This window comes from Heptranchias perlo, chromosome 4 (genome assembly GCF_035084215.1).
Source record: "Heptranchias perlo isolate sHepPer1 chromosome 4, sHepPer1.hap1, whole genome shotgun sequence".
NCBI lineage: Eukaryota > Metazoa > Chordata > Chondrichthyes > Hexanchiformes > Hexanchidae > Heptranchias > Heptranchias perlo.
The window spans coordinates 59676506-59964863 of record NC_090328.1 but is presented as its reverse complement, the minus strand read 5'-3'; positions in this window follow the sequence as shown (position 1 = coordinate 59964863).

The window sequence follows — 288358 nt, the reverse complement described above, 5'->3', positions numbered from 1 at the left end:
GCCTGGCATTTATCAAAGCCTTGTGCCCAGTGAACTTTCAACTCTGTTGATGAGGCTGTGGTATGTGTGTAATATCAATAATAGGAAGAAATGATCCAGTGCCAACTAAATAAATTACTCTATTTTTCCCATGTAATAAAACACATGGAATATGAGTCCTTCCTTTCTGGGGCATCCAACTACTTGTGCCATTTTTTAACAGATTTCAGCTTTTTCCTTTTTTTGTATTTCTCCCCAATTAAATTAAATTCCAGTGATCTTGGGTTAGCTTGAATCTAGAAATGGGCTTGCCTCAAAATGTAAATGAAATTCTAAGCCAAATAAATAGTTTTCCATATAAATGGGGTATAATTAATGGCTTTCTTAACGTGAAGAGCTATTCAGTCCATGATTAGTGACATATCAAGTCCCAGTTAACAATTGAGATGTCCAAATTGTAAACGTGAAAAATAAAGCATTGTTCCAGCATGTCAATATTATGTGAAAGGTGTGCTTGCATTTAAAAGAAGTTAAATATTGCTGTAAAACTAGTGTTGAATGTGCCTTTCTGGTTAAACCTCATGAATGGTGGAGCACATCATATGTCTGATGACTTGCAGTGTTTTTTCAAAGGAGGCAAGTTTTGTTACATCATACACAAACACAATGGCACGTACGTATGTATGTAGGTATGTAGTAGTGTTATATCTCTGAATCGTTCTTGTCCTGCCTGAGATGCTCTTGGCCAGCGACCTCTGGGTTTTGGAGCCCGTGAGGGCCCCACCAGAAACTGCTCTATCTGTACCTGTGCAGGGGCAGACTCGGCCATCGGGAGAGGAGGCAACATTGTGGGTGCTGGTTGAGGGGGGGCAACGGGTGAGATGTGGGAGCACATTGAGTGGAGTCACCACTTCCATGTCTCCTTTTGCCATCATCCCTTTCCGGGGCCGGGGCCACATCACTCCTACCACTCTGCTAGACAACAGTTTGGAACAGATCTGTGACGAGTTCTAAGGTCACTGCTAAAGTATCTGTCTGCCTGTTTAAGGCGGCAGACATGTTGGCATCCAAAGTTCGCACAGCCGTTGTCAGGGCCTGAATGGACTTATTTGTGAGCTGTGCTTTAAGCTCAATGAAGGCTGCCATTCTTTCCATTGCAGACATTCCGGAACTTAGCTGTACTACCATTTCTGGAGGTGGAGGTGCTGGAGGTGGACTCCTCCATCCTCTCCACTATTGCAGAGAGTGTGTATGGCACGTTTTCCAGCATCTCGTAAAGGTGCAGCTGTACCTCAATCATTCTCCTCAACAATGGCCCCCAGGGTTCAGCATCTGTGTCCAGCTGAGCAAAGCTTGGAGAGGAGTCTGCCCCCTGACGCGGACTCTCCACAGCTGTCCCTGCCACCAGTGTCAGCTCATACTCACTTGTGAGTGGTGAATCAACAGATGACAACCCAACTATCTGCCTAACAGGACCCACTGAAGTGTGAGTATCTGCGCTGGTGCATGGTTGGATATGATGTGACGGTGCTCCCTCAGAGGAATGGAGCTCCTCTGAGGAATCGCCTTCTTACATGGCGCATACCTCCTCATCAATCCTTGACTGCCCTGGAAAAGAACATAAAGCAATATTAAGAGTCATTGCAGAAGTTATTTTGCGATCAGCTTAGTGAGGTGTGCAACAGGTCACTCATTGATAACATCAATTCACGATGCACGTGAAGGATGTAAAAGTTCTGTCACCAGCCGTTGCACGGAGCCAGTCTCACCATGTCCGACGGCCAGGCATTCCACCGTACGGCTGAACTCCAAGGCCTCCTCCTACACCTCTGTCAGGGGCACTATTTGTGGTGGCCCCCCTTAAGTGCATTTTGCACTCTCTTCTTCTACAAGGGGAGAAAGTACAGGCGTGTGAGTGAGTGAAGGTGACGTGGTCACCCGATGGATGTATTGCTTTGCATGAGGCTGACAATGGAAAGAGATGCATCAGAGGATGAGTATAAGACAGCGACGTCACATTGCATCAGGATTGGGGTGAGTGGGAGTGGTGGGTTCACAAATGGGGAGGTGAGGAAGTGCACAGAAAGTGATGGTAAGTTGATACTGAGTCTTAAATAGGTGTGAGGAGTGATGTGATGGAGTAGACTTCGCAGGGCAGAGTGTTAGTGGGGGTAATGTGCACCAGAGAATGCAGGTGAATCAATAACTGTGCTCACTTTTCCTCACCTGTTAGGTCATTAAAGTGCTTCCAGCGCAGCAGCCAAGTCCTTGCCTCAGTGCTCCAGCTGCTCAGCTCCTCTACCAGGCCTTCTTGGTGGCAGAAGTGGGGCGGTTCCTCCTATCAACCAGGTACAATGTTTCCCTCCTGCTCTTCACACCGGCTAGTAGCAACTCCAGCGTGGAATCACTGAACTGGGGTGCTGGCCTCATTCTCTGCTGCTCCATATCTTCAGATTTCTTCTTTCTCCCTCAAAATCCATGGTTGCAATGGCTCTCTAAATCCCCGTTTAGGGTACATTTGATTTGAATGTGACCATTGAGCATATATATCACCCAGAGCAGACATGTGTCTGCTTTTGATAGTCAATGATCACTTTGAAGCTGAGTTGAAACATAATCAATGCATGAAAGAGCAAGGGGACAATTTGAAAGAAGATGAGGTGATCGGATTTTTCTTTATTAAAGCTTTAAGAACCCGACTTTAGCAGGATTCCTAGAAAACTGTAGTCACTGCACATCAGTAAGCTGGGCTGCAACAAATCTACCCCAATGCCTTTTGGTTGCTCTGGATGTGCTTCCCGTAGAGCTTCTCAACTTTCGTTCATGTTAAAATGGTCACACGGGCACAGTTCTGTTTGGACACAGCACGGAGGTCGCTCGATGACCCTCCCATTGTGGATTTAAATCTCGATGGGGATGATCTCGGTGGGTTCCGAACGTCATTTGAGAATTGCTGGTCTGAAAAGAGTGACTGTCAAACCAACAAAATGGTTTGTATTTTTTTGTGTAGGGTGCTCATTTAGAATATCACCGGTAAACTGAATTTATAGAGAAAGTAGAATTGTTTTTAAATCATCATTTGCACCAAAGACTTTTTAATCTAATTTGACAAATCCAATCCGGCCAATTACCGCCCCATCAGTCTACTCTCAATCATCAGCAAAGTGATGGAAGGTGCCATTGACAGTGCTATCAAGCGGCACTTACTCACCAATAACCTGCTCACCGATGCTCAGTTTGGGTTCCGCCAGGACCACTCAGCTCCAGACCTCATTACAGCCTTGGTCCAATCATGGACAAAAGAGCTGAATTCCAGAGGTGAGGTGAGAGTGACTGCCCTTGACATCAAGGCAGCATTTGACTGAATGTGGCATCAAGGAGGCCTAGTAAAATTGAAGTCAATGGGAATCAGGGGGAAGATGGTAGTGCCAATCATCTCAGCCCTCAGACATCACTGCAGGAGTTTCTTAGCGCAGTGTCTTAGGCCCAACCATCTTCAGCTGCTTCATCAATGACCTTCCCTACATCATAAGGTCAGAAGTGGGGATGTTTGCTGATGATTTTTCCATTCGCAACCCTTCAGATAATGAAGCTGTCCCTGACCCCATGCGGCGAGACCTGGACAACATCCAGGCTTGGGCTGATAAGTGGCAAGTAACATTCGCACCAGACAAGAGCAAGGCAATGACCATCTCCAACAAAGAGATAGTCTAACCACCTCCCCTTGACATTCAACGGCATTGCCATTGCCGAATCCCCCATCATCAACATCCTGGGGGTCACCATTGACCAGGAACTTAACTGGACCAGCCACATAAATACTGTGGCTACAAGATCAGATCAGAGGCTGGGTATTCTGCGGCGAGTGACACACCTCCTGACTCCTCAAAACCTTTCCGCTATCTACAAGGCACAGGTCAGGAGTGTGATGGAATACTCTCCACTTGCCAGGTTGAGTGCAGCTCCAACAACACTAAAGAAGCTCGACACCATCCAGGACAAAGCAGCCCACTTGATTGGTACATCTCCACCACCTTAAATATTCACTTCCTCCACCACCGGTGAACTGTGGCTGCAGTGTGTACCATCTACAGGATGCACTGCAGCAACTCGCCAAGGCTTCTTCGTCAGCACCTCCCAAACCCGCGACCTCTACCACCTAGAAGGACAAGGGCAGCAGGCACATGGGAACACCACCACCTGCACATTCCCCTCCAAGTCACACACCATCCTGACTTGGAAATATATCGCCGTTCCTTCATTCCTCCAAAATTCCCTAGATTCTAGAATGGCCCCAACAGATTGGAAGGTAGCAAATATAACCCCGCTCTTCAAAAAAGGAGGGAGAATGAAAACAGGGAACTACAGGCCAGTCAGCCTGACATCAGTCGTCGGGAAAATGCTGTAATCCATTATGAAAGAAGTGGTTACAGGGCACTTAGAAAATCATAATATGATCAACATTGTTTTGTGAAAGGGAAATCGTGTTTGACAAACCTATTAGAGTTTTATGAGGATGTAACTAGCAGGGTAGATAAAGGGGAACCAATGGCTGTTGTATATTTGGATTTTCAAAAGGCCTTCAATAAGGTGCCGCATAAAAGGTTATTACACAAGATAAGGGCTCATGAGATTGGGGGTAATATATTAGCATGGATACAGGATGGTTAACGGACAGAAAACAGAGAGTAGGAATAAACAGGTCATTTTCAGGCTGGCAGGCTGTAACTAGTGGGATGCCGCAAGGAGCGGTGCTTGGGCCTCAGCTATTTACAATCTACATTAATGACTTAGATGAAGGGACCGATTGTAATGTATCCAAGTTTGGTGATGATACAAAGCTAGGTGGGAGAGTAAGAGTCTGCAAAGGGATAGAGACAGGTTAAGTGAGTAGGCAAGAAGGTGGCAAATGGAGTATAATGTGGGGAAGTGAGATTATTCACTTTGGTAGGATGAATAGGAAAACAGAATATTTTTTAAATGGTGGGAAACTATTAAATGATGGTGTTCAGAGAGACTTGGGTGTCCTCGTACAAGAAACACAAAAAGTTGGCATGCAGGCAATTAGGAAAGCAAATGGAATGTTGGCCTTTATTGCAAAGGGGTTGGAGAACAAAAGTAAGGAAGTCTTACTACAGTTGTACAGGGCTTTGGTGAGACCTCACCTAGAGTACTGTGTACAGTTTTGGTCTCCTTATCTAAGGAAGGATATACTTGCTTTAGAGGCGGTGCAGCAAAGGTTTCTGGGATGAGAGGGTCGTCCTATGAAGCGAGGTTGAGTAGAATAGGCCTATGGAGTTAGAAGAATAAGAGGTGATCTAATTGAGACATATAAGTTTATGAGGGGGCTTGACAGGGTAGATGCTGTGAGGTTGTTTCTCATGGCTGGAGAGTCTTGAACTAGGGGGCATATTTGCAGGATAAGGGATCGTCCATTTAAGACTGAGATGAGGATGAATTTCTTCACTCAGAGGGTTGTGAATCTTTGGAATTCTCTACCCCAGAGGGCTGTGGATGCTGAATCATTGACTATATTCAAGGCTGAGATAGACAGATTTCTAGACTCTAGGGGAATCAAGGGATATGGGGATCGGGCAAGAAAGTGCAGTTGAAGTCAAAGATCAGCCATGATCTGATTGAATGGCGGAGCAGGCTCAAGGGGCCACGTGGCCTACTTCTGCTCCTATTTCTTATGGTTCTTGTTGCTGGGTCAAACTCCTGGAACTCCCTACCTAACAGCACTGTGGGAGAACCTTCAACATACGGACTGCAGCGGATCAAGAAGGCGGCTCACCACCACCTTCTCAAGGGCAACTAGAGATGGGCAATAAATGCTGGCTTTGCCAGCGACCCCCACATCCCATGAATGAATAAAAAAAATTATTTGCTGTAAACCACTGAGCTGTATCACCCGTAGCAATGATCAAGAAATTTAACAGGTTGGGACAATGCAAGTGGGCATTTCTTCGTTGCGCTTAAATCACGCTGGTTTTTTACGTTCTGGCGTAGTCTAATAAGATGCACAGGAAATTCCGACGTAAACTGACATTGCCAAAATTGGCATAGAATTGGGGGTAAAATTGGGCTGCAGGAAATAAAAGGCATTAGTGTTTTTTTTAATTAAACTTTTTTAGAGTTCCTTCTGTTCAGTGTAATACAGTAATATTGTTAACTTTATACTGACCTTTGTGGAGCTTTTATATTATAATATTAGTGTTTGTATCTGTGTTAACTGAAAAATCTAAACCAGATGGATCCAGAGACATAAGCCCCAATTTTAACTCGGGATGAGAGTCATGGGGCAGGGACCGAGGTGAATGCAATCCGTCCGGACTTCAGCAGCCATGGCCCAGGAGATTTTAACTCCCAAACCTCAACTGCATTGACCCCGTCAATCTCCCACCTGAACGTTGCGGGAAACAGCATCTGGCCGGCGAGCAGGACCGGGATGTCATGCAGCAGGAGGCCATCACCGTGGACTCGAAGGAACAGTTCCCAGCGTTCAGTTAAATGCTTGGGAGGGGGTTCAGTAGGGCCTCATGGTCATGGGAGGGAGAAATCCCGGGACAGGGAAGGTCTAAACTTTCCTTGTGGGGCCCTGCTCCTCCTGGTTCCACAAAGAAAAGGCACTTACCATTTTGGGCCTCTTCTAACCTGGCTCTTCTTCCCATAAGGTTGGCCTGGTGGGAAAGCCACAATGGTTTCCTCACACAGGCCTCCGGTTAAAAATGCAGTCAGGTCCTAATGATGACATTGGACCCCAATAAACAGGTTAAGATCGGATCCCATGGAAAGACAGCTGGAGTGGTGTGAGTAAGTCCCACGGGCCAAATTAACTGCCTGCCCGTTTGTTTTCCATCGGATGGGCAGGGTTAATATTGGCCCTATAGTAATTCCCCTGGACCAGCTGGAAGTATAACGGGGAATAAACATCTTATACCGTTTATATTTTTAATCTATAGAACAATAGTAATAACAGCAACAGCTTGTATTTATATAGCACCTTTAATGTAGAAAGCTTCTCAGAGTGCTTCACAGTGGAAACAAATACATTACATTGAACTGAGCCATGGTAGAAGAATTACATTGGAGCAGGAGTTGGCCATTCAGACCTTCGAGTCTGTTCTACCATTCTATTAGATCATGTCTGATCTGTGCCTCAACTCCATTTACCCGCCTTTGCTCCATATCCATTGATACCCTTACCCAACAATAATCTATCGATCTCAGTCTTGAAAATTTCAATTGACCCAACATCCACAGCCTTCTGGAGGAAAGAGTTCCAGATTTCCACTACCCTTTGTGTGAAAAAGTGCCTCCTGATTTCACTCCTAAATGGCCTAATTCTAATTTTAAGCTTGTGTCCCCTTGCTCTGGATTCCCCCATCAGAGGAAATATTTTCTCTATATCTACCATCATATTGTTTTATAATTTTAAAGGCCTCAATTAGATTCCCCCCTCAACCTTGTAAACTCAAGGGAATACAAACCAAGTTTATGCAACCTGTCCTCATTATTTAATCTTTTAAGCCTTACTATCATTCTGATGAATCTAAATTGTAACCCCCTCAAAGCCAATATACCCTTCCTGAGATGTCGTGCCCAGAACAGAACATAGTGCTCCAGATGGGGACTGACCAAGGCTCTATACAACTGTAGCATAACTTCCTCACTTTTGAATCCCAACTGCCACGAGGTAAAAGTCAACCTTCCATTAGCCTTTTTGATTACTTTTTGTACCTGTGCATTAGCTTTTAGTGATTTGTGCATGAACACCTAAATCCCTCCTCCATAGCTCCTAGTCTCTCAATATGAAAAAAATATTCCAATTTGTCTTTCTCGGATCCAAAATGGTGACCTCACATTTCCCCACATTGAACTCCATCTGCCATAGTTTTGCCCACTCACTTAGTCTGCCTCAGTCCCTTTGTAATTTCCCTAGGAGACGTAATCGAATACTTGGCCAAAAATATGGCTCTTGAGAAGGCTTTTACAGGCAGGGATAGATATAAAGAGGTTTAGTGAGGGAGTTCTAAAAACTGGGTCAAGGCTGCTAAAGGCTCTAGCACCAATCGTGGGGTGATTAGATTGGGGAGGCATAGAAAGCTAGAGGATCAAAATATGTGGCAGGGGGTGTAAGGCTGGAGGAGGTTGTAAGGGTAGGGGGGAGAGATTCAAAGATGAGGACGAGTATTTTAAAGTCAATGGCTGATAAATTTGACTTCTGCCCACAACGGGTTGGGAAGTCAGTGCAGCGGTCGCTCCGCCTGCCAGATTTTGCTGACGAGCTGAGCATGCCACATGGCCTCCCTGCTGCAGCTCACTGGTTGTGGGAGGGCAGGAAATCGGCAATAGGTCGAGTCCAGGGTGGGAGGGGGGGAGGCGATCACGGGGGCGTTCCATAAACAGGTCGGCTGCAGGCTGGAGATTTTTTGTGGACCCCGGAGGAGCACTCCTGCTTCTCCCAGGCCCACAAAAATAAAAACTCAACATTTCCTGGGCCGTTTTTTGGGTGGGCTCCAGGGGTCCCTTTAACACAATTTCTGGTACAATTAGGTGCAGAATGCGCCTGTTTCAGGCGGGCATGCTATTCATGCATTTATAAGCCTGCCTGAATCTTGCATCGACGAGCCTCAGATGTCAAAGGAACGGCTGAGGTGGCACCCCCCAATTTTCAACTGCTGGTTGCCCATTTTTCAGGCACAAAACGGGCAGATGTGAACTGAATTTCTACCCCAGTGGATTGGAGGACAGGGAGCCAGTATAGCCCAGTGAGGTTCGAGGTGATTAGAGAGTGGGTTTTATTGCAGGGCAGATGAATTTGGGATTAAGTTTGAGTTCATGGAGTAACACAGCCATGTGATTAAAATGAAAGCATGGGAGGGTAGTATCAGTCACTTATAAATACTGGTCTGCTTGAGTTGGAATCGAGTTAGATATCAGTGGTCCCAAAGATAAGAAGGCTTGATCTATCTTCTAGGATACTAAGACATTTATATCTTTAAAAGGGCAACAAACAATCTAATAAAATGTGGTCAAACAGAAACATTAGGGCACGGTCAAAAGTTACTATGACACATTGTAAAGGCTTTCCTCTTTGTCTTCAGAAATATCCAGAAGCTTTGACCTGGATGGCATGGAGCTGAGAAGAGAGCATGGGGGATGTTTCTCGGACGCTAAACAACTGCATCCCTTCAATGTGTCATAGTAACTTTTGACCGTGCCCTAATGTTTCTGTTTGACCACATTTTATTAGATTGTTTGTTGACCTTTTAAAGATATTAATGTCTTTGTATCCTAGAAGATAGGTCAAGCCTTCTTATCTTTGGGACCACTGATATCTAACTCAATTCCAACTCAAGCAGACCAGTATTTATAAGTGACTGATACTACCCTCCCATCCTTTCATTTTAATCACATGGCTGTGTTACTCCATGAACTCAAACTTAATCCCAAATTCATCCGCCCTGCAATAAAACCCACTCTCTAATCGGAGATGGTGATACTGGGAACTCACAGATGCCTGGTGACAGAATTTAAACATCTTTCACACACATGATGATTTTATTTCATCAATGATTGACTGAACTATGAGATGATTGAGTATGTTGATTGACAAAATTTTTACTTTGCTAGGACTAAATCATATCGTTTCCTTTGGTCTTCCTAGGCCTTCACACGTACAAGAAGAGTCTGCGGGGATGCATAGCATTGATTCCTCAGAGGACCTCATTCCTTCTGAGGGTGCACCGTCACAGGACATACATCCATGCACTAGCGCAGATACTGGCACTTCGGTGGGTGCCGTTAACCAGTTAGTTGGGTTTTCACCTGGTGATTCACAACTCACAAGTGAGCATGAGCAGACACTGGTGGCAGGGGCAGCTGTGGAGAGTCCGTGTCGGGAGGCGCACTCCTCTCCAAGCTCTGCTCAGCTGGACACAGATGTTGAACTCCAGGGGCCACCGTTGAGAAGGAGAATGATTGAGGTACAGTTGCACCTTTTGCGAGGTACTGGAAAATGTGCCACACAAACTCTCCACAACAACAGAGAGGATGGAGCAGTCCAACTCCAACATGAGTGGATTGATTTCGCAGGGAATAGTGAGAATGTCTGCCATGGAGAGAGTGGCTGCCTCCATGGAGCTTCGAGCACAGCTCTCAAATGAGTCTACGCAGGCCATGACCAAGGCCATGCAGACTTTGGAAGCCAGCATGTCTGCCGTCTTAAACAGGATGACAGGTATCTTATCCATGGCCTTACAATGCGTCACCAACCTGCACCAAGCTGCTCCCCAGCATAGTGGTAGGAGTGATATGGCACTGGCACGGGAGAGTGATGATGACGAAAGGGGACATGGAAGTGGGAACTCCATTCAAAGTGCTCCCACTTCTCACCCATTGCTCCTCCCTCAGCCAGTACCCAACATGCTTCCTCCTCTCCCGATGGCCAAGTCTGCCCCATTACAGGTGCAGATGGAGCAGTCTTTGGCGTGGCCCTCATGGGCTCCAAAGCCCAGCGGTCATAGGCCAAGAGCATCGCAGCAGTTAGGGCAGGGATCTGAGCAGGCTGCCTCTACCTCCATTGGGAGATTGCAATGGGTGTATGCTTGGTTGAAGGGACTGTTTTGTGCAAAGAGGGGAGGCGGTTAGTGGGGGGGGAGGGGTGCGGGATGGTGCTGTTGGTGGAAGTGGACCGAAGTATTTCATTAAAAAAAATTTCCAGTGTTTGTCTCTAGCTGAACCTTCGAGCTATTAGGGCATCTCTGGCATCCCGGGCAACAATGTACATGGCTGGTCTGGCGATGGATGCACCATCGTCATATTGCTCTTCGTCCGTCTCCTCCTCTTCTCCATTGTTCTCGTCATCAGAAGATGATTGATGAGCGCCTTGGTCATCCTCACCTCTAATTCTCCCTGCTGCGCAATGTTGTGCAGGTCGCATCAAACCACTATGATTCTGGACACCCTCGCTGGTGAGTACTGAAGGGCACCTCCAGACCTATCTAGGCACCTGAAGTGCATCTTCAACATGCCGATGGGTTGCTAGATGACACAACTGGTGGTCACATGGCTCTTGTTGTAGCACTCTTGTGCCTCATTGGTGGGGTTCCTCACAGGTGTCATGAGCCAAGTTTGAAGATATCCCTTGTCTCCTACGAGCCAGCCCTTAAGTTTGTTGCTTGGTAGGAAGAGGTTTGGAATGTTGGACTGCCGCAGTATAAAAGCTTCATGACAGCTCCCAGGGAATCTGGCGCACACCTGCATGAACCTCTTGTGGTTGCACACCAGCTGTACATTAATGGAGTGAAATCCCTTGCGGTTGATAAAAACTCCAGGTTCATGTGGTGGTCCTTGGATTGCCACGTGTGTGCAATCATGGCACCCTGTACCTGTGGGAAGCCAGCCAGAGATGTGAATCCAACTGCTTGCTCATTCTGGCTACTGTCGTCGCAGAGGACACACCTGGTGGTCACTGGCCTTTATATCTAGAGGACTAGAATACAAGGGGGCAGAAGTTATGCTGCAGCTATACAAAACCCTGGTTAGACCGCACCTGGAGTACTGTGAGCAGTTCTGGGCACCGCACCTTCGGAAGGACATATTGGCCTTGGACGGAGTGCAGTGTAGGTTTACTAGAATGATACCCGGACTTCAAGGGTTAAGTTATGAGGAGAGATTACACAAATTGGGGTTGTATTCTCTAGAGTTTAGAAGGTTAAGGGGTGATCTGATCGAAGTTTATAAGATATTAAGGGGAACAGATAGGGTGGATAGAGAGAAACTATTTCTGCTGGTTGGGGATTCTAGGAGTAGGGGGCACCGTCTAAAAATTAGAGCCAGACCTTTCAGGAGTGAGATTAGAAAACATTTCTACACACAAAGGGTGGTAGAGGTTTGGAACTCTCTTCCGCAAATGGCAATTAATACTAACTCAATTGCTAAATTTAAATTTGAGATAGATAGCTTTTTGGCAACCAAAAGTATTAAGGGATATGGGCCAAAGGCAGGTATATGGAGTTAGATCACAGATCAGCCATGATCGTATCAAATGGCGGAGCAGGCACGAGGGGCTGAATGGCCTACTCCTGTTCCTATGTTCCTATGTAAGTGGACACCCTGGCAAACAACCTATCAGTTACCTGCCTTATACATTTCTGTGCAGTCGACTGACACACCCTGGAGATGTCTCCAATGGCGACTGGAAGGAGCCAGAGGCAAAGAAATTGAGGGCAGTGGTGACTTTGACAGTGACTGGCAATGCGTGGCCCCCAGGTCCAGCAGGGAGCAGCTCTACTTGAAGGAGGCTGCAGATGTCTGCGACCACCTGCCATGTCAACCTGAGCCTGCGGAAGCGTTGCTCTTCAGAGAGGTCCAGGAAGCTGAGCCTCTGTCTGTAGACCCTCTCACGTGGGTAGTGCCTCCTGCGACCTCAACCCCTCTGTTGCTCTCCTCTCTGCTGTTCTCCACTCTGTCCTCTCTGCTGTTCTCCACTCTGTCCTCTCTGCTGTTCTCCACTCTGTTCTCTCTGCTGTTCTCCACTCTGTTCTCTCTGCTGTTCTCCACTCTGTTCTCTCTGCTGTTCTCCACTCTGTCCTCTCTGATGTTCTCCACTCTGTCCTCTCTGCTGTTCTCCACTCTGTCCTCTCTGCTGTTCTCCACTCTGTTCTCTCTGCTGTTCTCCACTCTGTTCTCTCTGCTGTTCTCCACTCTGTTCTCTCTGCTGTTCTCCACTCTGTCCTCTCTGCTGTTCTCCACTCTGTTCTCTCTGCTGTTCTCCACTCTGTCCTCTCTGCTGTTCTCCACTCTGTTCTCTCTGTTGTTCTCTACTCTGTTCTCCAGATCTGTGTTGTCCAGATCTGTGTTGTGCACCTCTCTCTTGTGCACCTGTAGATCCCACCACGACATTGTTGCCATGGAAACTGATTGGCTTCCTCATCTGATATCCTATCGAAAACATCTACGGTGCCCCCGATCCTGATGTTGTCCATTTGAAAGCCTCCAAACTTCTGAAACACGTCCATGATCACAAGAACTCGCTGCAAAACCTTTGCCAGAGGGAACTGAGAAAGCAGCTGGAATTTCCTCCCTAAACCTCTCCACCTCTCTACTTCTCTCTCTTCCTTTAAGATGCTCCTTAAAACCTACACCTTTGACCAAGCTTTTGGTCACCTGTGCTAATAGCTCCTTATGTGACTCGGTATCAGATTTTGCTTAATAATCGCTCCTGTGAGGCACGTTGGGACATTTTACTACATTAAAGGTGCTATATAAATGCAAGTTGTTGTTGTAAAGGGGAAGGGGATTAAGAAGTGACAACCAAGTTGAAGGGAAAGGGAATCCTATGTACAGGCATGAATATGCAGACAAGTGATGGCACAGCCCAACACACAGCCCAACACACTTGAAGATGAAGTGCTGATGCATGAGCTGCTTGTGAGGAGGGTTGCCCCCTGGCCAAGTCTACAGTACCATTCCATTGGTCAGCATTGCAGTATGCCTGCAAAAAGGTGCAGCCAAGTTTAAGGCCAGAGCTGACTGTTACTGTCCCTGTGCATGTGCAAGCCCTTTGCTGCATGGTAGCCACAGGTGTCCTGATAGCAGATGGCACAGCTTGGCATCTGCCCCTCTGCCGATACAGTCCCTGAGAAGGCAGGTTCCAAAGGTCATTCCCAGGTAGGTTTACCAGGAACTGCAGATATGGCTGGTTGGTGGCATCTTGACAGATGTAACCAAAGAGATAATGCTGGTTCCTGATCATCATGACATGCCTTCTTTCCAACAGTACCATGTAAAGCACAGCATGTTGTGATTGAGATGCTTTTGAAGAACCTTAGAGCGGAATAGTGATGCCACTGTGGGGAGAGGGTCTGTTGACGCAGTTTCCTTTAGGAAGGAGAGCTCACACTAGCACAAAGTCTGCTGAAGTGAGGTATATTACCTCTTCCTACATATGTGTGAGTGCAGGTGCCGGCATGAGAGTATGGAGCACCTATTGGGCATCTCTCCGCAGCTCCTCCGCTTCCTTCAAGCACTTCAGTTCAGAACATCCCGATTTATTGGCATCAACCTTCAGAAGGACCTTTAATAAGCCTAAACCATTTACCTTTAAAATTTTTGGACCTTTTAAAAACCCTGCAAGCCTGCAAGTCTGCCCCAGGCCACACCAAGTTTCCATGGGTGTACAGGGGATTTGGAATCCAGCATGCCTGTGGGCCACTTGTTGCCTTCAGTTAAATAATCAAATTAAACTCCTGCCTGCTTTAGACAGGAGCTTCGTGTGCCCGCCCCCCAGGCCCGACCAAAAGATATAATGAAACCCAAAACTAACGAGAATCTGACAGAATTGGTTTTTGCCAGATTTCCCAATTTATGCTGCCCTGTTTGCACTCCAAATCAGGTCGTAAAGAAGACAAAATAGCCCCTTAACCTCAGACTACCCAAGAACAACATCACAGGAGATAAGCTAGTTAAATTACATTTTTGTGAACTTTGCTTATAACATTGCACGTAGCCTTGAAGACCGTTTGAAATTTCAGCTTTTGCGAGAGAATCCTGTGATCTGGCTCTACTGAAAATCCCCACCCAGACCTGCAAATGCATGGTGCTGGTGTACATGGTTCTTTGTGCTCAAAAGGATATTCATGCCACCCTTATATTTCAAATCTGCTTTTACTCAAAGCAGCTCTGTAATGCCCATTTATATTCTCAGGTGATTCCTCAGCAATGGGCAGCAATAAACAAAACAAATGCACTTTATGGACCCAACCTTCCCAGAGCCTGGAAGGTGTGTACAGAACAATAAAAAAAGACTTGCATTAATGTAGAACCTTTCACATCCTCAGCACATCCCAAAGGATTTCATAACCAATGAATTATTTTTGCAGTGTGGTCACTGCATATATCGAAACACAGCAGACAATTTGTGCCCAGCAAGTTCCCACATACAGCAATGAGATAAATTAACATTCTGTTTTTAGTGGTATTGGTTGAGGGATAAATTTTGGAACTCCCTATTCTTCTTCAAAAAATTGCTGTGGGATCTTGTGCATCCACCTGAACAGACAGTCTAGGCCGCGGTTTAACATCTCATTCAAAAATGAGCACCTGCGACAATGCAGCACTCACTCAGTTTAGACTATGTGTTCAAGTCCTAGGCTTGAACCCATAACTGTCGAACTCCAAGGTAGGAGTGGTACAACTGAGCCAAGCTAGCTTAAAATATCACAGCTAGACAAATGGCGCTGCTGCTTCTGGAGGATTTTTGGAAAACTAATTCCTGAGATGGTTCTTTGGTTTCTCCTGTGATAACTGTGCTGCCTTATTTATTTATACCGATACTGCCAAAGTCAGGGCTGCCACCAGCAGCAGAGCTGTTAATACAATGGGGACATCAGAATCTAACAGGAGGATCAGTGAGTACCAGCCTCCCTTAGGCTGCAGCCGTTACATTCTGATATTTTTGGGTAACAGGAAATATTGAAAATTCAAATCATCACAGTGTGAATTAGAATGAGTGAGAAAGAATGGCTGTAGTATTTGTAATTCTTTTCAGAAAAGCCAATTCAGCATAATGTTTATGTTGGGTGTAAATGGAGACTTTAATTAGCTTTGACCTTCCAACAAGATACTGAATATGAGTTTTTTGTTAATACCTTTTAACATTCCAGGAGTTGTGAATAATAGGCTTTGTGAGCCTTGCTTTGTCAGTGTGGTGCAGAACCAGTTATCCAGGAGTATTTTGCTTTCGTGAATCCAATTAAGTGTTTGAACTCCAGTATCGCAGCTCAAACTCAGTGTTGCACTGAACCTTGACTACCCTTTTGAGCATGTGCAGTGAACTTGTGTGCTGTCCCTGTTAATCAATCAAACCAATTCATTGTGGGATTAGTCCTTTGAGAACTGAACTCAGCTCTACACCATACAGAATAAAAAGACATGGCCTGGGTCACATATACATGAAAAATATCAGTTATAAAATTGTAATTGTTGGATATAACATAAAGAGCGACGGTGAAATATTCAACACTCAAAATGTTTTTGTAATTGTGGTATTGGGGGTGGGGGGGCGTTGGAGCTGAATGTGAATTATATATTCAAACAGCTTAGCAGTTAACACTTCGGCTCTGCAGGTTTGTTTCCTTCTGTTGATCTCAGTTACTGTGCTAGTAACAGAGTAACTAACACAAGCCCACCAGTTTTTACACACAAGACTGAAGCAAAATCATTAGATTTGGTCTCAAAGTAGGGGCATAAAAGGAAAATTGTTACAGAAATGTCTACGTCTTCATTTTACACTTGCAGATAAATACGTCTGTGATTTCTTTGGTGGCTGGTTGATATTATACAAATTTGATTTGAGGGTGGATTTGTGCTGGTTAGTAGGCAACCTCCTAATTCTTTGAACAAAGGAGTGACATTGGCTTTGGAATCTGTGGAGGAATCTGTGACTTGTTTGCTTGCCCTCTGGCAGTTGGAGGAATAATGCATGGCACCAAGGCTGTAAAAACAGACAGAAAACAAAGAGAATTTCAATTTAAATAAATATTTCCGCCTTAACGTTAAATAACTGTGAACATAAATATTCTGCTTTTAACATTTATTTTAATGCCTTCTACATATACATTTTCCTGTTATTCATAAGAGCTTTGATTGTGTCCCCACAACAAATCATATTTTCATGCACCCATCATTCATATGTATTACTCAAATATTTTGTGGCGAAGTAGGTTAAATATGGCCTGATATCTGTTAAAAACAATTCATATTATTTACACTTTTTGTTCGGGAACTATGATAAAAATTTCCAAATGCATAAATAATTACCCTATTACATATCTGTATAATAAGTGGTAGGTGAAGATAAAGAAGCATTTGATTATAAGATTAAAAGAAGCCTTTGGTGAAACAGGATTTGTATTGTGTGCTCTCAAAAATGCTTCACAGCTTTATTTTTTGTCTTTATTTTGCAATATAACCCTAGCAACAGGAGATATTGCTGTGTTACTCTACAAGGTGTCAGACTATAATTTGTTTATTATTTACTGTAGTACGTAGTCCTTGGTTTAAAGAGTATTGCATAAAAATGCACTTCAAGCAGAAAATGGGCCGGATTTTAAATGGTTTTCAAAGATTCAGCCTCAGTGTAAAGAGCTTTCTCGGTGCCTTTCTGATGCAGATTAAGAATGCCTCCTCTCAGCATTTTGTCCCTGTTGATTGTTGATTGATCAGTGCTAGCATAGTCTAAAAGGCCTTTAATGTTTGAGTTAAAAGTCCTGGGAGAGAAGCACTCAAATAGAAACCCCTGTTGTCTGTTTGCTGCTCTCCCCTGTATACCTGCCTTTTTAACTGCTCCAAACCAAGGCCTGTTGAGGGTCAGAAATCTGTAATTTATGGGTAGAAGGCAATAAAAAACAGTTATACACATTTAGATTTGAGTGGAGATCTGATTGTAAATTGTGACTCCCACAAAAATACAGGTCCCTGATGTTGTCGGGTCCTAATCAGGCCTCATGATATCTCGTCTGTTCCTTCATTTGCAGTGTGCTATTTATCCAACAACAACAGCAACCATTTAGACTTGGGAATCAGAAGTACAATATCAAAATTTGTGAACAACATCGAATTGTGGGGTATAGTTAATACTGAGGAAGAATGCGACAAAATACAAGAAGACGTAAACAATCTTGCGGAACGGGCGTATAAATGTCAAATTATTTTCAATACTGATAAGAGCGAGGAGATGCATTTTGGTAGGAGGAATAAGAAGGGCACCTAATCCTTGGAAAATAAGAGTCTAAATGGGGTGGAGGAGCAAAGGGATTTTGGGGTACAGATTCACAAATCATTAAAAGTAGCAACACAGGTTAAGAAAGCTACAAAAATGCAAGCAAAGCACTGGGGTTCATTTCTAGAATTCAAAAGCAGAGAAGTTATTTTAAACTTATATAGAAACTTGGTTAGACCACACTTGGAGTACAGTGCTCAGTTCTGATCACCATATTACAAAAAGGATATAGAGGCACTGGAGAAGGTACAAAAAAGATTTACAAGTATGAAACCAGAACTGAGAGGTTATAACTATCAGGAAAGACGGAACAGGCTAAGGCTTTTTTCTCTAGAAAAGAGAAGGCTAAAAGGTGACCTGAAAGAGGTCTTTAAAATTATGAAGGGTTTTGATAGGGTAAATGTAGAGAAGATGTTTTCACTTGTGCCACTGCCAAAACTAAGGGCTATAAATATAAGATAGTCACCAATAAATCTAATAATGAATTCTGCAGAAACTTCTTTACTCAGAGAGTTGTTAGAATGTGGAACTTGCTATTACATGGAGTAGATGAGGTGAATAGCGTAGATACATTTAAGGCAAAGCTAAATAAGTACATGAGGGAGAAAGGAATAGAAGGATAAGTTGCTAGGGTGAGATGAAGTAAGGGGCAGGAGGCTCATGTGCAGCATAGACCTGTTGGGCCGAATGGCCTGTTTCTGTGATATAAATGCTATGTAATACTATGTAATATAATTTGATTTTATAGAGCACTTATAATGTAGAATAGCATCCCAAGGCACTTCACAGAGGCATAAGAAAAAACAGACACTGAGCCAAAGAAAGAGAGATTAGGAGGGTTACCAGCAGCTTGGTCAAAGCGGTGCGTTTTAAAGAGGATTTAAGAAGAGGGGAGAGAGAGGTGTCGAGGCAGATGGGGAGGGAATTCCAGACCGTGGGACTTAGGCGGTTGAGAGCATGGCCACCAATAATAAGACGAAGGGAGGGGGAATACACAAGAGTCTGGAGTCTGACGATTGAAGAGTTCTGGGGGGTGGGTGGGATTGTGGAGATGGAGGAGGCGACAGAAATGGGGAGTGACAAGGCCATGAAATAATTTAAACACAATGATGAGAATTTTAAAATTGATGTGTTGGAGAACTGGAGCCAATGTACATCAATGAGGACAGGGGTGATGAGTGAGCAGGACTTGATAAGGCATGGGATAAGGGCAGCAGAGTGTTTGATAAACTATAATTTATAGAGGGTGCAGAAAGTGAGGAAGTGAGGCCAGCCAGGAAGGTTTGGAGTAATTAAGACTGGAGGTGACAAAGGCACGAATGAAGTTTTCAGCAGCAGAGGCAGACAGAACCTTGGTTTAACGTCTCATCCAAAAGACGGCACCTCTGACAGTGCAGCACTCCCTCACTCAAATGTCAGCCTAGACTCTAGAGTAATACTTGAATCCATGACCTTCTGACTCAGAGGTGAGTGTGTTAGCACTGAGTAAAGGCTGACACCCCAAGTAGGTGTTTTTGTGATGAAGAGGATATAGAATCATAGAATGGTTACAGCACAGAAGGAGGCCATTCAGCCCGTCGAGTCCCTGCCGGCTCTCTGCAAGAGCAATCCAGCTCGTCCTACTCCCCCGCCCTTTCCCCGTAGCTCTGCAATTTTTTTCCCTTCAAGTACTTATCCAATTCCCTTTGAAAGCCATGATTGAATCTACCTCCACCACCCCCTCAGGCAGTGCATTCCAGATCTTAACCACTCGCTGTGTAAAAAAGTTTTTTCTCATGTCACCTTTGGTTCTTTTGCCAATCACCTTAAATCTGTGTCCTCTGGTTCTTGACCTTTCCACCAATGGGAACAATTTCTCTCCATCTACTCTATTAGGGAGAGGTTGGATAGACTGACACTTTTTTCCCTGGAGAGTAGGAGGTTTAGGGGTGATCTTATAGAAGTCTATAAAATAATGAGGGGCATAGATAAGGTAGATAGTCAAAATCTTTTCCCAAAAGTAGGGGAGTCTATAACGAGGGGGCATAGATTTAAGGTGAGAGAGGAGAGATACAAAAGGGTCCAGAGGGGCAATTTTTTCACTCAAAGGGTGGTGAGTGTCTGGAACGAGCTGCCAGAGGCAGTAGTAGAGGCGGGTACAATTTTGTCTTTTAAAAAGCATTTGGACAGTTACATGGGTAAGATGGGTATAGAGGGATATGGGCCAAGTGCAGGCAATTGGGACTAGCTTAATGGTATAAACTGGGCGACATGGACATGTTGGGCCGGAGGGTCTGTTTCCATGTTGTAAACTTCTATGATTCTATGATTCTACTCTGTCCAGACCCTTCATGATTTTGAACATCTCCATCAAATATCCTCTCAATCTCCTCTGTTCCAAGGAGAACAACCCCAGCTTCTCCAGTCTATCCATGTAACTGAAGTCCTTCATCCCTGGAACCATTCTAGTAAATCTCTCCTGCACCCTCCCAAAGACCTTCACATCCTTCGGATAGTGCGGTGCCCAGAACTGGACACAATAGACCAGTTGTGGCCGAACCAGTGTTTTATAAAGGTTTATCATAACTTCCTTGCTTTTGTACTCTATGCCTCTATTTATAAAGCTTTTTTAACTACTTTCACAACCTGCCCAGCCACCTTCAAAGATTTGTGCACATATACTCCTGGATCTCTCTGTTACTGCAGAACTTTTAGAATTGTACCCTTTAGTTTATATTGCCTCTCCTCGCTCTTCCTACCAAAATGTATCACTTCACACTTTTCTGCATTAAATTTCATCTGCCACCTGTCCGCCCATTCCACCAGCCTATCTAAGCCCTCTTGAAGTCTATCACTGTCCTCCTCACTGTTCACTACACTTCCAAGTTTTATATCATCTGCAAATTTGGAAATTGTGCCCTGTACACCCAAGTCCAAATCATTAATATATATCAGGAAAAGCAGTGGGCCTAGTACTGACCCCTGGGGAACACCCTTCAGTCCGAAAAACAACCGTTCACTGCTACTCTATGTTTCCTGTCACTTAGCTAACTTTATACCATGCTGCCACTGCCCCTTTTGTTCCATGGGCTTCAACTTTGATGACAAGCTAATTATGCGGCATTTTATCAAACGCCTTTTGGACGTCCACGTACACAACATCAAACCTATTGCCTGCATTAGCCCTCTCTTTTACCTCATCAAAAAGCTCAATCCAGTTAGTTAAACACAATTTGCTTTTAACAAATCCATGCTGGCTTTCCTTAATTAATCCACACATGTCCAAGTGACTATTAACTTTGACCCGAATTATCATTTCTAAAAGTTTCCCCACCACTGAGGTTACTCTGACTGGCTTGTAGTTGCTAGGTTTATCCTTTCATCCTTTCTTGAACAAGGGTGTGTAACATTTGCAATTCTCCAGTCCTCTGGCACCATCCCTGTATCTAAGGATGATTGGAAGATTATGGCCAGTACCTCCGCAATTTCCACCCTTCCTTCAGCAACCTCGGATGCATCCCATCCGGACCAGGTGATTATCTACTTTAAGTAATATCTCCTCATCAATTTTTAGCCCATCCAGCATCTCAACTACCTCTTCTTTTACTGTGACTTTGGCAACATCTTCTTCCTTGGTAAAGACACATGCAAAGTATTCATTATGTATCTCAGCCATGCCCTCTGCCTCCATGCGTAGGTCTCCTTTTTTGTCCCTAATTGGTCCCACCCCTCCTCTTACTACCCGTTTACTGTTTATCTGCCTACAGAATACTTTTGGATTCCCTTTTATGTTAGCCACCAGTCTATTCTCATATTCTCTCTTTGCCCCTCTTATTTCCTTTTTCACTTGCACTCTGAATTTTCTATATTCTCACTTGTATTATCTGTCACATACCCTTTTTTTCTGCTTCATCTTACTCTCTATCTCTTTCATCATCTAGGGAGCTTTGGCTTCAGTTGCCCTACCTTTCCCCCTCTTGGGAATGTACCTAGACTGTACCTGAACCATCACTTCTTTAAAGACTGCCCATTGTTCAATTACAGTTTTGCCTGCCAATTTTTGATTCCTATTTACCCGGACCAGATCCATTCTCATCCCACTGAAATTGGCCCTCCTCCAATTGTGTATTTTTACTCTAGATTGCTCCTTGTCCTTTTCCATATCTAATCTAAACCTTATGATACTATGATCACTGTTCCCTAATGTTCCCCCACTGACACATATTCCACTTGACCCACCTCATTCCCCAGAACCAGATCCAGCAATGCCTCCTTCCTCATTGGGCTGGGAACATACTGGTCAAGAAAGTTCTCCTGAACACACTTCAAAAATTCCTCCCCCTCTTTGCCCTTTGCACTATTACTATCCTCATCTATATTAGGATAGTTGAAGTCCCCCATTACCACTACTCTATGGCTCTTGCACCTCTCTGTAATTTTTCTGCAAATTTGCTCCTCTATATCCTTCCCACTATTTGATGGCCTATAGAATACACCCAGTAGTGTAATGGCACCTCTATTGTTTCTTAACGCTAACCAAATAGATTCTGTCCTTGACCCCTCAAGGACATCCTTTCTCTCCAAAACTGCAATATTCTTCTTAATCAATACTGCCGCCCACCCCCACCCCCGCCACAACTTTCCTTTCTTCCCTATGTTACCTGAACACCTTGTATCCAGGAATATTTAGTACCCAATCCTGGCCTTTTTTGAGCCAGGCTTCCGTTATCGCCACAACATCACATTCCCATGTGGCTATTTGCATCTGCAGCTCACCAACCTTGTTTACCACCCTTCGTGCTTTTACACACATGCACTGTAAACCTATCTTAGACCCTCTTGTATTCTCTCTTAGTCTGATCCCACCTAATACCTTACTATTTCTTACTCTAGTGCAATCTTTCTCTCCCAATCCTTTGTGCCCCTTGTTTCTCCTTTCCAATGCTACATCCTGGTGCCCATCCCCCTGCCAAATTAGTTTAAACCCTCCCCCACAGCAATAGTGAACCTCCCCAGGAGGACATTGGTCCCAGCTCTGTTGAGGTACAACCCGTCTGGCCTGTACAGGTCCCACCTCCCCCAGAACTGGTCCCAATGCCCCAGGAATCTAAAGCCCGCCCTCCTGCAATATCTCTCCAACCACGCATTCACCTGCTCTATCCTCCTATTTCTATACTCACTAGCGCATGGCACCGGGAGTAATCCGGAGATTACTACCTTTGAGGCCCTGCTTATTAATCTTTTTCCTAGCTCCCTAAAATCTGCCTGTAAGACCTCATCCCTCTTTCCACCTATGTCATTGGTACTGACATGGACCACGACCTCTGGCTGTTCACCCTCCCCCCTCAGAATGTTCTGCAGCCGTTCACTGACATCCTTGACCCTGGCACCAGGGAGGCAACATACCATCCTGGAATCATGTCTGTGGCCGCAGAAACGCCTGTCTGTTCCCCTAACTATTGAATCCCCTATCACTATTGCTCTCCTGACCTTTCTTTCCCCCCCACCCCCCGGACAGCTGAGCCACCCATGATGCTGTGGACTTCGCTCTGGCTGCACTCTCCAGAGGAACCCTCTCCCTCACCAATATTCAGAACAGAGCCCAGTTAGAGAGTGAGATGCACTCAGGGGACTCCTGCAGTACCTGCCTGGTCCTTCTTGTCTGTCTGGCGGTCACTCAGTCCCGCTCTGCCTGCACTCTCTTAAACTGCGGGGTGACCACCTCTTGAAACGTGCTATCCCCGTGGCTCTCAGCCTCGCGGATACACTGCAGTGATGACAGCTGATGACACTTCCTGCACATGTGGTTGTCCAGGATACGAGAAGTGTCCTGGAGTTCCCACATAGCACAGGATGTGCACTCGACGGGCCTGAGGTGCCCTGCCATGCCTCGATTTATTATATTATTAACGAAACTTAACAGAAATAAACTAAAGATTAAAAAAAAACACTCACCAGCGACTCACCAATCAGCTCCTTCCCTTGTGCTGCCGTCAACCTGGTTTTATTTAATTAGTTTTTAAAAGTTTTTATTCAATCGGCTATTTATAGTTTTATTAATCTAGTTAATAAACAAGTTTAAGTTATTAAATGTAATAAACTAACAGCAGGTTAATGCTTCCAGCTTGTAACATAATTTAATCCAATTCCCAAACACAGAGGAGAAAAAGCTGGAATAATTACCAACCAATCAACTACCTGCTGTCATGTGACATCACTCCTTGATTGGTTTTACTCTTTTCCTCGTGTCACCACCACCGCTCCCCACGTGTCACCGCCGCTCCCCTCGTGTCACCGCCGCTCCCCACGTGTCACCGCCGCTCCCCACGTGTCATCGCCGCCGCTCCCCTCGTGTCACCGCCGCTCCCCTCGTGTCATCGCCGCCGCTCCCCTCGTGTCACCACCGCTCCCCACGTGTCACCGCCGCTCCCCTCGTGTCACCGCCGCTCCCCACGTGTCACCGCCGCTCCCCACGTGTCATCGCCGCCGCTCCCCTCGTGTCACCGCCGCTCCCCTCGTGTCATCGCCGCCGCTCCCCTCGTGTCACCACCGCTCCCCACGTGTCACCGCCGCTCCCCTCGTGTCATCGCCGCCGCTCCCCTCGTGTCACCGCCGCTCCCCACGTGTCACCACCACCGCTCCCCACGTGTCACCGCCGCTCCCCACGTGTCACCGCCGCTCCCCACGTGTCACCGCCGCCGCTCCCCTCGTGTCACCGCCGCTCCCCTCGCGTTACCGCCGCCGCTCCCCTCGTGTCACCGCCGCTCCCCACGTGTCACCGCCGCTCCCCTCGTGTCACCGCCGCCGCTCCCCTCGTGTCACCGCCACCGCTCCCCTCGTGTCACCGCCGCCGCTCCCCTCGTGTCACTGCCGCCGCTCCCCTCGTGCAACCGCCGCTCCCCTCGTGTCACTGCCATCGCTCCCCTCGTGTCACCGCCGCTCCCCTCGTGTCACCGCCGCCGCTCCCCTCGTGTCACCGCCGCTCCCCTCGTGTCATCGCCGCCGCTCCCCTCGTGTCACCGCCGCTCCCCTCGTGCAACCGCCGCTCCCCTCGTGTCACTGCCATCGCTCCCCTCGTGTCACCGCCGCTCCCCTCGTGTCACCGCCGCCGTTCCCCTCGTGTCACCGCCGCTCCCCTCGTGACACCGCCGCCGCTCCCCTCGTGACACCGCCGCCGCTCCCCTCGTGTCACCACCGCCGCTCCCCTCGTGTCACCGCCGCCGCTCCCCTCGTGTCGCCGCCGCCGCTCCCCTCGTGTCGCCGCCGCTCCCCTCGTGTCACCGCCGCCGCTCCCCTCGTGTCATCGCCGCCGCTCCCCTCGTGTCACCGCCGCTCCCCTCGTGTCACCGCCGCCGCTCCCCTCGTGTCACCGCCGCTCCCCTCGTGTCACCGCCGCCGCTCCCCTCGTGTCACCGCCGCTCCCCTCGTGTCACCGCCGCCGCTCCCCTCGTGTCACCGCCGCTCCCCTCGTGTCACCGCCGCCGCTCCCCTCGTGTCACCGCCGCTCCCCTCGTGTCACCGCCGCCGCTCCCCTCGTGTCACCGCCGCCGCTCCACTCGTGTTACCGCCGCCGCTCCCCTCGTGTTACCGCCGCCGCTCCCCTCGTGTCACCGCCGCTCCCCTCGTGTCACCACCGCCGCTCCCCTCGTGCCGCCGCCGCTCCCCTCGTGTCACCACCGCCGCTTCCCTCATGTCACCGCCGCCGCTCCCCTCGTGTTACCGCCGCTCCCCTCGTGTCACCGCCGCCGCTCCCCTCGTGTCACCGCCGCTCCCCACGTGTCACCGCCGCTCCCCTCGTGTCACCGCTGCCGCTCCCCTCGTGTCACCGCCGCTCCCCTCGTGTCACCGCCGCCGCTCCCCTCGTGCCACCGCCGCTCCCCTCGTGTCACCGCCGCCGCTCCCCTCGTGTCACCGCCGCCGCTCCCCTCGTGTCACCGCCGCTCCCCTCGTGTCACCGCCGCCGCTCCCCTCGTGTCACCACCGCCGCTCCCCTCGTGTTACCGCCGCCGCTCCCCTCGTGTCACCGCCGCTCCCCTTGTGTCACCGCCGCCGCTCCCCTCGTGTCGCCGCCGCTCCCCTCGTGTCACCGACGCCGCTCCCCTCGTGTCACCGCCACTCCCCTCGTGTCACCGCCGCTCCCCTCGTGTCACCGCCGCCGCTCCCCTCGTGTCACCGCCGCTCCCCTCGTATCACCGCCGCCGCTCCTCTCGTGTTACCGCCGCTCCCCTCGTGTCACCGCCGCCACTCCCCTCGTGTCACCGCCGCTCCCCTCGTGTCACCGCCGCTCCCCTCGTGTCACCGCCGCCGCTCCCCTCGGATCACCGCCACCGCTCCCCTCGTGTCAACGCCGCTGCTCCCTTCGTGTCACCGCCTCTCCCCTCTTGTCACCGCCGCCGCTCCCCTCGTGTCACCGCCGCCGCTCCCCTCGTGTCACCGCCGCTCCCCTCGTGTCACCGCCGCCGCTCCCCTCGTGTCACCGCCGCTCCCCTCGTGTCACAGCCGCCGCTCCCCTCGTGTCACCGCCGCTCCCCTCGTGTTACCGCCGCCGCTCCCCTCGTGTTACCGCCGCTCCCCTCGTGTCACCGCCGCCGCTCCCCTCGTGTCACCGCCGCTCCCCTCGTGTCACCGCCGCCGCTCCCCTCGTGTCACCGCCGCTCCCCTCGTGTCACCGCCGCCGCTCCCCTCGTGTCACCGCAGCTCCCCTCGTGTCACTGCCGCCGCTCCCCTCGTGTCACCGCCGCCGCTCCCCTCGTGTTACCGCCGCTCCCCTCGTGTCACCGCCGCCGCTCCCCTCGTGTCACCGCCACTCCACACGTGTCACCGCCGCTCCCCTCGTGTCACCGCCGCCGCTCCCCTCGTGTCACCGCCGCCGCTCCCCTCGTGTCACCGCCGCTCCCCTCGTGTCACCGCCGCTCCCCACGTGTCACCGCCGCCGCTCCCCTCGTGTCACCGCCGCCGCTCCCCTCGTGTCACCGCCGCTCCCCTCGTGTCACCGCCGCTCCCCTCGTGTCACTGCCGCCGCTCCCCTCGTGTCACCGCCGCTCCCCTCGTATCACCGCCGCCGTTCCCCTCGTGTCACCGCCGCTCCCCTCGTGTCACCGCCGCCGCTCCCCTCGTGTCACCGCCGCTCCCCTCGTGTCACCGCCGCCGCTCCCCTCGTGTCAAGGCCGCCGCTCCCCTCGTGTCACCGCCGCCGCTCCCCTCGTGTCACCGCCGCTCCCCTCGTGTCACTGCCGCCGCTCCCCTCGTGCCACCGCCGCTCCCCTCGTGTCAACGCCGCCGCTCCCCTCGTGTCACCGCCGCTCCCCTCGTGTCACTGCCGCCGCTCCCCTCGTGTCACCGCCGCTCCCCTCGTGTCACCGCCGCCGCTCCCCTCGTGTTACCGCCGCTCCCCTCGTGTCACCGCCGCCGCTACCCTCGTGTCACCGCCACTCCCCACGTGTCACCGCCGCCGCTCCCCTCGTGTCACCGCCGCTCCCCTCGTGTCACTGCCGCCGCTCCCCTCGTGTCACCGCCGCTCCCCTCGTGTCACCGCCGCCGCTCCCCTCGTGTTACCGCCGCTCCCCTCGTGTCACCGCCGCCGCTCCCCTCGTGTCACCGCCGCTCCCCACGTGTCACCGCCGCCGCTCCCCTCGTGTCACCGCCGCTCCCCTGGTGTCACCGCCGCCGCTCCCCTCGTGTCACCGCCGCTCCCCTCGTGTCACCGCCGCCGCTCCCCTCGTGTCACCGCCGCTCCCCTCGTATCACCGCCGCCGTTCCCCTCGTGTCACCGCCGCCGCTCCCCTCGTGTCACCGCCGCTCCCCTCGTGTCACCGCCGCTCCCCTCGTGTCACCGCCGCCGCTCCCCTCGTGTTACCGCCGCTCCCTCGCGTTACCGATGCCGCTCCCCTCGTGTTACCGCCGCCGCTCCCTTCGTGTCACCGCCGCCGCTCCCCTCGTGTCACCGCCGCTCCCCTCGTGTCACCGCCGCCGCTCCCCTCGTGTTACCGCCGCTCCCCACGTGTCACCGTCGCTCCCCTCGTGTCACCGCCGCTCCCCTCGTGTCACTGCCGCCGCTCCCCTCGTGTCACCGCCGCTCCCCTCGTGTCACCGCCGCCGCTCCCCTAGTGTCACCGCCGCCGCTCCCCTCGTGTCACCGCCGCCGCTCCCCTCGTGTCACCGCCGCTCCCCTCGTATCACCGCCGCTCCCCACGTGTCACCGCCGCCGCTCCCCTCGTGTCACCGCCGCCGCTCCCCTCGTGTCACCGCCGCTCCCCTCGTGTCACCGCCGCCGCTCCCCTCATGTCACCGCCGCTCCCCTCGTGTCACCGCCGCCGCTCCCCTCGTGTCACCGCCGCTCCCCTCGTATCACCGCCGCCGTTCCCCTCGTGTCACCGCCGCCGCCCCTCTCGTGTCACCGCCGCTCCCCTCGTGTCACCACCGCCGCTCCCCTCGTGTCACCGCCGCTCCCCTCGTATCACCGCCGCCGTTCCCCTCGTGTCACCGCCGCCGCCCCTCTCGTGTCACCGCCGCTCCCCTCGTGTCACCGCCGCCGTTCCCCTCGTGTCACCGCCGCCGCCCCTCTCGTGTCACCGCCGCTCCCCTCGTGTCACCGCCGCCGTTCCCCTCGTGTCTCCGCCGCCGCTCCCCTCGTGTTACCGCCGCTCCCTCGCGTTACCGATGCCGCTCCCCTCGTGTTACCGCCGCCGCTCCCTTCGTGTCACCGCCACCGCTCCCCTCATGTCACCGCCGCTCCCTCGCGTTACCGATGCCGCTCCCCTCGTGTTACCGCCGCCGCTCCCTCGTGTTACCGCCGCCGCTCCCCTCGTGTCACCGCCGCCGCTCCCCTCGTGTTACCGCCGCTCCCCTCGTGTCACCGCCGCCGCTCCCCTCGTGTCACCGCCGCTCCCCACGTGTCACCGCCGCTCCCCTCGTGTCACCGCCGCCGCTCCCCTCGTGTCACCGCCGCTCCCCTCGTGTCACCGCCGCCGCTCCCCTCGTGTCACCGCCGCTCCCCTCGTGTCACCGCCGCTCCCCTCGTGTCACCGCCGCCGCTCCCCTCGTGTCACCGCCGCTCCCCTCGTGTCACCGCCGCCGCTCCCCTCGTGTCACCGCCGCTCCCCTCGTGTCACCGTCGGCGCTCCCCTCCTGTCACCGCCGCTCCCCTCGTGTCACCGCCGCCGCTCCCCTCGTGTTACCGCCGCCGCTCCCCTCGTGTTACCGCCGCCGCTCCCCTCGTGTCACCGCCGCCGCTCCCCTCGTGTTACTGCCGCTCCCTCACGTTACCGATGCCGCTCCCCTCGTGTTACCGCCGCCGCTCCCTTCGTGTTACCGCCGCCGCTCCCCTCGTGTTACCGCCGCCGCTCCCCTCGTGTCACCGCCGCCGCTCCCCTCATGTCACCGCCGCTCCCCTCGTGTCACCGCCGCCGCTCCCCTCGTGTTACCGCCGCCGCTCCCCTCATGTCACCGCCGCTCCCCTCATGTCACCGCCGCTCCCCTCGTGTTACCGCCGCTCCCTCGCGTTACCGCCGCCGCTCCCCTCGTGTTACCGCCGCCGCTCCCCTCATGTCACCGCCGCTCCCTTCGTGTTACCGCCGCTCCCTCGCGTTACCGATGCCGCTCCCCTCGTGTTACCGCCGCCGCTCCCTCGTGCTACCGCCACCGCTCCCCTCGTGTCACCGCCGCTCCCTCGCGTTACCGCCGCCGCTCCCCTCGTGTTACCGCCACCGCTCCCCTCATGTTACCGCCACCGCTCCCCTCGTGTCACCGCCGCTCCCCTCGTGTTACCGCCACCGCTCCCCTCGTGTTACCGCCACCGCTCCCCTCGTGTCACCGCCGCTCCCCTCGTGTTACCGCCACCGCTCCCCTCGTGTCACCGCCGCCGCTCCCCTCGTGTTACCGCCGCTCCCCTCGTGTTACCGCCGCTCCCTCGTGTTACTGCCGCTCCCTCGCATTACCACTGCCGCTCCCCTCGCGTTACCACTGCCGCTCCCCTCGTGTTACCGCCGCTTCCTCATGTTACCGCCGCTACCCTCGTGTTACTGCCGCCGCTCCCCTCGTGTTACCGCCGCCACCCTCGTGCTACCGCTGTTCTCTCGTGTTACCGCCGCCACTCACTCGTGTTACCACTGCTCCCTCATTTTACCGCCGCTCCCTTGTCTTATCGCCGCTCCCACGTGTTACTGCCGCTCCCTCGTGCTACCGCCGCCTCTCCCTCATGTTACCGCCATTCCCTCGTGTTACCACCGCTCCCTCGTGTTACAATTGCCACCCTCGCGTTACCGCTGCTCCCTCGTGTTACCGCCGCTTCCTTGTGTTACAATTGCCACCCTCGCGTTACCGCTGCTCCCTCGTGTTACCGCCGCTTCCTTGTGTTACTGCCACCACTCGCTCGTGTTACCGTCGCGCTCCCTTGTGTTACCGCCGCTCCCCTCGTGTTACCGCCGCTTCCTTGTGTTACTGCCACCACTCGCTCGTGTTACCGCCGCTCCCCTCATCTTACCGCCGCCACCCTCATGCTACCGCCGTTCTCTCGTGTTACCGCCGCCGCTCACTCGTGTTACCACTACTCCCTCGTTTTACTGCCGCTCCCTTGTGTTATCGCCGCTCCCACGTGTTACTGCCGCTCCCACGTGTTACTGCCGCCTCTCCCTTGTGTTACCATCGCTCGCTCGTATTACCGTCGCGCTCCCTCGTGTTACCGCCGCTCCCCTCGTGTTACCGCCGCTCACTCGTGTTACCACTACTCCCTCGTATTATCGCCGCTCCCTCGTGTTACCGCCGCTCCCTCATGTTACTGCCGCTCCCTTGTGTTACCCCCACCGCTCCCTCGTGTTACAACAGCCACCCTCGCGTTACCACTGCCACTCCCTCGTGTTACCGCTGCTCCCTCATGTTACTGCCACCGCTCCCTCGTGTTACCGCTGCTCCCTCGTGTTACCGTCACCACTCCCTCGTGTTACCGCTGCTCCCTCGTGTTACTGCCACCGCTCCCTCGTGTTACCGCTGCTCCCGCGTGTTACTGCCACCGCTCCCTCGTGTTACCGCCGCTCCCTCGTGTTACCGCCACCACTCCCTCGTGTTACCGCTGCTCCCTCGTGTTACTGCCACCGCTCCCTCGTGTTACCGCCGCTCCCTCGTGTTACCGCCACCACTCCCTCGTGTTACCACCACTCCCTTGTGTTACCGCCCTCTCTCTCGTGTTACTGCCGCTGCCTCATGTTACCACCACTGCTCCCTCGTGTTACCACCGCTCCCCTCGTGTTAACGTCGCCGTCCTCGTGTTACCGCCGCTGCTCCCTTGTGTTACCGCCACCACTCCCTCGTGTTACCATCGCTCCCTCGTGTTACCACCACTCCCTTGTGTTACCGCCGCCTCTCTCTCGTGTTACTGCCGCTCCCTCTTGTTACCACCACTGCTCCCTCGTGTTACCGCCGCTCCCCTCGTGTTAACGTCGCCGTCCTCGTGTTACCGCCACCACTCCCTCGTGTTACCTCCGCCGCCCTTATGTTACCGTCGCCGCCCTCGTGTTACTGCCGCTGCCGCCCTTGCCACCATTTCTATAGGGAATGGTTCCTGGGCTTCCCGCTCAGGTCCGCACTCTCGTGTTGGTTGAAAACTAGGCTTACAGTTGAGCAGGATGTTGAGATTGTAAACGGTCTTATTTCGCCTGAGTCAGTGACAAAGGAAGGGAGATAAAGTCAGTGATGAGGGCACAGAGTTTGTGGCAGGGAATGAAGATGACAGCTTCACTTTCCCAGTGTTTAGCTGGAGGAAATTGCAACTGAGACCCTCTGTGGTCGCAGAAACCCAAGAAATTTTAAATTAAATTAAAGCATGCTAAGAATTTTTAAATTAAACTACATTCAAATATTAAAATGTAAAAGAAAAAGCTTCAAGAAAGACTGTCAGCTTACCATTAAGGGAACAGAAATGGGAGATGCAATTTGTTAGAGTAACAATGCCACCTGAGTAGGGATGAGTGAAAGGTGTTACCCGAAACATTACACAGTGCATGACAAGACCTGGAGAAGTGCAGATTAAGTGCAAACAAAAAAATAGCTACATTCCTTTTCTGATGTTTTTTTTTAATGCCTGGGTGTGACTAATAGCTATGTTTTCCTCGTTTTAATAATTTTATTGAAAAAATGGAGGAGAGTATTAATGGACTATTAGCACATGTTTAGTACAGCACTGTACCCTGAATATTTGTGTTATTGCCGATTCAAATAGTGCGCTGGTGTATGATTCTTTTTAGGTTTGGCGAGGGGGTGGGTGGTTCTCTCTGATCTGATAAACAAGTTGATGGTACATCACATAGAATTACATAGAATGTACAGCACAGAAACAGGCCATTTGGCCCAACAGGTTCATGCCAGTATTTATGCTCCACACGAGCTTCCTCCCACCCTACTTCACCTGACTCTTCCAGCGTATCTTTCCATTCCTTTCACCCTCGTGTGTTTATCGAGCTTCCCCTTTAATGCATCTATGCTAGTCGCCTCAACTACTCCTTGTGGTAGCGAGTTCCACATTCTTTACACTCTGGCTAAAGAAGTTTCTCCTGAATTCCCTATTGGATTTATTCGTGACTCTTATATTCATGGCCCTTAATTCTGGTCTCCTCCGCAAGTGGAAACAGCTTTTCTACGTCTACGCTATCAAATCCTTTCATAATCTTAAAGACCTCCAGCAGGTCTCCCCTCAGTCTTCTCTTTTCTAGAAAAAAGAGCCCCTGCCTGCACAATCTTTCCTGATCGGTATAACCTCTCAGTTCTGGAACAATTCTAGTAAATCTTTTTTGCACCTTCTCCAGTGCCTCTATATCCATTTTATAATATGGAGACCAGAACTGTTCACAATACTCCAAGTGTGGTCTAACCAAGGTTCTGTATAAGTTTAACATAACTTCTCTGCTTTTCAGTTCTATCCCTCTAGAAATGAACCCCAGTTTGTGGTTTGCTTTTTTTATGGCCCTATTAATCTGCATTACTACTTTTAGTGATTTGTGTATCTGTACCCTTAAATCCCTCTGCTCCTCTACCCCGTTTAGACTCTTGTTATTCAAGCAGTATGTGGTTCCCTTATTCTTTCTACCAAAATGTACCTCCTCACACTTGTCTATATTGAAATTCATTTGCCAGTTACACAGCCATTCTACAAGTTTATTCATATCTTCCTGTATTTTGTTGTAGTCCTCCAATTTGTGCAATTTGGTGTCATCCACAAATTTTGAATTGTACTTCTGATTCCTGAGTCCAAATCGTTAATGTAAATGGTGAACAAAAATGGTCCTAGCACCGATCCTTGTGGAACACCACTTCTCCACTACTCTCTGTTTTCTGTTTTGTAGCCAGCTTGCTACCCATTCTGCTACTTGTCCCCTGACTCCACATGCTCTGACCTTAGTCATGAGTCCACTGTGCGGGACCTTATCGAAGGCCTTTTGAAAATCCAAACATATTGCATCTACTACATTATCCTTGTCTATCCTTTCTGTTACTTCTTCAAAGAATTCAATAAGTTTGGTCAAGCATGACCTTCCCTTTTGGAATCTGTGCTGACTATTCTTTATTATATTTTCAGTTTCTAGATGTTTTTCTATTCCATCTTAGAGTAAGGATTCCGTTATCTTTCCTACCACCGACATTAAGCTAATTGGTCGATAGTTCCCTGGACTTGTTCTATCTCCATTTTTAAATTGCATTAGCTGGCCAGTCTATTCCGTTTTCAAATGAATTTTTATATATATGTGCCTTTGCTATCTCTTCCCTAACTTCTTTTAATATGCATGGATGCAATCCATTTCTAAGTTTGATTAGTTTGTCAATTATCCCCTGCCTTTCTATCTTAAATGTATTTACATCTTTTTTGATTTCTTCTTCTAATGTCATGCCCACCATACTAGTCTCTCTGGTAAATACTGAGGTGAGGTAATTATTTAATATTTCTGCCATTTCGCTGTCATTACCTGTGAGTTTATCTTGTGTATCCCTTAGTGGCCCTATCCCTATTCTGACTTTTTGTTTGTTATTTATGTGTCTGTAGAATACTTTACTATTTCTTTTTATATTCATTGATAATTTAATTTTGTAGTTTCTCTTTGCCTTCCTAATTGTTTTTAACTTCTTTCCTAACCTTGTCTTATTCCCTTTTGTCATCCTCTCCTTTGTTGTCTATATAGTTAGTGTATGTCTTTTTGTTTAGTTTTAATTTTGCCCTTATTCCTTTATTCATCCATGGTGTATCATTACTAGTTAGTTTGTTCGTGCTTTTTACTGGGATGTATTTCTCCTGGACTCTATTGAAAATCATTTTAAATGTTTTCCACTGCTGTTCTATTTCTTTGTTTATCAGTAAATTTTTCCAGTTTATTTTCCTTAGTTCCATTTTCATCCCCTTAAAATCAACTTTTTTTCCAATGTATTACTTTGGTCTTTGTCTTACTTATATCCTTCTCAATCTTTATCTTAAACCTTATTATGTTGCGATTGCTATTGCCTAAATGTTCCCCTACGTTTATTTCTTTTATCTGTTCTGATTCATTTCCCATTACTAGATCCAGCAGTGCTTGCTCTCTTGTTGGGCTTTTCACATACTGGGTATGAAAGGAGTCCTGCACACATTGTAAAAATTCTATTCCCTGTACCCCTTTACCAACCTCTTCTTGCCAGTTTATTTGGGGATAGTTAAAATCTCCCATGATTATTATTCTATGCCCTTTACTCATTTCACATATTTGCTTACATATTTCTTCCTCTGTTAAAACTTAGTTTAGACCTGTATTTTTAAGCGTACTTGTTTTGTGCCATAATTTGTTACTTTCCAGCTGGAAAGTTTGCACTTTTTCAATGATTTCTCTGATTGCTGCTTGCAATATACCTTTAACTCGAAGCTGTCATATTGCCGGTGAATCAGTAGGAGCAAGTTCTGGATTTCTGCTTTTCACTGCACACGTGCGAACGCTGGAACTTGCTCCTCCATTTTGCCACTAACAACAGTGAGCGCTGTTGAGCTCTCCGTTATTTCGCCAGCGTTATTATAGCCTACAACTAAATGAATGTACATCCATTCAGTTATTTTATTGTCATTATACACACCATTATATGTTTGTGCTCAGTCATTGTGTGTGGACACATTGATGCAACAAACCATGCAATTCTTAGAATATCTGAGTAATGTATGCACTGTCTAAATATTGGGAAGAGGGAAGCCATTGGCTTCAGTCCCTGCCACAATTCCCATTCCCTAGCCTCTGACTCCATCCCTCTCCCTGGCCACTGTCTGAGGCTGAACCAGACTGTTCGCAACCTCGACATCCTATTTGAACCTGAGCTGAGCTTCCGACCCCATATCCACTCCATCACCGTCACCAAGATGGCCTAATTCCACTTTCATAACATCGCCCGTCTCCACTCCTTCCTCAGCCCATCTGCTGCTGAAACCCTCATCCTCGCCTTTGTTACCTCCAGACTCGACTATTCTAATGCTCTCCTGGCCGGCCTCCCACCCACCACCTTCCATAAACTTGAGCTCATCCAAAACTCTGCTGCCCATAGTCTAACTCACACCAAGTCCCGCTCACCCATCGCTGCTGTGCTCACTGACCGACATTGGCTCCCGGTCCGGCAACACCTCCATTTTAAAATTCTCATCTTTGTGTTCAAATCCCTCTAAGGCCTTGCCAGTCCTTAGTTCTGTAACCTCCTCCAGTCCTACAACTCTCTGTGATCTCTGCGCTCCTCGAATTCTTGCATCTTCTGCATCACCAGTTTCCTTCGCTCCACTACTGGTGTCCATGCCTTCGACTGCCTAGACTCTAAGCTCTGAAATTCCCTCCAGATGCCTCTCTACCTCTCTCTCCTCCTTTAAGTTGCTCCTTAAAACCTATCTCTTTGACCAAGCTTTTGACCTGTCCTAATATCTCTTTATGTGGCTCGGTGTCAAATCCTGTCTGATAAAGCTTCTGTGAAGCACCTTGGGATGTTTTACTATATTAAAGGCACTATATAAATGCAAGTTGTTTTTATTGTCCTCCAATTTCTGCAGAACTCATGCGTTCCAAGCTCTCCTGAACATTCAACTACTCTTTCCTCATAGGCTATGAATACTTTCATGTTATTTGATCCACCATCTGTTCTATACTGCACCATCCAGTTACGTGCCAATTTTGAACATAAGAGCATTGGCGATTGAGACATAAAGGTTGATTTTCCTCTACTGGTGCAAGCCATGTCTAAAAGCTTAAGACTAAATTCACTGCCCAGTGTGGAACTGAGCCATACAGACCAGAAAAGCCCCAGGTTCAATCCCTGGTCTGTACAGACTTCGTTGATTTCAGCCATGGCAGCTAAGTGTTTCTGGGCTAGGCAGGATTTCCATTTCAGATCACTATCTAGTATCTCCAGAAAAGTGCTAATCCAGACTGAAATGTAATGTGCTAATAGTATGAAAATTTCCTAGGACAACTCATTTGCATCATTTTTCACAGCTCTACATGCAGACCGGGGGAGAGTATAAGCAGCACACTAGTGGTGACAGTGTAAAATTACATGTAAGTGAAATTTAAAGAGATGGAGTCAATTAAAAAGGAGGATCACAATGGATGGTAAAAGCGAAAATTTTGAAAGCCTATAAAAACGCTCAAAAATCACTTCAATCCATTATCAGCTTTTGCAAAGGTTCAAGGGGCAGAAGATTAAGAAGTGACTGAGAAAATTGAAGGGAAAGGAAGCCCCATATGTAAGCTTGATGCCCTAGCTGACTGGTTCTGTCACTGGTGCCAGCGTGTTTTTACAGCAGATGGCACAGCTCTGCATCTGGCTCTGATGATCCGGACCCTGTGAAGATACTTTCCCACAGCTGGGTAGGTGTAACAATGCTTGCAAATATGGTTGCTGGCTTCTTAGCGGGTGTGATCGATCAAGCTTTGCTGGCTGATAATCACCCTGACATGCCTTCTTTCATGTAATACCACAGAAAGAATTGGAGAAAGAAAGAACCTGCATTTGTATAGCGCCTTTCACAACCAGAAGACATCCCACAGTGCTTTTTTGCCAATGAAGTACTTTTGAAGTGAAGTCACTGTTGAAATGTAGGAAATGAGGCAACCAAATTGCGTTCAGCAACGTCCCACAAACAGCAATGAGTTAATGACCAGATAATCTGCTTTAGTGATGTTGGTTGAGTGATAAATATTGGCCAGGACAATGGGATATTTTACATCCACCTGAGAGGGCAGATGGGTCCCCGGTTTAAAATCTTTTCCGAAAGACGGCACCTCTGACAGTGCAGCACTCCCTCAGTACTGCACTGGAGTGTCAGCCTAGATTTTGTGCTCAAGTCTCTGGAGTGAGACTTGAGTCCACAATCTTCTGAGTCGGAAGTGAGAGTGCTACCATTGAGCTAGGGCTGACAGGGGAGCCTAAGTGCCAGGAGAAAAAAAGAAAGCAAAAAAAAAAGAAAAATGGCCTTAGAATTACGTGCAGAACTTTCTTTTTGACCCTGTCCAGCACACTGGATGCCTGTTGATTCCAAGTAACATCAACCTAGCATATTTTTTATATTCATTGTTGGACAGTACAGGCTTGACGAGCTGAATGGCCGACTCCTGTTCCCATGTTCCTATGTTAATTTTTCCTCTCTAAAACCCTGGGAACAGGAGCTAATTGAGTGATAAGCAGATGAAAATCACCCTACGGATGATTTGGCCCATTGAAATTCCTTCCTGCAGTACAGTCTCTTTCCCATCATTGCATGCATAATATAAATTTCATAGCCTTGGTATTTTCTAACTAACTTGCTCCATCCTTACTAATATTTTACAGTGTTTTTGGTATACAAATTTAACAACTGCTACTTTCCTTCATACCTATATTGTCTTCTGCTACTACTTTATAATAATACCTTTGTGTTCTTTTTAAAACCTTGCAGCTTCTTCTTGACCTCGTGCCAGGTCCTCAAAGTCATTCATGTTGTATTTACTCTTTCTGTGAAGATTTCCAAACTAATTTCTTCCTTTGTGTATTTAAGGTTGTCCTCACCCACCAAAAGTGTGTTCATGTTTCTCAGTAACAGTGGTTACTGTTAAAGTGTACCTAGGCTTCCGGAAAGCCTTCAAAAAAAGTTGCAAATGAAATTCTGTTACACAAACCAATGTCAACAACAAAAACAACAACTTGCATTTATATAGTGCCTTTAACATAGTAAAACGTCCCAAGGCATGTCACAGGAGCAATTTTCAAACAAAATTTGATGTCGAGCCACATAAAGAGATGCTAGGACAGGTGCCCAAAAGCTTGGTCAAAGATTTAAGGAGCGACTTAAAGGAGGAGAGATAGGCGGAGAGGTTTAGGGAGGGAATTCCAGAGCTTAGGGCCTAGGCGGTGAAGGCACAGCCACCAATGGTGGAGTGATTAAAATCAGCGTTGGGCAAGAAGCCAAAATTGGAGGAGCGCAGAGATCTAGGAGGATTGTAGGACTGTAGAACATAACAGAGAAAGGGAGGGGTGAGGCCACGGAGGGATTTGAAAGCAAGGAAGAGAGTTTTAAAATTGAGGCGTTCCCGGACCAGGAGCCAATGTAGATCAGCAAGGACGGGGTGATGGGTGAACGGGACTTGATGCGAGTTAGGATATGGGCAGCAGAGTTTTGGTTGAGCTCAAGTTTATGGAGGGTGAAAGATGGGAGGCCGGCCAGGAGAGCATTGCAATAGTCAAGTCTAGAGGTTACAAAGGTATGGATGAGGGTTTCAGTAGCAGATGAGCTGAGGCAGCGGCGGAGACAATTGATGTTATGGAGGTGGAAGTAGGCGGTCTTGGTGATGGAGCAGATATATGGTCGGAAGCTTATCTCAGGATCAAATAGAACGCCACGATTGCGAATGGTCTGGTTCAGCCTCAGACAGTGGCCAGGGAGAGGCATGGAGTCTGTGGCTATGGAACAGAGTTTGTGGCAGGGACCGAGAACAATGGCTTCAGTTTTCCCAATATTTAGTTGGAAGAAATTTTTGCTCATCCAGTACTGGATGTCGGACAAGCAGTGTCTCAAATCAGAGATGGTGGTCGAGGGAGGTGGTGGTGAGGTAGATCTGGGTGTTGTCAGCATACAATTTTGGATGATGTCACCGAGGGGCAGCATGTAGTTCAGAAATAGGAGGGGACCAAAGATAGATCCTCGGGGAGCTCCAGAGGTAACGGCGCGTGAGTGGGAAGAGAAGCCATTGCAGATGATTCTCTGGCTACGACTGGATAGACAAGAATGGAACCAGTCAAGCGCAGTCCCACCCAGCTGGATGACGAAGGAGAGGTGTTGGAGGAGGATGGTGTGGTCAACTGTGTCAAAGGCTGCAGACAGGTTGAGAAGGATGAGGAGGGATAGTTTACCATGGTCACAATCACAAAGGATGTCATTTGTGACTTTGACAAGGGCCGTTTCAGTACTGTGCCAGGGGCAGAAACCTGAATGGAGGGATTCAAACATGGAGTTGCGGGAAAAATGGACACGGATTTGAGAGGCGACAACTTGTTCAAGGACTTTGGAGAGGAAAGGGAGGTTTGAGATGGGGCAGTAGTTTGCAAGGACAGAGGGCTCAAGAGTGTTTTTTTTTTAAGGGTGGGGGGGGTGATGAAAGCAGATTTGAAGGGGAAGGGGACAGTACCTGAGGAGAGGGATCTGCTAACAATACCAGCTAACATGGGGGCCAGGAAGGGAAGTTGGGTGGTCAGTAGTTTGGTGGGAATAGGGAATAGTAGCTGGATTGAGAAACTCAATGTAAATCGACCAAACTGCAGATGATATGAAGCTTGTATGGGCAGTAACAGTTTGATGATGCAGCTAAGCAAATACAAAGGACCTAAACAATACTTGCAAATGGGTAGAACTATGGCAGATAGAATTCAATCCAGATAAGTGCAGTTTTTACATATTGCAGTAAAAAAGGCACATTCCTAATGGATGATGTTGAACTAGCCAAGGTAGAGACTAAAAGAAACATAAGCTGAATTGTAGACTCTACACTGATCATATCCAGTCATTGCAGAGTAGCAATTAACAATTAAAATGTGGTTTAGAGTCAGAGTTGATAATGTAATGCATGATTGCTTCATGATTTAGTGCGTAAGGGAAGCCACGAGAAGCAGTGCTCATCATGACCTGGTATTCATAAATGATCCAGACCATGCACTGGAAGTGTGGGTCAGTGACCATGGAATGATCAAGTTTAACATGAACTGGGACCCAATTAAACTGATACCAGGATCAAGTTTATAACTTTAAAAGGGTTAAATTCAAAGAGATGTGTCTAGATTATAAAGGTAGAAAACAATGGGTATTGGTTAGAGAGGTAATGTTGGAGTGGGGAAGTATTGAGTGGGGTGCCCCAACATCAGGTTGTTACACAAAAGTAGGGCTAATGCGATTGGGGGTAATGTATTAGCATGGATTGAGGATTGATTAATGGACACAAAACAGAGAGTAGGAATAAATGGGTCATTTTCGGATTGGCAGGCTGTAACTAGTGGAGTGCCGCAGGGATCGGTGCTTGGGCCTCAGCTATTTACAATCTATATTAATGCCTTAGATGAAGGGACCTAGTGTAATGTATCCAAGTTTGCTGATGATACAAAGCTAGGTGGGAAAGTAAGCTGTGAGGAGGACACAAAGAGTTTGCAAAGGGATATAGACAGGTTAAGTGAGTGGGCAGAAGATGGCAGATGGAGTATAATGTGGGGAAGTGTGAGGTTATTCACTTTGGTAGGAAAAATAGAAAAACAGAAATTTTTTTAAATGGTGAGAAACTAAGAAATGTCAGTGTTCAGAGGGATTTGGGTGTCCTTGTGGATGAAACACAGAAAGTTAACATACAGGTACAGCAAGCAATTAGGAAGACAAATGGCATGTTGGCCTTTATTGCAAGAAGGTTGGAGTACAAGAGTAAGGAAGTCTTGCTGCAATTGTACAGGGCTTTGGTGAGACCACACCTGGAGTACTGTGTGAAGTTTTGGTCTCTCTACCTAAGGAAGGATATACTTGCCTTAGAGGCGGTGCAATGAAGGTTCACTAGATTGATTCCTGGGATGAGAGGGTTGTCCTATGAGGAAAGATTGAGTGGATTGGGCCTATACTCTCTGGATTTTAGAAGAATGAGAGGTGATCTCATTGAAACATATAAGATTCTAAGAGGGCTTGACAGGGTAGATGCTGAGAGGCTGTTTCCCCTGGCTGGAGAGTCTAGAACTAGGGGACATAGTCTCAGGATAAGAGGCCGGACATTTGGTACTGAGATGAGGAGGAATTTCTTCACTCAGAGGGTTGTGAATATTTGGAATTCTCCACCCCAGAGGGCTGTAGATGCTCAGTCGTTGAGTATATTCAAGACTGAGAGCGATAGATTTTTGGACACCAGGGGAATCAAGTGATTTGGGGATTGGGCGGGAAAGTGGAGTTGAGGTCAAAGATCGGCTATGATCTTATTGAATGACAAAGCAGGCTCGAGGGGGCCGTATGGCCTACTCCTGCTTCTATTTTTTATGTTCTTATGTTTCTAATTTATACCAATGTCCTGGATTTAGAAACTCGATGCAAACTGGTCAAATTTGCAGATGATACCAAACTTGGAGGGGCAGTGGAACTGAAAGAAGCAGCCCAGAAATTACAGAATAGACGAGTGGATCCAATTATGGCAGATAAAATTTAAAGAAAACAAGTGTAAAGTATTGCACATAGGAAGGAAAAATGAGTGACACATGTACTCCATCAACGGTGTTGAAATAGCTAAGGATGAAGTTGAAAAAGACTCAAAGCTGAACAAATTCAATCAGAGCAACAATCAACAAAGCTAACAGAATGTTTGACGACATAGCCAATTATGATAAAACTGCACCGTGCTCTGGTTATACCATACCTTGAGCCTAAGTTCGAGGAGAAACAAAGAAACCAAATTAAAAATGAAAAAAAGCCCTGCCCAGCAACTCGAGATGCCTCCAAGCTGCATCGATCGAGCATGTTCTTTTATTCATTCTTGGGATATGGGCATCACTGGCAAGGCCGGCAGTTATTGCCCATCCTTAGTAGCTTTAGTTGTTCAATGGAAACAAAAATCAGAAAAGATCTAAAATGAGCTACTGATTCACTATCACCCATTTTACACTATTGCCCAATGTCAAAATAACCCCCCATGACTCTTGTTGGAAAGTGCATATTTTTTTTTTATTATTCGTTCATGGGATGTGGGCGTCGCTGGCAAGGCCAGCATTTATTGCCCATCCCTAATTGCCCTCGAGAAGGTGGTGGTGAGCCGCCTTCTTGAACCGCTGCAGTCCGTGTGGTGACGGTTCTCCCACAGTGCTGTTAGGAAGGGAGTTCCAGGATTTTGACCCAGCGACAATGAAGGAACGGCGATATATTTCCAAGTCGGGATGGTGTGTGACTTGGAGGGGAACGTGCAGGTGGTGTTGTTCCCATGCGCCTGCTGCTCTTGTCCTTCTAGGTGGTAGAGGTCGCGGGTTTGGGAGGTGCTGTCGAAGAAGCCTTGGCGAGTTGCTGCAGTGCATCCTGTGGATGGTACACACTGCAGCCACAGTGCGCCGGTGGTGAAGGGAGTGAATGTTTAGGGTGGTGGATGGGGTGCCAATCAAGCGGGCTGCTTTATCTTGGATGGTGTCGAGCTTCTTGAGTGTTGCTGGAGCTGCACTCATCCAGGCAAGTGGAGAGTATTCCATCACACTCCTGACTTGTGCCTTGTAGATGGTGGAAAGGCTTTGGGGAGTCAGGAGGTGAGTCACTCGCTGCAGAATACCCAGCCTCTGACCTGCTCTCGTAGCCACAGTATTTATATGGCTGGTCCAGTTAAGTTTCTGGTCAATGGTGACCCCCAGGATGTTGATGGTGGGGGATTCGGCGATGGTAATGCCGTTGAATGTCAAGGGGAGGTGGTTAGACTCTCTCTTGTTGCAGATGGTCATTGCCTGGCACTTATCTGGCGCAAATGTTACTTGCCACTTATGAGCCCAAGCCTGGATGTTGTCCAGGTCTTGCTGCATGCAGGCTCGGACTGCTTCATTATCTGAGGGGTTGCGAATGGAACTGAACACTGTGCAGTCATCAGCGAACATCCCCATTTCTGACCTTATGATGGAGGGAAGGTCATTGATGAAGCAGCTGAAGATGGTTGGGCCTAGGACACTGCCCTGAGGAACTCCTGCAGCAATGCCCTGCAGCTGAGATGATTGGCCTCCAACAACCACTACCATCTTCCTTTGTGCCAGGTATGACTCCAGCCACTGGAGAGTTTTCCCCCTGATTCCCATTGACTTCAATTTTACTAGGGCTCCTTGGTGCCACACTCGGTCAAATGCTGCCTTGATGTCAAGGGCAGTCACTCTCACCTCACCTCTGGAATTCAGCTCTTTTGTCCATGTTTGGACCAAGGCTGTAATGAGGTCTGGAGCCGAGTGGTCCTGGCGGAACCCAAACTGAGCATCGGTGAGCAGGTTATTGGTGAGTAAGTGCCGCTTGATAGCACTGTCGACGACACCTTCCATCACTTTGCTGATGATTGAGAGTAGACTGATGGGGCGGTAATTGGCCGGATTGGATTTGTCCTGCTTTTTGTGGACAGGACATACCTGGGCAATTTTCCACATTGTTGAGTAGATGCCAGTGTTGTAGCTGTACTGGAACAGCTTGGCTAGAGGCGCAGCTAGTTCTGGAGCACAAGTCTTCAGCACTACAGCTGGGATGTTGTCGGGGCCCATAGCCTTTGCTGTATCCAGTGCACTCAGCCGTTTCTTGATATTGGCCGAAGACTGGCTTCCGTGATGGTGGGGATATCGGGAGGAGGCTGAGATGGATCATCCACTCGGCACTTCTGGCTGTGTGGTGTAGTACTGAGGTATCCTAGTTAAGAAAGCCCTAGGTTCAATTTCTGTTGCTTTATGAGTTATTCGACCTCAGTCAGGACATCTGTTGGGAGCGTAACAGTTGACTTCAGGGCTAGGGTAGGCCAGGAAGGGAAAAGATCATCCAAGGTTTCTGCTCCTGGTCACTATCCAGTGATGCTTGTTGGAAAATGTATGTGTGTGTGGATGTCATTTGAGGATAAGATCTGGCTTAATGGTGATATTCCCCTTAATTGACTAGCATTCCCATATGGAATGGCCATTTTATTAAAGAACTAGAAAGCCATACTCCATCATAGGTTAGTACTTCCAGAAGAGAAGTAGAAAAAAAGATGAAGATTTTATAACTTGGTCCAATTAGGTTTGCCAATTGCCCATATTGGCTGGACAGTCCATTTTTAAAAAATTGGTTGTCAATTATTTTTTGAAACATTGTTGAAGACAGGCAGACCAAATATGTTTTCAGATCTCATAGATCTCAAGTTCCCAACTTTCCTTCTCCAGCTTTCTCTAAATCCCACACATGTATAGAAATTGACTAATGTTGAATTCCCAGCAGATTCTGCCTGCAGCGAGCCTCTGCTCTCAACTCTAAAGCAGGCAGCAGTTGCATGGGTGCCGGTCACTCTGCGTCCCTTGCCCAAGTAGCCACTATTCACATGTAAGCCTTGGCAGTGAATGTCAACAAGTTGTTTGCTTCCAGGGGACATCACTGCCAGGCCCTAACCTGTCCTCACCTAATCACCAAACATACATGTCCAGCAGTGATTGGCTAGCTTTCCCCTTATCTAACTGAGGCCATTGTTGCCCTCCTTGTTGTGGCCCCACCTGAGATCAGCCTACTGAAGCAAAATTGAAATCATGACCTTCCTGCTCTGTATGGCTCAGTTGTTAGCGGAATAAACTTGCTGAATCATTAGGGGGGCCTTGGTATCTTTTGTGATATATTGCTATGGTAATACATAATCAAAAATTATTGTTTCAGTGATTGCTTCTGGAATATGAAAGCCATCAAGCTATGGGTCAGCATCTATGGAGTAATCTTTCCACTTTTTGCTGCTGGGGAGGGAGCTTCACCTACTGCAAATTCAGGTGTGCACTGCACATGGATTCACACTATGCTCAAGGCTCTCCACTGGCAACAGAAAGTTGGAAAATTACCCCTCTATTGTATAAGTAAAGGAAAGTGGACAGATATTCACCACACCATTTGCTCCACTCTCACTTATATTGTAAAATTTTATTCAGTTAACCTTTACAGTACTATGATACAACATTGTTCCAAATAAGAGTGGAAGTAATGATGTTGTATGGCTCCAACAGAGTACAGCAATGAAACCGTGCTCCAGTTGGGATTTAAAATGGAAACGATGCCAGAGATCAGCCTCTTTTGTTTAGCTTAATGTTGATGATGTGGCGATGCCGGTGATGGACTGGGTTGACAATTGTAAACAATTTTACAACACCAAGTTATAGTCCAGCAATTTTATTTTAAATTCACAAGCTTTCGGAGGCTACCTCCTTCCTCAGGTGAACGATGTGGAAATGAAATCCTCGAAATGAAGTCGCATTTATAATTCACAGAACAATGCTTGGTGAGTACAGACAGTTTTTTCAACTGCCCGTTGCCAAGGCAATCAGTGTGCAGACAGACAGGTGTTACCTGCCAGGTCTCACAGAATATAAAAATCACCAAAAAAAACAACAAACAAAAAAAAACAGAGATAGAGAGGTAGAAACATAGAAAAGACAGCAACTGACCCGTTATATTAAAAACAGATAACATTTGTTCGCTGGTGGGGTAACGTGTAGCGTGACATGAACCCAAGATCCCGGTTGAGGCCGTCCTCATGGGTGCGGAACTTGGCAATCAATTTCTGCTCGACGATTTTGCGTTGTCGTGTGTCTCGAAGGCCGCCTTGGAGTATGCTTACCCGAAGGTCGGTGGCTGAATGTCCTTGACTGCTGAAGTGTTCCCCGACTGGGAGGGAACCCTCCTGTTTGGCGATTGTTGCGCGGTGTCCGTTCATCCGTTGTCGCAGTGTCTGCATGGTCTCGCCAATGTACCATGCTCTGGGGCATCCTTTCTTGCAACGTATGAGGTAGACAACGTTGGCCGAGTCACAGGAGTATGAACCATGCACCTGGTGGGTGGTGTCCTCTCGTGTGATGGTGGTATCTGTGTCGATGATCTGGCATGTCTTGCAGAGGTTATCGCGGCAGGGTTGTGTGGTGTCGTGGACGCTGTTCTCTTGAAAGCTAGGTAATTTGCTGCGAACGATGGTCTGTTTGAGGTTGGGTGGCTGTTTAAAGGCGAGTAGTGGAGGTGTGGGGATGGCCATAGCGAGGTGTTCGTCGTCATTGATGACATGTTGAAGGCTGCGGAGAACATGGCGTAGTTTCTCCGCTCCAGGGAAGTACTGGACGACAAAGGGTACTCTGTTGGTTGCGTCCCGTGTTAGTCTCCTGAGGAGGTCTATGCGATTTTTTGCTGTGGCCCGTCGGAATGTTGCTTATCCTTTTGTGTGCTTTTTATTTATTCGTTCATGGGGTGTGGGCATCACTGGCGAGGCTGGCATTTATTGCCCATCCCTAATTGCCCTTGAGAAGGTGGTGGTGAGCCGCCTTCTTGAACCGCTGCAGTCCATGTGGTGAAGGTTATCCCACAGTACTGTTAGGAAGGGAGTTCCAGGATTTTGACCCAGCGATGATGAAGGGACGGTGATATATTTCCAAGTCGGGATGGTGTGTGACTTGGAGGGGAACGTGCAGGTGGTGTTGTTCCCATGTGCCTGCTGCTCTTGTCCTTCTAGGTGGTAGAGGTCGCGGGTTTGGGAAGTGCTGTTGAAGAAGCCTTGGGGAGTTGCTGCAGTGCATCCTGTGGATGGTACACACTGCAGCCACTGTGCGCCAGTGGTGAAGGGAGTGAATATTTAGGGTGGTGGATGGGGTGCCAATCAAGCGGGCTGCTTTGTCCTGGATGGTGTTGAGCTTCTTGAGTGTTGTTGGAGCTGCACTCATCCAGGCAAGTGGAGAGTATTCCATCACACTCCTGACTTGTGCCTTGTAGATGGTGGAAAGGCTTTGGGAGTCAGGAGGGGAGTCACTTGCCACAGAATGCCCAGCCTCTGATCTGCTCTTGTAGACACAGTATTTATATGGTTGGTCCAATTAAGTTTCTGATCAATGGTGACCCCCAGGATGTTGATAGTGGGGGATTCGGCGATGGTAATGCCGTTGAATGTCAAGGGGAGGTGATTAGACTCTTGTTGAAGATGGTCATTGCCTAGCACTTGTCTGGCGCGAATGTTACTTGCCACTCATCAGCCCAAGCCTGGATGTTGTCCAGGTCTTGCTGCATGCGGGCTTGGACTGCTTCATTATTTGAGGGGTTGCGAATGGAACTGAACACTGTGCAATCATCAGCGAACATCCCCATTTCTGACCTAATGATGGAGGGAGGGTCATTGATGAAGCAGCTGAAGATGGTTGGGCCTAGGACACAGCCCTGAGGAACTCCAGAAGCAATGTCCTGGGGCTGAGATGATTGGCCTCCCACAACCACTACCATCTTCCTTTGTGCTAGGTATGACTCCAGCCACTGGAGAGTTTTTCCACCTGATTTCCATTGACTTCAATTTTACTAGGGCTCCTTGGTGCCACACTCGGTCAAATGCTGCCTTGATGTCAAGGGCAGTCACTCTCACCTCACCTCTGGAATTCAGCTCTTTTGTCCATGTTTGGACCAAGGCTGTCATGAGGTCTGGAGCCGAGTGGTCCTGGCGGAACCCAAACTGAGCATCAGTGAGCAGGTTATTGGTGAGTAAGTGCCGCTTGATAGCACTGTCGACGACACCTTCCATCACTTTGCTGATGATTGAGAGTAAACTGATGGGGCGGTAATTGGCCGGATTGGATTTGTCCTGCTTTTTGTGGACAGGACATACCTGGGCAATTTTCCACATTGTCGGGTAGATGCCAGTGTTGTAGCTGTACTGGAACAGCTTGGCTGGAGGTGCAGCTAGTTCTGGAGCACAAGTCTTCAGCACTGCAGCTGGGATGTTGTCGGGGCCCATAGCCTTTGCTGTATCCAGTGCACTCAGCCTTTTCTTGATATCACGTGGAGTGAATTGAATTGGCTGAAGACTGGCTTCCGTGATGGTGGGGATATCGGGAGGAGGCCGAAATGGATCATCCACTCGGCACTTTTGGCTGAAATTCCATCACCAAGTTATTTCCGCAAACAGCCAGAAACATAAATTAAAGTTTTATAAACATGGGTTGATCACGTTTATCCACCTGTTTGTTTAAGGGTTGTAGAAGTTTGGAACTCTCTTCCGCAAGCGGCAATTGATACCAGCTCAATTGCTAAATTTAAATCTGAGATAGATAGCTTTTTGGCAGTCAAAAGTATTAAGGGATATGGGCCAAAGGCAGGTATATGGAGTTAGATCACAGATCAGCCATGATCTTATCAAATGGCGGAGCAGGCACGAGGGGCTGAACGGCCTACTCCTGTTCCTATGTAAGGTACAGTGAAAAAGCAGCAACAGTAAATTACAGCATGAGAAGGAATAGACTCTTAATAGAGCAACAGCATTAAACAATCAGTTGGCTGACCTGGTCATTGCTCTGAAGCTTTGTTGTTCGTTAATATGCATCACTACTTACTTTTGAGTATTTTTTCAGTAGTGAATACCATTCCATAACCCCTGCGCCCTCCCCTCGTCCCCTACTGGTAATGTAGTGGTCCCCATTGATTAAGTAACCGTTTTTAATTAATTTCTGCCTGTAACAGATTAAAAAGTTCTGAACAGGATTAATGTAGTTCTATTCTAGTTAACAGTTATATTCACTTACGTTGACTCCGTACCTCATGAAATCTCATGGCATCAGGTCAAACATGGGCAAGGAAACCTCCTGCTGATTACCACCTACCGCCCTCCCTCAGCTGATGAATCAGTCCTCCTCCATGTTGAGCACCACTTGGGGAAAGCACTGAGGGTAGCAAGGGCACATAATGTACTCTGGGTGGGGGACTTCAATGTCCATCACCAAGAGTGGCTCGGTAGCACCACTACTGACCGAGCTGGCCGAGTCCTGAAGGACATAGCTGCCAGACTGGGCCTGCGGCAGGTGGTGAGTGAACCAACACGAGGGAAAAACTTACTTGACCTCGTCCTCACCAATCTACCTGTCGCAAATGTATCTGTCCATGACAGTATTGGTCGGAGTGACCACTGCACAGTCCTCGTGGAGATGAAGTCCCATCTTCACACTGAGGACACCATCCAATGTGTTGTGTAGCACTACCACCATGCTAAATGGTATAGATTAAGAACAGATCTAGCAGCTCAAAACTGGGCATCCATGAGGCGCTGTGGGCCATTAGCAGCAGCAGAATTGTATTCCAGCACAATCTGTAACTTCATGGCCCAGCATATTCCTCACTCTACCATTACCAACAAGCCAGGGGATCAACCCTGGTTCAATGAGGAGTGTAGAAGAGCATGCCAAGAGCAGCACCAGGCGTACCTAAAAATGAGGTGCCAACCTGGTGAAGCTACAACACAGGACTGCATGCATGCTAAACAGTGGATGCAACATGCTGTAGTGAGAGCTAAGTGATTCCACAAACCAATGGATCAGATCAAAGCTCTGCAGTCCTGCCATGTCCAGTCGTGAATGGTGGTGGACAATTAAACAACTAATAAACTTATAAAACCCATAAGATGTTTAATAAATACATAAAGAGCAAGAGGATAACTAAGGAAAGAGTAGGGCCTATTAGAGACCAAAAAGGTAAACCATGTGTGGAGGTGGAACATGTGGGTATGGCTCTTAATGAATACTTTGCATGTGTCTTCACAAAGGAGAGGGATGATGCAGGGATTGAAGTTAAGGAGGAGGAATGTGAAATATTGGAAGGGATAAACATAGTGAGAGAGGAAATATTAAGGGGATTAGCATCTTTGAAAGTGGATAAATCCCCAGTGCCGGATGAAATGTATCCCAGGCTGCTAAAAGAAGCCCAGGAGGAAATAGCGAAGGCTTTAACAATCATTTTCCAAACTTCACTGAATACAGGCGTAGTGCCGGAGGATTGGAGGACTGCTAACATTGTACCGTTGTTTAAAAAGGTAGTGAAGGATAGACCAAGTAATTACAGGCCAGTCAGCCTAACCTCGGTGGTGGGCAAATTATTGAAATCAATTCTGAGGGACAGGATAAACTGTCACTTGGAAAGGCACGGAGTAATCAAGGACAGTCAGCACGGATTTGTTAAGGGGAGGTCGTGTCTGACTAACTTGATTGAATTTTTCGAGGAGGTGACATGGAGGATCGATGAGGGTAGCGCAATTGATGTAGTCTACATGGATTTTAGCAAGGCTTTTGACAAGGTCCCACATGGCAGATTGGTCAAAAAAGTAAAGGCCCATGGAATCCAAGGGAATGTGGCAAATTGGATCCAAAATTGGCTCCGTGGCAGGAAGCGAAGGGTAATGGTCGACGGGTGTTTTTGCAACTGGAAGGCTGTTTCCAGTGGGGTGCCGCAGGGCTCGGTACTAGGTCCTTTGCTTCTTGTGGTATATATTAACGATTTGGACTTAAACATAGGGGGCATGATTAAGAAATTTGCTGATGACACAAAGATAGGCCGTGTGGTTGAACAGCGCAGGTAGCGCTAGCTGCATGAGGTAAATCACCAGGCAACACAGATGTTACTAATTGCCTGTCTCGCAACAACCGGGCGTGGGTTAATCATACACCGCACCCCCGCGCCCGGTTTCGGGGGTTATCCATTATAACCCCCAGACTCTTTAAACTCTGATCTCAATTACATTTTTTCATCCTGATCCAAAAGCTTGACAATCTGGTCAGATACACTGTTGGCAATATCAACGGGACATTGAATTGACCCATTGTATAATTTTCCTCTGACCATGATTTTAATGCAAACATTAAGCCATTTATTTTAAATGTGTTAACACCTCCATGAAAATCATCATAGATTGCTAACAAACTTTGGTTCAAAGGAAAAGAATAACACAAGACTGATGGGCTCAGGCTTGGCTGGAATGCTCTCTGAGATTGAATAGCTTGATGACACTCATTATTTAAACTCACACATGAAAAATGGTCAGTTAAGAGAAGTGCTGGGAGGGCTTCCAGCATCTGGAGAAACGTATCCCAGAACAGGCATCACCTTCAGGAGAGGAGGGAAGAAAATTGGGGCAAAAAGGAAAGAAAATAGTTAATTTTTAACTAGGCCTGAATCTATGAGCAAGTATATTTTATATAACACCATAAATAATGAACTCCTTTCTCTTGTTCCTTGGCAGTCAGATCTGCAGCGCTGGTGCGGACTTCTGTGTCAGCCCTCATTCTCCAGCAAGTTGATCATTTGATCTGTGGGAGCATCTGGAGAGGAGGTAGGTGCCTCTCATTTCTCTATGCATATGGGAATGAGATGTGTGGAATTATTTGTGTCAACAAAGACAATGCTGCCTGTTAGCTCAGTAAAAAAATGATAATGTAATGTGTGTGGGCATTCATAAGAAAAGTTGCATTGTTACTTGTCATTCACAGATATCTCTACAAGAAGCTGTTGTTAGCACTTGTAATGGGGGTGGGAGAGTGGGTGGGGATCTAATATTCTCAGTTCTAAATGAAAAATGTACAGTACTACTAACCACAATAGTGCAAGTCATTCAATCATATTTCAGTTGAATACTGGAAGATGCTTGGCTGACAGGTATTTTTGCCCATCAATGGAGGATTATTTGGGGTAGTTTTGTGAAGCTGCTCCCCCTCCCCCTGATGCAGAGCCTTGCAAGTGATGACTGTGGTAACATTGTAGCCCTAATTTTCAGACCTGTGCATGTCACCAGGGAGGGTAGCTTTGCAAAATTACTCAATTGAGTTTAATTTATGCCGTTTTTATAATGCAGAACTGATCCTTGAAGTAATCGTGCAGCATCGTTGTAGTATACATGTCAACTGTCTGCATTTTAGACCCGACATAAGCATTTTGGCCCAGTGTCTGCTTCTCTATATTTGCAGATATCGGTGAACATTCAAACTTCCCTGTTCACTGTAGTCACTCCAGCCCAACTCAGTTGTAACAGTCTTCATCTGCTCTTGATTTGGCAACTCCCAGCTGTTTTGCCTGGAGATCAAACTTTACTGCACACTGAAGGAGACAAAGATGCCACCCAAAAGTGACATCAAAGGAAGATAAAACTTTATTGCCTCCTGAGCCTGAGAGGGGTGAGTGAGCGCAGGAATTCCTAATCACACAATAGCTTAGCAGCAACAGATGGGAGCTGAGAATGTCAGTTATGAACAAATACGGGCAGAAAAGTATTAGTGTGAATTAGGTAACCCGCCCAATAAAATCTGTTTGTTTCCCATGCAATCATGGGTCAATTGGAGCCACTTAACGTGGCTTCCAGGTTTGCCGTCCGAAAGCTGCGCAGGGGGCGGACTGCGCACACGCATCACAGGCCGTCAGCTGGAGAAGCTCTACTTAGTCCTCCAATGCCTGTTCCTGGAGCAAACATCCACACAATGGAGCAGCCCAGGGGAAAGGCTGCTCCTAGATTTAGCGATGCCTCACTCGAGGTGCTACTGGCTGGGGTGAGGAGGAGGAGGGATGTCTTCTACCCGGCGGACAGGAGGAAGTGGCCTGCCTCTGCCACCAAGAAGGTCTGGCTCAAGGTGGCAGAGGAGGTCACCAGCAGCAACAACATCTCCCGCACCTGGATCCAATGCAGGAAGCGCTTCAATGATCTAACTAGATCAGCCAAAGTGAGTACACTTACTGATTCTGCTACATTCTGCCTTCCACATCATCACCCCCACACCCCAACTCATTCTGCACTGCCAACACTACTCTATCACATCACTCCTCACACCCAGTCAAAACTCATCCTCAACTTACCTGCACTTCCTCAACACTTCCTCACCTCCCCATTATTCACCCCACCACTACCACTCAACCGAATCCTCATACAATGTCATGGCTCTGTCTCATACTCACCCTCTGATGCATCTCTTTCACGGTCAGCCGCACCCAAACCAATGCATTCATCGGTTGACCACGTCACCATCACTCACTCACGCGTCTGTACTTTCTCCCCTTATAGGAGAAGAGAGACCAGAATGCACGGGAGAGGGCGAAAACCAGAGGGGGTCTGCAACAGATAGTCGTCCTAACAGACGTGGAGCGGGAGGCGCTGGATCTGAGCCGAACCCCCGAGTGCCTGTCCGCCGGGGAAGCCGAGACTGGCACCCGACAAACAACTGGTGTCGGAGCTTTAACATTCAGCACACACAATATGAATTGATGGTAACATGCCCCGCCATTTTCAGCACCTCAGTATGCTCATCGCAACATGACACATCTGTGATCATGCTTAATATTGCCTTCTGTTCTCTTGCAGGGCCATCAGCGACCGCTGTGACGGCCGAGGGTGATAGTGTCACAGGAATGTGTGGGCATCTCTGACATACTGTTGCAGATAAGTGCGGGAATGTCTGCGATGGAGGGAAGGCTAACCTCCATGGAGCTTCAAGCACGGCTCACCAATGAGTCCATTCAGGCCCTGACAATGGCCGTTCGGGCTCAGGGTGAACAACATTCTGCCTCCTTAAACAGGCAGGCAGATACACTAGCACTGGCCTTATAAGGCTTCACACATGTCCTCCAAACTATCATCCAGCAGAGTGGTAGGAGTGATGTGGGCCTGGCCCAGGGGAGGGATGATGGTGAAAGGGGACATGGAAGTGGGGATGCCACTCAAAGTGCTTCCACGCCTCACCCGTTGCCCCCCTCTCAACCAGTACCCGCAATGCTGCCTCCTCTCCAGGCGGCCGAGTCTGCCCCTGCATAGGTACAGGTGGAGCAGTCTTTAGAGGGGCCCTCACAGGCACCGAAACCCAGAGGGCATAGGCCCAAAGCATCTAATCGATCAGGGCAAGAACAAGAGCAACCTGCCACTACCTCTACTGCAGCCACAGGGGATGCACCATGTAGAAGTAGTCAGAAGTGAAAGGCGAAGGTTTTGTAAGCACGAAGGGGATGCACAAGGATGTTTGACGGTTGGTCATGTTTTTTATTTATATTAGCTTTTTGTTAAACTCACATTAAATATTATTATTGTCACCACTACTGCCACGTCTTGGCCATTCTTGACTGGCTTCTGTAATAAAGCCCTTTCATGAGGTTCACCATGAACGCCGACACTTGATGCCACCTATTGGGTCACTCTTTAGTGGGTGTATGTGTAGTTGCAGGACTGTTTTGTGCAGGGAGCTGGGGGGGGTGGTGCTGCTGTGGGCGCTGCTCTGTCCAGGTAGTGTGAGGACTGGACTCTTCACATTGTCTGATGCTGGGAGAACCGTTCACATATCAGTGACTCCCTGGCTTCACGAGCAGCCAGGTGAGCCGTTGTTCTGCCCATGGGTTGCTCCTCCTCCTCCGCCTCCTCCTCCTCAATTTGGGTGGCAGATGTGGATGGGGCCTCCTCCAGCAGCACCCCTCTCTGTTGTGCCATGTTGTGCAAGGCATAACACACGACTATAATGCATCGCACTCTGTCTGGTGTGTATTGAAGCGCTCCCCCAGAATGATCAAGGCACCTGAAGCGCATCTTGAGCAGCCCTATAGCATGCTCAATTGTAGACCTGATAGTGATGTGGCTGTCGTTATATCGACGCTGTTGGTCAGTGATGGGGTTCCTCAGAGGCGTAATGAGCCATGTGTGCAGGGGGTATCCCTTGTCCCCGAGGAGCCAGCCCTTGCGGGTGTTCGGCGCATGGAAGAGGAGCGGGATGTTGGATTCCAGGAGATGAAGGAATCGTGGCAGCTGCCAGGGTATCTGGCGCACACGTGAAGGAATCTCTTGCAGTGGTCTCAAACGACCTGAATGTTGATGGAGTGATAGCCCTTCCTATTGATGAACAGTCCTGGCTCGTGTGGAGGTGCTCGTATTGCAATACGGGTACAATCGATTACACCCTGCACCCATGGGAAGCCAGCCACAGCATGGAATCCCACTACCCTCTCCGTCTTGCTGAGTTCGTCCATGGGGAAGTTGACATAGTGTGAGCCCTGCGAAACAAGCCGTTGGTGACCTGCCTTATGCACTTGTGTGCAGACGACTGAGAGACCCCAGCGATGTCCCCGGTGGCACCCTGGAATGATCCGGAGGCGAAGAAGTTGAGGGCAGTGGTGACTTTGACAGTGACAGGTAAGGAGATGCTACTCGGCCCAGCCGGGAGCAGCTCAGCATGAAGGAGGCTGCAGATGTCTGTGACTACCTGGTGACTGACTCTGAGCCTCTGTATGCATTGCTCCTCAGAGAGGTCCAGGAAGCTGAGCCTCAGTCTGTAGACCCTGTTGCAAGGGTAGTGCCTCCTGCAATGTCGCTCTCTCTGTTGTTGCCCTCCGTGCTGTTGTGCAGGTGCCTGTGGTGCAGCACTGTGTTGTGGAGCTCCACATGGCGGAGGTGGACAGCATGCCTGGCGAGGCTGGTGATGTTGCTCGTCCTCGGATGTAGTGGTGAATGCAGCTATGGCGCCCCCCCACCCCCATCCTGACGGTGAGTTTGAGGGGGTCCGCAAAGTAGATTAATATGTTTGCACAGCAGAGTTTTGGGTGGAAAGTAAGAATTTTGAGTGAAAACACAAAGCCAAAACTTTGTCTGAAGTGACAGAGTGCCCTGCTGTAATAAATGATGTTTTCTCCCCACCTGTCAAATAATCATTTGCATCTCCCACTGGCTGCTGGCTGAAACACGTCTGCTCCAACAGGGAGTGTTTCCCACAGCACGGGAAACACGCTGAGGATCCTTCAAAATCGCACCCCTGCCAAAATGTCGAGTCAATCAAGTCGTTCAAGTACCTCAACTATCTGACAAACTATGCAAATTATCATCCCGCCGGCTTTAATTGCCGGTGGGACTTCCGCATTCGGGAGGCACGCGCGCACCCAGGCACATCACTGGAGCCGGGCTCTGAACCCGCTTGGCATTTCAGCGATTTTCGGAGACCCCCCACCCCCAACGCACCTGCAACGGCCCCTGTGTCACTATGACAACCATGGAAACAATTTTAAAAGAATCGAATAATAAGATTTAGCAATGGAAAGTACCAACACAAGCCCTCAATTTCTCCACAAGAAATGAGGAGGTAAACTTTCATCTTTAACACTGGTAGAGAGCTTCGAATGTCAGAAGTGCATATCAGGAATTCAAATGCATGCCCCTCATGATTTTACATCCATTAAAATGGGGTTCCCACTGATAAGCATATAAGAATTTCTCTCTGCTCGTGCAGAATAAGGGGTCAGCAAATACCTTCTTTCATAAAAGAGCTTCTCCCCCGCAAATTCTGCTGTGAATGCAAAGTGGCAGCCATTGGTCACAGCAGCCACGTCATTATTAGATCCAATATTGTGAACCAGTGACCTTACTCCTGCCACCAAGGAAGCATGTAGAAGTGATGATGTAGAACCCTCATCCATATATCACCAAGGGGAAGCACTGGAGTGAAAGAAACATTGAGCATACCTGCACTAAGCACTTGTACAAATATAATTGACTCTACTTGGTATCATTTTAGCCAGAGAATTCCTTTCTGCTAGTGCGGAATAAGGTGTCAACAAATGCCTTCTTTCATATTGTAGCATGTAAAACATGAAATACTGCCACCGGGGCACTCTTAAAGCAGTCTCCATTAATTTCACACGAACCTGGCAAATAGCAGTGGACACTGGAGCTTGCAGTTAGATGGATCCCTGAAGGAGAGTGAAAGTTGGAATTGTAAAAGTCACTTTGCAGATCCAATCTTTTTTAAGGATCTACCTGCTCTGCTGAACTTTTGGAAAGATTTTTTATTATTGGAAACAATGGAAGTGATTTTAACCCAGCCAGCCTGGCAGAAACCGGGCAGGAGGACAGTTAAAATCACACACATTACTTATCTTGGAGACACCAGGAGCTGATGGTTCCCGGTTTTAACTGGTTCAATTGAGCAGGCGGGAAGGACAATTGTCCACAGCTGGTGGGGTCCTTTTTTATATTTGTATGTCTGGTCCCAATGACATCATCAGCACCCGACTGCAATTTTAACTCACGGCTTGTGTGGGAAGCTGCTGTGAGTGACTACCCAGTGGGAAGAGGATCGGGGCCACAAGAGGCCCAAAAGGAGGTAGTGTTTAAAAACTTTTTAAAGCTTTTCTTGTGGGGCCAGGGAAAGCTGGAATGTTCCTCTGGGCCACACAAGGAAAGCTAAGGCCTCCCCTGCCACGGACCAACCCCCCACTCCCACCATTCGCGATTGCGAGACTCCTGTAGGATGTCCCCACCAGTCGATACCGCCACCTACCTGGTCTCAGCAGGCAGCCTCTGGGCGGCGCGATTTTCTGCCGTTTCCTGCAGACTTCCCACCCGGAATGGGTGAGCAGTCGGCTGGCAGGTTTTAAATGAGGCCCAGGACTTAAAATAACTGGACCTCATTTCTAGAGCAGCAGGTGAGTTTCTAACTCACACCACTGTCAAAAATTGGCCCAGCGTTTAAAATTGGGGCCAATGTTACTGACCTAGTAATATAAACATTTCTTCTATTTCTGATCCAAAAAAAACACGCAATATTACGACAAAAGCATCAATAAACTAGTCAAAATCCAAACTAAACTTTAATATAAAAAAGCCTGTCCCACTAACAACTGCTTTTTGCATGCAATTTACATTTAATGCCTGATGTGAATGGATGGAAGCAAAGCTGAGTGAAGCTTCTACACAGAAGATCAGGAGATACTTCAGGATACCAAAATCTCCTTGTTTGAATGCAAGACGCATGATTAATTGTGATGTTTAAGATGATTAAAGGATTTGATAGGGTAGATAGAGAGAAAATATTTCCTCCGGTGGGGGTGTGCAGAACAAGGGGGCATAATCTTGAAATTAGAGCTAGGCCGTTCAGGGGTGATGTCAGGAAGCACTTCATACAAAGGGTAATGGAAATCTGGAACTCTTTCCCCCAAAAAAGCTGTTGAGGCAAGGCCAATCGAAAATTTCAAAACTGAAATTGATAGATTTTTGTTGGATAAGGTTATTAAATGGTATGGAACCAAGGCAGGTAAATGGATTTCAGATACAAAACAGCCATGATCTAACTGAATGGCAAAACAGGCCCAAGGGGCTTAATGGCCTATTCCTGCTCTTATGTTCCTATGGTAAATAATGCTTAAGCACAGAATTACACCTCAAACAGAAAATTGCAGGGCAGGGGGAATTTCAGCCAAGCGGGTGCAATTTTGATGGCCGGGCAATTTCCCAGGCCACACAGACCCAAGCCTCACCAATGGGAACAATCCTGACAATCAGAAAATCTCCTCCTATACGTGAAAGTTATCCTCCTTGGTTTGCCCCATTGTTAGGCAATGAGAGAATCTGTGAGGCTGTAGTGGAAAAACTGGTAAATTTGGTTTAAAAACTGAAAACAAAGTTACAGGCCCTGAAAATCCCTGCTAGGGTGCATCCTGATATAAGTGCCGAGAAGCACCTGCTGGCTACCTCAGTCGCTGACTCTGATGGACTTACCGGGATCAGGGGAGCTTTGCATGCAGTGGTGGGCACCTGTGCCTATGGAGGTAGATCTCGGGTCCTGCTATGTTGGCGATGCCAGATTCCTAGTGGAAGTTGCTGGTTCTGGGGAGCGGGGAGAAGGTATTGCCGGTCCTCCCCTGGAGAGAAGTTGCCTCAGCGGCCCCTCTGTAAGGGGGTTAACTGTCCAGGCAATGATCCTGGCCTGGACCCCCAGGTGGGCCACACTTCTGCCTGTTTTCAGTGAGATGTGACTGTCAACTATATGCTGGGTCCTTCTGAGGGTAAGAGAAGTAGAAGCTTCCAATGTAGGCAGTCCTTGCCTGCAGTCCTACCCTGTTCCACTAATGGCCTTGTTTGCAGTGGGCAGAGGCACTATCCTTACAACACCATTTCAAAAAACACAGCGCAAGGCCAGGACCCAGCACATCTGGGTGCTGGTTTACATTTCACCCCTTCCAGCTGAATCCTGTTGAAGTCACAGAGGGAGTACACAAGAAAGGCCGTGGGTTTTCTGGGCCACAAATACTCAAACTTGAATGAGAAAATTATTGCATGCAAATGAATAACAATAAGTTACTTTGTGTGCAGTTCCTTGCTAATTGGAGAAGTGACTAGAAGATTGATGGCTTCAACCTTTGATCTTGTTTTTTGATTGATCAGCTTAGCCTTAGTTTGGCAAGACAATAGGATTGTAGCATTACATAGTAGTCATTACATGGAATGAAATAACAGCCACTCCAATAACTTATTTTCAGATCACCATGGATTTCACTTCAACAACTTGCAAAAGATTCCCAACTAATTGTGGTAGTAGTAATCTGTTTCTACTTAAAGATACCAACCCTTGTTGGAAAGAGAATCAGTCTTGATGGCTGTACTGATAAATATCAAACAGCAACTTTAACGTAGAATAATGTCCCAAAGTGCTTCACAGATGCATAATCAGACAAAAATTGTTGCCGAGCTAAAGAAGGAGCTACTAGGAGGGGTGATCAAAAGCTTAGTCAAAGAGATGGGTTTTAAGCAGGGTCTTAAAGAGGAAAGAGAGGTGAAAAGGCAGAGGGTTTTAGGGAGGGAATTCCAGAGCATGGGGCCTACGCAGCTGAAGACACAGCCACCAATGGTCAGGCAAACGGAGGAAGGGATGCACAAGAGATAAGAATCAGAGGAATGGAGAGTTCTGGGGGAATGGGATACAGAGATCTAATATGAGGAGCATAACCATGAAGCGATTTACACATTAGGATGAGAATTTTAAATTGGAAGTGTGGAGGGCTAAGCCAATTTAGTTCAGCAAGGGCAGGAGTAATGGGTGAGTAGGACTTGGTGCAGGTTAAGGTACGAGCAGAAGTTTATAGAGCACAGAGGATGGAAGACCACTGAGGAGTACATCAGAATAATCAGGTATGGAGATGACAGAACCTTGGATGAGAGTTTCAACAGCAGATGGGCTGAGACAGGGGCGGAGACGGGTAATATTATGGAGGTGGAAGAAGGCAGTCTTTGTGGTGGATGGGATTGGAAGCTCAATTCAGGGTTGCATTGGACGCCAAGGTTGCAAACATTCTGGTTCAAGCTGAGACAGCGACTGGGGAGGGCAATAGAATCAGTGGCAATGGTACGGAATTTGTGGTGGGGGGCTGAAGAAGATGGCTTCAGTCTTACCAATGCTTAACTGGAGGAAATTGCGATTCATCCAAAAATGGATGTTGGACAGGCAGTCTGATAGCAGAGAGGCAATGGGGTGTTGGGGGGCTGGGGGTGGAGGGTGGAGGGTTGAGAGAGGTAGTAGAAAGGTAGATCTGGGTGTCATCATTTGCATGTCAGTATAATAAGACCCCGGATGTAGGCAGGCATATTATGGAAGCTGATCCCATGTCTTCCTGTCAAGGCCAACAAAACAGAGGCAGGGTCTGCCACATATTTCACAGAGCCAGACAATTTATCTGGTATTGACAGGCTGCTGCTGTTGACATTTCTGCTATTGGTGTTTCTCCCTCAGAAGATCAATATTCTGGTGCTTGTATCAGCTGAAACAGTAATGTATCGCAGCTCCCCAGTTTTTCCCAGCTGATATTACATAGGTTGTGCTTGAGCATGTCCTTATATTTCTTTTGCTGCCCACCCTGCTTCTGCACACCCTATTCCATTTCGATATTCTACAGCCTTCTATAGGGATGACGTGTCCCGACGATTGCGGCTGTGCTTTTATAAGCGTGGCCTCAATGCCAGTGGTCGTGGTGTGTATGAGGATCTCACAGTTCGTAATCTTGAGCTGCTACTTGATGTATGTACATCAGGTTTGGAGGTGGAGCCTGTTAAGTTGCCAAATAGAAGACACAAATGTTGACAATCCACCTCAGTAATGGGCATGAGCAGCAGAGTTCTAAATCCTACAGCTACAGAGTAAATCAAGCACTTGATCTAAATGCATCTCTTGCAGATTCCACTCGTAACGAATGAACTTATTCATATTTTAGAACTGTTGCTGCAATATAACCTAAGGGTCCCACTGGTGCAGAATCTGTAAATTTCATAGCATCAAAGACAACAAGAATCAATTTACATACATGCTATTGTTTTAAAGTAGCAATGCAGCTTTGTTTTTGGCTGGCAGAATGGTTGGGGAAGGTATGTCTTTGTTGGCCCGTATGGGCAGGCTAAGTGCCCAGCCTGCTAGCATTGAGAAAACGTGGCAGTCTCTACCTCCAATAGCAGTGTTTATATTGCAGCCAGAAACAGCTGTCTCTGGAGATTCTGGCAAAAATTATCTCTTTACGTGAGTCTGCCAGCCTTCAGAAGCAATTACGCCGCCTCAATTACTTTACTGTGCTTCTGGCAAAGGCAGAATGCCATTGGAAACAGGGTGGTAAGTGGGGCATAAATTACTGTACTACAGTCAGTCAGTACAGATGTGCGTTCTGCTGTCTCCACTCTGTTGTACAGCTCAACAATGAAGGACAGAGAAATGGTGACTGTTGCTTGGAAACAAGCAACACAGATGAAAAGCAGGCTTTATTTCACTTCTCTTACATTTACATTGTTTAGAACCTAGCAAGACACTGATACAAAGTCTACAATCAAATAAATTGATTAATGTAAATTCAAACAGAAAAATCTATTTCCATTTTCTTTTTTTTAAATTTACAGCTTTTGCAATTTTTTTCTTTTTATCTCTAATAAGTTATTGTAGCAGTGTGCATTACTGATGTGATGGGATTTCATTAGGAAACTTGCTCCAAGGTTAAATCTACATTGGATTGATTTAGGGATTACTTTTATGTTTAAAACATAATGAAAGTGATGAGACCCAGTTTATTCCAGAACTGAAAATTATTTCTGTTTAATCTGTTATCACTCTGGAATGGACACAAAACCAGAACCTTGTTTTACATTAGGAAATTGCAGACACTTCACAGAAGGATGATCCAAACTCAATCTAATATCTGAGGATTTACACTGGTCTTCATCTTCACCATGTTTAGACTGTATCAAATTATAAGGAAGAGATTCGACCATTCGGCCATTAATTGGAGCTTCCCTAGGGGAATAATGACACCATCTTGTGTAGTTCTATATGGGCCAAAAAGTCCCAGGTTGATCCCTGTTCTGTGCTGAACTAACCAATCTCAGCAGCTGGGTTGCTATATTATTTTCCAGTGCTTCAGGCTAGCTAGAGGAGGAAATAAATCAGGCAGGTTTTCACTCCTAATCACTATCCAGTGACCCTTTGCTGGAAAGCATGGACATATGACCATTGGATGAGAAGAATTGGGTTCTACTCTGCTACCTCCCCCCGCACACATTCTAGTACTTACTCTGTAGGCTGATGCATGAAGAAAGTTCCTTGGGCGAGCTACCAGAGAGCTGCTGGAGCCTATGGAAGCATACACCAGCATATAGCACATACAGCAGTTGTTGTTTTCATATCTTCGCACTCTTCCCTTGAAGAATAGTATGAAGTAGTGGAAGGATTTACAGGCTGATCAATAGACTGACGGGCCGCACTGTTAATGCACCTTCCATGGCCTTAACCATCTTTATATCAGTCGATAGGGTGGTTAGCCCTATAAAACGGGAGGGTTTTAAGGGGTTCAACAGCCCATACAATGAGGGAGGGCCATCCACACCCATCAGGCACAAGTATGCCACTGGATGTCAACCCAGAATTCGGAGCCAGTGCTCCAGTCTCCACTTGCCAGAACTTTCGAGTGGGGTTCGAACCTGTATCTTCTGACTCAGAGGCGCGATTGCTACCAGTAAGCCAAAGATTCATTTCTAGCACAGTAGTGAAGAACACAGTATAGTAAGTACAATGTTACTTGCCCTTTGGGCTGGTAATTTATGAACCTAATGTCACAGAGTGATTCATTTTTAAGTAATCTAACAAATTCTATCATTCATCTTTTTCATTCCACACATTATGTGACGCTGAAATACATCTGAAAAAGTTGGATATTTATAAATTTCAATCTATCTCTTAATTTCTATGATGGCACATTTCTGTGGAGAAGTGACTTGAATGAGCTCATTCAGTGAAGCATAAGCTGAAGATTTTTATGGAGTACACACTGCATCGTTCATGCGACCTTCAGTCCTAGGTAAATACTGCATTTCCATTACTGGTTTCCCAGCCCCAATGTCATATATTCAACATACTAAACTAGAAAGTATGCTGACCTGTTCCACTTCCCATCGAGCTACTCAGGCCTTGGTGCTGACCTCAGCAGAGTGGCTCCTTGCTGATTCTGGAGCCCTAAAAGGACTGATCTCTTCAGGGGAAAGGAAATTACTTAATGCTGCATTTACCATATGGCACGGCTTCCAAGATCAACCCAACATTGCAGTGAATTAAATAGCTGTGCTGCCACCACAGGATCTCAGACCCACTTAAACTAAAAGAGGTGGTTTTCAATAAGCTATCTTGCGTAGCACATCTGTACGAGCCAGTGAAACAATTTTGCACACACTGGATCCACCCCAATCTTTAGAGAAGGTTCAACGGCCAGAAATAAAGTCACAAACTGTAACTCATAAACAACAGCACGTGCCGAGTTTTTCTGTTATTCTGCCACTGTGGAATCCATACCACACCACACCATAAAAATGCAATGGATTCCACAGCAACCAAACCATCAAGTTGTACTACAAAGGTGCTTCTTAATGCATAAATTAAAAAATCATCTCCTATCAGGTAGGAATCTTTATAAACAGATTACTTGGATAGGAATGATGGAGGAGTGTTTTACATCGCGGTAATGTGCACCCATGATTTTGTTAATGCTAAAGTATAAATTAGGTTTAATAATAGAAAGAGATAGGTGATGTTAAATTTGACCTTTTTGCCAAGGAGTGAAAGATACTCCAATAAAGTGCACATTCAAGCCGGTGAAATTTCAGAACACAGTGTTTGTAATCATAGAATGATCATTTAATTCACAGTGACGCACAGAACACTTCCTTTTATCTGCAATAGGTCCCATTCTTGTTGAAAGAGAAAGCCACAATTTCTTAGCCTACAATCTCAAATTTCAAAAATCAAATCCTCCCACAATACCTTTAGCGCCTTCTGAAAATAACTGTGATATATCAGATATAGTTGCTGTACAGTAATCTTTTCTGTCTTGAATAAAGGTAGTGGCTGGGATTCATGGTCCAATCTTCATCCCACCGTTTCACTAAATTGATATATATTTTAAAGCACATTTTGCTTTGCTCTATTTTACACGGAACATTACAACCAGGCTGGGAATTCTAGAACAGAATGATCTGATAGTGACAGGCATTGCAGTTTATCTTTTTATTTCAATGTTAGACTGTGAAAAAAAATCAACAGACTTTAAATTGTAAAATGGATCATTTGAGAAACATCAGAGAGTGATTAAAAATGTGACATTTTACATAAATCTTGAAGTTTGATCTGTGACATTTGTAGCACTGTGCCTCTGTAATCATTTTTCTCATTTTCATTCACCACCGATTAAAAAGCCAATGGAAAAGATGAGATAAAAAACACATTGAATGAAATACATTAGCACTTTTATTAGAACTGAGAGAAACTCCCATCATTTCCTTTCTCATGCATTATCAAACATTGGATGAAATCTGTGGAAATTGTGCCGAGGATAATTTCCTGAAATAGAATTGTCTTTTCGAAGATAAAAAAGAGCTTAGATTAGCATAGGGCACAGTCATTTGGCCTTTCTTTATTGGTTGAGAAAGGCTATGCATTCTGTGACAATTGTTAGTTTTTCCTCCCTCTCCATTTTCTTCCCCTAATCTCTTGAAGATACCGACTCCCACTAGGATAAGGTTTCATGGGCACCAGGCATCCTCCGGCACTTGAACCAAGTAATCGTTCCTCGAGTATCAGCCTAGGCAGCGAACAATGGGGGGGCATCGCAGCTAAGTCCAATCATGTTTTCACCTGATGTTTACCAATGGGGTTATCAGGTGAGCCATTGTTACTTTAAAGTAACCTGAAAAATGGTAAGATCAGAACTGATGATCCAAAAACTCAAAGTGATGCCTAATTTTATTATTAGTGAGAAAAAACAGATTATTTCATAAATCAGCACTATCATCCCATTGATCTTGGATCATTCTGTAGATAAAGTGAACCAGGATGTTCCAGAATTGGCTATGAAGCTAGTTTTGCTTAAAAACTGGAAGGCCATTCCAGCCCACTTTTTAACCCTGTGCTCATGAGTTGACTCTGTATTTTGATCTGTACCTGTTGTGTATTCTGCCCATAACATACAAACTACTGAATGTAGTCTACATTTTGGGATACCCAGTTATTGCTGATTAAAGTAGTTTGACCCACAGACCACAGGTGAAGCATGAAGAGTTTGCACATTAAAGAACCAGATATAACTGACACTTTTTTAACAACTGTACGGCCTAGAAATCGCGAGGACACCTAAGGCTGCAAAATGGCGGGCAGGAAGCGTGTGCGCAAAGTGTGCCGACCGCCATATTGGGTAAGGTCAAACAAGAGGCGTCCTTTACCTACGCCTTTGCATATGCAAATAAGGGGCCTAATGCCTGTTTGCGGTTCCCTCTCCAAGCTTGGTTTGCCCTGAGGTAGCCAGCACCATCGCATGCTGCACTCAGGCAAACCAGCCCGAGGGATCGTTTGCAACAAAGAAGGTAAGTAATTTACCTGAATGCAAACAATTTTACAACACCAAGTTATAGTCCAGCAATTTTATTTTAAATTCACAAGCTTTCGGAGGCTTCCTCCTTCCTCAGGTAAATGTTCAGGAGCTCCTCGAAGCCTACGCATTTATACATATAGAACAATACATGGTGTTTACAGAATGCCCCTGCAACTGCCCGTTGCCAAGGCAATCACCGTGTTCAGACAGAGAGGTGTCACCTGCAGAACCCCCGAATACACATTCAACCAAAAAACAAACAGGAAAAAAAAAACAGAGAGAGGCAGAAACATCCGGAAGGCAGAGAAAGCCAGCAAATGACCCATTATATTAAAAACAGATAACATTTGTTCGCTGGTGGGGTAACGTGTAGCGTGACATGAACCCAAGATCCCGGTTGAGGCCGTCCTCGTGGGTGCGGAACTTGGCTATCAATTTCTGCTCGACGATTTTGCGTTGTCGTGTGTCTCGAAGGCCGCCTTGGAGTACGCTTACCCGAAGGTCGGTGGATGAATGTCCATGACTGTTGAAGTGTTCCCCGACTGGGGAACACTTCAACATCGTTCGCAGCAAATTACCTAGCTTTCAAGAGAACAGCGTCCACGACACCACACAACCCTGCCACGGTAACCTCTGCAAGACATGCCAGATCATTGACACAGATACCACCATCACACGAGAGGACACCACCCACCAGGTGCATGGTTCATACTCCTGTGACTCGGCCAACGTTATCTACCTCATACGTTGCAGGAAAGGATGCCCCAGAGCATGGTACATTGGCGAGACCATGCAGACGCTGCGACAACGGATGAACGGACACCGCGCAACAATCGCCAAACAGGAGGGTTCCCTCCCAGTCGGGGAACACTTCAACAGTCATGGACATTCATCCACCGACCTTCGGGTAAGCGTACTCCAAGGCGGCCTTCGAGACACACGACAACGCAAAATCGTCGAGCAGAAATTGATAGCCAAGTTCCGCACCCATGAGGACGGCCTCAACCGGGATCTTGGGTTCATGTCACGCTACACGTTACCCCACCAGCGAACAAATGTTATCTGTTTTTAATATAATGGGTCATTTGCTGGCTTTCTCTGCCTTCCGGATGTTTCTGCCTCTCTCTGTTTTTTTTTTCCTGTTTGTTTTTTGGTTGAATGTGTATTCGGGGGTTCTGCAGGTGACACCTCTCTGTCTGAACACGGTGATTGCCTTGGCAACGGGCAGTTGCAGGGGCATTCTGTAAACACAATGTATTGTTCTATATGTATAAATGCGTAGGCTTCAAGGAGCTCCTGAACATTTACCTGAGGAAGGAGGAAGCCTCCGAAAGCTTGTGAATTTAAAATAAAATTGCTGGACTATAACTTGGTGTTGTAAAATTGTTTACAATTGTCAACCCCAGTCCATCACCGGCATCTCCACATCATACCTGAATGTAGGCACTCCTGCTCCTCCTGACCCCCAATCCCCCTCATCCCAACCGGTGAGGTGCCCGGCCCCTCCCCCGGTCTCCTCTTCCTCCCCCCAATCGCCCACTGGGAAGGAAGTCTGTTCTAGACCTGCGCACCTCTTTAATGTGCGGGGAAAATCATAAATATAGTAAAAAGAATTACTATCGTTATTAAAAAGAATTACTGCTGAGGGGCAACTGAAATTACCATCAGTGGTAGCACCATTCCAATGTTTAGCGATCTCACTGGCGAACAATCAGAGAACTTTTGGTTTTGGTAATTTTAGGATAAATTCAGTGCTCCTTACTCACAGCATTAAAGCTGCCCTGAGAGGAAGCATGGATTAGAGAATTAGTGTATTGCCATATTTCTGATCCAAGTGCTCTTTGAGTGCAGCTCAACAGTGGGAATATGGCAATGTTGAATTTATTTGTTAAAGTCAATGCCAACTTAAGGACAATACCAAGTCTCGTTTCAATCAGTCTGCATGAGACAAGTAAACATTGATCCCCATGATGTTTATCTGCTGTCTTGATGTGCATTACCTGCCTGTTGCCACTATCGCAATCTGCTTTACACTATAGGTACTCCTTAACAAAGATAATTCTTTAAACAGTGAAAGACCTCCTCCATTGGTCCAGTGGGAAAATGCACCTCATGGTATTGTATTGACCCACACAGAGCAGGAAAATGTCATCTATGCTAAGTCAGCTGATGTCAGATGTGCTAGTGGTGCGAATATAACATGAAGAGTATCATCTCTGGGCTAGAAGGAAAAGTATGGCCAGAATACCCACTCCTGATCGATATCTAGTGATCCAAGCTGGAATATTAACAAATGGATGCCAGGAGAGCATTGGATTGAGCTCAACTATGATACACTCCATGGTAGAATAGTCTTCTGATACTCATTATTTAGGCTCACACAAGAAGGCTTCAGGCACCTATTAAACTATATTCTAGCACGAATTAGCTCTGTTTAGAGAGAAAGGGTATAAAATTGGTAATCAGGGGGAAAGGTGAACTAGAAGTTTAAAAGCTTGAATAGTGCGTCGGAGACATTCCTTTGGTATGTAACTGAGAATGGTGGCGCTACAGTACCAGCTTAGCTCAGTGGTAGTATTCTCACCAGTTATGTGTTCAAGTCCCATTCCAGGAATTGAATACATAACCTAGGCTTCCACCTTAGTGCAGTACTGAGGGGGGGTGCTGGTTTTTAGATGAGATGTTAAACCAAGGCTCTGCCTGGATGTGAAGGATTCCAATGGCACTATTTCAAGAATAGCAGTGGAGTTCTCCTTGTGTCTTGGCCAACATTTACCAGAGTGTCTATTGACGCCACTGTGTCATTGGAGGTGGGGCGGGATTTAGGGCAGGACCTATAGCACACAAGTGTACTTTACAGCAAACAAAGCAAACATTTATTCCTTAACCAACAAAACTAAAAACAGATTATCCGGTCATTTATCTCATTGTTGCGTGTGGACCTTGCTGTGTGCAAATTGACTGCCACATCTGCCTACAAAACAACAGTAAAGTAAACTTTGTACAGTAATTAATTGGCTGTAAAGCACTTTGGGATGGCCTGAAAATGTTAAATGTGCTATATAGATGGAAGCTCTTTCTTTCTTATTTATGGAGTTACTTTCCCCTTTAAAATGTACAAATGGTGGAACATTAGAAGAAATTTAAAAATGTAATTTAATCTGTGAAATTAGGTTATGGTTGATTACTGAAAACTAGCACTAATTTTACACTCAAACATAGTTGCAGTGTGATCATTCCTATGTCATTAGGCTGCAAGGCTGTAAACCATGCAGCTCTATCTGGTCCAGTCAGTACAAGTATACACTGATTGATTGCAGTCTCAGTGACTTATAAAATAAAAACAATGATCAGTCGGTACTCCTACGTGGCAAAGCCTCAACACTACAGTAAACCATTCTAAAATAGATTTATGTTAGGATTAGGAAATGGTTTTAAATTCTTTGCTTGGACTGAAGTTATAGTTAGGCCAGGTAATAAAAATTATCACTGTAATAACTTGGTTTAGTTGGTAGCACACTTGTTTCTAAGTGAAAGGGTTGTGGATTCAATCGCTACGCTTCAGTGTTAAGCACAATTTAGGCTGGCAGTACTCAAGAGATGCTGTGTTGTCAAAGGTGTCACTTTTCAGTTCAGATGTTGGCCCGGCGTTATGGCTGACGATCACTATGAGTAAGACTGTTATTCACCCTGACCCTCCAGCGTTGATCCGAAGCGAAAGTTTACTGGGAAACTTGTTATCATATGACACACTGATGATAGTGGGGATCCAAGAAGCTTAGAAGTGGCTCTACCGCTAAGAAGCGGGCCAGCTGTATACACAGGTCAGTTTAACGTGAGACAGCAGCTCCACCGCTCAACGCGGATCCAATTGCTTTTTATAAAATGGTAGAAAAGAGCTGGCCTTTGAAATTAACACAAATCAAACTGCCTTACATATTCTTGAAAAGTACATTTGCAGTTATCTCCAGGATATTGTTGATAATTCACAAATTCTCAATAACCATGACCAAATTAGAATTTATCTGTACCTTTCCGTTATTGGTTCAACATTTCTAATGGTAAATCAGAGATTAATTCCGAAACCTGAGTAGTAATTACTGGCAAAGCCCACTGCTTGCAATGATTTGGTTGGCCATCATTGGACCCCTGAAGATTTGTCCACTAATTTTTTCCTTCATATTTTTAGAAATGAGTTCCTTTGCAAGGGGCCGTCTAAATTTTATTCCCTGGGGAGGTGGCAGAGTTTGGCACCCCTCCCTGGCCAGGGACTATTCAGCCAAAATTTCCAACCTCTTTGTTGGGGCGGGGAATGCCCCAATTGAAAACTTTCAGGACCTTGCTCTGATCCCACGAACATTGGCGGGTTCAGCAGTAGAGGTCCAGAGTGGGTGCATATCAGCACTTACCTCGAGATGTGCTGCCCCACGGATTTTTGGGCTCAATGACACTGCTGGCTGTACAGAATTTTCCCCCCAGTTACACATTTGTTGTTTAACTTGTTTTATTCATTTTCAAATTGAACATCTGAGCGTAAATCCATCAAACCCATGAAGAGAGTCGCACTCAAAGGTACAAGTCGTCTAATAAATATGTTGCAATGTTGTAGCCCTATAACTGATTCATGCTCCCTTCAAGTACGGCTCCAGACAGGGAGTGTGGGATCAATTAATTTATCTTTTGATTCTTAATTTGCTCTTCTTTTCCCTTATGGACAATACTTCACTCCCTGGCAGATTTATTCAATCAGGAAGAAAGGATTTACTATCCCCGCTAGAGGTGTTGCTCTATGATTCTGTGATAGGAGGTTTCTTTGAGTTGAATGTGTCAGTCCCTTTCCATCAGAGAGACCCAACCTTCTCAGTTCCCTCTTAAGCAAGTCACAGCATTATATAAAGTGGTCTTTGGGGAGCAATGCTCAACCCAGACCTGCTACCTCCATTAACTTTTCTTCCTCCTACCATTCCTAACCAAGGCCGGAGACCTTTGGTTTCCATTGCTGCAAAAAAAGAATCCTGATCTAAATTTTTAATTTTAACTGGAGACTTAATTGCAGCTTGAAATACCCACAACAATGTAGGTCTGCAATGCCTTCATGTCTCTGGAAGTCGGTTCATCTATATAGAATATTAAAGAGTGTAGTAGACTGCAGAAGTACAACACATCTGTGTCAGTACCATACGTATTGTTTTATGTCATACTCTCTCCACAAGGTGAGTTAAGTATGCGAGTTTCCTTCATCCTTTGACAAACGAACAAGTCGCCCCCTTGAACATGCCACCCATGGCAGTTTGCTACTAGGATTTGATAATCATATCAACTTTCACCATTCGTATCCCTAATATCCTGGTTCCCCCCCCCCCCCACCCCCTCCACCATCAAGCAAATTAATTCTACATCCAGGCAAGCCCATATATCAATTATCCCCTTTCCCCTCCTGCACAAATATCTGACAACTATCAGTTCTCTCCTCAAAGTGAGGGCATACCATGACTTATCTGCCAGAATTGTCCCAGTTCTTCTCCCTCTCTCCCTCCCCTTCTACCCTGTTGTAGCATTCAGTTGTGTGTAAGGCTCTATTTCAACTTGCTTTCTGCTCTACTGAAGGATGTGGAAGTGGAGATGAGCAGGAGCAAACAAAAGGGAAACATAAAATAGGCAACAGGTGAACAGAATACATTTCTATTTCTTTATTTTTAATTGCTTTTGTAAAGCTTTGTTATAGTATAATAAATTTGTCATTGATTTCTGAGACAGTCATATAAATGTATAAATGCACCATTACATTGCTCATCTGGATACAAAATTGAATGATTTTACTCCACCTCTTAAGTGATACAGGGGTTGAGTAAATTTCATGGAAAGCAACATTTTTGTTGTTCCTTGATCATTCTGAAACTACAAAAAAGAGGTTGATGAATTTACAATGAAGTAGTAAAGTAGCAGTGAACATCAAAAGCAAAATAGATATTCCTCCACAACAGTAAGGATTGAATATGAAAACAAGCTGTTATCAAATAAATGCAGGCCGTTTACAATGCAAATTCATGGGTGATAATTAAAGTACAGGGACTAGGCTTTTATTATCTGCAAAATGAACTGACGAGAACAATTGTAACAAGAAATAATGTGTCGGGTGTTTTTTTGAAAGAGTATTGTTACTGGTGTGTGATAAACAGGTTCTAATACATGTCATGTTAACTGAGGTGACATATAATGGTAGCTGAATATTTTAGCAGATTACTTTCACTTTAAAAAAAATAAGGATTTCCTCAATGGCTTAGCGAGTTTATTCAATGTATTACTCAGGCCAGGAAGGTTCCAAGTTCAATCCAGTTATGTGCTGAGTTACCTGACCTTAGCTGCAATTTTGATATGGACACAGGTGATGTTAAGAGGCCTAGGCTAGGGAAAGAAAAAGTAGCTAAGATTTCTGCTCCTGATTGTTATTCAATGACAGTGTGGACTTCGACGAGGACAGAATTAGGCTTGGATCTGATATTACCGTGTGGTTAAATAGCTTCATGAGTTGCCGGGTGCCTGTGCTGCCTGCGGAACTATACTCCAGCAAAGAGTCAATGCCTTTAAGAGAGGAGGAGATGAGAGAAAATTTGGTGAGGAGAGGAAAAATATTTTAGTATCTTGTGAATTTTCACTAAAAAATTGAAATCCATTTGTCAGTGGGAGTGCTTTGTGTCCACTGGGGTATACACATCTGTTGTGCATATCTGCTTTCCAACATCAGAGATGTTTTTAGGTCCCTAATTAACAGCCCACATTAAAGGGGGTTACCAACCATCACATGTGCTGTATGTGATGCAATATGCTTCCATGAAACTATTTGTATCTCTAGCCTGATGTTGCAGCTAGGGTTGCTCAGTGAGTTGCTGCATGGGAGGCAGTAGTATTTTGGCTTTTTAAAAGAGTTATGAGAACACAAGAGCCTTGAAGTTACAATGAACAATGTTCTTGTATTAAAAACAGAAAATGCTGGAAAAGACTCAGCAGGTCAGGCAGCATCTGTGGAGAGAGAAAAAGTGTTAACGTTTCAGATCAGTGACCTTTAATACTGTTTCTCTCCACAGGTGCTGCATGACCTGCTGAATGTTTTCCTGCATTTTCTGTTTTTATTTCAGAGTTACATAGGAACAGGAGTAGGCCATTCAGCCCCTCTGGACTGTTACATAGGAATAGGAGGTGGCCATTCAACCGCTCGAGCTTCTTACACAGGAACAGGAGGTCATTCAACCCCTCGAGCCTGTTACGCAGGAACAGGAGGATGCCATTCAGCTCCTCGAGCCTGTTGCACTTCAGAAGCACACTTCAGGAGGACATAGACAGATTGGTGAAATGGGCAGACACATGGCAGAAGCAATTAAATATGGATAAGTGTGAAGTGATGCACTTTGAGAGGAATATCATGGAGAGATATTATTATCTAAATGGTACCATTTTGAGGGAGATGCAAGATCAGAGGGACCAGGGGGTGCATACTCACAAAACTTGGAAGGTGGCAGGGCAAGTTGATAAGGTGGTAAAGAAAATATATGGGATACTTGGCTTTGTAAATAGGGGCGTTGAATACAAAAACAAAGAAGTCATGCTAAACCTTTACAAACCACTGGTTAGACCTCAGCTGGAGTATTGTGTACAGCTCTGGGCACTACACTTTAAGAAGGATGTCAAGGCCTTGGAGAGGGTACTGAGGAGGTTTACCAGGGTGTTACCAGGGATGAGGGACATAGGAACATGAGTAGGCCATTCAGCCCCTCGTGCCTGCTCCGCCATTTGATAAGATCATGGCTGATCTGTAATCTAGCTCCATATACCTGCCTTTGGCCCATATCCCTTAATACCTTTGGTTGTCAAAAAGCTATCTATCTCACATTTAAATTTAGCAATTGAGCTAGTATCAATTGCTGTTTGCGGAAGAGAGTTCCAAACTTCTACCACCCTTTGTGTGTAGAAATGTCTTCTAATCTCGCTCCTGAAAGGTCTGGCTCTAATTTTTAGACTGTGCCCCCTGCTCCTAGAATCTCCAACCAGCAGAAATAGTTTCTCTCTATCCACCCTATCCGTTCTCCTTAATATCTTATATCTTAACTTCAGTTATGTGGAGAGATTGGGAAAGCTGGAATTGTTCTCCTTAGTGCAGAGAAGGTTAAAGGGAGATCTAATAAAGGTATTCAAAATAATGAGGGGTTTTAATGGAGTAACTGTTTCCTTTGGCAAGTGGGTTGTAGATTTAAATAATTGGCAAACGAACTAGAGGGGAACTGAGGTGAATTTTCTTCACACAGAGGGTTGTTAAGATCTGGAACGCACTTCCTGAAAAGGTGGTGGAAGCAGATTCCATAGGAGCTTTTAAAAGGTAATTGGACATGTACTTGAAGAAGACTAATTTGCAGGCTTATGGGGAAAAAGCTGGGGTGTGGGAATAAATTGGACATCTCTTTCAAAGAGCCGGCACAGGCATGACGGGCCGATTGGCCTCCTTCTGTGCTGTAAGATTCTATGGTTCTATTCTATTCTATGATTCCATGATTCTTTAATGTCCTGCATCCACAGTATTTTCGTTTTGTTTTAATGTTATTGTATTAATGCTTCAATGTATTTGTATCAAATTCCTCTCTCACTACTGTTTTAGCAGAGGCGCTAGCACATTTGAAATAAATAGGTAAACACCTGTTAATTTAGGGCAGGAATTTGATATGAGCACATCAAAGGATAAAGTCACCAATGTCACACTCCCAATGAGGAGCTGTGCTCAAAAGGGAGCTCAGGTCACAGATAAGTATCAGCAGTAGTGTCATGTGCCTGCCTGCAGTCCCTTTGAGCACAACTCCCCCCTGGATGCATGGGATCGATGAATTTACCTTTAAATGTTCATGTATAACATAACCATAATTTCCAAACTGAAAATGCTTAAAGATGAAAGGTGGAAAAAGGCCATTTGCGTTATCATTCCCATTGCTCCCAGAGACTATGGGCTGATGGTGTGATAAATGACGCCCATAGCACTGATGTGCACCATGCGCTATTGGATGGTGAGGCCTGAGTCTGCTGTGAGCTCACTGTACATCGTTTGGGGTAATGCTGTGAGGAAACGCCTGTGGCAGCGAGGAACTGTGCGCTTGGCTCATTAAGACCTCAAAAAATGTTAAGCTGAGCACTGGGCGGTTGGTCCATTCAACTAAACTGATTTCTGTTCTTTAATGCATTTCACCTCCACCACTCTACCAGAAAGTCCATTCCAAGAGTTGATCACTTTCTGATCTCAGTCCTCACGTTACCTTTTACTAGTTTGAACCTGTGTCCTCTTGTCCTACTCCCACAATTTAATTTAAAGTAATATTCCTGATTTTCCATAACAATTACCATCTTACACAACTCTATACGATCACCTCTCAAGGCAAAAAGCCTAACTTCTTTAGCGTTTCCTCATAACTCAGACCCTGACATCATGGATCAGCCTCTTGGCTCTTCTCTGCAATGCCTCCAGTGCTTGAATGTCTCCCTTGTTTCTCAGCAACCTCAGTTAGCAGATGATGGATTCAAGCTCCACTCCAGGACCTGAGTACATAATCAAAGCTAACACTCCATTTGAGTACTGAGGGAGAGGTGCATTGTTGAAGATGCCACCTTTTGGATGAGACATTAATCCAAGGTCCTGTCTACCTGTTCAGGTGGATGTAAAAGATTCCATTTCATATTTTGTAAGGGAGTTCTGGTGTCCTAGCCAACATTTATTCCTTAACCAACACCAACAAAAACAAATTAACTGGTCATTCATCTAATTTCTGTTCGTGGAATCTTGCTGTGCACCAAATGGCAACCACATTTGACTACAAAACAATAATGACTACATTTCAGAGGTAATTCATTGACCATGAAGCACTTTGGAATGGCTCCAGGATGTGAAAAAATGCAAATAGTTTCTTCCAATTATATGCCATTTTGTCTTGTATGCAGAAAAAATTGTATTAATATATTAAAGTGCATGGAGTACAAGCAGTGTCATGCAGCTGGCCAGCTTCCCGGCCATACCGCCCACTACAAATTAATTGGGCATCATCTTGCTGGATTGACATAACCTTTCCATATACCAACCCCATTTATGAATTGTTGCTATACATATAAGTTGCTACGTACATTTGTTCGAAGTATCCCCTTTGATACTAAGCATTCTCTACCCTGGTTGTCTCATGTCAGAACTATACTGGTTAACCTCCTCTTACTTGTTAGTATGGTTTAACAGAAAATAAATTAAGGTTTGTCAGGACTGACTTTCTTTCATGTCCACAGGTGGTTGTCACACATAGTAGTATTTTTGGCTTACCTTAGCTGATTTCTTTCTGCTTGATTTTTTTTTCTTATATCCTTTTAGGTTCCCTAGGTTCAGGAAACAGTATTGACATACTCTGCTATCTCCTTCCATCCCTACCATGAATGGTTTCCCTTACTCCCTGCAGAAGCACTTCCAGCACCTGATCATGTAACATTAATAGATGCTCTGCTATTCCTTCTGTTATTGCAGAGACTTAAATGACTGCTTAGTTCTGTTAACAGGTGCTGGCCCTCATTACTGTTTCTGTTGCTCCACTGGATAGCCCACTGTGTGGGAGTTAAAAGTGCACAATTTATCAATGCCTCGGAAAACAGTACGATCCTGGGTTAACGAGCCTGCTTATTAATGCTCAGAAGCTTAATCAACACTTAGTTAACCCCTGAATAACTCCAACAGCAATTTCTAGGCTTAAAAGCTCGTAATCATTATTTTGAATACAGTATTATTGAAATTGGACAGAACATTATTTCTAGTGCACTGGTTAACTTGCTGGTGTAAGATTTCTCTGTTTGGTATTTTAAGTAAGTTGTTGAGCCATTTGAAATAAACAAGTGAATGATTTAATTGAACTGACACACAGAAGAACTTGACACAAGCCTATTAATCAGTGTGCAGAAATTGAATTTTAACCCCAATATTTATTTATGCTCAAAATCACATCAATAGTAGAAATTGCACAAAACTCCTTTAAACAAAAGTAAATGAATCAGTAAAATCCACTCATTCATTATTGTGTTTTTAAATGCTACAAGCATAATGAACATGGACTAAAACTGAACCAAAGCCAAACAAAATAAAACTTTTTAAACTGCATTTCCAAAACACCCTCAAAGAACAATAAATCTTCTTTCAATTGTTTTTTCTTTTAAAAGATGCTTCCAATCTCACCTAGAGATAATTTGCATGAAAGTAGCAAAATTGCAATTAATTTTTTCTGTAGTCTGCTGCATGCTTCATTTCTCCCCTTTTTGCTTATCCATGTTAGTTAATGTTGGCCAGAAGTCTATAGCCACACCTCTTCTCAAACAGGCCTGCTGCGTCTTCGAGTTGACAACCTGTGGTTTAGTATTTTTGAATTACAGAGTTGTAATCTGTAATGTGGCTGTGGAGTCTGTAGTTTTCTACGTCTATACGGTGGTCGCTGGAAGATACCACTAATTAATGAGTCACTTGACAAGATCGGGGAGCGGGAATGCATGCAAGTACAGTGTGAAGAAAACCTTCAGATATATCACGTCACATGACAGGAGGAGCCGAAACAGGAATCTCTTTGTTGCTATGAAACAGAGGGATTATGTAGGCCAGATATATATTATTACAAGCTTATACCCTCTTCCTGTTGGAAGCTTCATAACAGTAATGAAGCTCAAATTTGATAGAGCAAACTATATCTGCGGATCCACAAAATTATACATTCTCTTTTATTCTGCACTGTTTTGTTTAATTCTTTATCTGTGCTGAGTTAGCTGATATCACCTAGTTTGGCAGAGAGGTGGTGCAACTAGTTTCAGTATCCTTGGACTAGGGAGGGGAAAAATTAGGAAGGGTTTGCTCTCTTAATTAGTATCCAGTGGTCCTTGCTGGGAAATTGTGCACATGTGGACATCAAGTGAGAACAGTATAGGGCTTGGCTGTGATCATCCTCAAAACCACATAGCTTGCTGATACTTGAGGATAAACCTTATGAATATATGAACAAACAAGACTTCTGATGCAAAGCCTAGCTTGACAGGTGAGTATGTTGGAGGACCTCCTGGTTGGGCTGCTCCTGGGCCTGGTGAAAGGCGCCATCCACAGGTCCAGAAATTCTCTCATATCGTTAGCTTTTACTTTTATTGAATTGTTTACTTCATACTACAGCATTATTTGCTATCATTGTAAAGGGAACCAAAAAGATAACAAATTGCTATATTTCATACAATTTGTTACTAAAATTGAGATGCATGCAAGCTCATTTCCAAGAATGACATTTCTGTATCATCATGAATTTAAAATTTTACTCTGACAAAGCAGAATATTATCATCCATTTCTGCAAATAAAATGGAAATGTTACCCGGTCCAATATGTTAGTGCAGGTCTCTTAGGACAAATACCATTAAAGGCTGTCAGTTTTTGCTGAGCTTTCAGCAGCTTACCAACTCTGAGCAGAGTACTACAGAGGCAAAATGGAAAAAGAAAACACACACTTAGAATTAATTTTCCAAGCTATTGATTTCCTTCTTTATCTTGGCTTCTCTTTTACCATAAACTATGGGGCAACAGGCTGAAGCTACCCAAAAGAGGCTTTCATAGCAAAGTGACTGTGGCTCATTTCAGTGACATGCTGGTGCTGCAAGGCCTGGAAGGATGGAAAAGATGAGGCCAGTTGAAAGATACAGTGCAACCTGCCTTATATTATTGTGATGCCTATAAAACTGTTAACACAAATGTACTCTGTAAAGTTTTTTGTTCTTAGTGAAGAAGGGTGGTTGTGTGGCCTCTCCATGCTTGGCTGTTGTAAGAATTGTCTTTTACGTACTTATCTCCTTCCCAGTGAATCATGAAGTTAGCTTTAGCTGCTGACCTTTTTGGGAGGATGCAGCGCTGCCTTTGTGCAAGCTATATGAGATGCTGTTAGCTGATGAAACAGTCTTAGCCAGCCTGGAGCTCTCTCACAGGTACTGTACTTAAAAGCTTCCTTTTATATTCTGATGGACAGTCTTGCTTGACAGTCGAGAAGGTAAGATTTGGAGCGTGTTAATGTTATTCTTTCCACACACAGAACAAAGTAATTACTATTATTCTCTTGTGTGACAAACCCTGGATTTGAGTCTCTACAGCACGCTAAATAGTCTTTGTTGCAAATGATAAAAGCCTGTCATAATAATTGGGATGAACACCTGTACGGCACCTGGACACAAGGGCACAGTTAATGTTTTTACTGACTTGCTTCAGCATATGAAAAGTGGTGCAGATTAGTTGAGGCTTGCCATTAGCTTTTATCATTTGAAATGTAGAAAAACATAAAACAAATCATTTAGCTGGTGAAAATGAAGTAACTTGGGATTATATTACCATTTTATGGCCTAGGGTATTGTTTCTCCTTCAACTTATATAGTACATGTCAACCCATCTTTAGCATAATGGGGATTTGTGAATGCAATAGGTGCATGTATAGACAAGCTTAGCTATACACTCATTTCAATTAAATGATTTCCAAATTATCTTAGATTTAAGCTATGACTTGCAGTTCACAACATTGATCAATTGCTATGCCAAGTCAGCTAAGGAATATTTAGATTCATTTTCCATCATTCACTAATTATTAGTGAAAAGTCAATGTGAGTATGAGTATAAAATATGATGAGTGTGAGTACAAAGGCATATAGATTATCTGAGTATAAAGGTTAGCCTGATTAATATTCAAACTGACTGTTTTGCTAACATCTGCAGAGGATAATATACTCCATAGCTTAAAGATGTTATTTGTTTTATGATTTAAAGAGGGTTTTATTTTCTATTTTTCTCCTCTTCTCTCCTCAAGATGCTGAGTCATAATGCAGAATGGTTTCATAAGCATTGGCTGGCCAAGTGGCCATTCTGCATGTGTGAGTCTAGACAATAAGTGTTGTCAAGCCACTCGACTATGGGGGACATGCCAGCCTAGTCCAAATTTATTCCTGTCCAGCATCCACACAAGCACACTTTCCAGCAGGAGTTATTTTAAATGACCAGGAGTGGCAACCCCCATTGATTTTCCTTAGCCGAGGGTCACTGACACCAATTGCAGTGATCCCACTGCTGCCCCATCTGAGATCATCCAACTGTGTGCTGACTAGGCATTGAATCTGATGCATTGAGTGCTACAGGTCTTTTTTGGGGGGGGATGGGGGAGGGAGATATGGCACCAGAAAAACATTAGCCTTTTGAGGCTCCAGGTAAACTGGGTGGTTCTCTTGGATGGTAAGGGACACCCAAGAAAAAATTCTAAATCACCTGTGGCCCTCCATTGTACAATGGGTACAAAGCAACTTTTCAGGTGCTCCAACTGCATTATGGAAATAGGTCACATTTAAAAAAAGAAGGATCTTGCATTTATATAGCACCTTTCACAACCTCAGAACATTACAAAATATTTTACAGCCAATGTAGTCACTTTTGTACTGTAGGAAATGCAGCAGCCAGTTTGCACACAGCAAGGTCCCATGAACAGCAATGAGATAGTGACTAGATAATCTGTTTTTTTGTGATGTTGGTTGAGGGATAAATGTTGGCCAGTACAGTGGGGAGAACTCCCCTGCTCTTCTACTGTGCTGAAGTATCAGCCTGGATTATGTGCTAGAAGTCTCTGGAGTGGGACTTGAACCCACAACCTTGTGACTCAGAGACAAGAATGCTACCACTGAGCCACCTTAATGAGGCTTGCACACTTTTGTTGCACAGGCTTTGTGTGCCCACTATGCTATTGGTATGCATAGACGGTGCTGAGCACATGCACCACTGAATAGTCATCAGTGCCCTATAACATGGAAGATGGCATCAGAGCAAGATCTATCCTTTGAGACCAAACTGTGGAGCTGCAGGTAAGCTGGGTAGCCCTGACCCTCCACTAAAGCTACCCAGCTTATGTACAGTTGAAATATTGGAAATGTTACCTGCTGAAGTTACTCTCCTGCAATCCAGACTGAAATATAAAAGCACTTAAGTTGATGCAGGGTCAAGGTGATGGTAGGGCATTACAACTGTGTCCCTGGGCAAGGTAGTGGAGGAATCAACTGAGGTTCTTCCTTCTGATCATTTTTTAACGGCATTTATCGGATTGTGTGTGTGTGTGAAAGCCTGGTGAGGCTGAGATTGGCCTAGGCCGTTACCCCTCACAGAATAGTCTGCCCCCACTCACTGTCTAGGCTCACACATGAATAATGACTACTTGGCTATAGTGATAGGGCTGCTGGTACCTTTGGAATAATAGCTCAACTTAAGTCAATGCCTAAAAAAAGAAGTGGGGAAATTGAAGGAGAAAGGGAAAAACCTCATTTCAATATTTCTGATTGAAATAGATACAACAGCGGATTTATAACAGAATTTATAACAGAATTTCTGGAAAGGGTTGCTCCTAACATTGTCAAGAACTGAATGTACCCAAAAACTCACAAATTAAGTGCCAATGTCCCTTGAACAAGAATTGGTCCTTGCTAACTGGTCTTTCATGTGTAATAATTTAGTGCTGAAGAGTATTCTGTGCAGTCATTGACATCAGCAGGTAATAGCTCTAATATTGCATTCAAGGCCAAGATTGTGACTATTGGATATATCTAATGCCAGGAACATTATTTTAGCCAATTTACTTCCTTTTACTCCTCCTCCCCTCCTGCACATATCTGCTGGGCTACAATTTCATGGGTGCTGGCTGCCTTCTTGTACCTCACCCAAGTGACTGTTCTTGATGCCTAGACAGTGAGTATCACCAGGCTATTGCAGCAAGACTATTGGAACAAGTGGGGCATCACACCAAACCCAATTGTGTCCTTGGATGATATCCACGCACATGTACTTTCCAGTTGGGGTCAATGGATCGTAATCAGGAACAGGAAACTATGGCTGATTTTTCCACTCTCTAACCCAGGAATACTGAAGCCAATTATAGCTCCCAACTGCTACCCTAGCTGAGATGAGGTAACTCTGCACAGACCACAGATTATATCTGGGATTTCCATGATGTGTCTGGCTCAGTTCATAAGAACATAAGAAATAGGAGCAAGAGTAGGCCATCTGGCCCCTCGAGCCTGCTCCGCCATTCAACAAGATCGTGGCTGATCTTCTACATCAACGCCATTTTCCTGCACTAACCCAATATCCCTTGATGCCTTTAATATCTAGAAATCTATTGGTCTCTGTTTTGAATGTACTCAATGACTGAGCCTCCACAGCCCTCTGGGGTAGAGAATTCCAAAGATTCACCACCCTCTGAGTGAAGAAATTTCTCCTCATCTGAGTCCTAAATGGCCTACCCTTTATTCTGAGACTGTGATCCCTGGTTCTAGACTCCCCAGCCAGGGGAAACATCCTCCTTGAATCTTCCCTGTCGAGAAGTTCCCTACTGGCTGATGCATTTACCAACTGACCTATTGTTAGAACTTATGAACAATGTGGAGGAACATGTCTTTGTGTTTACATAGTACAATGATAACACACAGTTGCTTTTACAAACTACATGAACTGATTAGAAAGATCAGTTTGCCCTGTTTGTGTCCTCATACCCATCAGTCACGCAGCAGTAGGCCTGCATCAACATGTAAAACCTAATAAAGATTAAGGAAATCAAACATATCTTTATTTGATTAATGTTTGTAGAAAAAAAATTGTTGACTTGCCCTGAGTATTTATTGAAATTCTTTTTAACAAAAAAATGGAAGAATGCCTGCATTTCTCCATAATTAATGACCTGCAAATGAAATTGAACGAACGTTTGACTTTGAAGTGTGAAATTCCTGAGAATATGATTTCCTTAGTGAGCCATTAATTATAGAGAAAAACAGTTTCCCATTTTTCATTGAAAGAGTAATTTTTCCCCACCCTCACTTATTTCGGCAATGTATGACTGATGGTTCTATATTCAGGAATGTTTGGAAGCACTGCCCCAACAGTTGATGATTGCAATTGTTACCGAACAAATGATCTGGAAAAATCGATCAGCAAATGTGGATACAAGTTTGTTTTGCTGCTCCATCAAGTCTTCGTTGTGCGAAGATATTGCTGAATATAATGGAATGTTTATTGCTCTGGTGTGAGATAAAAAAACCTCATGGTTAGAAGTAGTTTATGAATCTTTTATGAGTTATAATTCATACCAAGCCTACTTACAAAAACAAAAATCTAACGAGAACAACTTGTATATGATCAAAAAAATGTAAGTCCTAACTTCTATCAATCAACAATTTGAGCTTCTAAATTAGGAGCATCACAGTGATGCAGCACTTAGGATGTGGTGAATGGGTGTGACTCCCCACATTGTAATTTTCCAATGTTGGCTACTGAACAGTCTAGCTTGCCATAGGGGAAACAAAAAAAGTCAGAGGGTGAATTACCCTAAGGCAGAATAGTAATCAGATGCAGAACAGCATTAGGTGCTTGATGCACAGTGAAGAAAAATCCAGAAGTCTTGAACATACTCAATGACTCAGCATCCACAGCTCTCTGGGGTAGAGAATTCCAAAGATTCACCACCCTCTGAGTGAAGAAATTCCTTCTCATCTCAGTCCTAAATGGCCCACCCGTTATCTTGAGACTATGCCCCCTAGTTCTAGACTCTCCAACCAGGGGAAACAGCCTCTCCGCATCTACCCTGTCAAGCCCTATCAGAATTTTATACATTTCAATGAGACTACCTCTCATTCTTCTAAACTCCAGAGAATATAGGCCCTTTCTTATTAATCTCTCCTCATAGGACAACCTTCTCATCCCAGGAATCCCATTTTAACTTTCATATAGTTTGGGATAGCAGACGAGCTCATGTCAGAAAGGTAGTAAATTTCTTGAGTGTGTTCTGGACAGCTTTCTGCAACAATGTGTCTTAGAACCAACAAGGAGGCAGGCCATATTAGATTTAATAATGAGTAATGAGTCAGATTTAGTTAACAGCCTAAAGGTGCATGAACATTTATCTAATAGCGATCATAATATGATCGAGTTCAGTGTTGTGTTTGAAAGGGAAAAACCTGTAACGGCTACTAAGATTCTAAATTTAGATAAGGCCGACTTCAATGGGATGAGACAGAGACTGTCCACAGTAAACTGGGCAAATCTGTTAATGGGTAAAATGACAGAAGATCGGTGGGAGATGTTCAATAAAGAATTTAACATGATGCAGAGCCAATTCATACCCCTAAGGGGCAAGAGCTCTACCTGTGAAAAAAAACAGCCATGGATGTCAAAAGAGGTAAGGGACAACATAAAACTAAAAGAAAAAGCATACAAAAATACAAAAAAAAGCTCAGATCCTGACGACTGGGAGAGGTACAAAGAACAGCAAAGGGTGACAAAACAGATAGTAAGAGCTACAAAAAGGGAATATGAAAAGAAACTTGCAAGGGATATCAAAATCAACACAAAAGTTTTTGACAATTATGTTAGGAAAAAGAGGGTGATCAAGAGCAATATGGGCTCTTTAAAAATTGATAATGGTGATATTGTAAATGAAAATAAGGAAATGGCGGACATGTTAAATAATTACTTTGCGTCAGTATTTACAGTAGAGGAAGAGGATAGCATGCCGGACACCCCAAGGAAACTAAATTTAATCAGGGATGGGGACCCACCATAATTAACGTAAGCAAATTAACAATAATGAAGAAAATAATAGCACTAAAGAGTGACAAATCCCCAGGACCAGATGGTTTCCATCCCAGGGTTTTAGAGGAAGTAGGTGAGTACAGTGCAGATGCCCTAATTATAATCTTCCAAAGTTCTCTCGATTCAGGAACCATTCCCTTAGATTGGAAAATTGCACTTGTCGCTCCGTTATTTAAGAAAGTTGAAAGAGGGACACCAGGAATTATAAACCAGTTAGCCTAACATCTGTTGTCAGGAAATTACTAGAGTCTAATTAAGGAAAGTAACTGAACACCATGAAAATTTTCAGGTAATCAGAGAGAGCCAGCATGGATTTGGGATAAGGTAGGTCATCCCTGACGAACCTGATTGAATTTTTTGAAGAGGTGACTAAAGTAGTGGACAGGGGGAATGCCTATGGATGTTGTTTATGTGGACTTCCAGAAGGCATTCGATAAAGTCTCTCCTAAGCGACTTAGTTAACGTCGAAGCTCATGGAATTGAGGGCAAATTATTGACCTGGTTAGGAAATTGGCTGAGCAGTAGGAGACAGAGAGTAGGGATAATGGGCAGGTTCTCAAATTGTCAGGATGTGATTAGTGGTGTCTCACAGGCATCTGTGTTGGGGCCGCAATTATTCACTGTATTTATTAACGATTTAGATGACGGGATAGAGAGCCACATATCCAAGTTTGCCAATGATACAATGATGGGCAGTATTGTAAGCAGTGTCGATGGAAGCATAACATTACAGAGAGATATTAATGGATTAAGTGAAAGGGCAAAACTGTGGCAAATGGATTTCAATGTAGGCAAGTGTGAGCTCATTGACTTTGGACCTAAAAGGGATAGATTAGAGTATTTCCTAAATGGTGAAAAGCTCGAAACAGTGGAGTTCCAAAGAGACTTAGGGGTCCATGTACATAGATTATTAAAATGTCATGGACAGGTACAGAAAATAATCAAAAAGGCTAATGGAATGCTGGCCTTCATATCTAGAGGACTAGAATACAAGGGGGTAGATGTTATGCTACAGCTATACAAAGCCCTGGTTAGACCACACTTGGAGTATGTGTTCAGTTCTGGGCGCCGCCCAGATGGATGGATATATTTTCCTTGGAGGGAGTGCAGCATAGATTGACTAGAATGATACCTGGATTCCAAGGGTTAAATTACGAGGAGAGATTACACAAACTAGGGTTGTATTCCTTGAAATCTATAAGATTAAGGGGTGATTTGATCAAAGTTTTCAAGATATTAAGGGGAACTGATAGGGTAAATTGAGAGAAACTATTTCTGCTGGTTGGGGATTCTAGGACTAGGGGACATAGCCTAAAAATTAGAGCCAGGACCTTCAGGAGTGAAGTTAGGAAACATTTCTACACGCAAGTGGTGGTAGAAGTTTGGAACTCTCTTCTGCAAACGGCAGTTGATGCTAGCTCAATTGTTAATTTTAAATCTGAGATTGATAGATTTTTGTTAACCAGAGGTATTAAGGGATACGGGGCGAAGGCAGGTATATGGAGTTAGGTCATAGATCAATCATGATCTCATTGAATAGTGGAACAGGCTCAAGGGGCTGAATGGCCTACTCCTGTTCCTGTGGATCCTATGTTCCGAAGGAAGTTGGGGCTTTGGTTTCAATGGTCCTGAATTTCAGAACCCCCTGATTCCATGATCTAAATGGCCAAATTTGATGTAAGAGATTGTTCCTGGAAAACACAAGATGTTCTTTTAGTAAATAAAGAATTTGCATTTATATAACACCTTTCATGAGCTCAGATCACCCAAAAGTGCTTCACAGCCAATGAATTATATTTGAAGTGTAGTCACTGTTGTTTTGCAGGCAAACTCGGCAGCCAATTTACACACAAGATCCCACAAAAAGCAACAAGATAAATGAATTGTAAACAATTTTACAACACCAAGTTATAGTCCAACAATTTTATTTTAAAATCCACAAGCTTTCGGAGGCTTCCTCCTTCCTCAGGTGAATGTGGAAATGAAATCCTCGAACCTATCGCATTTATAAATCACAGAACAATGCCTGGTGATTACAGATAGTCTTTTCAACTGCCCGTTGCCAAGGCAACCAAAGTGTTCAGACAGATAGGTGTTACCTACAGGGCCACCGGATATACAAACGGCCAGAACTAAAAAAACAGATGATGTGGAGATGCCAATTTAAAAAAAAACAACAGAGCGAGAGAGGCAGAAACATAGAAACATCCGGAAGGAAAAGACAGCAATTGACCTGTTATATTAAAAACAGATAACATTTGTTCGCTGGTGGGGTAACGTGTAGCGTGACATGAACCCAAGATCCCGGTTGAGGCCGTCCTCGTGGGTGCGGAACTTGGCTATCAATTTCTGCTCGACGATTTTGCGTTGTCGAGTGTCTCGAAGGCCGCCTTGGAGTACGCTTACCCGAAGGTCGGTGGCTGAATGTCCTTGACTGCTGAAGTGTTCCCCGACTGGGAGAGAACCCTCCTGTCTGGTGATTGTTGCGCGGTGTCCGTTCATCCGTTGTCACAGCATCTGCATGGTCTCGCCAATGTACCATGCTCTGGGGCATCCTTTCCTGCAACGTATGAGGTAGACAACGTTGGCCGAGTCACAGAAGTATGAACCATGCACCTGGTGGGTGGTGTCCTCTCGTGTGATGGTGGTATCTGTGTCGATGATCTGGCATGTCTTGCAGAGGTTACTGTGGCAGGGTTGTGTGGTGTCGTGGACACTGTTCTCCTGAAAGCTGGGTAATTTGCTGCGAACTATGGTCTGTTTGAGGTTGGGTGGCTGTTTAAAGGCGAGTAGTGGAGGTGTGGGGATGGCCATAGCGAGGTGTTCGTCGTCATTGATGACATGTTGAAGGCGGAGAACATGGCGTAGTTTCTCCACTCCGGGGAAGTACTGGACGACGAAGGGTACTCTGTTGGTTGCGTCCCGTGTTAGTCTTCTGAGGAGGTCTATGCGATTTTTCGCTGTGGCCCGTCGAAACTGTCGATCGATGAGTCGAGCGTCATATCCCGTTCTTACCAAGGCGTCTTTCAGCGTCTGTAGGTGTCCATCGCGTTCCTCCTCGTCTGAGCAGACCCTGTGTATTCGCAGGGCCTGTCCATAGGGGATGGCCTCCTTGACGTGGTTAGGGTGGAAGCTGGAAAAGTGGAGCATCGTGAGGTTGTCCGTGGGCTTGCGGTAGAGTGAGGTGCTGAGGTGCCCGTCTTTGATGGAGATTCGTGTGTCCAAGAAAGAAACTGATTCTGAGGAGTAGTCCATGGTGAGCTTGATGGTGGGATGGAACTTGTTGATGTTATCGTGTAGTCTCTTTAGTGATTCTTCGCCGTGGGTCCATAGAAAGAAAATGTCATCGATGTATCTGGTGTATAGCGTTGGTTGGACGCTGAAAGACGCCCTATTAAGAACGGGATATGACGCTCGACTCATCGATCGACAGTTTCGACGGGCCACAGCGAAAAATCGCATAGACCTCCTCAGAAGACTAACATGGGACGCAACCAACAGAGTACCCTTCGTCGTCCAGTACTTCCCCGGAGCGGAGAAACTACGCCATGTTCTCCGCAGCCTTCAACATGTCATCAATGACGACGAACACCTCGCTATGGCCATCCCCACACCTCCACTACTCGCCTTTAAACAGCCACCCAACCTCAAATACCATCGTTCGCAGCAAATTACCCAGCTTTCAGGAGAACAGCATCCACGACACCACACAACCCTGCCACGGTAACCTCTGCAAGACATGCCAGATCATCGACACAGATACCACCATCACACGAGAGGACACCACCCACCAGGTGCATGGTTCATACTCCTGTGACTCGGCCAACGTTGTCTACCTCATACGTTGCAGGAAAGGATGCCCCAGAGCATGGTACATTGGCGAGACCATGCAGACGCTGCGACAACGGATGAACGGGCACCGTGCAACAATCGCCAGACAGGAGGGTTCCCTCCCAGTCGGGGAACACTTCAGCAGTCAAGGACATTCAGCCACCGACCTTCGGGTAAGCGTACTCCAAGGCGGCCTTCGAGACACTCGACAACGCAAAATCGTCGAGCAGAAATTGATAGCTAAGTTCCGCACCCACGAGGACGGCCTCAACCGGGATCTTGGGTTTATGTCACGCTACACGTTACCCCACCAGCGAACAAATGTTATCTGTTTTTAATATAACGGGTCAATTGCTGTCTTTTCCTTCCGGATGTTTTTATGTTTCTGCCTCTCTCGCTCTGTTGTTTTTTTTTAAATTGGCATCTCCACATCATCTGTTTTTTTAGTTCTGGCCATTTGTATATCCGGTGGCCCTGTTGGTAACACCTATCTGTCTGAACACTTTGGTTGCCTTGGCAACGGGCAGTTGAAAAGACTCTCTGTAATCACCAGGCATTGTTCTGTGATTTATAAATGCGATAGGTTCGAGGATTTCATTTCCACATTCACCTGAGGAAGGAGGAAGCCTCCGAAAGCTTGTGGATTTTAAAATAAAATTGTTGGACTCTAACTTGGTGTTGTAAAATTGTTTACAATTGTCAACCCCCAGTCCATCACCGGCATCTCCACATCAAGATAAATGAAGAGATAACCTGTCTCTGAAGATGTTGATTGAGGGATAGATGTTAACCAGGCCACCTGAATAGGCTTACGGGATCATGGCTAAACAGGCAGATTAACGTCTCATCTAGAAATGACCCCTCCAACAATGCAGCACTCCCTTCGTTCTGCAATGAAGTGTCAGTTAAGATTATGTGCTCGAGTTGTAAAGTGAAGATTTGTTGTTAAGTCATGTGATATTGAGTCTTAAAGATCAGAATGGTTCCAGGTTGAATCACTGATTTATGCTGTTAGCAGATCTCAGCCAGGCTGGCATCAAGGGATGTTGCAACTGGCGCCAGACAACTGGGGGGTAATTTTAACTCCCCTAGGTGTGGGGGGTTAAAAATTTTTAAATGGGCAACCTGACCCCAACCCGCCTCCAACCCACCTACTTCTGGTTTTAATGGAGGGGGTAAGGGAGCGGGCGACCAACCCGCTCAAAGGAGGCGGGTCGGTCACTAAAATATTTTAAGGAGGCTGCGTGACTCCATTTTAAGTAAAGTTTTATTTTTAATACGCGCAGGCTGGGTTTCCCAGACTGCAGGAAACCTGGAAGATGAAAGAAGGCAAGACAGGCCAGATCCGCATCAGGTGAGTGCCTTTACGGCATTGCTTGTGGGCCAGGAGGAGCAGGAGTGCTTTCCCCTGGCCCACCAAGCTTCCCCGTTTACCTCACCCCAATGGGACCCTCGCAATCGCCCAACCCATCCCCCCCTCTATGATCGACCGAGCCCCACCCCCCCCCACGATGTTGTTCGACACCCGCCGCCCCCCGCGATGTTCCAATCCCGCGATGTTCTACTCCCCTCGATGTTCGATCCTCCCCGCGATGTTCGATCCTCCCCCCCTCGATGTTCGATCCTCCCACCCCGTGCAATGTTCAATCCTCCCCCCCCGTGCAATGTTCGATCCTCCCCCCCTCGATGTTCGATCCTCCCCCCCCGTGCAATGTTCGATCCTCCCCCCCTCGATGTTCGATCCTCCCCCCCTCGATGTTCGATCCTCCCCCCCTCGATGTTCGATCCCCTCCCCCGCGCGATGTTCGATCCCCCCCCCCCCGCGATGTTCGATCCCCCCCCCGCGCGATGTTCGATCCCCCCCCCCGCGCGATGTTCGATCCTCCCCCCCTCGATGTTCGATCCCCCCCCCTCGATGTTCGATCCCCCCACCGCGCGATGTTCGATCCCCCCCCCGCGCGATGTTCGATCCCCCCCCCCCGCGATGATCGATCCCCCCCCCCGCGCGATGTTCGATCCCCCCCCCTCGATGATCGATCCCCCCACCGCGCGATGTTCGATCCCCCCCCCTCGATGTTCGATCCCCCCCCCCCGCGATGTTCGATCCCCCCCCCCGCGCGATGTTCGATCCTCCCCCCCTCGATGTTCGATCCCCCCCCCTCGATGTTCGATCCCCCCACCGCGCGATGTTCGATCCCCCCCCCGCGCGATGTTCGATCCCCCCCCCCCGCGATGTTCGATCCCCCCCCCCCGCGCGATGTTCGATCCCCCCCCCGCGCGATGTTCGATCCTCCCCCCCTCGATGATCGATCCCCCCCCCTCGATGTTCGATCCCCCCCCCGCGCGATGTTCGATTCCCCCCCCCCGCGCGATGTTCGATCCTCCCCCCCTCGATGATCGATCCCCCCCCCTCGATGTTCGATCCCCCCACCGCGCGATGTTCGATTCCCCCCCCCGCGCGATGTTCGATCCCCCCCCCGCGCGATGTTCGATTCCCCCCCCCGCGCGATGTTCGATCCCCCCCCCCGCGCGATGTTCGATCCCCCCCCCGCGCGATGTTCGATCCCCCCCCCCCGCGCGATGTTCGATCCCCCCCCCGCCCGATGTTCGATCCTCCCTGCGATGGTGGAACAGGCTCGAGAGACTGAATGGCCTATTCCTGTTCCTATGTTCCTATGATATGATCTCTGTCTTATCTGTCTCTTGCATTACTGCTTGTCTATTTCGTCTTCGTATTTACTGTCTTTCATTATTTTTTCTGCTTCTATCTTTGTACTCTTTTGCTCCTCCCTGTCCTTTTTTCTGGTTCTTTCACCTTCCCTCTCTCCCTTTTGTACTTTTGCCTTGTATATGTCTCTTTGCTCCTTTTGCCCTCTGTCTCTCTGTTTTGTTCTTTTGCATTTGCTGTTTGCCTTGTTTTCTTTTAACTTTGGTGGTGGGTTATTTTCCTGCTGCAATTGAAGGATGCGGGGAGGCATTGTGCCCAGAGAGCACTTTTTCATGCCACACGTGGCAGCTGGCGAGTAGGGAGACGTTTCAGGTGGCAGGTGTGGCTTTTGGTAGGAGGGTGTGTTATCTTCAGGCTGTGGGGTGGGGGTGGGATCAGGCCAGGAGGCCAAATTTTCTGGTAGCGAGTGCGAGGCACAGATGGGTGAGGATGGAAGAGTCCACAGCCCAAATATTAACCTTTTGTCTACTTATAGATGCTGACAAATTTGCTGAGTGTTTCCAACATTTCCTATTTGTATTGCAGTGAGAACAGTGGCATGTTTTGCCTCTCCCTTTCATTGGGACTTTGAGACCATTTAGCACACCACTTTAGTCCTGGTTGACACTAGCTAACTCAGCATAAACCAGGGATTTAATCTGGAATTGCAGCCATCTTTTACTTATTTAATTTTATTCACAAAAGTTCTTACAGCAACATTTTTCACTGTTGGACGCACCATTAATTTCCAGCTCCATTGTTTGATGCATATGTGTAACTGGAGCTGTCTATCTTTAATGCTGTTTCACAGCTGTTTGCACACTTATAGTCGAACAAAATTTTTAATGAACTCCTTACAACAAAGCTTAAAATATTCATCTTGAAGCTTTTATCATAGTTTAATCATTTAATCAACATTTACTTTGTTAATGACTGTTCATGATGAAAAATGCGTCACTGTTTACGTACACACAGGATTACAGCATTGTGCACCAGGTATTTCGGTGATTAGTCGAGGTACTCAAGCTTGATTAACTTGTTCAATCAGCAGCTCTCGGTCCCTAAAATAGGACCGAGAAGTCTTTGGCATCAAAGGATCACCTGCTTAAAATAATCAATAGGGCAACTGAACCACTTGACATTTTACCGTGAGACATGAGCCAAACTACAAGTATTCAATAAGGTTTCAGCATTATATTCTGATGGAGCCAATCAGTGTGTGTGAATGTGTGTGTGCAACCTCAGTATGCATCAACAGGACGGTAGCACGTCCTTTTCATTATCTTGGTACAAGACTGCATCTTGAGCGCATTTACATTTCAGTTCTCTTAATTTTGGTAGCAATGCTGTGAAATAAATAAATGGGGCAATACTGCTGCTTTTGGTAACACCAAGACTAAGAGGACAGTTTTGTACCTCTAGAGGCATCTACCACAGCAGCCATATGAATATTACTGCCAGTGGCAAAGGTTGTCATTTTTTTGGTTGTTGGTAGACTGAGCACTCAGCTAAGCCATGGAGGTCAATGATGCAATGTCCTGATGATTGAACTGTACTAATTTTCCTTAGCCATTCGGGAATGTCCAAGGACCAGAATATAAAGTTGAAAACTATTACTTTCAATCAAATCATATGCACAAGATTATTTTTCTGTTGTTTCATGTTGTAGAGCCCATCCCACTATGTAAATTGGGCAAATTACACAGCATAAGCAGCCCAGAATATCACAGGACCACTTCTTGAAGCGAATTTGGACTCCAGCTTCAATGCTGAATTCAAATGTGAAATCTGAATTTCCCCAAAGGCTCATCCTTAATCACTGCAGAATACAAAGTCAGAAGGACTTTCTATAGCTCATTACTTTACTAATTATAATCTTATAAATGGCAGTCTGAAACTCTGAAGAATATGGATTAATTAACTTATAATGTGTCAAACATTTGTGATAGCCATATGCATTTCTAATTAGTTCAGTAAGGAAAGAGTTAAAAGTTAAAGATTCCAGATCAACTTAGTTTTTAATAATGAAATCTTTGGACTCACATAATAGGGGGAGGGAGGAAAGACTATCTTAATTTAAAATGGCATTACAGAAATAATTCACATTTTTCAAAATATAAAACCTGAATATCAATGAGTCAAATTGAATATTTTTGGACAAGCCTGAGATCTGTGTATGTATTTGGCTTACAGACAATCCTATGGACAATCAGAAATACTCAGTAGATGTATTGGAACAGATTGTGGTAGACATTATAAAATTAAAAGAACATAGCAATATTATTATGTGGTGTTCTGAATGCAACTCTGAAGAGTAAGGATTAAATAACATGTTAGCATTTGTAATAGCCATGTGCATTTCTGATTAATTACATCAAAGACATTTTAGTCTTCTGCATACCTACCTCAAACAATTTTGTACCATGACTCGTATTAAAAGAAACATCCTGCACAAAGGCATCACTTGCAGTAGGGGAAAACAGGTATTGAACATGTGCATTCAAGCCAAGCAAAGAATACAAAATAATACAACTGTACAAGACTTGACTGGTAAACATATAATATATGTTCTGGTGTAATGGATTATGGTTTAATAAGAAAGGATATAATGAAAATAATCATATATTTCCATTTGGTAACATCTCTTCTCACTGCAAGCTTTTAAAAGAATGGCTGGTAGAACAATTCATACTTTAATAAAATATTTTACAAGTTAATACCACTCCCACCCTGGCATCATTGGAAGAATGAGAGCACCACAAATTATCAAAATGCACTTAGTTCACCAGCAGCACAAGACTAATTACTAATTTCATTTATTTTTACTATCCCTAGGACACTGGCGAATTTAACACTTCAGCTAATGATTTTGAACTAATCATTATAACAGCAGCTGCTAATTCTCTACCAACTACAAAGCTCATAGGCAAAAAACGATGAGATATGGAACCAGCAATGTGGTTTCAATAGGAACACTAAGTTTTATAAATTAGGGAGAGGGTACAGAAAATGTCTTTGTGAACATAACATGAAAATACACCTTTTCTGGGGCTTAAGCACAATGCCAGAAATTTATATAATACAAGAATAGGAAATGTAATGAAAGAATTAATAATCCAATTATGAAACTGTCGAGGAACTAAATGAAAGTTCCACACCAAACATTCAGCTTTCATTAACATGTATCTTTAAATTAGGCATAGAAGCAACAGTAAATTCAGGTAACGGGAATGGATGCTAGTACAACACTGATAGAAATACAATTTGTTCTATGGCACAACATTGTACGTGTATATATAATGATTACAGATTAAAATCAATCATTCCTGTGGGTACAAAGTTGGTAACGTATAGCATGGTTTCAACCAGACCCAATGAATGATTCTGCAAAGATCAATGATTGGTAATTCCGCAGAGGCTCTCCTGATTTCCTGCCACAGAAGAAGATCAGCAGAGCCCCCAGAGAAATGGCATAAGTGGCTGAAAACAGCAATTTACATTATTTCCCTGGGAGCTCTGCCGACATCTCGCCAATGTTATCGTGGCAGATCAAGGGAACTTTGCGGTATTTCAGAGCCCAAATCAGTTATGTTTGTGTATTGTGAATTCCCCGCAGCATTTGATTCAGTGATGCTCTCAGCCTGAAAGAAAATAGCACTAAACATCTTAGAGGATAGATGCTGACATTAACAAGAGTGTAAATGGGTAGTTACCTCTGAAATCAATTGAAGACTAGGGGATAAATGAAGCCCAATCTATTTGCAGTTTGTATTAATAACCTACCAGAGCCATTAATTGTTCACTATATTATGTTGGCTTCCCCAATGGCTCATTGAGTTTATCCAGTGAATAGCTGATTCCTACATATCATGAAGGCCCAAGTTTCAATTTCCAGTTTGTGCTGACTCAGCTGACCTCAGCCAAGATGAGATCAATTGTCCTCAGCACCTGTTGATTAGGGAGGAGAAAGTCAGCCAGAGTTCTGTTCCTGATTGCTATCTAGCAACTCCTGCTGAACATCTGTGTGCACGATTGGATATTGGGTAGGGCAGAATCAGACTTGGCTGTGATGCCCCTGCAGTTGAGTAACCTACTGGTGCTCACTGTCAAAGCTCATACATGAATAATGGCCATTTGGAACTGTGCCCCAACAACGGCTTCGGGAAGGGAGAAAAAATTATTAGAATCTGATGATCAAAGAAATTTGTCAACAGTGTTCATGAAACCTGATTGCTGTAAGTATCTATAATATAACAAAATTATTATACTTGAAGAATTGAGGAGACAACAGTGTCAGTTGAACTCAATAATGGGATCATGTATTAGAGGGCAATACATTGTGTGTGTTTAGGAATAACTTCTACTCTAGCAAAGACTAAGCTAGAGCTATACTTTAAAATAATTAAGGCAATCGGCAATACAATCCTTACATTACAACAGCGACTACACTTTTTAAAAAAAGTACTTATTTGACTGTAAAGCACTTTGGGATGTCTGGAGATCATGAAAGGCGCTATATAAATGCAAGTCCTTTAAGACTTCATTATAAAGAAAACCTTACAAGTCTTCCTTTACAGTTATTCATTTTATTCTTTCCCATTTTTAATTTATCCTATTCTTTAGCTCATAGTTGTTCTGCAGTCAAAAGGTTTGCAGACATCCTGCTCCCAATCCTCTGGTAGGAGCAGCCTGGAGCAAATTGCCTTCTGAGCTTTCCTCCATCTGTGTGGAGAAATGCCAGACTTCCACTCACTGCCTCCAATTGACAGAAAGAGTGAGAATTCATCACAGGCAAGAACCCATGTCCTCATGCTACATAGCCAGGGAAGGGGACTCCCATGCTAGCAATTCCCTTGTCCCTGGCCTGGCAGAAGAGTTGTGGGCCAGTACACTAAGTGGGACCAGCTGTACCAGCCCACCATCTGGCTAATGTGCAGCCCACCTGGGAGCCCAGGCCTGGATCATGGCCTGGGCCCCCGAAGGTTACGAATTTCAAGAGGATTTTTCAACCCCCTTATAAAGGGGGGTTGATGGGTCACTATGGGCATACTCTACTCTATTTTACTGCCTCCTCAGGCAGGTGGATGCCTGAGATGTGCCCCTAATCATAAAGATGCCAGCCCAGGTTAATCAAATTGGATGACCTTCCCCTGACCTGGCAAACTTTGACACGGTCAGTTCAGGAGGTCACATGCATATACACCCCGGCATTTACACCAGACAGTACACAGACTTTTGGCTTTGTAGTCTTTACCTGCTAAGCCATGGGGTAAATTTGTCTGTACTTTAATCATTTGTTAAGACTGGCATTATCACACAAGGAATTTTAAGTGAATGTATTTATTGAGAAGTCAAGGTGAAGCACTCTGATCAATAGGGCAAGCACTACCAAGATTGAAAAGCATAAAAGCGATGAGGTAAATCTGGATTAGCATATCAGGCTTGGTTTCATGGTTTACTGGACCAGAACTTACCCTCACAAGCCTAGGTTAAAAAGACTTCTCTGTACTGAAAACCGTGTCTGAAAATTTAATGCCAAGTGTGGGGCAGAAATGGCTGTTGACAAAGACAATCAAAACAAACTACAAAGCAACAGATAATATAAAAAACATACTTGACTGTGAATCATGCTTATCACAGTATGAAACAAAGATAGAGTAAATCTGACTATATTTATAATTAATGCAAACAAATTAAATATCAAGACAAGCAGATGTCTTAATGTCCCAGCAGACAAGGGAAGTTGCTCTCTGTTTGACTCAAATGAGGTTGAAGATAAAATGCCCCTGTTATTCATTTGTCAGGACTTACGACGCTCATTGCCAGCAGATATTCTGAGTCCACTCACTGATCCTTAGTTTGTGTGCCACAATCCAGAGTTGGTGCTGTTGTGTGCCTGTTTTATGTCCCTCAGCACTCAGGGTCAGGGCTGGCATATAAAAGAGTAGGTTGATTGGAAAATCGTTGAATGAGAATGTTATCCCAAGTGTGAGAGAGATCAAATAACACTGCGAATGAGATGCACAGGTTCCACTGACAAGTGGAATAAATTCTGTATTTGATGACCTACTATAAAGTAATCTGTTTACAGCAATACTAGAAAAAATGCTATTTTATTTAATTCTATATAAATTTTAGATTCACCTGGGAATTGTAAACACAGAGGCTTATGTTATTCCATAATGCAGCTCTGACCTCTCCAGAAGATTTTGTTCACTGTCTTTCAAATAGCATTAGTATAGATTAAAGTTATAAATGATAGGTTGATAAATCCTCAATAACTGTTTATCTCCATAATTTTTTATCTAGCAACTGCACACTTTTAGCTCCATTACTTTTTAGGATTTTGGGTATAGTGTAATATTAACAGTACCAGAAGGCAACTTTATTATTAACCATCAGCAGCAAAAACAAATGGGATAGATCTTGATTTTGTGCGATACTGCAAAACAGGTGATAGTATGTCGGCAGCTGGATTTGCTATCGCCCGTTTTACACTATCGCACCAATTCAAGATCTACCCTAACCATGCTTCAATTACTTCCTGAACTGCAATTTCAAAAAAAAATCCCCCCATCCAATTTTCACTCATGATGGGGTATGGTTCTATCAGTGTTGGCAGCTCTTCTGCACTAGTGACCATTCTTTGTATTATCAGCCTAGATAATGAGTGTCAGCATGCTATTTGATTTGACTTAAAATAAATGGGTTAATTCCCATGTTAAAATAGCATACATAGGAATGTGCTTTGAGTTTGTTAAGCATTCACACGTGAACTTTTCCGAGCAGAATGTCTACCCTGGGATGAATCACAAGCTTGATCTTGTCCTCACCAGATGCAGGGGGTCACTGGATAGTGATCTGGAGCAAGAACCATGGCTGACTTTTTGTTCTGAGGAATGAGAGGAGTTACATTCCTTAAATGACTAATGAATGGTGTCCATTCTCTGGCAGTGTATAAATTTTAAATTCACCTGGGAATTGTAAACACAGAGGCATATGTTCTTCCATAATGCAGCTCTCACCTCTCCAGAAGATTTTATTCACTGTCTTTTAAATAGCATTACTATAGATTAAAGTTATCAATGAAGAATATGTCCATGTTATAGGTTTGCATATGCCAGTATTTACTGATGGAGTGTGTCTACCAACACTGAGAAGTGTGCAAGTTCAAATGACAAATGTTCTTACCCATTCTCCTTAATGCAAGTGAACTCGCCACTCTTATAATAAAATTTCAGCAATACTAAGGAGTACAAGTGAGCTCTGCAGCCATCTAACCTTACATACCAAGTGTATACATGATTCCCTACCAAGCTGAGGAAGACATTCATTCCTGCATTCATCGGCATGAACTTAAAATTTGCACTTGGATTCAGACAATCTGAATCTACCTGAAGCCAATGGCTTAATATACCGAAAAACTCATCCATAACTGTTATCTGTGTTAGGTTACTAAAATCTCTAATTTAATGACATAAAACAAAGATTTGCATTTATATAGTGCCTTTCTCAACCTCAGGACATCCCAAAGTGCTTTACAGCCAATGAAGTACTTTTGAAGTGTAGTCACTGTTGTAATGTAGGAAACACAGCAGCCAATTTGTCCACAGCAAGGTCCCCAAACAGCAATGTGATAATGACCAGATAATCTGTTTCTCGGTTTGGTTGAGGGATAAATATTGGCCATTACACAAGGGAGAACTCCCCTGCTCTTCTTCTAAATAGTGCCTTTGGATCTTTTACATCCACCTTTAGAGGGCAGACAGAGCCTCGGTTTAACACCTCATCAAAAAGACGGCACCTCTGACAGTGCAGTGCTCCCTCAGCACTGGCACTAGAATGTCAGCCTAGATTTTGTGCTCAAGTCCCTGGGGTGGGACTTGAACCCACAACCGCAAGAGTGCTACCATTGCGCCACAGCTGAACTTAGTGTTTGTATCAAACAGGGGCAAACAGGCAGTCCTTTCTTTGTTTATAAAAAAAATACAGGATAAAAAAACACATTGAGGTAGAAATTGCTTGGAGCGGCAAACTGACACTGCTCGCTGCTCCATAGATTTATACTAACCCACAAACTTACTGCGGTCTTTTTTTCGGCCACTTCCTCGAATAGGAAGCGGAGAAGAGCCCAGCGTCAGTTCAGGTGAAGCAAGAGGATCGATCTCTCCACTGGACCAATTAGATCACGGCATTTTTGACATCTGTCTCTGCTGGTTTGGAACGTTAAACCAGGAGTGAAAGGTACAACATTTTAAATCACTGTAAAAACAGTTAATGGACTGCAAAAAAAGAGGGTAAGAAATAATTGAATTAAATAAAAGAGACAGAAGGGAAAAGTAAAAAAAAAATTATTTTTTTTTATTTTTAAATGACCAAAAACTATTAAAATGAGGAGTAATGAGACTCCACGTTTTTAAAAGTTAATTTTTAGTTGTTTGGCAGTCATTAAAAGTTACTGCGCTGTTAAAACTTAATTTAGACCTGTATTTTTAAAAGTACCTGTTTGGTGGTGTAATTAGTTACTTTCCATCTGGGCAGAAAGGCAAGTTTGCACTTTTTCAATGATTTCTCTGATTGCAGTATGCGATGTCCCTTTAATTCGAAGCTGACATATCACTGGCGAACCAGGAGGAGGAAGTTCCGGATTTCTGCGTTTCACTACACATGTGCAAACGCCAGAACTTGCTCCTCCATTTCGCTGTTGAGCTCTCCGTTATTTCCCAAGCGATTTCTGCTCCATCAAGTGAGAAGCACTCCTGGCATTCTGCCAGGCCAGCCATGTTTAATCGGAGCCTGCTCAATGAGCTCCAGTGACATGTTCCCACCTCTGTGCAGCATGACACCTATTTCTCTGAGTATCTGGTAGCAGAACAGAACTGATAGGCTCACTACTGCATCTGTGTCTGTTTCTAACCCTGGGTAAACTACAGAGAACTGTGGGATTGATTCTATATATAAATGATGGTATATTTAGAAAAAGATTACCTTTTAAACAATACCCTTTGGGAGAGTGAGGTTAATTGGCACTTTTTTCAGCAATTTTCATTGCATACTAACAAATGGGATTAAGTGTGGTATTAAATGAAGAGATCTAAAAGCACAGCAATAAGCAAATTTTTCAATTTTTTTAATGTCAAATTATGAAATGTGCCTATTAAGATAATCTTATGTATGGTCGGTGTCACTGTGTAACCATGACAAAACTTAAACCATGCAGGGATTGTTATCTCAATGGTAGAATAAATGGACATGATGCTGTTTATTTGTACGTAGAGGGCAGATAGAGGGATCAGTGAGTTCAGGAGAGCCTTATATGATGTGTCAGGTTTATCATAATTGTTATTAATGACTCCTAGATTGGTTATTCCTATTAAAATTAGCGCCTAGTTCACCTAAATATTCGGTTCACAAAACAACCACATGCACTTGAATGTAATATGAGTCATTTCAACAATAGTAGCACTTTCAGTGATACGAGAAAATAGAAGAGATGTTATTACAGTTTCAAAATTGCCAAATTGTTACTTTTAAGAGGGTTGAGAATAAGTAGGGTATTTTATTGACTAAATATTATTAAAGTACACTTTTTGTTTATTATGGAGACACTTTCTATGATTGTGATACAGTACATTTGCTTCCTTCAAGAGCTAGTAGATGGATGCTTATCATTCAGTATGTTTCAGCAGTAGACATTTACCTTGTTGTGATACTAAGGTTAGCAATCATGGATCATAGTTTAATGTGAATTTTATTCACCCTCTTTTTAAAATTAGAAATAACTCATTAAACATGATTATGGCTGTGGCTTTTTTGGAAGATTCAAAAGGTGCATGTAAGAAGACTGTTAAAAATTAAGACTGTCCAATTTTCTTTGTTTAAAATGACCTTTACTAACAAAATATTGGCCAAACCTTTATTTTGTGTTGGCATAACAATGTATTCCTGAGGTTGTGAAGATGTTGCATAATCTGCACTTAACATCATTCCAACAAAAGTGTCAAACCTTTACTCCTGCCTATAAAATCTTACTCTTATCACGCTTTTGTCACACTTTGGTGTGAGCCTTTTACCGTTATAAATTCCTGTGTCCAAATTTGTAATAGGCTTTGCCTATGTAAACGCATTACCCTTTAATTTTACAATTTGGGCATTTGGTGGCTTTTCACCACAAATCTGGTCTGTTCATCCCTAAATCTAACTAAAATTGTTGGCAAAGTCTTAGTCCAGACATTGCAAATCATTAATCTTCAGTGACAGCTATTCCTCACCAACCAATACATTTAAAGTCCTCCCACAGGGCATATTCCAAGACAGTGTGGATCACAGGAGTAGATTTTTGTTTGTTTAGTAACATCCTATCTTGGCACCGAAGATATATGCAAAACTTCACTTCCATCTGTTCCAAGACAGTTAGTTATACAGTTACTCACTGAACAACTTAAGACTTGATAAAAAATGTAATGAACACTTAATGAAGCAAAACCTGTCGCTATGGGAGTTCCAGATTAGTGACATCCTAGAACATTGATTTATGAATCAGAGTTTAAATCTGCTACTGTCTGTGAGTTTTGGTAATGTCACCTCATTATTTATAATTACTGGTAAGCTCATATTATATTACACCAATTAAAAATGTGTGTTTGTTGATGTTAGGTGAGCACAGCATTCAGCTTAGCTGTGATGTACCTCACCATCATGCAGCCTGCCACTCACACTTTAGAGTCATATGAAGGACAGATACTTGAACCAGACGACTCCCAGTGCCTGGGGAACTGTATCTTAGCATAAAAAGGGAATAATTGGGAGGGAAAAACGTCCAGTTTTGTCAGTGTAATATTGTCACTAGTGTTTAGGTAATATTTTATGGTTCTCTTATAGATACCAAAAATACCACTTACACAAGTTAGAACCACAGTCACTGAGTTAAATGTTGGGCAGTTCTGCTTGCTCTGTACATTGGAGGGAGGCAATATGGATTTTGAACTATGCGAGTATAATGACCTATTTAGAATCATAGAATCATAGAAAGGTTACAGGACTGAAGGAAGCCATTCAGCCCATCGAGTCTGTGCTGACTCTATGCAAGAGTAATCCAGCTAGTCCCACCCCCCCGCCCTAACCCCGTAGCCCTGCAAATTTTTTCCTTTCAATACTTATCCAGCTTCCTTTTAAAGGCCATGATTGAATCTGCCTCCACCACCCCCTCAGGCAGTGCATTCCAGATCATAACCACTTACTATGTAAAAAAAGTTTTTCCTCATGTCACCTTTGGTTCTTTTGCCAATCACCTTAAATCTACGCCCTCTGGTTCTTGACCCTTCCACCAATGGGAACAGTTTCTCTCTATCTACTCTGTATGGACCCTTCATGATTTTGAATACCTCTATCAAATCTCCTCGCAACCTTCTCTGTTCCAAGAAGAACAACCCCAGCTTCTCCAGTCTATCCACGTAACTAAGGTCCCCCATCCCTGGAATCATTCTAGTAAATCTCTTCTGCACCCTCTCTAAGGCCTTCACATCCTTTCTAAAGTGCGGTGCCTAGAACTGGACACAATACTCCAGCTGTGGCCGAACCATTTTTTTTGTTTTTACTGATGGAATTTCAGTGATGACATGGCTAATAATTTGCTTCACTCTTTTAAAAAAAAGGTGATATAATTCTAAAACTATTTCTCATGAGGGCTGTTATCAAATGCTGAGATTTCCAATAAAAACTATGGAGCCAAAATTCCTCAAGCCCTTTCCACCATTGGAAATGTTGTGGGGTAGGACTTCCCACTGTCACTTTGTACCAGTGGTGATCCCATCCCAAATGCTGGAAGAGGGGTCATTAACATAAAGGAGGCAGGCGCCCATGGCATTTACCCTTCAACGGGACAGGAATAGAGGAGGCAGGGGGGGGGCGGGGGGTGGGGGGGCTGCGGAGGACAGGTCGAAGACATCAGAGCTTTGTCAGAAACAGCAGATTTTAAATTTGCTGTTTTCCTGGCAGCAATCAATTGCTATGGGATTGATTGATGTTAGGAAAATAGCATTGCGGGCCTCACTTCTGCCGGATTGCATCTTGTACACCTACAATAGGCAAGCCTACCTCCCATGGGGTAGAAGAGGAGACGTAATTTGTGAGATTTCTTGCTGGTGGTGTCATCCCACCAATCTGCCTACTCTTCTGATGTCAGAATGGGGGGTGAGCAGGAAAAAGCACCCACCCCCAATCAGAATTTTTCCTCATTTTAAAAAAAAGCGATGGGAGACCCTGCAAATCCCAGGTCCGAACCCAAATTCCAGCCTCCCTATGCAAGATACCCCTAGTCCTGCCTCCCAGGCCCAGGAATGTCAGGCCCCATATGTTTAGGCAATTCAGCATGGAAACTTTGTTATACTATCAAAACCGTAGATTATATGTACGACATTAAAACCTATACTGCTATTAAACCATATACTATGCCTTACACCAGTACACATACTTAACAAGTATATTATACTTATTGTACTAAACTATGCTATACCATATATTTAGTACTACAGTGTGTGGGTGTGTCAGTATAAATATAAAATAATTGTGATGAAAATAGTGGGAAGGTAATGCCAAAATTGAATTTGTTTTTTCATCCAAAAACATATTGTCAAAGCAGACAACAGGACCAGATCTCAGACAAAACAATAAATAATTGGATAGCTCAAAACTTCCTGAAGCAGACTAAAAAAATCAATGCCTATGTTATTCCAAATGCCGAAATGTATTTTTATAAAATACAGCTGCAAATTGGAGCACAGGTTGGGACAGCAAGTATTTTTAACAATATTTCTTGCAATTGCTGTGCTGCTCTAGCTGCTAGGCTGCTACTCTTTCACACAGCTCACGTGACCTTTGCTGAGCAGCTAGGTGCTGCTGTGTACTCAGCCACTTCTGCATTTGGCATTCAGTGTCCTCTCCAGATTGCTGTCTAGAAAATAAAGGGTACAGGAGACAGAGAATAGGGATAAAAGGAACTTTCTCTGATTGGCAGGACGTGACAAGTGGTGTCCCCCTGGGATCTGTACTGGAGCCTTAGCTTTTTACCATATAAATTAATGACTTGTATGAAGGAATAGGAAGTTGTACATCCAAGTTTGAAGATGATACTAAATTAGGAGGAACAGTAAGTTGTGTCGATGGGAGCAGGAAGTTACAAATTAGATGAGTGGGCAAAACTATGGCAGATGGAGTTCAATGTGGGAATGTGTGAGATCATTCACTTTGGATTTGAGAAAGACAAACCAAAATATTTTCTTACGGATGAGAGACTAGAAGCTGTGGAAGTACACAAATCACTAAAAACTAGTGCACAGGTACAAAAAGTTATCAAAAATGCAAATGGAATGTTGGCCTTTATCTCAATGGGCCTGGAAAACAAAGGGGTGGAAGTTATGCTTCAGTTGTACAGATCCTTGGTCAGACCCCATCTGGAGTACTGTGTTCAGTTTTGGGCACTGCATCTCAAGAAAGATATATTGGCTTTGGAGGGCATGCAGCACAGATTCAGCAGAATGATACTGAAGCTTAAAGGGTTAAATTATATGGACAAATTGCATAAACTTAGTTTGTATTCCCTTGAGTTTAGAAGGTTGAGGGATAATCTAATCGAGATGTTTACAATGATACTGTAGCTTGATAGAAACTATTCCTTCTGGTGGGGGAATCCAAAATTAGAGCTCGGCCAGATCGGAGTGAAATCAAGAAGCATTTTTTAACACAAAGAGTAGTGGAAATCTCAAACTCACTCCTTGCTGGGTCAATTGAAAATGTTAAGGCGGAGACTGACAGATTTTTGTTAGTAAGGGTATCAAGGGATATGGGGAAAAGGTGGATAGATGAAATTGAGGTACAAATTAGCCATGATCTAACAAAATGGCAGAACTGGCTTAAGGGCCTACTCTTGTTCCTAATGTTCCTATGATGAGCAGTTGCTTTCTTCTTCAAAATCCCAAATTGCAGATTTTTTGGGGGAAGGGGGTGATTTGCAGAACTGAAGGCAAAACTTTTTCTCGAATCGGTAGGAAACTAAGTGGGAAGATTTTCTCAGTTCATTATTTTTAGTGAATCAGCCAAGATTTCCACTATTGATTGATATCCAGCAACTCCTACTGGAAAGTGCATGTGCAGGGACATCGGGTGGGGACACAGTCGATCTCAGTGTGATGCCTCTATGGTTAAATAGCCCACACACAGTTGGATGTAACGTTCCAAATTTACACTGCAGACGAGGAGTCTCATCCACAGCCACATATTCCGGGAGGTAATCATAGGTGCACTGGTCATGATTTTTTATCCATTTAAATGAATGGATGAATAATCATGGTCAGCGTACCTGCAATTTCCCAACATGCCCTGCTGGCAGGCAAAGTTGCCTCCCAACTGTGCAAACTCATAAAAATTGGCCAATCACTCTCTGACAACCTACATGAAGAATGGCTGCTGGAAAGCAGCCAACACACCGTGGCCAGCTTGAGCCGTTGCCTTCAAGAAAGATCAGGGAGAAAATCAGGACAAAAAATTTTCTAAACCTATAGTTGGGGAAGATCAAAACAAAGTTATTTCCAAGACTCTGCTTTTCTCCTTTTATGACATGCAGCCACCCTAATCTATTATATATTAAAAATGGTTTGTGGTTGCAAAAGTCTAATGATATTGTGCCTGTAGGTGCCGTTGTGAGTGTCAGGTCATGTGACCCATTAACTACACTCGGGCTCGACTAACGTTACTTGACAGTCCCACAGTGCTGACACAAAAGAATGTTGCTACCTCAGTGGCCTCCTACCTAATTGTCACTGTGCGTTACTCCCCTTTTTCTTTTGTGCTGTGGCTGACAGTAATTTCTGGAAAGCATTCATTCCCACCGTGAGTTGGGCTGCTCAATGATTCAACTATCGATCCTAGCACTGGAATGCAAATACAGCCTGTATTCTTCAATGGACAGTTTGTGGGAGGGGAAGGCTGTCCATACTGACTCCTTCACAAGCACTCAAAATAATGGAAGCATGACGGGGTGAAATTGATCCTTAGGGCTAGTGCAAAATGGACGATAGTGAATTAACAGTGGAAAAGAAAATCAGGCAATGTGTAAAATGGGCTGCCGATTTACTATTGCCCATTTAACGGCATTGCTCAAAGACGAATTTCACCCCTGACATAAGGTAGAGTTCCCCTCCCTCCCCCAAACTCATTGAGAAAAGAAACACTTTGGCCGCTGAACTGTTCTTTAAATTTGTTGGTTGTGTTTCTTGTCATTAGTTGCTGGCTTTTGCTGCAGCTGCTGTCTTTCTCTCCTTGCCACATATTTGGCACTTCCTTGACTGCTTGATTCCTGACGTTGCCCTGCTCTGTAGCCCCCTATATTCTTCCATGCTCACTTTTCAGTCCTAACTCCCCACATCTGCTGAGATACATTTCAGGCATGCACCCCCTTCTCTGCTGAACTACAGTCCTGTTGAAACATCGTTAATCCCCCACCCTCCAGGTACTTATCATCCCTACCCGTCTTTTCAACCTTTCAAATCCCCTCATGCTGAGGCTCCTTTAATCTCCACCCTTCCCCAAATCACTTTGTCCCCAGCAGTGCTTGGGGTAGTCTCCCACCGATTACCACCCTCCACTGAGACCGTTTGCCACCCACTACCCCTCTATCCCTCTCCCCCCACTCCTCTACCTATTCACAACATGAACACTTCAGAGGGATAAAGGTCATTTCATGTTGACATGCCCCAAGTGCATAAACACTGGTTCTAAGTTCCCCTGCCAAATGGTCTAGATGTCGGAATACAGTTCTGGGATTCTCAAACACTCTGGTTTTTGGATAATGATTCCAGACTTCCGCTTTATGGGTGTTCAAGGCAGCCAGAGGACCACTGCAGGCTTGCCCACATGGATGTTCCACAACCTCAGCTGACAACTATAGATTTCCTCATATGGACAGACCTGAAAGCCTCCATCATACTAGTTGTCTTTTAAACTCTAGAGAAATTACCTAAGGAACAGCATAAATTAAACAGTGCAAACTGCTGCAATATTCACCTTCCACCTTTTTGCTGTTTTATTTTTCATTTCCAGTTCTCCCTTGGAGTTTTTCATTGCAATGTTACAGTACTATGCCCTTACTAAAAAAGAAAGAACTTTATTTATGTAGTGCCTTTCATGGCCTCAGAACATCCCAAAGTAATTTAAAATCAATAAAATACCTGTTGTAATACAGGGAAATGTGGCAGCCAATTTGTGCCTAGTAAGGTCCCACAAACAGCAATGAGAGAAATGACCAGACAGCCTGTCTTAGTGATGTTGGTTAAGGGATAACTGTTGGCCAGGACACTGGGAGAACACTCTTGCTCTTCAAATAGTGCCATGGGATCTTTAACGTCCACTTGAGACATCTCATCCGAAAGACAGCAATACAGTACTGTGCTGAAGTGTCAACCTGGAATCTGTTCTCAAGTCTCAAATCTCAAATTTGCAGGATGTGACTAGTGGTGTCCCCAAGTGATCTGTACTGGGGCCATAGCTTTTCACTATATTTATAAGCAACTTGGATGAAAGAATGGAGAGCCATATATCTAAGTTTGCTGACGACACTAAGTTAGGTGGCACAGTAAATAGTGTAGACGGGAGCAGAAAGTTGCAAAGGGACATTGATAGATCAAGTGAGTGGGTAAAACTGTGGCAGGTGGAGTTCAACAGGGGTGTGAGGTCATCCACTTTGGACCAAAAAAAATAGATCCAGAGTATTTACTAAATGGCGAGAAGCTAGGAACTGTGGATGAGCAGAGAGATTTAGGGGTCCAAGTACAGAAATCACTAAAAGTTAGTGGGCAGGTATAAAAAATAACTTAAAAGTCCAATGGAATATTGGCCTTTATCTCAAAAGGGCTGCAATACAAAGGGGTGGAAGTTATGTTACAGTTATATAAAACTCTGGTCAGACCCCATTTGGAGTACTGTGCTCAGTTCTGGGCACCGCACCTCAGGAAGGACATATTGGCATTGGAGGGGATGCAATGCAGATTCACCAAGATTATATCAGGGCTAAAAGGTTAAATTATGAGGACAGGTTGCATAGACAGGCTTGTAATCCCTTGAATATAGAAGATTAAAAGGTGATCAAATTGAGGTGTTTAAGGTGATTAAAGGATTTGATAGGGTAGGCAGAGAGAAATTATTTTCTCTGGTGGGAGTCCAGAACAAGGGGGCATAATCTTAAAATTAGAGCTAGGCCATTCAGGGGTGATGTCAGGAAGCACTTCTTCACACAAAGGGTAATGAAAATCTGGAACTCTCTCTCCCAAAAAGCTGTTGTGGCTAGGTTAATTGAAAATGTCAAAACTAAACTTGATAGGTTTTTGTTAGGCAATGGTATTAAGGTGGGTAGATTGAGTTAAGATACAAATCAGCCATGATCTAATTGAATGGCGGAACAGACTCGAGGGGCTAAATGGCCTACTCCTGTTCCTGTGTTCCTCTGGAGTTGGACTTAGAACCTATTTCTGACTGAGATGAGAGTGCTACCGCTGAGCCAAAGCTGATACCTAAACAATTTCTAGTAGTTATTATTATTTTCAATATTAACCATTTAGTCTTTTTAAGTACAAATTGTAATAACACTAAATAATATGTTAAGAAAATATATATGAGAAAAAACACAAGTAACAATGAAAGAAAGTGGGTAAAAAAACTAGCTTTTTCATCTTAAAATATGTTTTCTTTACCTGCTGTTTATTCAATGTTCATCTACTTTTATTTTTGTAAATAGTAATTTTTGTTTTTTTCTTCCTTTTATAGAATTGTTGCTTGTTCATTTTTTTTATTTTACCTGTACTGTAACATTAAATTTGTGCCCCTGTCTGTCAGACTTCTTTTGATAATGTTCTTTGTCTAAATGTTTTAATTTTCCTACTTCTTAAATGCTGGCCCCATTTCTAAAAGTGACATGATCTGTAGGCAACAGAGTTAGTTTTCACATTTACACTAATGATACTCAGCTTTACCTCTCCACCACTTCTAAGCCTCTCCATCTCACATCACCTTTAAAAACCTCCTTAAAATCTATTTATTTGACCAAGCTTTGGTCATCCCTCCTAATCTTTCCCTTCTGCTTCATGTCTATTCTCCTCACAGCTATTCGTGAAGCCACTTGGGAAATCTTCTTACATTCCCAGAATCCCAGGATTTTTTTTTTGACAAAAGTAGGTCTCCTTTTCAGATGCCTTTGATGCAGTGGCGCTGATCCATTGCTGCAGGCACCCAGGGCCAAGCAGACAGCCACAAGGCACTCGATCACAGATCCAGCAGGATTCCCCTCAAAGAGGAAAATCTAAGTCTGAATGTCAGCTGGCTGTTCAACCATGGGGGTATCAGCTCACCCAACATCTACACACTAACATTACAAGCACAAGTCACTGTCTCAGGAGCACAAACTTTGGCTCATTTTTTTTCTCTCTTCGTAGCTCAGGAGCATTGTGCTCATTTGTAGAATTTTCACGGAAGAAGGCCATTCGGCCTATCATGCCTTTGTGGACTCCTTGAAAGAGCTATTCACTTAGACCCTGGTCTCTACCCATAACCTTTTAAATTTTTCTTTTAAAAGGGAAGTGGATAAATATTTGGAAAAGTTATTATAGATTCTGCTTCCATCCATGTTTCTGGTTTGGTAATTCCATGTCCTAACAGCCCTCTATGACCTGTATGATTCAGAATTGGACAGTGCATTGACCAATCAGGTGTTGGAAAAGCCCATAGGGGCTTATTTCATTATATATACAGTAGTTTAATTTTGTGGTTCCTATAATTTAAGAATCTTCTCTGCCTATAAAATGATCATCTATTTACACATGTTATGTAGGGCTAGCACTGCAATTCAAATAAGAATTTCATTAAAGTTTCCAACAGTATCTGATCAATTATCTTTTAACACCCATGAGGCATTTGAATTATATTTTCTGTAACTACATCGGTAGATTAGATATATTTTCTATACATTTCAGCATAAATGTTTACCTAAACCTTATTCCAGCACTTTAATTTTCCTAAGTTTTTCTTTTTTCTAATTTAGTATATTAATGTGTACAGTACACATTTGTACAATTTACATATTGTGAAGCTACTTACAGCAAAAGACCCAAGCTGCTAAATCTCACTTAATCACTGAACTCGTGGCAGCATCTTATTTGTTCTGTTCTTTTATAAATATTTATGACAGTAATTATACAAAAAAAAATTCTCAAAATGTCAAACAGATTTAATCGAGCAAAAAATCATTATTGGGAGGTGTGGAGAAGAATATTATTAAGTCATAAACATTGTTTGCAACGTTGCAAGCAAAGAATGAAAAAGATTTTCATCTTTCAAAGCCATTGTCTCTTTATAAATTAGGTCCATGATAATTGCTTTCTGTTGGCTCTGGCTCTGCACCATCTCTGAGAAAAGGCATGTTTTATGTAACTCGGCAACTCTCTTACCTGATGTTGCCACTGGAGACGTAACAGTTTCAGAACAAATCTCAATTTATGTTGACCTGGCGTAGCAGAGTCATATCCACTTATCTTAAAAGCAAACTAGGGAATTAAATAGTTGGCTGATAAAAAAGATTAAAAACTGTGTAGAGCTGTACCTGTGTCTTATAGGACAGAAGAGTCTCAGCTGCAGAAGATGAATATTTCATAGGAGAGCCTGGTAGCAACTGATAAACGACAGAGGAAACCTGGTGAAAAGACTGGCTTTGGTAAATCCCTTTCCTGGCAGGGTGTAAGAAATGAATTATGTTGAGCTGGAGCCCCTGCTTACATTTAACCTCTCCATATGTCGTTTCTCTTATCTTTTGTCATTTTGTTTCATATTTCTTGGCAGGTCATCGGCCTACATCAAACGCTCGGAGCACAACGCTTGAGATTTTGAAAGTACCCTTTTTAGGATCAGCTCAAGCTGCAGCAGCAAATACAAAATATTTTTAAACCCACCTAGGCCTCTTCTCAAGAGGATAAACATGCACAATATTTAAAAGATTGATTACATTAGATTAGATTTTATGAAAAAGTCACTTTTAAAAAAGAGACTAAGGACAAACTGTCAAATAACAGAACTGAAAGCCTTACCTCAATTGTATGGAAATTGTTTGTAACTATGGTGAGGGATAGTATAAGGCATCATCTTGAGGGACAGGGGTTAATTAGAGATAACCAATGTGTTTTTATCAGCAGCAGGTCTTGCTTAACCAATCAATTGCATTTTGCGGGGGGAGGCTACAAACCTAGTGGATAAGGATGAAATAGTGAATGTTGTATACTTGGATTACAGATTGGCATTTAACATTGTCCTACATAGTTTCTTGTCAACTTCTTTACATGATAGACTACTGCATAAGTAATAATCAGCAGTGCATTGGTCTAGATTAGAAATTGGCTGGTAGGTAGACAGCAAGGAGTTGTGCTGCATGGTGAGGTATCTGACTGGCAGCTAGTTGTTAGCGGTGTGGGACAGGGGTCTGCTTTTGTTTATAATTTTAGTAAATGATTTGGAGGATGGAATCATGTCCAAGGTTTCCAAATTTGCAGATGACACCAAACAGAATCGGTATCAGATAATGATTGTCGATATGCACAAATCCAAAGATTCTAGAGAATATAAGTTGCTAGGCAGAGAAATGGCAGATGCAATTTAATGTGGAGAAATATAAAGTTATGAGATTTAGTAGAGTAAAGGACAGTGTGGACTATAAATTGTAATGTGCTTGAGGTGTTTAGGGTTTTCAGATTTAGAAATGTATCAAGGTAATCTTGTGGGACATTGGATGAGTTGGCTAGACGGAACAATGTTCTGCTGTTCCCTGGTGATTTTACTATGTTACAAAGACTATATGGGACCAGTACTGCTACTTTCTTATATCATGACCTAGCAGTATAGGACTGTTTGGGCCACAGTCTGCTGTACACGTATCAATAAAAGAAAGAATGAAAGAACTTGCATTCATTCAGCACCTTTCATAAGCTCAGGATGTTCTAAAGTGCTTCACAGTCAATGAAGTACTTTTGAAGTGTCAATGTTATAATGCAGGCAGACACAGCAGCCAATTAATGCACAGCAAGGTCCCAGGAAGAGCAATGAGATAATGCCCAAACAGAGGGGCAAGGAGTAAAATTCAACTTCAGCGGGGACACAAAACAAATGGTAGTGGATAGGCCACCTGTTATACCCCCTGCCCGATTTTCCTTTCCGCCTGTTTAGTGCCCTAGCCAAAGTTGAATTTCACGCCCCTAATCTTTAACTTTGGCCTAAAACAGGCACAAAATCAGTGGTGCATCTGTGGCACCTTCCCAACGCCACCTTTGAGAGGCTTGAACCATTTTCAGCTTCGGGCCTCAATTGAATTTAACCTGCAGCTCGGCAGTTTACGAAGGCCGAAAATGGGCGGGCTCCTCCACGGACACTAAGAGAGCTTCCCTTTTCTTCTTCATATAGTGCCGTAGAATCTTTTACACTTACCTGAGAGGGCAGACAGGGCTTCAGTTTAACATCTCATCTGAGAGACAGCATCTCTGACAGTGCAGCATTCCCTCGGTACCGCACTGAACCATCAGGCTAGGTTATAGTGCTCAAATCTGCGGAGTGAGACTTGAACCCACAACCATCTGACTTAAAGGCAAGGGGGCTACCACTGAGCCAAGGCTGACACTAATATGATGCTATGATAAAACTTTCAAATGAATTTATAATAATTTGCTCAACTCCCCCAGTGGTGCAGTGGACAAATTCACCAAATGTAATGATACAGACCCAAAGATCAGTTTGATTTATTGTCTGTGTTGAGTTAGCTGACTAGATTGGGACACAACAATCATCTCAGTAAGTTTGGGCTAGGAAGGACATAAATCAGCCAGAATTTCTGTCCTGATCACTATACAGTGACCCCCGCTATACAGTGACCCTGCTGGAAAGCGTATGATAATTGACATCAGGTGAAGAAGACAGGATTCACTACGGTACCCCATGGTCATGGCTCACACATGAAAAATACCACCTGGATGAGGTGCCAGTGGGTTTTCGGGGCCTATGGAATGCTAAGGCGGCGTGGATGAGCAACTTCAGGAAAGGAGAAGTGAAAAAGAGAAAATTTAAAAGCAACCAAAAAATGAATTAGATGCAAAATAAAAACCTAAAATGCTGCAAACACTCAGCAGGTCAGGCAGCATCTGTGAGTTATCGGTCAATATCAACCCACCCCCCACCCCCAACGACAGCCTGGAGCGGGTCGGAGGGGGTTTAAAAATGTAAAATCATGAAATGCGACCCCAACCTGCCGCTTTTGTGCCTGCTGCCATTTTTACGGCGGTGGGTTGGATACGTGTGTCTGTGTCTGTCCTGCTCTCGAGAGGCGGGACATATCATTATCATATTTAAATTGAGCTCCCACAGTGCAGTTGGGAGCCTGATTTAAATTTAACGCGGGCCAGCTGAGTTTCCCAGGGCTCGGGAAACCCGGCAGTGAAATGGCGACAGGAGCAGCCGGATCAAGCAGGTAAGTGCTTTTCATAGCACTGCTTGTGAGACTGGAGGAACAGGAGTGCTCCCCCCGGCCCCTCAAGCAAACCTTCTTTTCCTCCCTCCCTCCTGATTGCCGTGCTCCGACCTCCCCCCACCCAAGCCCCGATCTTTTCCGATTCCCGGGGACCGTCCCCAATGATCCCCGGCTGTAGCCTTTTACCACTGGTTTTCCCACCCGGCAGCCAGCCAGCCTGTCAATTTGGCTGGCTGCTGGCCTGGATACGGGATATAAAAATTATAATGAGGTCCTGTCATTAAATTCATCAGGACCTCCACGTCCCTGGGATTTCCAGCTTCCCCCACCCACAACCACACTGCCCCGCTCTCTCCCTGCCTCATCGTAAATAGCGGGGCCAATGTTTCAGGTCAATGACCTTTGATCAGAACTCCAGGTGAATTAAGTGTACTCCTGTCATATGTGACTTTAATGAAATGTGTCCAACCTACATCTCAAATGGTGCTCTACAGGGCCACAGGGAGCCTTTTCCAAATTAAAATATTTAGTGGTTAATTAGAATTTGTATTAGTTTTTTACAATGGTTTTGCTAACAGTTTACTACTTAGAAATAATAGTTCTACGTGATATGCACACCATTCGTGTTCTCTTTTAGTAAGACAATGTCATAGCCCTTTAAGCAGAAGACATTAATATTGTGAGATGTATGTGTGCACAGGGACTCGTTGACTCTCTGACATTTTGTACCAAATTCAGCACAGATACACTGGGAAATGATATTAGCTTTGACTGACAAATAGACAACGTATTTTATTGATTGGATGAATACTCTCTGAGAAGTCGAGTTACTGAATGATGTGCTGATTAAGATGGATCTTCTTTATTCAATGTTCACAACAGAAATTAATTTGCAAGGGTTTTGGATAATTGACAAAAATGAAAAAAATCAAAAGGGGAAATGTAAATACCAGACCCATAGGAAATTACATTTACAGGTTAAATACCAGGCCAGCACTGGTCACTATTATAGTATATGAATACCAGCCGGCTAGTCTTACACCATGAGACATCATAACGGACAACATTGTTGCTCACTGATTTAACATCTCATCTGAAAGATGGCACCTCTGGCAGTGTAGGCCTCCTTCAGTACCGCACTTAAGTGTCAGCCTAGATTATGGGCTGAAGTCTCTGGAGTGGAGCTTGAACCCATAACCTTCTATAGATAAGAGTGCTATGATTGGGCCTGCTGTGTATTTCTAGCATTTTCTGTTTCTAGTTCACATTTGCAGCGTTTTCCTTTTGATTTGGCAAAGATTTTCCCTGATCGCTATGCATTAATAACATTGTGAACATAATGGGAAGATTCCCTATCTTCTCTCATTTTAATAAAATCTTTCTGCACATTTTCGGTTTTATTTTGTGCCTCGTGTTTCAATTTATTTTTAATAGGGAATAAATAAAAATAAAAATGAGAATGTTTAGAAAATGAAAGTTAAAATTTGATATCCAAAGTCATAAAAATAAAAATTATAATTAAAACCATTGTGCACTTAGTCAAAATGACAGTCCAAAGTAGTTAAATGACAAAATGATATTACACAGGATTGAAAAAGTTGCATTTCTATAACAATAACCCATAATAAACAAAATTAAAGAAGATAACTACAATAGAAATAACAAAAGAAACATTAGATGATTTGATCTGCAAATAAAAGATGAAATACAAATAACAAAAGAAGCTGTGCATTGATGCAATGTGCCAAAATTTGCTGGAGCGGGAACATTTGGATAAACATAATTTAATAGGACAAAGTCAGCATGGCTTTACGAAGGGGAAGTCATGTCTGACAAATTTGCTTGAGTTCTTTGAGGACATAACGTACAGGGTGGATAAAGGGGAACCAGTGGACGTAGTGTATTTAGACTTCCAGAAGGCATTCGACAAGGTGCCACATAAAAGATTATTGCTCAAAATAAAGAATCACTGGATTGGGGGTAATATTCTGGCATGGGTGGAGGATTGGTTATCTAACAGGAAGCAGAGAGTTGGGATAAATGGTTCATTCTCGGACTGGCAACCTGTAGCCAGTGGTGTTCCACAGGGGTCGGTGCTGGGTCCCCAACTCTTTACAATCTATATTAACGATTTGGAGGAGGGGACCGAGTGTAACATATCAAAGTTTGCAGATGATACAAAGATGGGAGGGAAATTAGAGAGTGAGGAGGACATAAAAAAACCTACAAGGGGATATAGACAGGCTGGGTGAGTGGGCGGAGATTTGGCAGATGCAATACAATATTGGAAAATGTGAGGTTGTGCACTTTGGCAGGAAAAATCAGAGAGCAAGTTATTATCTTAATGGCGAGAAACTGGAAAGTACTGCAGTACAAAGGGATCTGGGGGTCCTAGTGCAAGAAAATCAAAAGGTTAGTATGCAGGTGCAGCGGGTGATCAAGAAGGCCAACGGAATGTTGGCTTTTATTGCTAGGGGGATAGAATATAAAAACAGGGAGGTATTGCTGCAGTTATATAAGGTATTGGTGAGACCGCACCTGGAATACTGCATACAGTTTTGGTGTCCATACTTAAGAAAAGACATACTTGCTCTCGAGGCAGTACAAAGAAGGTTCACTCGGTTAATCCCGGGGATGAGGGGGCGGACATATGAGGAGAGGTTGAGTAGATTGGGACTCTACTCATTGGAGTTCAGAAGAATGAGAGGCGATCTTATTGAAACATATAAGATTGTGAAGGGGCTTGATCGGGTGGATGCGGTCAGGATGTTCCCAAGGATGGGTGAAACTAGAACTAGGGGGCATAATCTTAGAATAAGGGGCTGCTCTTTCAAAACTGAGATGAGGAGAAACTTCTTCACTCAGAGGGTGGTAGGTCTGTGGAATTTGCTGCCCCAGGAAGCTGTGGAAGCTACATCATTAAATAAATTTAAAACAGAAATAGACAGTTTCCTAGAAGTAAAGGGAATTAGGGGTTACGGGGAGCGGGCAGGAAATTGGACATGAATTTAGATTTGAGGTTAGGATCAGATCAGCCATGATCTTATTGAATGGCGGAGCAGGCTCGAGGGGCCGATTGGCCTACTCCTGCTCCTATTTCTTATGTTCTTATGTTCTTATCTCATGGCGTGGCCCGGTTAGTTAGACTTTTTCCTGCACCCTTCTGCTCAAAAAATGTTTTGTCCTCAAAGTTGCTGGAAGTGCGAGCTGATAAAGGCACAGCGAGGGCAACAGGGCATCTCCTTAACCAATGAGATTAAAGGATTGAGAAATAAACGGAGGAAGGACTGAGAAGGAGGATGAATTAGAGTGGGTGAAATCAGGTACAGAAAGAGAAATAAAGAGAGGGAAAGAAAGATAAATCTGCCTCTCACTGACATATCTTTCTCCAATTGGGAAAACAGGCAGGCCACCTATTCCAAGATTAAGAGAGAGAGAAAAAAGAACCAGAAAGGAAAAGTAAGAAAATTTGACATTTTTAAAATCTCCAACAATAATTCATTACATGCAGGAATGAAACTCCACACTTTTAATTGTACACTTTCTGGGCCAGGTAGGTTGATTGACAGTCATTAACAATTATGATGTTGTTAAAAGGGTACTTACACTATTGATTACTAGACTTAACTTTCTGTGGCAAGTTTAATGGGCAATTAACGTGCAAATGCAGCAACTTCATGAAACTCACGGGGAGGTTCAAGGCGAGCTCCCGTTTTCACAAAGCTAGCAGTGGAGCAGCGCAAATTGTCCAGCATCTTGTGGTGATTCGTAATTCACAGGGTATCTCTTCTTCGCCATAAGTTGATGGCCGATTTTCACATTAATAATGGTGTGCGTCCTTCAGACGACATTATTTTTTCAGCACATTCTAGGCCAATGCCTCATGCAAGGCTTAGTCATGTGAAAATTCTGGCAGATCGTCAGGATGGTGGATAACAGTGATGTGGATAATGGAGGTTTCACTCTATTGTGAAGGCGATAGACATTATATAAAATTACTGTATAACACATTACTATTATCCCTTTTCATTAGTTTTATGTGATCTCCAACTGCTTTGTTAACATTTTTTTAGTTTACGTAAGTGCTTAGTTACTCTTTGCCCTTTTCCATTTCTTCTATCTGGGAGCTATGACCTGACCAATGTGCATTTAGTTTAAATCTGATCCAAGGTTCTCTTTTTCATTTCCTTGACTGATTAGATCAATGTGATTTTTCTTGCACATTGTTTCCTCAGGTGCTGATGTCACAGGTGCTCACTGTGCACTGTTAACAGCATTAGAGTCAAACAACTACAGAGCTCTTTGCTCTGAAATGTATAATGCAAATGTAAAATGTGCTGGACATCTGATTAAAGTACTAAGTTTCCCTCTATTCATTTCAATACTGTTTTATGTGGCTTATATGCAGCTTCACCTTTATTGCAAATGTCACTTATATGAAAATCCAAACCTTATTTTCAAACTAAGGTTACCTCTATGCAAATGAAAAATATATATAAATAACTTTAAGTGCTGAAAATAGGTGACTATTACTATAGTCATATTGGCCTCTAAGTTGTCAAATTTCAAAAATAAATTTCAATGAGATGTTTGGGTACAGTACACCAACCATAGCAAAGTATTTTGGAAATATTAGTTGTTAAAGTCACTTCACATGGTTTTGGATGGATTTGGGGAATACTTTTTGATGTATTTATTGTAGAAAGTAAAGAATTATAACACAAACCAACACACCCAACTATACAACTAATAGAATTCACAAATATCAATAGTCAATGTAATTTTAAAAATTTTGGTTGTAAGAACATTAAAAATAGCCTTGAGACTCAACCAAAATCGAGGCAACGTAATGAGGGAGAAATTGATATGCATTGCGTTCATATATCAATTTCTGGACATGAGGTCCTGCATCCGACCTGTGCCGACAGCGTAGCTGCCAGCCTATTGCTCCTCGCTGTTTATACAGGCATCCCTGGCGGCTGCCTGAAAGCAGCATTTCCTCAATTTAAAAATGCATAGAAAGGTTCTGTGCATGTTTCAGGACTCTTCTGCAATATTCGTGAAAAACTAGGCGGAGTATGCGCCGTGCACTAGCTTTTCCAGTTCTACCTTTTAGCAGACCGCTGGAAGCCGTGGCAAAAAAGGTAGTTTTTTCATTTTTATTTATCTTAGATAACCGTTATCTTAGCCAACCGTTTACCTCCCCCACTTCCTGGACTTACCTGCGAGCTCGCTCAGTGTCCATAATTGGGAATGCCCAAACCAGTCAACTGCTTGGGGGTGCCCGATTGGCGCTCTCAGCTTGCTGCTATTATTACAGTCATAGAATCATAGAAAGATTACAGCACAGAAGTAGGCCATTCAGCCCATCGAGTCCGTGCCGACTCTATGCTAGTCCCACTCACCCAGCCTATCCCCGTAGCCCTGCAAGATTTTTCCTTTCAAGTACTTATCCAGTTCCCTTTTGAAAGCCACAATTGAATCGGCCTCCACCACCCCCTCAGGCAGTCCATTCCGGATCCTAACCACTCGCTGTGTAAAAAGGTTTTTCCTCATGTCACCTTTGGTTCTTTTGCCAATCACCTTAAATCTATGTCCTCTGGTTCTTGACCTTTCCACCAATGGGAACAGTTTCTCTCTATCTATTCTGTCAAGACCCTTCATGATTTTAAATACCTCCATCAAATCAGCTCTCAACCTTCTTTGTTCCAAGGAGAACTACCCCAGCTTCTCCAGTCTATCCAACTAATTAAAATCCCTCATCCCTGGAATCATTCTAGTAAATCTTTTCTGCACCCTCTCTAAAGCCTTCACATCTTTCCTAAATTGCTGTGCCCAGAACTGGACACAATACTGCAGTTGTGGTCGAACCAGTATTTTATAAAGGTTCATCATGACTTCCTTGCTTTTATACTCTATGCCTCTATTTATAAAGCCCATTATCCCGTATGCTTTTTTAACCGCTTTCTCAACCTGCCCTGCCACCTTCAACAATTTGTGCACATATACGCTCAGATCTCTCTGTTCCTGTACTCCTTTTAGAATTGTGCCCTCTAGTTTATATTGCCTCTCCTCGTTCTTTCTACCAAAATATATCACTTCGCATTTTTCTGCATTAAGTTTCATCTACCGCGTGTCCACCTATTCCACCAGCCCGTCTATATCCTCTTGGAGTCTATATCCTCCTCACTGTTTACTACACTTCCAAGTTTTGTGTCATCTGCAAATTTGGAAATTGTGCCCTGTACACCCAAGTCCAAGTCATTAATATATCAAAAAAAGCAGTGGTCCCAGTACCGACCCCTGGGGAACACCACTGTACACCCCCCTCCAGTCTGAAAAACAACCGTTCACCACTACTCTCTGCTTCCTGTTACTTAGCCAATTTTGTATCCATGCTGCTACTGCCCCCTTTATTCCATGGGCTTCAACCTTGATGACAAGCCTATTATGCGGCACTTTAAGCAACGCCTTTTGAAAGTCCATATATACCATATCAACTGCATTGCCCTCATCGGCCCTCTCTGTTACTGCATCAAAAAACTCTATCAAGTTAGTTAAACACGATTTGCCTTTAACAAATCCATGCTGGCTTTCCTTAATCAATCTACACTTGTCTAAGTGACTGCTAATTCTGTCCCGGATTATCAATTCTAAAAGTTTCCCCACCACAGAGGTTAAACTGACTGGCTTGTAGTTGCTGGGTTTATCCTTACACCGTTTTTTGAACAAGGGTGTCACATTTGCAATTTTCCAGTCCTCTGGCACCACCCCGTATCTAAGGATGTTTGGAAGATTATGGCCAGTACCTCCGTAATTTCCACCCTTACTTGCATCAGCAACCTAGGATGCATCCCATTCGAACCAGGTGACTCATCTATTTTAAGTACAGCTAGCCTTTCTAGTACCTCCTCTTTATCAATTATTAGCGAATCCAGTATCTCAACTACATCTTCCTTTATTGAGACTCTGGCAGAATCTTCTTCCTTGGTAAAGACTGATGCAAAGTACTCATTTAGTACCTTGGCCAAAAGTCCTGAGGCCCAAGGACCAATTTCTTGCAAGCCTTGGTCCTCCATCTTCAGGCGTAGGGATCATGCCTGAGACCATTTGGCACCTGAATTCTGGCCCAAACCAATTTCTACCCTAACTTGTCTGAGGCGGGAATCACTGTAAAGAAGAAATGTAAGAAATCAACTTCTCAACTGTCCACCTTTGCTGCTGTGCTTTAATTACATTACTGGAATGCTGATGTGGTGTAATAAAATAAAAAATACAATGAAAGAAACTATATTTGTAGCACTTTGAGGCGCTCTCATAATTTAATGGGTCTTTCATATTTCAGTCACCTGTGGCAACTTGGATCAGTTAGTAGCATTCTTGCCTCTAAATCAGAAAGTTGTCGGTCCAAAATTCTAATTTTTTTTTTGTCGCAAACTTGATGTATTTCTGGTGTAAGGGGCTGGAACATAGGACATAAGGCAAAAAAAACGGAGTTAACCCATTCTAAACTACATGCTAAATTCCAATAGCTTTATTACTGGCAGAAGAGGCACCCATCCCAAAGTGGTGCATAAATGCAAATGAAAACCAAAGTCACTATTCCAGAAATTCTGCTTTTACATCAAAATTGCACCTGACTTAAATTAAGCCTGTAGAAAAGAGGGGTAAGTTTGTTACTTGCCACTGTACTCTAAATCCTGTTTCCATCTCCTCCTCCCTGGCCACTGTCTGAGGTTGAATCAGACTGCTTTCAACCTTGGCGTCCTATTTTACCCTGAGCTGAGTTCCGACCCCATATCTTCTCCATCACAAAGACCATCTATTCCCACTTCTGTAACATCGTCCACCTCTGCCCCTACCTCAGCCCATCTTAAACCCCCATCCATACCTTTGTCACTTCCAGACTCAACTATTGAAATGCTTGCTGGCCAGCCTCTCATCTTCCATCCTCAGTAAATTTCAGCTCATCCAAAGCTCTGCTGCCGGTCTCCAATCCTGCACTAAGTACCACTCAACATAGCCTCATTGGCTCATAGCCCCCCCAATGCTTCAAATTTAAAATTCTCACTTGTAATGTATCCCTCCTTTCCTTTGCTGTGCTTTCAGCTGTCTAGACCTCTTACTGTGCAATTCCCTTAATAAACCCACCTCTTTGATCAAGCATTTGGTCACCCTTCCTAATACCTCTTTTTTTGGTTTAACATCTTTTTTTGTCTGATTATGCCGTTGTGTGGAGTCCTGGGATATTTTGCTATGTTAAAGGAACTATATAAATGCAAGTTGTTGTTATTAGCTGCATCAAGATGCATTTCTGTTTACAAACATGATAAAATGATTCACAAGTCACTTTACCAGGTTCATGATGCAACTTTCATACTTATAAACTTAAGAACAACAATTTGCATTTATATAGCACCTTTAATGTAGTAAAAATGTCCCAAGGCGCTTCACAGGAGCCTTATCAGACAATATTTGACACCGGACCACATAAAGTGATATTAGCACAGGTGACCAAAAGCTTGGTCAAAGAGGTAGGTTTTAAGGTGTGACATAAAGGAGGAGAGCGAGGTAGAAGTGGAGAGATTTATAGAGGGAATTCCAGAGCTTAGGGCCTAGGCAGCGAAAGGCACGGCCGCCAACAGTGGAGCGATGAAAATCGGGGATGCACAAGAGGCCAGAATTGGAGGAGCGCAGAGATCTTTGGGGGGGGGGGGGGTTGTTGGAGTATTGGAGGAGGTTACAGAGACAGGGATGTGAACACAAGGATGAGAATTTTAAAATTGTGGTGTTGCCAGTCCGGGAGGCAATATAAGCCTGCGAGCACAGGGGTGATGGGTGAATGGGACTTGGTGCGAGTTAGGATATGGGCAGAAGAGTTTTGGATGGATATAGAGTTTTAACATGAGTATAGCTAACAACTATACACTTAGAAAATTCCTCCAAGTGTTATTTATTCCATAGACAGAGTTATTCTAGCCATTAATATTGATACTTAACATTAATGCTTGCAAAGATATACTCTGAGCAATATATACATTCAACATATACATACTTAACCACCATCGGTTTGAATTTTCGCTGGGGAGAATTTTTGCGGGAGTTCTTCCACTCATCTGCCGTAATTTCAGTGGCAGGGCTTTGGAGAGCCCAGGTAAACAGCGGTAAATTGCTGATGATTAGACAGTCCCCTCCATATATTTAACAGCTACATACACTCAACACTTAATAGAACAGGCAAATAGCATATATCCATTTTAAAAACACTTAACATGGCATATTTAAAGAAATATAGAAGGATAGGTCGAATGGTTTCCCTTATCTATACTTATCTTTATCAGATGCTCATTTCATAATTTATACAGTTTATCATTATGCGCTTAAAATTATGTAGATCAAGGTGTACTGAGGATAAAGTACATAGAATGACCCTTTCCTTGTTTCTTTAGGTCAGGTCAAATTTTAAAACCTGCTACTGTAATGACAGTAGACAGTACTACATGTAATTGGTCAACACCGAGAGCAGAGAGGCAGTTAAGTGACCTGGCCATCTTCAGAAAGTTCCAATGGCTTTGGGCCAGTGAGCACCTGGAGGAGGGTAGCGGGCCCTTGGTGGAGGAAACGTCACCAATAGGCAGATGGGTGTCCTGGTACAAGAAACACAAAAAGTTAGTATGCAGATACAACAAGCAATTAAAAAAGCAAATGGCATGTTGGCCTTTATTGCAAGGGGCTTGGAGTACAAGAGTAAGGAAAGTTGTACAGGGTTTTGGTGAGACCTCACCTGGAGTACTGCGTACGGTTTTGGTCTCCTTATCTAAGGAAGCATATATTTGCCTTAGAGGCAGTGCAATGAAGGTTCACTAGATTAACTCCTGGGATGAGAGGGTTGTCCTATGAGGAGAGATTGAGTAGAATGGGCCTATACTCTTTGGAGTTTAGAACAATGAGAGGCGATCTTATTGAAACATATAAGATTCTGAGGGGGCTTGACAGGGTAGATGCTGAGAGGTTGTTTCCCATGGCTGGAGAGTCTAGAACTAGGGAGCACAGGCACAGGATAAGGGGTCGGCCACTTAATACTGAGATGAGGAGGAATTTTTTCACTCAGAGGGTTGTGAATCTTTGGAATTCTCTACCCCAGAGGGTGGTGGATGCTGAGTTTCTGAGTTGTCAAGGCTGAGATTTTTGGACTCTAGGGGAATCAAGGGATATGGGGATCAGGCAGGAAAGTGGAGTTGAGGTCAAAGATCAGCTATGATCTGATTGAAAGGCGGAACAGGCTTGAGAGGCAGGATAGCCTACTCCTGCTCCTATTTCTTATGTTCTTATGAGCTAATCCTTGAATTAGCCAACGGCATCCACAACCCGCATGCCATGACGCAGCTGCTGTTATAACAAGTCAATGAAAGAGCAAGAAACGCTCCAATGATAGATGGCCGAAGATGAAGTTTCTTTATGTAAAACATAGGCCTGTAATTAGATATTTGAAAAACAAACTCCGTATGCGTTTTTTAAAAAAAGCTATAAAATTTGCGTGCTTACACTGCCAATCAGAAGCAAATGACCTTTAAAATAATTTAACAATGTTTTAAAATTTAGATTTTAAAAATCAGATCCATCTTGTATGAAAAATATTAACAGGACAGGACAAAAGGTGTTCTTAGAAAGTCACTACCCTGTTAATGACAGTGTATGTCCTCAGGCAGAATGTGTATCTGCTCTTGGTCCCAAACCTCCATGCAAAGCATTAACCTCTTATTGATGTAGTCTTTGTGCCTAATGAACATACGAGTTACGACTTGCTGAAACAAGCATTTTAATGAATGTGTTGATTGTGAAAAACATGAGTAACAAAACTTCAATTATAAATAAAATGCCTCTCGTCTATCAAGAAAAGGTAGAAGACTGACACTTTGCATTTATTGGGCTAATTTACGCTTTATATGGAGAAATGGTATTTCTCCATTAAAGGTTCTTTGGCCAGATTTATGTTTCAGTAACAGAATGCAGGATTAATTATTTTTTCCATTAAAAATAATTAATTTTGCTTTTGTTTTGTAACTTAAAGGTTACATTGGCCCAGGATTTACTCATAAAGTAACGGTGATGCTAATAGGGCTCACCTTTATTTCAGGGAAAATGGAAGTGCAAGATTCAAAATGCGGAAATTGCTCTATCTGATTCCCTGCTTCTCCGAAAGCTTCGCGGTAAAGTGATCTAGCCGGCTGGAATGAATGGACCAGTGAGAACTTGCTTCCCTGTCTAGCTGGAAACTAACTAATCTTAGAGTCTCATTCCTCCCGATAGGAATTGTTGTTGGACATTAAAAAAAATTAATTTTAAATACTTGTTTTTTATTTTTTTCTTTCTGTCTCTTTAATCGCTATCTTTTAATTTTATCCTCTCTTTGTTTTGCTTTCTCTAACTGATTTTAAAATTGAAATTCACTGTTGTAGTTTTCACTTCCTGGTTCTGATTGTGTGGCTTGTCAAGGATGTTTCAAGCTGGTTGGTTGAGGGGGAAGAGAGATCCTTTCCCCACTCTCACATATCACAGAAGCCTGTGAAAGGATGTTGCACTTTTTGCAGGTCTCCTTTGAAGCAATTTGGCGCCCAGAAGCCCGCGAATGGTTTGTTGGTGTGTTTATAACTAATGAGCGGTGGGGGAGGTTCGTTCGCTGCTCAGCACAATTTCCAGGCCATTATAGCAGCTTCATGTCTAAGAAATTTAATGGAAGCACTTAACAATCTTTAATCTCTTTGCCAAATCCTTTTTATTCTAAGCCATGATGTCTGCTAAAATGGAGTATGGTGACACAAGTTGAATTCATGGTTCTGTGCTGCATGTCAGGTTGAGTGTGGGATATCTTGTGCACAGACTATGAGAGCCTTAGAGGTCAATGTAGAATTATAATCACTTGAAAGGCACATTTATGATGACTGATGAAATAACTATAAAGCCAACACAAAATTGTCTGTGATTGCAAAGTGTAATAACCTGAGTGCTAAAGCAATAACTGAGCTCTTAACTAGTTAATTATAGTTATAGATAATTCAATTTATGATCTAGGTTCTTCTGGTGAAATAATGAAGACAAATGAAAAGTGGAGTTCTAATATTGCAATTTATTAATTAATAGTTTGACGTTATAATCAAATACTGAGGAAATTTCCAGTACAAATCTCTTGTCACACAATAGGATGGCAGTTATGGTAATAATGTTTGAAATCAGCCTATTGTAGCTCTGTGATAGCTTATTTGGCCATCACACTGCCTATAGTATAACTGAGCTATAAAGCCCAGGATTAATTCTTCTTTTGTGCTGGGTTAGCCAGAACAGCAGTTGTGGTGCTACAATTGGCCTCAGAGTCCCTTGGCTAAAAACAAGGAAAAACAACTATGGTTCCTGCACCTGACCACTAGCCCATTCACACCACACTGTGTACATAACTCATAGAGCTAATGTTTGTGCTGTTTCTACATTGTATCTTTGGTGTCAGTGCTGCATGTTGATGCCAAAACTACTTCCGTTTCTATACTGCTCCTCATGTACAGAAACAAGTATCTGCGTGCTTTACAGGGTGGTGGACAGCAAGTGGAAGCTGAGAAGGAGGGAGAATGGGAAGAATGAGGTAAAGAGAGGGCACAATTGAAAAGAAGGGTCTTTAGAAAATATAGTATAAAACAATGGTTGTGAAATATTATCGGTGCAAATAAACACATTTCAAAGAGATTGTCTTGTGTTATTTTGGCTTTTTATGGCCCAGGAAGTGCTCATAAAGTAACAGAGATGCTAACAGGGCTCACCGTTATTTCAGGGCAAATGGAACAGCAAATTCCAGTGAGCGCACACGCGCAGTCAAACGCGGAAATCCGGAAATTGCTTTACCATTTGCCCTGCTTGTTTGAAAGCTGCACAGGAAGGACAGCTCACTGGCTGAATGACTGGATCAGCTGAACTTGCTCTCCTGCCTAGTTTGAAACAAACTAATCTCTCCATAAAAAAGGTCTCTGGGTTTTTTTAGGTCTAAACTAACTTTTACCCTCGTAGTAAGTCTTAATGACTGCCAAACAACCTCCCTGGCATTGAAAATTAACTTTTAAAAATTACATTTTTAAAAAACTTTTTCTGTCTGTCTCTTTTATCTCTGACTTTTAATTCAATATTTCTTAGCCTCTCTTTATTTCACTTTCTCTAACTGATTTTACATCAAATTTACTGTTGTAGCTTTCACTTCCTGGTTCTGAATCTGTGCAGCTTGTCAAGGATGGTTCAAGCAGATTGGTTGAAGGGAGAGAGAGATCTTTTCCCCGCTCTTACAGAAACCTGGGAAAGGACACTGCACTTTTTGCAGCTCACTATTAAAGGAAGTTCCCGCACTAAAGCCTACGAGTGGTTTGTGGGTGAGTTTATAACTAATGAGCAGGGAACGACGTTCGTTCAATGTTCAACACAATTTCCGGGCCAATATAATTTATACTGCTATCTCAGTGTCAGCTTGGCTCAGTTAATCACATTCTCATCTCAGAGTCAGAAGGTGTGGGTTCAAGCCCAACAGCAGGACTTGAGAACATAATGAAACCACTACAAACAATAACGAGAATAAAACCGAACAGACCACTAAGCTGCGACCTAGGCATCGAACCAGGACACAATGAAAGCGTATCCAGTCAATCGATTCTGAAAACTGTTCTTCACTAACATCTGGGGACTAGTGCCAAGGTTGGGAGAGTTGTTCCACAGACGGTCAAGCAATAGCCTGACGTAGTCATACTCACAGAATCATACCTCACAGCAAAAGTTCCAAACTCCTCCATCACCATCTCTGAGTATGTTTTGTCCACTCGTAGGACAGACCCACTAGAAGTGGAGGCGCAATGGTATACAGCTGAGGGGAAATGGCCCTGGGAGCCCTCAACATTGACTCCATGCCTCATGAAATCTCATGGCTTGAGGTCAATCATGAGCAAGGAAACATCCTATTGATTACCACCAAACACCTTTCTTCCCCTGATGAATCAGTACTCCACCATATTGAACACCATTTGGAGGAAGCACTGAGGGCAACTTGGGGGGTTGAGGGGGGGACTTCAATGTCCATCACTAACAGCAGCTTGGTAGTAGCACCACTGACTGAACTGTCCGTGTCCTGAAGTATATAGCTGCTAGACTGGGCTTGCAGCAGGTGGTAAGAGAACCAGCATGACGAAATAACCTACTTGACCTCATCATCACCAATCTTCCTAATGCAGATGTATCTGTCTATGAAAGCATTGGTATGAGTGACTACTGCACAGTCCTAATGGAGACCACATCCCATCTTCATACCGAGGACACTCTCCATTATGTCGTGTGGCATTACCACCATGCTAAGTAGGATAGATTAAGAACAGACCAGCAGATCTAAACTGGGCGTCCATGAGGGGCTATCGGCCATCAGCAATAGCAGAATTGCATATCATCACAATCTATAAACTCATGGTCCGGCATATCCATCACTTTCCCATTACCATTAAGTTAGATGACCAACCCTGGTTCAATAAGGAGTGTAGAAGAGCATGCTGGGTGTAGCACCAGGCATACCTGAAAATGAGATGCCAATCTGGTGAAGCTAAATAATGAAAGTAGCATGTTATAGGCAGAGCTAAACAACCACACAACCAACAGATCAGGTCAAAGATCTGCAACCCTTCCACATATAGTCCTGAATAGTGGTGGACAATTAAGCAACAAATGGGAAGAGGAGGCTCCATGAATATTCCCTTCCTCATGATGGTGAAGACCAGCACATTAGTGCAAAAGACAAGGCCGAAGTGTTCACAACCATCTTCATTCAAAAGTGTCAAATGGATTATCCTTCTGAGCCTCCTCCTGAGATCCCCAGCAACAATCGCCAAACAGGAGGGTTCCCTCCCAGTCGGGGAACACTTCAGCAGTCATGGACATTCATCCACCGACCTTCGGGTAAGCGTACTCCAAGGCGGCCTTCGAGACACACGACAACGCAAAATCGTCGAGCAGAAATTGATAGCCAAGTTCCGCACCCATGAGGACGGCCTCAACCGGGATCTTGGGTTCATGTCACGCTACACGTTACCCCACCAGCGAACAAATGTTATCTGTTTTTAATATAATGGGTCATTTGCTGGCTCTCTCTGCCTTCCGGATGTTTCTGCCTCTCTCTGTTTTTTTTCTCTGTTTTTTTTCCCTGTTTGTTTTTTTGTTGAATGTGTATTCGGGGGTTCTGCAGGTGACACCTCTCTGTCTGAACACGGTGATTGCCTTGGCAACGGGCAGTTGCAGGGGCAGTCTGTAAACACCATGTATTGTTCTATATGTATAAATGCGTAGGCTTCAAGGAGCTCCTGAAACATTTACCTGAGGAAGGAGGAAGTCTCCGAAAGCTTGTGAATTTAAAATAAAATTGCTGGACTATAACTTGGTGTTGTAAAATTGTTTACAATGAGTTCCTTAAGGCAGCATCTTAGGTTCAGCTATCTTCTGCTGCTTCATTGGTGATCTTCAGGCATCAGAAAGTTATCAGAAAGTCAGAAGTGGGGCTGTTTGCTGACGATTGCACAACGTTTGGTTCCGTTCACAATTCCTCGGATAATAAAGCAATCCATGCCCATATGCAGCAAGACCTGGACAACATCCAGGTTTGGGCTGATAAGTGGCAAGTAATTTTCATGCCACACAAGTGCCAGGCAAGGACCATTTCCAACAAGAGAGAGTCTAACCACCGCCCCATGACTTTCAATTACCATCACCAAGTCCCCCACCATCAACATTCTGTGGAGTCACCATTGACACTAAATTCAACTGGACTCGCCACATGAATGCTAGCTAAGATCAGAGGCTGGGTATTCTGTGGCAAGTGATCTACCTGATTCCTAAATCCTCTCCGCCACCCTCAAGGCACAAATCAGGAGTGTGATAGAATAATTTCCTTGCCTCGATGGATTCAGCTGCAATAAAACTCAAGAATCTCGACACCATCCACGACAAAGCAGTTACCTGATTGGCTCCTGAGTGACTAGCCTAAACACCCACCCTCTCCACCGCCATCGGACCATGGCTGCAGTGTGTACTATCCACAGGATTCACTGCAGCAACTCGCTAAGGCTTCTTCAGCAGTACCTCCTAAACCCATAACTTCCATCACCTGAAAGGACAAGGGCAGCAGATGCATGAGAACATCATCACCTCCAGGTCACACACCATCCTGTCTTGGACATGTATTGTTGTTCCTTTATTGTCGCTGGTTCAAAATCCTGGAACTCCCAAACCAGCAGCATTATGGCAGCAGGAAGCTCTCCATAGTCCAGGCCAATATCCCACCCTCAAACAAAAACAACTAACTGGTCATTGATCTCACTTCTATTTGTGGGATTCATAGGCCTGGTGGAGAAGCATTTCTTAGCAATTACAAAGATATGTTTAAAGTATAAGGGAGATTTTTATTTTTTTTCCGCTGTGCTTTGCACTAGGGTTCAGACAAAAATGATTAATTATGCATAAAGGTGATATAAAAATCCTTGCGTTCCTTAGGAGGAAGATTCTAAACCTCATGAAAGGGCTCAAGCTGTGAGGGACAGCTTCCCCACAACCCATAGGTTCATACAGTTTTCTCCCCTTTCCTCCTGAGGGTCCTGACTCTTGCTGGGTTATAGTTCCATGGGCATTGCCTGTCCTCTTGTATCTCACCAAGCTTGTCGTGCGTGAGTCTAGACAGTGTGGCCTGGAGTTTCCACAAAGGGCACTATCGGCAGAATGCGCTGGAAATTGGGCTACTTTGCAGAGTTGAAATTACACTGATGTTTCTACATAAACTCATAAGCATAAGCCCGAATGTAAAATCTCCCATGAATCAGCGCAATCAAGCAGCGTAATCAATTCATGACTGGAACAGGGCATTCTCCAACATCACAAAGAGGAGTGGGATTGCTGGGAAATGAGCCATTCTTCAACTTTTTAAGCTAATTGATGATTTCTGCAGCAGCAGGTTCAATTGATACTGGTCACTGCTGCCTTCAATTAACTAATTACTGCAACAGAGCAGGACACACCTGTGGCATCAATTGACTGCAGGCCACAGGTCTGATGTACCAGAAGGCCAGATCAATTGACTGAATTTAAACTAATTTAAACTGAAGTTCAACTAATTGTTGGAGCCGGAGAAATAGACCTGGGTCAGGCTTCAGTTGACTGCTGGTCACTGCTGGTCAGGTGATTAACGCTGAATCAATGTGACCATGGGTGCCTGTGCGTCTGAGAATCTGGGCACAATGTGATGAAGCCCCTGGAACAAGCGCAATCGGTGGAACCTCACCTTTCTGACTTGGGGGTGTGGCCAGTTTTGTGGACGGGGACTGCTTCGGGCAAAGGGAATTTTGAACCAGCGTATAAGATCACTGATACTTGAGTATAAAGTAATTGTGGACCCAACTCACTTGCGCTTAAAATTCCACGAACTTTTGCGCTATTTGATTGATTCCACCCAGATTAAGCTGTTGAGCTCCAGGCCTGAGTATTGGGAAGCTGTTCACTGTGGAAGCCATCACAGCTGAGACCAGTCCTGTCCTCACTCAACATTTACACATGCTCTTTCCAGCACAAGTCACTGTTTAGTAATTAGCAGCGGTATTCAGGCTGATATTTTTTCATCTCCTTAGTCTGTGTTGTTGAGGCCAGTTGTTGCATTCCACCACTCAAGCTGAGATAAACTAACTCAGCACAAACATGGACTTGAACCTGGAACTTTCCTGGGCAGTGTATTTATCACCAGTCACATTTGGTCATTCTGTTATTTGATATACTTAGGAAAGTCATACCTAGCACAAAGGAAGATGGTCGTGGTTGTTGGAGGCCAATTATCTCAGCCAATTGCTGCAGGAGTTCCTCAGGGCAGTGTCCTAGGCCCAACCATCTTCAGCTGCTTCATCAATGACCTTCCCTCCACCATAAGGTCAGAAATGGGGATGTTCGCTGATGATTGCACTGTGTTCAGTTCCATTCGCAACCCCTAAAATAATGAAGCAGTCCGAGCCCGCAAGCAGCAAGACCTGGACAACATTCAGGCTTGGGCTGATAAGTGGCAAGTAACATTCGCGCCAGACAAGTGCCAGGCAATGGCCATCTCCAACAAGAGAGGGTCTAACCACCTCCCCTTGACATTCAACGGCATTACCATCGCCGAATCCCCCACCATCAACATCCTGGGGGTCACCATTGTCCAGAAACTTAACTGGACCAGCCACATAAATACTGTGGCTACAAGAGCAGGTCAGAGGCTGGGTATTCTGCGGCAAGTGACTCACCTCCTGACTCCCCAAAGTCTTTCCACCATCTACAAGGCACAAGTCAGGAGTGTGATGGAATACTCTCCACTTGCCTGGATGAGTGCATCTCCAACAATACTCAAGAAGCTCGACACCATCCAGAACAAAGTCGTCCGCTTGATTGGCACCCCATCCACCACCCTAAATATTCAATCCCTTCACCACCGGCGCACTGTGGCCGCAGTGTGTACCATCCACAGGATGCACTGCAGCAACTCGCCAAGGCTTCTTCAACAGCACTTCCCAAACCCACGACCTCTACCACCTTGAAGAACAAGGGCAGCAGGCACATGGGAACAACACCACCTGTACGTTCCCCTCCAAGTCACACACCATCCCGACTTGGAAATATACCGCCATTCCTTCATCGTCGCTGGGTCAAATCCTGGAACTCCCTTCCTAACAGCACTGTGGGAGAACCTTCACCACACGGACTGCAGCGGTTCAAGAAGGCGGCTCACCACCACCTTCTCGAGGGCAATTAGGGATGGGCAATAAATGCCGGCCTCGCCAGCGACGCCCACATCCCATGAATGAATTTTTAAAAAGTGCATTTACATGTTTTGACCAGGATTATGCCTGTTTCCATACATGCTTCCATCCACAGTCTGCCAATCCTGAAAATTACATTCAAGCACAGAACATTCCAGCTCGGAATGTTCAGCCTTGGCTCGGTGGTAGCACTCTCGCCTCTGAGTCAGAAAGTACTGTGTTCAAGCCTCACTTCAGAGACTTGAGCTCATAACCTAGGCTGGCCCTTCTGTGCACTACTGGAGGTGCCGTCATTTGGGTGAGATGTTAAACCAAGACCCCGTCTGCCCTCTCAGGTGAATGTAAAAGATCCCATGGCACTATTTGAAGTAGAGCAAGGGAGTTCTCCTGGTGTCCTGACCAATATTTATCCCTCAACTAACATTTAAAAATGGATTATCTGGTCATTTGTTTCATTGCTGTTTGTGGGAGCTTGCTTGCATAAATTGGCTGCGGTGTTTCCTACATTAAAACAGTGACTACACTTCAGAAGTACTTAATTGGCTGCAAAGTGCTTTGAGACGTCCTGAGGTTGTGAAAGATACTATATAAATGCAAATCTTTCTTACTGCGTTTCGCTGCCTTGACCATAATTCAACACAGGTGAGCTGAGGACACTCCAGCTCCATGCTACTGTCCACCTGAAGCTTGACCCTAGTTCATAGGCTGACAGTAGGAAAATGACAAGGGAGATACTGAGTATGTTACTACTATTGATCTGGAGGGGCCAGGATCAGTTTGATAAATTCTCCAACAAAAACATATACAGTGAAAGCAATATGTGATTTATGCAAATTAGCTTAGTTGCTTAAAGTTACGTCCTGAGAGTCAAAGGATATCAATTTGCAAATACTCACCAGGATATAAATTACATGACTCCTATAACAATGTATGTTCATGCCATGACAAATAAATGTATTCTAAAGTAGTGTTGAGGGTTGGATTCTGTCTGGAGGTGGTAGAAAATCATATTTTGGAACAATTTCATTAAAGATCCATTACTGTTGCTTTCACATTTGATACCCAGAACATGTTCCTTGCTCTGATTAGAAAATATAGCCTATAATGCGTACAAAAAAACCATTGTGGAACACACACTGGCCCATTCTTTAGTGAATGCAGTCAAAATATCACCATCAAATAAGATCTGAAGCTGTAATTATAAAGTATTTAGAAATAGTATACTCCAGGAAATGTTTTAGTGTTCACTGTCAAGTTCGTGTTTCCACTTATACAAACTGCAACTGACTGAAAGCGGGAATTAACTGAATGCTTTCACATATCAAAACTTGTCAGATTTAATGAAGCTCATTTGATGGTGAGAGTTTCCAAAAAAATCCAGGACTATGGCTTGCTGTTTATATGAAGTAACTGATTCAAATTCAGTTCAAATGGTGCGAATCCAAATTGAAATCAAATTGGTAGCCTTTATACTTGATCTTCCTTGAAACACGAGAACATGCCAAGCAGTATCACATTACTTGTCTGTTCAGTGCAGACTTTGGTGAGAAACAACCTCCCTAATCATCATTGGAATGTACAACTTAACCCTCTCTCATCTAAGTAGTCAAAAACAGCTTTCATACTGCTCCCCAAAATAGTTCAAGTTAAGGTTTCAGTAAATCGCAAACATTTTACAACTGCAACAGCCCCTCTTTGAAATTATCCCGGATGTACTCTAGCCTCTGATATTAAACACAGGAGCTTAATTTTCTCTTGTATTGCACTAGTTAACATGTTCACATAAAATTTTTACGTGTTGGCTATTTTAATACAGTTATTAACTTGTTTATTTTAACAACTCCATTAAATTAATGCCCAGGGGAAATTTACGTAAAAACATTAATCAGTGCGCTACCCAAAAGAAATTAAACCCCATCTGGTTATGCTGTGCACATTAACAGAGTGGCCGCATAAAATACCTTTGCTATAATACACTGCTTGCTGGTTTTTTTTGTTGAAGCCACCAGTACAGTGTTATACTCTTGTAAAAATTTAGCAACTTCGGCATGATGTTATTGCATTGAAGTTCAGCTTTGGTACTTGATAATAAATGAGACATTTTGAGAATTTTTCTGAAATGATATTGGCAGTGACACAAAGCTGCCATTAGATGTATTTTCTACGAACCAAGAGCTTATACTGGAAAACTAGTGAGTCTGGGCCCACTTGTATTTGTTTGGTTAATTGATTAGTCCTTATGATGGCTAGAATATGGGCTGCCACTTTGGAACAATTTGAGAAGTTAAATTAATTGGTAACATCTACATGATTTTAAATGTTGGAGCTACACACAATTTATAGCTATAGGGAAGGAGATGAAAATAGGAAAGCATTATAATCAAAAAGCACATACTGCAGCTGCTGGAAATCTGAAACATAAAAAGCAGGTTAGACAGCACCTTTTGGAGAGAATGGATGAGTTAACATTTCAGGTGTGGACCTTTCATCAGAACTGGAAGATATTATAAATTAACCACATTTAAAAGGAAAGGGAACATCAGAAGAAGGAGGGAAAAACAAACATGCGCACATACATGCACGCACACAAAGTATTTATATAGAGCCTTTAACATAGTGAAATGTCCCAAGGTGCTTCACAGGAGCATTACGCCCTTACACAAGAAGAAGTAGAATGAACTGTAAATACATAAGTGGAATATAAATGCGAACTATAAATGCGAAACGTTCAAGGAATCCCACTCACTCACCTGACAAAGGAGATAATCTCCGAAAGCTTGTGATTTCCAAATAAAACTGTTGGACTATAACCTGGTGTTGTAAGATTCTTTACATAAGTGGAAAACAGGAGATGGTTAAATGGCTGAAGTGAAATTAACGTGAGAAAGTATTATGATCAACATACTATATAATTTCAAGTTTCTTGGCAGGTTTTCTGATCTAGAGTAGGATTTTTTATAAATGTTGTTCTTGTAAATAGCATGACAGAAATGTACATATTTTTGTACAACAAACTGCTATACAACAACAACTTGCATTTATATAGCGCCTTTAACCTAGTAAAACGTCCCAAGGCACTTCACAGGAGCATTATCAAAGTTTGACACCGAGCCACAGAAGGAGATATTTGGACATGTTACCAAAAGCTTGGTCAAAGAGATAGGTTTGAAGGAGCGTTTTAAAGGAGTAGAAAGAGGTAGAGGGATGGAGAGGTTTAGGGAAGGAATTCCAGAGCTTAGGGCACAGCTGCCAATGGTGCAATGATGAAAATCAGGGATGCACAAGAGGCTAGAATTGGAAGAGTGCAGAGATCTCGGAGGGTTGTAGGGCTGGAGGAGATTACAGAGCTAGGGAGGGCCGAGGCCACGGAGGGAATTGAAAATAAAGTTGAGAATTTTAAAATCGAAACATGCCGGACTGGGAGCCAATGTATGACGGCGAGCACAGGGTTGATGCGTGAACAGAACTTGGTGCGAGTTAGCATACATATTTAATTGTTTTGCTTTTTAACTATCAAGTTCATAAATCAGTGTCTGCTTCTGAACAGGACTGCTTTAAAGGAAAAAGCATTTTGGGTCCATAATGATGTCCACTTATTGGAATGTAAACAGTATGTAGATATATTACAAATGCCAGAGCACAGACATTATTTGTTTTATGCATTTCACAATAGAATTGTAATGAACAGAAATCTCCAATCAGGAACATGTCTAGCCATTTGCTAGAGGGCAGAATTGCTAGGCTGAATAATGATTGATCTTCAGATGGTTTCTCTTTTGCCTTTTGATATCTACTAAGTCTTTATTCGATGGAATGTTTATTCAAGTTACTGCCTTGGGGTCGAGGTGTATCAGACACCAGCCGCATTTCAGCATTTGCTTAGTTAAACTATTGTTTCCACTAGGGAGGGGATTGTGGAATGCTCTTGTTAAGCACAAGATACTGATCCATTCTCAGTTGCCTCAATTCACTTCTCTCCTTGAAGATCTCATCTTTCAGATAAGGGACCAGCAGACAAGATACTTCTGATTCAGTATCCTAATCACATCTAAGGATGTATTTTTATCAACTTTTAGAATTCTTTAGTATATTATACCCCATTTGCTTTACAGGGTGTTTTTGAGAGCAAAAGTGCTGTTGAATGCACTCCCATAAAATAAATGAAGTGATGCCAATGCCACTGGAGTTTCATTAGGTGGCTCCAAGTGTTACGGTGAAAGAAGCAGCAAATACAAACAGCTGCTAGTGGCACCTAGGTTAGTCTGCCATTTTTGGGTTGTGCCATGGGACGGCTGATCTCTCAGCCTGCCTGTATAGACATGCAATGCTGTTTTTTAATTGCTGGTCTCCGTTGACCTTCCCCAGCATTGGAAAGAGTCCAGTCAGACTGGAAAAGTTGCATTTTCAAATTCAGAGCAACAGCAAATGCACAAATCTCAAACGTATGTGTCTATTGTTGTTGAATCTACCCCACAATATAAATGGAGCAGAATGGGCAGGCGTGAAGGGTGTTAGGAGCACCAAATTGCACAAATAAAGACTCAGAAGGGACTTGATGAAACTTTTGTTTGGCTCTTTGGAGACTTCACCAATATGACGACAGTAAACAGTTTTACATTTTTGTTCAGACTTCGGAAAAGCAAGGGTCTCCTATCATTGACCAACTCTTTAGATGTACATCAGCATGCTGCTGGTGATTTGGGGCCTCTTGAAGGGGAAATGGGATCTGTTTGTTTTTTGTGCTTGTAATCTCTGTTCATGGGACCCACTGGGCTATTGGATCAAACCTCTGGGCAAGTAGCAGCACAACTTGGTTGTTATGAACTAAAATTGTGACTGTAGAGTCTGAACACATAGGTGTACAGTTCTGGAACACGGCACAAACAGATCAATGAGCTTTTGCCTTGTGCTTTGTTCAGTCCTTTGTTTCCTAATCACAAATAGAACCTTTGTAAACAATTTTACAACACCAAGTTATAGTCCAGCAATTTTATTTTAAATTCACAAGCTTTCGGAGGCTACCTCCTTCCTCAGGTGAACGATGTGGAAATGAGGAAGGAGGTAGCCTCCGAAAGCTTGTGAATTTAAAATAAAATTGCTGGACTATAACTTGGTGTTGTAAAATTGTTTACAATTGTCAACCCCAGTCCATCACCGGCATCTCCACATCACAAATAGAACCTGTAAGACAACACAGATGCCTTGATGGGTAAATGCACCACCCAGTTTGGAACTGAGTCATACAGACCAGAAAGGTCCAGGTTCTCTGAACCCAGTTTACCCTGCTATAAAGCCATCTCCACAACCTCAATTCAGCAGGCGGTAAGTTTGAAAGCATGTGGTGTTCGTTTGGAATTGCTTTCCATTGGTAGGCCTGGCTCAACCACATCAAGTTGTACCATTATTCTCTCTCCTAAAACACTTACTACTCCAAGATCATCTCCAAACTCCTTTTCTCCACCACTAAAAGCCTCCGTAAACCTTGACTCACCTCACCCCCATTATCATTTCAGGCCCCAGTATGTGAGGAACTCATGGGGCTCGATGTTACCAGGGCTGCGGGTTCGCGGTGGGGGGGCTATTGGGCGCGTGGGTAACGCGCCTGGTGAAATCAGTCTGCCCCCCGCGCAATCGCAGCCTAATTGGATCCACTTACCTGGTCTTCTGGGTTACCCACTGCTGATCTGCACATCGAGCGGACTGCGCATGCGCAGTAAGCTCTGTCAGCTGGAGGAGCTCTATTTAAAGGGGCAGTCCTCCACTGACAGATGCTGCAACAAATAGAAAAAATTACAGCATGGAGCAGCCCAGGGGGAAGGCTGCTCCCGGTTTAATGATGCCTCACTCCAGGTATCATTAGATGGGGTGAGGAGGAGGGGGAGGACAGAGATCTTCCTCCCGGCGGATGGGAGGAAGCGGCCTGCCTCTGCCACCAGTAAGGCCTGGCTCGAGGTGGCAGAGGAGGTCACCTGCACCACCAACATATCGCGCACCTGCATACAGTGCAGGAGGAGCTGCAATGACCTAAGTAGGTCAGCCAAAGTGAGTACAATTACTCATTCCCCTACACTCCATCTGCCACATCAACGCCCCCCACCCCACATCTCCTTCTGCACTGCCAACACTACTCTGTCACATCACCCCTCACACCCACTCAAAGCTCATCCTCATCTTACCTGCACTTACTCACCTCGCCAGTACTCATCCCGCCACTACCACTCAACCCAATCTTCATACAATCTTATGGCTCTATCTCATACTCACCCTCTCATGCATCTCTTTCACGGTCAGCCTCACTCAACCTGCCACTACCTGTGCTGCAGCCACAGGGCATGCATCACATATGTGCAGTAGGAAGCGTAAGGCAAACGTGTCGTGAGCATGAAGGGGATGCACAAGGGTGTTTGAGGGTTTGTCATGGTTTTTACTTATATTGAATTTCTGACCAACTCACATTACATATTATATTGGCACCACTACTGCCACGTCTTTGCGAAACTTGTCCGGTTTGTGCAATAATGCCCTTTCCTGAGGATCACAATGAAGACCCACAACTGATGCCACCCATTGTGTCACTGCAGAGTGGGTGTAGGTGTATTTGCAGGCCTCTTTTGTGCAGACGACCGAGAGACGTCGGCGATGTCCACGGTGGCACCCTGGAAGGATGCGGAGGAGAAGTTGTTGAGGGCAGTGGTGACTTTGACAGGGACAGGTAAGAAGATGGTGCTCGGGCCAGCCGGGAGCAGCTCGGCATGAAGGAGGCTGCAGATGTCCACGACTACATGTCGAGTGACTCTGAGCCTCCATGTGCACTGCTGCTCAGAGAGGTCCAGGAAGCTGAGCCTCGGTCTGTGAACCCTTTGGCGAGGGTAGTGCCCTCTGCGACGCATCTCTCTCTGTGGTTGCCCTCCCTCCTGCTGTACAGATGGATGTGTCACAGCACTGTGTTGTGGAGCTCCACGTGTCAGAGGAGGACGGCGTGGATGGCGAGGCTGGTGAGGCTGGTGATGCTGTTTGCCCTCCGAGGAGGTCATGACTACAGCTACGGCGGCCCCCATCCAGAAGATGTACATCTGAGGGGGTCCGCAAGGTAGGTACATGTGTCTGGACCCCGGGGTAAGTGTGCAAGTTGGTGAATTTGATTGTCAGGAGGAGGGTGGTGGAGGCCAAACTTTGTCCCAAGTGACAGAGGGGCCTCCTGCAATGAGTGTGGGTCTCCCCCCCCCCCCCCCCCCCACACCTGTCAAATGGACCTTTGCAGCTGCCTCAGGCTGACAGCTGCAACACGTCCATTTCAACTGGGAATGTTTCCCCCAGTATGGGAAATAGTCCCAGTTGTCTCTTAAAATCCCACCCCTCCTGACATATTCCCTTAATCAGGTCTGTTAATGACCTGAAATACCTAAGTAAATATTGTCAAGTGGCACCCCGCCGGCTTTAATTGCCTGCGGGAGTCCCACATGCGGGAGCTGCGCGTCTATGGGGAACCCGAAAGTGGGTGGGTTGGAGCCGAGCTCCGGACCCGCTCCGGGATTCCCCGATTTTTGGAGCCCCCCCGCCAGGAACGCGCCTGATAGCGGGTGCTAAAATAGAGCCCAGGGACTTTTTGTCCCAAATTTTGGCCATCTGCTGCCTCCTCTGGCTGTCTCTGTCCCTCCCCATGACCCCAAACTCCCAGCTCCCCATCTGTCCTCAACCTAACAGTGTGATCACCATTCCCACTCTGCAGTTTCTCCCCCTTTCCCTTCAACCCTCAGCTCACTCATCTCATTCATGAAGCCCACCATGTGCTCTGAGATGTCTTCCTGTATATAAGGGGCATTTTGAATTTGTGAGTTTAGGTCAAGGAGGCACAGATTTAAATTTTTGAAAGGCAAATTTAGGACTGATATCAGGAAGTTCTTCACCCAGAGTAATCAATACAAATAATGGACCTCCAGATAAAGTAATGGAGTGAAAAATACTGGAATCATTTAAAAACCAATTGGATGCTGCAATGTGTGAACTTTATGGTCTCTGGATGGATGAACTGACGTGGGCTAAATGACCTTTCCCATCCATAATTATCTTGTGCTGTTGTGATAAATGCAAGCTGTTTTTGTCTTACGCATTCTAATAAATCATTTGGAATCTCAATGTTTTGATTTTGTAAACTTCAGTAGTTCTATAATCCTTTCATACCTGGTATCTTTATGAAAATATGATGTGTTGCTTTCAAAATGTTTATTAGCCAATTAAATTATACAGTATGAATAAACTATGCAAGTGATAAACTTTGGAATCCCTTGGTTTGTAAGACATTAATTAGCTCCCATACCCTGAATAAACAAAGAGCTGAGGTGTTTTATCAGTTTATTGGTATTGTTTATTGCTAAATAATCTCATATATACATACCTCTTTTATCTTAAAATGGTGATTTGGCACAAACTTACACTGAGCTCTCCAAAAGGAGAATTAATCTAAAAAAATGCAGTCCCGTTTTGGTGATAAAAATGTCACATAGTCAGATGCTGTATAATCACACAATGTGACAGAATTTAACTAGTTAATGTTAAATCTTTGAGTATACGTGGAACAACAGTTTTATATTGACGTCATGATGCTAATTCTTCATTGTGAATGGTTTACCATAACCACCATTTCATCATTTAGTGTGAGTGGCACAGATAATTACTGGATCATAGTTTGAAAAGCAAGGTGAACAGCAGTCACAGTTGTAACTGTGTCCCAGCTGCTGATTACGTTTCAAACAGAACCATAATGTACAAATACATTTTTCCCATTCATTTCTGGAAGTTTAAAGTGGCCTATATTTCTGGAACCAAAGTCCTGTTTGGATTAAAGTAGTTTGCATTAAAAAGCATGGCTACACTGCATCAAAGTCCTTAAAGATATAAAGATCCAGAAAAGTGCAGGAAACAACATGATGTGGACCGTCAAGGGTCTAATACTAAAGACTAAGTGAGCTTGATTCAGCTTTCTGGGACTGATTGAAGTTAAGAACTCACACCGCAAGGCAGCACTTAACTGGAATTCAATCTTCACATCATTGAAACTGTTCATAAATATGATTATTGCAGACATTCCAGCAATCTTACATGATTGACATTTTTGATAACCTGCAAATTCACAAAATTTTTGACTTGCAAGTCAACAATGCCCTTAACTACTTCCTTGCCTACCTTTAAAGGATTAAATTAATAGTTTATTAGCCAAATCACATTTTAGCTTCAATTACACAAACCTGATTTGGATAAATTGTTTCTTCTGATCAATAATAATCATTATTGATCATAACCACATCACACCTGGGTTTTAGTGCATTCAGCCAGGCAAGCATTATTACCTTTCAGTGCTGTTGGAGTGCTCAGGGATACCATCACAATTTCCTAGTTCTTTCACTTTGCCATTGCAGGTAATTATATTTTTTCTTTACATGTTTCCATTGAATTAAGCAGTACAGACTGTAAGGTTCTGGAACCAATTCCTGGTCTATGTTGAGTTAACTGTTCTCAGCTGGATTATCAGTCGAGGCACTACAACTGTCCTCAGCAACAGTGGCCCTGATCACCATCCAACAACCATTCCTGGAAGGGTGCATGTGTACATGTGAGGTGAGCACAGGATTGGGTTTGGCTGTGATGCTCTTCCATGTTGAATACTTGTGGAGCCTCAATGCCTCAGTCCAAACTTAAAGAATGGTTCTGACGAAAGGTCTTCGACCTGAAATGTTAACTCTGTTTCTTTCTCCACAGATGCAGCCTCACTTGCTGAGCTTTTCCAGCATATTCAGTTTTTATTAAAGAATGGTCACGTGAAAGAGGTATCAGAGGGCTGCTAATGCCTATGGAACTGTACCCCACCAAAAATAAGTACATTCGACGGGAGCAGGAGGGAAAAAAGGCACTATACAAATCAAGACAGTCACAGGTTTGATCCCCAATCAATACACAGTTAGCTGACCTCAGCTGGGGAAGCATTTGGGGCACTACAGTTGGCCTTGGCATCCCTCGACTTGGTGGAATTGGCCCTTTTGGAAAGTCTGCATGCATGGTCATGGATGAGGACAGAATCTGTGATACCCCCATGTTTTCATAGTCGGCTGTAATGGTGCTGTGGGGAAAAAGTAAATAAATGATTTTTACCTGGAGCCAGGAAGAGAGCGGGTGGGTAGATTTTCACATGGGAAAGCCGGAGGTGAAGTGAGCGTGACGAAATCTACGATCACAACTCAATTGAAATAATTATTTTTGCTTCCGGGCTTCGCATCTCCAAGCTGCGCAACAGATGTAATGTGTACCCGCACGACATGATCTGAAGTCCACCAGTTAAAGGGCCAATGCAAAAATGGATTTTGGAGGAGAAAGGAAGAAATAAAGGTATGGATTCACAGAGAGCAAAGGCAGCACCCAGGTTCATAGGTGCTTCACTTGAAGTACTGCTGGATGTAGTGAGAACCAGGACAGAGGTCATTTACCCAAGCGATGGGAGGAAGAAACCTGGTTTTGCCACAAAGAAGTGGCTGGAGGTAGCAGAAGAGGTGAGCTGCAGGAGCACGGTGCCCGGGTCTTGGCTACAGTACAGGAAGCTATTTAATAACCTAACCAGGTCAGGAAAAGTGAGTACAGTTGCTGATTCACCCACATCCTGTGGTGTACAACACCCCCCCCCCCCCAACTCTGTCTTGGCAAGCCTCCTCCATCACATCACTCCTCACACCCACTTAAGTTTCAACAGCAACCATCCTTCACTTTCTATGCACTTCTTCACATCCCCATTTATGCACCCACCATGCCTCATGCCACTCACCCCAATTCTTAAACATCTTTCACACACATGATGACTTTATTTCATTAATGACTGAACTATGAGAACCCTGAGTATGGAGATTGGCAAGATTGTAACTTTGCCCTGACTAATTCATATCGCTTTCTGTTGTCTTCCAGGGCCTTCACGTGTAGAAGTAGAATGTGGCGAGATGGATGACATCGATTCCTCAGAGGACCTCATTCCTTCTGAGGGTGCACCGTCACAGGACATAAAACCATGTACCAGCACAGGTACTGGCACTTCGATGGTTCATGTTAGCCATTTAGTTGGATTGTCAACTGGTGATTCACAACTCACAAGTGAGCACGAGCAGACACTGGTGGCAGGGACAGCTGTGGATAGTCCGCGTTGGAGGGCACACTCCTCTCCAAGCTCTGCTCAGCTGGACATAGATGCTGAACCCCGGGGGCCATTGTTGAGAATGAGAATTATAGAAGTACAGCTGCACTTTTGCAAGGTACTAAAAAACGTGCCGTGCACACTGTCCACAATAGCGGAGAGGATGGAAGAGTCCAACTCCAACATTAATGGAATGATGTCGCAGGTAAGTGCGAGAATGTTTGAAATGGGGAGAATGGCCACCTCTGTGGAACTTCAAGCACAGCTCTCAGAATATGTCTACCACCTTCAGCAAGATGACATATACCGTATCTATGGCCTTACAATGCATCACAGATGTGAACCAAGCTGCTGTCCAACAGATTAGTGGGAGTGATGTGGCGTTGGCCTGGGAAAGGAATGATGGTGAAAGGGAACATGGAAGTTGGAGCTTCACTCAATGCGCTCCCATTTCTCACTCGTTGACCACCCACCCCTCCCACCTAACCAGTGCCAGTCTCCTGATGGCTGACTCTGCCCCTGCACAGGTGCAGGTGGAGCATTCATTGGTGGGGCCCTTACGGGCTCCAAAACCCAGAGGTCGTAAGCCAATACCAAATCAGCAGTCAGGAAAGGGATCTGAGTAGCCACGCACTACCTCTGCTGAAGCCACAGGGATGCCCCACATAGAAGCGGTCGGAAGCGTAAGTTCAAGCAATTGTAGTTCACCAAGGGTGTGTACAAGGGTGTTCAAAGAAATGTTATGTTATTAAGTTTCCTTTTTTTTACATTGGTACATTAAATACATTGATTATCACCACATCCACGTCTTGGTCATTATTACATCCCAAGAGTTAAGTCGCCCTTTCATTTGGTTTACGATGAATGCCAATACATGATGATACCCATTGGGCGGATGTGAAATGGGTGTTTGTGTGGTTAAAGCCTGTTTTGTGCAAAGTGGGGGGAGGGGTTGGTGGTGGGGTGGCTGTGCCAGGCAACCTGAGTATCTCAATGCCTCTCTTTTGCCACTGTTATTAAGAGATCCTGTGAGAGATGAGGACATCCCTGGCATCCCAGGCAGCAATCTATTTTAGATCTTGTATTGTGTAATGGGACTGGGTTAATTAGTAATCTCACAGTAAAGGATCCTCTGATGATGAGTGATCATAATATGATAGAATTTCACATTGACTTTGAGAGTGACGTACTTAAGACCAAAACTAGAGTCTTAAACTTAAATAAAACCAATTACATAAATATGAGGGGCAAGTTGGCGAAGGTAGATTGGGAAATTAGATTAAAAGGTATGACAGTAGATAAGCAATGGCAAACATTTTAAGAAATATTTCAATATTCTCAATGAATATACATTCCATTAAGAGATAAAAACTCCATGGGAAAAGTGATTCATCCATGGCTAACTAAAGAAGTTAAGGATAGCATTAAATTAAAAGAAGAGGCTTATAATGTTGCAAAGAAGAGTAGTAAGCCTGAGGATTGGGAGAGTTTTAGGAACCAGCAAAGGATGACCAAAAAATTTGTAAAAAGGGAAAAATAGAATATGAAAGTAAACTAGCAAGAAGTATAAAAACAGATTGTAAGAGCTTCTACAAGTATGTGAAAAGGAAGAGAGTAGCGAAAGTAAATGTTGGACCCTTAGAGGCTGAAACAGGAGAAATTTTAATAGGGAATAAGGAAATGGCAGAGATGTTAAACAAATATTTTGTATCTGTCTTCACAGTAAAAGACACAAAAAAATACCAGAAATAATGGGGAACCAAGGGGCTAATAAGAGTGAGGAACTTAAAGTAATTAATATCAGTAGAGAAAAAGTACTGGAGAAACTAATGAGACTAAAAGCTGATAAATCCCCTGGACCTGATGGCCTATGTCCTAGGTTTCTAAAAGAGGTGGCTGCAGAGATAGTGGCTGCATTGGTTATAATCTTCCAAAATTCCCCAGATTCTAGACTGGTCCCAGCAGATTGGAAGATAGCAAATGTAACCCCACAATTCAAGAAAGGAGGGAGAGAGAAAACAGGGAACTACAGATCAGTTAGCCTGACATCAGCCGGGCAAACAACCCATCTGTCACCAGCCTTATACACTTGTGTACAGATGATTGACATACCCTGAAGAGATCACAAATGGCACCCTGGAAGGATCCAGAGGCAAAGAAATTGAGGGCAGCGGTTACTTTTACAGTGACGTGGCCACCAGATCCAGCAGGGAGCAACTCTTCCTCAAGGAGGCTACAGATGTTTGCGACCACCTGCCGACTCAGTCTGAGCCTGCATAGTCACTGCTCCTCAGAGAGGTCCAGGAAGCTCAGCCTCTGCTTGTATACCCTTTCACGTGGGTAGTGCCTCCTGCGACTCAGCCCTCTGTTGCTCCCCTCTCTTGCTGTTCTTCAGGTCCTTGTTGCGCACCTCTCTCTTGTGCACCTGCAGATCCCAGCACAACGTGGCTGCCATGGATGGTCATTTTCCTCCTCCTCAGATGTCCTCTGGAATACATCCATTGCGCTTCCCATCAGTTTGAGAGGCTCCAAAGTTTTGCTAAAGATGTCTCAACACAAGAACTCTGTCTCAACTCAAGAACTCTCAGCCAAATGTTTGCCTGAGAGAACTGAGAGACCAGCTGCAACACCTGAGCTTTTATTAAGATGTGTCAATCACAGGTTTAAAAGCCCAAATCAGCTTCAGCTGAATCTCGCCTCCGTTTCACTGGTGAGATTCAGAAGCCCTAGGGAACCCATGTTTCTGTTTAAAAATCAATTAAAAATACCGACCTGAACAACCTCAATGATCTTAATTGTCGTGCTAAGTACCTGCCCGCCAGCAGTAATTGGGGACGTGACTTCCGGGTTTCGGCTGCAAGTGTGCATTCAAACGCGCCCACGTTAGACCCGGAAGTGGGCGTGTTGGAGCTGGGTTGCGGTCGCACTACTAGAATCAAAGATTTTCACTATTCACCCACCCCAACCCATCCATTCATGGAGGTTAAAATTCCCCCCACCACCACCTTCTTAAGGGCAATTAGGGATGGGCAATAAATGCTGGCCTTGCCAGCGACGTCCACATCCCATGAACGAATTTTAAAAAGAGCCAGGATGAAACAAAATAAGAAAACAAGCCAAAAATTGCCTCAGAACAGCAAACCGGTTTCTTTTTGGCCTATTAAATTTACTTACCTGTGTTGCTCAGGCCTAGCAATTCTGGATGTCCAGTTATCCTGGGAATCATTTCGACATGGTATTGAAATTGGAAAAAAGATCCAGAAGGCCTGAGAAAAGTGGTCTCATATCATTTACTTATACTAATAAAGCTTCCACCAGTTGCAAAAGGGAATTTCCTCCACCTGCACCCCACCCCAGCATAATGAGTGTTAAGTGCTACTGGAGCAGAGACCTGCCATTATAACTCACACATCAACAAAAGATTCGATATTAAGGCAGTTAGCATCCATGGAACTGTTCTCCAGTAAGAGTTAGCATCTACACAAGAGAGGAGAATAAGAGAAAAAAAGTTACTGATGTGCAGTTAACATTAGAGCAGTTATGTGGTTGTTAGGCTATTTACTAGTTTTCTACTGGTTCTTCCATATTTTGATACATTACCAGATGCCTAGTGGGATTAAAAACAAATGTTTTGTAAATCTCAAAGAATCAAGCAGATTGCAAAATGCATATATATTTTAATTACAGGTAACATACACTGATATATAATTACAGTAAACCTTAAGTAAAATATAGTAAAACATTAATTAAAGATTCCAAGCAGTGAAATTATTCTTACCTGATTTTCTTTTGATTCTTTGCCATTTTGTATCTTTGATATGAATAATTGTGTCTCCTCCTGCAATTGTTGTATAAAATTAAACCGTTTCCTCCGGTTATGACAGTGGGGGAGATCATCCAGCAATATAGTTTGTGTTTATACACATAAAACGCCTTACTATCAATCTGAAAGATTCTTCTCTCTGCCCCCCAGACACATTTTAAATACAGTGGGGTAGATTTTTGTCTCCACCGCCTTGATGGAGCACTGAGAGGAAAGTCTGGCGGAGAGGATTGCATGTCCCTTATAAGAGCCCGCTAGGGTTTCCGGCCATTCATTTAAATGGAAGAAAAATCAGGTGGGTTCTGTTACCGGTTGCAATCCTCCCAGAAAGATTAACACATTTCAAGAAACTGTATCTTAGGCACTTTTATATATTTTCTATGTGCTGCCCCAAGAAAGTGGCACTCAAATGGGGACTGTGGCTTCCATGTGCTGCTTTCCATTGTTATGATGCTACCTATGCACAATAAAAAAATCTTATCATTAACAAATAACTGGAGAACAAAAGCAGCTCACTGGACTTATGCCGTTGAGTCTCCAGAATCACCAGCTTTATACTACAGAGACGTTGGCCTCGATATTAACCTCCCATGACAGGAGGGAGAGGGTCGGGGTTAAAATTGAAGAACAGGGAACATATCCCCAACCCACTGCGTGAGCGCCCATTGCCGTTTTTACGCGATGAGTTTCGTGCCCTGCGAGCGTCCTGCCCTCAAGGCGGGGCACTTCATTACCATGTTTAAATCAGGATCCCATGGTGCAATTGGGAGCCTGATTCAAATTTAACAGTTGCTGCGTGGGATTCCCAGGGTTTGAGAAACTCGGCAATAAAAGGGAGGCGGGAACTGCAATTTACTGCCTTTTACTGCAATCCTTGTGAGCCAGGAAGAGCAGGAATGCTCCACCCTGCCCCTCACGGAAGTCTTTGGCCACCCCTCTGCCGATTGCAGCCTCTCCCTCCCCCTGCGGTATTCCCGGACCTCCACCCTCCTCCAGCCCTGATCTCCAGCCTTCCTCCCTCCCGCAATGGCCCCTCCCCCCACCAAGTCCTGATTTTTCACTCATTCCCTCTTGCGATGGCCTCTCTTACTGCCCTCCAAGCTCTGATCTCTCACTTCCTCCCTCTTCCCCCCCCCCCTGCCCCCCCAGCATCGATCTCTCACTCCCTCCCCCCTCCTGATTGTTAGGGACCGTCCCCAAGGGTCCCCAGCTGCGGCCTCCTGCCGCTGATTTTCCTGCTCAGCAGCCGGCCAGCCTGTAAATTTGGCCACCTGCTGGGCGGGAACGGAAGAAAAAAATTACAGTGAGGTCATGCCATTAAATTCAGCAGGACCTCCGCGTCCTTGTCCTTGCTGGGTTTTCCCCATGCTACCGTATTCCACAGCATCCTCCCCGCCTTCCCATAAATATCGGGGCCATTGACAGTCAGTAAACTGCACACATGCACTGGGTCAATGTAAAGGTGTCTTTAGATAAGTGCCATCTCCAATAACGGGGACAGATTTGGGGGTGAACACCCCCTTTTTATAATATAATTGGAGGAGAGTTCTACATGTAGCCAGCAAAGGGACAATGGTGAAAATATGCCACTGACAGCTCTGCTGCCTAAGTAGGAACCTGAGAAAACCCCTTCGGCTGTCCCCTTTACATTAAGTCAGTGCATATGTTTCTTTCAAGGCTATGTTACCAGGACGCAATACTATGGCACTTCTAAAGCCTGTCATCCTAACACTTGCTGAAGATGTGCTTCCTAAACGTGAATCACCCTAATGCACGCCATACAGCCTTCAATGAAAGGGTGCCAGGTGGTACAGTCATTGAAGCTAAAGACTTGTCTGGTTAAACATTCATTAAATAGTTTTATTAACAGGGACTTTAATAAACATTGCTCTCTTATCCTTAACAACCCTTTCTGTTTGTTATCATTTATTATTTTATCAGTTGTAACTTTATCTTGATCTTGCATTGGTATGATTTTCTTTTCAATACACCGATGAACAGATTGAAGATCAAACGCAGTTGAGACCACTATCTCTCTACTTTATCTATTTTACTTGCCCAATAAATTCTTACCTCATGTTCACTCTCATCATATAATCTGAACCCTTAATGTGTTACTAACTTCTAACACCTCCTAACCTTTGTGGTATCCTGTATAGAGCAAATATTATCTTACTTTCTTGTCCTAAAGAAAGCTAATGTGGTGTCTTGGGAAAACTCATAAGCCAAGAGAACTGAGCTTCAACTTCTGTAGTACATAAGTACTGTAATAAATCTGACTTCTTCCTCTGTTTTCTTGAGTATCTCAGTTACTGTCAGGGTGACAGTAGATTAAATCATTTACTAATGTGAATCACACATTTGCAACTGTTGGAATGAATTTTGGTACATCTTAACTTTATTTTTATCATTGTTTAATAATGGGACTCACTCCAGACCCAGTTGAGTTAAATTTAAATCCAAATTTGAATATCCACTATCCATCCATTCCACCTCCCTGCCTTTTCCTGTCTTCTGCAGTCGGAGTCTGGTTCCACAATCACTGGCAGTCATCCAATATCTTGTTATGTGGACGTTCTTCATGTGTGAGCTTAGACAGTGAGTTATTGGCAAGCAATTTTACCACAGAAATCTAGTCAACTGAGCCCAGTGCTATCCTCACCTTCATGCAGATATATTTGAAGCAGGGACCTCTGAACAATGCTGAGGAAAACCTTCACTGACTTTTTCCTGATCAAGCCTGAGAAAACTAATGGCCCTCCAGTGAATATACCCACATGTAGGTGGGCATATTCGAATAATGTGTTAATGAGAGGAAAACGGCGCACAATGCATTTCTCATCATTAATGACATAACAACACTGGATGTTAGCAGTATTGGTGTGTTTAAATTGAAACACAACCAGGATGTGTGATCAATCTTGGGGCTCCAGCTGCCCTGAAAGTAGCCAACCACGTTCCACTGTTGCAAGTGTCTGAGACTTGCAGCAACAATTTCCCACCTTCCCTCCCCGGCAGGCTCCATGACGGTCAGGAATCCCACCATGATTCCATCAAATTCTTAAACTAGACTGACCTAGGGAAATCCCCCAGGATTGTGGGGCAGCTGCAACTCCGAGGGAGTTGGGGTCAAAGTGGAAAAATTCCTGCCGAACTACCGTATAGAAATAAAAATGGCATCCGGCTTTACAAGATCTAACCATTCATCTTGCCTTGAAAATATTTGTACAGATTTTTCTAAGAATCTTATACAAGCTTTGCTACAAAATTTGAACCTTTTGTCTATTTATTTCTGTACCCATTTCTCTAGTTTGCTGGTCTTATGTATGAATCGCTTGGGGGTAAGGTAAAAATTGTAAAAATGTGAAACCCGACCTCAACTCACCTCCAACCCGCCCACTTCCAGTTTTAACGGAGGCGGGATGAGGGGCTGGTGACCAACTCGCTCTCAGGAGGCGGGTCAGCGAGCCAAATCTTTTAAAGAGGCTGCGTGCCTCCATTTTAACAGCTGTTTTATTTTTAACTCCTGGGGGGCAGGATTCCCGGGTCTTCTGATTCGCGCTATGTAAGTGCCTTTATTACACAGCTTGTGGGCCCGGAGGAGCAGGAGAGTTTCCTCCAGGCCCAACAAGCCTACCTGCCATGATCCAACCCCCCCCCCGATTGGCCGACCTCCCCCTCCCCCATTTCCGACCCCACTGATCTATCCACAGCATCCCCCATGTCTCCGATCCCCCCCACGATGTCCAACCCCTTCCCCCCCCCGATGGCTGCTGACCCCACAATGTCTCCGGCCCCCCTAATGACCGGCCCCGAGCTCCCGATAACTGACCCCCCCCCACCTCGATGTCTGGCTCCAAGCCCCTGATGTCAGACTTACCTGCTGGCATCCGCTTCACGGCTGCTTTCCTGTCCGACAGGCAACCAGCCTGTCAATCTGGCTGGCTGTCATGCGGGAAACCTGCAGAAAAAAATTTAAAAGACATACTTATGTCAAAATTGTAAAGATGACCGGGAAACCCATACTTCTGGGCTTCCCGTCCGGAAATGCTCCCCCCCCCCACTCTCCACAGCTCGGAGTGAAAATCGAGGCCCTTCTGTCTATTACCACCAGCTTACCTTAGCTTGAATTGAACCTTTTACCCTGCTTCATAGTGATCTCAGATCGAACATTAGAACATTTGTTTTTCCAATATTCTTCATTTTTCTCCCATCTTTGCCTGAAGGCAGTGACTCATGCTGGAGTACAGTTCCAAGCATAATAGCAGCCCTGGTACCTCAACCAGATCTTTCTAGAGCAGTATGTGTTGGCAGGCTAGTCAACTGTGGGGAGCATTAGAGACAAGCCTGATCTTGTCATTACCCAACATACAAGCAAGTACACTTTCCATCAGAAGTCACTAAATACCGTTCAGATAAGGGACTCCAAATTGATTTTTCCTCCACCTAGCCATAGACAATTTTAGTGTTCTCAGTTGTTCCCTGACTGAGATCAGCTAACTCAGCATAAACCAAGGATTGAATTTGGAACCTGCCTAATCTGTGGCGGTTAGCACCACACCACATGGTGCATGTACTCACTGAATCATTATGGGAGCCATTTGGTTAATAACCAATATACATGTTGGTTGATATATTGTCAAGTTTGGCTCAGAGTGATTGTGGCATGGATTTCACTCTGGTGTGAAGCTTGCAAGGTAAATGCTGCCCAACTGCATATCCAAATCTCTATATGAAATGTCAGTCCTCCTGGGGTTTGCTTCAAGCTGGTATGAGTTTGGGTTGTGCACCAATAGGAGTTGGTTTTCTGAATCATTTCCTGTGTTTCCCTCCCTTATTTAAGTGATAATGTTTGTATGGGACAGAGTTTCCTGTTTCTGCACCTGGGGCTACTGGATCACCCAAGCACAGCAAACACACCAAAATTAGATGGAGGAGGAACGCACGCCTCTAAATACAGCCTGCCCGATTTTCAGTCTATTAGTTTAAATGGAAAATCCGACGAGTTCCCATACGGATCCGTAGTCGTCCATGCCAGATTTGCCTGTAATTGCTACACTCAGGCAATCCCGTGTCCCCCAGATGCAGGAAATAGTCAAATCTGCTCAATATGTTTTCCTGTATAAATCTGTCTCGTTCAGTCCTTGCTCTCCAAACCTCTGCATCTTCATTTCCTGGCCTCAGCTTCAGATACTTCTTTAGGGTTTTCCCTCCCATTTCCATTTTTCTTTTCACTTCCAAATACTTGTTCCAAGTCAAGAATAATTTGGTTCATCATATTGAAAGCAAAAGTTTCTTAGCTACTTAGGGATCTGGACCAGTTGAAAAATGGTTTCATTTATACTGAGGAGAATAGGAAATTTCTACCTTCTATAATTTTAAATGGACCTTTCTCATATACAGAGGGGAGATGAGAAGAAAAGACGGAGCGTGCAAATACTGGAAAAAGTGGTTTGGAGTGAAGGATGAAAGAAAGATACCTATACAATGGGTGAGAGATGGGAAGGACCGATCTGGAAGGTGGGAATTGGTGGAATGACTGGAGAACAGAAAAGGATTGGGGAATGATGCTTGGAGTAAGAGACATTGTGGATTAGGAGGGGGAAAGAACTGAAAAACAGGAATGGAAAGAAGAGGTCTGGAAAGCAGGGATGGAGTTCAATTCTTTGTATTGTATATCTCTCTTTTTCTCTCTCCTCTTGATCTCTCCCACTTCTGACAAGGAGCTAAGGGGATCACTTTCAAAACATGTGCTTTGAAGTAAAATCCCCACTGAGAGAAAGTGGCGTAAACTAAGACAAGTCACATTCATTTGAGGTTAGGAAGTATAGTTATGCCAGTTCAATGTAAAAGGTGAGATAAATGAGGCAAAAGTGAAGTGGTCCATGAAAGATATAGAAATACCATGCAGTCTATTCTTGTTTGTGCACTGACTGCATCTCCTAATTGGACTTTTTTGAAGTGTTCAGTCCTGGTAGCAACTGCTAATGGAAGATTTCTTAGAATAGATAATTGGTAATGACATCGTCAAAACCAAATATCCGGAAGAGAATAGCTGTCCATGACTATATCTATCATCTGACACGAGATGCCAAGTCAAGTCATTTCTAGGGAGAATTTATTCATGCTTGCATTTTTATGTCTTTGCGGTGCTTCTGCAAAACTTAATTTTCTTCTCTCAAGTTGTTTTTCATCAGTTTGTCTTTTATTGCAGCTTCTTTTTGTCCATTTATCAACCATGTCGATTTGTGACAACCCATTCATTTGATTTTCTGCTGCCTGTAATTCTTCCTCTAATTTGCCCTTCTCTTCAGCTGCCTAGAGTGACAAGTTGCCCTGTAAATGCTGAACCAATTTTGCAATCTCTGCCTTGCAGCAATGTGATGTCTGTCATGTCCGTTATTGAATCAGTTGACTACTGATGTAATGAAACTCCCAATGTAGGAAAGTTTTACAATGGTAAACTAGATGCAATTCTAAAAGAGTTTCAATATAAAGCAGCTGGGCACTAAAAATAAAAATGTTGCTTTATTCATTTAAAGCAGACTAGCAATTTTACCAAATAGGTTATGTTAGTGATAGTGTTTACAGCAATTGGTTTGGGATGAAAGATGAAAAATATACAAGATGAATGGACCACAAAAAAGCTGCAATAAGGCAAAATGATGAAAAACAGTTTAAGAGGAGAACATTATTACTTGCAGAAGAGCAGAAAAATGTAGAGCTGTTAGTATGACTGAACTCTTCCCAGAAATGACTTGACTTCACTTGTCACGGATAGCTATTCTCTTCAGGATGTTTGATTTTGACAATGCAATTTCCACTTATTTATTTTCCGTAGAAAGAGATGTTCTATCTCAATCAGGCAAGTTTATTATGGGAAGTGATCTATGCACTTTTTAATAGAATCTTTTTTTGTTTTTGTTACTTACAAAACAAGGATGTATTGACCTGTTATAGTGACCTTATAAATCCAACAACTTTTAGGCCACCCTGAACGAAGGAAATACATATTGAGTCATCTGTTACAGGCTCAGCTTTGATCTGGATCTGGTAAAATCTGGATCTGGAGTGCACAGACGACAGATCTGGAATTTAAATCTTTGCAAAACTCTGTAATGTGTATTCAACTGACACCTATTTCCATCCAAAAGAATTTGCCGCAAGGTTTATGATGTTGAGTATTACCACCTGTATTAAACTTTTGTTTTCATGAAAAGGCTTCTGATTTAGAAAGTTCTCCAGCTTAACTCTCCAATTATGTGATCATGAGGGCAAAAAGGGGACATGAGATTGCTTTGGCAGATGAGGCAAAGGAGAATCCAAAGAGCTTCTACAAATACATAAAGGGCAAAAGAGTAACTAGGGAGAGAGTAGGGCCTCTTAAGGATCAACAAGTTCATCTATGTGCGGAACCACAAGAGATGGGTGAGATCCTAAATGAATATTTCACATCGGTATTTACGGTTGAGAAAGGCATGGATGTTAGGGAACTTGGGGAAATAAATAGTGATGTCTTGAGGAGTGTACATATTACAGAGAGGGAGGTGCTGGAAGTCTTAACGCGCATCAAGGTAGATAAATCTCCGTGACCTGATGAAATGTATCCCAGGACGTTATGGGAGGTTAGGGAGGAAATTGCGGGTCCCCTAGCAGAGATATTTGAATCATCGACAGCTACAGGTGAGGTGCCTGAAGATTGGAGGGTAGCAAATGTTGTGCCTTTGTTTAAGAAGGGCGGCAGGGCAAAGCCTGGGAACTACAGACCGGTGAGCCTGACATCTGTAGTGGGTAAGTTGTTAGAGGGTATTCTGAGAGACAGGATCTACAGGCATTTGGAGAGGCAGGGACTGATTAGGAACAGTCAGCATGGTTTTGTGAGAGGAAAATCATGTCTCACGAATTTGATTGAGTTTTTTGAAGGGGTAACCAAGAAGATAGATGAGGGCTGTGCAGTAGACGTGGTCTACATGGACTTCAGCAAAGCCTTTGACAAGGTACCGCATGGTAGGTTGTTACATAAGGTTAAATCTCACGGGATCCAAGGTGAGGTAGCCAATTGGATACAAAATTGGATTGACGACAGAAGACAGAGGGTGGTTGTAGAGGGTTGTTTTTCAAACTGGAGGCCTGTGACCAGCGGTGTGCCTCAGGGATCGGTGCTGGGTCCGCTGTTATTTGTTATTTATATTAATGATTTGGATGAGAATTTAGGAGGCATGGTTAGTAAGTTTGCAGATGACACCAAGATTGGTGGCATTGTGGACAGTGAAGAAGGTTATCTAGGATTGCAATGGGATCTTGATAAATTGGGCCAGTGGGCCGATGACTGGCAGATGGAGTTTAATTTAGATAAATGTGAGGTGATGCATTTTGGTAGATCGAATCGGGCCAGGACCTACTCCGTTAATGGTAGGGCGTTGGGGAGAGTCATAGAACAAAGAGATCTAGGAGTACAGGTTCATAGCTCCTTGAAAGTGGAGTCACAGGTCGATAGGGTGGTGAAGAAGGCATTCAGCATGCTTGGTTTCATTGGTCAGAACATTGAATACAGGAGTTGGGATGTCTTGTTGAAGTTGTACAAGACATTAGTAAGGCCACACTTGGAATACTGTGTACAGTTCTGGTCACCCTATTATAGAAAGGATATTATTAAACTAGAAAGAGTGCAGAAAAGATTTACTAGGATGCTACCGGGACTTGATGGGTTGACTTATAGGGAGAGGTTGGATAGACTGACACTTTTTTCCCTGGAGAGTAGGAGGTTTAGGGGTGATCTTATAGAAGTCTATAAAATAATGAGGGGCATAGATAAGGTAGATAGTCAAAATCTTTTCCCAAAGGTAGGGGAGTCTATAACGAGAGGGCATAGATTTAAGGTGAGAGGGGAGAGATACAAAAGGGTCCAGAGGGGCAATTTTTTAACTCAAAGGGTGGTGAGTGTCTGGAACGAGCTGCCAGAGGCAGTAGTAGAGGCGGGTACAATTTTGTCTTTTAAAAAGCATTTGGACAGTTACATGGGTAAGATGGGTATAGAGGGATATGGGCCAAGTGCAGGCAATTGGGACTAGCTTAGTGGTATAAACTGGGCGACATGGACATGTTGGGCCGAAGGGCCTGTTTCCATGTTGTAAACTTCTATATGATAATAATTAAAGGGCAGGATGAAGGAATGGATACCCAACGGGTAAAGTATAGACACTCTGTCCTCCTAGCTTGTTTCTCATCAGGAAAAGTTAATTATGCTTGACAGGATGGCTTGCAAAAGACTGACATAGCTTTTCTTTGATGTAAGGTCAAATATTGTGTGATTCGAATTGCTAGGTCTATTTTAATATCTGTTTTCAAATCATGTATGGACTTGAAAATTATTTAAATAATCCACTGCCCGATACTAATGGGGTTCATTGACCTTGAAATCAATTGGAACTCTGCTACTTTTTCTTCAGAGATCTAAGTTAACAAGTCTCAAATGGTAGAGGAACTTTACATAATTCATAGGACCACAAGCATGCACCATCGTTGAAAAGCCTTTCACATTTTCCATCGTGGCACCTTCATCCACATTTGAATGAATTAATAGTTTACTCAACTATAATGATGCCCGAAAAGATATCACAAGGAGATTTAGAGATTGTAATATTCATGCTAGGGTTTAGCTGATGTTCCTATAGAGCTGGAGGAAAAGCAAATTTGTTGATTTAAACAATTGCTTAAGATAGAAAGGGAGACATGATACATTGAAACCATATGTCAGCATCTTCAAACTGTGTGTAGTCTATCCAACAGTTTCATTGTACCTTTCTTATTTTTGATGCTTTCTGTCATTTTACATGTGTCAAGAATATGGAGTGGAGCAAGGACCATTGAGGGAATTTATTACCTCACATATTTTAGAAGGCAAAGAATTAACAATATGGCAGAAAATACATTTTTTCTAAATACAGAAATTTTCATTGAAGCCAGACAGTAGCTACTGACTGTATTTTTTTCTAATTTCTCACTCCTCCTCTAATTTCTGGTGGCAGTTCTACGGGCACTACCCACCTTCCAGTAACTCACTCAAGAGAGCATTCTTCATTTGTGACTTTGGACACTGGTGGGGGGATTTTAACCCCCAAGAATGGGTGAGTTTGGGGCAAGTGGGAGGTGAAAATCACAGTTATTTGGATCGCAATCGCAACCACAACCCGACTCCAACGCGTCCGATGGGCGAGTTTGGATCCGTGCATAGAATGTTCTCGCCGAGGTTGCGTCCCCAATTAGTGCCTGCGGCCAAGTCGTTAGCGGGACAATTAATGTCATTAGGAGATGTCAAGTAGCTTTTTTATCATTAAATTTAATCTAACTTCAAATTTAACTTCTCCAGCATGGGTTTCCCAGGGCTTCTAAATCTCACCAGTGAAAAGAAGACGAGAACGGCCAGATCCCTGAGGTAAGTGCATTTATTGCACAGCTTGTGGGCCAGGAGGAGCAGGAGTATTTCCTCCAGGCCCAACAAGCTTAACGGCCACGATCGGACCCCTGCGATTGGCTGACCACCGCCCCCTACTGATGTCCAAGACCCCGCCTTACCTCCAATCACCAACTCTTGCCCCGACCCGATCACCAACTCTTCCCCCAACCCGATCACCAACTCTTCCCCGACCCGATCACCAACTCTTCCCCCAACCCGATCACCAACTCTTCCACCGACCCAAACACCAACTCTTCCCCCAACCCGATCACCAACTCTTCCCCCGACCCGATCACCAACTCTTCCCCCGACCCGATCACCAACTCTTCCCCCGACCCGATCACCAACTCTTCCCCCGACCCGATCACCAACTCTTCCCCCAACCCGATCACCAACTCTTCCCAGACCCGATCACCAACTCTTCCACCGACCCGATCACCAACTCTTCCACCGACCCGATCACCAACTCTTCCCCCAACCCGATCACCAACTCTTCCACCGACCCGATCACCAACTCTTCCCCCGACCCGATCACCAACTCTTCCCAGACCCGATCACCAACTCTTCCCCCGACCCGATCACCAACTCTTCCCCCGACCAGATCACCAACTCTTCCCCCGACCCGATCACCAACTCTTCCCCCGACCCGATCACCAACTCTTCCCCCAACCCGATCACCAACTCTTCCCCCGACCCGATCACCAACTCTTCCCCCAACCCGATCACCAACTCTTCCACCGACCCGATCACCAACTCTTCCCCCAACCCGATCACCAACTCTTCCCCCGACCCGATCACCAACTCTTCCCAGACCCAATCACCAACTCTCCCCCCGACCCGATCACCAACTCTTCCCCCAAACCTGATCACCAACTCTTCCCCCGACCCGATCACCAACTCTTCCACCGACCCAATCACCAACTCTTCCCCCGACCCGATCACCAACTCTTCCACCAACCCGATCACCAAATCTTCCCCCGACCCGATCACCAACTCTTCCCCTGAACCGGTCACCAACTCTTCCACCGACCCAATCACCAACTCTTCCACCGACCCGATCACCAACTCTTTCCCTGACCCGATCACCAACTCTCCACCCAACCCGTTCACCAACTCTTCCCCCGACCCGATCACCAACTCTTCCCCTGAACCGGTCACCAACTCTTCCACCGACCCGATCACCAACTCTTTCCCTGACCCGATCACCAACTCTCCACCCAACCCGTTCACCAACTCTTCCCCCGACCCGATCACCAACTCTTCCCCCGACCCCGTCACCAACTCTTCCCCCGACCCGATCACCAACTCTTCCCCCGACCCGTTCACCAACTATTCCCCCGACCCGATCACCAACTCTTCCCCCGACCCGATCACCAACTATTCCCCCGACCCGATCACCAACTCTTCCCCCGACCCGATCACCAACTCTTCCCCCGACCCGATCACCAACTCTTCCCCCGAACCGGTCACCAACTCTTCCCCCGACCCGATCACCAACTCTTCCCCTGACCCGATCACCAACTCTTCCCCCGACCCGATCACCAACTCTTCCCCTGACCCGATCACCAACTCTTCCCCCGAACCGGTCACCAACTCTTCCCCCGACCCGATCACCAACTCTTCCCCCGACCCGATCACCAACTCTTCTCCCGACTCGGTCACAAACTCTTCTCCCGAGCCGATCACCAACTCTTCTCCCGACCCGATCACCAACACTTCCCCCGACCCGATCACCAACTCTTCTCCCGACCCGATCACCAACTCTTCCCCCGAACCGGTCACCAACTCTTCCACCGACCCGATCACCAACTCTTCCCCCGACCCGATCACCAACTCTTCTCCCGAGCCGATCACCAACTCTTCCCCCGACCCGATCACCAACTCTTCCCCCGACCCGATCACCAACTCTTCTCCCGACCCGTTCACCAACTCTTCTCCCGACCCGATCACCAACTCTTCCACCGACCCGATCACCAACTCTTCCCCCGACCCGGTCACCAACTCTTCCACAGACCCAATCACCAACTCTCCCCCCGACCCGGTCACCAACTCTTCCACCGACCCAATCACCAACTCTTCCCCCGACCCGGTCACCAACTCTTCCACAGACCCGATCACCAACTCTTCCCCCGACCCGATCACCAACTCTTCTCCCGACCCGTTCACCAACTCTTCTCCCGACCCGGTCACCAACTCTTCCCCCGACCCGGTCACCAACTCTTCCCCCGACCCGATCACCAACTCTTCCCCCGACCCGATCACCAACTCTTCCACAGACCCAATCACCAACTCTTCCCCCGACCCGATCACCAACTCTTCCCCCGACCCGATCACCAACTCTTCTCCCGACCCGTTCACCAACTCTTCTCCCGACCCGGTCACCAACTCTTCCCCCGACCTGGTCACCAACTCTTCCCCCGACCCGATCACCAACTCTTCCCCCGACCCGGTCACCAACTCTTCCCCCGACCCGATCACCAACTCTTCCCCGACCCGATCGCCAAATCTTTCCCCGACCCGATCGCCAAATCTTCCCCCGAACCGGTCACCAACTCTTCTCCCGAGCCGAACTCCAACTCTTCCCCTGAGCCAATCACCAACTCTTCCCCCGACCCGATCACCAACTCTTCCACCGACCCGATCACCAACTCTTCCCCGACCCGATCGCCAAATCTTTCCCGGACTCGATCACCAACTCTTCCCCTGACTCGATCACCAACTCTTCCCCCGACCCGATCACCAACTCTTCCACTGACTCGATTACCAACTCTTCCCCCGACCCGGTCACCAACTCTTCCCCCGACCCGATCACCAACTCTTCCCAGACCCGGTCACCAACTCTTCCCCCGACCCGATCACCAACTCTTCCCAGACCCGATCACCAACTCTTCCCCTGACCCGATCACCAACTCTTCCCCAACCCGATCACCAACTCTTCCCCCGACTCGGTCACCAACTCTTCCCCCGACCCGATCACGAACTCTTCTCCCATGCCGATCACCAACTCTTCCCCCGACCCGATCACCAACTCTTCCCCCGACTCGATCACCAACTCTTCCCCCGACCCGATCACCAACTCTTCCCCCGACCCGATCACCAACTCTTCCCCCGACCCGATCACCAACTCTTCCCCCGACCCGATCACCAACTCTTCCCCCGACCCGGTCACCAACTCTTCCCCCGACCCGATCGCCAACTCTTCCCCCGACCCGATCGCCAACTCTTCCCCCGACCCGATCGGGAACTCTTCCCCCGACCCGATCGCCAACTCTTCCCCCGACCCGATCTCCAACTCTTCCCCCGACCCGATCGCCAACTCTTCCCCCGACCCGATCACCAACTCTTCCCCCGACCTGATCACCAACTCTTCCCCCGACTCGGTCACCAACTCTTCCCAGACCCGATCACCAACTCTTCCCCGGACTCGATCACCAACTCTTCCCCCGACCCGATCACCAACTCTTCCCCCGACCCGATCACCAACTCTTCCCCCGACCCGATCACTAACTCTTCCCCCGACCCGATCACCAACTCTTCCACCGACCCGATCACTAACTCTTCCCCCGACCCGATCACTAACTCTTCTCCCGACCCGATCACCAACTCTTCTCCCGACCCAATCACCAACTCTTCCCCCAGCCCGATCACCAACTCCCCCCCAACCCGATCACCAACTCTTCCCCCGACCCGATCACCAACTCTTCCCCTGACCTGATCACCAACTCCCCCCCAACCCGATCACCAACTCTTCCACCTGATCACTTACCCCCGCAATATTCTCCATAGCACCCCGATCTTCTCCACTCCCCTGCCCGAACTTCTCTACGCCTCCCCCCCCCCCACCACTATCTTCTCCACGGTCTCCCACCCCTATCTTCTCCATGGTCTCCCACCCCGATCTTCTCCATGGGCCCCCACCCGATCTTCTCCTCGGCCTCACCCTGATCTTTTCCACAGCCCCTCTCCCCTGACCTTCTCCACGCCGCTCCCTCCCCCGATCTTCTCCATGGCTCCTCCACCCCGATCTTCTCTACTTTTCCCCCAAGCCGATCACCAACTCTTCCCCCGACCCAATCACCAACTCTTCCACCTGATCACCTTTCCCCCCCCACCCCGATCTTCTCCACGGCCCCTGATCTCTCACTCCCTCCCTCCTCTCTGAACCCCGGCTGCGGCCTGCTACCTCAGGCCTTCCTGCCCGACAGCCAGCCAGCCTCTCAAACTGACTGACTGCTGGGTGTGAAACCAGGAAGTAAAATTTTTACCGTTCAATTCGATTGCAATTACAGATTCGGACCCACCAACTTTACTTCCGGGTTTCGCATCCAATTACTTTTCCCCCTGCTGTCCTCCTGGCTCCTTGTAAAAATCATGCCCTGAGTGACAGTAGGCCAATACATCATGAAGGACATCATAGTCAACCCCAATCCTATCCTTACCCAGTAGCCACTCACACACACACTCACATCCATGCACATAGGAACATGAGTATGCCATTCAGCCCCTAGAGCCTGTTCCATCTTCATTGAGATCATGGCTGATCTGTACCTCAACTCCATTTACTCGCCTTAGCTCCAACCTAACAAAAATCTATTGATCTCAGTCTTGGAAATGTCAATTGACATCACTTTCACAACCTTTTGGGGGCGAGTTCCAGATTTCCACTACACTTTGTGTGAAAAAGTGCTTCCTGATATGACTCCCAAATGGCCTAGCTCTAATTTTAAGATTATGCCATCTTGCTCAGGATTCCCTCACCAGAGGAAATAATTTTTCCCTATCTACCCTATCAAATCCCTAAAATCATTTTAAATATCTCAATTAGATCACTCTCTCAATCTTCCAAACTCATGAGAATACAAACCAAGTTTATGCAACCTGTCCTCATTATTTAACCTTTCAAATCGTGGTATCATTCTGGCGAATCTGCACTGTGCCTCCTCCAATACCAATCTAACTTTCCTGTGGTGCGGTGCCCCAAACTGAACGCAGTACTCCAGATGGGGTCTAGCCAAGGTTCTGTACAACTGAAGCATCACTTCCTCACTTTTGTATTCCAACCCCCTTGAGATAAAGGCCAATATGCTATTAGCATTTTTGATTACTTCTTGTACCTTTTAGTGATTTGTGTACATGGATGCTTAAATCCCTTTGCTCCTCCACAGCTCTTAGTCTCTCACCATTAAGGAAATAATCCGATTTGCCTTTCTCGGATCCAAAGTGGATGACCTCATACTTTCCCACATTGAACTCCATCTGGCATGGTTTTGCCCACTCACTTAGTCAGTATTTGTCACTTTGTAACTTCTGCTCCCATCATCACAACTTACTTAACTGAGTGTCACCTGCAAACTTGGATATACAACTCTATTCCTTCATTCAAGCCATTAATAAATATGGTGAAAAGCTGAGCCCCAGTACAGATCCCTGGGGAACATCACTTGTCACATCCCACTAATCAGAGAATATTCTTTTTATTTCTACTCCCTGCTTCCTACCTCCCAATCAGTTACCAACCCACGTTACAAGGTTATCTCTAGTTCTGTACATTTTCATTTTGGCTAATAATCTCTTGGGGGCAACCTTATCAAATGTCTTCTGGAAATCCATATAGACAACATCCATAGGCAATTCCCTATCCAACATGCTAGTGACCTAACCAAAACAATTCAGATTAGTTAGACCTGACCTACCCTTCACAAATTCATGCTGGCCGATTTTCAGTTCCCTAACCTCAAGGCACTGAGGTCAATTGTAGTGCCACTAACTCTGCCACAGCTGAGATCAGCTAACCCAGCACAAGTCAACAGTTGAACCCGGAACCTTCTTTGTCTATATGGCTTAGCCTTAACCAAATGAATCATCAGGGGAGCCATTGTGAATAATTGATTTGCAAATACAATGTTCAGTAATTGTGGATTAGATTTGCTACATATTGTAGCTTTAAAACTCAAAATAAATCTGCATGGAAGTATTACAGTCACTCTCTTGAGAATGTGTTTTCAATTAATTAATGCCATGAATTATTCAGAGTTAACCTTCCTGTCCATAGCCAGTCCCACAGGAAATGTCATTTTGTTGAATCTGTTGAAGGTTATTTTTCCATTCAATGTAATTATTGCAAAGCGACACCTTGATTTGGTTAAAAAATGTTTTAATGAATGGTAAATACATTAAAAGGGGATGCTGATTTATGTGGTTTGATATAAATACCAAAATATTTGAACTTTGAGGCCTATGTAAATTAAAAAGAAATGCCATATAATGCTGCAAATTGAGGGTGATAAATTAACTGACAATGTGGTTCATTTATTCTGCAATCCAATAAAGACAAAACAGTGGAATATATCTAGACCATAAGAATATGAGACAGAGGAATGCCATTGTGTAACCATGGAGAAGGCTGTCCCTTTTCCGACCATCCCTGTAGTGACAGTTTTTGATAGCTTTTGTCTTACTCAGAGGTTCGATATTGTTAAATCATTGCAGAGAAGGTGATTAGCTGGTGTTGGTTTAGTACTCTCAGGTTTTGAAACTGGTTTGAATGTGTAATGCATTTATTAATCATTTGTAGAACAAAATGGCTGTCCCAGTGTCGATTTAGCCCATGTGATTAATGCTAATGATCCTAAAATATGAAGAGAAAGAACAGTTCAAGGTGAGAATTGGATGAATGATTTAATTTAAAATGTGATCATAGAAGTTGGCAAATTTATTTTAATGAAGATTTTTTTAATCATAAAATTTCACTTAAAATATTAAGTTGTTTCTTCCATGGAAATAGTGTCAGCATAAGTGCTAAGCACATGGCTTTATCACTGGAGCTACATCAGTACAATCATTTGTGTATAGGACAAGGCCAAGTGGAATTGAGAGTCCTTGTTGCCATGGAGATTTGGTACAAAAAAAAATACAACTGCCAACAGTTGAAAGGCCTCAAAAGGCATTTGTCACTTAGAACTTTGAGGTACTGAGGACTGGGAATTTCAGCATTCATGTCTTTTTAGCTGGGGGAGGGGGGACTATACATTGGTGCCAAAGAAAAGCTGAAATCAGCACTAATGCTTTTTTTCAGATTAAGCAGCAGACATACCAAACAGTAAGACATTACTGTGACAGTGAGGTAAAGGTTAGAAATAGTCCAGTGAAGAGCTGGCAGAGGGAGAGTTCCTCCTCTGTTATGTTGTCTATTTTCTTTCATGCGGTAGTAAACTATGTCGCAAATCCCTTCAGTTTATATAATAGCAGGTTTAATAATGGTATAGATGACTAAACAAATTGAGTCTATGCCACCTTTCTGCAATAAACATAGTCGGCTTAAAATTATATTTCTTACAACAGGCTCTATCGGCCTATCGCATCACAGCTATTACTAAATGTCTTGCTACGTAGGCAGCACAGTCCTTACTGGAGCACAGTTTATCAATGGAAGCACATTGTCCTTAGATTTCTTTTTTTATATCATGAATAGTGTTGGATATCTTAGCTGGAGTGTGTTCAAGGAATGCGCTCTTTGAGGACACTGACTGCACACTAGAGGATAGATTTTACAAATTCATGCTCCCAGTGCAGAGCATCGCTCCATGGAACCGCATTTCAGGAATTTGGTTACAGGGGTCATTGAATCCCATAGGATTTTCTATCCATTACAATTAATGACACCTGTGCCAAATTCCCAATAAGCACTCACACACTGGGGGTGGGGGTGGGGGGTTGGGGGGAGCACAAATTCGTAAAATCTATCCTTAGATATCTTTTTCTCGTTTTCAAAAATGATAACAGGGAAGAAAAGCTTCTGCTCTGTTCAAGGCCTGTGGTTTGCTCTGTTTTTTGTTCTATATCTTTCCTACTTACTTTTTTATCCGCATATTGTTGTCTTTCATCTTTTGTTTCACAAGGGTAGAAATTGCATCTTGTTGCATCCATTTTATGGGCATAAAACGGGCGCAACTAAGCCCAATTTCGGGGACCAATGTTCTGCACCCCTACGACACCTGAAAAACGTCCATCCCTGGGGGCCGTCTAAAACAGGAGCCTCATTTAAGGGACCTAACACATGTTTTAGGTCCCCTCACAGAAATTGGGCAGCAATGAGCGCAACAGGTATCGGGCCTGCCCTGCTCAGGATTCTTCAGTGGCTGCTGCAGCCTAAAAAAACTTCCTGAGGAGCAGGAGTGGTATGCAACTCTACAGTTGTCGTGATCACCTCACCCTTTTGCCTGCTCCAAACCCCCTCCTTGGACTCACTTTTGGACCGTTGCCGATGAGGTAAGTCGTCAACCCGTGCAAAAATTTTGATGAGGCCCGAGGCCCAATTTCGAACTAGCCACAGGTGTCCCAGCCAATTCTGGTCCAGATGAATTTCCACCCCATGGTCACTGTTTTTCTAAAGCTTCATTGCTGCTGTGTTGTGTTTGTTTGTTTCTTGCTCCCATTCCTGCTTCTGTTTAATTTTGGGGTTTCCCAGCCCCACTCTTTTTCTCAAAGGCTCCAACACCCTGCAACATTGCAGTGAGTCCTGAGCTAACCTTTCCTCCGCCCAAGCTGCACTGTCGGAGCTGTCGTCTTTCGGATCAGACATAATTACATACTGGCACCTTCATGGGCGCTTCTCTCCTGCCCCTGAACGCCACATTTCCTCCCCAGGTTAAAATCGGGGCTGTAAAGCGGGGGAGTTTAGCAAACCCAATGACATTGGACATCTTGCAAGCTTTCTTCTTACCAGTGGGACTTGTCAATCTCTGGCTTTCAGTGGAACTTGAATGAAGAGGTAGGCCCAGGTAATATGAAAGAGAAGAGCAGTGCGCAGAAGTTGCTCCATTTGAGTGCTATCCTTCTAGGACCTATCAAGGCAGTGAAAAAGTAATTTTATAAAAAGTCCTCGTGTATGCAAACCACATTTCACATGTGATGTGGCTCAATCTGCCTGTAGACAAAAGGAATCAATGTAAAAAGAAAGATGCAACTGTGGAGCTGTGAAACACCCCTAAAAAGGGCAATTCTTCTCAATCTGCATGAGTGGGTTCAATCGATAAGTGCACTTGTTCAAACATATAAACAAGATCTATTCCACATTGTTGAGGACAGACCAAATTGGACAAACATCCTTTACAGTATGTGGTATCCATTTCTGTGAGCATGTCAACTCCGGGTTACAAATCACATTTCATAGGAGTGTAGCACTCTTTTTTAAGGAATTACTGTCAAAGGTGTGTTGAAATGAAATTTCAAAAAGGAGATGTGAGAATGAACAGCTGGTATACAATATTTCACCATTACTTTCACAATTTTTTTTCTTCTTTGAAATTTATTGTTCCTAGAATCTTTATCTAAATCCTTGCAATTGTATGTCTAATATGAAAAGATATGGTAGTTCTGGTATGAAAGATGAAACTAATCCACATTAATGCTTGAAAAGATACAACTGTAATCTGGGGGAATCAGTTGTACCAGGATATTCTTCATATTTCTTTGGCAAAAACTGTAAAAGCTTATTTTCCTTATATTTCATTTATTTCTGTCTCTTCACTGCGGATAATCATGCCAGAGTCGCCCTCTGAACTGATATCTGGGTATTTGTAAAACCAGATAGGCAGATAACTGTGGGGCTGGGACATACTGCACAATCTAAATAAGGAAAGGGCTCACCGTCTTCCAGTAACACTACAATTTAAGGTAATTGGCAAAAGAACCAGAGGCGACATGAGGATAAAACGCAGAGAGTTGTAATGTTCTGGAATGTACTGCCTGAAAGGGTGGTGGAAGCAAATTCAATAATAACTTTCAAACAGGAATTGGATAAATACTTGAAGGGGAAAATTTGCAGGGCTATGAGGAAAGAGCAGGGGAGTTCGACTAATTGAATAGCTCTTTCAAAGAGATGGCACAGGCACGATGGGCCGAAAGGCCTCCTTCTGTGCTGTATCATTCAATGATTCCATGATACCATGAAAGATATGTTTTTCAACACCTTCAAAGATGGAATTGAAAAGAAAAATGTTTTATCTGAGACCCCTAGCATCAACCTTACTTGGACTGACCGTAGACATGAACTTGAAGTCCAGCCAGACTGGTGTCTGTTTCTCCCCAGTGAGTTCAATGGCTCAATGCTAATTTTGTCCAAACCAGATATTTTTACCTCACACCATTTCATTACAGTATGGTAGAGTATCACTTTTTTCATATGAACACATATCTTGATTTTGCTTACTTTAAGCTCTGTGACAAGAATGGCAGGCATCTTTGCTTGAAAGATCAAGCGCATGTTATTCTGCTTGAATAGGCCTTTATTGGCGGGCTTGTGTTCCAGATGAGATGCTTTAATTCATACACTAATTGCAGCCTAGTCGTAAGCATGATAAACTCCAGTAGTGATTACTGGGACATGACCATTTTCTACATGCATTACTGGAATATACGGACTTCAGTTTGGACCAATGCCATTTTAGTACTCGTGCTGATTCTCATGTTTTTTGGTATTTTAATCAGCGGGTTTTAGCACATTATTATTCTGTACTAAAAGGTGCATTATGCTGTGCTATAAATCAGTACAGAAATTAAACATGTTAGTTATCATAACAGTGAATAACAAAATGAGAGGAAAGGTGGAAGGAAGTCTTGGAAAATATTCAAGCCTCTTCATGCTCTGATTACAAGATTCAATTTCAGTAATAGCTACTGTGCTAGCTGCGCCAAGGTTATGCTTTGTAAAGTAATGGCATTGACAGTCAAACATTAATAGAACAAAGTTAAATTTGCTGCCTAATGAGGTGACACAACAGATTTAATATCAGTATATGGTACAGTTAGCCGGTGATGGTTCACTAGTGACAAGTTGAAGGCAGCACATCATCCCACAGAAAGGACAGGAAGACAATGCAATGGTTGAGATAGTCTACACTGTTGCTGCAGCAACAACATTATTTTGGTAAAGGCCATGTCAATCTACTGTGATTACTATAATAAAAAGGGTTTTGAAAAGTTTAAAATATGTCTGAGAACACAATGATGGAACTAGTTCATGGCTGCTCACTAAGATCATGAAATGGGGATCATGAGGTGATACTCTCCAAAATGGTATGAATAGAGTAGCACAGGAGCTGTCAGTTGGCACTCAAGATAGTCCCAGATTCAGGTAGTTGGCCTTCTGCATCTCCTGATGTTCACCAGTTAGCTAGTTAGCAATATACCAGTGCTACTTCTTAAACAAAGGGAATGAAATGGGGACACATGGATAACCAAGATGGAGATATACAGGACAAATGGAGCAGCAGAACAAATGAAATAAATAAACCACAAGCACTGTAATCATAATAAAAATAATGCACTTTAAATGTATCTTGCTATCTATCATTGGGTTGAAAAGAAAGTGTCAGTCAACCAAAACACAAACAAAAACTGCAGCTTTCTCCTGAGATGTATCTAGTTGGTATGTGGAAAGTCCTTGTGGCAAAACACGGACAGTGGTGACCTTCACTTCCACCGGCATTGCATTACAAGATAGTTGATCATCTCTGCAGATTTTTGTGAACCAGATTGCCACACTTTGATCACAGATCCCCTGGAGAGCCTAAGACTTCTCATTAACTGCTTTTCTGTTATGCCCAGGTAGCTAATTCCTTTATGGTAGACCCATTATCTGCAGTTTTCCAGCTGGATAGCAATCAAGAACCTTGCCCCATTTTACTTCTATCTATCCAAGAGGTACAGAGGCCAGTTGTAGTGCTTTTCCAGCTAGTTGAAATCAGTTAACTCTGTGGAGATGGAGATTTGAACCTGCAACTTTTTGACCTACATAGCTTAGTTCTCAACTAGACTGTGGCTTTACCAAGTGATCCATCAAGGGGAACTTAAATTGCCTATCTTTAGTGTGTTCATAGGAATGGTTGCTAAAGAAATATTAATTGATTAGTACACAGTTTTTAATACCATGTGGATGAAGGGGAGACAGGTACATTATGTTAATAAATTTAGTGCATTCTGGGATACTCACTTGAAAAATAAAAGCAGTTCTATATAAGTCATTTCGGTGAATATTTTCTCATGGGTTGAACAATGCAGCTGAGGGTATCTAGTTTACATAATATACAATTTGTAGATATAACACTTATTAGAATTAATTCCCCAATAAAAACTTCACTTAAATTTGTTTTCTGACAGTAAATAATTATATAATATAGGTCATACTGCCACATCATTAAACCACTAAATGGTTTTTCATTAGCATAATGTGGGAAAAACAAGAACAATATATCACCAAGTCAGGAAACTTTACAACACGCAACAGAATGTTAGTTTAACATTTGTCTGGTAAATATCAGACTACACCATGGCTCTGACACAGCAGTGGAGTGTTAAATTGGCCTCATTATTTTAGAAAAGTAGAAATGAGTAGGATGGTGTGCTGCTTTGTTTCATTGGTGTCCTTCACTTTTTATGAAGAGAAATGTGACTGTAATGCTGCAAGAATTGATTGTCTTTCTTTTAGTAAAAAAATATAATTGTTAAATACACTCTGCAAATAGAGTACACTGAGCCCATTTTAGAGAACTATAATATGCTACATGTCTTCTTTTTTTTTCACACACTTTCATTTTCTGTGTTCCCTACCTGCACCTATAGCTTCTCATCTTAATGCACTCCATTTAGTTTGGAGGATCGGTGACTGGTTTTCAATCCTGAATTCTCACAAATAAGTGCAAATTGAGCATACAGGATAGGGAGTTGTGAGATATGATTTATATCCATATGTGGAAGGAGTGATAACTCATGAGAAGATCATAAGTGGGTTATAGGCCCTGAAACTCACCATTACCCTGAAGGTGGGGAAAATAGAATAATGGCAGTGGTGACAAAGAGTGAGTGTTAAACAGAGGAGAAAACTTCATTGATAAATTGAGTTTGGATGCCCTTTGCACTGTGGTGTCCTCCGAGTGATGGTCCTTGTGATGCTTCACTTCATGCTTCTTTGCCTCCAAAGCCATTGGGTTCACTTCCTCAGGAATCTACATGTCTAGGTTTTTTTGGAGTGTAAAGTTATGCTGGGCACATCAATTTGCTACTATGTGAGATATTTGTTCAGGTGTGTATTGATGTATCAAGGCAGCGATAACTCCCCCTTAAAGTTGTCTCAATTACAGCTTTTACAGAAGCATGTGGTTTGTCATAGCATTCCTCAGCTGCTGTTCTTGCTACTTGCAGAAGGGTCACAATCCATGGCTGCAGAGCGTATGCTTTATCGCCCACCACTTGACGATCATCGTTGAAGAAATCAAGGAGGGAGGAATTCATGAACATAAAAATAGTGTCAGTGACCTGACGAATACATGGCCAGACAGCACCTTGGATGATAATGCAGAGAATCCCGTGGCTGCTTGATAGGAACCAATGACATAAAAATTGAGTGAGGTGATAACTTTTACAGCTAGTGGAAAAGCTGTCCAATGAGATGATTGTGGCTGCAGGTCTTCATGCAAAAGTTGGCATAGCCCTCCTACAGCCTTTTCGGTGAAACACCCTCTGAGATATTGAGAAACACCTTCAGAGCTCCTCACTGAGATCTTCATAATATTTGATTGGCCTGTGAATTTTTGGGAGGGTAATATCTTGGGTACATTCTCCTCACTCTTCTTTCCTTCATCCTGTATTGCTCCTGCTCCTTCACTATTAAAATAATAAATAAAGGCAAAATGGGAATCTCATAACTGTAACTCAGCACCTCTTACTCTTATGTCGGTGAGGGGGAAAGTTTTCTAAAATTTCTAAAGCTTTGTAACAGTCAGTATGCAAGTGGAATCTTGCCCTGTACGGATTTTCCCCTCTGAGCTGTTGTGTTTACACCCTTGTGCTTTGTTGTTTGCTGGTGCTAAAATAAGGTCAAATGTTCAGGAAATGTGAATTCATTATACTTCATGGGAGAGAAGTGTTGATGTAATAAGTAGTCTGATTGCCCCATTTGATTCTGGTCAGGAAAGTATTTTTGACGGTAGCAGCAATCACACCCCGATGGAGCATGAAATAGAAATCTCTCGAGTGCAAATGCATGCAAGACTAACATAAAGAGATCAGTTCTTTGTGTGACAAAAATCAATAATAAAATGCAAATCTAGTTCCTGAACTTCACAGAGCTTGCTCGAGCGTTAATGACTCGCCAAACACAATGACGTGAGATTGGGGGCTTCAGCTTCAGTTTGCTTTCCTCGTGTGAGAGGACATGGCCTGTCACATTTTCTCATTTATAAATTGTTCAGAGTTTCCACAGAGGAACGGTTAAATATTGAAAGTCTTCCTATAGATAATGGTCCCCAATTTCCTTGGGGCCCGAGGTGCATTCCGAGAGAGGAATCAGGCAGGATCCAGAAATGTGGAGACTCCACCCAGAAGAATAAATAAAGGGAATTCTTGCTGGGAAAGGAGGTGGTGCTGGTGGGATGATAAATGCAGCCCACATCCCAAGAATAAATAAGTAAGTTCTATTCTCAAACACTTACTTTGAAAGTAAGAGTTCTGTGCATAAAACTTGGTTTTCACATAAAAATAAGACCTTTAATTATATCAGTTATTTAATCATTGGTTTCCTCTGGGTCAGAAGGTTGTAGCTTCAACTCCCTGGATTTCCTGTGGCTCCTATCTCCTTTGCACCGAGCGACCTGGACGCTGGCAAAATGCAGGTGTCCAGGTCAAATGAGCAGTGGAAGTGCGGCCCACAAGGGTTTCCAGACTGGGGTCATGATCTGGAAAACCCCCAAATTCAGCTTAAGCACATTTTAAAATTGGTCTTCTTAGAAAGAGTTGCCTTTGAAGAAGGACCTGTTGGCTGTTCACCCACATGGTCCCACAAGTATCGCATCTTCCTCTCTCCTCCTTCCAGCAGGCATCCAAGGTGTACGCCTACTGGCCTAGGCACCTGCAGGAGTTATTATAATAAGATAGCCTTGCCCTAACCCCCTGATACTGCAGCAGGGTCAGGAGCAGGGGTCGGCAACTGGGTGCAGTTATGATGGTGGAGTGGATCCAAGGAACTTTCAGCCCCAATATTTCTATAGTAATGTTGTTGTGACTTTCCCCAAAGTGGACAGCAGTGAGATTGTTACTGCTGCACTTGTGGCAAACTACCTACTGCCCATTTTATTGTACTTCTCTCAATTAAGAAACCAAATGGAATGCTGAACTATATTGAGAATTCAGTGGAGCATAAGTTAGAGGATGTCATGTTGAAACTGTACAACCAGCTGGTCAGGCAACACCATGAGTATTGTGACCACTTTTGGTCACTGAGACACAAAGGATATATTCAAGACCTAGAGGTGGTGCAGAGAAAATCCATGAGGCTGATCCCTGGGGGCTCGATTTTCCGATGTCCCAGCAGGTGCGTTCATGGCGGGGGGGCTCCGAAAATTGGGGATTCCCGGGGCGTGTGCGGAGCCCGGCTCCAACCCGCCTACTTCCGGATTCCCCAATGACACGCTTAGATGCGCGCGCAGACCCTGCATGCGGGACTCCCACCAGCAATTAAAACCGGTGGGATCCCACTTAAATAAATTAATTTGATACTTCAGGTCGTTAGGAGACCTGATTTGGAGGATTTTTTAGGAGGGGTGGGATTTTCATGTCAACTGAGCGTGTTTCCCGTACTGGGGGAAACATTCCCAGTTGAAATGGACGTGTTGCATCCACCAGCCTGTGGCAGCTGCAAAGGTCCTTTTGACAGGTGGGGGGAGGAGACCCTCACTCATTGCAGGAGGCCACTCTGTCACTTTGGACAAAGTTTGGCCTCCACCACCCTCCTCCTAACACAAAAAATCACAAACTTGCAACCTCAACCCCAGTGTCCAGACACATTTACCTACCTTGTGGACCCCCTTAAACATACATCTTCCGGATGGGGGCCGCCAAAGCTGCAGTCATGACCTCCTCAGAGGACGAACAGCATCACCAGCCTCACCAGCCACGTCGTCCACCTCTGACACGTGGAGCTCCACAACACAGTGCTATGAGACATCCACCTGCACAGCAGGAGGGAGGGCAACCGCGGAGAGAGATGCGTCGCAGAAGGCACTACCCTCGCCACAGGGTCTACAGAACGAAGCTCAGCTTCCTGGACTTCTCTGAGGAGCAGTGCACACGGAGGCGCAGAGTCACTCGACATGTAGTCGTGGACATCTGCAGCCTGCTTCATGCCGAGCTGCTCCCGGCTGGCCCGAGCACCATCTTCTTACCTGTCGCTGTCAAAGTCACCACTGCCCTCAACAACTTCTCCTCCGCATCCTTCCAGGGTGCCACTGGGGACATCGCCGGCGTCTCTCAGTCGACTGCACAAAAGAGCCCTGCAAATACACCTACACCCACTCTGCCGTGACACAATGGGTGGTATCAGTGGGTCTTCATGGTGATCCTCAGGAAAGGGAATTATTGCACAAACCAGACAAGATTTACAAAGACGTGGCAGTAGTGGTGAGAATAAATTTTTATGTTTTTTTGCAAAACAAATAAAAATGTAAATCAAAAACAGGACATTTTGTAATTCACCCTTGTGCATCCCCTTTGTGCTCACAAAACCTTAGCTTTACGTTTACGGGAACCCCTACGTGGTGCTACCCCTGTGGCTTCAGCAGAGGTAGTGGCAGGTTGCTCTCGTCCATGCCCTGACCGATGAGATGCTTTGCGCGGATGCCCTCTGGGTTTCGGTGCCCGTGAGGGCCCCTCCAAAGACTGCTCCACCTGCACCTGTGCAGGGGCAGACTCGGCCACCTGGAGAGGAGGCAGCATTGCTGGTATTGTTTGAAAGGGGGGCAACGGGTGAGACGTGGGAGCGCTTTGAGTGGTATCCCCACTTCCATGTCCCCTTTTGCCATCATCCCTCTCCTGGGCCTTCTGGCATCTCTTCTCCTATCAAGGCAGAACACAGAGAGGCGTGATTAAGTGATGGTTGCATAGTGACCTGCTGCATGCATTGGTTTGGGTGGGGGTGACCGTGAAGGAGATGCATGGGAGGGTGCATGTGAGACATAGCCATGAGATTGTATGAGGATTGGGTTGTGTGGTAGTGTTCGAATGGGAACTGGGGCGGTGAGTAAGTGCAGGCAAGGTGAGGATGATGGTTGAGTGGATGTGAGGAGTGATGCAAGAGCATTGTGGTGACAGTGCAGAAGGAGTTGTGTGGTGGTGGAGGTGATGTGGAAGACGGAGCGTGGGAGAATGCGTAAGTATACTCATTTTGGCTGACCTGGTTAGGTCATTAAAGCGCTTCCTGCACTGGACCCAGGTTCGGGAGATGTTACTGCTGCTGCTGACCTCCTCTGCCACCTCGAGCCAGACCTTCTTGGTGGCAGAGGCAGGCCACTTCCTCCCGTCCGCTGGGAAAAACGTTTCCCTCCTCCTCCTGAGCCCATCGAGCAGCACCTGGAGTGAGGAGTCTGAGAACCTTGGAGCAGCCTTGTCTCTGGGCTGCTCCATGCTGCCAATTTGGTTGTTTGCTGCAGGAGGAGCATTGGAGGACTGCCCCTTTAAATAGGGCTCCTCCTGCTGACAGCCAGTGATGCGGGTGCGCAGTGGGCCCGCTGCACAGGTCCAGAACGGGAAACCCGGAAGCCATGGTAAGTGCCTTCAATTAGGCTGCGATCACGTGTGGAGCACCCCGAATTCACTGGGCGCGTTACCCACGCGCCCAGTCGACCCCCCCCCCCGCTACCAATCCGCCTCCCTCCTAATATCGGGCCTAGTTTCAGTGGATTGAACTGGGCAGAAAAACAGGAAAAACTTGGGTTTTCCAACTTTGAATGGAAACAACTGAGAGCTGATCATTAACAGGAATATAAGATAATAAATAATAGAGAAAAGATAAATCTTCAAGGTAAATCTTCACAGTAGAACAAGGAGACACAGATTTTAATTGTTGAAAGGCAAATTTAGGACCAATTACAGGAATCTCCTCTTTAAACAAAGGGTGGTCATACATGGAGGTCAATTTTAACTGTACCCACCCAGCAGAAACCGGGCTGGTGGACAGTTAAAAATGAGCGGGTTACTTACCTGCATGGAACTAAACCCTTTCCCGCTTTGTCCGATACTGAGCAGCAGGGTTCTGCAGTAGGGTGAGACGCCCGCCTACAACAAGTGGGAGCCTCGTGCGTTTATGCAAATTGAGGTGTTATTATGTCACTCGGACCCCGATGGCATTTTCACTGAGGCCTGAGCAGGGAAGCTGCCGTGGCTTTCTCGTCAGGCTGAAGGAGTTTGGCAGCTGGTGGCAAGGACAAAGAGGCACTCCAGGGTAAGTCAAAAAAGTTCCTTTGTGGGGTGAGAAGGAACAAGATTGCTCCTCTGAGTTCCACAAGGAAAGTTGTAGTCCCTTTTGACCTGGGCCCTCCCTCTTCCCTTGTGGGAGACCCTCCTGAAACCCCCTCCCCATCACTTACCTGGAAGTCAGAGCGTGGCCAAAGACCACCCAATCTTCGCCTGCGGACAGATATTCTGTACCCTCTTCCCACCATTTCTCACATACCCCGCCCACCCGATACCTGCTCCGGGCTAAAATCGACCGCATGAAATGTACAGTCAGTTAGGAGAGTGAAGACCTGAGGGTCATTTTAGAGACAGTTTTATGCTGTGATGGAAGCATTGCAAGCTTTATGTTGTGGATAAGATGGACTGAAAGTCTTTCCTTATCCATATTTAACTTGTGAATATTGTAAAAAGAAAAATATGCAAGTGTGTGACAAACAGCTTTTATGAGCTGTGGAAATATTTCTTACGATTGTCACCTCTAGGAAAATCTAGCTTGTAAAATTTAAGTTTTAGTTTTATTAATTTATTATTGTATGAGGTAAATAGTGGTGAACGATGCTTTGCTGCAGAATAAATGACATTGAAATGCACAGCACATAATCTCTTATGCAACCTGACCATAAATTGGTTTATTTGGCAGTAAATCAATAAATCACTGCTTAAAAGCTGCTTGTCTTATATATATATCACATTTGTGTGGTTGCCAGGTTGACATTTTCCCTCATTTTCACCCATCCTTTCCTGAACATTGAGAACGTTGAGGTCCCAGCAGCTCTCCAGTACTTTTCCCAAGGAGCCATTCTTCACAGCTGAGTTTTTAAAATACTTTTTATTATATTATGTTCCACTTTGTGAACAGCTCTCTTATGTCGCCATTCAAAGTTGAAAAAGCCAAGTTTTTCCTGTTTCTCTGCCCAACTCAATATTCAGGTTTCTTCCCCCGCCACAGCACTGCTACGGCCCTAATCAAACCACAAATGACATGCTTTCTGTCTGTAACTGGTACACTACCCCTCCTGGTTCTCCCAGCTGTGTGCTGTCTTAGACCACACCATTGTCCTCCAATGTCTCTCTTCCGTTGTCTGGCTCAGTGGCACTGCCCTTCCTTGGTTCATACATATTAGAGAGTCTTAGAGAGGGTGCAGGAGAGATTTACTAGAATGATTCCAGGGATGAGGGACTTTAGTTACGTAGATAGACTGGAGAAGCTGGGGTTGTTCTCTTTGGAACAGAGACGGTTGCGAGGAGATTTGATAGAGGTATTCAAAATCATGAAGGGTCTAGACAGAGTAGATAGAGAGAAACTGTTCCCATTGGTGAAAGGATCAAGAACCAGAGGACATAGATTTAAGGCGATTGGAAAAAGAACCAAAGGTGACATGAGGAAAACCTTTTTTACACAGTGAGCGGTTAGGATCTGGAATGCACTGCCTGAGGGGGTGGTGGAGGCAGATTCAATCATGGCCTTCAAAAGGGAACTGGATAAGTATTTGAAAGGAAAAAAAATTGCAGGGCTACGGGGATAGGGCGGGGGAGTGGGACTAGCTGGATTGCTCTTGCACAGAGCCGGCATGGACTCGATGGGCCGAATGGCCTCCTACCGTGCTGTAACCTTTCTATGATTCTATGATTTTATATCCAATCATAGCCAGAGCATCTCCAGCTTGTCTTCTGGTTGCTCACCATTACCTCTAATGTCCCCCCAATAATCTATCTTTGCATCCTCCCCCCCCATCTAAATGCTGCCTCTTGGCGACATCATATGAGGACGTAGGGTCAGCTTACACATTTAGGCTGATGACACCTAGCTCTACCTCACCATCACCTCTCTCAACTCCTCCACTGCCTCTGAGTTCTCACACTGCTTGTCTGATGTCCAGTCTTGGATGAGCCACAATTTCCTCCAGTAAACATTGGGAAGACCAAAGGCAATGTCTTCAGCCCCCACCACAAACTCCATTCCCTAGCCACTGATTTAATCCCCCTCCCCAGCCATCATCTCAGGTTGAACCTGACTGCAACCTTACGATCCTGAGCTGAGCCTCTAACACCATATCCGCTCCATCACAAAGATCGCCCACTTCCACCTCTATAGCATTGCCCGCCTCCACTCCTGCCTCAGCCCATCTGCTGCTGAAACTCTCATGTATACCTTTACCTCCAGACTCGACTAATCCTATATTCTCCTGGCTGGCCTCCCATCTTTCACCTTCAGTTTATACAAAACTCTGCTTCCCATTTCCTATCCCGCGCCAAGTTCTGCAGGATATATTTTCCCAATAAGCCACTGGAGGAGCCATGTTAAACCTAACCCTATTACCCCTGTCCTTGCTGACCTACATTGGCTCCAAGTCCCCCAATGCCTTCAATTTAAAATTCTTGGCCTTATGTTTAAATCTCTCATGATCTCACTCCTCCCGATCTCTGTCACCTCTCCCAGCCCTATAACCCTTCTCCTCCCCCATCCCGAACTTTCTGTTCCTCTGACTCTGGCCTTTTGTATATCACCCCCTTCCTTTGCCCCATCAATTGGCGACTGCCTTCAGCCATCTAGGCCCTATAGTCTGGAATTCCCTCCCTAAATCCCTCCCTTAAGACCCTCCTTAAAAACCACCTCTTTGACCAAGCTTTAAGTCACCCCTCCTAATAGCTCCTTCCTCAGCTCGGTGTCCATTTTTGACTAATTACACTTCTGTGAAGTGTCTTGGGATGTTTTTCTGTGTTAAAGGTGCTATATAAATACAGTTGTTGTTGCAGTAGTTAGTGAATGTAACCATGGGGGGAGTGGGGGCAGCATTATAGCAGAATCATCTTCAAAGACATATATACTCTTTCCAACAGGTTACTGAATACTGATGAGAAACAGCAACTCTAGTTAATTTTTCTACTCCCTAGTCCAGGACTACCGAGACCAACTGTGACATCCCAACCATTGCCCCAATTGAGATTAATTCATTCATTGCAGATTGAAGATTGAACCTGGGACCTTTCTGACCTCAGAACCACACTGTTTGATGCCCTTTCTCAATAAGCCACTGGAGGGGCCATATTGACATTTTCAAGAGTAAAATAATTTCATATTTAATGTTGCACTATTTGTGTGAAACATGTTGTAGTTGAGGCAGATAATGATCCAGAGGATGATGTCAGAGGAAGACCTCCTGCAACACTGCATTGGACCTTAGGGCTCAATTTGGTTGGCAGCAGAATGCAGCAGGTGTTCTCTAAGCAGTGGAGATTTACAAAAATGACTGGTAGATAGGTATGATTTACTTCAGGGTAAGTGATGAGGTGCAAAAAAATGATAATTGGGTGTTAAACTGCCAGGTTATTGGCTGTGTGCTAACATCATCAGAAGACATGGCATCTGCTTCTAGGAAACGGTGGATTAGACTAGGTAGCTCATGCGGAGAAAACACTGGCACAGACCTGATGGGCTGAATAATCTCTTTCTGTGCTGAAACATTCAATGATTTTATTCCATGCTCCTTCTGATACTCACTGTCCAGCTACACACATGACAAATGACCACTTAGGTCAGATATTAGAAAACAACGAGCACCTATGGAACCCACCATAAACCACCACCATCAGGACAGGAAGAGACAAAAAGGGGAGAGAATTTTAAAGAAGAAAAATAGTTGACAGATTTAATCTTCAGACTATCACATAGGCCGTTCTATTGTAGATTCAATTTGATTTTCAAGTTTTAGTAAGCTAAAGGCTAATATTAGAGAATATGCTGAAATTAGGAAAAAATCCTCCATGGCCACACAGCAACATAGTTAATGTTGCATCCAGAGTGAAAAGGATTTTTAAAGATGTTAAGGCTTCAAGTGGCCCGAAACAAACTTTAGGTGCCAAAAGGAATAAGTGGAAGGGTCATGGGAGCAGGAGTGTCATGAGAACTATCTGTAACATTGGTTGAGCTGATCTCACTGGAACCCATTGATTGTCCATTGGGAACAGAGCCAGGTTTGGCAACTAAAGGGGAGGATTCAGGGAATTTTGCCAGCCCATGGATGATGATGTTCTGGGCGTCACTCTTTACTTGAATGTATGTAAAGTAGCGTACTTTTTAGTTATGCCAAGCAGCCTCATGCTGAGAGGTTCATGTATTCCCACATGAGTGCAATTGATACTTTCTCACTCAAACAAAATTGGTAAGAAATCCAACAATGTTATAAAACTGTCATTGTATTCACTTCTGTTGCTGCCGGTATAAAGGAAAGCAGATGTAGTTTACTGTACTCGTTATCAATGCAGCTGTGTCTTCCTGGATACATGTCCACATGGGATTGAATAAAGGTGATAGTCATACAAAAAATAAAGGCTATGCATTAACTTTCACAGTGACATGTATGGTAGCTATTAGTACAACTGAGGCAAATTTCGAACGCCCTTGCAAGTTTTCACAGAATATGGAGTAGAGGAATAAAATCAAATGCACTTGTTACAAAAGACTTGTTGGGCTCAATTTTCGCACCCGCGATCGGGTGAGTTCGTGGCGGGGGGGCTGCGAAAATCGGGGATTCCCGGGGCGGGGCGGGAGCCTGGCTCCAACCCGCCCCATTTCCGGCTTCCCCACTGACGCGCTCACATGCACGCGCAGCCCCTGCATGTGGGACTCCCGCCGGCAATTAAAGCCAGCGGGGTGCCACTTAAAGTACTTGAACAGGTACTTCAGGTTGTTTACAGACCTGATTGACCTGATATTTTAGCAGGGATGGGATTTTGCAACTGACTGAGACTGTTTCCCGTACTGGGGGAAACACTCCCAGTTCAAATGGACGTGTTGCAGCCATCAGCCTGTGGCAGCTGCAGAGGTCCATTTGACAGGTGGGGGGGTGGTGGGGGAAGACCCTCACTCATTGCAGGAGGCCACTCTGTCACTTTGGACAAAGTTTGGCCTCCACCACCTTCCTCCTAACAACAAAATTCACAAAATTGCACACTTACCCCGGTGTCCAGGCGCATTTACCTATCTTGCAGACCCCCTCAAATATACATCTTCTGGATGGGGGCCGCTGTAGCTGCAGTCATGACCTCCTCAGAGGATGAAGAGCATCACCAGCCTCGCCGGCCACGCCGTCCACCTCTGACACGTGGAGCTCCACAACACAGTGCTGTGACACACCCACCTGCACAGCAGGAGGGAGGGCAACCGCAGAGAGAGATGCGTCGCAGAAGGCACTACCCTCGCCACAGGGTTCACAGACCGAGGCTCAGCTTCCTGGACCTCTCTGAGCAGCAGTGCACACGGAGACTCAGAGTCACTCGACATGTAGTCATGGACATCTGCAGCCTCCTTCATGCCGAGCTGCTCCCGCCTGGCCCGAGCACCATCTTCTTACCTGTCGCTGTCAAAGTCACCACTGCCCTCAACAACTTCTCCTCTGCATTCTTCCAGGGTGCCACCGGGGACATTGCCGACATCTCTCAGTCATCTGCACAAAAGAGCCCTGCAAATACATCTACACCCACTCTGCAGTGACACAAAGGGTGGCATCAGTTGTGGGTCTTCATTGTGATCCTCATTATTGCACAAACCAGACAAGATTCGCAAAGACGTGGCAGTAGTGGTGACAATATAATAAGTAATGTGAGTTGGTCAGAAATTCAATATAAGTAAAAACCATGACAAACCCTCAAACACCCATGTGCATCCACTTCATACTCATGACACGTTTGCCTTACTCTGCCTACTGCACATATGTGATGCATGCCCTGTGGCTGCAGCACAGGTAGTGGCAGGTTGAGTGAGGCTGACTGTGAAAGAGATGCATGAGAGGGTGAGTATGAGATAGAGCCATGAGATTGTATGAGGATTGGGTTGAGTGGTAGTGGCGGGATGAGTACTGGCGAGGTGAGTAAGTGCAGGTAAGATGAGGATGTTGTTTGAGTGGGTGTGAGGGGTGATGTGACAGAGTAGTGTTGGCAGTGCTGAAGGAGATGTGGGGTGGGGGCGGTGATGTGGCAGACGGAGTGTAGGGGAATGAGTAAGTGTACTCACGTCGGCTGACCTAATTAGGTCATTGCAGCGCCTCCTGCACTGTAGGCAGGTGGGCGATATGTTGGTGGTGCAGGTGACCTCCTCTGCTACCTCAAGCCAGGCCTACTTGGTGGCAGAGGCAGGCCGCTTCCTCCCGCCCGCCGGGGAGAAGATCTCTGTCCTCCCCCTCCTCCTCACCCCTTCCAATAAGAGCTGGAGTGAGGCATCATTAAACCTGGGAGCAGCCTTCCCCCTGGGCTGCTCCATGCTGTAATTTTTCCTATTTCTTGTAGCATCAGTCAGTGGAGGACTGCCCCTTTAAATAGAGCTCCTCCAGCTGACAGACCTTACTGCGCATGCGCAGTCCGCCTGCCACGCAGCTCAGCAGCGGGGAACCCGGAAGACCAGGTATGTGGATCCAATCAGCCTGCGATTGCGCGCGGGGCAGACTGATTTCACCGGGCGCGTTACCCACGCGCCCAATCGACCCGCCACCGCGAGCCCACCGCCATGGTAATATCAGGCCCGTTATATTAGCTGGGGTGTTTTACAAACCTTCAAATTGTGGGAAGGAAATGGAAGAGGAAATCTGCAGTCAGATTAAAGAGATAAGTAGGAATAACAAAATTATTGTTCTGGGAGATTTTAATTAGCCACCTATTACTTGGGACAGAGAAGGAGTAAATGAAGAAAAGGGAATGAAATTTCTAAAATGTGTACTGGACTCCATCCTCAAGCAGTAAGATATTAGGCCTACAAGGGCCGAGGCATTGTTAGATCTGGTATGAATAATGAAATAAATTAGGTAGATGAGCTAAATGTGGATGAGCACCTTAGGAACAGCGACTATAATATGATAAGATTTAAGATCCAAGTAAAAAGAAAAAAAAGTCTGTAAAAAGACACCAGATTGGATTAGGGCAAATTTTAGAAAAATGAAGATCAAGCTAGCTGATCATTTTATAAGCAGAACTAGAGGCTGTGCTCATTATTACTAAACACTGCTGCTAAAAATTAGAATACAACATTATTCATTGAAGCAGAAATGTACCTTGCTGTATTGCTAAATTCTGTATTATGTGTTGTCATTATATGGGCATGGAGAATTCTCCATTTATGCATCTTTCTTCATCCACGGTGGCCTGCCTAGGATGCTGCAGCTGCTTGTCAGATGATGATGTCATGACTTCTTGGCAGTCCCTTAGAGATGACATTCTAAAGGAGCTCCAAAAATTCCAACATTCCATAGATATTTCATTGAGGAATTCAGACTCTCGAGGATGGAATTGATACTCTCCATTGAGGAATACCCTGTCATTGAGAATCCAAACTGCCTTCCCAATGGAGGATTGAAGCCTGCTCTTTAGAGGACATCTATCGCTGTTCAAAGTGCTTTCAAACCCAGATTCAGCAATGGCTCTCAGCCTCTTAATTTCTTCATGAAAACTGTTGAGGACATGCTGCTGGATCCTGGGACCTATTTCTTCCCACTGCTTTTGACATACCATTATCTCTTTCATCATTAGGATATGCCTCCTGTTTTACCTAAAAATAGTCTGTCCTATTCCTGGCTCTCGCTCACTTTCGATCTTTTCTGTTCTATTCACAGAGAACAATGACTACTATTCCTACTTGTTAAGGCCCCAAACCTAGAATACTTAAAGTTGGGGTGGGGGCACAATGCTGTACTTGGCTGGGGGAACCAGGATTAGTCACAGATGAAAATTTGTGTTAAAGCTTTGAGGAGTAACCAAATGAATTCAATGCCATAGTAACCTTCTGGCCTCCCTCTGAGAGTCTACTGGCAGCTGGTGAGGGAGTTCCTTCGACTCCTCCTCTTCCTTCTCTTTCCCTATGAAGTGCACAGTTCATCTGGAATAACATATAAACATGGATATGAGTGCCATAAACATATGATCTTCTGATCAAATATAAGAAAGAAAGAACTTGCATTAATATAGCCTTTCATGTCCTCAGGATGTCCTAAATGAATACTGTACCTAATTTAATCAGTTAGGTTCCAGCCTTGGTTCAATGATAGCACACTCATTTCTGGGGATTCAAGCCCCACTTCAATGGATTGAGCACATAGTCTAGGCTGATGCTTCGGTGAAGTACTGAGGAAGTGCTGCACTGTCTTTCAGCTGGGATGTTAAACCGAGGCCCTGTATGCCTTCTCAGGTGGATGTAGAAAACCCCATGGCACTATTTGAAGAAGAGCAGTAGTTTTCCCAGTGTCCTAAGCAATAATTATCTTTCAACCAAAATCACTTAAAAAAATCAGTTTATCTGTTCATTAATCTCATTGCAGTTTAAGGGACTTGCTGTGTGCAAATTGACTGCCGCACTTCTCCACATTACAACAGTGACTATACTTAAAAGTACTTAATTGGCTGTGAAGTGCTTTGGGACATCTTGAAAGATACTATATAAGTCTTCCTTTTTTTCTTATACTTGATCAGAGAGCTATATGTGTTGAGGCATGAGTACTCATCACTGCAATTGCATAGATTGCTACCTAAGTTTCACCTTACAAATTACATTTTGACATTGGATGTTGGCACAATTGTGTTGAGTTTTCTCTACAATTATTCAGGATTAACTCCAATCTCAGGTGGCCGAGGGGAACATGGCTGGGATTGATGGCGGGTAATGGCTGGGTACCCTCCCCCTCAATGGCAGGCATGTTGTCCGGCACAAAGTTCTGGCCACATGGGCAAGCAAATGCCAGCGATGCACCTGTAGGACACTTGCTCTCGCCTGCCCCACACTAATTAGGGGGCCCTGCCAGTGACCCCACAAACTCCAACAGGGCCAATGCTGGAGGGCACTAGCGGGCATGAGCAAATTCAGTCGCAATAATCAACTTGCAACAGGGAACAGTATAACACTTCTTTACGGATGAAACTCTCAAAGGCCAGAATGTGCCTTCCCATCAGTCCCATTTGATATGGGCTAAAAAGCCAATAGCAGATTCTGGCTGAATAACCTGGGAAATCGTGGCTGTACAGTGATTATCATTAACTTGCATACATTTCAGGAACTTTATAATGTTCTTACACATTTTCTGTGTGAGCACTCAATCCATTTACAATACCCAGCAGAAAATTGGCCTAGAAACAGGCCTAATGCCTGCGTTCCTGATTTCCTGATCCCTCTGCATCTGATCTGCGTTAGATCAAAAAATCTACCCCAAGGTAAGTAGGAAAAGTAAATGGAGATTCAAAAATCAGCATTGTTTTCAGGAGATGATTGAAGGCTTTTGCCTATCAGCTCCTCTCACTCAAGTGCAGCCTTAGCTTCAACCACGCTCAGGATTAAAGAGTGTACAGAAAAGCTATCCCTTGTCACCCTCTGTGCCTTCCTGTTAAATGCCACTTTTTTACTCTATTGTCTGCCTGAGATGATTGATGGATTTGTGGATATCTTCCCACTTGGTTCTAATCCTCAAGCTAACATAAATGAGAGTTTCCTGCCATGACTCTTGCTTTCTGTGAGAGTAGGTGCATACTCTTTATTTCTGTACAATTTAATGGTGAATTCTAACTCTTTCTGATCGGTGGGAAAGGAGCAAGGAGCCTCATTAATAAATGAAAATTGGGATCTCATGACATACATAGGACCCCCAGTGGCATTTTAACAGGTCCCACAAGGAAAGTCGCAGCCTCCCCTACTTTGGACAGCCCCCCATCCCCTCCTTCTCTCCTGTGACAAACCTCCCGAAACTCCCTAACCAACTCTTTATTAAAATCGTGTTGGCCTCCTGCTTTCTCTGCCGGATGGGAAACCAATTCACCGGAGTGATTTCTCAAGAAAACCTACTCCGAGTTAAAATCTGCCCTTTAGTGTGCCACTTTCTTCTTCATTTGGACCAACATTCTTCAGGCACTGGCGACTCCATTTATTCTGGCAATAAGCCACCCCAGTATTGCACTCCACTCAGTGCATCATGCACGGAGTAGGCTTCATCCCTCCACATCTGCTAATATAGGATCCCTGAATCCAAAGCTGTACCGTATGCAGATTACATAATTGACCCTGTAATGATTAATTTAAACATCCAAACGTGGAGATTTTCTATTTCCCAAGTGGGAGAATGAAATTTACAACTGAACAGTGCACTGAGCTTTTCAAGTTTAATGCTCATCTGTTAAAGGTGTCCCTGAGCCAAGCACTTTTCAGCTGCCTTTATAAACTCTGTGGTAGTTTGTGTAGTGGGTGCTTAGTTTCCTGTGGAGCCTGCACCCTCAGTTATTTCATCATCAGCAACACTGAATAATTGCAGCAAAATCCACACAGAGAAAAATACTCCGTCAAAGCGGTTAGCTGCTCCATTGTTGAATTAACTCCAGATGAACGGGTGAACTAATTGCTATCTGGTCATATTAATTTCCCCAGTGGAAAACTCCTGCATCTTTCTCTGAAAGCTTAATAACAAGCCATTAACAGGCCTTAACAAGCAGCAGCAGATCTGAGAAAAAAAAATGAGTTACCAATTTAATTTTCCCTTTTTTGGGGTTGTAAACAAGGGGGGTGATTTTAGGAGGCAATTGCGGGTGCGTTGGGGTGGGGAGGCTCCGAAAATTGTGGAAATCCCGTTCGGGTTCGGAAGCCGGCTCCAACCCGCCGACTTCCGAGTTTCCCAAGACCCACCTGTGTGCGCACGGGCGACCCGAAAACAGAAGTCCCGCTGGCAATTAAAGCCAGCGGGATGACAGTTAAAGAGCCAAATGTACCTCATTGAGGTATTTAGGCACTTTACCTGTGACAGAGTGAGTCATTAGCACGATTTTTAACTTACTTGGGCAGCTTGCCCACCGCCTCTGAATCACGCCTGGTGAGACCAGGCATGAAGGGCTGGATCAGGGAACAAGAAACTAAATAAATTAAATAAAAAATCATGGAAGGAAGTGAAAACGCTAAATGAACCTACCTTTGCACCCTGCTCCGATGTCCAATGTATCCCGCTCCAATGTCTCCCTCTTTACCCCCCCCCGATCTTCCCCCAACATCCCCCCTTTACCCCCGATCTTCCCCCGATGTCCCCCTCTTCAACCCCCGATATTCCCCTGATGTCCCTCTCTTCATCTCACTGATCTTCCCCTGATGTCCCCCTCTTTCCCCCCTGATGTCCCCCTCTTCACCCTCCCGATCTTCCCCCATGTCCCCCTCTTCACCCCCCCCCGGTGTCCCCTTCTTCACCCTCTGATATCCCCCGATGTCCCCCTCTTCACCCCCCCCGATCATCCCCCAATCTTCTCCCGATCTTCCCCTCTCCCCCTCCGATCTTCCCCCTCCCCCCCGATCTACCCCTCTCCCCCACCCCCCCGATCTTCCCCTCCCCCCCCCTCCGGTCTTCCAGTCCAGTGCCGGATCTTCCATTCTCCTTCCCCTTCACGTCTTCCGTTCCAGCGCCGGATGACGTCTCGCTCTTTCTCTTTCTCTCCCCCCCCCCCTCACGTTGCAGCTCCTGATGGCAGCCAGTCTGTCAATCAGGCTGACCCGTGAAACCTGGAGAGGACTTTAATCATCATCAATCAACGTGCGATCGCGTCAGAAACTATAAGTTTTGTTCATGCGGGTTTGCCATGTGCACCTTCACCACCCCCGCCCCCCCACCCCTGCCCTTGCCAACCCACCATTGTAAAATCGAGCCCAAGGAGTGGTGAAGAAAAAATCTAGCTGTTTCAGCTTAAGCTGTCAGCCTTGGCTCAGTGGTAGCACCTCTTGCCTCTGAGGCAGAATGTTGTGGGATCAAGCCCCACTTCAGAAACTTCAGTGCATAATCTAAGATAGTAAGTCAGTGTAGTAGTGAGGGAGTGCTGCACTGTCGTAGGTGCCGTCTTTCTGATGTGATGTTAAACCGAGGAGAACATAAAAGATCCAATGGCACTATTCGAAGAAGAGCAGTGGAGTTTTTCCAGTGTCTGGTCAATCCCTCAATCAACATCACTAAAAGGTTATTTGCTCATTTATCTCAGTGCTGTTTGTGGGAGCATGCTATGTGAATATTGGCTGATGTTTTTCCCAACATTACAGCCCCGATTTTAACTTAGTGCAGACAGTAGAGTATGAAGCCCAGACCATTTTAACTCCTGGGCCGCTGCACAGTCACCAAGTCAAAGTCGACGGGAATGGTGTAAGAACCAACAGGCAGGAGCGGGAAATCGGGCGGGAGGCCTCGTCGCCGTGACCCAAAGGAACGGTCCCTGGAAAGGTAAATGAGGACGGGAAGGGGTCTGGGCGGATCGCAGCCCGAGAAGGGTGCTGGGAAAGCCCACGGAAAAGGAGGCCCAAGGTTTCCTTGTTGGATTGGGAGAAGCAATCCTGCTCATCCTGGGCCACAAGGGACATTGGAAAATTGTTAAAAAAAATCCTACCTGCGCTATTTATGGCCCGATGCTGATTGCCAATCAGCTTTTGCTGGTGGTTTCAGCGCCATGCAGGCTTCCTGATCCCTGGAGTTAAAATTGCATTGTGGCGCTGATGACATCATTGAGCCACAACTTTACCATTTTAATTAGGTCCTGTCTGCCTGGGGCAGGTGGCCTCCATGCTGCCGGAATCCCGGCAGTTAAAATGGCGTGGGGCGGGAATGCATCCTGAACACATCGCAAACTCCTCCTGCCTCTTTAACTACCCGCCCGACCCATTCACGCTGGGCGGGCGAGGTTAAAATCAGGGCTTTAGAGAAGCAGGGAGAGAATTTAAAAAATACTCAAAATCTCTTTGACGTATCTCATAACTATTAGCTCTGTTCTTCCAAACTGTAAGGTTCATTGTGAAACCTTTTACTAGGGCGTTTGCATGGCACTTGATGAAGCGAAGGTTGGATTTCAACATAACCTCCAAAAACTTGTAAAGAATTTTAATCGGGAAATCTGGAGTGCAGCAAAATAGGTGCACATGCCCGTTTCTCCAATCAGCATGCCTCCTCACAAGGAGTGCACTCAATGGTGGACCTTTCATCCTTGGGGTTTCCTAAAGGCAATCCCAAAAGTTGCATTGTTTTTATAAATCCATTAAAAAAAACGGATATGACTTTTCCAAAGGCTCAGTTTATCCAGGGAGTATGCAAAGTCATACAGATGAAGAAGATTTCAGGTCCAATCCCTGGTTTGTGTTGAATTTGCTGATCTGAGCCCAGGCAGTGGTAGGAGGATTACAATTGGCGTCAGTGGTCCTCAGGGATAGATCCTGTTATGAATCCCAGTGTGTGTGTTTGTGTGTGTGTGTGTGTGTGTGTGTGAGAGTGGGTGTGAGTGGGGGGGGGGGAGTGGGTGAGAGTGTGTATGTGTGAGAGTGTGTGAGTGTATGTGTATGAGTGTCTGCAGTTATGTGTGTGATTGTGGGCGTGTGAGTGTCTGTGTGTGGGTGTGTGTGTGGGTGTGTGAGTGTGTGTGAGTGTGTGTGAGTGTGTGCGAGAGTGTGTGTGTGAGTGGGTGTGTGAGTGGGTGTGTGTGAGTGGGTGTGTGAGTGGGTGTGTGTGAGTGGGTGTGTGTGAGTGTGTGTGTGTGTGAGTGTGTGTGTGTGGGTGTGTGTGAGTGGGTGTGTGAGTGGGTGTGTGTGTGAGTGGGTGTATGTGAGTGGGTGTGTGAGTGGGTGTGTGTGAGTGGGTGTGTGAGTGTATGTGTGAGTGGGTGTGTGTGAGTGGGTGTGTGTGTGTGTGAGTGGGTGTGTGTGAGTGGGTGTGTGTGTGGGTGTGTGAGTGGGTGTGTGTGTGTGTGTGTGAGTGTGTGTGTGAGTGTGTGTGTGAGTGGGTGTGTGTGAGTGCGTGTGTGAGTGGGTGTGTGTGAGTGCGTGTGTGAGTGGGTGTGTGTGAGTATGTGTGTGAGTGTGTGTGTGAGTGTGTGTGTGAGTGGGTGTGTGTGAGTGGGTGTGTGAGTGTGAGTGGGTGTGTGAGTGGGTGTGTGTGAGTGGGTGTGTGAGTGGGTGTGTGTGAGTGGGTGTGTGAGTGGGTGTGTGTGAGTGGGTGTGTGTGAGTGTGTGAGTGGGTGTGTGTGAGTGGGTGTGTGAGTGGGTGTGTGTGAGTGTGAGTGTGTGTGAGTGTGTGTGTGAGTGTGTGTGTGAGTGGGTGTGTGAGTGGGTGTGTGTGAGTGGGTGTGTGTGAGTGTGTGTGTGTGTGAGTGTGTGTGTGTGGGTGTGTGTGAGTGGGTGTGTGAGTGTGTGTGTGTGAGTGTGTGTGTGAGTGTGTGTGTGAGTGGGTGTGTGAGTGGGTGTGTGTGAGTGGGTGTGTGAGTGTATGTGTGAGTGGGTGTGTGTGAGTGGGTGTGTGTGTGTGTGAGTGGGTGTGTGTGAGTGGGTGTGTGAGTGGGTGTGTGAGTTGGTGTGTGTGTGTGTGTGTGAGTGGGTGTGTGTGAGTGGGTGTGTGTGAGTGGGTGTGTGTGAGTGCGTGTGTGAGTGGGTGTGTGTGAGTGTGTGTGTGAGTGGGTGTGTGTGAGTGTGTGTGTGAGTGGGTGTGTGTGAGTGCGTGTGTGAGTGGGTGTGTGTGAGTGCGTGTGTGAGTGCGTGTGTGAGTGGGTGTGTGTGAGTATGTGTGTGAGTGTGTGTGTGAGTGGGTGTGTGTGAGTGGGTGTGTGTGAGTGGGTGTGTGAGTGGGTGTGTGAGTGGGTGTGTGTGAGTGGGTGTGTGAGTGGGTGTGTGTGAGTGGGTGTGTGAGTGGGTGTGTGTGAGTGGGTGTGTGAGTGGGTGTGTGAGTGTGTGTGTGAGTGGGTGTGTGTGGGTGTGTGTGAGTGTGTGTGTGAGTGGGTGTGTGAGTGGGTGTGTGAGTGGGTGGGTGTGAGTGGGTGTGTGGGTGTGTGTGTGTGAGTGGGTGTGTGTGAGTGTGTGTGTGAGTGGGTGTGTGAGTGTGTGTGTGAGTGGGTGTGTGTGAGTGTGTGTGTGAGTGGGTGTGTGAGTGGGTGTGTGTGAGTGTGTGTGTGAGTGGGTGTGTGAGTGTGTGTGTGATTGGGTGTGTGTGAGTGTGTGTGTGAGTGGGTGTGTGTGAGTGGGTGTGTGTGTGAGTGTGTGTGTCAGTGGGTGTGTGTGAGTGTGTGTGTGAGTGGGTGTGTGAGTGTGTGTGTGATTGGGTGTGTGTGAGTGTGTGTGTGAGTGGGTGTGTGTGAGTGGGTGTGTGTGTGAGTGTGGGTGTGAGTGGGTGTGTGTGAGTGTGTGTGTGAGTGGGTGTGTGTGAGTGGGTGTGTGTGAGTGTGTGTGTGAGTGCGTGTGTGTGAGGGTGTGTGTGAGGGTGTGTGTGAGTGGGTGTGTGTGAGGGTGTGTGTGTGTGTGAGTGCGTGTGTGTGTGTGGGTGTGTGTGAGGGTGTGTGTGAGGGTGTGTGTGAGTGGGTGTGTGTGAGGGTGTGTGTGTGTGTGAGTGGGTGTGTGTGAGTGGGTGTGTGTGTGTGTGAGTGCGTGTGTGTGAGTGCGTTTGTGTGTGTGGGTGTGAGAGTGGGTGTGTGTGAGTGGGTGTGTGAGTGTGTGTGTGAGTGGGTGTGTGTGGGTGTGTGTGAGTGTGTGTGTGAGTGTGTGTGTGAGTGGGTGGGTGTGAGTGGGTGTGTGTGAGTGTGTGTGTGAGTGGGTGTGTGTGAGTGTGTGTGTGAGTGGGTGTGTGAGTGTGTGTGTGAGTGGGTGTGTGAGTGTGTGTGTGAGTGTGTGTGTGTGAGTGTGTGTGTGAGTGGGTGTGTGTGAGTGTGTGTGTGAGTGGGTGTGTGTGTGTGTGAGTGCGTGTGTGTGAGTGGGTGTGTGTGAGTGTGTGTGTGAGTGGGTGTGTGTGAGTGTGTGTGTGAGTGTGTGTGTGAGTGGGTGTGTGTGAGTGGGTGTGTGAGTGGGTGTGTGAGTGGGTGGGTGTGAGTGGGTGTGTGTGAGTGTGTGTGTGAGTGGGTGTGTGTGAGTGTGTGTGTGAGTGGGTGTGTGAGTGTGTGTGTGAGTGGGTGTGTGAGTGTGTGTGTGAGTGGGTGTGTGTGAGTGTGTGTGTGAGTGGGTGTGTGTGAGTGTGTGTGTGAGTGTGTGTGTGATTGGGTGTGTGTGAGTGTGTGTGTGAGTGGGTGTGTGTGAGTGGGTGTGTGTGTGAGTGTGTGTGTGAGTGGGTGTGTGTGAGTGTGTGTGTGAGTGGGTGTGTGAGTGTGTGTGTGATTGGGTGTGTGTGAGTGTGTGTGTGAGTGGGTGTGTGTGAGTGGGTGTGTGTGTGAGTGTGTGTGTGAGTGGGTGTGAGTGGGTGTGTGTGAGTGTGTGTGTGAGTGGGTGTGTGTGAGTGGGTGTGTGTGAGTGTGTGCCTGAGTGGGTGTGTGTGAGGGTGTGTGTGAGGGTGTGTGTGAGTGGGTGTGTGTGAGGGTGTGTGTGAGTGGGTGTGTGTGAGTGTGTGTGAGTGGGTGTGTGTGGGTGTGTGTGAGTGTGTGTGTGTGAGGGTGTGTGTGAGTGGGTGTGTGTGTGTGTGAGTGCGTGTGTGTGTGTGGGTGAGTGAGTGGGTGTGTGTGAGTGGGTGTGTGAGTGGGTGTGTGAGTGTGTGTGTGAGTGGGTGTGTGTGGGTGTGTGTGAGTGTGTGTGTGAGTGGGTGTGTGAGTGGGTGTGTGTGAGGGTGTGTGTGAGTGGGTGTGTGTGTGTGTGAGTGCGTGTGTGTGTGTGGGTGTGTGAGTGGGTGTGTGTGAGTGGGTGTGTGAGTGGGTGTGTGAGTGTGTGTGTGAGTGTGTGTGTGTGGGTGTGTGTGAGTGTGTGTGTGAGTGGGTGTGTGAGTGGGTGTGTGAGTGGGTGGGTGTGAGTGGGTGTGTGTGAGTGTGTGTGTGAGTGGGTGTGTGTGAGTGGGTGTGTGAGTGTGTGTGTGAGTGGGTGTGTGAGTGTGTGTGTGAGTGTGTGTGTGTGAGGGTGTGTGTGAGTGGGTGTGTGTGAGTGGGTGTGTGTGTGTGTGAGTGCGTGTGTGTGTGTGGGTGTGTGAGTGGGTGTGTGTGAGTGGGTGTGTGAGTGGGTGTGTGAGTGTGTGTGTGAGTGGGTGTGTGTGGGTGTGTGTGAGTGTGTGTGTGAGTGGGTGTGTGAGTGGGTGTGTGAGTGGGTGGGTGTGAGTGGGTGTGTGTGAGTGTGTGTGTGAGTGGGTGTGTGTGAGTGGGTGTGTGTGAGTGTGTGTGTGAGTGGGTGTGTGTGAGGGTGTGTGTGAGGTGTGTGTGAGTGGGTGTGTGTGAGGGTGTGTGTGAGTGGGTGTGTGTGAGTGGGTGTGTGTGTGTGAGTGCGTGTGTGTGTGTGTGTGTGAGTGTGTGTGAGTGTGTGTGTCAGTGGGTGTGTGTGTGTGAGTGTGTGTGAGTGGGTTTGTGTGAGTGTGTGTGAGTGTGTGTGTGAGTGGGCGTGGGTGTGTGTGTGTGAGTGTGTGTGTGTGTGTGTGTGTGAGTGTGTGTGAGTGGGTGTGTGTGAGTGTGTGTGTGAGTGGGTGTGTGTGAGTGGGTGTGTGTGTGAGTGTGTGTGTGAGTGGGTGTGTGTGAGTGGGTGTGTGTGTGCGTGTGTGAGTGCGTGTGTGTGAGTGTGTGTGTGTGAGTGTGTGTGTGTGAGTGGGTGTGTGAGTGGGTGTGTGTGAGTGGGTGTGTGAGTGGGTGTGTGAGTGTGTGTGTGTGAGTGTGTGTGTGTGAGTGGGTGTGTGTGAGTGGGTGTGTGTGAGTGTGTGGGTGAGTGGGTGTGTGTGAGTGGGTGTGTGAGTGGGTGTGAGTGGGTGTGTGTGAGTGTGTGTGAGTGGGTGTGTGTGAGTGGGTGTGTGAGTGGGTGTGTGTGAGTGGTGTGTGTGAGTGTGTGTGAGTGGGTGTGTGTGTGTGTGAGTGGGCGTGTGTGAGTGGGTGTGTGAGTGGGTGTGTGTGTGTGTGTGTGTGAGTGTGTGTGTGAGTGGGTGTGTGTGAGTGCGTGTGTGAGTGGGTGTGTGTGAGTGCGTGTGTGAGTGGGTGTGTGTGAGTATGTGTGTGAGTGTGTGTGTGAGTGTGTGTGTGAGTGGGTGTGTGAGTGGGTGTGTGAGTGTGAGTGGGTGTGTGAGTGGGTGTGTGTGAGTGGGTGTGTGTGTGTGTGTGAGTGCGTGTGTGTGAGTGTGTGTGTGATGTGTGTGTGAGTGTGTGTGAGTGTGTGTGTCAGTGGGTGTGTGAGTATGTGTGTGTGTGTGAGTGTGTGTGTGAGTGGGTGTGTGTGAGTGTGTGTGTGAGTGGGTGTGTGAGTGGGGTGTGTGTGTGTGTGTGTGTGTGTGTGTGAGTGCGTGTGTGTGTGTGTGTGAGTGGTGTGTGAGTGGTGTGTGTGAGTGTGTGTGTGAGTGGGTGTGTGTGAGTGTGTGTGTGTGTGAGTGTGTGTGTGAGTGGGTGTGAGTGGGTGTGTGTGAGTGTGTGTGTGAGTGGGTGTGTGTGAGTGGGTGTGTGTGAGTGTGTGTGTGAGTGGGTGTGTGTGAGGGTGTGTGTGAGTGGGTGTGTGTGAGGGTGTGTGTGAGTGGGTGTGTGTGAGTGGGTGTGTGTGTGTGTGAGTGCGTGTGTGTGTGTGTGTGAGTGTGTGTGTGAGTGGGTGTGTGTGTGAGTGTGTGTTAGTGTGTGTGTGAGTGGGCGTGTGAGTGGGCGTGTGTGTGTGTGTGAGTGTGTGTGTGAGTGGGTGTGTGTGTGAGTGTGTGTGTGAGTGGGTGTGTGAGTGGGCGTGTGTGTGTGTGTGTGAGTGCGTGTGTGTGTGTGTGTGTGTGTGAGTGTGTGTGAGTGTGTGAGTGGGTGTGTGTGAGTGGGTGTGTGTGAGTGTGTGTGTGTGGGTGTGTGTGAGTGGGTGTGTGTGAGTGGGTGTGAGTGGGTGTGTGTGAGTGGGTGTGTGTGAGTGGATGTGTGTGTGTGTGTGAGTGGGTGTGTGTGAGTGGATGTGTGAGTGGGTGTGTGTGAGTGGGTGTGTGAGTGGGTGTGTGAGTGGGTGTGTGAGTGTGTGAGTGGGTGTGTGAGTGGGTGTGTGAGTGTGCGACACTAAAGGGCAGTTGGCTCCCATGAAACCATATCCATAAAAGCATACCTGTTTCATCAGAAAACGCCATGGAACTTCAAAATTGGATAATTTTCAAATTAAGTCTACTTTGGATAATCAGTAAAATGTTGTGGTTTTATGTTTGATGTGTCCTCTCCTGTAAAATATGGCCTGTATGTTGGATTTAAATCTGTTTAGTGCCCTCAGAGCAAATTAACTCAGTGCAGTATGTTGCTCCTAAGGCTTCCTCACTTCTTTTGGAGTAATTGCCTTTCATATGCTGCACTTAAATCTGTAAAAAAAATAATTAGATCAATGGAACACCCACTGTACCAAAATCGATCTCTTCACAGAACCTAGTGGGGATTTCTGTTACTGGTAGATGAAAGCAATTTTAAATTTTCGGTGAGGCTTATGATATCCATGAACAGCTATCTTTTCATTTGACGAAGGATGATTAGAATTTCAAATCCAAATCGATCCGGATTGGATTATGGTGCTTGTCTTTATTTGAAAATGTGCAGTGAGATATTTTGCTGCCTGTTGTGTATTCTGCACATTAACAATATCATTTTGACAGTAAAACTGTAGAAAAAGTAGCACAGTCCCATATTTCCCTGAGCCCACCGAGTTACCTGGGCCCACTGCCCATCCCCCGATCATGTCTGCTCTTTGTTTTCATCAGTGAGCACTGGATCTTTGCTCAAATTTGGCTTCCAAATTCCTGGACTTCTCTGCCATCAAGACTACTCTACTTCACTGGACTATACTGTAATACACTGCAAGACGCAGCTGCTGTGACTCTGATCTGCTATTCAATTGCATAAGTTTTACGGTAGCTCCCCGAGAGCAAAGAGGAGCGGAGAGGATAAAAAGCGCGGTCAGCAGAAGGCCCGAGAGCAGAGAGGAGCGAAGAGGAGAGGAGCAGAAGGAGAGGAGAGGAGAGGGAGGAGAGGAGTGGCAGTAAAGGAGCGGGAGGAGAGGAGAGGAGCGGGAGGGGAGGATTGGGAGGAGAGCATCAGGAGGAAAGGAGAGGAGCGCGAGGAGAGGAGAGGAGTGGAGGGAGTGGGAGCGAGAGGGGAGGAGAGGAGCGGGAGGAGAGGAGAGGAGCGGGAGCAGAGGAGAGGAGAGGGAGGAGTGGGAGGTAGGAGGGAGAGGAGAGGAGCGGGAGGAGAGGAGTGGGAGGGGAGGAGAGGAGCAGGAGCAGAGGAGAGGAGTGGGAGGAGAGGAGTGGGAGGGGAGGGGAGGAGAGGGAGGAGAGGAGAGGAACGGGAGGAGAGGAGCGAGAGGAGAGGAGAAGAGAGGAGCAGGAAGAGAGGAGACGAGTGGGAGGAGAGGAGCAGGTGGAGAGGAGCAGAAGGAGAGGAGAGGGAGGAGAGGAGAGGAGCGGGAGGGGAGGAGAGGAGCGGGAGGGGAGGATTGGGAGGAGAGCATCAGGAGGAAAGGAGAGGAGCGCGAGGAGAGGAGAGGAGTGGAGGGAGTGGGAGCGAGAGGGGAGGAGTGGAAGGAGAGGAACGGTAGAAGAGGAGAGGATGGAGAAGAAAAGAGAGGAGTGGGAGGAGAGGAGCGGGAGGAGGCGAGAGGAGCAGAAGGAGAGGAGAGGAGCGGGAGGAGAGGAGCGTGGGAAGAGGAGCGTCAGGAGAGGAGCGGGGGGGAGAGGAGTGGTGAGAGGAGAGGAGTGGGAGGAGAGGAGAGGAACGGGAGGAGAGGAGAGGGAGGAGAGGAGAGGAACGGGAGGAGAGGAGAGGAGAGGGAGGAGAGGAGCGAGAGGAGAGGAGAGGAGAGGGAGGAGAGGATTGGAGTGGGAGGAGAGGATAGGAGTGGGAGGAGAGGAGCGGGAGGAAAGGAGAGGAGAGGGAGGAGAGGAGACGAGTTGGAGGAGAGGAGAGGAGCGGGAGGAGAGGAAAGGAGTGGGAGGAGAGGAGGGGAACGGATGGGAGGGGAGGGGAGCGGAGCGGAGGGGAGGGGAGGGGAGCGGAGTGGAGAGGAGGGGAGGGGAGCGGAGCAGAGAGGAGGGGAGGGGAGGGGAGCGGAGGGGAGAGGAGGGGAGCGGAGCGGAGGGGAGGGGAGCGGAGAGGAGGGGAGGGGAGCGGAGAGGAGGGGAGGGGAGCGGAGCGGAGGGGAGAGGAGCGGAGAGGAGGGGAGGGAAGGGGAGGGGAGCGGAGAAGAGAGGAGGGGAGGGGAGGGGAGCGGAGGGGAGGGGAGGGGAGGGGAGCGGAGGGGAGGGGAGGGGAGTGGAGGGGAGCGGAGGGGAGGGGTACACGCGGTTTTTACACGGATGGCGTCAACTCACACAGGCAGAAATTGAAAGAGTGACGTCACAGGTCAGCAGCTTGATGATTGGTTGGTGAGTGTCACTGTTTTTTTTTCTCTGTATGTCAGAGCAAGAGTTTAACTAAGAGCTTAAATCAATAACTTAAACTAGATAAATTCTTTGTTAATAAAACCAAAAATAGTGAGAGATTAAAAACTTTAATCAAGTAAATAAATAAATTCTACTTCGACAAGCGATGGCAGGTCAGGTGATGTGTCATAATTGCAGCATGTGGGAGTTGGTGGAGATCAGTGAGATCCCGAGCAACCACATCTGCAGTAAGTATCTGAAACTCGAGGAACTTTGGCTCAGAGTTGTTGAGCTGGAGTCTGAGCTGCAGACATTGCGATGCATCAGGGAGGGGGAGAGTTACCTGGAAACTTTGATCCAGGAGGCAGTCACACCCCTTAGGTTAGGTAATAGTTTAGATTCATTCAGTGGTCAGGGACAGGAGGATGTGACCGCGAGTCAGGCTGGTATGGGGACCCAGGATACAGTGATGGAGGAAACTCAACCTTTGACCTTGTCCAACAGGTACGAGGTACTTGCTACCTGTGTGGATGAGAACAAAGATTGCAGGGAGGATGGACAAACTGACCACGGCACCATGGTACAGGAGGCCATTCAAGTTAGGGGAGTAAAAAGGAATGTGGTAGTGGTAGAGGATAGTATAGTCAGGGGGACAGACTCCGTTCTTTGCAGCCGTGACCGATAGTCCTGAAGGCTGTGTTGCCTGCCCGGTGCCGGGGTTAAAGACATCTCCTCACGGCTGGAAAAGAACTTGGAGCATGAGGGGGAGGATCCAGTTGTCGTGGTCCATGTAGGAACCAATGACGTAGGTAGAACTAAGAATGGGGTTCTGCTGAGACAGTTTGAGGAGCTGGGGTCTAAATTAATAAGCAGAACTTCAAAGGTAATAATCTCTGGATTACTACCTGAGCCACGTGCAAATTGGCATAGGGTCAAACAGATCAGAGAGTTAAATGCGTGACTCAAAGGTTGGTGTGGGAGACAGGGGTTTCGATTCACGGGGCACTGGCACCAGTACTGGGAAAAGAGGGAGCTGTTCCGATGGGACAGGCTCCACTTAAACCGGGCTGGGACCAGCGTGCTGGCGAATCGAATAACTAGGGCTGTAGATAGGGCTTTAAACTAAAAAAGGGGGGGAGGGGTCAGGTGAGGGGAAATGTGGAAATCTAATGAGGAAAGTCAAGGCAACAGAGCAGTGTAGTGATTTGGGTAAAGATAAGCAGAGTGTGGCAGGAAGGGACAGAGAGTTTACCAATAATAGTGCAACAGCAAATAATGTCAAAGCAGGAAAAAATGGTAAAAAGTCAAAATTAAAGGCTCTTTATCTGAATGCACGGAACATTTGTAACAAGATAGATGAATTAGTTGCACAAATATAGAAAATGGGTTTGATCTAATAGCCATTACAGAGACAGGGTTGCAAAGTGACCAACTAAATATTCCAAGGTACATGACGTTTAGAAAAGACAAGGGAAAGGGAGGGGGTGTAGCCCTGATACTAAAGGATGACATAAGGACAGTGGTGAGAAAGGATCTTGGCTCAGAGGATAAGGAAGTAGAATTAATATGGGTGGAAATAAGAAATAACAAGGGGCAGAAAACACTGGTGGGTGTAGTTTATAGGCCCCTAATAGTAGCAATATCGTTGGACAGAATATTAATCATGAAATAATAGGAGCTTGTAACAAAGGTAATGCAGTAATCTTGGGGGACTTTAACATTCATATAGACTGGGCAAATCAAATTGGAGAAGGTAGTTTGGAGAACGAGTTCATGGAATGCATTCGAGACGGTTTCCTAGAGCAATACATCATGGAACCATCCAGGGAACAGGCTATTTTAGATCTTGTATTATGTAATGAGACAGGGTTAATTAGTAATCTCACAGTAAGAGATCCTCTGGGGAAGAGTGATCATAATATGATAGAATTTCACATTGAGTTTAAGAGTGAGGTACTGAAGTGAGAAACTAGAGTCTTAAACTTAAATAAAGCCAATTACATAGGTATGAGGGGCGAGCTCGCTAAGGTAGACTGGGAAATTAGATTAAAAGATATGACAGTTGAAAAGCAATGGCAAACATTTAAAGAAATATTTCAATATTCTCAACAAATATACATTTCATTGAGAAATAAAAACTCCACAGGAAAAGTGATCCACCTGTGGCTAACTAAAAAAGGTAAGGATAGTATTAGATTAAAAGAAGAGGCCTTTAATGTTGCCAAGAAGAGTAATATGCCTGGGGATTGGGAGAGTTTTAGAAACCAGCAGAGGATGACCAAAAAATTGATAGAAAGAGAGAAAATAGAATATGAAAGTAAACTAGTAAGAGCTTTTATAAGTATGTAAAAAGGAAGAGACTAACAAAAGTAAACGTTGGTCCCTTAGAGGCTGAGACAGGAGTAATTATAATGGGGAATCAGGAAATGGCAGAAATGTTAAACAAATATTTTGTATGTGTCTTCACAGTAGAAGACTCAAAAAAATACCAGAAATAATGAGGAACCAAGGGACTAATGAGAATGAGGAACTTAAAGTAATTAATATCAGTAAAGAAAATATACTTGAGAAATTAATGGGACTAAAAGCTAATAAATCCCCTGGACCTGATGGCCTACATTAGGGGCTCGAAAAGAGGAGGCTGCAGAGATAGTGGATGCATTGGTTATGATCTTCCAAAATTCCCTAGATTCTAGAGGATTGAAAGGTAGCAAATGTGACCCCGCTATTCAAGAAAGGAGGGAGGGAGAAAACAGGGAACTATAGGCCAGTTAACTTGACATCAGTTGTCAGGAAAATGTTGGAATCCATTATTAAGGAAGTGGTAACGGCACTTAGAAAATCATAATATGATTAAGCAGAGTCAACATGGTTTTATGAAAGGGAAATTGTATTTGACAAATTTATTAGAGTTTTTTGAGGATGTAACTAGTAGGGTAGATAAAGGGGAACCAGTGGATGTCGTATATTTGGATTTTCAAAAGGCATTCAATAAGGTGCCACATTAAACATGTTACACAAGATAAGGGCTCATGGGATTGGGGGTAACATGTTAGCATGTATAGAGAATTGGTTAATGGACAGAAAACAGAGAGTAGGGATAAACGGGTCATTTTCAGGCTGGCAGGCTGTAACTGGTGGAGTGCCGCAAGGATCGGTGCTTGGGCCTCAGCTATTTACAATCTATATTAATGACTTAGCTGAAGGGACCGAGTGCAATGTATCCAAGTTTGCTGACGATACAAAGCTAGGTGGGAAAGTAAGCTGTGAGAAGGACACTAAGAGTCTGCAAAGGGATATAGGCAGGTTAAGTGAGTGAGCAAGAAGGTGGCAGATGGAGTATAATGTGGGGAAATGTGAAGTTATTCACCTTGGTAGGAAATATCGGAAAACAGAATATTTTTTAAATGGTGAGAAACTATTAAATGTTGGTGTTCAGAGAGACTTGGGTGTCCTCTTACAAGAAACACAAAAAGCAAGCAATTAGGAAAGCAAATGGAATGTTGGCCTTTATTGCAAGGGGGTTGGTGTACAAAAGTAAGGAAGTCTTACTACAATTGTACAGGGCTTTGGTGAGACCTCACCTGGAGTACTGTGTACAGTTTTCGTCTCCTTATCTAAGGAAGCATATACTTGCCTTGGCGGCGGTGCAGCAAAGGTTCACTAGATTAATTCCTGGGATGAGAGGGTTGTCTATGAGGAGAGATTGAGTAGAATGGGCCTATACTCTCTGGAGTTTAGATGAATGAGAGGTGATCTAATTGAAACTTTATTTTCTATGTTTCTATAAATTTCTTCACTCAGAGGGTGGTGAACCTGTGGAATTCTCTACCACAGAAGGCAGTGGAGACCAAGTCATTAGATGTATTCAAGAAGGAGATAGATATATTTCTGAATGCTAAATGGATCAAGGGATATGGGGAAAAAGCGGGAACAGGGTACTGAGTTAGACAATCAGCCATGATCATTTTGAATGGCGGAGCAGGCCCGAAGGGCCGAATGGCCTACTCTTGCTCCTATTTTCTATGCTTCTATTAAACATATAAGATTATGAGGGGGCTTGACAGGGTCGATGCTGAGAGGTTGTTTCCCGTGGCTAGAGAGTCTAGAACTAGGGGGCGTAGTCGCAGGATAAGGGGTCGGCCATTTAAGACTGAGATGAGGTGGAATTTCTTCACTCAGAGGGTTGTGAATCTTTGGAATTCTCTACCCCAGAGGTCTGTGGATGCTGAGTCGTTGAATATATTCAAGGCTGAGATAGACAGATTTCTGGACTCTAGGGGAATCAAGGGATACGGGGATCGGGCAGGAAAGTGGATTTGAGGTTGAAGATCAGCCATGATCTGATTGAATGGCGGGGCTGGCTCGAAGGACCATGTGGCCTGCTCCTACTTCTTATGTTCTTATGTTAACTTTGTCTAGCCTACAGCCCATCCCCCACCGCTGCTATACCTGCTGAACTTATGACTGTCTTACTGGTTTTTGAGCTTTATTTTGCTACAGCGTGGTTTCTGGCCAGAAATTTACTCTCCTGGGCTGTAGTCCATTTCTCTGCCATTTCTGGATCTCCAACTTCACCACCGTTTTTCTGCCCCACAATTGATTCTGCTCTGCTCTTGGCCCTTCATTCCCAGGGAAATACCTCCAGCACTGCGTCCTCTGATATTCTACCCTTCAAGTAGCTGCTGGACTCTCTCGCCCTCCACACCTGTCTCAGAACCTGGGCATTAATTCGTCAATGTTCCAAGCTGACTCCGCCCTGACAGCGTCAACTTTATCCCACCATGGGACCTCTGACTTTATCTTTGGACTCCCTCCTATTGTCTCCTCTCTATTCCCCATTTATCACCAGGACATATCTATCCTAATCTTGCTATGTAATCATGGTTATGTAACTTGAATTTTCCTTTGTCCATTCGCGTGCGCGTTTTGGCTGCCGCTCTGGACCCGAGTCCATCACTTTTATTTCCCCTTTTTTCACCTTACTTCTTCTTTCCTCTTTACCCCTCCTAGGCCCCTCTCTCCTGTCGTCATGCCTCCTTTCATTTATCCCCACTCGAGTACTCTGCCCCCCCCAAATCCCTACCCCAACCTTTCAGCACTCCTCAGCCTTCCTACTCTCCAGCCGCCGTCCCAGGCTTGACTCCCTCTTAGATAAGCCTCCAGCTTCCCTCTGTGCCTTTCTTAGCATCCTCCGAAAAGCCCATCGAGGCACTCATCGCTGCCTCCTTACGAGCGGCAACCTCAACTGCCCCATCCTACTCTCTCGCCCAGCATGCCCGCCAATCTCCTTCCCATCCCACTCACCCCTCCCAGCGCTGACCCTGTGGACTCTGCCAGTGGATCAGCTATCACTGCCCCTCTCCACATCTTCTTCCAGAATGTTCGTTCACTTGTGAACAAGGCCCTTGCCATCCATGAGCTTATTGTGGTTGACTGCATCGACATCATGGCCTTGACGGGAACCTGGCTGATGGGTGATGACACCTTCCCCCTTAATGAAGCCTCCCCACCTGGCTATATCTTCCACCACTTGCCCCATCCAGACCACCGCTGTGGCATTGTGGCCCTTATCACCAAATCACACCTTGGTCTGTCCCCCTTCTCCTCTGGCATCTTCTCCTCCTTTGAGCATCTCACCTTTTTCCACCCCTCTCACTTCTCCTTTAAAATCCTCATTCTATGCTGCCCAGCCAAGTACCACGCCAAGTTTCTCACCAAAATATCTTCACTGCTTTCCTCCCTCAGCCTCTGCGCCGAGTGACTTCTCATCCTCGGTGACCTCAACCTCCATCTCAACTCATCATGCCTTCTCTCCTCTGAATTCACTGCCCTTCTCTCCTCCCTTTATCTCTCCCACCGTATAAACTCCCCAACCCATATTCATGGCCACCCCCTCGACTTTGCCATCTCACGTGGCCTCTCTACTCCCACGTGTCAATCACGGATAAGGCCATCGTTGATTACTTCCTTGTATCCCTCTCCACCTACACCCCCTTCCCTCTCCCAATCCCACTTCCTTCTGTGTCCGGCCCCGGAAAAAACTCTCCCCTAAGTCACTTACAATGATACTTTCAAATTCCCAATTGTCCAGCCTTTGGTCCTCCATTCACCATGATATTTCTGCAGCTCAATCACACCCTCACCTCCACCTTTGATGCCCTTGTCCCCATTAAAACAATTACTCTCTCTTCAACCCTGGCCGTTCCCCCTGCCTATGGTTCTCATCTCCACTCCCTTAAGTCCAAGGGATGCAGACTTGAACATTTATGGCAGACAACTGGTTTAGCCATTCATCGCCAGATCTGGCTGGACCACATGAAGCATTATCGGGTCCTGCTCTCCTCTGCAAAAACTGCTCACTATTCCTCTCCTCTCCCAGAAACCCACCGTGGTGAACTGTTCTGTCCAAGGCCTGGCCAAGCACTTTCCTCTCCGAAGTCCTGGAATGCTAAGATAACCCCCAGCTTCTCTTCTCCACTATAAACCGTCTTCTTAAACTCTCCCCTGCCTCTTCCACCCTCACCTCCAACAAGAAGTGCGAGGAGCTCATGGGCTACTTTGTCACTAAAGTTGAGACCATCCGTTCAGCTGCCTCTGCTGCTTCCCTCCCTTCCCCTAGCCCACCAAGCCAAACTTCCCCTAAGGAACCCCCTGCCCTATTCCTGAACTCTCATCTTTCTCTAGTTTCTCTCCTATCTCCCCTCTTGCCCTCTCCGAGCTCATCTTGACCATGAGATCCACCTCCTGCTCCATCGACCCTATTCCCAGCAAACTGCTGACCACCCAACTTCCCTTCCTGGTCCCCATGTTAGCTGATATTGTTAACAGTTCCCACTCCTCTGGTACTGACCCCCTCCCCTTCAAATCTGCCATCATCACCCCCCTCCTCAAAAAACCCACCATTCACCTCTCTGTCCTTGCAAACTACTGCCCCATCTCCAACCTTCCTTTCCTCTCTGAAGTCCTTTCCGACTTGTGTTGTCGCCTCCCAAATTCATGCCCATCTTTCCCGCAACTCCATGTTTGAATCCCTCCAATCAGGTTTCTGCCCCTGCCATAGCACTGAAACGGCCCTTATCAAAGTCACAAATTACATCTTATGTGACTGTGACTGCAGTAAACTATCCCTCCTCATCCTTCTCAACCTGTCTGCAGCCTTTCACACATTTGACTACACCATCCTCCTCCAATGTCTCTCCTCCGTCATCCAGTTGGGTGGCACTGCGCTCACCTGGTTCCATTCAAATCTATCCCGCCATAGCTAGAGAATCACCTGCAATGGCTTCTCTGCCTGCTCCTGCACCGTTACCTCTGGAGGCCCCCAAGGATCTATCCTTGGCCTCTTCCTATTTCTCATCTACATGCTGCCCCTCAGTGACATCATCCAAAACCACACGTCAAGTCCCACATGCTTGTCCGTACTGGATGAGCAAAACTTTCCTCCAATTAAATATTGGGAAGACCGAAGCCATTGTCTTCGGTCCCCGCCACAAACTCCATTACCTAGCCACCGACTCCATCCCTCTCCCTGGCCACTGTCTGAGGCTGAACATCACCTTTTGCAACCTTGGCGTCCTATTTGACCCTGAGATGAGCCTCCGACCACATATCCGCTCTATCACCAAGACCGCCTACTTCCACCTTAGTAACATCGCCTGTCTCCGCCCCTGCCTCAGCTCACCTGCTGCTGAAACCCTCATCCATGCCTTTGTTACTTCTAGAGTTAACTATTCCAATGCTCCTGCACCATTACCTCTGGAGGCTATGGCGGGATAGATTTGAATGGAACCAGGTGAGCGCAGTGCCACCCAACTGCAGATCGAATCGGGCCAGGACCTACTCCGTTAATGGTAGGGCGTTGGGGAGAGTTATAGAACAAAGAGATCTGGGAGTACAGATTCATAGCTCCTTGAAAGTGGAGTCACAGGTGGATAGGGTGGTGAAGAAGGCATTCGGCATGCTTGGTTTCATTGGTCAGAACATTGAATGCAGGAGTTGGGATGTCTTGTTGAAGTTGTACAAGACATTAGTAAGGCCACACTTGGAATACTGTGTACAGTTCTGGTCACCCTATTATAGAAAGGATATTATTAAACTAGAAAGAGTGCAGAAAAGATTTACTAGGATGCTACTGGGACTTGATGGTTTGACTTACAGGGAGAGGTTAGACAGACTGGGACTTTTTTCCCTGGAGAGTAGGAGGTTAAGGGGTGATCTGATAGAAGTCTATAAAATAATGAGGGGCATAGATAAGGTAGATAGTCAAAATCTTTTCCCAAAGGTAGGGGAGTCTATAACGAGAGGGCATAGATTTAAGGTGAGAGATACAAAAGGGTCCAGAGGGGCAATTTTTTCACTCAAAGGGTGGTGAGTGTCTGTAACGAGCTGCCAGAGGCAGTAGTAGAGGCGGGTACAATTTTGTCTTTTAAAAAGCATTTGGACAGTTACATGGGTAAGATGGGTATTGAGGGATATGGGCCAAGTGCAGGCATCTGGGACTAGCTTCGTGGTATAAACTGGGCGACATGGACATGTTGGGCCGAAGGGCCTGTTTCCATGTTGTAACTTCTATGATTCTATGATTCTATGCTCTCTTGGCCGACCTCCCATCTTCCACCCTCCATAAACATGAGCTCATCTAAAACTCTGCTGCCCGTATCCTAAGTCACACTAAGTCTTGTTCATCTATCACCCCTGTGCTCGCTGACCTACATTGGCACCCGTTCCGGCAATGCCTCGATTTTAACATTTTCATCCATGTTTTCAAATCCCTCCATGGCCTTGCCCCTCCCTATCTCTGTTACCTCCTCCAGCCCTACGACCCTCCGAGATCCCTGCGCTCCTCCAATTCTTGCCTCTTGTGCACCCCTGATTTTAATCGCTCCACCATTGGCGGCTGTGCCTTCAGCTGCCTAGGCCCTAATTTTTGGAATTCCCTCCCTATGGAGGGTCGAAGATGGGAGGTCGGCCAAGAGAGCATTGGAATAGTTAACTCTAGAAGTAACAAAGGCATGGATGAGGGTTTCAGCAGCAGGTGAGCTGAGGGAGGGGCGGAGACGGGCGATGTTACGGAGATGGAAGTGGGCGGTCTTGGTGATAGAGCGGATATGTGGTCGGAGGCTCATCTCAGGGTCAAATAGGATGCCAAGGTTGCAAGGTTCCCTCTACATCTCTCTCTCCTCCTTTAAGAAATGCCTTAAAAGCTACCCTTTGACCAAGCTTTTGGTCACCTGTCCTAATATCTCCTTATGTGGCTCGGTGTCAAGTTTTGTTTGATAATCGCTCCAGTGAAGTGCCTTAGGACATTTTATTACATTAAAGGGGCTATAGAAATGTGAGTTGTTGTTGTTGTTGTTGTTGTTGTTGTTGCTGCTGCTGCTGCTTTATCAACAACTGGAAGATTGATTTAATTAATTTAGAAAAAAAATTACATTTCTTTTATGTGTTTCCAATCTGTAATATTTATTTGATCAATTTGTATTTGTAAGACTACAAATATGGAAAATATTGTAAAAACACTGTAAAACTGCAAGACATGAAACAGGCTGTGGGATATGAAACAGTTAACCCAGGTGCCAGTTAAAGAGACTCCAGCCCATGATCAGTTTCGGAGACTCATTTACATTAAACAATGATCCCCTGACGAAGAGACATTAACATCGAGACAATGTATAATCAAACTGAGCCTCTGAGCCATGTCAGACTCGGACAAGAACGGAAGGCCTTTCACACCTAAACAATGCTGTGAGCCAAGGGTCCATCACAGCGAGGAATACCGTATTGTCCTGATGCTGTGCAGGTAGCAGGGGAGGAGATAAGGAATTGTTTCTCAACCTCACAGCTCAGCACAACTAAGGAGTTTTGAATCACCAAGATGCCCAGATGAAGAGGTGTGAATGTCAAGCAATCCAACAGAATGATAGCTGAAACCACAGATAAGGACCAGGTGTGGGTTTCCATGACTGGAACACTATAAGAAGGTACAACAGCAGCACGTGGAAGCTGCAGTCAGGTGAAGACGGACGGAGACCAGTCACCTCCAGATCTAGGCCTACAATCAACATCGTTAACGACCAACCACATGGGTGATTGTAAGTTCCAGGCAAACCACTAAGAGGTTTGCACTGCGGAGGCTGCAGTCAAGGGAAGAAGGACTGAAACCGGTCATTTCCAGGTCCAGGCCTACGATCAGCATTGGTAACGACCAGCCGCATGGGTGATTGTAAGTTTCAGTCAAATCATAGAAGGGTTTGTACTCGGGTTTTGTTGGTCTAATAAACTAACAAGTTTCGGTTGAGCCAAAGCCTGTTTGTCACGTGCAATTTTGTTTTTGTAATTCCGAGGTCCAAGAATCGGTGTAAGGCAGAAGGGAATGGAACACCTTACATATTTCATGGTGGACTAGTGGCTGGTTTCCAAAGCTATGCTTCTTTATTGGTTGATATGCAATACCAGTGCATTGGTCTACCTCCTTGATGGTCTGAGAGTCATGAGATAGAAGTTTAAGACACAATTTTCATGATACTCTCCTCTTGCAAATTTTCTTTTGCATTGTTTTTCATTTTTATTTTACAAAATTTGTACTGAGGACATCAAAAGTGAATGAAGGAAGATTCTGAATCTAAATTTCTTTAAAAGTTTGAGTCCTAGAAGTCCTAATTTTGACCAAGCACATATGCTAAATACAGGAAATGCTTTTTTATATGAAATTGACCTTTTTTTTAAGTTACACCTCTGTGAAGCGCCTTGGGACATTTTTCTACATTAAAGGTGCTGTATAAATGCACATTGTTGTTGTAGTATTCCAGTGTAGTCAATGACAATAAAAATTATACATGGGAGGTATGTTTTCCTCTGGGTGTTAAGGGACAGTTTTAAAGCTGCCCGTCCGGCGGAAACAGGCGGGCAGGCAGTTAAAATTGCCTGTGGGACTCACCTGTTGATGTTCCCCCACCAGTCTCGGAGACTATGATTTAATCTGCCCTTCTCAGCAGGCGAGCAGGACGCCAGCGGGGTCCTTATTTAAATATGCAGTTTGGGCTCTGATGAAATTATCAGGGCCTGACAGCTATTTTAACTATGGGCCTGAGTAGGGAAGTGGTTGTGGCTTTCCTGCCAGGCCAGCCTAGTAGGAAGAGGAGTCAGGGCCAGAAGAGGCCCAAAAAGGTAAGTCTCTAATTTTCTTTTTACTTGTGGGGCCAAGAGGAGCAGGAGTGCTTCTCGGAGTCCCACAAGGACAGTTTAGGCCTTCCCTGCCTAAGGCTCCCCCCCCTCCAACTTGATTGACTTACCTGAGTGTCATGGACCATTCCTATGGTCCCAATTGGAGGCCTCCTGCCACTCAACATTGCATTCCCACCAGCCAGCAGCTGCTGTTTCCCACCGGTTTTGGGCAGGAGACTGCACCAGCTCATCACATACAGTGATTTACTCTAAAGTGCAGTGACTGATGTTATGTAGACAAACCAGAACTTTAAACATGATCCGATTTAAAATTATAGTTCCAAATATTTAAAGTGCCAATAAGAGGAGCAAATATTCTTAAATGTATATTAACCACCTAATGTTACACCTAATAATGTGCTGCCCTCTATCACACTTAAAACATTTAGAACTGTAATTTTAAATATGAGTCAAATTAAAAGTGCTGGTGAGCAGAACATGTAAGAAAAAGTAGTTACTGTACACTCTATTCATTACATAGCAAAGTACCTTCTTGGGAACTTCCTTAATGGTCAGGGGTCAGGTGAGCTTGGAGGCAAAGACTCGGGGCTCATGAAAGCAGGAACAGGCAGAGCATCAAACCACAGATAGGTGAGGACTGACACAGCCAGGGAGAGGTAAAGGGTCAGGATTCAAGTTGGTGATTAGGCAGAAGTATGAACATCAGGTTTGAGGTTGCAAGTAATTCTTAACTTAAGTTTGAAGTTGCCAGTCTTTCCTTTGTTGTAATGTGCACAGCTGTAAATGATTGTGAAATTCCTTCTCTGGCTGAAACAACAGGTTATGATTAGAAGTGCAGTACTAGTAACCTGATCAACACAACTAAACTCCATTGATCATTATAAATGAACACAACCACACAGATGCATATGAGTGATTTTGGCAACGACAGATTAATCATTACGAGCAGTGATCACTAAAACCGAGTGCAACTGTACATAGAATTAAAATAAATACAGAATAATAATTTCCATTTACCAGGAGATACAAATGGCAGTAAATGAAAAACTGTGTCCATTGTATTATTACACATGTATTGGGAGGAGATGAAGAAGCTGGGTTGATGGCAGTTATGTGTTTGAGACACCGTTGGGTTTTCTGAATAAATACACATATACAACAAATGAAATAGGAATTATTTTAAAACAGCTGGAATATGTTAAATGAGTTTTGTACAGATTTGATATATTTGACAGTTTTGAAATTAAACTTTTTTTTAATTGTTGTAATTTGATCTGATTTTTTTCACTCCTTGGCCTCCTTCCTGTCCACTAACCTCCCCTATTCATATTTACACTTGGAACAGATCAATTGGACCTGTAGCCACATGGGTATCATTGAAATTATTCCTCAGTCAACCCATGAGATACATTTAAGCAATGTGGAGAGATCACCTGTGACAAAGAATATCGAAATTATCCCTTCGGAAACATTCACTAAGATGCCAGTTTCAGGTATCCAACTACAGCCTCATGTCTCCATGCTAGAAATCTAGTACCCTAGTAATGGAGACATTGTACCTGCCCTCAAGATATGGGGTAAATTATCATGTTTAGTACTTCTGGTGTAAAGCTTTGTTTCTGATGGATGGCTGATTGTGGGGCCACGAATTGGGCATGCGTCCAAATTCCTGATATGCACTGCTGCGTCTGGAGCGTGAAAGATAAACATTTACTTTACAGTCTCTTCTATTATATAATGGCCTATTGAAACATTTATTGTTAATGTAGATTTGGTCAAATTTAGCAACAGCTTCAAATCTAAAACATAAATGGTGCAACTGAACTTATTTGAATCTGAAGCAAATTTTCATGAATGACAGATTAAATTTACCTTGATGACAGGGGAAGCCAGTATTGACTGGCATAAAATTGCCTTATCAGAAAGACAGATTGCTGCCTGATCTGCAACACCCACTGGTACAGGAGTCTCTATTAGATACTTTTCAACCAAAATCAATCATCATTAAAGTAATGGAAGGAGTCATCAAGAGTGCCATTAAGTGGCACCTACTCACCAATAACCTGCTTGCTGATGCTTAGTTTGGGCTGTACCAGAACTACTTGACTCTAGAGCTCATCACCGCCTTGAACCAAACATGAATGCAAGATTTGAATGCTAGAGGAGAGCTGAGAGTTACGCTCCACATCAAGGTAGCATTCGTCTAAATACTGCACCAAGGAGCCCTAGCAAAATTGAGGTCAGTGGGTGTTAAAGGTAAAGCCCTCCAATGACTGGAGGAAGCTGTTTGTTGTTGTCAGAGGCCACTCGTTGAAGCCCCAGGACATTGCTGTAGAAGTTCCTCAGGACAGCCTCCTTAGTCCAACCATCTTCATCTATTCCATTAATGACTTTCCCTCTGACATAAGATCAGTGATGGATTATTTTCTAACGATTCTACAATGTTCAGCTCTGATCACAATTTCTGCAATAATGACACAGCCCTTGTCAGTCTACAGCAAGACCTGGACAACACCCAGGCTTGGGCTGACGAGTGGCAGATAATATTCATGACATTGATGTGCCAGTTAACGACTATCTCCAACACGAAAAGGGCCAACCACCTTCCCCAAATCTTCAATGGCACCACCACCATTGAGTCCCCCACCATCAACATCCTGAGGATCACCGTTGATCAGAAGCTTAACTGAACCAATGATGTCAATACCATTGCTACAGGATCAGGGCAGAGCCTGGGTACTCTATGATGAGTGGCTGACATCCAGACCCCTCAAAGTCTTTCAACCATCTATGAGGCTCACATCAGAAGTGTGATGGAAAACTCACCACTGTCTGGCTGAATGCAGCCAAAACAACACTCAAGAAGTTAGACTCCAGCTCAGTTTTCTAGATTCGCGCCCCTGCCGCTGGACGCAGTATCCACCCACTGTGGCTGCAATATGTATTATTCACAGATGCACTACAAAAATCTACTAAACTTACTTTTACAGCACCTCCTTACCTGCTACCTCTACCACCCAGAAGGACAAGAGCAGCAATGTCTTGGGAACATCATTACCTCCTCATTCCCCTCCAAGTTACACACCATCCTGACTTGGACATATATCACTGCTTCTTCATTCTAACTAGGTCAAAATTATGCAATTCCCTACCTAACACAATGATGGTAACACCAACAGCTCAGGACTGCAGCAATTCAATGGGAAGTCCCATCATCACCTTCACAGGGCCACTGGGGATGGGCAATAAATGCACGCTTGCCAGCATCACCCACATCCCAAATACAAATCTTTTTTTAAAAAAACAGAGAAGTATACTGTAAACAGATAGAATAACTCAGTTCAGGTGAATACATTTCAAATTGAATTTGACCTTTAAATTATGTATTTGGAGGTGTAGTGGGCACCATTCTGATGGTCCAGTGTACTGTGCCATAAAGTATCATGGTTTACTTTGAATTTTTTTTTTATATTCGTTCATGGGATGTGGGCGTCGATGGCGAGGCCAGCATTTATTGCCCATCCATAATTGCCCTTGAGAAGGTGATGGTGAGCCGCCTTCTTGAACCGCTGCAGTCCATGTGGTGAAGGTTCTCCCACAGCGCTGTTAGGAAGGGAGTTCCAGGATTTTGACCCAGCGACGATGAAGGAACGGCGATATATTTCCAACTTGGAGGGGAACGTGCAGGTGGTGTTGTTCCCATGTGCCTGCTGCTCTTGTCCTTCTAGGTGGTAGAGGTCGCGGGTTTGGGAGGTGCTGTCGAAGAAGCCTTGGCGAGTTACTGCAGTGCATCCTGTGGATGGTACACACTGCAGCCACTGTGCGCCGGTGGTGAAGGGAGTGAATGTTTAGAGTGATGGATCGGGTGCCAATCAAGCGGGCTGTTTTGTCCTGGATGGTGTCGAGCTTCTTGAGTTGTTAGAGCTGCACTCATCCAGGCAAGTGGAGAGTATTCCATCACACTCCTGACTTGTGCCTTGTAGATGGTGGAATGGCTTTGGGGAGTCAGGAGGTGAGTCACTCGCCACAGAATACCCAGCCTCTGACCTGCTCTTGTAGCCACAGTATTTATATGGTTGGTCCAGTTAAGTTTCTGGTCAATGGTGACCCCCAGGATGTTGATGGTGGGGGATTCGGCGATGGTAATGCCGTTGAATGTCAAGGGGAGGTGGTTAGACTCTCTCTTGTTGGAGATGGTCATTGCCTGGCACTTGTCTGGCGCGAATGTTACTTGCCACTTATGAGCCCAAGCCTGGATGTTGTCCAGGTCTTGCAGCATGCGGGCTCGAACTGCTTCATTATTTGTGGGGTTGCAATTGTAACTGAACACTGTGCAATCATCAGCGAACATCCCCATTTCTGACCTTATGATGGAGGGAAGGTCATTGATGAAGCAGCTGAAGATGGTTGGGCCAAGGACACTGTCCTGAGGAACTCCTGCAGCAATGCCCTGGGGCTGAGATGATTGGCCTCCAACAACCACTACCATCTTCCTTTGTGCTAGGTATGACTCCAGCCACTGGAGAGTTTTCCCCCTGATTCCCATTGACTTCAATTTTACTAGGGCTCCTTGGGTGCCACACTCGGTCAAATGCTACCTTGATGTCAAGGGCAGTCACTCTCACCTCACCTCTGGAATTCAGCTCTTTTGTCTATGTTTGGACCAAGGCTGTAATGAGGTCTGGAGCCGAGTGGTCTTGGTGGAACCCAAACTGAGCATCGGTGAGCAGGTTATTGGTGAGTAAATGCCGCTTGATAGCACTGTTGACGACACCTTCCATCACTTTGCTGATGATTGAGAGTAGATTGATGGGGCGGTAATTGGCCGGATTGGATTTGTCCTGCTTTTTGTGAACAGGGCATACCTGGGCAATTTTCCACATTGTCGGGTATTTCCACATGGAAAGCCCATAATCTAAAATGGAATATCAGGAGAGGTGGTGAGTGAAGCCTCAGAACTTCTCCAGAAGACAGGAGGGAAAATAAATGGACATGTTAAGTTTATTTTCATATACCACCCTAGTGGTGGCTTGAAAGCTGCATTGGCAGGACCCTAAAGAATTGTTTGCCTGCTCAAATGGCCAAGTTTGCTACAAGGCAGAGCGGAGTGGGGGACAGTGGTAAATAGAAAGGGAATATTTAATATAAAATTAACCATGTGGTGAAGCAAAGGAACAAATGACAATAACATAAAGAAGGAAAAAAAACATCAGGAGGAGAGGATGCTCTTCAAATAATTGTGATGAGGTTATTCAAAATGCTTTGTCCCACTATTGAGGCTTGTCATTACATACCTGTTCACACAAGCTGCTAATAAGGTTAAAAAACAATCCTATAAATTATTAGAATTGCAGTGTGACATCATTCTTTTTCGACTGACAGATGTTTATTGAGGGCAGCTGGGATTTAGTCACATGGTGAAACCTTAAAGTATGATTGGTCAGAATTCCTTTGGGAGATTGTCATGTTATATTAAGCTTCTGAGTACATTTTTTTTCACCTTGCTGAACATAAACATGTTTTTTGTCCTTTGAGTGATACTTTTGAAATCCTAATAATGGTTTTCATACACAAGTAACACCAGTGACACAATACATGAACATTCGAGGATTATGATGTCCAATGGATATGCCTCTATTCCTAATTTACAGATCTCGATGCACTTTGTCTTGTTACGTAAAGAACCTCTAGCAGTTGAAACATTAACCAATTGGCTGCTCTTCTGTTTCAGAGTATTTGTATCTGCTGGAGATGTTGATTACTATGAAGTCAATATATCCTCTGTGTGTTTCAAAGCTATTTACAAGAGTTCAGGGCACTGTTGCATCAGCTGATAGAAACAGATCTTCTAAGTTGTGAATTATATGTGTACCCTGTGTATATTTACAATATATGCATATATGTGTGTTACATATACAGTGAAACCTCTGTTATCCAGCGTAATGAGGTTCTTATGCCCGACCTCACTGGATATTGGACAATGGCAGACAATGGCCTAGAAATTTCTTTGGCCAGAAGATCCCTGAGCCCAAAGATGGAGGCTGGAGGATTGTGAGAATTGGTCCTCGAGCCTCATCTAAATAATTGCAGTGAGCTGCCAGTGCCTATTGCTCATCCATAGGTACCTCACCTGACTGAAGAAGTAAACTTCGGGCCTCGCAGACAACGGCCCTCAGGTAAGTCTCAGGAGTGGGGATGGGGGGAGGACAATGGGAGGGGGTTCGATTGCAACCGACAGCAGCCATCAGAAGTGCTGTGGAGCTGGGAGAAGCACTCGTGCTCCTCTTGGCACCACACCAATTTTTAAAAAGTAATTAAACTTACCCTTTCGGTGGCAGCTGCTGGCTAGGCTGCATCCACATTCTCAGGAAAGCCCAAGGGGTTATAAAACAGGCGGTATGCCACTCATTAGCATATGCAATTTCGGGCCGCCCTTGGGGTGCAGGATGTTAGTCCCTGAATTAGGATGTAAAAAGGGTGCAACGAGGTCCAATCTTTACCCCAACATTCCCCAAATTTTGGTTTTATCTATGGTACAGCATTACTCTAGACACAGGAATAAAGACTGGTTTAGTATAACATAAATCAAATTTCATCTTTCTTGAATTGTGAGATTGATTTGTGTCAAACAGAAGAAGATTGGTGTTAGCAAACTGTACAATGAACCAACACCTCTGCAATGTTTTTCTGTGAAAATTCTGATGGTTAATCAGAAAGATAAGTGAAGTGCAGATAATGGAAGTTCCATTGTCAATTGTATATTTGTATGTGTATTTGCAAGTTTTGTATGTTTGACCATATGTTTAATTTTATTTTTCAGCTCTTTTCTACTTTTATCCCCTCTTCTTTTGATTTTGTTGACTCATGCTGGGGTCATGTCCATATATGCTATAGATGCTCATTTACAATGACCCCATGACACAGTAAACTATTAATATTATAATAAAATATTGCAGCAAATATCAGTCCATTATGAGAGGGTTTTGCTGTATAAGATCTGACATATGAATCGCACATTTATGTACATTTTTGTTTCTGGGAGCAACTTATACACTATTGTACTTTGCATTAGGCATGAAGTTTCTGCAGGAATGAGCAGGGCAAACTGGCTGATGGGAATCTTTAGCACATTTTTTTAATTGAGTTTGGCTAATGGAAAGAAGGAAGATTGGAGACTAAGCAAACAATAAAGATCAAGAAAGGAGGTGGGTTGGAGGGAAAAAGGCACCTGTACAGTAGGGTAAAGAATCAGAGGGACATGAGGCTAAGAGAGACAGAGGGAGAAAGACCGACGGGAATTAGACAGACAGTGCCAGTTGTGGTTCAGTTGACAGAGGCCCACATGCCATAGAAAGAATGAGACAGTCAATTTTCTACAACTGCCTAAGGTGAGCTACAGGCTCAAATCGCCTCATGGGACTATGATATAGTGGCAATAACTGGCTCAAAGAAACTATTATCGCACTGGAAAGGGATGATTCAGTTGAGGGGTCAAAGACAGAATCTATTTGGTTAGAATTAAAGAACAATAGAGGAGCTATTACACTACTGGGAGTATACTATAGGCCACCAAATAGTAGGAAGGAGATAGAGGAGCAAATTCGCAGGCAAATTACAGAAAGACTGCAAGAGCTATAAAGTAGTGATAATGGGGGACTTCAATTGTCCCAATCTAGACCGGGACACTAACAGTGTAATGGGCAAAGGGGGGAGGAATTCCTGAAATGTGTTCAATAGAACTTTCTGGAACAGTGTGTTTCCAGTCCAACCAGGAAGAAAACATTGCTGGACCTAGTTCTGGGGAATGAAGTGGGGCAGGTGGAGCATTCGGGGAACAGTGATCGTAATATCATTAGGTTTAGAATAGTGACAAGAAACAATCAGCCTTGCTTAACTGGAGGAGGGTAAATTTCAGTGAGTTAAAAAGGGATATTGCCCGGGTGGATTGGAATCAAAAATTCCAATCATTGTGAAGAGCAGTAGGCAAAACAGTAATTTAACAATGGGAGGCCTTCAGAGAGGAGTTGGTTCAGGTACAGAGTTGACACATCCCTACGAGAGGGAAAGGAAGGGCATCCAAAGTTAGAGGTCCCTGGATGATTAAAGATATAGAGATTAAAATGAAACAGAAAATGGAGGCTTATGACAAATGTAAGGTTCATTATACTGTAGAGAACCAGGCTGAATACAGAAAGCACAGAGGAGATCTAAAAAAGGGAATAAGAGGGACAAATAAAGAGTATGAGTACAGATTAGTGGCTAACATAATAGGGAACCCAAAAGTCTTTTATAAACATATAAATAGTAAAATGGTAGTCAAAGGAAGGCTGGGACCGATTATGGACAAAAAAGTGGAGGCGGAGGACATGGCTGAGGTACTAAATGAATACTTCGCCCATAGGATTAAAGGGCAGTGGCAGCATGGATACAAAATTGGCTAGGGGGCAGAAAACAAAGAGTAGTGGTGAACAGTTGTTTTTCAGACTGGGGGGAAGTATACAGTGGTGTTCCCCAGGGGTCAGTATTAGGACCACTGCTCTTTTTAATATATATTAATGACCTGGACTTGGGTATAGAGAGCATGATTTCAAAGTTTGCAGATGACACAACACTTGGAAATGTAGTAAACAATGTGGAGAATAGTAACAGACTTCAGGAGGCTTCAAGTTGAGAAGGCTGTTAAAAAAGCATATGGGATCCTGGGCTTTATTAATAGAGGCATAGAGTACAAAAGCAAAGAAGTATGCTAAGCCTTTATAAAATAGTGGTTAGGCCTCAGCTGGAATATTGTGTTCAATTCTGGGCACCACACTTTAGGAAGGATGTCAAGGCCTTAGAGAGGGTGCAGAAGAGATTTATTAAAATAGTGCCAGGGATGAGGGACTTCAGTTATGTGGAGATACTGGAGAAGTTGGGGTTGTTCTCCTTAGAACAGAGAAGGTTAAGGGGAGATTTGATAGAGGTGTTCAAAATAAGTCAGAGTAAATAAGGAGAAACTGTTTCCTGTGGCAGAAGGGTCGGTATCCAGAGGACCCAGATTTAAGGTGATCAGCAAAAGAGCCAGACGCGACATGAGGCAACATTTTTTTATGCAGTGAGTTGTAATAATCTGGAATGCGCTGCCTGAAAGGGTGGTGGAAGCAGACTCAATAGTAACTTTCAAAAAGGAATTGGATAAATACTTGAAAGGAAAAATTTTACAGGGCTATGGGGAAAGAGCAGGGGAATGGGACTAATCGGATAGCTCTTTCACAGGCACTATGGGCCGAATGGCCTCCTCCTGTGCTGTACCTACAATGATACAATCAATGATGCAAGCAAAATGAAAGCAGATGAAACTGATTTTTTACACACATTACTGATGCAGATAACTCAAAAAGTATGACAGGAGGTCAGCCACTATGAATACCAGTGCCAGCTATCTTCAATAATATAATTATATTATTTTCCTCAGCTTCAGTTACTGAAATGCGTTTGTGCTGGCTCCAGGACTAGACAAAGAAGTTCTGAAATGCTGAAAGCCAAACTTCTTTTCAGTTTAGGGCTGAAGTTGTTACGTGTGCTTTTGTTAAGTTCCCACATACCTATTATCTTCATTGGAAGCCAGACAAGTAATGGTGGTGATATTGAAACACTTGTGTGGAACATGAAGACTTCAATCAAATTCAGAACTCCAAACACAGCAGTGGAAATGTGGGACCTGTACAGGAAAATGTTTAATAGCTAAACAGTAACATACTATGGCTGTTTGAAGCCAAAGCTGATTGGTTCTGTTTACCCACTGAAGTGTGATTTTGTGGCCTCTCCCAGTAACAAAAAATCATGGTTCTGCCCCAGAACCACCTTTCCCCGGTGCTGCCATTGAATCCCATAACTATAAGGATATAGAAAAATCATCTTCACCACTGTTCTATGGGAGTGATTATTTTAATTGTAGTGTGAAGTATTTTGTATCTGACATTGTTAATCTCACTCAGTAAAAGAATGAAACTGGACTGAATATGTGTTGTACTGGATCGTGATTATTTAATTTATCTGACAACAAGCCCAGGCTGCAGGTTTGGACTGAAGAATAAAATTCTGGAAGGTGACAACACAGTACATAAATGTAATACTGTTAAGCTCATTAATGTCAGTGCCTTTCATTCTGATATAAATTTATTGTCCGATTCGCTGCAACGGGCTTGGCTTAATTCAACCAATTCTGAAAAGTGTACTCTGAATGGGGTGTGGTGTCTAGCGATGGACAGTAAATAGAAAGGATTGTCTGAGTGTGTGGAGAGCATGAGAAATTCCCATTGGGTCCAGTCTCAACACACTTCATTAATAAACATAGCTTTAAAATTTCAGAGCGATAAAGAGTTTAGCTATGCGGAACATAGCACTTCTGCTGCAGTGCTAACATTAGCTGTTACCTATCATGCAGGATTTTTTTTTCTGTAGAGTTCTCTTTCAGGCGGAGTAGCAGTTCCCTTTTTCTTTAAACTCTGCCATAAAGGTTTCCAGCAGGGAGCAGCTGGTGTCCCCTTTTGGCCGTCTTCCTCATACTCCACGGCTTTCACTGGTAAATCAATAGCTGCTTATTTTTTTCCCTGAACTGAAGTTTTCTTATGCAAGGACTGACACGGTCTCAACTACTTTGACCTGTTCTAGGGAGCTGCTGCCATTCAGAGGAGTTGCTTTACAAATAGCGGAAATTAGTAGGGGGCCGATGTCATGCTGCTTGTCACATCTTGTTTTCAGGCTGTTGAAATCACGTTCAGCGTATTCTTCTTCAGCATTTTGACTTCCTTTGAAGGTAAATAATGTATTTGGTGGAGTTCTTCAGGCGATAAATGTGGAACTAAACATCAGCGTCGAGAAATAATGAAAATGATTAGTCTTTCAAATTTCCATGAAGTATGCGTTTGTTTCAGGTTTAACCATTAGCGTAAATAATGTGCGTGGCCGTTCACACTACAACGCTTTGTTACATATTCCCTAACAACTTGGTGCATTTCTGAGGCATTCAGACAACTATCCGAGACATTAGCATCTTTATTCTGTGGATTCTTTACTGAATAACCAGTTTGCTTTCTGTGGTCAGGAAATGTTTAATAATAAAATAATAATAAAAGGCATTAAAATAGGAATGACAAAAGTTCTAACAGTTTGTTTTTTTCTATAGGTATTTATTAAGGTTACATCACAGACATATGGGAACAAACTGGGTGACAAATGTTTGTTATGGACCATATGTGTGGGCAACCAGTGTTGAGAATTTCATTCTCTTTGGCATTTGGATCTGAATTAGGTTTTGAAGGCCTGCATTCAGCTGTTTGTGAAGCAGTATCAAAACCCTGTGTCCAGCTGCTTTTTTGAGCTCTAGTTGGCTGATCAGACAGAAGTAGCAGTACCAAGAGGCTGCCAGGCACCAACCATCCTACCCATTAGAATACCAGGGATCATATGGAAGCATCATTACCACCAGGGCACTTCAGCAATCAGAGGAACAATTTGTGTTCATTTAGCAATCAATAGGTACAGAAAGACATCTCAAAACATATTACAGGGTGGTGGATAGTGGGTGCAGCCAGAGTCAGGAGGGGAAAAGGGCATGGTCAAAGATGAGGGTCTTCAGAAGGCTTCCAAAGTTGAAAAGGGAGGTGGCATAACTGAGACACAAAGGGAGGGAGTGCCAGGTGAGCATGAAGTAACTGAAGGGACTAATGGTGGAACAGAGGGAACAGAGAATAAGTAGGCCAGTGTTGAAGGACCAAAGGATGCCGCAGGGACAAAGGGCTGGAGGAGATCACAGAGACGGAGAGAAGCATTGCTGAGGAGGTATTTGAAAGTGAGAATGAGAATATTAAAGTAAATTCTATGGGAATCGAGAAGCCTGTGGAGCTCATTGATGTGGATACGAGTCTTAATGTGGTTGAGGACACATTCCAAGGCATTCTGGGTGACTTGTATCTTGTGGATGGTGGAAGCGGGCAGACTAGCAAGGAGAGCTTTGAAGAAGTCCAGGTGTGAGGTGATAAAGCATGATTTAGGATTTCAACGGTGGAGAGGAGAGGTAGGGATGGAGGCAGTTGATGTGGAGGTGAACAAAAGTGATCTTGGTGACAGATCAGACGTAAGGGAGGAAGCTGATCTCATAGTTGAGCGACAGGGTTATACACGTCTGGGCTGACCCTGGAAGGAGATACTGTTGAGGCCAGAGGCAAATAGGTGTTTGTGGCTGCTGAAGGAGGTGACTTTGCTTTTGCTGATGTTAATCAGGAGGACGTTTTGGCTCATCCAAATGTCAAATAGGCAGTTGGAGACGGTGATGACAGCTTTGAGGCCAATGGAGGGAGTAATGAGGTAGGCCTGGGTGTTATCATCATATGTGTGAGGGTAACATTACCAAAAGTAGCATGTACATGATGAAGAGGAAGGAGCAATGCACGTTGCTATAATTTTGAGCCATGTACAAGCCACGCTTACTCCGCTCTGCAAAAATCCTTCCCAACCCAAGCAGCAAAGGAAGCATCATTTCATGTTGATCTTTGTCATCTATGTGGTCTGGAGTTTGCATGTGATTTTCACCCAGATAACAGCTTAATCTGGGTGGACTCAAATCAAATACCGCAAAAGATTGCAGAATTGTAAGCGTGAGTGAGTTGCATCCATAATAACTTTACGCTGAAGTAACCTTTACACTGGTTCAACAGTCCCTTCACCTGAAGCAGTCCCCGCCCACAAAAGCGTCCATGCCTCCAGGTCGGAAAGGTGAGTTTCCACCAATTGTGCTTGTTCAGGGGGGGTTCATCACATTGTGCCCAGATTATCAGGCACACAGGCACCCATGGTCACATTGATTAAGGGCGTAAACCTTGGCAAAACCAGTGCAGTGTCGGGCACATTCTGACTGCAATTTGCCGATTTACCCCGAGTGGAAACTCCAAGCCATGCATATGTCTATGTTTATCCCTGTAACCTCTAGTCATGTTCCTAACCAGAGGACAAAAATCTGCAGCTCTTCCTGCTCACTTCTGCCATACGCCCAGTGACAGTGTGGTGGAAGACCCAAGAATTAGGGTGAGACTCAGATAGACCAGTTCCCAGATTCCCATTCTTTCTCGCCACCTTCCACATGGCATTTTTTTCTGGTGAAGCCTTGGCTTGGTCCAAACAAGGCCACAAGTGTCGGAGGGGTTGTAGCCAGGGCAAGTTTCCTTGTCCCCAGCCTTGTAATTCGTCATCAGGACAATGCCGAGTGAAAGCAGGCATACCGATTTGCCAGCAGGTGTATTTGGGGCTCACCTGGGGTCCCAGCCTGCGATCTGGCCTAGACCTTCAAAGATTTTTAAAACTGGCACAACTTTTTTGGCCCTGACTTGCCACTGTATACTTTGTTCGTTGTAGGTCTTTGACTTTCTGGCTCCGGTATTGCGCTCACTTTATTTATTTAACCCACTGTTCCCCATGTCACACCCTACTTGACTTATACTACCTGCTCTTATATGAAAACTGAATCTGAGCTAGTTGAGTTAGTTAAAATTAAAAGAAAAATATTAGCACCAATTGCCTTGGTATTCAGCTATTTAAGTAACTGTAACTAGCAGATGCTCAGTTCTTTTTTATCATGGATATTTATCTGTACAAACTTCTTTGTCGTCATTTCAGTTATTATTGCCTTGTTGCTGATGGTCATTCACTGGTGATCAATAGTAGGTCAATTTCATAAATATGAAATCAATGGAAGCAGTGTGCTCTGTGTAATAAAGTGATGGGGTCTGATGAGGCCGAGTGAAGCTCAATCACTTTAAGTACACAGAGATCATTCGTTCACTGATTTCACATACATGAAATTGGCCTTGTATTGATCATCAATGATTGATCATTGCTGAAGAGGTGACGGAATTTTAATCTCTGATAATGATTAATAAAGATGTAAATCAGAATAAAGTTGAACTCCCTTGGTAATCTGTTATTATGTTATACAATGTTTTCTGTTATATTATGTTTCATGTTCTATTATGTTTTATGTTATGTTTTTTTTTTCCTCCTTACGATTGAAGGATATAGGAAGGATATAGAGGAGCAAATTTGCAGGGAAATTAGAGAGAGGTGCAAAAGCCACAGAGTAGTGATAACTGGGGATTTCAACTATCCTAATATAGACTGGGTTAGTAATAATATAAGGGGCAAAGAGGGGGATGAATTTTTGAAATGTGTTCAGGATAACTTTCTCGACCAGTATGTTTCCGGCCCAACGAGGGAAGGACGCATTACTGGACTCAGTTCTGGGAAATGAGACGGGCCAAGTGGAGCAAGTGTCAGTCGGAGAGCATTTAGGGAGCAGCGATCATAGTATCATAAGGTTTAGAATAGCTATGAAAATGACTCTGTCCACTCTAAAGTAAAAATACTCAATTGGAGGAGGGCCAATTTCAGTGGGATGAGAACAGATCTGGCCCGGGGTAAATTGGAATCAAAGATTGGCAGGCAAAACTGTAATTGAACAGTGGGTGGCCTTTAACGAGGAGATGATTCAGGTACAGACAAGGTACATTCCAACAAGGGGGAAAGGTAGGACAACTAAAGCCAGAGCTCCCTGGATGACAAAGGAGATAGAGAATAAGATGAAGCAGAAAAAAGCGGCATATGACAGGTGTCAGGTTGATAACACAAGTGAGAACCAGGCAGAATATAAAAAGTTCAGAGGGGAAGTGAAAAAGGAAATAAGAGGGGCAAAGAGAGAGTGTGAGAATAGACTCGTGGCCAACATAAAAGAGAATCCAAAAGTCTTCTACAGATATGTTAACAGTAAATGGGTAGGAGGAGGAGGGGTGGGGCCGATTAGGGACCATAAAGGAGATCTGCTCATGGAGGGAGTGGGCATGGCTGAGGTATTAATGAGTACTTTGCATCAGTCTTTAACAAGGAAGTAGATGCTGCCAGAGTCTCAGTAAAGGAAGATATAGTTAAGATAGAAGAGGTACTAGAAAGGCTAGCTGTACTTAAAATAGATAAGTCACCTGGTCCGGATGGGATGCACCCTAGGATGCTGAGGGAAGTAAGGGTGGAAATTGCAGAGGTACTGGCCATAATCTTCCAGACATCCTTAGATACGGGGGTGGACTGGAGAATTGCAAATGTTACACCCTTGTTCAAAAAAGGGTGTAAAGATAAACCCAGCAACTATAGGCCAGTCAGTTTAACATTGGTGGTGGGATTTTGGAAATAATAATCCAGGACAGAATCAACAGTCACTTGAACAAGTGTGGATTGATTAGGGAAAGCCAACATGGATTTGTTAAAGGCAAATCACGTTTAACCAACTTGATAGAGTTTTTTGATGAGGTAACAGAGAGGGTAGATGAGGGCAATGCAGTTGATGTGGTGTTTATGGATTTTCAAAAAGGATTTGATAAAGCGCCACATGGTAGACTTGCTATTAAGATTGTGGCCCATGGAATAAAGGGGGCAATAGCAACATGGATAAATAATTGCTAAATGACAGGAAGCAGAGTAGTTGTGAGCGGTTGTTTTTCGGACTGGAGGGAGGTGTGCAGTGGTGTTCCCCAGGAGTCGGTGCTGGGACCACTGCTTTTCTTGATATATATTAATGACTTGGACTTGGGAGTACAGGGCACAATTTCAAAATTTGCCGATGACACAAAACTTGGAAGGGTAGTAAACAGTGAGGAGGATAGCGATAGACTTCAAGATAGGGTGGTGGCATGGGTGGACATGTGGCAGATGAAGTTTAACGCGGAAAAGAGCGAGGTGATGCATTTCAGTAGGAAAAATGAAGAGAGGCAATATAAACTAGAGGGCACAACTCTAAAAGGGGTGGGGGGTAAGAGGGATCTGGGGGTATATGTCCATAAATCTTTGAAGGTGGCAAGGCAGGTTGAGAAAGCGGTTAAAAAAGCATACGGGGTCCTGGGCTTTATAAATAGAGGCATAGAGTATAAAAACAAGGAAGTCATGATGAACCCTGATAAAACACTGGTTTGGCCACAACTGGAGTATTGTGTCCAGTTCTGGGCACCGCACTTTAGGAAGGATGTGAAGGCCTTAGAGAGGGTGCAGAGGAGATTTACTAGAATGAGTCCAGGGATGAGGGACTTAAATTACATGGGTAGACTGGAGAGGCTGGGATTGTTCTCCTTGGAACAGAGAAGGTTGAGAGGAGATTTGTTAGAGGTGTTCAAAATCATGAAGGAACTAGACAGAGTGGATAGAGAGAAACTGTTCCCATTGGCAGAAGGGTCAAGGACCAGAAGGCATAGATTTAAGGTGATTGGCAAAAGAACCAAAGGTGATATGAGGAAAAACTTTTTTACACAGCGAGTGGTTAGGATCTGGAATACACTCCCGAGTGGGTGGTGGAGGCAGATGCAATCATGGCCTTCAAAAGGGAACTGGATAAGTACTTGAAACAAAAAAATGTGCAGGACTACGGGGATAGGGCGGGGGAGTGGGACTAGCTGGATTGCTGATGCATAGAGCGGGTGCGGACTCAATGGGCCGAATGGTGTCCTTCCATGCTGTAACCTTCTATGATTCTATGATTCTATAAGTTTTTCTGGAATTCCTCGTCTCCTATCTCCCCGCATATTGCATACCATTCCCTAACATAGAAGGTGAGGATGTGACCTCCTCCTGAGCATCTGGCAATGCCACTCTTTAACCAGCTGTTAAGTTCATCTGTAGTCTGAATCAATTTGACCATTGATTTTTCTCTTCCCCTCTGTGGGGAAGCACTCGACCTTCAGTGCCTTCTCCCAAGCAGATGGTCTAAGATTAGGGAATTAACCATGTGGGATACCCAAATCCCACCACTCCATGGTGAACGCTGTATATGCCTATGTGCTGCACCATCAAACTCCTTTGCTAATATTTTTATTTTAACATTTGTTCCTTTATAAACCACATCAGTTTGGATTTTTGGTATAGCAGAGGAATATTAAGAGAGATCAGTTGGGGACGTCTATCCCCGCATCCCCAAGCTGGGGATCTGGACCTCCAAAGATCTTAATCTTGACCAACTTTGCAGTTTATTTAGAAATAAAGAGTGCTCCAATTAAAGTAACCTTGCCATGCAGAGAGGCCTGCATTTGGAGGAGGCACAACAGCAGCAGCAATCCTCATTGAACAACGAAGACCAGGGGGAAGATGAGGGCACAGATGAAGGAGGACCATCTCAACACCTTGCAGCAACATAAAAACATAAGAAATAGGAGTAGGAGTAAGCCATACAGCCCCTCGAGCCTGCTGCGCCATTCAATAAGATCATGGCTGATCTTCAACCTCAACTCCTAGAGATGTGAGGGACCATTTAATTGCTCAGCGTTTCTGCTGACGTGCTCATTCCCCTGTTCTGAAAACTTATACAAAGCCCCTTTGCATTAACAGTCCTTGTTATATCCTTCACCATTCCCTTAGTCCTGCATTAAAGAACATTCATCAAACTTCTATATAAATAACATACTGACAAGGTAGACTCAGAAGCTGCAATGAAACCACACTTTAGACCAAAGTGCCAAATGTGATGAAGGTGATTAATTTAATTCCCAACACATAATTGCCTTCTATTCATTTCTCATCCAAGTGATCAATCAATAGTGCTTTTCTTAATAAAAGGTTTACTAACTCTGTAACTCCTACGAAGTACTCCTTTATTGGCCTCAGCAAAGCTGGTGGAAGGGTATTGTTCCTCATGTGAGATGCATTAGTCATAATCTGATTTATTAGTTATAATTTTCCAAAGCTCTCTAGATTCAGGAATTGTGCCATTGGATTGGAAAATTACAAATGTCATTCCATTAGTTAAAAAGGAAGGGAGGGAGAACCAGGTAACTACAGAACTAATCGCAGGAATATATGTATTGGCCTTGGAGGCTGTATGGTGCAGATACACCAGAATGATATTTGGGCTTAAAGGGTTAAATTATGAGGACGGTTTGCATAAACATGGCTTGTATTTCCTTGAGGTTAGAAGGTTGAGGGGTGATCTAATCACAATATCCGTTCTCTAGCCACCGACTCCATCCTTCTCCCTGGCCACTGTCTGAGGCCAAACCAGATTGTTCGCAACCTTTGCGTCTTATTTGACCCTGAGATGAGCTTCTGAACACATATCCACTCCATCACTAAGGCCACCTACTTCCACCTCCGTAATATTGCCCGTCCCCGCCCTTGCCTCAGCTCATCTGCTGCTGAAACACTCATCCATGCCTTTGTTATCTATAGACTCGACTATTCCAATGCTCTCCTGGCCAGCCTCCCACCTTGCACCATCCGTAAACCTGAGCTCAAACTCTGCTGCCCGTATCCTAACTCACACCAAGTCCAATTCACCCAACACCCCTGTGCTCGCTGATCTGCATTGGCTCCCAGTCTGGCAAAGCCTCGATTTTAAAATTCTCATCCTTGTTTTCAAATCCCTCCATGCCTCGCCCCTCCCTATCTTTTGTAACCTCCTCCTGCCCTACCATCCTCCGAGATCTCTGCACTCCTCCAGTTCTGGCTTTTTATGCATCCCCGATTTTCATCGGTCCACCATTGGCGGCCGTACTTTCAGCTGCCTAGTCCCTCTGGAACTCCCTCCCATAACCTCTCCACCTGTCTACCTCTCTCCTCCTTTAAGATGCTCCTTAAAACCTACCTCTTTGACCAAGCTATTAGTCACCTGTCCTAATGTTTCCTTAGGTGGCTCGGTGTCAAATTTTGTTTGATATTGCTCCTGTGAAGTGCCTTGGATGTACTATGTTAAATACGCTGTATAAATGCAAGTTATTGTTGTTTAAAATGATAAACGGACTCGATAGGATAGATGCAGAGAAACTGTATTTGCCAAAAAATGTTGTTTCCCTATTCCTTCTCTTCCGGAAATGTTGTCTTCTTGACCCTGTTCTTCTCAAAGTGTTACCTTGCTATCCCACTCTCCCCCTCATTCAGTCTAATTATCGCCATTCTCAAAGTGTTACCTTGCTATCCCACTCTCCCCCTCATTCAGTCTAATTATCGCCATTCTCTCCAACAAGGTGAGAATTTCCTCAGAGCTGAACTTGCTCCACTGCTGCAACTTCACCAGAAGGTGTGCACTGCTTCCCCCCTCATTCAATCTCGCTATCCCTGCTCCCCCCTCTCCTCAGCATTCTACTTTTCCTTACATTTGCTACCCCTATTTTCTCTGGTGTTTGCTGATTGCACTGAGGGGCCTCTGAGTTCATTGTTTTAAATTTTGTAGGCCTAATGGCCTGTGTTGCTTCCTCATTTGTGGATTCAAGATTGATCCACTAATAAGGAAGAACATTGAAAATAGACATCTCCAAACCCACAAGGACAACAAAATTCAAACAAGTAAACCTAACATGCAAAGTGTAAAGGCAAAACAAAATATATCACCTGGGCTTTAAGGGTTGGATAGCCAGGATTCCTGGGTCACATATGGCCTCTACGCAATAGTTTGGACACATTGATATTAAGTCCCAGGTGAGCTAATGTTATCTTATTCTATAATTGTTTGTATTCATCACTTTTACTGTTAATTTGTATAGGCAAAATGCCCTGTAGAGTGGTTGAATTATGTCCTCAGTAAAAGTGGCGTTTCAGTAAAAGTGGCCGCACAATATGGAGTCAGTAGTTAAGCCGAATGAGGGGAGTTTACTGGGGAAACAAAACTAATTAAAACCCTGAGGATGTTTATTTAAACAGGACATTCTTTACCATGGATAAGACAGCTAACATTAAGGACTTGAGCTCAGGAATAGCTCATTAGTGGTACATAAATATGCCATACTTTACCTGGTCCTGTGTAGGGCTCTTTGTTAAAGGAAGATTGGAAGTTAGGGGAGTAAAAAGTAGAACTTGGCATGCCTAGGTATCTGTACCTCATTAACTTTGACATTTATAGAACCTTTATGTGTTTGTTAGGAATGATTAACACCAAAGGAGGTGAACCCTTCAGACACATGTGTCACCCAGATTGGTCAATTGTATGGAAAGGCATTTTGCTTTGATTTTAGGATATATTAAGAGGTACTTGGCACACCTCTCTTCAGATTCTCTTTGTCTTTGTTAGATGTAGCTTCTCTTTGTAGATTAGAAGAAGATTCCCTTTGTCTTCTTGTATAGTAATCTTTACCTAGCAGATGTAAAAGAATATCTTACAAGTAGAAAATTTATTCAGGACACAGAGTCAGAAATTATAAAAGTCAAATTGTAGAGAAACACCAACCAGTTACAGGCAGAGATAAGTGTGTCACCTCACTGTACAAAGCCCCAATTTTAACCCAACCCACCTGGTGGGAATGTGTGGGTTCAGGTCAGATGCCCATTTTACAGCCCACCTGATTTTACTCTCCATCGACTTCAATTGACTTCAGGGCCAGTTGGTAGGTAGAGGTCCTACCCCTCTGCATTTATTTCACAGAACCAGAAGATAATTATGGACAAGGAAGGCCATTTGCCCATTTTACCTTATAGTAATCTTTTCCCCAAGCCCAAGCATGATTTTTTCCACTCTCCTAGATTTCCTTTGTATCGGTATATGATACTCCAAGGGTTGCTATGTGTCACATTTTGGGATTTTTTGACCAGTTTTCCACAGAAATGACATGGAAAAAGAGTTACATTTAAAGGTTGTGTTTTAAAGCAAAATGTATTCACTCAAGTTTTAAAAAAGGGCACTGAGATGAAATTGGTTCAAATGCTATCGAGCTCATTTTTGACATTGTTTCAGTAAGAAAGAAAGAACTTGCATTTGTATACCTCCTTTTATGACCTCAGGACATCCCAAAATGCTTTCCAGCCAATGAAGTATTTTTGAATTGTAGTCACTGTTGCAATGTAGGAAACGCGGCAACCAATTTGAGCACAGCGAGGTTCCACAGACAGCAATGAAATAATGACCAGATAATCCATTTTACTGATCTTGGTTGAGGGTTAATATTGGCCAGGACACCAGGGAGAACTCCCCTGCTCTTCTTTGAATAGTGCCATGGGATCTTTCACATCATCAACAACTTGCATTTATTTAGCACCTTTAACGTACTAAAGCATCCCAAGGTGCTTCGCAGGAGCGTATCAAACAAAATTTGACACCGAGCCACATAAGGGGATATTAGGACAGGTGAGAGGTAGGCTTTAAGGAGTGTCTTAAAGGAGAGAGAGAAGTAGGGAAACGGAGAGGTCTAGGGAGGGAATTCCAGAACTTAGGGCCTAGGCAGCTGAAGGCATGGCCGCCAATGGTGGAACGATTAAAATCGGAGATGTGCAAGAGGCCAGAATTGGAGGAACGTAGAGATCTTGAAGGGTTGTAGGACTGGAGGAGGTTACAGAGATAGGGAGAGGCGAGGCCATGGAGCGATTTGAAAAGAAGTATGAGAATTTTAAAATCAAGCTGAGAGAGCAGACATGACCTCGTCTCATCCAAAAGACAGTCCTGCTGGCAGTGCAACACGCCCTCAGCATTTCATTAAAGTGTCAGCTTGGATTTTGTGCTCAAGTCTCTGTAGAGGGACATGAATCCACAATCTTCTGAGTCAGAGGTGAAAGTGCAACATCTGAGCTAAGGCTGACACCTATATTTGTAATCAGCAAACACCTCACAACCACTGTGTTGAGAAGCCCTGGGTCCTCAGCAGGTGTTATCTGGATTTGGCCTTCCCTTCTGGCTGTGAACATGGGGAAATAAAAATAAAGATAGAGATAGTCATGAAAGTCATTAAGCACCTTGGGGCATTTTACAACATTAAAGGTGCTATATAAATGCAAGTTGTTTTGAAACAGGAAGCTGTGAGGGCAGGCACAGAAGAAGAATGCGAAAGAGTAGTTAGGAGTTGACTCTATATTCAGAAGTTTTAATGTCATTTTGAATAAACTGGCAAAAGCTAAATAATCCAAAATAGGCGCTATTATATTTAATAATATTTCTCCATGGAACGATGATTGTTACATGCAGAAGATTGGAAAAGTTTACAATTGAATCAAAATCTATATTACACATTATTCATGACAAAAGACATTCTGTGATCCTGCTGATCTACTCTCTATTCAGTCAGTGAAATAGAAACGCAGAATTATAACATTACTGTAAAGCAGGTAATTCTCAAATTGAGCAACATTGCAGCGGATGATGTGACAGCTGTTTAGGTTTATAATTAGCTGCTGTGAAGCATGAATTTAATATTTAATGACATTTCGACCATTAAGAAAGATTTATTGACCATAATCACAGACAAAATTAATTTTCACTTGAAAAAACATGGCTTAATTAATATGTAATAGCCAACACAGATTTGTTAAAGGCAAGTCATGTCTGACAAATTTGATTGAGTTCGTAGATGAAATAATGGAGAGGGTTGAAGAAGGTAGTGCGGTTGATGTTGTGTATATGGACTTTCAAAAGACGTTTGATAAAGTACCATATAATAGACTTGTTAGCAAAATTGAAGACCATGGGATTAAAAGGGCAGTGGCAGCATGGATACGAAATTGGCTAAGAGACAAAAAGCAGAGAGTAGTGGTGAACGGTTGTTTTTCAGACTGGGGTCAGTATTAGGATCACTGCTCTTTTTGATATATGTAAGGAATCTTACAACACCAGGTTATAGTCCAACAATTTTATTTTAAAATCGATTTTAAAATAAAATTGTTGGACTATAACCTGGCGTTGTAAGATTCCTTACATTTGTCCACCCCAGTCCATCACCAGCATCTCCACATCATGGCTTTTTGATATATATTAATGACCTGGACTTGGATATACAAGGCATGATTTCAAAGGTTGGAGACAACACAAAACCCAGAAATGTATTAAACAGTGAGAAGGATAGCAGCAGACTTCAGGAGCACATAGACAGACTGGTGAAATGGGTAGATACATGACAGATAAAATTTAATGCGGTGAAGTATGAAGTGATGCATTTTGGGATGAAGAATATAAACTAAATGGTACAATTTTAAAGATGGTGCAGGAACAGAGAGATCTGGGGGGTTCACATTTACAAATCTTTGAAAGTGGCAGGACAAGTTGATAAAGCTGTTAAAACAAGTATATGAAGCAAAGACATTATGCTAAACCTTGATAAATCACTGATTAGGCCTCATCTAGAGTATTGTGTCTAATTCTACGCACCACACTTTAGGAAGGATGTCAAGACCCTGGAGAGGTTGCAGGGGAGATTAACTAGAATGATAAGAGGGATGAGGGACTTCAGTTATGTGGAGAGACTAGAGAAGCTGGGATTGTTCTCCTTAGAGCAGAGAAGGTTAATGGGAGATTTATTAGAGTTGTTCAAAATTTGAGGGGTTTTGATAGAGTAATTAAAGAGAAACTGTTTCCACTGGCGGGTGGGTTGGTAACCAAAGGACACAGATTCAAGATAATTGACAAAAGAACCAGAGGGGAGATGAGGAGAATTTTTTTTATGCAGTGAGTTGTTGAGATCTGGAATGCACTGCCGGAAAGGGTGATGGAAGCAGATTTAATATTAACTTTCAAAAGGAAATTGGGCATATACTTGAAAAGGAAAAATTGCATGGCTATAGGGAAAGAGCGGGGGAGTGAGCGTAATTGGACAGCACGTTCAAAGAGCTGGCATAGGCATAGGCACGAATGGCCTCCTTCTGTGCTGTATGATTCTGTTTTAAGACCATTGAATTGAGAGCATCTTTCTCCAAACAACTAACTGTGCCTCAGACAAACCTGATTGGGAAGCATTCTTAGTCTTTACATGTGGCAGTTCCAAGGGGAGTAACAGATTATCCCTATGATTCGCGGTGACAGCTTATATCCTGTGTGTATAATAACAGCAGATAGTGAAAGCACTTCCATCTGCTGTAGTGAATTTTTAAAAGCCAAACTAAGAGGAATTGTTTTAAATCAGTTTAGTATCTCAGCAACTTCACACATCAGTTTTTATTTAAATTTGTGAAAGTGCAGGATATGTAGAATGTTAAAAGTCAAAGTTGTCAGTTGTGGTGTCAGCAAGACCTTATCTTGTGAAACATTTCATTATATCCGCAGAACTCCATAAGTAAGGAATTATGGGAAATATTTCAATGTAACCAAAGCAAATTGGATTGCCACAAGATGAAACAAAAGGAAAAGTAATTCTTTGTACATTGCTTTATTATGTAATGCTAGTTCTACAATTGCTAGAGGGCATCCAGCAATGACTCATTGAATAGGAAAAATATTAATTGAATGACCTGACCTTTTAACTGATAAAAGTCAAGAATGGATTGCGAAACAACTTAAATTGACTAAATGAAGTGCATTTGTAAATTGTTTTAATGGTGAACTTTGTCCCATGTCCAAAATATGTATTATATCCTTAGAATAGGACATCTCTTTCCTCATTTGGCTCTGGGTGGCTTGGACTATCCCTTTAGGTTAGAGAGATGCTCACAAAGAGATGGAGGCCCTGAAATTCCTGGGACTGGGAGGTCGGTACCAGAATGTGTACCAGGTGGTAAACAAATATTGCGTGCTGCATGCGTACACATTAACTGGCATGTGCACGATTCTGGGCGCAATTGGATGTCTAGGCTTCTGACTAAGATTAGCTTACTCAACACAGATCAGAAATTGTATCTTTTCCCTTCCTCATTTTTATGGCTCAAAATCCTGTGTAACTACTTGTTTTCACATGTCAAGGCTGTCCTTGAGTTGTAGGCTTTTTGCAGGCCCATGTCAACTTTTTTGAAGCTGTCGGTCAGCTTTTACTCATTTTCTAGGTTTGTATGAATGCTTTGTATGAATTTGTTTTCGCTGTTTTTGTGATCCATTAGTCTTGCTTATAATAAAGTCGGAGACTGACTCTGATGGCTATTGGCTATGTGCCATGGATCTCTAAACTTTACACCACACATCACTGGATAGTAATCAAGAGGAGGAATCTTGGCTTATTTTTTCTCTCCTTGATCCAGCAACAATGAGGCCAATTGTAGTAACCCTACTGGCACCCTGGCTGAGATCAGCTTACTCAGGATAGACCAGGAATCAAATCTGATACTTTCCCGATCTTTATAGCTCAGTTTAACATCGGGCAGTGCAGCTATCAACTCAGCCATAGTGTGAATGACAGATTTAATGCTGTCATTTGTATGTATTACCAGGGAAAGATGTTCACCAAAAATAAAAGAAAATTTGGGGCTATTTTATTTTGTCATGTTTAACTAAATAAAAGGCACACATGCTGGTAATTTTTTTTTTATTCGTTCATGGGATGTGGGTGTCGCTGACAAGGCCAGCATTTATTGCCTATTCCTAATTGCCCTTGGGAAGGTGGTGGTGAGCCGCCTTCTTGAACTGCTGCAGTCCGTGTGGTGATGGTTCTCCCACAGTGCTGTTAGGTAGGGAGCTCCAAGATTTTGACCCAGCGGCGATGAAGGAACGGCGATATATTTCCAAGTCGGGATGGTGTGTGACTTGGAGGGGAACGTGCAGGTGGTGTTGTTCCTATGTACCTGCTGCCCTTGTCCTTCCAGGTGGTAGAGGTCGCGGGTTTGGGAGGTGCTTTCGAAGAAGCCTTGGCGAGTTGCTGCAGTGCATCCTGTGGATAATACACACTGCAGCCACTGTGCGCCAGCGGTGAAGGGAGTGAATGTTTAGAGTGGTGGATGGGGTGCCAATCAAGCGGGCTGCTTTGTCCTGGATGGTGTTGAGCTTCTTGAGTGTTGTTGGAGCTGCACTCATCCAGGCAAGTGGAGAGTATTCCATCACACTCCTGACTTGTGCCTTGCAGATGGTGAGTCACTTACCGCAGAATACCCAGCCTCTGACCTGCTCTTGTAGCCACAGTATTTATATGGCTGGTCCAGTTAAGTTTCTGGTCAATGGTCACCCCCAGGATGTTGATGGTGGGGGATTCGGTGATGGTAATGCTGTTGAATGTCAAGAGGAGGTGGTTAGACTCTCTCTTGTTGGAGATGGTCATTGCCTGGCACTTGTCTGGCGCGAATGTTACTTGCCACTTATGAGCCTAAGCCTGGATGTTGTCCAGGTCTTGCTGCATGCGGGCTCAGACTGCTTCATTATCTGAAGGGTTGCGAATGGAACTGAACACTGTGCAATCATCAGCGAACATCCCCATTTCTGACCTTATGATGGAGGGAAGGTCATTGATGAAGCAGCTGAAGATGGTTGGACCTAGGACACTGCCCTGAGGAACTCCTGCAGCAATGTCCTGGAGCTGAGATGATTGGCCTCCAACAACCACTACCATCTTCCTTTGTGCTAGGTATGACTCTAGCCACTGGAGAGTTTTCCTCCTGATTCCCATTGACTTCACTTTGGTGCCACACTCGGTCAAATGCTGCCTTGATTTCAAGGACAGTCACTCTTATCTCACCTCTGGAATTCAGCTCTTTTGTCCATGTTTGGACCAAGGCTGTAATGAGGTCTGGAGCCGAGTGGTCCTGGCGGAACCCAAACTGAGCATCAGTGAGCAGGTTATTGGTGAGTAAGTGCTGCTTGATAGCACTGTCGATGACACCTTCCATCACTTTGCTGATGATTGAGAGTAGACTGATGGGGCGGTAATTGGCCGGATTGGATTTGTCCTGCTTTTTGTGGACAGGATATACCTGGGCAATTTTCCACATTGTCGGGTAGATGCCAGTGTTGTAGCTGTACTGGAACAGCTTGGCTAGAGGCGCAGCTATTTCTGGAGCACAAGTCTTCAGCACTACAGCACTCAGCTGTTTCTTGATATCACGTGGAGTGAATCAAATTGGCTGAAGACTGGCTTCTGTGATGGTGGGGATATCGAGAGGAGGCTGAGATGGATCATCCACTCGGCATTTCTGGCTGAAGATGGCTGCAAACGCTTCAGCCTTGTCTTTTGCACTCACGTGCTGGACTCCGTCATCGTTGAGGATGGGGATGTTTCCAGAGCCTCCTCCTCCCGTTAGATGTTTAATTGTCCACCACAATTCACGACTGGATGTGGCAGGACTGCAGAGCTTTGATCTGATCCATTGGTTGTGGAATCGCTTAGCCCTGTCTATAGCATGTTGCTTCCACTGTTTAGCATGCATGTAGTCCTGAGTTGTAGCTTCACCAGGTTGGCACCTCATTTTTAGGTACGCCTGGTGCTGCTCCTGGCATGCTCTTCTACACTCCTCATTGAACCAAGGTTGATCCCCTGACTTGTTGGTAATGGTAGAGTGAGGAATATGTCGGGCCATGAGGTTACAGATTGTGCTGGAATACAATTCTGCTGCTGCTGATGGCCCACAGCGCCTCATGGATGCCCAGTTTTGAGCTGCTAGATCTGTTCTGAATCTATCCCATTTAGCACAGTGGTAGTGCCACACAACACGTTGGATGGTGTCCTCAGTGCGAAGACGGGACTTCGTCTCCACGAGGACTGTGCGGTGGTCACTCCTACCAATACTGTCATGGACAGATGCATTTGCGACCGGTAGATTGGTGAGGACGAGGTCAAGTAAGTTTTTCCCTCGTGTTGGTTCGCTTGCCACCTGCCGCAGGCCCAGTCTGGCAGTTATGTCCTTCAGGACTCGTCCAGCTCGGTCAGTAGTGGTGCTACCGAGCCACTCTTGGTGATGGACATTGAAGTCCCCCACCCAGAGTACATTATGTGCCCTTGCTACCCTCAGTGCTTCCTCCAAGTGGTGTTCAACGTGGAGGAGGACTGATTCATCAGCTGAGGGAGGGCGGTAGGTGGTAATCAGCAGGAGGTTTCCTTGCCCATGTTTGACCTGATGCCATGAGATTTCATGGGGTCCAGAGTCAATGTGGATTTACCTGTATAAAAGGAAAAAAACTTGCATTTATATAGAGCCTAATCACATTTCTCAGAAATATCTCGGCAGTTCACATGCAGTGAATTACTTTGAGGTGCTGAGATTGCTGTTATATAGTCAAATGTTGTTATGGGCAAATATAACAGCTATTTAGTGTACAGCAGGGGTGAAATTGCTCTTTGGTAGTAGCGTAAAATGGGCGATAGCGAAGCTGCCTGTTTTACACCCCCTAGAACATTGAAGTCAACGGAAAAGAAAATCGGACAGGGTATAAAACAGATGGCCGATTCGCTTTCATCCATTTTGCTAACACCCAAGACCAATTTCACCCCCAGCAAGCCTTATAAACAGCAATGCGAGGAATGAACAGTAAATCTGTCTTGTTGATGATATTGGTTTAGCGTGGAATGTTGGCCAGGACTTGTTTGCTTTTCTTCAATTAGTGCCATGGGATCTTTAACGTCAAACAGGCAGACTGGTCCCTGCCTAACATCTCATCCAAATGGCAGCATATGTAAGAAAGTAGCACTCTTTCAGTACTGCATTCAGAGTCGGATTAAGAATTATTGGGGCCCTTGACACCGAGAACATTCGGGATCCCTCTGTTTCCCGCCACTCCCCCGCACGCGCGCACACACACGCACACACACACACACACAACGCCCCCACATTCCATTAAAACACCAAAATATAGTTATATACATGATAAAATAGGCCCATTGAATGTTTACACACTGCATTAATAATAAAGTAAATCATGTCACAATATACTACGCTTAAATGAAAGTGCCCCCTGCCGGCCCCATATTTGGCTGGTGTCCCCGGGCACAGGCCCCGTGGGCCCATGTGTTAATCCGCCCCGACTACACTGAAGTTTCTCCTTAGGTTATGAGCTTAAACTTTCGGTAAAGGGCACAAATCCACAACCTTCTGACTCACATGCAAGAGTGCCACCAATTGAGCCAAACTGACACACTGAGACAGTTGAAATGTAAATCATGCTCTCAATCAGTGACGGATGAAGGTATTGCATTTCAGCAGACAGCAGCAAAGTGATTTCTCTTTGATATTGAATAAATGACTCAAGGCAATATGATATGCAGTATGCTTTACTGACCATCGCAGACTTCAGTGCATGTTAAATAGAGAATCAATATATTGGAGGCGAAATTTATATTTAGCTTTTAGACAAGGACTGTTTTAATGAGCCATGCCTTGTGATATCAGTAATAAAATTATATATTAGCCCTCTACATATTCAAAAGTTTTCTCTCATAGCTTTATTTATGTTCCTTGGAGGCCATGTACCCTGCCGTTTGTTTTATCCAAAGGCTGAACAAATGGTGCTTTTGTCCTTCACACAAGATTTCCCCTCCCACTAGACTCAATAACTTGGTCTTCTGTGGTAATGTGCAGCCATAGTGGCAGTTTATATTTATCTGTAATCTCAAATTATTTTTGCAGTGTTTATGTTTTGGTGAATTTGTCACTGTCAATAAGATGTTCCTCTGTGGATGGTGCAATTGGCTCAGTCACCTCAGCCATGGAATGCTGGTTAGTGATATCACTGAGCTCTGCTAGAAGTAAGAAGTTACTCACTCCAGTCAACTTTGTTGGGAGTTTTTTGTTCCCTTGTTCTCCCATCATCTCCTGAAGATGCTTACTCTTTGCTAAGGTATGGTTACACAACTGCTGGCTGGCCTCTGGTGCATTGCCTAAGTGACTATTCTTCATATATTAGTCTAGATGTGGAGATGCCGGTGATGGACTGGGGTTGACAATTGTAAACAATTTTACAACACCAAGTTATAGTCCAGCAATTTTATTTTAAATTCACAAGCTTTCGGAGATTTTCTCCTTCCTCAGGCAAATGTTTCAAGAGCTCCTTGAAGCCTACGCATTTATACATATTGAACAATACATGGTGTTTACAGACTGCCCCTGCAACTGCCCGTTGCCAAGGCAATCACCGTGTTCAGACAGAGAGGTGTCACCTGCAGAACCCCCGAATACACATTCAACAAAAAAACAAACAGGGAAAAAAAACAGAGAAAAAAAAAACACAGAGAGAGGCAGAAACATCCGGAAGGCAGAGAGAGCCAGCAAATGACCCATTATATTAAAAACAGATAACATTTGTTTGCTGGTGGGGTAACGTGTAGCGTGACATGAACCCAAGATCCCGGTTGAGGCCGTCCTCATGGGTGCGGAACTTGGCTATCAATTTCTGCTCGACGATTTTGCGTTGTCGTGTGTCTCGAAGGCCGCCTTGGAGTACGCTTACCCGAAGGTCGGTGGATGAATGTCCATGACTGCTGAAGTGTTCCCCGACTGGGAGGGAACCCTCCTGTCTAGACAGTGAAAGTCTGGACGTTGTTTGACGATCACATACAAACCCGATATTACCTCCAAATATACACACATTGGCACTTTCCAGCAATTATTGGATAGCAACCAGTATTTTGATTATTTCCCCTTTCTAGACCAATGGTGTCAAGACCAATATTCAGTACGGACTTTCTTGTCTGGAGGTTCTTAAGTTATTATAGCGAAGGGAATTTAGCTGTAGAGAAGGTATTCAAAAGAGTTGTTGCTTCACATTCAAAAAATATATAGATTGGTACATAAAATACAATCTGAGATTCACAGGTTATAAAAACCTGCATGAGGACGAAATCTATCCACCAGATTTTACAATGCCTTGAAAAACATTTAAGTGAAGATATATTGAAAAATTGTCTCAGGTCTATCATTGTTTTTTTAAGTATACTGTAATGTTCATGCTCTTTTATAAATTGGGCTCTGCCTTTCTCCAACAACAGCGGGATCAAAGGTTGCCATATATATTCCCTTATCGTTATTTAAAGTAGTTATTGAGGAAGCTAGCACTCAGTACATGGTGGTATGTTTGAGAGTCCCATGAGAGATAGTGAAATTGGAATATGATTGCAGTGTTAGTGTTTACAGATAGGTATTATTGAGCTGTGATATTATTAAAAGGCTATCAGTGCTTCTTCCAATGGATAGCAAGTTAAGGCCATGAGTGGGTGACCCATAGAGACCAGGAGGGTACACGGTTCAGTCCCTGGTTTATACTCAGCAAATATTCACTAAGTTATCAGTAATGCACTACAATTGGCCTCAGCCTGCTTCAGTTAGTAGAAAATTGCACAGGGTTCTCACACCTGGGGCATGATTTTAGCTTGAAAAAATGGGCGGGTTGGAGGTGGGAGAGCAATAAAAATTGCAAAAATCTAAAACCCGCCTCCATCCCACCCATTTCCGGTTTCCACGGGGGGGCGGGACGAGGAGCGGGCAACCAACCCGTTCTCAGGAGGCAGGTCGGGCATTAAAAGCTTTGAAGGAGGCTGTGGGCCTCCATTTTCAAAGCTTTTTTGATTTTAGCTCCTGGAGCCGGGATTCCCGGGCCTCCTCCTTCACGCCATTTAGAGCACAATTTGTGGACACAGAGGAGCAGGGGTGCTTCCCCCAGGCCCAACAAGATTACCTGCAGCGACCCCCCCACTATGATCCCAAACCCCCCCAAATGATCGCCGAGCCCCCCCATGATCTCCGACCCCTGCGATGACCCCGACCCCCCCAACAATCACTGATCCCCACGATGACCCCAATCCCAACCCCCCCATGACTGACCTCCGATCCCCCCACCAATGACTGACCCCTGATGACTAACCCCCAATTACTGACCCCCGATCCCCCGATGACTGACCCCCGATCCCCCGATGACTGATCTACGATGACTAACCCCTTCCTCCAATGACTGCCCCCCCCCCCCGGTGACCCCCATGCCCTCCGATGCCTCCCATGCCTCCATGCCCCCCGATGTCCTCCCATGCCTCCCCCCAGCCCCACATCCATCCCATCTAACACTTACCTGAACACTTCCTCTTCCTTCCTCTTCTCTCGTTCGACCAAGGCCAGCCTGTCAATCAGGCCAGCCTGTCGGGCGGGAAACCATCAAAAAAAAGACATATTTACATCAAAATTGTAAGGATGTCCAGGAAACCGTACTTCCAGGTTTCCCATCCGCAATTCGACCCCCCGCCCCCTTCCCGGCTCCTGGCTAAAATTATGCCACTGATCTCTATCCAGCATGTCCTGGAAGTGCTTGTGTTTAGGCATAGGGTGAAGACAGGCTTGGGCCTCAGCTGTGATGCCCCCATTGTAAAATGTTCTGGGCTGATACGTAAAGGATGACCAGCGGGCAAGGAACCAGGGGAGTCACTACCACCCATGCTTGGCCATACCACCCATCATTTTCTGCCCAAAAAGAAAATAGAGAAAAGCAGAAGAGAAAGTTGGAGAGAGTGAGAAGCAGCAAAACTAAGATGACAAAGAAAACCAAAGAGAAGCCATGTTTACCAACTTACCATGAGCAACACTGTGGGAGATCTAATAATATGCAGTAAATGGGCCAACGTCTCCATTAAAATAGCAAAGAGAGCAATGTAAATGAATTATGCTTTAATCCACTAATATCGGCAAATCATTTCTAGGCTATAGAAATATGTCTGTATTTGGTTTACTAATGCCTCTGGTTGTAATATTCAACCTGTACATCAATCATAAGAGAGTATCTGCAGACAATGGGCTCAATTTTAAAACCGAGCCGGGAAGGGGCGGGGGGGTCAAATTGAGGTCGGGAAACCCATCAGTACGGGAGACCAGCCAGGGAGAGGACGTGTTCAGGTAAGTCTTCAGGTAAGTCTTTGTTTGTATGGATGGGGAGGGAGGGATGGGGAGGCATGGGTGCGCATGGGGTCATGGGTGGGCGTGGGGACATGGGTGGGCAGGGGGGCATGAATCATAGGGGATGGGATTGGGGTTCAGTCACGGGGGAGTGTCGGGATCGGGGGTCATCACGGGGATCCGCGATCATTGAGGGGGAGGATCTGGGGTCGGGGGTCGAAAGGATCGGAGTGGGGGAGAGGATCGGAGTGGGGGAAGGATTGGGGTCGGGGGTGGGAGGTTCGGAGTGGGGGGAGGATCGGGGTTGGGGTCAGAGGGGAAAGATCGGGGGGGGGGGTCCACGATCGGGGGGGTCCACGAACGGGAGTCGGGTGTTCGCGATCGTTTGGGGTTCGGTGTAGGTAAGCTTGTTGGGCCTGGGGGAAGCACTCTTGCCTCCTCCAGGCCTACAAGCTGTGCCTTTCTAGGCACCTACCCGTTAGATTCAGGACTTCTTGCCTCCTTTCACGAGGCGTAAAACAGAAGGCCCGGGTATCCAGGCCCCCCCAGGGTTGAAATTGGGAATTCGAGAAAAATGGAGCCCTTAAGCCTCCTCGAAAGGTTTTAAGGCCCGACCCGCCTCCTGGGAGCGGGTTGGTCTCCTGCCCCTCTTGTCGCCCCGGTGAAAACTGGAAATAGGCGGGTTGGGGGCGGGTCTAAAATGGTGACAATTTTCAATGCCCCTCCGCCCTCAACCCACCCAGTTTTTCTTTGAAAATTGAGCCCATAATGTCAGAGATCAATGTTAATCCAGCAGTAGTCCTTGAATTATTACATGTTTGTATCACTAAAATTGTTTTGTAGAAGTAGAAACCTCAATGTGTACAAAAATGAAGAATATCTTTTTTACTGTCAGATGTTTTCAATAAAATGGATAATATTTTCTAGATACAATATTGAGGACTAAAGTTAAAAAGTAGGAGTTGAAGTCGATTTGTTGCCAGTAAGGATCTATTTGATCCTGTTATTGCTTTGTATCGTTAATCCTATATCATTATTAAGTATGACATTATTCTTTCAGTAAGTACATATAATGCTGAAACTGAGATTTGGAACTTTCGTTCCGAGCACTGATATTTTGACCCTTTCCATTACTTTTTGTTCTTCCAATACTCACCCTTTTTCGCCTCTCCCCATGCTCTCTTGAAGGAGCTAACTCCTTGCAGGGATACGATTCCTTGGGGACCAGCAACACCCTCATTTTTCAGCACTCCCAGTTTTCACTTGTGAACCTAGACAGTGACCTTGCTGAGAAGGTCCCAGTGAGGAGGTGAAATTCAACTTCAGAAGGGGGACAAAATGGGCTTTAGCAGATCGGGCCACCCATTATAGGCCCCGCCGATCTTCCTTTCCTGTGTCTTCAGCCTATGTGGTTGAAAGGGACCATCACAGGTGAGCCCGATCAAACCCACACCAAGGGTAAGATTTTAAAAGGGAAAATCGGGCGGGTTGGGGGCAGGGGGGCAATCAAAATCGTTGTTTTTGGGAGCAGGCAGACATCCCGGCTGGAATCCACACATTTTTGAATGAGACTCAGGCAAATCTGTGTGCGTGCGTACAGCAGTCACCAGGAAGTCCCGCCCCCACTTAAATCCGGCAGGCCGATAATTAAAGGGCCAATGTACCTCACTGAGGTACTTAAGGTAGTTAATTTTTTGTATATTGGACACTTAAAAAGATTTTAGCATTACGTGGGCGACTTTCCCACAGCTTCCGATTCACGCCTGGTGAAACCAGATGGGAAGGACTGGATCAATAAAAAAATACACTAAATAAATGAAATACAATTTCATTTCCCATTGTAAAAAAAAGTAAATAAACATACCTTAAAAACGATGTCGCCTGGACCCCCTCCCCCACCGCGATCTCCAATGTCCGTTGTCTCCACTCTGATCCCGAAGTCCGGTGTCTCCACTCTAATCTTTGTTTCCCCCGCCCCATCTCTATCCTAACTGCCAATGAGGACTCTTTCTCTCTCTCTCTTTCTCCTCCCCCCCACCCATCTCAGATCTGCAGCTCCTGTCGGCAGCAAGCCTGTCAGTCAGGCTGGCTGGCTGCCAGGCGCGAAACTCGGAGGAGGCTTTGATTGGGCTCATTAGGGTCGTGATTGTTTTCGCACGGGCATACCACCTCCCCACCCAAACTCTTCTCACCGGCATATTAAAATCCTCCCCCAACTCTCCACCACACACTTTTCAGCGAGGGTCACTGGATAGCAATCAGAAGAGGGAATATTGGTTGACTTTTCCCCTCCCTAACCCAGGAATGCTGAGACCAGTTGTCGCCCCCAACTGCTAGCCCAGCTGGGATCAACTAAATTGGCACAGATCAGGGACCCAATCTGGAGCCTTCTGAGCAAGGCCTTTACCCAATGGGCAATCAAAGGAATAATCATTATAGTTTTCTCAAAAGTCAAGATGATTCAGTTACATTTTCACCTTAATCAGCCTGAGGAGTATGTCATTGTCAGTACTATGAATGAGTTTCAAATCAATATAAGAACATAAGAAATCGGAGCAGGAATAGGCCATACAGCCCCTCGAGTTTGCTCCGCCATTCAACAAGATCATGGCTGATCTTCGACCTCAACTCCACTTTCCCGCCCAATCCCCACAATATTAGTTTCCATCATCACGGTAAGCAGCATCTGGCAATTGAGGCTTGATCCACAACATAAACATAAATGCTATAATTTTAAAAAATTATTCATAAGGCTCTTTCATGGGTCTGCAAACATCACCAGTGAGTAGCTGTCCCATACAGACCAAGAAGCTAAAGGAATACAAAATTGAGCTTGGCTCAGTTAGCTGTGATTTCCCTTTTGTCAAATAGACTGCTGACACTCACTGTCAAGGCCTGCACATGTATAATGGTCACATAGGTATATACTTGCCAACCGTTGGCTTTTTAGTCATTGTTTAAATCCGTGCATCAACTTATAAGCATTTCATATGAAAAATTGGCTTTTTATCAATGGGATTGGGGGTTGTTAGCATCGATCAATCAGATAATTTGGACAGTGGAACTGGAGCCTGTTAGAACCAGATTGGCTGGAGAGTGGAGTTAGAATCAATCAGACATTACCCTCTCCCATTGTTTATTGTGTAGAAACTTCAGGTAGAAAAAAATTAAAGTGAGCTACTGATTTCTGAGAGTCACAGTTACAGGTGTGTTTATTTAGTGTTTCTCACCAAAGAAGTTACATATTACAAATAAGCTGTTATAATACAGCTCTTAAAACCTTTTTATTTTCCTCAAAGGACATGTCTGGTTTTTATCTTCTCTGAAGCTTTATTCTCTTAAAGACTGGTCACAGCTGCCTTATTGCAAAAGGTGGATGTTCCTTGGTCTGAATGCATTAACTGGTTTTATTTGACAATTCCTATCACTGTACTTGTGCAATTATCAGGGTTTGAAAATAAAACAGGGAATGTGGTTGAAGTGATAATGTATTTTACTTAATTTTTTTTTTAAATGCACTGGGATTTATCCTTAATTATAATAGGTTCAAAATACTAATTTTTGCACAAAATTAGGTGAAAAAAATCAAGAGCCCCGATTTTAACTCGTGTGGCCGTCATGCGGGCAGTGGCTGAGGCGGGCAGCAAACTGTCCCGACCTCAGCACCATGAGGTCGGAGACATTTTAACTCCCACGCCCCATCTGCATAGGCCCAGTCAGGTTCCTGCCCAAAACCGGTGGATCAGCGTAATGTCAGGTGGCAGGAGGCCGCCACCAGGGACTAAAGAAACGGTCGCTGGTGCTCAGGTAAATGGTGGGGAGCAGGTTCGGGAGGGCCACACGAGCTGGAGGGAGGAGCCCGGGGGAGGGAAGGTCTAAACTTTCCTTGTGGGGCCCAGAGGAGCAATCCTGCTCCATTTGACCCCACAAGGAAAGTCAAAAAATAATTACCATTTTACACCTTTCTGGCCCTGACTCCTCTTCTTGCCAGGTCAGCCTGGCAAGAAAGCTACAATGGCTTCCCTGCACAAGCCTCTGATTAAATAGCCCGTTTGAGTCATCGGTGCCTGATCTTCATATTTACAGAAGGAACCATGGGATTAAAGCCCATAGGATTAAAGGGAGAGTGGCAGCATGGATACAAAATTGGCTAAGGGACAGAAAACAGAGAGTAGCAGTGAACGCTTGTTTTTCAGACGGAAGTGCAGTGGTGTTTCCCGGGGGTCAGTATTAGGTCCACTGCTCTTTTTGATATATATTAATGAGGTATACAGGGCATAATTTCAAAGTTTGCAGATGAAATGAAACTTGGAAATGTAGTAAACAGTGAGGAGGACAGTAACAGACTTAAGTAGACTGGTGAAATGGACAGACACATGGCAGATTTGACCCTCAGTGATAACATTTATACCATAGGGTTAGCTTCCATAATTATGCCAATGATATGCAATTTTTAATTTTCTGCCACTACCCTTGACTCCATAACTGCTGTGATGCTGTGGTAGTATATGTGTACATGTGAGTGTCTGTATCTCTATTGGTCCAGTGTTGCTATATTTGCGGCTGTGTCTCTGCTGGTAGTTTAGTGGTATTATGCGTGACTGACATCCAGGTTTCCACCATTTTGGTGGGACCATGAAATGGCCGGGTTAAGCACCCGCCGGAAACAGGCAGGCAGCTCATTAGCACATGCAAATCAGGATTCAATGGTGTCAATGGGACCTCAGTTCAATTTTGAAGCACCACTACACACACTCCACCCATTGGTACCTGACACTGAACGGCCTAAGCAGTGGTCCTTAAAGGGAGTGCAGACCAATCAAAAAAAGTTGGAGGGGAGAAAAGGTTTTAAAATGAATTTTGTGGGGCCAGAAAGGGCATTAATGCTCCTCCTGGCCCCACAGAAATCAACCATCACCCCCTTCCCCTCACCCCCCTGACGTGTAACCCTCCACCGCCCTCCATCTTAACTTACCTGCACCAGCTGAGCTCTGAGGTGAAGCCACCAGATTCTCGCCCTTTCAGATCAATAAGCTGCTCCAAAATGTGAACAGCTCACCAACTGAATGCAAATGAGGCCCAACCATGAAAATTATTCGGGCCTCCAACCGCTTCTATTGAGCGGGCAATGTGCTCGCTCTGCCCACTTCCTGCCTGATGGAAGCAGTCACTTGAAAATCAACCCCATTGTTTCTATTTGTTATCTATGATTGATTTTTGAAACTGATAAAGATTGATTTACAGCATTTGAGTTTCTGTTTACTTCACCATCACTTCATTTGAAAGCAGTAGCTAAAAGTAGCACCAATTGACGTCATCAGATGGGTAAAATCATTTTCTGTAGCATTCTAACTGTGAAAGAGCAAAACCATGTAATTCATGGAAGGCTTTAATCATTGTATTTTGCAGTGGATTACTTGGGATTTTAGTGGCTAGTACACTTACAATGAAAGTCAAGTATATCAGTCCTCAAACAATGTCAGTACCCTCCTTATTAATACATTTGCATATATTTATATTAAAATCCACACATTTGAGATATAAGCAAATATTGCAAATTATTAACCTGTTGTAATTGTATTTCTTACAAGGTAAGAAATGGTGCATCTTATCCTCCTTCATTGAAGTCTGGTTATATGCACTTGCTCTTGTTTGTTGATTTCAAATTGTTACACATCAGGATTTCAATACCCAAGGATTGTAAACCAAATAAAGGATTCTAATAATACTATAAACCATGAGCAAAGCAAGAGTAGATTTTTAAAGTACCAAACACTAAGAATGCCTTTTTCTCCCATTTGTTGCTTCCTCCCCTGAAGACACTGACTCTCTTGCAGGGATATCCTCCACAGCCCTCCAGTATCTCACCCAAGTGGCCTTTCTTTATGTTTGAGCCTAGGCAGCGATTGATGACAGGCTATAAGACTATGGGGGACATCGTAGCTGAGCCCAATCCTGCTCTCACCAGACATTCAAACGCTCACATTTCCCAGTAGGTGCTCTTGGTTAGCAATAAGGAGCAGGAGCACTGGCTGATTTGTTTCCTCCTCTGTAGTCCCGGGACACTTTGGCCAATTCTATTACCCCTAACACCCACAGTGGAGATTAGCTAAATCAGTTCAAAATGAGAATTAATTCTGCTCTATAGCTCAGTGAGTAAATGGGGGAGTATCTTAACTGTGTTTTATAGCCAACAACATCTTATTTAATGTAACATATATATGCCTTTTGCCATTGTTTGTACCTGTACATTTATCCCATTGTCTTTAACATTCTCTACATAAATGACAAAACAGGATGCTGTGTTTTAAGTGTTATGATGAACATCCTCTGCAGTCACGTGACAGGAAAAGAGGAATTTACGGGGAAACAATACACTGGAGTGTTTGGTGATCTTTTTTAAAAGGTAGATATCAAATATTTGTGTAAAAAACAGAATTCTATTAATGCGATTATGCATCACAAATAAACAATACTTCTTCTGCCTATTCCCCCACACGTCCCAGCAACAGTTTGGGGGCCTGTCTGTGGGGTAGATTCCCAAGAAATTCCACCATCTTTCCCCTGTTAGGCCCAGCAGTTCCCACACCTGATCCCAGCAAGTCAGGGTTCCATTCTGGGCCTCATAAAGACCTCAAATAATTATAGGACCAGAGAGATTGATTATGTTTAAGAGGCTGCCCCTCCATTCCTTGTGGGGAATGAAGATTGTTCAAAATTTTTAATCTTTGGCCTGATGAGGGCCTCAGGCTTCTCTCTTGGAGTAATCATGAGGAGGCCAAAGTGGTGGGCAGAACCCTGAATGGTTTTCTCTTCATGTATCAAAACTGATCAGGTTCTGAAATATTGTTATATTGTAGATGAAACCAGGACCCTCAAATAAATGCATCACTTTTCAATTGTTCTGACCTCCACTCCTTATAGCTGGTTCCTGACAATCATAATGCCGGAAACTAAAGGTGCAAACTGGAATCAAGCAAGATCTGTGAATAGTGCTCACACAGGACGATATATCAATGCAAAGAGGTTGCAAAGGGATATAAACAGTTTAAGTGAGTGGGTGAGAAGATAGCAGATGGAGTATAATGGGGGAAATGTAAAATTATCCAATTTGGTAGGAAGAATAGAAAAGCAAAATATTTTTTAAAAGGTGAGAGACTAAGAAATATTGGCATTCGGAGAGATTTGGGTTTCCTTGTATATGAATCACAGAAAGTTAACTTGCAGGAACAGCAAGCAATTACATAGGCAAATAGTATGTTAGCCTTTATTACAAGGGGGTTGCAGTATAAGAGCAAGGAGGTCTTGCTGCAATTATATAGGGCACTGGTGAGACTATACCTGGTCTCGTTATCTAAGGAAGGATATACTTGCCTTAGAGGCAGTGCAACAAAGGTTCACTAGATTGATTCCTGGGATGAGGGTTCTTCTAGGAGGAGAGATTGAGTAAAATGGGCCTATATTCTCTGGAGTTTAGAAGAATGAAAGGTGATCTCATTGAAACGTATAAAATTCTTAGAGGACTTGACAGGGTGGAAGCTGAAAGGCTGTTTCCCCTGGCTGGAGAGTCTCAAGATAAGAGGTCGGCCATTTAGGACTGAGATGCAGAAAAAATTCTTCACTCAGAGGGTTGTGAATCTTTGGCATTCTCTATTCCAGAGGACTGTGGATGCTCAGTCATTGAGCATATTCAAGATTGTGATCGATAGATTTTTGGACACTAAGGGAACTAGAGGATATAGAGATAGGGCAGGAAAGTGGAGTTGAGGTAGAAGATCAGCCATGATCTTATTGAATGACGGAGCAGGATCGAGGGGCCTTATGGCCTATTCCTGCTCCCATTTCTTATGTTCTTATGTTCTGTCTCACCTACAAAAATGGGAAATCTTTCTCTAACAAACTTAATTTATAAACTGATAATAAACTTTAGCACAATTAATTGCGGAGCACTACACCTGTTACATGCTGACTGTCTTAGCATCATATAATATCTGAAGTAGCCAGTGGGTTAAAACAAGACAGTGTCAAGGTCAAGCAAAAAACACAAAGTTCCTCCTAACTTTGCTCAGGGTTAGTTTGTTAGTGTGAAATGGACTGAATTTGCATTATCTACTGCATTACTTTATCTAATACCTTCAGCTGCAACATCGGAAGTCATAATAATAACTACAAGGAGCCTAGACTAATACTCAGATTCCAGTATTCACACATCAAGTAGATGATTTACTTTTCAATATTTAGACTAGTCATTTTGACCCTCATATAAGGTTGTATGCACTGGTTTGCAAATTTAGAAGCTGCTTAGCAGTAAAATGTTGCTGAGAACATCACTTTCAAGATCTTTACATCAAGCACTGAGTTATATGTTGATCATGCACTCATCATTTCCTGAATCCTGGATTTCCATTCTGAAATCCCTCACAGTATTTTTTTTTCTAGTCATCAGGAATGATCGTTTTGGTTGTGATTTTATTGTAAAAAGTATTCTGAGACTTGTATGGTTTGAATACAACTGTTTTCATTTTGTTAATATAAGTGATTTGATCATTAAAATGAACAAGGATAAGGTATCGTGTTGGAGCAACTTTTGCCCCCGAATCATTTAAAACACGCCCGGAAACAAGCAAATATATTTTCAGTTCATTGATAGCTTCTACCTCGGGCTATAACTTTGTCCAGGCAATTTTTTGGAAAATCATAAACAGTTACTGATAGTTATGGTTACCAAAATATTCTTATTTTGTTGTTTCTTTCTTTCACTTTTATTTTTCTCTCCCTCCTTCGCCACTGTTTCTCTCTTTTTCTCTGCTCCATTTCCTTCAGTTTCTTTGTCGTCCTTCACTTCTGCTTCTCTATGGTAGATTTTCTATTCAGTAGGAATAGTTCCTCTGGCAGTAAATGGTTGATTGGGGACCAGAAAATCGGGACTTACTGATCTTGTTGGATTCCTGCACGTAATATGCACCATGCTATTTTCTGCATCATGTTGCCCACTGGTATTCTTTGGTCTCATACAGAAAGTGGAAAAGCTTCACTATGCACAAATGATCTATCTTAATGAAGGCCATGCAATGCAGCCCTCAATTTTCCATTTTTTGGGCAAAAGTCGCATCCATTGTTAAGTTCACCCATTGAAAACCTGCATTGAATGCCAGCAACATCATTGCATGTGGGGAAGGGAGCTCTAACGATACACATTTAATAAAGTATGAACATTTTTCCTGAAAATGTAGGCCTAGAAATTGGATCGCACTGTGCCCGTTTTACAGGCGTAAAACAGGTGCCTATGGGTCCAATATGGCGGGCGCCGTCAACACTGTGGGGATTAAATTGGGGCGTGTAGCGTGTATGCATCCAATTAAGACTCGAAAATGGGGAACGAGATGTGCGCGCAATTCCAACTGGAAGTGCGCAAGACTCCATCTTGGTAAAGGTGTTTGCGGCGCATGCGTAACGACCAGAGTAGGGAGATCATGATGCGAATCAGTGTGCAATGTTGATTTGAAGCCACCGCTGCCATTTTGCAACTCCACACTGCAGCCAATACCCTGCCTTTAACCTCGCACAGCTGAACATGATGTTAAACCGCATGAAGGACCCTCCACCAGCGTTATTTAAAGGGATAATGAAGTACTTACAGGTTAGTTGCTGGATTATTTCTCCTAGGTACTGGTGGAATTTTACGCATTTTTGGAGGTATCCTATACTTGGCTAAAGTTTAAGTAAGTACTCTACAGGGAGTGGTGTGGCTGGTCTTGCTGTACTTTTTCTGTCATTTAAAATATTGTGCTGAAAAAAATTGCTTCCAGACATGGGTGGCCTGGTAGGGCTTCCTCTGAGAATTGAACATGACTGGGAGAATGAAGAGAGGCCACATGGAGCAGGGCAAGCTGCTAGAAGAGGGAGGGGGAGGAGGGCACTCAGCAGGAGGCCATATCTGCAGAGGATCTTCAGGGAGCAAATCTCTTATCTCAAATTCAGTGACGACCAGTGCACGAGATGTCTTCGGTTCACAAAAGAGGTCATGAGTTAAATCTGTCAACTGCTGCAACCACAACTGCAGCCTCAAAGCAGGGCAAGGACAGTATTGCCTGTGGCTGTCAAGGTGACCGTGGCTCTTAATTTTTATGCCTTTGGCTCCTTTCAGGCTGCTGCTGGAGATATGAGCAACATCTCCCAGTTTGCAGTGCACTGCTGTATAAGCGAGGTCACTGAGGCTCTCTACAATGAGAAACACATTCATCTCATTCCCTCTTGGCAGAGACAATTAGGAGGAGTGAGCAGGAGTCTTTGCATGGAATGCAGGCTTCCCCATGGTGCAGGGTGCCATTGACTGCACGCATATTGCCTTCCGTGCTGCTCATCAGAACTCGGCCATATTCATCAAGAGAAAGGAATTCTACTCCTTTAATCTGCAGTTGGTGTGCGACCACAGGCAGCGCATCAAGCAGGTGAATGCCCGCTATCCTGGCAGCTGTCATGATTATTTCATTCTGTTCTCTATTCCACCTGTATTTGAACCAGCACGGCAAGTCAAAGGCTGGCTACTGGACGACAAGGGTTATCCCCTCATGACGTGGCTCATGACTCCGGTCAGGAACCCGCGCACACATGCACAGCAGGCCTACAATGAGAGCCATGCTGCCACAATGAACATCATTGAGCACAGCATTGGTATCCTCAAACAACGCTTCCACTGCCTGGAATGCTCTGAAGGAGACCTTCAGTACTCAGCTGAGTGGGTATTGAGATTTGTGGTAGTATGCTGCATGCTGCACAACCTAGCCAACATGAGGAAACAGCCCTTGCCACCACCTATCAGGTGAGAAGCTAAGAAGCAGGAGCACGGGAAGGAGGAAGTGGAGAAGGAGGAAGTGTAAGAGGAAGTGGAGGAAGAGGAAGATGAAGGGAGTCTATGAGGTCGACCTTTCTGCCACGGCTCTACGTGATCAGATTATTCATGAGTGATACCAGTGACCTCAACTACACCTCCCCATTCACCAACAGTCCCACACTCCTTACCTTTCCTCTATCACTGACCATCACATTGTCCCCTTTCCGACAACACATGTTGGTTCCTCCCCCATTTCACCACAGAAATAAAAACCAACAACAATTTTGCATTTATATAGCGCCTTTAAAGTAGTAAAACATCCCAAGGCGCTTCACAGGAGCGCTATTAAACAAAATTTGATACCGCGCTTGGTCAAAGAGGTAGGTTTTAAGGTGTGTCTTAAAGGAGGAGAGAGCTCACCATCAGTTGGGGGGTGGAGTCGGAGCTCGTGGGAAGGTCGGATATCATGGGAGGGTCAGAGATCGTGGGGGGGGGTCAGAGATCATAGGCGGGGGGGAATCCAGGCCCCCAGGAGTTAAAAATAAAAATGCCATTAAAATGGAGGCCCGCAGCCTCCTTAAAAGATTTCACTGACCGACCCTCCTCTAAGAGTGGGTTGGTCGCCCGCCTGTCGACCTATCTCCATTAAAACCGGAAGTGGGAGGGTTGGAGGCGAATTGGGGTCGGGTTTTATTTTTTCACAAATTTTACTTTCCCACCCACCCCCAACCCACCCATTTTTGGGATTAAAATTTACCCCAATGGCTTCGGCCTTCCCAATGTTTAGTTGGAGGAAATTTTTTCTCCTCCAGTACTGAATATTGGACAAGCAGTGTGACAAATGAGACACAGTGGAGGGGTCAGGAGAGGTGGTGGTGAGGTACAGCTGGGTGTCGTCAGCGGACATGTGGAACCTGACGTCGTGTTTTCAGATGATCTCGCCGAGGGGCAGAATGTAGATGAGAAATAGGAGGGGGCCAAGGATAGATCCTCGGGGGACTCCAGAGGTAACAATGCGGGAGCGGGAAGAGAAGCCATTGCAGGTGATTCTCTGGCTACGACTGGATAGATAAGAATGGAACCAGGCGAGTGCTGTCCCACCCAGCTGGACGACAGAGGAGAGGCATTGGAAGAGGAGGATGGTGTCATCAACAATGTCAAAGGCTGCAGACAGGTCGAGAAGGATGAGAAGGGATAGTTTACCATGGTCCACCACCAAATGCAAATTCAAATCCAAATTGATCAATTCAATCATTAAACAATGCATACAAAATGAAAGTATTTACCCTTGTGCATTCCCTTAGTGCCTGTCTTCCGTGTGCCTTTACCTTTCCTAGTGCTCCTATGAGTTGTTTCCAGTGGCTGCAGCATGAGAGGTGGAAGGCTGCTGAACTTCAATTGAGGAGACTGCAGATGGCCACGGAGGACGTCCTCAAACAGCTCTGGGCCTAGAAGGCCCGGCTTCAAATTGCACCATCTCGGCCTGGGCTGCAGCAATCTGGGCTGGCTGGCTGACAGGCAACAGTAAGGGCACTGGCGGAGTGACGGGTGGGAGCAGGAATGCTGTCAACCTGTTCCATGGAAACACTGCCACTCTCCCGGAGTGGCGCCTCAGCAATTCTGGTGATCTGTTAGAGAACAGATTGGTGGACTGCTGTCATGCCCTGGAAGCCCCTTTCAACAGTGGTATCCAGAGCCACAAGCTTCCAAGGCAGCAATCAGACCTTTGATGGAAGATGTGACAGCAGTCATCAGACTTTACATCTTGGTGGGTTCCACATTCATGTTAATGGAAATGACCACCCATTCCATGTTGGAAAGGATGGGCTCCAAACTCTGCGCAAAGCCCTGTACCAAGTTGGAGCCGGACTCCTCCATGTCCCTTGATATTGTGCTCAGGCTTTCTGGCTTTCCTGTTCACCAAGCATTTGGTTGTGTACGTCCATCAACCTTTTTCTGGGTCCTGGGTCATCAAAGTCTTCATCTGAATCCTCTGCAGCAGAACTAGTATGTGACCTTATCCTCTGGCGAGCTGGCATCTACAGTATGCTTTCCCCCTGCCCTGGCTCCTATACACATGTGCTCAGTGTCTCACCATGTGCAGATCCTTCCTCCATCCTAGCCTTTAAACTACGCTCAATGTCGGTCTCTGAGCTGTGATGTGGAGATGCCGGTGATGGACTGGGGTTGACAATTGTAAACAATTTTACAACACCAAGTTATAGTCCAGCAATTTTATTTTAAATTCACAAGCTTTTGGAGGCTTCCTCCTTCCTCAGGTGAACGATGTGGAAATTAAATCCTCGAAATGAAATCGCATTTATAATTCACAGAACAATGCTTGGTGATTACAGACAGTTTTTTCAACTGCCCGTTGCCAAGACAATCAGTGTGCAGACAGACAGGTGTTACCTGCAAGGTCTCAGAATATACAAATCACCAAAAAAAAAACAATAAACAAAAAAAAACAGAGATAGAGAGGTGGAAACATAGAAAAGACAGCAACTGACCCGTTATATTAAAAACAGATAACATTTGTTCACTGGTGGGGTAACGTGTAGCGTGACATGAACCCAAGATCCCGGTTGAGGCCGTCCTCATGGGTGCGGAATTTGGCGATCAATTTCTGCTCGACGATTTTGCGTTGTCGTGAGTCTCGAAGGCCGCCTTGGAGTACGCTTACCCGAAGGTCGGTGGATGAATGTCCATGACTGCTGAAGTGTTCCCCGACTGGGAGGGAACCCTCCTGTCTGGCGATTGTTGCGCGGTGTCCGTTCATCCGTTGTCGCAGCGTCTGCATGGTCTCGCCAATGTACCATGCTCTGGGGCATCTTTTCCTGCAACGTATGAGGTAGACAACGTTGGCCGAGTCACAGGAGTATGAACCATGCACCTGGTGGGTGGTGTCCTCTCGTGTGATGGTGGTATCTGTGTCGATGATCTGGCATGTCTTGCAGAGGTTACCGTGGCAGGGTTGTGTGGTGTCGTGGACGCTGTTCTCTTGAAAGCTAGGTAATTTGCTGCGAACGATGGTCTGTTTGAGGTTGGGTGGCTGTTTAAAGGCGAGTAGTGGAGGTGTGGGGATGGCCATAGCGAGGTGTTCGTCGTCATTGATGACATGTTGAAGGCTGCGGAGAACATGACGTAGTTTCTCCGCTCCGGGGAAGTACTGGACGACAAAGGGTACTCTGTTGGTTGCGTCCCGTGTTAGTCTCCTGAGGAGGTCTATGCGATTTTTTGCTGTGGCCCGTCGGAACTGTCGATCGATGAGTCGAGCGTCATATCCCATTCTTACTAGGGCGTCTTTCAGCGTCTGTAGGTGTCCATCGCGTTCCTCCTCGTCTGAGCAGACCCTGTGTATTCGCAGGGCCTGTCCATAGGGGATGGCCTCTTTGACGTGGTTAGGGTGGAAGCTGGAAAAGTGGAGCATCGTGAGATTGTCCGTGGGCTTGCGGTAGAGTGAGGTGCTGAGGTGCCCGTCTTTGATGGAGATTCGTGTGTCCAAGAAAGAAACTGATTCTGAGGAGTAGTCCATGGTGAGCTTGATGGTGGGATGGAACTTGTTGATGTTATCGTGTAGTCTCTTTAGTGATTCCTTGCCGTGGATCCATAGAAAGAAAATGTCGTTGATGTATCTGGTGTATAGCGTTGGTTGGAGGTCTTGTGCAGTGAAGAAGTCCTGCTCGAACTTGTGCATGAAAATGTTGGCGTATTGGGGTGCGAATTTGGTCCCCATGGCTGTTCCGTGTGTTTGGGTAAAGAACTGGTTATCGAAGGTGAAGACATTGTGATCCAGGATGAAGCGGATGAGTTGTAGGATGGCGTCCGGAGATTGGCTGTTGTTGGTGTTGAGTATTGATGCTGTCGCAGCAATGCCGTCATCGTGGGGGATACTGGTGTATAGTGCCGAGACGTCCATCGTGGTGAGAAGTGTTCCTGGTTCAACTGGTCCGTGGGTACTGAGTTTTTGTAGGAAGTCTGTAGTGTCGCGACAGAAGCTGGGGGTTCCCTGTACGATGGGTTTCAGGATGCCCTCGATGTATCCAGAGAGGTTCTCACACAGGGTTCCGTTGCCTGATACGATAGGACGTCCGGGTGTGTTGGCTTTGTGTATCTTTGGGAGGCAGTAGAAGTCTCCCACACGGGATGAGAGTGCGTAGGATGCTTTGAAGGTCTGGATCGAAGGTCTTGATCAGTTTGTTGAGCTGGTGGGTGTGTTCTTTGGTCGGGTCTGCGGGTAACCGTCTGTGGTGTTCCTGGTTGTCCAGTTGTCGGTATGCTTCTTTGCAATAGTCCGTTCTGTTCTGTATGACTATGGCTCCTCCTTTGTCCGCTGGTTTGATGATGATGTTGCGGTTGGTCTTGAGAGCGTTGATGGCGTTGCGTTGTGCTCGGGTGACATTCTGGACTGTCTTCTGAGTGCGGCTGATGAATCTGGCATTGACGCATTTCCTGACAGCTCTCTGAGCTAGTGGCTGTGAGAGTAAGATCGAGTGATGGTGTCTCTTCATCATCACTGTCTTCTTCCTCTGCCTCCTTTGACTGGGGAGGTTCCAGTTCTTGAGTATTTGAAATGAAAAAGAGACAAGGGTTGGGTTGTGGTGAGGGGAGAGGAGAAAGTCAGAAGTGTATACTTACACCATCTGCAGCTTGTGAGTCAGAAGAGATTGTGGGATGAGGGAGAAGTGGGAAGAGAAGAGGAGGATTAGGAATGCAGAGATGCCATTGATCCCTCCAGCGGCGCCCATGGCCACGGCTTCAGTGGTGCCCCTTCCCATGATGGCCAGCACTGTCTCCTCCGGGGGGTTAAAACATGTAGGCGAGCTTGCCCTCCTCCAGTATTTTGTTGCTGCCTCCTGATATGCGCCACCTTCTCCTGCAAGAAAAAGGGAAGTGTATCAGTGAGTCTCCTGCAATATGTTTGGGTGATGTGGCTGTCATGGTTAAATAGCTGTCAGTGTGTGTGAGCTGTGAGTTGTGGGTGTGGGGCTTGCAACACTACTAAGCAGGTCAGAGGCTGGGTATTCTGCGGTGAGTGACTCACCTCCTGACTCCCCAAAGCCTTTCCACCATCAACAAGGCACAAGTCACGAGTGTGATGGAATACTCTCCACTTGCCTGGATGAGTGCAGCTCCAACAACACTCAAGAAGCTCGACACCATCCAGGACAAAGCAGCCCACTTGATTGGCACCCCATCCACCATCCTAAACATTCACTCCCTTCACCACCGGCGCACTGTGGCTGCAGTGTGTACCATCCACAGGATGCACTGCAGTAACTCGCCAAGGCTTCTTCGACAGCACCTCCCAAACCCACGACCCCTACCACCTAGAAGGACAAGGGCAGCAGGCACATGGGAACAACACCACCTGCACGTTCCCCTCCAAGTCACACACCATCCCGACTTGGAAATATATCGCCGTTCCTTCATCGTCGCTGGGTCAAAATCCTGGAACTCCCTTCCTAACAGCACTGTGGAAGAATCTTCACCACACGGACTGCAGTGGTTCAAAAAGGCAGCTCACCACCACCTTCTCAAGGGCAATTAGTGATGGGCAATAAATGCTGGCCTTGCCAGTGATGCCCACATCCCATGAACAAATAAAAAAAAGTGTGTGAGGATGAGGTAAACCATATGAATCGAACGGTTGAGTACGAGATTGATAGAGATTGTTGGTAGGTGGGTGATGGGGGTGTAGTGAATTGAGCAGTGGATGAGGCCAGTGGTGCAGTTGATAGGATATGCCATTTGAAGATTGAACTCACTCACCTTGACAACTCGTGTCAGATCATTAAACTTCTTCCTGCACTGCATCCATGTTCTTGTAGCTCTGCTCCTGGTATTGACCTCCGCCATTACTTCCTCCCACTGCCTCCTCGAGGGCCTTCTGCCCCCCTGCGGATACAGGATGTCTCTCCTCTCCAACTCTTGCACCAAGGCCTCCAGTGCATCATCAGAGAATCTTGGTGCACGCTCTCTTGCAGGTTGAGACATCATCACAAAACTTCTTCCAAAGCAATCTGCTTCCTGACACCAATTCCATAAGCCACGGTACACCTACCCTTTAAGAATTGCAGGCAGCTAAGTAGCACTAGCCACTCGCAATATCGGCCCCCTGCTGATGCGTGCAGCCAATGAAACGAGGGTAGCGCTGGCTGCATGCAGCAATCATGGAAAGCAGCAGACAGTACGAATTTAATGTGCTGCCTGCAGCGCAATGAACAGCGCTGGTTAATCGCGGACCTCAATCCCCGTGCCCGTTTTCGAGGCTTATCCAATTTAGCCCCCACTCATTCTGTGCCGAAAGTGCACCTCCTGCCATATGGGTAAGGCTCATCTGTGGGCATCCAAGCCATGTGACTGAAACAGGCGTTAATCCCTTTGCAAATGCAAATAGGAGGCCTAACACCTGTTTGAGGTCTCCTTTGCAAAATTCGATTGTGCATGAACGCAGCATATGTCGTGTATGCTTGGTCAATTTCTTCAGGTACTTGGCACCAAACCAGTGGTCCTTAATGGATTGCTGGAGGCTGCCACTGGAAAAATACGTTTGGACTTTTTTACTTACCTTATTGTGGAGCATTACCTTATTGTCCTCCCAGCTCCACATTAAATCCATGGACCGTTGTCAGCCACTGCTCACCCCCCCCCCCCCCCTTCCCGATTGTCCTCTTCCCACCCGTGGACTGTCTCTCCCTGACAAAATGCATCATCTTTTCCTGCATCATAATTGCAGAGGAGGTTAAATGTCTGTCTCTTTCTGTTCATGGCAGGGGAAAGTAAGTAATAATATGCAAACTGGACGTACAGAGACGGCTTTCAATGGACAGGAGGTAGAACAGGCAGCTGATCCATTACTATCTGTTCTCCACCTGCCGGTGAAAGTTAAAATCTACCTCATTGACTTCAATTTCAAAATGTTTATTTCATTTCTTCAATCAAAGTATTTTATGTGTGGGTCATGAGGGCAAACCTTAAATAAAACTTTTAATTTTGCTTGCTCACCATTGTTTTCACAACTGACCAAGATTAATTTTTAAGCAATTCTTAGTGGCCCAAAAATTGCTTAAAAAAGAACGGTGAGCTTAACAGTGCTCACCATTGTTGGTGGTGAAATCGAGGAGCAAGTTCTGGCATTTGCACATGCGCAGTGAAACGCAGCAACGCTGGCAAAATGACAGCTTTGAATTAAAGGGATATCGCTGGCTGGAATCACTGGAAACAATGGACCAGCATCAACTTGATAATATCGCCACCAAACAGGTACACATAAAAATACCAGGTCTAAACTAAGTTTTAAGAGCACGGTTAATCTTATTGACTGCCAGACAACTAAAAATTAACTTTTAAAAATGTAGAGTCTCATTACTCCTTATTTTAAGACTTCTTGGTCATTAAAAAAAAATTAAATGAAGAAGTTTTTAATTTTTTGTTTACTTTTCCCTGTTTTCTCTTTTATTTAATTTGATTATTTCTTACCCTCTCTTTTCTCGCTGTCTATAACTGTATTTATAAATGATTTTAGTGTTGTACCTTTCACTTCCTGGATTTCATGTTCTAGCTTTCAGAAACTGTTCGCAGCATGTCAAAAATACTGCAATCTGATTGGTCGAGGGGAGAGAGTGATCCTCTCGCTTCTCCCATGGGTCCTAGTTTCACTGGATCTAATGCTGGGCTCCTCTCCGTTTCCTATTGGAGGAAGTGCACCCAGTAAAGACCACAGTAAGTTAGTGGGTTAGTATAAATCTATGGAGCGGCGAGCAGTGTTGGTTTGCCACTCCGAGCAATTTCTGGGCCGATGCCTGACAAATTTCAGACCTAAAAAGATTCTACTTTTCAATGCGAACAAGTGATTAAAATAACTGAAAGATGCTGAACATTCAGTATCACTACAATGCAAAATAACTTAGTTCACTGTGTTCACTCTTTAACATAGGTAAATTGCAATCAGTTTCCTTCTTTGTGTGCTCTTTATCCTATTGTATGGAACGCCAGCTGTTATTTCTTTTTTAGCAGAGAAGAAAATGATTCTGCATTCCAATATGGTAGTCCTTTAAATCATTGCAGCAGCACTCAGAAATGCTGCCTCCATGCACGCAAGCTCTTGGACGCAGTCCACTATATAGGCAGGAACTGGCCTCTCATAAATAATTAGGGGCCAAGGCGGAAGTTACCAAGGTGGAAGGAATCGCCATGCACAGTATGTCAGCATATGTTCTGCTACACACCATTCCTGCCTCAGGATTACCTGTTCTGAATTTTTTGACCTTTCTCACTTCTGTTTCTCTGTCCTTCTCTCTGCCCTTGCTCACTCCTGTCTGTCTCCTGGCTCTTTTATTTTTTTTTATCCTTTTCTCCCTTTTACTTTCCTTTTTTCTCTTCCCTTCTCTTCTGTGGGAGAGGCAGCAGCTCATCTGCTGAAGGGAGGAAGTTTTTGTGATTGAAACTCCATCAAGCAGGAGGAACTATTGCAATGCCACCACTCTCTGACTTTTTGGGAAGAAAAGCAATAAGATCATAGTATCTGCGATTCCTGCGATGCTTTTGACCAAGGTACAGTTTTAATCATATCGAATGAATGCTGTAAAAAATGCCTGTTATGACTAAAAGCAACAAAAGGAAATTAGTCCAGAATGAAAATCAGTGACAGACCAGATAAATAACAGTGAGTTTATTAAAATGTTTCAGATTTGGCAAATTAAAACAGAATGCAGAACAAACACAAATTAAACACAGTAAATGTTAGTAATCTTCTTTAAGAAGCTGCTTCAAACTGTGCCCTGGATCATTAACTCTGCAGTTTGAATCACAGGGATGATGAGTGATTCCAAGCATCCTTTTTCCTTCTCCAGCTTCCTGCTGCAGAGTGCATTTCATCAAAAGGAAAGTAAGAACTTATAGAATGTGTAGCAAAGTCTGACTCAAGTGGCTTAGTTGCAGTATTTAAGGGCTTAACACAGAAGATCATCAATTTATGAAAACATTACCAGAAGGGAGAGAAAATCAGCAGGAGAGTTGTTCCTAGTTCACCCTCGGCCTCCGCCTGCATTCTCAGATGCAGTATAGGAACACAGGAATGTACAGAACCAGAAAAGATTGTTGCAGTATGTCTGTATGGTCCCAGTGTAATGGTTTAGGAAGACCAGGACAGAAGGAAATGGAATAAAATAAACTATCCTTTTAAAAAAAAAGTAGGGTAGAAGTTCCAGCACTGCCATTGGGCTGAATTAAATTTGACAAGGTGGAACTTCCATTGACTGCATTGGTCTTTCCATGACCTCATCCTAAATGCCAGGGTTGAGGTTATTAACATATCGGGGGGTAGATGCCCACACCTGTAGTGATGCAACAGGGGCACCACCCAACAGAATATCAAAGCGATACCCTACTGCACTGAGAAGAGAAGCCACAGGCCTAGTCAGACCAAAGACAAAAGGTTGGCTGATTGTCTTGTTCTGCACACCCACGCTGGCAAGTCCTGAATCAAACATCATGGGAACAACTGGCCTTTGAACTTGTCATTGTGGAACCCAAAGGTGGCCCAAAATGGCACAACTGCTCTCTGCAGGCAACAGTGCCCTGGGCTGAACGGAGATGTATCTGGCGGGACTCCTGGGGTAGCCTGGGAATGTCCCCAGACAAGCCCCAAACTGACGTCTAGACATGGGGTGGGGACGGGAATGTAAAAATAAAAGCTGAGCCGACGCTTGCTGGGGTTCAATTTCACAGCCAACAGATGGCCTCCAGTCTCTTGTCCAGACGGATATTATTCACATGTGAGCCTTGACAGTAATTATTAGCAGGCTATTTGATCACAGATCATAACCGAGCTTGATCTTGTCCTCACCTGACATTCACACGCGAGCACTTTCAGCAGATTTGATGGATAGTAAATAGGAGCAAGACCCTGGCTGATTTTTCTCCTCCTTCTGAAGCCAATTCTAGGACTCCTCATACCACCTCTGCTGTGATCAGTTTACTCGAGTATAGACTGGGAATTGAATCTGGATCCTAATCTGTTTGGCTCAGTTTTGCAACTGGTAACAAATTTACCAGCACTTGGGTTTTATTTTTAATTCTAGTTGCTTAAGGTCCAAAGATAATGAGAATGTGACTGACATGTCTGACTTGATTGAGCTTGAAGAGTTTGTTACGGGCAGTGCCTGAGTGAATCCGAAACCTTAGATAATGAATAAAACCTGGAAAATGGGCATGTAATGTAAAACATTCCTCAGGTTTGAAGCCAGGACCATAACAATCCCTATCCTTTGTTAAGCATGATTAATAACACAGGGTGGACTGGTATCACTGACAAGTTTCTACTTATTAGCTACATTTCAACCATAACAAGATTCTGTTTTTACAGTTGCTCAGGCTGGGTTCACTTTACAAGCCACTGTGATTTTATCTGACCGAATACCTACTGTTGATATACAGAGACCATCAATAATGCTTCAATGTAATTTACCAGGTTGTGTGTGTTCCTCAAACATAATAATGGCCTCTGTATCTGTAGGAAGTTAAAGGGGCCTAGGTTTTTTAATAAGCATTTGGCTAACTTCCTTTTCTTTGGGAGGGAGAATAGAAAGAGGCATGTGCCATTTTGATGTTATACACAAGTAGCACAACACGGGATGAATTCCCTCGGAGCTTTTCCCACTCAGCCACTGTAACTTTATCAGAAGTTTGGCGGTAACCCCATTTATGTCTGCAAAAGCCCCCAAAAGGCTATGGAGGCAAGGACAACTGAAACTGTCCGAGCATCAGACTGAGATTGCTAATTTTTTGTTAGGTAAGGGTATCAAAGGATATGGAGCTAAGGCGGATAAATGGAGTTGAGGTACAGATCAGCCATGATCTAATTGAATGGGGGAGCAGGCTTGAGGGGCTAAATGCCTTATTTCGAGCCCCCATCCTCAGCTTCTATTCACCCCTTTTAACTCTTGTAAAGTTATGAACGACTTTGGTCATTTTCAGCAAGATGAAGCACCTTCCTTTTGTGGACTCCTCCACTCCAGGGTAGTGGGAAGTGAGTCTAGATGAATCTGATCTAGCTCCTTGGATGGCATTAAACATTGGACTATTTATGTTCCACCGTACTTCATGAAGTTACAGCAGTGGAGTGGGTGAAACACTGAGGAAATTCAGCCCCAATGTTTTTGATGCAAACAAAAGCAAAATATTACAGATGCTGGAAATCTGAAACAAAAACTGAAAACACTGGAGATACTCAGCAGGTCAGGCAGCATCTGTCAAGAAAACACAAGACAGTTGGTGTTTCAGGTATAAGAACTTTCCTCAGAACGAAAAGCTATTACAGATGAACAACATTTAAAAAGGAACAGAACAAGGGAAATAGGGAAGGGGGAAAAAGCATGCACACACACAAAGACTACACACAAGAAAAGACATAAAATAACCTGTAAAATGTTAGGGTGAGGATCTGGAAATGGTTAAAGGGCAGAAGTGATACAGGCAGGAGACAAAGAAGGCATAATGAGAGAGACCAAAGCAATAAAAATTCATATTTTTCATGTGATTTATGCTACCTCATACCCAGTAGCTTCTGATTTCCCATCTGTTGCAGTGGCACAAAGACTACTACAGAGGAGGGAGCTGCCAGAGAGAAGGAAGTTACCAGAGGACGGGGTTACCAAAAACAGGTAGAGCCAGAAAGGGCGTTTGTGCTCCCCTGACTCCATAATCAACACGATGTTTTAGAAAACATGCAATGGGATATGAAGCCAAATGAGCCGTCTGCTTGTAATGTATGGCTGTAAATGCATTGTTTTCCTTCAAAATGACATTATCTCTTCCGCATTGGATTATCTTTATTATAGATTCAATCATATTATACTGTTGGTTTTATCCATTTTCATTTGTAATCCAATCAGAAGCATGGAGTCATGCACATCAAAATCAATAGATAATGTAATGCTTAATGTCACCCAAAGAGCCAGGTCAGGCAAACAAAGCCGATAACAGTCAAAGACCAATTCTTAGAAATGAACACACTGTACTAACACTAATCAAGTAGATTGGAAAATCCACAGGCAATGGAAACCTTCTAAATGAAAACAGCTGATCTGAGAGTCGGTCTGGGGAAGGGGATATCTCCTACTGCTCATACTGTACTCTATCGTTTTCTTATTTGTTGTGGAACAGTAGGGCATTGTACAGTTCTTTCAAGTTAACCATAAATTAGCCACACAATTTATTGTGATGTGCTTGGCCTGCTTTATAGTAACGGTAACATTAGTGTTCTCCGGATACTTGTACTGAAGGTTTATTAAGAACACTATGACAGGACCTTGAAATATTTGTTAGAGAGAAATTAAGAAGAGTTAATAGATTTGTTTTTGTTTCTTGAATTTATTTCGAGCCCCCATCCTCAGCTTCTATTCACCCCTTTTAACTCTTGTAAAGTTATGAACGACTTTGGTCATTTTCAGCAAGATGAAGCACCTTCCTTTTGTGGACTCCTCCACTCCAGGGTAGTGGGAAGTGAGTCTAGATGAATCTGATCTAGCTCCTTGGATGGCATTAAACATTGGACTATTTATCAATCTTGATGTCTATGACTCCATTGTTTCTGATTGGGTTACAAAGTAAGATGGATAAAAACAACAGTACAGTAGATATAAGAGAACAAAGCAGCCTAAACAGCAGACTAAACACTGCAAAATACTGTTTGGCCCAAGATCAGCACACAGAGTGGGTGATTCAAGGATATCAGCTTTTCATCGGGACTCCACTGCCCTCCCCTCCATACTCTCACCCAATGGGTTGAAGTAGTAAAGTCCACGAAAGGAAGAACACAGTAGGGTTAAAATTGGTAAGCGTTGTGCCCATTTTTCGGGTGCAATACACACCAATTTAGCAGTGGGCTGACCTGCGTCCAATCTGGGCAGGTGTTGAATTAAATTCAGAAAACAAAAACACATTTATTAACACTTCTTACTTTCTCTCAAACAAATATTTCAAGGTCCTGTCATAGTGTTCTTAATAAATCTCCATCCCAATATACGCAGGCATTGTTCCCACTGCTAAATTTGTGGGGCCCTTTTTTTAGGCATAAATTAGGGGCCTAACACTTGTTGATGGACCCAATCAAGAAATTTGTTGCTGATGAGTGGGAGTACTTGCCTGACTCTACGAGTTGCGATCATCACTGCCCCCCATCTCCGTAGCCCCCTCCCTAGACGTACCTGAGGGTTGCAAACGGTGAGGCAGGCAACCTAACATTGATCCTTCACCTGGGTGAGGTGCCTGTGAAGGCAGCTGGCAGCACATGCTGAGTATGCTGCTGAGGCTCGAGGACAAATTTGCATCAATCCTCAGGTCTGATCCCTGATCATTTTGTCAATATTTTTATTTTAACTATTACAAACATGCCTTTTCATGATCGTACACATGCAGATTTGACACCAGATTAAATAGGTAGTATTTAGTATAATTGCCTAGTAAAATGTTGGGGTCTTTGCAGGGCAAACATCACTTTTGTATGGAACAAAGACTTGCCACACATTTTCCATAAAATTGTTTTTAAAATCTATATTAATGACACAGGCCCATTTTTGAGGACTTACAAGTAAAGAAAGCAGTTGGGAGTCTTGTGACTTTAAAAAAAATTACTTGAATGCTTCAAACTTAATGATGTGGAGATGCCGGTGATGGACTGGGGTTGACAATTGTAAACAATTTTACAACACCAAGTTATAGTCCAGCAATTTTATTTTAAATTCACAAGCTTTCGGAGATTTTCTCCTTCCTCAGGCATTTGCCTGAGGAAGGAGAAAATCTCCGAAAGCTTGTGAATTTAAAATAAAATTGCTGGACTATAACTTGGTGTTGTAAAATTGTTTACAATTGTCAAACTTAATGGCCACTTTAATATGAGTAAGAGAAATCCTACCTGGCTTTGATTTTTAATCAGTTTAAATCCTCTATAGACCTTTAATGAAACCTTTTATGTGAAGATCACACTTTGGAGACTGTCCTAAAACATCTTTATTTGAAGGTTGCATAAGACAGGCATTCACACTGTCATAGTTGACAATCCAAATCCACCACTTTGGTTGCAAGCAGGAATTCCTGATAACACATAAGCCTTTAATTAACCAAAAATAACTTCAATGTTTAACTTTAATACTTTCTAGCCAAAACCAGCATGCTACTTCCTGGAGGAAAATTGTTTAATTTACGCTGACTGGCCTTAAAAGTAAACCCTACATTAAAAAAAACCCTGTGCACAAGGGGATGTATGTGAAAGATTAGGCTTTCTTTCTGCTGCACACTCATTATTTACAATAGCTAGTTTAGTGTTTACACATGTAAACAACTAAAATAACATCATTTACACATTTACTGTTTTAAACAAAGATGAACAATCTTAGAAGCAATTGAATGAGTATTTTTCCCTCAGCCACCAGCAAACGTATGAATAACATATGTTACTGTTTGAGCTGTGTATGTTGATAAGATGCTTTGATCTGCACATGCTGCTCAACATAACACACTTGAACAGCCAGTAAATACAAAGGCATCATTTATAGGTGCTCCAATCATGCACACATTTACATAATAAACACTGCTTTGCTTTTCACTCCCTCAATCTTGTCCCTCTGTGCTTGAAGTGGTGATTCATACCAAGGCTTGGTTCCACAGGTGCCAGTAACACTTCACCTTATCTATTTGATAGTTCTGTACTTTCAGGCTGCTTGTTCAACATCCAATCTTAGATGAGTCTTAATTTCCTCCAGCTCAACATTGTGTAAGCAATAGCTATCATCTTCGATTCCAACAAAAACTTTTCCCTCTCGCCACCAATTCTATCCCTCTCCCCGACCACTCTCTAAGGCTACACCAGATTGATCTAACCTAAGCTTATCTTCAGATCCCATGTCACAATCATAAGGGCCGTCTATTTCCACCTCCGTAACGTTGGCAATCTTCATCCCAACTTCAGTCCCTCTGCCGCTGAAAGCCAGATACATGTTTTTATCAGCTCAAGATATAACTACTCCATTTGTCGTCTTAATGGCTTGCCATCTTCTACCCTCCACAAGTTCCAGCTTGTCCAAAGCTCTGCTGCACATATTGCATCCTGCAGAAAGTCCAGCTCTACTATTACCTCTGTTCTCACTGACCTATATTGGCTTCCGTCCTCAACACCTCTTGCACATCCTCCCACACTATGCCCCACCATCGACGACAAAGCTTACAGCTGCCTTGTTCTACTCTCTGGAACTCCTTCCCTAATCCTTCTCCACATTTCTCTTTCTTTCATTAAAAACCTCCTCAAAACTTAACTGTTCAACCAATGCTTAGTTACCCTTCCTAACTCTCTTTTCCGAGCATACCATCCATTTTACATATGTCCATCTATGAAGCATCTTGGGACATTTTTATATTAAAGGTGCTGTATAAATGCAAGTTGTTATTGTTCTTCTTCTTCATGTGTTTTTCTAAATAGTGAGTGCCAGTAGGCTATTTGTCTAGAAAGGGAATCACAGCCAAATCTGATCTTGCCCTTATCCCATATATACACACTTTCCAGCAGAATTCTGGTTGATTTTTCCCTTTCTAACCTGTTTCAATTGGTAGCATTCTTGCTATTGAAGAAGACAGTTGTGGGTTAAAGCTCAGTTCAGGACTTCAATACATAATCTAGGCTGACATTTCAGTGCAGTACTGAGGGAGTGTTGCACTCTCAGATGAGATCTTAAACTGAGGCCCTATTTGTTCAGATGGTTGTAAAAGATCCCATGACATTATTTGAAGACGAGTGGGGACTTTTCCTGGTGGCCTGGCCAATATTCTTCACTCAAACAAAACAAGCTAACTGGTCATTCATAGAATCATAAAAACATAGAAAGGTTACACATGGAAGGAGGCCATTTGGCCCATTGAGTCCGCACCGGCTCTATGCAAGAGCAATCCAGCTAGTCCCATTCCCCTGCCCTGCAATTTTTTTCCTTTCAAGTACTTATCCGGTTCCCCTTTGAAGGCCATGATTGAATCTGCCTCCACCAGCCCCTCAGACAGTGCATTCCAGATCCTAACCACTCACTGTGTAAACAAGTTTTTCCTCATGTCACCTTTGGTTCTTTTGCCAATCACCTTAAATCTATGTCCTCTGGTTTTTGACCCTTCCGCCAATGGGAACAGTTTCTTTCTATTTACTCTGCCTAGACCCTTCATGATTTTGAATACCTCTATCAAATCTCCTCGCAACCATCTCTGTTTCAAGGAGAACAACCCCAGCTTCTCCAGTCTATCCAGGTAACTAAAGTCCCTCATCCCTGCAATCTTTCTAGTAAATCTCTTCTGCACCCTCTCTAAGGCCTTCTCACCTTTCTTAAAGTGCGGTGCCCAGAACTGGACACAATACTCCAGTTGTGGTCGAACCAGTGTTTTATAAAAGTTCACCATGACTTCCATACTTTTGTACTCTATGCCTCTATTTATAAAGCACGGGATCCCGTATGCTTTTTTAACCGCTTTCTCAATCTGCCCTGCCACCTTCAACGATTTGTGCACATATATTCCCAGATCTCTCTGTTCCTGTACCCCTTTTAGAGTTGTACCCTCTAGTTTATATTGTCTCTCCTCGTTCTTCCTACCGAAATGTATCACTTTGCATTTTTCTGCGTTAAATTTCATCTGCCACCAGCCTGTCTATATCCTCTTGAAGTCTATCACTATCTTCCTCACTGTTTACTACACTTCGAAGTTTTGTGTCATCTGCAAATTTTGAAATTGTGCCCTGTACACCTAAGTCCAAGTCATTAATATATATCAAGAAAAACAATGGTCCCAGCACCGATCACTGGGGAACACCACTGTACATCTCCCTCCAGTCTGAAAAACAACCGTTCACCACCAGTCTCTGTTTCCTGCCCCTTAGCAATTCTGTATCCCCTTTATTCCATAGGCCTCAATCTTGATGATAAGCCTACCATGCAGCACTTTATCAAACGCCTTTTGAAAGTCCATATACACCACATCAACTGCATTGCCCTCATCTACCCTCTCTGTTACCTCTCATTCATCTCATTTACTGCTTGTGGGACCTTGTGGTGTGCAGTTTGGTTGCTGTATTTGCCTACAAAGCAATTCATTGGTTGTGACATACTTTGGGACATCCTGAAGATTTGAAAAAGCACAATATAAATGTAGTTTTATGTTATTTTACCCTATGGTTGCCATCTGTCCAATTTCCAGCTAGATAGTCAATTTTAAGAGCAGACTGTCCATGTTTTAATAAAATTAGTTTTGGTTTGTGTAGCCCTGGTTTCATTTGGTTTTCTGCGTAGTTTGGCATCTCTTACGCCCGTACACGGAAGTGAAGGGCTCAAAGGGCTGGTTTTCCTTATGCTGTTGCTATATCATGTCCAGATGCCCATTCTTCATGATTAACATTTAATGTCAACAGGCTATTCATCTCTGTGGACATCATAACAAATTCTGTCTCCCTCAAATTCCATAAAGTGCTCCTTCTGGAAAGGGGTATTGAACAGTGATCAGAAATAGGAACCTCTGTGGGCTTGTTTTATCCTCCCTAGCCTGGGGTGCTGTCTCAGTGAACTGGAGATTGAATCAGTCTGTACATCTCAGTATCACATCACACAATGCATTTCCCTTTTGAGCACTGGAGGAGTTCATTTAAAAAAAATGTTTTACCCATCCTATCTGAGCCCTGTTAGTTCTAGTTACAGGACTTCCACACATTTCTTTATATTATGGTATAAAGGTAGGAATTCCAACTTGCTAGTACTGCCTAAATTTTTCACTGCCTCATTTCATGTGTATGCGACTTCAAACATCTCTGGCTCCCCCTCAGAAGTTCTGATGCAATCACAGTGCTGATTAACAGTATACTCTATTGAGATATGACACCGTTCTTTTCACACTAGCAAAATAAAGGTTACTTTTGTTAATCTGAAATAAATATGACCGGGTGGTTGAGTGTATTCCAGAGAGAAGTACAGAAAATAGACCTGGCACTGTATGTAACCCATGTTATTAAAGGGGTTACAGCTATGCTTCAGAGTTTGCAGAAAGCAACTAGAAATGCTTATAGTTGTTACTAATGGTATTAGCATAAGCAAATGCTGAGGAATATGAATAAGGATAATTGACATTCTCAACCATGCATCGTGGCTTTACAGTTCATGCTTCCAGCTTCCTGGATTGTTCACTGTGTAACTGGATCATGTGGTATGTTACTAACCCATACAGTTATGGAAAGTACCAAGTTTGATTCCTAGTCTTGCTGAATGTGCTGATCTCAGTGATGGAAGTGGTACTACAATTGTTTCAGTTCCTCTGGGCTAGGGAAGAGGGGAAAATAAAATCACTCAGCTGTCTCATTCTTGATCCCTATCCAATGATTCCCACTGAAATGTGCCATTGTTTGGATGTTAGGTGTGTACATGATTGGGCTTGGCTGTGGTGTCCCATACATTTGAATAGTTTGCTAATACTCACATATGAATGTTAATTGTATGATTTGTATCATAGAATCATAGAAGTTTACAACATGGAAACAGGCCCTTCAGCCCAACATGTCCATGTCGCCCAGTTTATACCACTAAGCTAGTCCCAATTGCCTGCACTTGGCCCATATCCCTCTATACCCATCTTACCCATGTGATTGCCCAAATGCTTTTTAAAAGACAAAATTGTACCCGCCTCTACTACTGCCTCTGGCAGCTGGTTCCAGACACTCACCACCCTTTGAGTGAAAAAATTGCCCCTCTGGACCCTTTTGTATCTCTCCCCTCTCACCTTAAATGTATGCCCCCTCGTTATAGACTCCCCTACCTTTGGGAAAAGATTTTGACTATCTACCTTATCTATGCCCCTCATTATTTTATAGACTTCTATAAGATCACCCCTAAACCTCCTACTCTCCAGGGAAAAAAGTGTCAGTCTATCCAACCTCTCCCTATAAGTCAAACCATCAAGTCCCGGTAGCATCCTAGTAAATCTTTTCTGCACTCTTTCTAGTTTAATAATATCCTTTCTATAATAGGGTGACCAGAACTGTACACAGTATTCCAAGTGTGGCCTTACTAATGTCTTGTACAACTTCAACAAGACATCCCAACTCCTGGATTCAATGTTCTGACCAATGAAACCAAGCATGCTGAATGCCTTCTTCACCACCCTATCGACCTGTGACTCCACTTTCAAGGAGCTATGAACCTGTACTCCTAGATCTCTTTGTTCTATAACTCTCCCCAACGACCTACCATTAACGGAGTAGGTCCTGGCCCGATTCGATCTACCAAAATGCATCACCTCACATTTATCTAAATTAAACTCCATCTGCCATTCATCGGCCCACTGGCCCAATTTATCAAGATCCCGTTGCAATCCTAGATAACCTTCTTCACTGTCCACAATGCCACCAATCTTGGTGTCATCTGCAAACTTACTAACCATGCCTCCTAAATTCTCATCCAAATCATTAATATAAATAACAAATAACAGCGGACCCAGCACCGATCCCTGAGGCACACCGCTGGTCACAGGCCTCCAGTTTGAAACACAACCCTCTACAACCACCCTCTGTCTTCTGTCGTCAAGCCAATTTTGTATCCAATTGGCTACCTCACCTTGGATCCCGTGAGATTTAACCTTATGTAACAACCTACCATGCGGTACCTTGTCAAAGGCTTTGCTAAAGTCCATGTAGACCACGTCTACTGCACAGCCCTCATCTATCTTCTTGGTTACCCCTTCAAAAAACTCAATCAAATTCGTGAGACATGATTTTCCTCTCACAAAACCATGCTGACTGTTCCTAATCAGTCCCTGCCTCTCCAAATGCCTGTAGATCCTGTCTCTCAGAATACCCTCTAACAACTTACCCACTACAGATGTCAGGCTCACCGGTCTGTAGTTCCCAGGCTTTGCCCTGCCACCCTTCTTAAACAAAGGCACAACATTTGCTACCCTCCAATCTTCAGGCACCTCACCTGTAGCTGTCGATAATTCAAATATCTCTGCTAGGGGACCCGCAATTTCCTCCCTAACCTCCCATAACATCCTGGGATACACTTCATCAGGTCCCGGAGATTTATCTACCTTGATGCGCGTTAAGACTTCCAGCGCCTCCCTCTCTGTAATATGTACACTCCTCAAGACATCACTATTTATTTCCCCAAGTTCCCTAACATCCATGCCTTTCTCAACCGTAAATACCGATGTGAAATATTCATTTAGGATCTCACCCATCTCTTGTGGTTCCGCACATAGATGACCTTGTTGATCCTTAAGAGGCCCTACTCTCTCCCTAGTTACTCTTTTGCCCTTTATGTATTTGTAGAAGCTCTTTGGATTCACCTTTGCCTTATCTGCCAAAGCAATCTCATGTCCCCTTTTTGCCCTCCTGATTTCTCTCTTAACTCTACTCCGGCAATCACTATACTCTTCAAGGGATCCACTTGATCCCAGCTGCCTATGCATGTCATATGCCTCCTTCTTCAGTTGGGGTTAATTGTATTCAGGTGGTGGGTATCGATTGGGGACTCTCATGGATCCTTTTTATAGGAGAGCTTAGTTAGGGTGGGTGGGGGGTGTGCAAGAGGAAACTGTGAATAAAGGTGTGGAAGCAACTATAGACCAAGCTCTAGCATTCTTTCCTTCACCACATTGCTATCCAGCTTTAACAATGAAGAATGGCTGCTTGAGTGGGCACTAAGATGCAGCCAGGCTATTTAGTACTGTAAAAAGGAGAACATTTTTACCTAAATTGGAAAGTATGGGTTAAGAATCATTGATTTTCAACCTTGTACAAGGGCCTTAAAATGCAGACTTCATCTTCAAGGGGACTGGAATTCTAGTTTCTTCTAAGGTAATCCTCAAAAGGGTGTATTTTGTCTTAAAGGGATATATACAGTTAAAGAAGAAAAACATTTTACTAAACTCTCATTGTAAATCAACACTACAAAGTCTAGCTTTTCCAAAACAACAACAACAACTTGCATTTATATAATGCCTTTAATGTAGTAAAATGTCCCGAGGCGCTTCACAGGAGCTTTATCAAACAAAATTTGACACCGAGCCACATAAGGAGATATTAGAACAGGCCACCAAAAGCTTGGTCAAAGATGGAAGTTTTAAGGAGTGTCTTAAAGGAGGAGAGAGAGGTAGAGAGGTGGAGAAGTTTAGGGAGGGAATTCCAGAGCTTAGGGCCTAGGCAGCTGAAGGCACGGCCACCATTGGTGAAGCGATGAACATTGGTGATGCTCAAGAGGCCAGAATTGATGGAGTTCAGAGATCTCGGAGGGTTGTAGGGCTGGAGGAGGTTACAGAGATAGGGAGAGGTGAGGCTGTGGAGGAATTTGAAAGTAAGGATGAGAATTTTAAAATCGAGGCGTTGCCAGACCAGGAACCAATGTAGTTCAGTGAGCACAGGGGTGATGGGTGAACAGGATTTGGTGCAAGAACACTAGCACTATGTCCTGTGAAATACTCTTAAAGCACATGTTACCTCTACAATGGTCTTAAAGAGAAAGAGGAAGGGAAGTCTGGTGAAGTGAAAGGTCAGAGCAAAAGGAAAGGTTATTTTTGTTCAAAGTAATGCATTTCAGACCCTCTCAAATATCTCATTAATCCTTAACCCTATTAATATCTTTCATCAGTACCATTTGTAAACGTCATTTTAATGCCACTCATCCCCTCAACATTGTTCCCTATTAAATTTTCTCACTTCATTATCTAAATTTGAAAACCTATTTACAGTTTATCTTTCAACCCCCATTTTTTAAATGTTTCTACTCATATAATTTAGATTCTCTCAGTGCAGTTCAATTTAAATGCACATTTAACAAAAAACACTGACAACTACTGTTTTAACTCCAGTATTGTGTAAATATTTATTCACATGGGAATCCATTGAACATTGTATTGCACTGAACTGCAAACGGCAGCTTCTCAGAATAAATGCAATCAGAACAAATATCTACCTCTCCAACTAAGACCTCGATCTGTGTTCCAGACATACTATTACCTCTAAATTAGAACATTTTTGTCATCAATTAAATTTTGCGACTTTTGGGTCCTGCATGAATATAATGAAATTTATTTGACGGCAAAAGTTTCCTGATTTTAATTTAACTGCAACATTGAAAATTAAATTTTAAATAACAAGTTTCAAAACCTAAATTAAATCTGCATCTTTAAAGACCTGTAATTACTGCCTTTGAAGAACTTGTCTTAATTCTTTATGCCTTCAGTGATTTTCAGAACGCATGGGATTGGGAGAGATAGCGAGAACAACAAAGGAAGACAAAATAGATAGTAAGAGTTGCAAAAAGTGAATACAAAAAGAAACTAATGAGGAATATCAAGATTATCACAAAAAGTTTTTACAATTATATTAGAAGAAAAAGGGTAGAAAAGGGCCCTTTAAGAACACGTGTGTAATATTGCAAATGAAAATAAGGAAATGGCAGACTTGTTGAGTAATTACTTTGTGTCAGTCTTTACAGTAGAGGAAGAGGATAATATACATGACATTCCAGGGAAACTAATAATGAATCAAGGACTGGAACTCACTAAAGTTAACGTAAGCAAGAAAACAGTATTAGAAAAAATAATGGCACTAAAGACTGACAAATCCCCAGGACCTGATGGTTTCCACCCCACGGTTTTAAAGGAAGTAGATGAGGAAAATGCTAATATTTTAGCCATAATCTTCCAAAGCTCTCTCGATTCAGGAATTGTCCCTTTAGATTGGAAAATTGCAAATGTAACTCCATTATTTAAGAAAGGTGAGCGAGAGAAACCAGAAAATTATAGATCTGTTAGCCTAACATCTGTTGTGGGGAAGTTATTGGAATCTATAACTAAGTACAAAGTGACTGAGCACGTAGAGAAATTTGAGCTGATTAGAGAGAGCCAACATGGATTTGTAAAGGGTAGGTCATGTCTATTGAACCTAACTGAATTTTTGAGGAAGTAACTAAAGTAGTAGACAGGGGAATGTCTATGGATGTAGTTTATATGGACTTCTAGAAGGCATTCAATAAGGTTCCACATAAGAGACTGTTAGCTAAAATTAAAGCTCATGGAATTGAAGGCAAATTATTGACCTGGTTAGGAGATTGGTTAGGCGGTAGAAGACAGAGAGTAGGGATAATGGTTATGACTCAAATTTGAAGGAAGTGACTGGTGGTGCCCCATAACGATCTGTGGTGGGGCCTCAACTATTCACTATATTTATTAATGACTTAGATAACATAATAGAGAGCCATATATCCAAGTTTGCAGATGACACCAGGATTGGTGGCATAGTGAATAGTGTAGACCGGTGCATAAAATTACAAAGAGACATTGAGAGATTGAATGAGAAGGCAAAGCTATGGCAGATGGATTTCAATGCAGTAAGTGTGAGGTCATCCAAATTGGGCCAAAAAAGGATAGATCCGAGTATTTTTTAAATGATAAAAAGTTAGGAACAGTGGAGGTCCAAAGAGATTTAGGGGTCTATGTACACAAATCACTAAAATGTAGTGGTCTGATGCAAAAAATAATGAAAAAGGCTAATGGAATGTTAGTCTTTATATCTAGAGGGCTAGAATATAAAGGGGAGGATGTTTTGCTACAGCTATAAAAAGCACTGGTTAGACCACATCTGGAGTACTGTGTACAGTTCTGGGCACTGCATCTTAGAAAGGATACATTGGCCTTGGAAGGAGTGCAGCGCAGATTCACAAGAGTGTTACCAGGGCTCCACAGGTTAGATTATGAGGAGAGATTACATAAACTAGGCTTGTATTCCCTGGAATACAGAAGGTTAAGGGATGATTTGATCAAAGTTTTTAGGATTTTGAAAAGAATTGATAGGGTAGATAGAGAGAAACTTTTTCTGTTGGTGGGGGAGTCTAGGACAAGAGGATATACCTTAAAATCAGAGCTAGGCCATTCAGGAGAGAAGTTAGGAAACACTTCTTCACACGAAAGATGGTAGAAATATGGAACTCCCTCCAGCAAAAAGCAGTAAATGCTAGCTGAATGAATCATTTTAAATCTGAAATCAAAAGATTTTTGCCAGCCAAGGGTAATAAGGGATATGGAACTAAGGTGGGTAAATGGAATTAGGATACAGATCAGGAATGATCTCATTGAATGGCGGAACAGGCTCAAGGGGCTAAATGGCCCACTCCTGTTCCTATGTTTCTATGTGTGTTACCTGTCGTGTGACAGCTGCTAAATTGATTATCTGTGATTTTTAATGCTGAAACTTCTAAGTGGAATTAGCAGCATGTAAAGAATGACCAAACCTTTAGTAATGTACAGATTTACCAGCCTCATTCACCCAAATGTAAGAAGTTCAAAGTAACTGTGACCCTTTGTAAACTTGGATGAATAACATTTAAATATCTATAATAAGTTAAATTTTGCCAGACTCTGCTGCTGGTATGGCGCATTGCTGGATAGGAGCAAGGGTTTCAGAATCAGCCTTACAGTGTTATAGCCCTATCTCAGACCCTCATTCGCGAAATTTAGTCTAATATCAGAACAACATACAAAAAGACTAAACAATGACAATAGACTACAGCTATAATTCAGAATAATGTTTCCAGTAAATTCCAGCCAGTGCAATGCAGTTGCAAGATATGAGTACCGTCAAAACAAATTATATGGAAAAGCTTTTTACGTTAAAAGTATCTACTTTTAAGTTAATCTGGAGCATTTAGTTCAGTGGGTAAAATAAAAATACATTTATGTAACGCCTTAGCGTGTCATAATATCTCAAAAGTGCCTCATGCAGTGAATTACTATTTTGAAGTGCTGTGACTAATGCACCATGTGGTGTAACACAGAGGCATATAAACCAGGAGGGTCGACCAGGGTTCAATTCCTATGGGAATGTTGCATTTCACTGGTCTGTACTAAATTAATCTTAGCCAAGGTGTTAGGGAAGTTTGGGGAAAGAAAGGGGAGGCACACTACAATTGGTCTCAGAGTTCCTGGGGTAGGAAAAGGGAAAAAGAATCAACCATGATTTCAGCTCCTGTTTGTTAGCTAGCGACCTCTACTGGATAGTGTATGCGATTTAACTTTGGGTGAAGACAGGATCAGGCATGGTTGTGATGGTTCCAATAATCAATCACCCATTGACAGGTTTCCCCCAATGCCTCAGTGAAATTTTCCAGTGACTAGCTGAGCCAAGTTTCGATCCCTGCTCTGTGCTGATCTCAAGTGGGGCATTGGACTATAATTAGCTCCTTTGCCAGAGAGGGGGAAATCAGATAAGATTCCCTGATCATTTTTGGAGGTGCACTTTAGTCAACATCAGATGAGGACAAGATCAGGGTCAGCCGTGATGCCTTCACAGCTGATTAATCTGCCGGCACTCGCTATTCAGGCTCACTCGTAATAATGACCAGTTGGACGAGGTATCAGTGCCCATGGAACTATATCCCAGCAAGGAGTCAATGCTTCAGGAGAGAACAGGAGGGGAGAAATTTGACAGAACGAAAGAATAGCCCACAGCCTATACTGTAAGGAATAGCCGCTTAAGTGAGGTACTGGTGGGCAACTGTTACTCATGGGACTGTGCTGCTCCCACTCCCTACGAGGAATAAAGGGAGAAAACTGAACAGGGAAAACAAAATCTGTACAGTTTCAGGCCCTTTGTTCCAGCAGTAGTATTGCTAACTCTACATTATTAGGTACATGCTGCTGAAGCTCTGATGACATTTACCGTATGAAGCACCTCAGCTGATAATCGAGCTGAGTTGACTTGTTCAGTAATCTTTCTATGTAATATTTCTGCAGCTATTTTCCTTTTTTATTGGTAATGAGTTTTCACACAATTTCTACGTTCCTCCCATGTCAAAGCATGTTGGTCTTTACCAATCCTCCTCTTGAACCGGCTGCTGGGAATTGCACAATGGTAGCTTGGGGTGATGCTCTCTGAATTTCCCTCCCTGTGCCCAGGCTCATTACCTGCACTGATCTCATGGATAAGAACAGGAACTCATACTGTGGGGAACAATGGGTGCATATTAAGCTTGCCCCCTTTTGCCCACTCCAAAACCAAATGTGGGCAGGATAGCAGAGATGGAGAAGGGGAAAGAACTTGGACATAACACACACCAACTTGATTGATATTAAACAGAAACTGCTCTAGCTCCCTCAGTAGCTCAACAAGTTTATCCAGTTAGCAGCTAAGCCATACTTAGACCTAGGTTTCAGACAGTAGCAGTGCTACATTTGACCTGTGTTCCTGGGATAAAAAGGAGAAAACCAGCAGAGTTTAAATGCTATGCAGTAGCTGCTGCTGCAAATACATGTGGTTGAAGATTAGCTGAAGCTCAGCTGTAATGGCCCCCTCAAGGCTCTCAGATGAAAATAGATGCTTATTGCGTTACTGGAGGGTGCCTGATAGCATCTTCAGAGGGGAAGAAAGGAGACAATTGGCATGGAAAATTTTTAAATCTAGGGATAGATTTTCCATTGGGCGGCCTGGATTTTTAAAAAGCTGAAGGTCCCATGTTCAATCAGGGTTAACTGATCTCAGATGGGTTGCAGTAGGGTTTTAGAATTGGTTCCAGCACACCTGAATTAGGGCAGAATTATATAGTGTTCCTGCTCTTGATTGCTATTAACCCCCCACCTTTGCAGGAAGTGCACAAGTATGGATGGTGGGGGAAGGACAGAATTGGATCTGGTAATAAGGTCCTAGAGTCAAAGACTCTGGTAACTCTTGCTCTTCAGGCTTACACATAATGGCCACTAAGATGAGGTATCAACGAGCAGGCAATATCTGTGGAAGTAGACCCAGCATTAATCAGCACTTTCAGGATTGGAGGACAGAAAAATCGGTGGGGGAGAAACCTGCTTACTTTTGATTCTTTGGATCTGGCACAGCACAATGCCACAGAGTTATATCTACACCTTTTCATAGGATTTCATGTGGATCCAGGTGAATCAGCTCTTAGAATCAGGTATCAGTGAGTGCTGCAATACATGTGGTCTGTCTGTGACATTTCCTCAGCTGCAGCATTGCAATTTTAAGTATTTCATAGCTGTGCATGTGATATCAGACCCACCAGTGCATACATACAGCATTTTTAATGCAGCTTTCACTGTCTGTTTTAAAGTTCTCAAAAATTATCAGCCAGCCAGCCCTGAAACCACTCTGGTCTTTTCATCCAAGTACAAACCCCTGAACTACCATAATGTCTGAAAACATGTTGGTACACCAGTACAGAATGCCATTGATTTCAGTAACTTCCCAAATGCAAACTATGGGATGGATTTTATATTGTATATTGCCGTTTGATCATGAACTGTCCGAGGACCTTTTGGTGCAGTAAAAGGTGACGTTTTAATGATCAACTTATGTTGTAAATGCTAACCTGCAGGAAATCAGCCAAAATAATGAGATGTGATCTACTGTTACAGCTTTTAATACATGAACTTGTGTCACTGAATCTTATTGACTGTGCCAGAGAACACAGTGTTCTTGGGATGAGATATCAAATGAGGTTCTACCCAGTGTTTGTCTTCCAAACTGGGGGTGTGAAGGAAAAATCCAATGACGCAGTCGCAAAAGACTTTGCACCTGTTAATTGCCCTACCTATCTAAAATCCCATTCTGAAATGTTCTTCCTTCCTGAAAGACATCTCAACAGAAAACTACTGAAGACAACCAATTTCACTCCTAAGTTGGACTCTTGAAAGGTTAGGGCTCTCTCCTCATCCGTTTAAAAGGCAAAGGGGCCAAAGATATATTGGCTCAACATCCCAGCATGAGTCCCAGAATGCACCCACCAGAGGCCTCTGCTCCCAACCCTGCCAGAGTTTGCAAGGTCAGGAGAGGTGACCTCATTTTAATATTCCTGGTGGCTGCCCACCTAACTGAGAAGGCCAGTAATTCTGGCACAAGCTAGCCACTGCGAGCGGAGGTAGCTTCCTTCCAAAACACCCCGCAAGAGTGCACATCGGCCTCCTTTGTAAAATGGTCGAAAAAGTAATGTTGAAAAAATATTTCGTAGAGAGTCCAATACACAACCCAGGCTTGAACCCTCAGATGGCTCCATTTGCAATGACAGGGATATCTCCTTTCACTGGGCATACTGGCTGCTGCTGTTCCACCAGGCCGGGAACAAAGAAACTCCCAACCTGGAAGACCCCCCCCCACCGGGCCACGTATCCTCTGACGCAGATGATCTTGTGAAGGCGGAGAGAGGCTCTGTCCGAAATAAATCCCAATTGCAGTGAAGGCGGGAATGTGCCAGAAGAGTCGCAGATTTTCTATTCCATAATATCTAATTCTGCTGGCCATTGGGAGATGTATTTAAAATCAATGAAATCACTTTCCATCTGGATACTGAATGTTGTGTGAGATAAGCCATGATCTTATCAAATGGCGGAGCAGGCACGAGGGGCTGAATGGCCTACTCCTGTTCTTATGTTCCTATAAGCCCAACACTTACCTGGACTCCTAAGAGTAAATTTTATGAGCACATATTAAGAATTCAGGCATGGAGTTTAGCAGGCCTCGTAGGATATCCCATCCATTAACTACTTCATTTTCAAAGACAGAAAATCATTGAGGGTCCTGTTGACCTCTTCACCCAAATTCCCAACATGCAATCCAGGCAAGGAAAGCTCCATGTCAAGAGTGCAACTTCATAACATTTATTGGATGTGAGCTTAAACATTGAAGAAGAGGTGGAGGGTGAATAAACTACTCAGTGTTTGCAAAAAAGAAAAATGGTTAAAAGATCCTCCTTATCCCAACTTGCTCTTTTCTTCTCCTGAGAGCACTGCCTCACGGTGGGGTATGGTTCCACAGCTGCGAGCAGCTCCCTACTTGCCTAAGTGGCCATTCTTCAAGTGTGATCCTAAACAGTGTCAGCAAGCTACTAAAACACTGTCTGCACCTGATATCCACACATGCACACATTCCAGCAGGGTGTGATGGATATTGGTCAGGAGACGGAACCTTGGTTGATATTTCACTTCCTAGCTAGAAGATGCTGAAAGCAATTGTGCACCCCAGGCTCGGATCTGCTAATGCAGCACAGACCTGGAATTGTACCTCTGACCTTCCTGATCTGTGTGGTTCGGTTCCCCATTGGGCAGTGCATTGATCAACTGAAGTACCAGGGGGAAATGAAACCATTTTAAGGAATAGAAATTATAGCTGTTGTGTTTACTGCTGCACCAGATTGATAAACTGTCAGGAAGATTAATAGCCTGCAACTATGGTTTTCAGTTATGTTGATGGTAGGCATGCATGTCTAATACTGCTTAAATTGAAAGTAATATGTACACACCGCCTATCTGGCCATTTGAATGGTCTGTCCAGTTTTGCACAGTTTGTTGTACAATATTCCCACCAGTTTCTCTTCACATACTTTAGCAGCATTTTATTTCAGTGTCTACAGAATCACTTTGAAGAACTTCCTCGATCTTATTTAAGCAATTATATGACCATCTTTTTTTTTATTCGTTCATGGGATGTGGGCATCACTGACAAGGCCAGCATTTATTGCCCATCCTTAATTGCCCTTGGGAAGGTGGTGGTGAGCTGCCTTCTTGTACCACTGCAGTGCATGTAGTGAAGGTTCTCCCACAGTGCTGTTAGGTAGGGAGTTCCAGGATTTTGACCCAGCAACAATGAAGGAAGGGCGATATATTTCCAAGTCAGGATGGTGTGTGAATTGAAGGGGAACGTGCAGGTGGTGTTGTTCCTATGTGCCTGCTGCTCTTGTCCTTCTAGGTGGTAGAGGTCGCGAGTTTGGGAGGTGCTTTCGAAGAAGCCTTGGCGAGTTGCTGCAGTGCATCCTGTAGATGGCACACACTGCAGCCATGGTGCACTGGTGGTGAAGGGAATGAATGTTTAGGGTGTTGGATAGGGTGCCAATCAAGCGGGCTGCTTTGTCCTGGATGGTGTTGAGCTTCTTGAGTGTTGTTGGAGCTGCACTCATCCAGGCAAGTGGAGAGTATTCCATCACACTCCTGACTTGTGCCTTGTAGATGGTGGAAAGACTTTGGGGAGTCAGGAGGTGAGTCACTCGCCACAGAATACCCAGTCTCTGACCTGCTCTTGTAGCCACAGTATTTATGTGGCTGGTCCAGTTAAGTTTCTGGTCAATGGTGACCCCCAGGATGGTGGGGGATTCAGCAATGGTAATGCCGTTGAATGTCAAGGGGAGGTGGTTAGACTCTCTCTTGTTGGAGATGGTCATTGCCTGGCACTAGTCTGGCGCGAATGTTACTTGCCTCTTATCAGCCCAAGCCTGGATGTTGTCCAGGTCGTGCTGCATGCAGGCACGGACTGCTTCATTATCTGAGGGGTTGCGAATGGAACTGAACACTGTGCAGTCATCAGCGAACATCCCCATTTCTGACCTTATGATGGAGGGAAATTCATTGATGAGGCAGCTGAAGATGGTTGGGCCTAGGACACTGCCCCGAGAAACTCCTGCGGCTGAGATGATTGGCCTCCAACAACCACTACCATCTTCCTTTGTGCTAGGTATGACTCTAGCCGCTGGAGAGTTTTCCCCGATTCCCATTGACTTCAATTTTACTCGGGCTCTTTGGTGCCACACTCGGTCAAATGCTGCCTTGATGTCAAGGGTAGTCACTCTCACCTCACCTCTGGAATTCAGCTCTTTTGTCCATGTTTGGACCAAGGCTGTAATGAGGTCTGGAGCAGAGTGGTCCTGGCGGAACCCATCTGTGGGGTCCACAATCCTTTGATAAATTGATGAAAAAATAAGCCTTTATCAGTATTTTCTGCCACTTTCATACCTTACCACCACCGAACATGATGTGCACTAGGAACATTGGAATAAAAGTAGGCCATTCAGCCCCTCGAGCCTGTCCCTCCATTCTATCAGATGATGGCTAATCAGTACCACAATTCAATTTAGCTGCCTTTGTTCCATATCTGTTGATGCCCTTATCTAACAAAAATAAATCGATCTCAGTCTTAAAAATCTCAACTGACCCAGCATCCACAGCCTTTTGGAGAAGTGTGTTCCAGATTTCTACTACCTTTTGTGTGAAAAAGTGCTTCCTGATTTCACCCCTAAATGTCCTAGCTCTAATTTTAAAATTATGTCCCCTTGTTCTAGATTTCCCTATTTGAGGAAATCGTCACTCTGTATCTACTGTATCGGACCGCCTTATCATTTTAAACACCTCTATTAGATCACCTCTAAACTTCTAAACTCAAGGGATTACAAGCCAAGTTTATGCAACTTGTCCCCCTGTGTCATTTTGGTGAATCTGTGCTGCACCCCCTCCAAGGCCAATATTACTTAAAATTACATAGAATTTTACAGCACAGAAATAGACAATTCGGCCCAACAGGTCTATGCCAGTGTTTATTATCGACATTGGCCTCCTCCCAACTTACCTCATCTCACCCTATCAACATATCATTCTATTCCTTCTCCCTCATGCACTTATCTAGCTTCCCCTTAAATGCATCTATGCTATTCATCTCAACTACTCCTTGTGGTAGTGAGTTCCACATTCTAACCACTTTCTGAGTAAAGAAGTTTCTCCTGAATTCATTGTTGGATTTATTAGTGACTATATTATATTTATGGCCCCTGGTTTTGGACTCCCACACAAGTGGAAACATCTTCACTATGTCTACCCCATCGAACCCCTTCATAATTTTAAAGACCTCTATCAGGTCACCTCTCAGTATTCTCCAGAGAAAAGAGCTCCAGCCTGTTCAGTCTTTTCTGATAGTTGTATCCTCTCAGTTCTGGTATCAATCTTGTACATTTTTTTGCACTGTCTCCAGTGGTTCTATATCCTTTTTGTAATACGGTTCCAGAACTGTGCAAGGTGCCCTAATTGTGGCCTAACCAAGGTTGTATATAAATTTAACATATGTCTTTCCTGAGGCATGGTGCCCAAAACTGAATGCTGTGCTCCAGATAGGGTCTGACCAAGGCTCTATACAACTGAAGCATAACTTCACTTTTTGTACTACATTGTGTAATTAGAATTGTTGCAGTCGGGGTCCTGTGCATGTCACAGGGATTCACGTTGCATGTTACCTGACCCATTACCTGACTCAGGCGGGCGCTCCAGCCGCCCAGCGGTAGACCCTTGGGAAGATAGTGTCGGTGGAAAGGGGGAGCAGGAGTGCTCCTTTGGGCTCTACCAAATAACCTGGGCTGCTGCCGCACCAGGTCCTCCCCTCCCGAGATCAAATCACTCAGACCTACCTTATCCTGGTCCAGGACGCTGACCGGGCCGGCCGATATTGCAGTGGCCTGTAGCTGGTGGGCTGCTCCGAGGTGTTAATTTTCCACCCGCAGCCTGTCGACTGTATGTTAATGAGGCCTGACCCTCAAGATGGACCGGGCCTCTCACCAGCTGGCCGGCTGCCCAAAAAACGCATTTGTGATTTCACTTTCAATAAGAAGAACTTAGCTTGTTTGTAATTGCATAATTTTCTTCATGTGTACAGGTATGTGCCAACAGGCATATCACTGCTTTTGTTTACTCATAGCTTCCTTCTGTTCTTTAGTTTATTTAAGGAGACCTAGACTTTGTGTTAAAAGTTACTGGTTTGAACATCTGTATTTTAAATGGATTTTACAGGCTGCATTCCTCATTGTGCTGGATGTATGAGCTCCTGGCTTTTAAGCTGAAGGTAGTAAAAAGTTATTCATGTTAATCTACAGACTACTAAGATCAATGAGCCATGAAAGGAGTTTTATAGATGGATTTTCTAGAGTCTTTGAATTATTTTTCATTCATTAATTTCTAAGTTAAATGAATGAGATAAAAAGGGACTTTAGTTTCAGATTCTACACAGACTTGTGCAAGTCACTGGGAGGTATTAGTCATATTTCACAGCTAGGAATATCAACTGAGCATTTTTAGAGCTTCGCAACCTAGTTATTTAAAAACAGCTGCCTATGTGAGCATTATATGAATAGTTTAGCTCTTTTGAAACCACGTGAGATCACTTATATTCACAGCTTTCTCAGAAATGACTGAAAAGTAGAAGGTGCTGTTTCTGTGTTCCTGTACTCTCCTCCCCTCTAATATTCTCCCTTCCTCTCCTGAAGGAGTAAATTCAAGCTGAGGTGCCATTCCTGACACGGGCCACCTTTTCTTTTTAGCCTCACTCAATACCTACAGAGACACGTTTTCTACCAGAATATACTGGAAGTGATCTGGAGAGGGCTTTCTGGCTGATTTTCTGCTCTCTAACCCAAGGAGGCCAATTAATTTATTGCACCTCTATTGGCACCGTGGCTGAGATCATTTGGTTCAGCATAGACCTGATACGGAAGTTAGATAATACGTTTATCAACGGAATCATCAAGGAGCCTTGGGCCTAGATTTAGTCTGCTCTACAGTTTCAGTGCTACAAGATGAAGTATAAGCCCACAGGTAGGTCTGGGAGAGGGGCAGAAGCAATTGGGATGGGGGGGGAGGGCGACAGCAGCCCGCAATTGTTTTGTGGCATCAGGAGGGGCACTCCTGCTCCTCCAAACCCCACAAAATAGGTGATTTCTCAAAGTTGTGGAGCCTTTTTTGAGCAGCCACCAGCGATCCCTTTGAGGACTGCTGGTTAGGCCACTCAAGACTCGGAAATACTAGTCGGAGCTTGTACTGCATGAGTTCTGACTAGTCTAACCAAATTTAAGAATCCGGGTTGGAAATGGGTGCAGGAGCTTTATTTCAGCATTGAAATGAGGCCTGCGCTCATCTCACACGTTTACCAGGGCTTCCCATAAAAAGACCTCGACCAATTTAACCGTGTCCAAATGCTCGTGTAGATGAGGTGGAGACCTCCGCCCTGCTAAATTGGTTATCATTGCACAGGTTTTACGCCAGTAAAATGGGTGCAACGATGTTGAATTTATACCCCAATGTATCTCATCAGTAATGGGGAGTTGTGGGAGTTCTTTTCTGAATGGTACAGAGCTATAATTCAGGAAGTGAATGGGTGACCACCAGGAAGAGTAAGAGATGCAGGCAGGTAGTGCAGGGGTCCCCTGTGGCCATCCCCCTCTCAAACAGATATGCCACTTTGGATGCTGTTGGGGGGGATGACTTATCAGGGGAAGGCAGCAGCAGCCAACTTCCTGGCACCACGGGTAGCTCTGCTGCACAGGCTGGGAGGAAAAAGAGTGGCAGAGCTATAGTGATAGGGGACTCAATTGTAAGGGGAATAGACAGGCGTTTCTGCGGCCGCAACCGAGACTCCAGGATGGTGTGTTGCCTCCCTGGTGCAAGGATCAAGGATGTCTCGGAGCGGCTACAGAACATTTTGGAGGGGGAGGGCGAACAGCCAGCTGTCGTGGTGCACATAGGCACCAACGATATAGGTAAAAAAGGGGATGAGGTCCTAAAAGCAGAATATAGGGAGTTAGGAGGTAAATTAAAAAATAGGACCTCAAAGGTAGTAATCTCAGGATTGCTGCCAGTGCCACGTGCTAGTCAGAGTAGAAATAGGAGGATATTTCAAATGAATACGTGGCTAGAGGAATGGTGCAAGGGGGAGGGATTCAAATTCCTGGGACACTGGAAACGGTTCTGGGGGAGGTGGGACCAGTACAAACCGGATGGTCTGCACCTGGGCAGGGCCGGGACCGCTGTCCTAGGAGGAGTGTTTGCTAGTGCTGTTGGGGAGGGTTTAAACTAAAGTGGCAGGGGGTTGGGAACCTGAGCAGGGAGAGAGAGGAAAGCGTAACAGGAAGGGACAGAAGGTATGGAGTAATAGGTAAAGTGTTAAAAAAGGAAAAAGCAGGAACTAAGCGTCACAAAACAGATTTGAAAGTTCTTTATCTGAATGCACGTAGCATTCGTAATAAAATGGACGAGTTAACGGCACAAATAACTACGTATGGGTATGATCTTGTGGCCATTACAGAAACATGGCTGCAGGGTGACAACGACTGGGAATTAAATATGCCAGGGTATTTAACAATCAGGAAGGACAGGCAGGAAGGAAGGGGAGGTGGGGTGGCTATGTTAATAAAGGAAGGAATCACTGTAATACAGAGAAATGATATTGGGACAAAGCATCAAGATAATGAAACAGTTTGGGTGGAGATAAGGAATAATAAGGGGAAAAAAACATTAGTGGGCGTAGTATATAGGCCTCCTAATAGTTGCAACTCTGCTGGAAGAAGTATTAATCAGGAGATAGTCGGGGCATGTAATAAGGGAACAGCCATAATTATGGGGGATTTTAATTATCATATTAACTGGACAAATCAAATTGGGCAGAGCAGCCTTGAGGACGAGTTCATTGAGTGCATCAGGGATGGATTTCTTGAGCAGTATGTAACTGATCCTACAAGGGGGCAGGCAACCTTGGACCTGGTCCTGTGTAATGAGTCAGGATTAATTAATAATGTCCTAGTTAAGGATCCCCTTGGAACGAGCGACCACAACATGGTTGAATTCCATATCCAATTAGAGGGTGAGAAGGTTGATTCTCAAACAAGCGTACTGAGCTTGAATAAAGGAGACTATGATGGTATGAGAGCGGAATTGATTAAAGTGGACTGGGAAAATAGATTAAAGGGTAAGACGGTACATGAGCAGTGGTGTTCATTTAGGGAGTTATTTTACAACTTTCAAAATAAATATATTCCACTGAGGAAAAAAGGGTGTAAAAGAAATGACAGCCATCCGTGGCTAAGTAAAGAAATCAAGGATAGTATCCGACTAAAAACAAGGACATATAAGGTAGCCAAACTTAGTGGGAGGATAGAAGATTGGGAATTCTTCAAAAGACAGCAAAAAGTAACTAAAGGATTGATTAAGAAAGGGAAGTTAGATTATGAAAAGAAATTAGCAAAAAATATAAAAACAGATAGCAAGAGTTTCTATAGTTATATAAAAAGAAAAAGGGTGGCTAAGGCAAACATAGGTCCCTTAGAGGATGAGACCGGGAAATTAATGGTGGGAAACATGGAGATGGCAAAAATGCTGAACAAATATTTTGTTTCAGTCTTTACAGTAGAGGACACTAAGAATATCCCAACACTGGACAAACAGGGGACTCTCGGGGGGGAGGAGCTAAATACGATTAAAATCACTCAGGAGATGGTACTCAGTAAAATAATGGGACTCAAGGCGGATAAATCCCCTGGACCTGATTGCTTCCATCCTAGGGTCTTGAGGGAAGTGGCAGTAGGGATTGTGGATGCTTTGGTGATAGTTTTCCAAAATTCCCTGGACTCAGGAGAGGTCCCGGCAGATTGGAAAACTGCTAATGTAACACCGTTATTTAAAAAGGGTAGTAGGCAGAAGGCTGGAAATTATAGGCCAGTTAGCTTAACATCTGTGGTGGGTAAAATTTTGGAGTCTATTATTAAGGAGACAGTAACGGAACATTTAGATAAGCATAATTTAATAGGACAAAGTCAGCATGGCTTTATGAAGGGGAAGTCATGTCTGACAAATTTGCTTGAGTTCTTCGAGGATATAACGTAGAGGGTGGATAAAGGGGAACCAGTGGACATAGTGTATTTAGACTTCCAGAAGGCATTCGACAAGGTGCCACATAAAAGATTATTACTTAAGATAAAAAATCACGGGATTGGGGGTAATATTCTGGCATGGGTGGAGGATTGGTTATCGAACAGGAAGCAGAGAGTTGGGATAAATGGTTCATTTTCGGACTGGCAACCAGTAACCAGTGGTGTTCCACAGGGGTCGGTGCTGGGTCCCCAACTCTTTACAATCTATATTAACGATTTGGAGGAGGGGACCGAGTGCAACATATCAAAATTTGCAGATGATACAAAGATGGGAGGGAAAGTAGAGAGTGAGGAGGACATAAAAAACCTGCAAGGGGATATAGACAGGCTGGGTGAGTGGGCGGAGATTTGGCAGATGCA